Source organism: Adiantum capillus-veneris, chromosome 2 (assembly GCF_014529385.1).
Source record: "Adiantum capillus-veneris isolate H3 chromosome 2, ASM1452938v2, whole genome shotgun sequence".
In the NCBI taxonomy this organism is placed as follows: Eukaryota; Viridiplantae; Streptophyta; class Polypodiopsida; order Polypodiales; family Pteridaceae; genus Adiantum; species Adiantum capillus-veneris.
This window is the reverse complement of record NC_140932.1, coordinates 105946955-106235312: the sequence shown is the minus strand read 5'-3', so window position 1 is coordinate 106235312 and position 288358 is coordinate 105946955. Positions and strand designations below refer to the sequence as shown.

Genomic DNA, 288358 nt, shown 5'->3' with positions numbered 1-288358 from the left:
GCCATGTGGCACTCCGTGAGCATTCAGCTACTCCTGGCCAAAGAGGGGGTGCCTAAAATGAGAGAGGAGACTCATTTGCAGCTTTGTCACAGATTAAGAGCTATGGAGTGCTTCCTTTCCCTCTTATGTACAGTGCGGTGCCAAGAGTGATGCCCTGCACGCTACGCACTGCTCTCTCTCTCCCCTATGAGCAGTATGTTATGCCCCTATAGTGGGCTTTTCATTTGACCAATGTACAGTTATGTGGGTTCATGCGCGATTGCCGAGGCAAGAGCCTCTTGCACAGGTACTGGATTAGCTAGCGGCTAATCCCCCGCAGGTACAGGTGAATTCGGACACGTTTCACGTGCGAAATCCTGTCCGATTCAAAGGGCAAGTAGCCCTACAGGTGCGGGAGCTCGAGGACTTGCTACGGATGCAACCGGCACGCGAAACGAAGCCTGAAACAGTGAATTACAGCCTGCTGTGTATTTTTGCAGGTTTAGGGTTTTGGCCCTAAACGGACTCTAATACCCCCAAGAGGTTCGGGGACGCGAGGGGACCGTTGTGCAGGTGATCTGGCGCATTTACGGGGCAGAAAACAGAGAATTCAGCGTGCTGCAGATTCTTGCCAGGTTTTGCAAAGTGTCCGTATGCGTCGGGAAAGTCATCCAATGCGTGGGGATACTTACTGTGAAGGGTCCTAGTACAGTTATGCTGCCAAAATCGGGCCAGAACAGATGAAATTCAGCCCAGATTGTGCGGGGCAGCTTGTAGGGAACCACAGCTTTTATTCCCTCTTTTAAAGAATAAAGAAATACCGAAAGGGGCGCCTATTTAGGGGCCAATCTGGTGTCGGTCTTCTCATACAAGTGCAATCTAGCAACCTGTATCCCTTTCCCTTTTGTTGTGTCTTGAAAGTACAGGGAAAGTGGGCGACAAATTAAATGGGTGAAAGCAAATAAAGTTTAAGTCTAAGGTTTACCGCCCTTTTGGATTTAACAAGCCGGTTCCACCTTCACGCGACTGGAGGTCCTCATCGTAGTTCGTGCTTGCTCGGAGTCCTCAGTCCATACTCCCCATGTTCTTAACCTGTAGTGCGCTGTTTTCAGAGGATACGAGTAGTGGGCATCTATGGGAGGACCTGTGTCACAGATACTTACCCAACAAATCTTGAGATAGGCCACTGGAGGCTTTGGGCTTGGGAGAGCTTCCTTCTGGCACGAGTGCAGTGGGACCCTAGAGAGTGGTTTTGGAGAGAGCCCTTCTCTTTCGCCGGCCACCCCGGGATCCCTTTCTTTCAGTACACTGTTCGACTAGGGCGTCACATACTGGCAACACAGAGAGGCTCGTCCTACTGCAGCACTTCATTGGCACGAGGAGGGTCTCACAGCTGAGTTCTTGTAAGGCTTTTGGGAGCGGTTATGGCACTCTAGACAGCAGAGGCAAGTCACTTTGTTCTAGTGGCTAGTTGCACACAAAGCTACAGCAGTGGAGAGTTGGTTTGTACATAGTCGCCTTTTGGCAACTTGTGCAACTTTTGACCATCCTTTCGCAAGTCAGCGTCACTGTCTATGGGACTACCCTATGGCACAGCAAGTTTGGCTTCGGGTTCTTCGGCTGATGCCAGCTCTTTCCACATCGCGACAGTACGCTTGGGGTGTTGTTGCATGGTCCACCCTCACCGGCCATGCGCTCCAGTTTGAGCTATCTTCCACCAACAGGATGATAGTGATCCAGGGGGGTCGACCTAAACTTCAGTCTGCTACAGAGCTTACCCCCCAGGAGTGGTGTAGTGAGAGAGAGGTGTGTTGGGAGCTCATCTGTGGCCTCACACTCTGGTTCACTTGGCAGGCCCGTTGCTTCCACATCTTCGAGGCTCGCCTTGTCCCACCGGCAGAGACTATTCGTGACTTTTGGTTGGAGTTGATCCATACTCTCAGGGGTCAATTCCAAAGACTTCAAGGCAGCTCCGATCGCATGTTGTGCAAAGAGGCTCTCCTGCGACTTTGGTGCCCACGGCCCTTCTTCACCACGGTCAAGGGTGTGCCCAGATGACACTACCGGCCACCTGTGTGGCTCTTTCCTCCTCCCATTTTGTAATTTAGCCTCATTGTACATATTTTATTCACTCACTGGAAGAGTCTCCCCATGGTTTTGATGTAGCCCTTTGTAGTAGAGGTGGTTTATAGAACTATGGGCAGTTTTTTATTAACTAATGGAAGGATCTTCTTCTCGCGGGAAAAAAAAATTGACATTTTCTTGTCATCTATCTCATTTAAGAAGATCAAGTAAACAAACAAACTAGATTTCATTAATCTGAAAATGGCCGAAGCCGATACAAGTGGGACTATTTTACATCAAGTACTATCTCTCTACCCTTTTCATTCTTCAAAGTTGCTTTTCTCGCCCTATAGTCGACCACAACATTGTTCTTGTGGAACATCACACCCCTCCAAAGGCATGATATAGAAGTCCTCGTGCCCTAAACACGCCTGAAAATGCAACCAAAGTTTGCCACGACAGGTGTAATGGCAACATCCCGTCCAGGTGCCACTAGAACTGCCTTAGTCGATGGTCCCATTTCATCTAGCATAATTCCAAGTCGAGCAGCCAATTCAGTCAAAATGAAGTTGGCCTTGGCCTTGGCTCCTCCGTCAAAGAAGATGAGGGCTTCTTGATCTCGTACTTTGCCCCACGCTCAGCAGAGCTCCGTACTTTAATCCATTTGCTCAGGGTTGGTCCCCACGAAATCTACTACCAATCCAGTTTTTGTCTTTCCCTTCTTTGCTTGCTCCTCCGCTGCTCTAAAACTCTTTGGCTTGTCCTCTGGCTGTTCTTTTGGTGCCTTGTTAGGACACCTCACTAACACATTCCCGTGTTTCCCACAACCGTAACATTTACCCTCTTTGAAGTATCCAATTAGTTGCTCTACCGACAGTCGAGGGCCTGAACTGTTGCTTTCCCTTCCTTTTGTTACTCTTATTCGTATATTGCCCGGTCCAAATTGTGGCCAATGTATTGTAGGGTACGTAAGAGTGCCTCCATGCATTACAAATCCTTGCTTTGTGTGTACCATCAGCTATTGCATGGACTCGGTCTTCTCCAACAGACAATAATCTCGTATCTCTTTAGGTAGACCACAACAAAATCGCACAGTGTACATTACAAGCTTCAAGTGTAAAAGCATCTAGGTCCCAAAAGCTAGCGCTACTACTATCAGTGCAAATCGTGCAAATCCATACAAGTGCCACGCCAATAGTGGGCGCGAACTGTGGATTGTCGGTACAACACTACTTCATCAGCATCTCCACGCGATTTGGGGGTTCTTGCTTTATTTTAATCTTCTAGCGTCGCTTTAGGCCTTGTCAAACAAGAGCCCATAAGTTCGAACAACTTTAAAATCTTTGGTCTTTATTTTCAAGTCTCTTGGCTAGTTTGATAGCACTTCTTTGAATCTTTCCATAAGGCCCTGACTCCTTTTTCCAAAGTCTATCCTAAAGGTCATGCCACGTCATCACTTTTGTGACACCGTTGGTGGCTCCAATATCTACCGGGAGCAAATTATGGAGTGAGGGCTCGTTTGTGGCTGTGCCCAACGGTACTTGGGGTAGACATTCTTTCTTGACGGTGCATTTCACGGTGTTGGCCTAGCATTAGGCTGGACCTCCATTCCTAGGGTTTCCCATGGACAAAGTCCCCAGTTTCACTACAAAATGTGTGCAATAGGTCACTTTTAGTGAGTTTTACATTAATTAGCAGTAAAGGGCCATATTATCCAAGTCGTGCAGTTTTAGCAGTAGGTGGGAAAAATTTGATGTATGCAACCCCCCCCCACACACACACACACATATTTTGGGCATATCATCAATGAGCAAAGCACTCAGTATTTGTTCTTCTCCCTCATTGAGAGTTTATTAATATTCAGCTTGTTGATTATTTGTGTGCGCTACAGTGGTATTAGAGCTCAAATTTCTCTCTTTCTCTGCAAAGGAGGACGATTCCAGGAAGGAACGGGAAGAACCATGACGAGCCATGGAAGAACCGTTGAAGACGAACTTCAGCAAGTACGAGTTTAACTCTTATCTCGCTGCCAACTGTCCAGAAGGTTTTGGAAGGGATCAAGAAGCAGCAAGGAACAAATGTTGATGGGCGTCATGAAAATCCTGTCGGTGGTAGCAACCCGCAAGAGGAAGATGTGGAAAGAGGTGCCGAAGCGCACAAGGGATCTCCGAATCAGGACAAACACCCTTCCAAGAGAAGGGCTGAGAAAAAGAACTCTCTGTCGAACGAAAGCAAGGATGTCTCTATCTCTTCTCCATCATACTCTCCAAATTATACTACTACTTCTACTTCTCATACACTGTCCAAGTCTTCTCCAAAGGAAAAAACTCCTACTACTTCCCTACGTAATACTAAAGAGAAGCCCAAGTTCAAGAAGGATAACCGCAAGCATCACTGCAATAAGGTGTTTTCAAATCTTGTGACAAGGACGTCAAGTTTGACAATTACACAGGACAGAGAGACATCTCCAAGGCACTGTCTTTCATCAGGTACTTTGAAGTTGCTTGTGCCAATGGGAACTTCACCGAAAATCCATGTTGGAATGCATCTCAAAGAGGCGGCAAGCAACTGGTGGTTAGCCAAGATTCTGGAAGGTACACAAGCCAGAACGTGGGCCCAATTCAAAACTGAATTTTATGAAAAATTTCCTCTACCTAACTTCGAGAAGGACATTCGGAAGGAATGGGATTGGTGTCAAAGTCAACGATGGGGAAGCGTAGAGAACCCGGGGGGGGGGGGGGGGGGGGGGAGAGAGAGAGAGAGAGAGACTCTTGAACCAATCAACCTTGGCAATGAATAATTGAATGTGTATACAATGGAGGCAAGGGGTTGCTTATATAGCAATCCTAGTAAATTGCCCTACCTAAGACTTTGACAAATAAGTAAAATAAATACCTAATAGCCAAACTAGATAATGGGATCACATTGGGCACTTCACTTGAGATGCTTAAACTTTAACACCCTCTCTGCAGCTCATAGTGGACATCAATAGTGAGATCAAGTCGATGAAGAAGCTACCATGGACACCCCAGTAGTGGCCACCAACTGGATACACCTCGGTGTTGCTCTCCTCAACTTTGTACCTGAAAGTAATGCCATCTTGAGCATCGGTTGCCTTTGTAGAAACTTTGAACTGTAGACCACACTACGTCCAATAATCCCCATTCGTGAACTGTGAACACATCGCGTCCAAAATATAAAACTCCAAGACAATGAACTGTTGGAACACATCCTGTCCATAATCTGACCAACAACAATGAATTGGCTAGCCCATCCATAGTGTTTTAGTGATTGGTTCCCTGCCAAATGCATGTGCATTGACCTCCGACCTACGGGTCCAAACACAAATAACTTGAACTCCAACACAAGGGTCCAAATTAATTATAGGGAGCATTCATTGCTTACCCCTCTCTACCACTCACAAGCCTCTATCTCCCTGAAGCTTGTGGAGACACCTGTCATTTGACTAGAAATCTGACGTCAAGGCCATTGTGGCCGCCGCAACGTGTGCCATGTCGATCTTCTTTGCCAAATCTTTATTATTGTAATCTCTGTCCACCTTGCCTTTATCCTTGTCTTCATGTGAGTTCCTGCTTTTGCCTTTGGCTTCAAACTCTCAAGCCAAACAAAGCGTCGAGTCACATTCATGACAACTGTGATCGTACCTCGTGGTACAGAGGTAGCTAACAGAGTACCGGTATTGCCATCCTTGTCCAACTGACCTTTGTTGTTGTCCTCTAGCGAACTCCTCCATTTGCTTTTGACTTCACAAACTCGAGCCAAACAATTTGTCGGGTTCCTTGAGAATTGCGCCGGTGTAGAGGCCGCTAACAAGATGGTTGACGACCCGTTATCCATAGCTTTTGATTGGTCGATGTCGTCGCGGGTGCGGGAGCAAGGGGAGGCCATTTTGAAGGTGCAAGATCTGGTAATCGGATACCTTCTCGCACTCCAAAAAGTGGTCGTACAAACCAAGCCGTAAAAGATCCAAGCCGATTCAATTCCACCGCAAAGGGAACTCCACACGCAATGGGCTCCGCACAATCAGCTATCCCTCTCTGAAATCCGAAACTCTTGTCACCGATAGCCGCTTCGCACGTTTACCTTGTGGTAGGCCTTGAACAAATCCAAAGCTCCACAATAAACTGTGCATAACAAGGGCTAAGAGTTCCATCCAAGCCAATGTCAATCCGCTCCTCTGCACCGCGCCGCACACAAGTTCGCTAACCCTCTCTGAAAACTTCAAGGGGTTACTACTCCCAAGCTGCACAATCTTCATGTGGGACCCCTCGAACAAATCAAGGCTCCACACAATCCCGCTCCCAAAGCTGCTCCAAAACTGCCGTGAAACCTATGGCCCTCTTGCGAGCCGCCTGCCGAAAGTCGATATGTATCCTTTCGATGCCCTTCCTCGGACCTTGTACACACCTCCCATGCCGCTCGACAACATCCGTAAAATGGGCACAAAGCCACACCCTCCCAATCTACTTCCAAAAGGTGCCCACTCAGCCTTCAACGATTTAAAAGATTAGGCTTTCTACTTGTAAAGGGGGGCTACCGCTTCTACCAAGACAAGGGGGGAGGGAGTTGTTGGATGCATTTCAAAACGTTGCTGACTAGGGAGACTCTACCTGTTGCGCTGCATATCAAAACGCGAGAGAAGCGGCGTCGGATGTCGTTTCCAGAGGGGGCAATGACTAGCAGCATTTCAAAATGCAGGGGAGGAGGGTGTGGGTTATTGCCGTCAAGGGGAGAGTGGCAAACAGCGTTTTAAAACGCTCACAAGGGCAAGGCACCTTCTAGCGGCATTGTGAAACGCTCGCAGGAGCAGAGGGGGCAAAACTGAAAGAGGTCGCAGGGGGAGGCGTATTGAAACGCACGTTGTGGATCAAGGGGTGGGAGATTGCGTCGCAAGGCTGCGTTCTAAAACGCACAGGAGCAGAGAGGGGGTCCGGCGCCGCTGCATGAGCAAAACGGCCAGCGTTTTAAAATGTTGTGGGTTGGGATCACATTGGGCAGTTCACTTGAGATGCCTAAAATTTTAACAATTGGCTCCCCCAGAAGGAACATGAGAAAATCACGGCTTATGTTGACAAGCATTGGTCGGTTCTTCTGAAATTACGCCTTTCATGAAGATTTCCGAGGAGAAAAAAATGCGAAAATTCGAAGCAAGCCTTCAACCTCCGCTTCGGAAGAGCATGAAGGTGTACCCCAACGGCACCCTTCAGCGGATGATGGAGTCGGCAATTCTTGCTGAGGATCTACACTCCATTGGTACCCCAACTAAATCAAACATACCATGTACCGTGCAAGGCAACGTGCGGTTTATGATGACCATTGCAACCAAGGAAAAAAGCGTCCCTCTGAGGACCCGGATCAGCCTAAGAAGCCGGCAAACGGCTCAAGTATCTCACGCCAAATCAAGTACAACATAAACAAGCATCTTCAAAGAAGGAACAATCAAAGAAGGAACCCGCTCCACCAGGCTTGAATTCTATTCTTGATGTACACGGGAACACGAAAACAAAAAAGGAAAGCGTCATCTCCTCAAGGGTTGCGGATCCGTGAAAACCAACGGGTGTTGATCCTCTATGACCCTGGATCAACGGATAATTTTATCTCATTGGAAACTACAGAACACTTGGGCCTCACAACGACATAAACACGCATCTTCAAAGAAGGAACAATCAAAGAAGGAACCCACTCCACCGAGCTCGAATTCTATTCATGATGTACACGGGAATACGGAAATAGAAAAAGGGAAGCGTCCGCTCTTTAAAGGCTAGGGATCCGTGAATAACCAACAAGTGTTGATCCTATATAACCCTAGATCAACGGATTGCAAAACGCTTGGGCCTCACACCGGCTCAGCTTGGAACTCCAGTCACTTTTGGATCGGCATTCGAGGGGGTGACCACCAATGCAACTCTCGTGCAAGGACAGCTTGATTTTTGGATTAGCGAGTACAATGACCGCATATCATTTTTGATGGCACCCATCGAGGGATTTGATATCATCTTGGGTATGCCATGGGACTACCATATGCAACCAATCCTGGATTATGTAGTAAAGATCCTTGCCTTTGAGCATGAGGGCAAGAACATTAAAAATTTTGCTAATGCAGGGGATTGGCTATTCCCTATTTTAAGCTATATCTCCATTCAAAAGGAAATAAAGAAGTGCGTTTCTGCTTGCTTGATTTCGCACGAGAAAAAATTTTATATACCTTCATAAGTTCTGAAAAGTCTGAACTCACAAATTATAAGAGAGAATAAAGCACTCATAAAAGTGTAAAAGCAAGGGACACAAGAAAAGAAAAGGAGAAAAAAAAACTAAATCAAGTTGTTTGCTACGAAACAAAACTAGATAAAACAAAACATTATTAACTTAAAAATCTTTTAGAAAAGGCATGCACAAAATAAGTTGACACAGCTTACTTGGCTAAAACTTAAAACAAGTACTCAACTATAAACAAAAAAGGATAAGATATCTTAAAAACTTAACTTCACACAACAGCTTCAAAAGAAACAAATTCTTAATTCCTAACACAAGCTAAATACAAAATCGAAAAAATGAATACTACAAACCTAGGCTTCAAATATCCAAAGAAATACAAAGATCCAAACTTGACAATATGTGACCTCAACTTTGTTGCTTGTCCAAACAAGAAGAACAAGATTATCACCTTTATCATGCATAGCTTGGACAACAGCTATGACATCCTTACTTACGTCGTTAGTGCCCAAGAGTAGGTGCAGGTTTGTATAGAGGTCATTCATGCTTTGAACGTACTCTACAAAACCAACGAGCTGAGAATCTATCACCCTTCGAAGGTGATGGGCATACTCAGCCATAAAGGCTAGCATTTGTAAAGAGTAAAAATACTAGAAGCGCTAGAGATCAAAACAACAAAATAGTGTGTTACTAAGTCAAACAATAAGTGTGCTTTCAAGCTCCTTACTTTTATTGAATTTACTACTGATTATCTTGAACATTCCAAAGGAAGAAACATTAAAAATAAACTTACCACAATGCAAGAACGAACGTTTTTCATGATTCTTTTGAACGAGCATGCTTTCTCAACGAGTAAAGAAATAAGATGGCACGATTGAACAACAAAAGCAGATTTACTAGAACAAAGACAAGAAAATCTAAATAATTGAGAGCAAATGACACCGTACTTACAAATGTTCGAAGAAATGTGAGGCATAGGATGATGTTTATATTGGAATATTCTGGTTCAATGCGCTTATCATAGATATCTACTTCTAATCCCACGGAGGTCTTAAAAATCTTAAGGTCTAAAAAGGCACAACAATCACTATTTGTGGTACAGTTAAGTTCACAAAGCTCCTTAGGATAAATTTCTCCACCTAAAGAACTCGAATTCAAGTACATAAAATCTTGAAAAGTGGGAATGTCAGGAATAAAAAAATCATCTACAAAGCGTCTTACGTTGCATAACTTGTGCAAAAATACTAGGCAAGTGTTAGCAAGGACAAGACGCTCCATAAAATCAAACTCATAAGTAAAAAGATAGAAATTAGCAAGAAAAATAGCAATTGGTGCCCATAGGGATACCAATTGTTTGCTTGAAAAGAGAGTCATCAACGGTTATATATAAATTATCCAAAAGAAAATCTAACCAAGATATGATATCAATGTCATCCACAATCTTAGTCTACATCTACATCTACTTCTCTTTCTTCCTTTGTCTACATATACATTCTTACTTTTTAACCATAAGAAGTCAAAGTTCAAGGCTGACTTTTCTACTAGCAATGCCTTGTACCTATCCTTCTCAAGCTTGTACGCAAAAACTTTTGAAATAAGAGACTTGACTCTGAATTTAAGGTCCTCCAAATTTAGCTTCGTATATAGCATTGTAAAGTCAAAAGTTTGGAGACATAAAGGAGAAGATTTCTCCTTAAGGCTTCTTGAAGAGTTCAAAAACTTTATAACAGGAATCACACCTACTGAATTATTTAAAATCCAACTTGAATCGGTAGGTATGTCCATAGTTTTTTTCATACCCTGTGGTTGGCCCAACCGTACTTTCGTACTCGTCCGAGTATGGAAGCGTAGGAAAAGTGATTCTGTACCCGACGAAAACATTGGGGCAAAATTTATTCGCCTACAGTTTTTTGGCCGCCCGAGTTGGGTTGCTGACTCTGTTATGCATGCATTGCAAGGAGCGTGAGATTTAGGCACATCAGCAAGCTGCGAGCTGCGAATCAGTGGCCAACCCATCCTCTCGCCCTCTCTTGCTCATCTTTAGGCTTCTCTTGCACCCACAACCTAGTCTCTAAATTCTACTTTCTGAAGTTTCTGAGGTTTTGTGTTTGTGTATAAAGTTTTAAACACGGTGGTGTAGTACGTAGGCTTTTAAGCATTCTATGTAGTAGGCTATCTGACGTGTGGAATTTTCGGGTAGTCTGATCCGTACTTCCGTACCCGTGTGCGTCCGATGTGTGGTTGATATATGGAAAAAGTATAGGTACGTCTGCTTCCTTTAGCAGATTTTTCCACAATTCATTTACGCTAAGGTAAAATGGCTTTGAAACAATAACTAAGCCATTTGGAAACCTCGGTCAAAGAGGTGTTACAAGAAGCAACTATAAATCTAGGTTTTATAGGGTTCTTGTGGAACTTCCAAACGGTATATAAAAAAGATAATTTAGGCTGACACTTGAAACCAAAAGATTACAAAAGTCTTGATGTTTCAAGATAACCTCTTGCATTGAAAGATTACAACCATTGTAAGTCAGATAGTTACTGCACCAAACAAGCATTCTAAACAGAACTTTTTGCACGAGAAAAAGATAAAACTAATGAGAATTTGCTCTTTAGTTTGAAATTAAACGTTTTCAATTTCTTGAAAAGTATAAGGATTGTTTCGCGGACACTCTGCCTGATAAGTTACCTTCGGAACGTCCGGAAGATCACCGCATTGGTGTCGTGTATATTGGATACTGATTGCACAATTAAGTGGTGAGTATATTCCCTTTAGCACAAGTGGAAAGGATAGTTTTGTTGAAAATTTAAGGAAGCAAGTTACAACAGTGGGAGTATATGTGCTCTTCCCAATCTGTATGGAGTTTGATATATTGTATTCAATTGTACTTACAGGTTTGCTCTTAGCAAATGCAAAGGAGTGGCGGGTATTTGGTTTCATCTCACAAAGTTTGCTCGAGTAGATAAGTCCTTTTAGACCCCAACTGCTTCTTTGGCAAATATGATCCTCAATTGACAACCTTTTACGTCTTCCTATTCTTAGGAGTCCAAGTTTACTACTGGTGTCATTCTCTTTGAGTCTGGAGTTCTTTGAGATTTAGGTTTTGCTATTCAGTTACAGAGAAAGCAATGTTACTCCAGCAGGTGGTACTTAATCGCTTTTCCCATGTTTGAGCAGGAAGGAAAGCTCTTAAGCTTTCAGTAGTAAGTGTTTGCTCTGTTCCAACAAGGGGGTTAATCATTTTTTACCTCATACGATTCTTTTGAGGATACTTCTCTTTCAAAGAAAGCTTCCAAGTTATTATCTTCAAGTTAACTTCCGGTGCTCCATTCAACGGAATACCATATACCTAGATGAATCCACAATAAGCCTAGATTCACCCTTCAAGGAAAGTGCAAGGTATAGACCCATGACACAAGACGCCACCCATTAAATACAAACAAACTGGAAAGTGTTCGCAAGTGAAAGAAAGAAATGGCTCTTATTCCATTTAACACTTAAGCAAAAATAAGAAGTCAACCTCATGCCATGAAATAGCATTTACATCGAAACATTACAAAGTCCAGGCTTTCTTGCGTGCATGAATGTATGTGTACACATACACACATTACTCGTGGTTATCATAGCATTGACTGAATACTACAACATCTTTACTAACACCATCAGTGCCAACCAGCCAGAAAGTGTCCAACCATATGTTGAACATGTTTCCCTTCAAACAATCCGCCATATGGCCGTCTTCATTCTAAACAGATGCAGCCCACCAAAGTTCTAGAATAAGCATAAGTCTAATTTTCAGCCTGACATTGACAAAATACCATTTTAACCCAAACCTCCATCTAAACCTAAAAGTGGTCGCAAGGAGTATATCATATACTAAATGACAACAAAATGATTATTGCTCATCCTAACCTCAATTACAGGGATCTCCCCTCCTTCACAAGAGCATAAGCTCCCTGACAAGAAAGAAAAAAGCTCCAGCCTCACCAACAAGCCACATAGACAGAAAAAAACCATTAATGGCTTCCAGCTGGCCCAATAACCTGGCAGAAAGGGTGGCCAGATTAATCAGCCACACCAAAACAAAACCAAGAGCAAACAAAATTGTCCCATGAAACAGTTGCCATAAATGTGGAAAACTACATGTTGGATACACAAAGCTTCAAACCCCACATCTAATGAATACTTAAAAACAGTCTCTTCATTCATCTTAGGAAGCATAATTGTAGAACAAAAAAAGTAATGATTGTGTAACACAACAGCACTCAGAAGATCTGAGAAATCAGAAAATCAGGTAAAAGAAGGGGTGCTCACAATTAAACTATGGCAGATTTGTACATGCTGCAAAACTGCGCCAATCCCGCTTTATTAGCTGGCTCCACGGATTGCTGAATAAGAGCAGAAAACTTTCCAGGGAAACAGCTTGACAACTTTGACAAAGAGCTCACCAAAAATTCCTTGGGATCATGAATTTCTTTTACTGGATCGTCTTCCTTCTTCCCAGCATTATGTAGCTGAGCATAAACAGCAGTATAACCAACCATCTCATCAAGGTCTGGAGCATCCACTTCTTCCTCAACTCTCTCCTCCTCAGGCCGAACAAGTAAAGTTATCACACTGTTCAGCAGCTTTCCCCATACTGGAATAGTAGCATCTGACTGCAGAACTGGAGATTCGCAAAGGAGCTTGGTAGATGCAACAGCACAGAGTTTCATTTCAAGATCTCCAGTGATTGAAAGAAGGTGAGGAACCCAGAATGTCTGGATGATGGTTACAAACAAACCTTGCTGAACACTCTGAACCGATTCCACTAAAGCTTGGTGTCCATATTTGACACAGAAAAGAGACATGAAAACGATCAATGACTTGATGAATTTTCCTGTTCGGTGGGCCTGCAACCGTATGAACAAAAGGTTCCAGATGCGGGTAATATAGCCACTAATTGGTTGATAATCCAGATACTCGACCACTGTATTGAGAATAAAAAAACCATGGTGATCAGTGTTCTTAGAATTGATGAGTTTTTCGAAGACACCCAGCACTGGTTCCAGCTGTTTTGCTTGAATGATTTCATTTGAAGCCCTCTGCAAATATGACTGGAGGAGACGGACTAATGCAGGAACATTAGCAGACCTTTGCCAAAGTACAGGAGTAAGTAAGGGAGGGAAAAAATTGATGTAAGTTGCCGGAAGGGGCGGATTATGGGTGTCAATGAGCTGCGCCATAATCTGGAAGACATAAGGTGCAAACTCTATCACATCCAATGCTAGAATGTCTTGGAAAACTGGTAAAAGTTTTGCTTCAAAAACCCCAACCAGCTCAGGGTTTTTCTCACAGCTCCTCCTTACAAGCGCTGCGATTGCCTCAAACAAGTAATGACTGAAAGTAGGGTTGCTAGGATTTTTGTAAAGAAAAGAAAGTATCGCTACCAATTGATCGAGACAGTCAGCTGCATAAGTACGTACATCCGCAATAGACAAGACTCTCATTATGCATTTCATCACATAAACATTTTCTTGAGATTCCGGCAGCTTAAGCGCACTAAACAGATTATTCAGTACAACTGACACGAACAGGTTGAGATCTTGATCGCTGAATCTCAATTGTTTTCCATCCCTTATTATCAATAGCTTCTCAAAGCAAAGAGCAGAATATGAATGTACAACATTGGATTCAGAGAGTAAGAATCTGGCTAGATGAGGCATCAATGTCAGGGCCACCTGCTTTGGAAGCTGGGCACGAAATGTTGTTACAAATTTTATTGCATCAGCTTTCAGGACTGGTTGAGAATTCACATTCTCACATTGAAGTTCCGGAAGAATGGCAGTCGCAAAGAATTGTTCAATATCAACTAAACTAGAGCCTATTGCAGAACCAGGTGTTTGTTTTGGCGCCAACGCAGTCACTAAGAACAAAGCACAATCCTTCGCCTTCCAATTTTGCACAGGATTAGCTGCATACCTTTCCATCATCCCTCTAATGTATGTTGAAAACATTGTGTTTACCTCTTGACTGTAATAAGTTGATAGCCCTTTCACAAGCTCACAGGCCACCCGCCTTCTTGTATCAAAGTCACTCCCCTCCATGTCTCTTCTGATATACTCTAGCTGATTCATCTCAAAAAGCTCTTCATCATCATCTCGCAACTCCACATTTGGAATAACGATGCTCTCACAAATTTGTTTAAGTGCATCTGGCTGATTGAACAGACTGTGATGAACACTTTTGCTGACCGTAGTCAAAAATTTAATTGCTGTTGTTGCAAGTCTGTCATGGCTAGTAGAGAGAGACACCTTCATAAGCAGACCCCAAATATCTGCTGCAAATCCTGGTAAAAAATCCTTAAACTCCTCTTCGTTTTTTTCCATGTAAAGGTTTATATTCTCACAAACTGCAGCTTTCACTTGATCTAGTACACTCTCCTTATCGTCATTATTCTCTTTCAAGAGAGGGTTTTCATACACAAGATAGTCATGAAACAAACTCATCCACTGCTTCATGTTATCCTCAAAAAACTCTGGCAGCTCCTGGTAGTTGAGAGAGTAGAATATGCGACAGCACAACCTTTGGCACTCAAAAAGCGGCTTCAACACATTTGCAGACTGTGCATGAGAGCCTATTAACTGACTTGTCCTTACAAATATGTCCAACAAAGGAGAAGCAAACTCGTCAAGGCAATACTTGAGATCTTTATAAAGCTCAGCACTTTTGTACAAATATCTAAACTGTTTGAATATAGAGTTCACTGTCTGAAGAACCCCATTAATGATCGAATAGTCAGAGCCAGCATTCCTCAAACTGGTCACAAGCTCAGGTAGTAGGCTTCCCCATTTCTTTGGAAAATCATGCTTGCTTATCATAGCTAAAGCCTCACTAAGTTGGCTTTGGATCTTGGGTGGAGTACTGAGCATCATGGAGACAACAAGTGCCTTTATTTGCTCTTTCTCAGCATCATTGATTGATGAAAGACCAGAATCTGCCGGCGGCTCCCACCTATATTTAACATGATTTTTGAAGTTTACAGAAGCTGCTTGCCTGACCTGATCATCCACAGTTGGCTCTGATAAAAGCCTCAGGACAGCAAGCCCGTAACCATCCTGCTCTGCAGCCTGCTTTAAATAGCTTTCTGCTAACTTACGTGGCTCTGGGTTAGGAGCAAGTGTTTGTAAGAAGCAATTCGAGAGAGTGTGAAGCATCTCTGCTGATGGTTGCATGATGGAAAATACCTAAGAAATAAAGAACAACGAAGTTGGTTCGGAAATTCTTTTAGCAAACAATGAATACTACCGTAAGAAAGCCCCATACCAAGCGAGTCGATCAATCAAGAACAAAGGAGTGCCTCAAACTGACACCAAACGTCCAGAGCACTGCAACACAACAGCACAACCAAAAATCAAACATGATGGAACAGATATTTACAGGCAAAAGGCGCACACAACAATAGATTAACAGATGCGGCGATTTTGGAGGCTGAAAATCTTAAGGTTTCTTTCTGCCTGTGTGACATTTTATATGTCAACTACGCACACGGCTAAATGTAGGCAACGTTTCAAGCACAAATTACACAGACACGGAGATAAAAAGTGAAGATGAGAAGTCTGGTGTATGGATTTGTTTCTGCCTGGATGTTCTTTGACGTATGCATCCGCAGACACAGCTAAATGGGGCGAGGGGCGATCTTTCGAGCCAAAGACACGCTGCGGAAGCTTCGCAGGGAGACGAGAAGTTTTAGCTTAAACCCCAGCTCTTACAACCCAACAAAACATTCGATAATGATCGCAGAACTCTCTCTCTCTCTCTCTCTCTCTCTCTCAGAGCACAAGAATAGACGCCTACCTGTGCGGTGAGACCAGCTTGCTTGCTCAAACGCGATGCGCAATACTCGATGATCGTACTGAGTTGCGAGAGCGCGGGCTGGAGTGGATTTAGGTTTAATTTGTGTGTATTCGGAGTAAAATTGAAATTGCCACTTGGAAAAGACCCTTAACCCACCAACTTCCACCAGCATGAGCGGGTGGTCATGCTGGGTGGGAACCCTCAGCATGAGTGGTGGGTGGGAGCCCAAGCCATGGGATCGATGACGGGCTCAAAATTCAAAAACAGCGTGCATCGTCGGATGTTATCCGAGTTTTTTTCTTTTACGTCGAGTTTACTTTTTCAAGTTTGTATTTGCCACGTAAGGATATGTTTCACCTTGGATGCCATCAAAACCTACACGCTCGCATGGTTAGAGCATCTGCCTCTCAACGGGTTGGGCGTGGGTTTGATTCACTTGGTAGGCATTGATCGTGCCCTTTTTTTCGTCCATCCACCAACCTCGATATTCCCACGCTTGGCTCCCAACTATTGACACTGCATTTTTGTGATGTAGATATTGTTATGCTCATTTTGGATGTGTGAAACGTCGCAAGGTGAAAGTAATCTCAGGTTACTTTGGTGAGATTACTTTTACCAAAGTAATCTCGGCTTTCACCAACAAGATCTATGACGCTCAATTGTTGACGGTGCCCACTTTTAAAAGGGACACAACATCCCACCCCCTTATGCCCATTGTAATACCCATGCATGTTCAAACGTTGTTGAAATTAGCCATAGACATTCCACTGCAATTGTAAACGCTACGGTTTACTCGACTTCACGAATACATGGATAAGAAGCTAATAAATGTCGCTAGTGGATTTAGAATTAATATGTGTACGAGATAGTATTGAAGTTGACACGTGGAAAAGACCCCTTGAGAGAGAGAGAGGGGGGGAGGGAGGGAAAGCAATGGCCCTCGTTTACATGATCAATGCACTCTGACTGCATGAAATCAATCATAGACTCATCAAGCTCCAGTCATAGATCCATTGATTGGTGTCTAGGCCACACCACCTCCACTGCTATTATCAACACTATTGATGAGTGCTCATAACGTCACCACAGTCCCCACCATGGACGAGAGAGGAGAAGTAAGGAGCTCTCGTACACCACCCAACCATAGAGGGCTAGAGAGTGGACTATGCATAATATGATATGAGGATGGCACTTCAAGGCTTGGCTATATAGTGGTGGCCTACTTGTCCACACTAGCTTGATTGCCCACTGGCACTTCAACTCCGGGCGCCCTCACCTTTCAATCCCAAATACACTATGCATCCACTCTTTAGTGTTGCGTTTCAGGCCCATGGTCGGGCACCCACCCATTACCTATTATGTTCATAACAGCAAATAAGAGGAGAGAGTGATTACTCTCTCAAGCTCCACCAAAAGGTTTGCCTCCTGCATCCCCTTCCCCCTCCTCTCCATTCCTTCCCTTACACTCATCGCACACATCCATCAAGTGGTATTAGAGCTCAGGGCACCCAACCCCGAGCCCCAGCTAACCGCACACGTAGCGACCCCAATCGCGATGCATGAGAGCTTTTTGCAGGGTTTGCAGATTTGGGCATTATGTGTAGGATCGAGCAGAGGACAGTGAGTTGACCTTGGCATCGGAGTGTAAGCATGAGAAGGCAAGCCAGTCGGAATCGGGCTGCAACAGCCATAGCGTCAATTGGGGCAAATCCGAACTGGAACTGCTCGCGAGCACTCAAAGCTTGCAGGTCGAGCCTAAGCAGGGCATTTGGGGGCAGACCGTCTCAAATGCAAGAGTAAATAGAGAGCAAGAGTCGGCAACCGTGAGGAGCGTCATGAGCAGATAGCCCGTGAGCAGCAAGAGGCAGGAAAATTGACAGGGCATGAGCAGCTGAGATGAGAGAGAGAGAGAGAGAGAGAGAGAGAGTGCAGTGTTGGGAGAGTAAGGGCGCCGTGAGGAACAAGCAGTAGAGAAGGAAAGAGCTGGTGAGCATTAGCAAAGTTGAACACACCCACACATGGCTACACACACTCCTCTCTGGCTTGTTAGTTCTCCAACAGTTGTCAAACTCTACACGCTTTCGACAGAGAGCAAAATTTTAACAAAAGAAATATAAACCCACACACAAACTTAATGGTGTGTGTGCAAGGGCTCACTTCCACAGAGCCACCCCCCCCCACCCCCCCCCTCCTCAATTCTCGAATCCCATTTTCTTTTGGTGACTCTCCAACTCCTCGATCCTCGCAAACTTGAGGTGCTAGAGAGCGAGCAAGTGATTGAGAGAGAGAGAGAGAGAGAGCAAGGAGGTGTCTCATCACCTTGGCACTAGAGGCTTCCTTTCCACAGTAGAAGGCGACATCGACATTAACATCGTCACCACTCTCAGGCATAGGGCATTGAGAGAGAGAGAGAGAGAGAGAGAGCTCCGACTTCAACACCAGCACCACCTCCTCGACATCAGTGACTTACCGCTTCGCACCTGCACATCGATTTTTTACACTGATTCTCGCGATTCGGCATCAGCTCCAAAGGCTTTCGTCCGACAGTGGAAGGCGACATCGACATTGACATTGTCACCACTCCCAGAGAGAGAGAGAGAGAGAGAGCTCCAACTTCGACACCAAGGACTTACCTCTCCACTCATGCACGTCGGTTTTTGACACTGATTCTCGCGATTCGGCATTAGCTCAACATCACTTCTCATTGCAGCGGATTTTTGACATCCAACCTCGACACCGAGCTTTCCCACAAATGAGTGTTCCCCACGGACGGTCATGCTTGCCATACGCATGGGTGAGGTGCCTCTACCATAGAGGAGTGACACAAGGCATTGGCACCGAGCACACCAATCGCGTTCTATGGCACGGTTATTATTAACACCGACATGTAGGGACAGGTTACAAGGGACTTTTGAGCCCGTTTACACACAAATTCTCCATGTTACCAGACACTTACAAACAAAGCGATTTTCTAGGTGATTTTAGTAGTGATTTTGACAACAGTTTCTCTGCAAACAGATGTGTTGATAAATGCATTTTTGTGTGAGCACACCTAGTGCTACTGAGCGCTTTTGAGAGCACATATCCCCGCAAGGATCACTTTTATTGCATGTAGCAGTTCTTGGTGCCTGTTTGAGCGCGGTTCACTCATGTATGTTGAGTTGCGGACACTGCCCATTGTACTTCGTGTGGAGCCATTTTTTGGCTATTTTGACAGTTTTCCCAGCTATCGTGTTGAGTTGCAGACACTGACCCTTGTACTCGTGTTGAGCCATTTTCTGGCTATTTTGGCAGTTTTCCCAACCGTTTTTGAGACTCGGACTGGAAGAGCCCTTTCTGAGACTGTGGCTAGTCCTTTTGTGTTTGCATTAGCCTTTGGAGAGTCGATAGCGTGAGGTTTTCTTTGAGCTGGGGTATTCTCGAATGTTGAGATACCTTCCGTGATATAGGTAACTGGAGTTCCCTTTACGGTACCCTCGCCATAGGACATGTATCTCAACGGTTTTTTGTGCTTTCACGCCAAGTTGGCGGTAGCAGTGGTTTTGCGCAGTAAATGCCAGTGGTTCTTTTTTGAGCAGTTTATGCGTTTTTTGAGTTGAATTTTGACTCCTCATACAAAGGAGACTCTGCCAAATTTTCCCCGTGAGTCTGTTTTATGTGTTCTTGACACTTCTAGCCGTTCTTACACAGTGATTGTACTACATTTTGGTTTGAGTTTTTGCTCCTATTCTAGGTCAAACTCTGGTGAAATTGTCCCAAGTAATTCACAATAAAGTAGTGCTTCCGAAAGAGAAGAGTAGCACATCAAAAAGTTTGATGGCTCAAACTTTGTCATTTGGCGAGTACGCATGAAAGATGTTTTAATCAACAAAGGTTTGATCGCACCCTTGCGTAAAAGAAGAGAGAATGTCTACATTGATGATGAGTGGGATGACTTGAATGAGCGTGCTATGGCGACCATTCGCCTGCACCTTGGTGAAACCATTTACTTTACCATAATGGGTCAGACCAATGTCAAGGATTTTTTAGGATGCTCTATGTCAGGTTTGAGATGGCAACAACGCCTCGAACAAGGTTTTCTTGATGAAGAAATTGATGCGCATGAACATGAAAGAAGGCAATAATGTTAGTTCTCATTTGAACGAGTTCAACAACGTGTTTTCACAGCTTACTTCAAAAGGTCTCAAATTCGATGATGAAATGAAGGCCATTTTCTTGCTATATTTGCTATCATCTTCGTAGGATACCTTAACTTAGCCATAAGCAATTTGCACCCAATGGCAAGCTAGATTTTAGCAGTGTTGTTGGTGCGTTGCTCACTGAGAAGATTTCAATGTCAATCTCTTGATGCGAGTTGGTATGTGATGCATATGTGGCTAGTGGCAATCGTGACAAGAAAAGCCAACGTGGTTGTAGATGCGGTTGTTCACAAGATTGCAGGCAAGGTCGTAGCGAGAGTCGTGGCAAAGACATGCGAAATGTAGATTGTTACTATTGCCATAAAAAGGGACACTTGAAGAAAGATTTCCGCACAATGCAGCGCGATAAGGGAAAAGAGAAAGCGAAGTCTGACAAACCTAAAAGCATCGTCAAAATTGAAGAGCTTAATGTGGTTGAGTCTCCAACCATTTCTGAAGTGTTAAATGATATGATAATTTTTCACATCGGATTTGAGTCCTGATGCATTGTTAGATCACGATGTGTGTTATGCGCATAATTGGATTGTGGACTAGATCATGATGTGTGTTATGCGCATAATTGGATTGTGGACTCGAGTGTTAGCTTTCACGTGACTCCTCACAAGGAGTGGTTTTCTACATACACTGACACACATTGCACAATGAAGCTAGGCAATCCTTATGAGCTTGATACATGCGGTGTGGGCAGCGTCAAGTTTTCTATGCGTAATGGCATTGAGTTTATGCTACATAATGTTAGACATGTACCCAAATTGACAAAGAGTTTGATGTTAGTTGGACAGCTAGATGATTTGGGTTACACTACCATATTTGCTCATGGTTCTTGATCATCAAGAAGGGAAATCTGGTCATGTTTTAAGGCCAGAAGGCTGGCTCATTGTACTCACTTTGTGTCTCTTCTGTGAAAGAGAATTCTATTTGCTGTCATCTACACAGTTGTGGCATAGCCGTCTAGGACATATGAGTCAAAAGGGAATGAAAGTCTTGCAGCATTCTAGTTATATCCCTGTGTTAAACTACTCTAACTTCTCTTTATGTGAGCATTGTATCTATGGCAAACATACCATGTTGACATCAACGCCTTTGGACAAGGAGTTAGGGAGTCCTCTAGATCTTGTCCATAGCAACTTGTGCAACCTATGCCAGTCAAGTCTCTAAGGGGAGTGTTATACTTCCTAACAATCACAGATGACACTGCTAGAAAGGTGTGGGTTTTATCTCATGAAGCAAAAGAGCGACGTCTTTAGTGCCTTTCAGAAGTTCTTAGCATTGGTAGAGAACCAATCGGGTAGAAAGCTTAAAGCTTTGCGGAGTGACAATGGATGCGAGTACATTTCCTCTGAGTTCAAGGAATTTTGCAGTAAAAGAGGCATTAGAAGACAGTGTACCACGCCTTATACACCCGCCCAAAACAGTGTGGTTGAGAGGATGAATATAACTATTCAGGAACGGGTCACTTCCATGTTGTCTACAACCAACTTACCTCAAGAATTTTGGGGAGAAGCTGTTACGACAGCTGCTTACTTGATCAATCAAACACCTAGTACACCACTCAAGTACAAGGCTCCACAGGAGATGTGGACGGGCAAAGAGCCCAATCATGATAGATTACGTGTTTTTGGGTGTGAGGCATTCTCACACAAGGCAATCCCACAATCACATTGCTTAAATTGTATGCCCAAGTAATGATGCACCAACCCCAAAGCTTTCATCTTGAAAGTAGCATTTAAGTCAGCCTTAAATTCAATGATATGTGCCTCATTCGGACCAGCGATCAGCAAATCATCTACATAAAGAACAAGAATGAGAAGTACATCGCACTCACACTTTACATACAAGGTGCTTTTTGTTGAATTGTTACAAAAGCCTCATTTGACCAAATGAGTGTCAACTTTCTCATACCAAGCACGAGGAGATTGCTTCAACCCATACAAATATTTCTTACATTTTCACACTTTATCTTCTTGCCCTTTAATGACAAAACCGTGAGGCTGCGTTACATAAACTTCCTAAAATATGTCACCATTCAAGAAAGCACTAACAATATCCGATTGATTTACATCCCATTCAAATAAGCTGCCAATGCACATAGAAAATGCATAGTAGTCATGTGACAAGTGGAAGCAAAAGTCTCATCATAATCTATGCCTTTTTGTTGTGCATAACCCTTTGCAACAAGTCGAGCCTTATAGCGATCAATCTCACCATCCGGCTTGCATTTCAACTTGTAAACCCACTTTGTACCAATTGCCTTTTTGCCAGGCGGCAAATCACATAAAGTCCATGTGTTATTTTCTATAAGTTCATCATATTTTGATTGCATGGCGGCCATCCAATTTTCTAAACTATGTGCTTCATAAAAAACAGAGGCTCCTCAACATCACATAAGCTAGAAACAGCCAAAGCATAACAGTCTGACGCATAAGATGCATGATGAAAACTTGAATGAGTATGACTAGACAAAGGTGCTTCCAATTTACTGTCATGCAAAGTATGCAGTAGCCATTTTGGCATACCTCTAGCCTAATTATTCTCAGTCAAGTACATCATGTACATTTGCATCAGTAAAAGACCGATCTGTAACATTTTCAGAAAGCCCCATAGGTTGTACATTTGCCTCATTTGAATTTACATTCAAATTTCCACCATAAAAAGAGGCAACAAACTGTCATAAATGTCTTGTGAGCTTACATTACTATCTCTAGTACATGACAGCAAGTGCTGAACAAAATCTTCCACAAACACAATATCCCATGAAACCAAGATACGCTTTGTTTTGTGGATGAAACAATTTGTAACCTTTACTTTCAGTACTATAACCAACAAAGATGCATTTGTCAGCCTTAACATCCATTTTTCTATGCTACGTTTGTGGCACTGAAGCATAAGCCAAACAACCAAAAACGCGCATGTGATCAATAGATGGCTTTCTATCATGCCATGCTTCATAAGGAGTCATAAATTGCAAAGATTTTGTAGGACACCTATTAAGTACATAAGTGGCACACACGATAGCCTCGAACCAAAATGAAGGTGGCAAAGCTTGACTTTTGACCATACATTGTGTCATTTTTGTAAGCGACCTATTTTTCCTTTTAGCAACACCATTTTGTTGAGGTGTATATGATATTGTACAATGGCATTTTGTCCCACGACTAGCCAGGAATGCATTGAATTCATGAGACGTATAATTCCCCCCTCAATCAAAATAGAGGGTGTCCATAGTACATTTAGAGACATTTTCAGCCATAACCAAAATTTTCTTGAAGCACATAAACACTTTGGACTTAGCTTTAAGCCGATATACCCATGCATGCCCAAAGTAATCATCAATGAAAGTCACAAGGTAAAGGTAATTGTCCAAGGATAGAGTTAGCATGGCCCACAAATATCACTATGCACAAGCTACAACCTACATCTAGCCCTTACTGAACCATCCTTTGGAAACTTTGAACGCTGCATCTTATCCAAAATATAGCCTTCACAAACATGCTTCATAGGTGCTTCAAGAGGTGGCAAAGAAGTAACCATCTAAGATTTCAGCAAACAAATGTAGCAAACTGGCAAATCTCAGATGCCTAAAACGTGCATGCCAAAGTTTTGCATTTGAAGGAGCTTTTGAATCCACAACTACATTTGCAAAATTTTGCCCACACTTGCTATACAAAGTGAGCTTATATAGCCCACAACATAAAATGCCATATGCAACAATTTCATCACCAAAACTGAGATCATGAACTGTACATTTGTCATCCACAATACCAAGTCTATCAAGTGCAGATATAGACAAAAGGTTATTTTTGATCCCAGGTACATACAATGCATCAACAAGTGTGAAGGAACTGTCATTTGGAGTAGTTAGCACAATCTTTCTAACTCCCTTAATTGGATAAGAGGCATTGTCGGCACAAGTGATTGTATTCCCATGAGGGGCATCCTCGGGAGAGGTAAACAAGTCACGATCAGAGGTAATGTGCTTTGTAGTATCACTGTCAAAGTACTACTCATGAGCATTTATAGCAACTGACATACATGCATCATGGACAAAAGGATTATAAGTGCATTCTACATTAGAATCCCATTTTGCATCTACATTAGCATGATGCATCACAATCTCCTTTCACAAAAGACTCTACAATGTAGTGGAACCATCCTCTTTCTTCTTACCCTCTTTTGTCTTCAATTTTGGACAGTGCTTGATGAAGTGATCATTGGCTTTACAATAATGGCAACACATCTTCTTTTTGCCCTTTTCACTAGAATTCCCAGTTGAGGTATTGCCATTAGAATCATTGGAAACAATTGATTTGCCACTCACCAAAGAACCATGAGAAGTGGCCACATTGTTGTTACCACTTTTCCTTTAAGAAACAATGAAAGCCTGTTCAACTACAATTGTTTAGCCCTATTTTATATTGAAATTGACTTGCAACAGCAATGTGCATAATGCATCAAACTTGAAAGCTTCTGGATTTCCTTGGGTCGTAAGTCTCCAAGTACTAGCAAAAGTCTGGTAAAAATCTGACAAAGCATCAAGAACATTCTACACAAGGGAATTGTCAACAATGACTTTGCCTGCAAAAATAAGTTCCTCATTGATATCCTTGATACTAGCAAGGAAAGTGTCCATTTCATCTTCCTCATGCATAATCTTCGACTCCAGCTCTTTACACAACAATGCAGTTTTAGCCTTGTTGCGACTTGCATAAAGACCAACCAGAATATCCCAAGCCTGTTTTGCAAATTTAGCTGAATGAATGTGAGGAGTAATAGTGCGCTTCACAAATAATGCAAATCAAAGCATGAGCCTGCGCATCTCTAACATCCCAATGAGCTTGCTCAACCGTAGGCAAAACATTTGTGGCAGCAGCAACCTTGCCACCACAACCTGCAACATCCTCAACATTGCTTGCATCCTCAACATTGCTTGCATCCTCAGACCCAGGACGTACATCAATGCCTTGCACAACATTCCAAACACCCTTTGACACAAGAACATGTTGCATCATGTAAGCCCACAGTGGATAATTGTCCCCATCCAATTTATTCTCAAGAGCAAACATCTTGAACACATATGTGTTGTTGTCAGCCATGGCGAATGCCTGCACCATATGTGAAAACTACCCGAAAAGAGGAGAAACAAAGCAAGACCAACACGTGTTATATAGCATATGTCATAAAATCTAATATCTAACCAACCCAGATGATTTTCTCATATTAAATGTGGGAAAGTAAATGAGAACAAGGGCTAGAATATAGACATGTGCTTACCGATCTATCTCAGTAGCACGGGGTCAATAGTAAAGGGGTCCAAATGAGAGATCGTCTGTCAAAGAGCAAGGCTAGCTAATGGAGCTTAAATACCTTAAGGTTAGCCTCATTAAAGACCTCCAAAGGTTAGTGTTAAAAGTCCTTTGATGTCAGGCAAGCTAGGGTTGTGCTTGAGGTGGGAACTCGGCCCAAGCTTGAGGTGCTTGTCGTGCTTGCTGACTAAGGTGTTTGAGGTGCTTAATGACTAAGGTGATAAGATGCTCCATGCTAAGGTGCTTGAGGGTAAGGTGTTCCACAAAGTCAACATGATCCCTACTCATGAGGGGGCGAGCCCTCTTTTTAGGAGCTAGAGACAGAGCACACACACCCTATCACAAGGCAAGCTTGGTACAAAGAAATCAAATAGGACACTTGTCAAGCTCCTCTTCACGTTGCCCTCATAGTGTGCCTAAAGCCTATTGGTTGGCCTCCCAAGGGGTCCAACGATAATTTAGTTGATTTAATTAATTGTTTATGCATTTATCAAGTCCTCTCTCTCAAAGGGGAAAGGGAGACACTTGTCCCAAGGCTACCCTTGTTGCTTGATATGCATTAAGCATGTGATTGGCCAAGCTTGAGGAGGTCCAATCAAGTGCAAGAGAGTGCTAGAAGAGGGGTTTGACCAAGGCAAGGAGGGGGCTAGCTTGGGGGGTATACTCTTCCACACACATACACACACACATACTCTCATTGTGCGAAGTGCAAAGTGCAAGAGCTCCATCTCCTTCTCCAAGCTAGTAGAGAAGTTGAGAGCCTTCACCAACACTCTTGGCTATGGAATGCAAATCCTGACTGAATGATGGTGACGCTTGTGTTCTTGCCCTTCTCCCTAACCTTCTCGTGTAATGTTGCAAGTCAAAACAATAGCTAGGAAACTATACATAAGTGAGTATCATGTTGTTTGCATAAGAAGGAAACAACTTACCATTGTATGCTTTTGTTTTGTTTCGGGTAAACTTGCCATCGACATAGTCCAAGAAACATGGACAGTCTCTCCACGCATCCTTACCAATGGAGCTTGCATGTCCACTTATTGGGATGCTCAGGGTATGGACCGCAAACCTTTCTTGAGGGCACCCACCCACCATCTATAATTTACAATATTGACTCCATTGACAAATACATACAATTTGAATCATACACACCAATAAATTTAATAGTTAAATATGTGTGTAGTAGGCGTCACACTGTGCATGCAAATTGCATGTCATAAAATCTAATATCTAACCAACCCAAATGATTTTCTCGTATTAAACCGATCATTTAATGTGGGAGAATAAACGAGAACAAGGGTTAGAATATAGACACGTCCTTTCAGATCTATCTCAACACGGGCCCAATGGTAAATGAATCCAAATGAGAGATGGTATGTCAAAGAACAAGGCTAGCCAATGGATCTTAAAAGACCTTAGGGTTAGCTTCATTGAAGACCTCCAAAGGTTAGTGTTAAAAATTCCTTTGACCTTAGGTAAGCTAGGCATGAGCTTGAGGTGGGAACCCGGCCCAAGCTTAAGGTGCTTGTCGTGCTTGATGACTAAGGTGCTCGAGGTGCTTGTCGTGCTTGATGACTAAGATGCTTGAGGTGCTTGTCATGCTTGCTGACTAAGGTGCTCGAGGTGCTTGCCGACCAAGGAGCTTGAGAAGCTTGTGGGAATATTACCCAAGCTTGAGGTGTTTTGTCATGTTAGCTGACTAAGGTGCTTGAGAGTAAGGTGCTCCACAAATTCAACATCTATCCCTACAAGGAGGGAGTGAGCCCTACAAGAGGGGGGTAGAGAGAGAACACATACACCCTCACACAAGGTAAGCTTGAGACAAAGAAAGCATTTAGGACACTTGTCAAGTTCCTCCTCATGTTGCCCTCATGGTGTGCCTAAAGCCTATTGGTTAGCCTCCCAAGGGGTCCAATGATAAATTAGTAGATTTAATTAATTGTTTTTGCATTTATCAAGTCCTCTCTCTCAAAGGGGAAAGGTGGAAACTTGTCCTAAAACTACCCTTGTTGCTTGTAATGCATCCTGCATGTGATTGGCCAGTTTTGCAAGGGTCCAATGAGCTTCAAGCTTGAGCTACAAGGGGGGCTCGACCAAAGAAAAAAGGGGCCTAGCTTGGGGGGTATACTCTCCCACACACACTCACACACACTCTCATGGTGTGATGTGCAAAGTGCAAGAGCTCCATCTCCTTCTCCAAGCTAGTAGAGAAGTTGAGAGCCTACACGAGTACTCCTTGCTATGGAATGCAAATCCAACCAAGAGCCATGCTTCAATGCTTAAGCTTGCCATCTTCTCCATCTTCATTACTATCCTATTATGTATGCTAGCAAAAAGAGCGACGATAAGTGAGGAACTAATTTTTCTCCTATGAAATGTTCCTTCTTTCTCTTCCCTACCCTCATTCCCCACTAGCTCTCTCCACATTCGAAGGTGTTTGAGGCCATGGGACTGAGGCTTGGGATAGTTAAAGATTTTTGCAAAGTTTATGTTATGCTCGTGATGCATGAAGCTTTCCATCTTCATTGCATCACCTAGGTCACAAGGAACACAAATATTGTATTGTACCAAGTCTCCCTTGATGGGAGAAACTATAATACAAATGCCTATTGGAGGGGAGACCGGCTCCACATAAATCCGATCCTCAACTGTTGTCATGTTCTCTAAACTCTCTCTCTCTCTCTCTCTCTCTCTCTCTCTCTCTCTCTCTCTCTCTCTATTGGGGTCTTTTTAGACTTGCCTATGGATTTTCCATTATTGAGCCATAAGACGTCCGAAAGGAGCTAGCCCTAGGCAATTTTGCAATATTAGACCCACTTCACTACTCTCTCTAATTAACCACTTCGAGCTGTGGGTGTAGATACGTAAGTGCCGATTTCCAAAGGCTAAGAGGAGTGGCAACTAAGATTTTGAATTGCCAAAGCATACACTAAGTAAGTACACAAATTTTGTTAGCATAGGTGACAATAACCAAGAGAGTAGAATGAACATTGATAACTTTGATTTTTCACATGAAGATGCTAATAATGATGCCCCCATGTTTGTCAATTATCTTGTTACTAGGTTGCAGAGCAAGTCGTAGGCAACCCTGCTTTGCAAGCCGAAGTTACTCAAGAACTTCGTGCTTATGGGATTTCTCTTCCCCTCCAAGAGGAGAGAGAGCTTAGGAGGCCTCTTGAAGAGACCCCCAAAAGAAGACTGTACCCCTTACAAGAGGAGGAATCCAAAGAGTAAGAAAGTGATGAATCTTTAAGTTCCTCTAAGGATGTGGCTCCACGAAGATGGCGGTCTAGATGATCGTCAACTCCTCCCAAGAGGAAACGTTCAACCCACAGTCCTTCTCCTCGTCACTCCGAAAGCGAAGAGAGGAAACAAAGGAAGAAAAGGGCAAGAAAGAGGTCACCCACTTCTCCTTGTTCTTCACCTTCCTCCTCTTCCGACGAAAGCTATGGCTATTCTCCTAGAGAATACAAAAGAGGAGGACATTTCAAATCTTACCCTGCATGGCGAAGGTCACAAAAGCTCAAGAAGTTCAAGGAGGGAGGAAAAAGTATCTCTTTTCTCACCTATGATGTCACCTTTGGTGCTATCGATAAAGTATTGGCCTTCATTTAGCAATTTGATGCAACCTTTGTAGATGAGGGCTTCACGGAGTCCTCCAAGCTATGCCATGTAGCTATGCACTTCCAGAAACCGGCTCATCAATGGTGGGCTAGCCTTCATGGCAATGACAAAGCCCCAAAGACACGGAAAACTCTACGAGTTTTCATCATGAAGCAATTCCTTGCAAGCAATGCAAAGGACAAAGTGCTCACCGAATGGCACAGTTTGAGGCTTCTCTCTCATGAGTCTATCCACAAATATGTAGACAAGTTTTGGGATTTACATCTCAAGGCTATTGTCTTCCAAAAGATAGACTTCCCCGAGCAAAAGCAATAATTCAGTGCGGCATTACATGAAGAGATGGCCGAATATGTCAACTCTCGACGGCTTGGTTCTATCACTGACGTAATCCATCACACCATGGTTGCTTCGCGGATCAATTTCCAACAAGGGGCTAGTCGGAATGTCAAGACCATGGAAAACAAAGACAAAAATGATGCAAAGGGGAAAACCAATGCCCAAAATTCTTCCCAAGGCAATTCCAACAACAAAAATCGGTCCAAGGATAAGGGAGTTCACAAAGGTTAAAAAAAACTTTCTCGTGAAGAGCTTGAAGCTTTTCGCAAGGACCATAAATGTTTTAAGTGTGGAGAGCAAGGACATGGCTATCGTTCTTGCCCCAAGAAAAATGCTCGCAATTAGACTCCTAGAGCCTCCACCATCGAAGCTCTAAAAGAGGATGCTCATTGCAAAGGATCACCTCGCTCTTATGCTTGGCGAAAGGTAAGGGAGCATGATGCTTTCATCTTGTTTGACCCTGGCTCTACTCACAACTTCATACCAACGAAGTTGGCCACCAAGTTGGGCATTCAAGCTTTTGAGATGGGAGATAATGTAACTGTCGATGGAGCTTTCAAGTGATAGCAAGCCTCCGTTACTTCCTTGATTGGGAAGTAGAGGCTTCATGTCCAAAGCTACGTCGACAAAGAAGACTTTTTCATTTCTCCTCTCCAACATGAGGATGCTATCCTAGGGGCGCCATGGTTCGATCGCATGGCTGCCAACATGAAGTTCCCTAAAAGGAGAATCTACTTCATCTACCTGGAAAAGAACATGTATATAAATGCTAGTGAGTCTAGTCAAACTATACCACTTGTAAATCCTCTTGCTTTTGATAAATCAATGAAAAGCTCAGTTTTTGCGTACATGATTTGAGTCAAAGAGACCCTAAAAGATCCTAATGTTTCATCAAATGTAAATGGTAGGAATCAAGAAGAGTTAGACTTGTCTAATTTCCTGAAAGGATTCCAAGATGTGTTCATCGATTATATTCCTATAGACTTACCTCCAAAACGAGGAGATGATGACCATCAAATTGAGCTCCTACCAGGAAGCTCACCTAACAAGCCTTCTTAGTTTCCCAATCTCAGTAAGAGGAGATCATGAGGCAAAGTACAAGGATGGGTACACAAAGGGATGGTGAGGCCTAGCTCCACTCCCTTTAATTCTCCAGTCCTTTTAGTGCAAAAGAAAGATGGTACATATCCTATGTGTGTGGAATATCGAGCACTAAACCATACCCCTATCAAAAACAGATTTCCCGTGCCTCGGGTAGAAGATCTGTTTGAAAAGCTACAAGGATCTACCTACTCCAGTAGGATTGACCTTAAAAGTGGCTATCATCAAATAAGGATAGTGGATGAAGATATCCTAAAGACCACGTTTCACACAATATTCTATCTTTATGAATATCTAGTCATGCCTTTTGGCTTGAGTAATGCACCATATCGTAAATTCATTGGAGTGTTTTTTGATGATATATCATCATCTACTCCAAGTCCTTGGAGGAACAAAAGCAACATCTCCAAGTCGGATCTTTCAAGCATTGAGGGAGAACAAGCCAAAAGAAAAATGAATTTTTCCTTCAAGAGATTCAATACTTAGGTCATATTATCTCTCAAGATGGTATCCGGATGGATCCATCAAAGTTAGAGGTGATAAAAGCGTGGCCTAATCCAAGGAATCTACATGAGCTAAGAAGTTTTATTGGTACGTGTGCATACTATAGGCGCTTCATAGATAAAAAATTTCAAATAGCAGGACCATTACATGACTTAACAAAGAAGAACGTTAAGTATTCATGGACCGCTAAGGAGCAAATTTCTTATGACATGCTCAAAGAGAAGCTTACCTTACAACCAGTCCTCATGCTTCTGGACCTCTCAAAGCCATTTGAGGTCCATTGTGATGCTTGTGGTGATTGCCTTGGAGCAATCTTGCTTCAAGAAGGGCATGCCATAGCATATGAGAGCCGAAGGCTCAATAGAAACGAACGTGTCTTGGACATTTATGAGAAAGAGCTTTTAGATGTTCTACATGGCCTAGACACAAGCACTATTTATTGGGGATTCCATTTATTCTATGAACCGACCACCAAAATCTCAAGTACTTCATGATGCAAACAAAGCTTTTCGACAAACAAATGAGGTGGGAAAATTTTATTTCGCAATTTAATTTCCATATTTCTCACATTGCTGGTAAACATAAAATCAAGTGGCCGATGCACTTTTACGATGACCAAAAGTCAATGCGGTGTCTATAGCTACTCACAATGATCTATCTTCTATGATAAACGAGTATGCTATATTGACCCTAACTATAGAGACATAATGTCAGCCCTTGCTTTGGGGAAGAAAGAGGAACCATTCACCTTGCAGGATGGTTATCTTCTCCACGGAAATAGGCTATGTGTTACCCACTCCCTTTGTGAGAAAGTCATGTATGAATCCCATGCTTCTCCCTATGCGGGGCAAAGAGGAATTAAACCTACTCTCCCAGAGTAGAGATGTATTTCTATTGACCTGCCATGAAAGTGGACGTACAAGAGTATGTTTCAAAATGTGTGGTATACCGAAAGACCAAGTATGATAGAGGGAAGCAATTTGGATTACTCCAGCCATTGCCTATTCCAAATTCACCATGGGAGAGTATACCCATGGATTTTATCTTTGGATTACCCAAGTCTATCCATGGAAATATGAGAATATGAACAATAGTGGATAGGTTTAGCAAGCAAGGACACTTTGTTCCTGTCAAAAAGACTATTAAGGCACACCAAATGGCAACTCTCTTCATATCACAGATTTTCAAACACCATGGATTGCCAACATCCATCGTGTTAGATAGAGATCCTAGTATGACCATTAATTTTTGGAAAGGTCTCTTTGAAAATCTAGGAATAAGATTGAATTTCTCTTCGGCCTATCACCCACAAACGGATGGCCAAAGTGAGATAGCCAATCTTACGATACTCGATCTACTAAAGACTTATGTTACCGAAGTCGATCAACGCTCACAATGGGAAAAGTACTTACCTCTTGTAGAGTATGCCTACAATAATGTTGTACATACTTCTACGCGAAAAGCACCTTTTGAAATCTTTGAGGGAAGACCTAAAAGTCCCTTACTACTCAAAATATATGGGAAGATCTTCGCTACCGATGAGTATAGCCCTGACCTACAAGAATCTTTTCAAAAGATCAAGGAGGCTATATCCATCTCTCAAAAGCAGCTGCTGACAAGCACAGAAGGACCTTAACATTCAAAGAAAATGATTGGGCTTACTTAAGTTTCCTAAGGCTCAATTGAGGCAAACGACGAGCAAAAATTCTATGGGCCATCAAAAGTATTATGCTAAGCTAACAAAAAGATACTATGTTCCTTTCTAAATCTTGAAGCCCATCAATGAGATGGCTTATCAACTCAAGTTTCCCAACCATTGGCTCATACACAATGCTTTTCATGTGAGCCTACTTAAGCCCTACAAAGGAGAGCCACCAAGTGAACCGATTATTGAAGATGCTCCCAGAATCGAAGACCAAGAAGAGGTGCTACAACCCGAAGCTATCCTTCGGCATGAAGACAAGGTACTACGACATGGTAAGATTATCCGACGGTATCTTATTAGCTTCAAAAATTATCCTTTTGAATATGCTAGATGGATGCAAGGAATACAACTTAAGGATAGTATGAACCTTGTCAATGCTTACAATGCTACACTAGAGTAAGCAAATGTACAAATTTCTTTCAAATGATCAACATTTTTGTCTTATAAGACTACTTCTCTTTTTATTGTGCACAAATTTAAATAGTATGCATGAATCATGTTTGTGATGACGACATCTCTCAAACACCAAGTAGAATTTGCCACTCTACTTGGGAGAATGAAATGGACTAAAGAGCAGACAAGCTTGCGGCAACTATGTCTCCCAAGCACCAAATGGATTAGTCATCCATCTTGAAAAGATGTAGTAGGCTTTATCTTTTCTACCTCATAGTTGAGGACGACTATGATTTTAAGATAGAGGTACTGTCATAAATTCTAATATCTAACCAACCCAAATGATTTTCTCATATTAAACTGATCATTTAACGTGGGAGAATAAACAGGAACAAGGGTTAGAATATAGACATGTGCTTTCAGATTTATCTCAACACGGGGCCAACGGTAAAGGGGTCCAAGTGAGAGATGGTCTGTCAAAGAGCAAGGCTAACCAATGGATCTTAAAAGACCTTAGGGTTAGCTTCATTGAAGACCTCCAAAGTTTAGTGTTAAAAAGTCCTTTGACCTTAGGTAAGCTAGAGATGAGCTAGCTTGAGGTGGAAACCCAACCCATGCTTGAGGTGCTTGTCGTGCTTGACGACTAAGGTGCTTGAGGTGCTTGTCATGCTTGTTGACCAGGGAGCTTGAGAAGCTTGTGGGAGCATTACCCAAGCTTGAGGTTCTTTGTCATGCTTGCTAACTAAGGTGCTTGAGGGTAAGGTGTTCTACAAAGTCAACATCTATCCCTACAAGGAGGGGGCGAGCCCTATAAGAGAGAGAACACACACACCCTCACAAAAGGTAAGCTTGATACAATGAAAGCATATCGGACACTTGTCAAGCTCTTCCTCATGTTGCCCTCATGGTGTGCCTAAAGCCTATTGGTTAGCCTCCCAAGGGGTCCAATGATAAATTAGTAGATTTAATTAATTGTTTTTGCATTTCTCAAGTCCTCTCTCTCAAAGGGAAAAGGGGGACACTTGTCCCAAAACTACCTTGTTGCTTGTAATGCATCCTGCATGTGATTGGTCAGTCTTTTGCAAGGGTCCAATGGGGGGGGTCGACCAAAGCAAAAAGGGGGCTAGCTTGGGGGGATACTCTCCCACACACACTCATGGTGTGAAGTGCAAAGTGAAAGAGGTCCATCTCCTTCTCCAAGCTAGTAGAGAAGTTGAGAGCCTACACCAACACTCTTGGCTATGGAATGCAAATCCAACCAAGAGCCATGCTTCAATGCTTAAGCTTGCCATCTTCTCCATCTTCATTACTATGCTATTATGTATGCTAGCAAAAACAGTGATGATAAGTGAGGAACTAATTCTTTCTCCTATGAAATGTTTCTTCTTCCTCTTCCTTACCCTCATTCCCCGCTAGCTCTCTCCACCTTCGAAGGTGTTTGAGGCCTTGGGACTGAGGCTTGGGATAGTAAATGATTTTTGCAAAGTTTATGTTATGCTCATGATACATGAAGCTTTCCATATTCATTGCATCATGTTAACCCTCACGGCTCACGGACACCCTATCACCTATGACGGATGTTGTATTATTTACTTGGTAGAGTCAGGTACCGGGCTTGTCGGTCCAATAGGAAAAGGGTAAGAGTGATCGCCGATGAGAGGCGCACTCTAACTGGAACATTCAAGGGATTAGTTGGCTAAGCATGGGCGCCCAAGTGTGAATGGGGTGAGCTCATATAAAAGTCAGCTAAACCTAAAATTCACTCATTCTCTCATTTGTGCAATTGAAGAGTGCTCTTGCTCCATCTCCATCCTCTTCTTCTTCATCTCCTTGTGTGTGTGTGTGTGTGTATGCGTGAGAGAGAGAGAGAGTGTGTGTGTGCGATCGAGCATTGCGGCGGCACGACGGCAACGAGGCGGTTGAGCGCGGCATAGCGGCGTCTCCCTCTTCTTCGCGACGAGGAATCCTCCATGAAGCAAGCGTAGAGCGGTGAGTGACACACCATCGTCATCTTTGAGCTTACTAGTTTAGGCTTGTTGTGTGCTTGGAGCCATTTGTGGCTCGCACGCGGTGTATCGGCAAGTTCCTTGCATTGACACGTGCGACATACACACACATTTTTGGCGCCGTTGTCGGGGAATGCCATACACTAAGCTTGAATGGCACTCTGTGCTTCTTTTGTGGTGCAATTTCTATTGTAGGAAAGGTAAGGAAGGAGGGTGTGTGTGTTGAGAAGAAGGATTTTGTGTTATACTGTGTATTTCTTTGTTAATGGTGTTTTCAAAGGTACTGTGTTTATTGTCTGTGTATTAAGGTTGTTAGTTTTCTTTGTTAATGGAGTTTTCAAAGGTACTGTGTTTATTCTCTGTGTACTAAGGTTGTTAGTTTTCTGTGTATAGTAAGTAGGAAGTAGATCTGTGAGAGTTAATAGAGTGTGTTAGTGTGTAACAGTAGGTGTATTACTTAGAAGTAGGTAGATAGAGTGTGTGTGTGCTCTCGCGCAGGCCGCGACGACCTTATCCTTTAAATAATTTTAAAAAATAAAAAATAAAAATAAAAATAAAATTTTAAAGTTAGGACCGGGATTGGGAATATCTCCCAGACCCATGCCTAGACCCAAGCCCAAGCTCACGCTCAGGCCTAGGCCTCAGTCGCCTTTTAAAATTACTAATTTTAGATTCACCCATAGCTAAAATCGATTTTTTGAGGACCAACGGAATTTCAGATGCCCGAAAATTGTGCTGTAAAGTACACAACGACCCTTTAAGTGATACGCTCATTTCGAGCTATCGCAACACTTTAATCAAAAAAATCAAACATTAAAAACACGAGTGAAAACGGACGCTTAAAAAAGGGTGGATATTGAGAAAGCCAAGACACGAGTTAAACGGACGGTTAAAGTAGGTGGATATTGAGAACTCGCGTAAGTCGAAATTCTCTCTAGTTGCTCCATCTCTAGCACACAACCAGAGCGCAGATGCATGTGTCTTTGGCACCCTTCAAGCGTCGGCCAATAACCTCGAAGGTTAACCACTTACCTTTTTTAAGCGTCCGTTTTCACTCGTGTTTTTTATGTTTTTAATGTTTTTTTAATGTTTGATTTTTTTGATTAAACATTAGCGGAAAGCCCCTATGTCAATATCCTTGCTAAGAGAGCAATCAAGTGCTAAAGAGTCAATATCCTTGCTAAGAGAGCAATCAAGTGCTCCTGACTTAGCAACTGCTAAAGGGCAACCTCTAGAAAGCAACATTGCATCTAGCTCAAAGGACACCCCTAGCACCTCAATCCTAGATGGAGTGTTCCTAAATGAGAACTGAGAGTGCGAGCTACAAACAAACACTATGACCGACCTATACATAGGTCACACCTATCACGTGGGTTGGTTAGATGTCCTACAATCCACATTGGGTGCTACTAGTGTGGAGGATTAACAACAAAGAGTTTGTGAGGTCATCCATAGGGTTATCGAGTTAGAGAGACAGAACAAGGGGATCAACATGCCTTCAACGGGTCTCATGAGATTCTTGGATACAGGGAAGGCTAAACAACCGACTTTATCGCAAATGGAGACTCCCTCGGTAAGTCCGATGGATCCTCCATATGTTGTTTCTCTAGGGGTCTCAGTGCAATCTGAGCCCACAAGTGAGCTTCACCTTTCCAAGTCTAGCTCATCTTTCCCTTGATGACACCACGGCTACCATGCCTACCCCAATGATGAGCATGTCGAGAAACACGCCATGGACCTCATTTGTTAGTAAAGCACCGCTACATGGTAGCTCAATGCCTGCAACAGTACCTACAAGTGTGTATCAATCGTATACACCCATGGGTCCTCGTACTCATGTAGTCCCTACCCCTCACATTGTTTCAACAACCTATGCTCCACAACCACAACACCCAAGTTCTTATTTCCATGGGACTATACCAGCTAGCATTAGCATGTCACATCCGACATCTGCTATGCCTAGGGCCACTGTTAACCCTCACGGCTCACGGACACCCCATTACCTACGACGGACGTGTATTATGTATTTGGTAGAGTCAGGTACCGGGCTTGTCGGACCAATAGGAAAAGGGTAAGAGTGATCGCCGATGAGAGGCGCACTCTAACTGGGACATTCAAGGGATTAGTTGGCTAAGCATGGGCGCCCAAGTGTGAATGGGGTGAGCTCATATAAAAGCCAACTAAACCTAAAATTCACTCATTCTCTCATTTGTGCAATAGAAGAGTGCTCTTGCTCCATCTCCATCTCCATCTTCTTCTTCTTCACCTCCTTGTGTGTGTGTATGTGTGTGTGTGTGTGAGAGAGAGAGAGTGCGATCGAGCATTGCGGCGGCACGACGGCGGTGAAGCGGTTGAGCACGACGTAGCGGCGTCTCCTTCTTCTTCGCGGTGAGGAATCCTCCACGGCAGGAGCATAGAGCGGTGAGTGACACACCATTGCCCTCTTTTGAGCTTACTAGTTAAGCTAGTTGTGTGCTTGGAGCCGTCTATGGCTCGCACACGGTGTAACGGTAAGTCCCTTGCTTCGACAGTGCGGCAAGAAGCGCACATTTTTGGCACCGCTGCCGGGGAATCGCCCTGCACTAAGCCCAAGAGGCACTTTGTGCTTCTCCTATGAGTTGTTTGTAGTAGGAAAGAAGAGGAAGAGGAAGAGGAATGAGTTGTTTTTCTGTAAGTTGTTAATTTCTGTATTGTCTGCAAGTTCTGTGATTTCTGCATAATGTTGTGTTTTCTGTTTGCACACAGTCTTTGCACAATTAGTAGTCGTTAGCTTGTTTACAGTGAATGAATAAGTAGGAAGGCAGTTAGCAATTTCTGCTTGCACACAGTCTGTACACAGTTTTCTGTCAAGGTTTGCCTGCACATAGTCTTTGCACAGTAAGGTAGTGAGAGAGGAAGTAGGTGGACAGTTAGCTCACTGTCAGTAAGCAGTTAACAGATTAGTTAGTAGATTAGTTAGTGGTTAGCAGCACTGTTAGTAAGTAGATAAGGTAGTGAGCTGTCTGTGAGCTGTGAGCTGTTGACTGGGAGGTTAGGTAGGTGACAATGTGTGTGGCCAAGAAAGGGTCACCAAAACCGCGCGCGGTTGTCGCCCAAAAAAAATAAAAAAAAATGTTTTTTAAAAAAAACCGAAAATATTTAAGCGTGAGTGACTGGGGGGCTACACTAAAATTTTGATCGGGATCGGAACCAAGCCCGAGCCCGAGCCCGAGCCCCAGCCCAAGCCCAGGCCCAGGCCTCAGTCCTCAGTCTTATGATATATATTAGACTCACTCTTATATATATACCCTACCCCCTCAAGAGGGAATGAGAGCATGTGGGGCAAGTCCTCCACTCTCCTCCCTTCTCTTCCCACTTGCACCCTTAGACTTTCTAATTTGGGCCTAGTTCCCCACTAGAAATTGACGGTTTTCGGGATTCCGAGGGCATAAAGTGACCAAACGGAGGGCTGTAAAGCACGGCATGTCCCTCTGACCGAGACGCTTGTTTTGAGCTATCATATGTTCTATTCTATAGCTGGGTCATAAAAAAATGGACCAAAAAATCAAAAAATAAATAAATAAGAAAAGACTTGGGTTGCAAAACGTCCAAAATTACTAGGTGAGCATCCTTCATGGGCCCTCACTGACACTTCTAGGGGATCCAAGTCATATGAACCTACGCTCTGGACGAGTGTTAGAGCACAAACATATTGGTAGTGCCTCCATTTACGCGGGCACCCATTATTCCTCCACCCTAGGTTCTGGACCTTCGGCCGGGACTCAAGGTAGCGCGACCCAAGATCCTCATATCGCGTCTATTGATTCTTCCTCTGACTACGAAGTCATGGAGGGGTATCCTACACCAAACCCTGATAGTTCAAGTCAAGACATGCATGCCATGGACCCACGGCCCGGGTCTAGCGTGTTTAGCCGCTTAAAAGAGACCCTTAGTAGAGCTACTCGCTCCAAACATGCGGTTAATGAAATAAATGAAGGGAGTGGGGAAGTAAATTCGTCATTCCGGCCTAAAATGGACCCTATGCTTCTTGAGAGTGTGCATGTGAATGTTCCATCCACTGCACCTCCTGATCCTTTAGGACTATCTCCCTCTGAGGTTTTACTACCCGATGGTAGGAGTCTTGCCGAAGTGCAAGAGATCGAACGCTATATGCAAGCAACAAGGGAGAGGGAAATTGAGAACCTACGAGGGCTAGAACAAAGTCGATCCCTAAAAGCAAAGGCTCCTATGACAACAATCATGCCAGCCGAGCAACCGAGTGCTCCCAAGGTAGCAGTCACGGAGGGGCAAGCTATGGGGAGCAATAATGCTTCCACTTCAAGGGAAACCTCCAGCGCGCCAGGCCTAGATGGGATATTCCTAAACGAAAATTGGGAGTATGACCTACAAGCAGAAGCTTTAATTGATCGGTACACAGGACACACCTATCATGTGGGTTGGTTAGATGTTCTACAATCCACATCGGGTGCTACTAGCATAGATGAGCAACAACAGAAAGTCTGTGATGTCCTCCATAGGATTGTCGAGTTAGAAGGACAGAACACAGGGATCAACATGCCTTCAATAGGCCTAATGAGATTCTTGGATACGGGAAAGGCCAACCAACCAACCCTGTCACAAATGGAGACTCCCTCAGTGAGCCCCATTGATCCTCCATATGTTGTTTCGCCAGGAGCCTCAGTACAATCTGAGCCCACAAGTGGCAGCTTTACCTTCCCAGATCTAGCTCATCTTTCTCTTAATGACACTACGGCTACCATGCATATCCCAATGGTGAGCATGACAAGAAGTACACCATGGAGTTCATTTGTTAACACGGCGCCGATGCCTAGTAGCACAGTGCCCCCAACTATACCTACATGTATGTATCAATCATGTGCACCTGTCGTACCTCAGCCTCATGTAGCTCCTACACCTCCGATTATTCCAAGAGCTTACAATCCACAATGGAATTATCCAAGCTCTTATACAAGTGGAGCCATGCCATTTAATAATAACATGCCATATCAGGCACCCCCTATGCCTAGGGCCACGCCTGTAAACTTTGGACCACCGTCTGGTACACCACCATACGAAATTTGGGACCCAAGAGCCGCGCGTATGCCAAGGCCAAGGCCAACTCCCATCTCACATGTGGTTCCAGGAGCACATACATCCATTATACCTGCTCAAATAGGAGATTTGGCAGCATTTGCTCAAACTATCGGTCGCTCTATTGCGGAAAACATGCGTAGTGCACCTGATAGAGAGCCTAGGAGCAAGGCAGTTCAAGTAGCTAAGCTCATACAGAAATTCAGTGGAGACGGAGATGCTAGAAAGCATATGGAAGTCTTTGAACATGTGTGCGATTCCTTGGAAGAGCACAATGAGCTACATAAGTGTAAGGCTTTGAGTTTGACCCTAAGCGGAAAGGCTGGAGATTGGTATAGAACCTTAAGAGTAGAAGAAAAAACGATCTACTCTACTCTTAGGAGACTGTTCTTAAAAGAATACATACGAGAGGGAGTACTTTGGGGTGTAGCCTCTCAGCTCCAGAAAGCCCAACGAGAAGAATGTGAATCCGTGAGAGACTTCATTAGTCGCCTAAAGAATTTGAATTCTCGATGCAATCCAAACGAGCGATTCAACAACAACCAATTGCTCGATAGATTCATTAGGGGACTACGACATGAAAGTATCTATAATGGCCTAGTCATTAGAGGTATCACTACTTGGGAAGCAGTCACCATGAATGCAATCCAATTGGAGGATAATTTAATGATTGCAGGAGAAAGAGTGTCTGCCAAGCCGAAGACTATTAGCTCGCAAGCATCAGGGCATGAGCCAATGAAGATAAAGCCAATCGTGAAAGAGCAAACGATATCTGAGATGACTTTGGCAGATCTCACAAAGGCCATCGAAGAAAGCCTTAGGGGTAATCGTGCTCCACAAAACACTCATATGTATCCAAGAAGGGAGCAACAATGGTGCTCAATTTGCTTGGGCCCACATACTACGAGTGAATGCCCTACTTTCAGAGTAAAGTTTAACGGGACTTGTAACGCGTGTGGTAGTATGGCCATCAAGCAAAGGATTGCCTAATGCTTAAACGCATCATGGAAAATAGACCGCCTATAGCTTGGGCAGACTCACCTCGAGTTCCTGCATTGATGCCTACCCCACCCATGGAGCAACAATTGCCATTACAGCACATGGTCCCTAGAACCCAAAATGTGGTCCAAACCACACCGTTGCCACCTCCAGTGCTAGGACCACAACCCCCTCATCCAAGAGTTACACCTATGAACCAAATAGGTTGCGAGTCATCTAGTACTTATGTAGATTGCGAAGAGGACATAGACTCTAGTATCACCTATGGAGTCGACATGCTTGAGGAGTGTCCCATGTACTATATGGAAGACCATTGGGGACAAATCAAACCGGTATATCAAGCTACTGCGCTAGCAGCAAGAGGCCAAAACATTAATAGTTTTGCCAGGAGACCACCTCTTCAGTGCTATGAATGTGGTGGACCACATCGAGTAGCTGAGTGCCCCATTAGAATACAAAAGAATGCCGCACTAATGCAAACAAGTCAAGGGAGTGCATTGGCAATGCCAATACTCATTTGTAATCGTTGTGGCATAGATCATTTGATCGCACAGTGTCCTAACAATCCAAACGCACCGAAAATCACACCATTGAACATAATAGAGATCGTTGATGGGACACCACCAACTATAAACATAGCACCAGTGAATGCACTCACACGGTCGATGCTCCAAAAGCAAAATTACATCCTCGAAGAGAGAGATGCTGCATCCATTGGCCGAGCGAGAAAGAAGAAAACACGAAGAAAGAAATCCCTTAATGCTTCTAGCTCAAAACCTAGTTCAAAGACTAACATAGGGACATGAGAGGATCCCGTGTATATGAATGACCCTGAGGATGACTCAGATTCGATAGAGACCACGGAGACCAAAACTTTTACTACAAAGGAAAAAGCCAGTGAGGAGGATCACGAGAGGGAATCACGACGAACACCAAAAGAGTATTCAAAGTTAAACTACTGAGTTGCGAACCCCCAAGATAAGCCACGAGAGACAAAAAATGAGGATTGCAAGAGAAAGATTGGAACCTATCCAAACCCAACAGTGGAAATTGAACGAGTCCAACAACTGAGGGGTTTGGTGGAAGAAACTCAACGAACATTAGAACCTGAACCCAAACACATCCAGATGTCGGACACAGTGTTTCCCACACAAGTTCAACCTCACAAGAACTACAGGCCGTTAGCTATACCCAGTATCATTCGGGAAGAGAGTGAGGGTAGGACATCTGGAAGTGGACACACACCTTTCCTACTAGAGAGAATGTTTGGTGAGGGAATACACGACCCCCTAGAGGAAGTGGAGATTCCATCTTCACCATTCTCTTGTCAGGGTCCTACGTCCCACAAGATACCATTAAATGTTGCCAAATTGATGGATTTCATGTCTTCAGAAGTTAGAACCACCATCATGTCCAAACTATATAAAGACCCCGAGCTAGTCTCAGCTCTTCGAGCCTTCCTCAATGGAGAATTACAGGCCGGATTACCACAGTTTGCACATATGAACAAACCTGACTCGGTAATGAATGATGAGGAACATTTAGCACCACCATCTGACCTAGCGGGACATGAATCTGTAATTGAAGTACCCGTTAACAAGTTGGGGCAATACTTTGAAGGTGATGAATCTAATGCTACTCTACCAATCACTACTAAAGGATTAACTGTAAAGGGGGTCCTTGACGGTGGTGCGGGAGTCAGCATGGTGACAAAGAGTTGTTGGGAGTCTATGGGGCGACCTCACCTTGAAGCCACAAGCGTAGTGGTAAAAATGGCTAATGGATCTATTGTTACGCCTATTGGAATGCTAAAGGATCTCAGAATCAAGGTCTTGGGACACAAGGTAAGGCAAACTTTCATTGTTATGGATTTTTCCAAGCATCCTATGTCATTTGAGATGATCTTAGGGCGCCATTCATGAGGGAAGCAAAAATGGTGCATGACTGGTCCAAAAACCACGTCTACTTACAGTTCCAAGACTCTGTCATTCGAGTTGATCTTTTAAGTGGTCGAACGCATCCTCTAGGAAATAAATTCATCATTGATAATCGATTAGACACAACAATTCACTCAGCTCCATTACAGTATTGTTACACGTGTAACGAAGACACGGATATTGGGAAGAACTCTCCTTATATGGATATCCTACCCGGAATGGCTGAGTCAGACAATGTCGATTGGGTACACCTAGCGGCAACTATAGATACATGGGGAGCTAGAGGAACAACCTTGGTAACACCAGATGGGGAAGAGATACCACACATTGCACCAGTAAACATGTTAGGTATAACGCATGTAACATCCGATGATAAGAAAGAGGCACACCTACCTGAGAGTGAAACAGATGATTCCTCAAAGGCTTCAGGCCAATACACATCAGAAACGGAATCTCAGGGAGAAATGGATTCAGAACCTGAGGAAACATCGAGTGAGCCAAGTATAGAAACTGAACACTCAAGGTCTAGTACGACCATCTATGGTAATTTATATGAGAGTGAAGAAGATACAAGCGAAGACCTATCAAGCGAGTCGAGTTCAAACATTTACCAAAATCAAAACCTTAACAAGAAACAAAGGTCATATAAGAGACGACGATATCGAGCAAATGTGAGAGCTAGGATAAACAAGGAAAGATCTACTGCAGAATGGCTTAGCTATCTAGGGGCATGTGATGCTCATCGAAAGCTAGTAGACAATTGGGGTGAACATCTCCAGAGTGTCATGTGGTGCAGCCCGCGATCCATTGACCTCGCTCAATTGGAGGTTACAGAGCCGAAATTGAGTCGAACTATAAGAAGACGTCAAAACCGAGAGTTAGCACAACAACAAAAGGAGGCAGAACTAAAAGAAAGGTCTCCGTCAGGACAAGAGCCTGCTGACTTACATACGGCTCCTGAACATTTTAAATCTTATACCACGGGGGAGCGAAAGGTTGTGTATGCCAAAGCCCAACGAATACCTACCAATGGAAGCAGTGGAGTCTATGATGGTCCAGCGGTAGTTAAAGAGATAGAATTAGCAGAACCATGTGAGGAGTCTAAACCAGTCTTTATTGCTCAAGACCTTACCGAAACTGAAGAGGCTGTACTTAAGGAGCTCCTCAAGGAATACAAGGATATCTTTGCTTGGACATATCATGACATGAAGGGCGTTCCACCTTCTGTGGTGCAACATACAATTCCCATGATCAACACTACTAAACCCGTCTAGCAACGATCCTATCCAATGAATCCTAAGTACGCCAAAATTGTACAAGAGGAGATTGAAAAACTTATCCAATGTGGATTCATATACCCTATTGAGCACTCATAATGGGTTTCTCCAATAGTCATTGTGCCAAAAAAGAATGGGAAACTAAGAGTGTGCGTGGACCTCAAGAAAGTTAATGCAGCCACTAGGAGAGATCATTATCCCTTGCCATATTCAGAACATGTGCTTGAAAGAGTTGCGGGCAAGGAAGCTTATAGCTTTTTAGATGGGTACTCTGGTTACAATCAAATCACGATTGCATTAGAGGACCAAGCTAAAACTGCTTTTATCACAGATTTTGGAGTGTTTGCATTTCGTGTTATGGCTTTTGGCTTGACAAATGCCCTTGCTACATTCCAACGATTAATAAACACCGCGTTTAAAGAATTTCTAAGGGAGTTTTGTGAAGCTTTCCTAGACGACCTTTGTGTTTATTCTTCTTGGAGAAGCATTTGTTATATCTACGAAAAATATTTGAAAGGTGCAGATTTTATCGCATCTCATTGAACCCTTTCAAATGCCAATTTTGGGTTAAGCATGGAGTCATTCTAGGGCATATAGTGTCCAAGAACGGAATATCCACAGATGAGAGTAAAATTAAAGCCATTGCCGATTTGCCACCACCTACGAACTATAAAGGAGTTCAAAGATTTATGGGCCATGTTGGTTATTATCGAAGATTTATTTTAAACTTTGCCGAGATAGCGCGTCCATTGTACAAGCTTCTTATAGAGTTTCACTGGACGGAAGAATGTCATCAATCTTATGAGTTATTAAAGAAGGCCCTAACAAGTGCTCCAATCCTGCGAACACCTGATTGGAATGTACCTTTTCATGTGCATATTGATGCATCAAATTTTGCTATTGGGTGTGTTCTAACTCAACCAGGAGAACATAAATTGGACTACCCTATTAGCTTTGCAAGTCGCCAATTAAATGATGCCGAGATGAACTACACTACTACAGAGCGCGAAGGTCTAGCTATGATTTACGCAGTAAAGAAATTTCGCTATTACCTTCTTGCTACCATGTTTGTGTTTTATGTTGATCATCAAGCATTGCTATATTTGGTAAACAAGCCGTGTTCCACAGGTCGAATTACACGATGGTTGTTAATTCTTCTTGAGTTTGACTTCACCGTTGTTGTGAGGCCTGGGAGGAAACATGTCATGGCGGATCATTTATCTCGTATCCCTAATGGCGAAGCTCCTACGGGGGTTGATGATGAATTTCGTGATACTCCTTTGTTCATTGTTGAGACAATGCCTGAATGGAGTGAAAAGATTGTTAACTTCTTAGTTAATGGTTTTCCACCCAAAGAACTGCGAAAAGATATAGCTCGAAAATTAATCAAGGAATGCGAACGCTATTGCTTACTGGCTGGAACTCTCTATAAGAGAGGAAAAGATGATGTTCTTAGACGTTGTGCCCGTGAGGATGAGTATTTATATATTCTACAAGAGGCACACATGGGCGTAGCTGGTGGTCACTTTTCAGGAAAGTTGACTGCCCGAAAGATCTTACAGTCAGGCTATTGGTGGCCCACTCTGTTTAAGGATACATCACTTTTTGCAAAGGGATGTGATGAATGCCAACGCTTCAACAAGCCACAAAGAAAGGATAGGATGCCTCTACATCCCATCAAGGTAACCCAACCATTTGAAAAGTGGGGCTTAGACTTTGTAGGACCGATTAGTCCGACTGCACGTAACACGCAATCACGATATATCATTGTGGCTACCGACTATGTAACCAAATGGGCTGAAGCAAAAGCAACACGGAAGGCGGATGCAAAAACAACAGCTAAGTTCCTCTTTGAGAACATTATCACACGTTTTGGATGCCCCTTTGAACTTGTGAGTGACAATGGAACTCATTTTATAAATGAAGTAATAAAAGAACTCACATCAAACTTCATGATATCTCACCGCAAGTCTACACCCTATTATCCCCAAGCAAATGGCCAAGCTGAGAGTACCAACAAAACTCTCATCTCCATTTTGACAAAGACAGTCGAGGCTCATCGCACTGATTGGGACCTAAAGCTTACATCAGCTTTATGGGCTTATCGTACTGCGTATAAAGTTGCTATTAATTGCACACCGTTTAAGATGGTGTATGGCCAAGAAGCAGTTATGCCATGGGAGTTTGTCATTCCTAGTCCTCGAGTAGCTTCTCAAGAAGGTTGGGATGGTAACCCCTTAGTGGAGCGATTATATATCCTGGAAAGTCTAGATGAAGAAAGGCAATTAGCTATGCAAAATGCTCTAGTGGAGAAGGATAGGAGAAAGAAGTGGTTTGATAGCCATTTAAAGGATAAAGACATCAAGGTTGGTGATAAAGTTCTTATGTATGGGCTACGTAATGAAAAGAAGAAATTGAAATACGCTGGTAAGGGACCATATCGAGTGTGTGAAATTACTCCACAAGGTACCATTCGTGTGGAGACTCTAGATGGAGTTGAAACCATTGGATTCCTTAATGGGAGTAAATTCAAAAGATATTATGATCCTCTAAGCCAGGAAGAGTTGCAAGCCATCCATCAAAAGAAGGCTGCCAAGGAACAAGCAGAGCTTAAAAAAATCCAAGCAAGAGTTAAGGCTCGAGAACGACAACAACGTCTTAGACGCCAACAAGAGGCTAATCTGGGAATCACGCAAGCATTTTTCAAGGACACAGATGACGACTCATTAGAATCTGAGCCACCCCTACGATACCCAATTGAGCTAAATAGCCCCTATGGGAAAGTACTATACAATGCCTTATTAGATACGGGAGCTAAACACAATTTGTTATCCTATGGAGTTTGGTGTCAATTAGGGAAACCGACCCTATCCCCGAGTACGATGCAAGTCAAGGGCATTAATAAAAAGAAAACTGTTATTCTTGGAGTCCTTTAGACCCCTGTTGTCTATGACAATGGAAGCATAGTGCAGAGGTTTCTAATCATGCCCGCGGGAGCTATGGAAGGCAATGTAAACCTGGGACGCACGTGGATGTTGGCAACCAAATGCACTATTGATTGGGATACTGGTAGTGTCATGACGCGACCACCGACTCTTACCCCTATCATTCAAGCAAAGTCACCTACGTTGCAAACTCTAGCGAAGTTGAAGGATAGCCAACATTCACAAGCCAAGGTGGTTAACTCGTCTTTGCTAGCTACCCATGAACCTAGCACTTCAACACTTGTAGTTGCAGCAAGCAGTAATATTGCAAGTACTCAACCTGCACGACCTAAGAGTACATATCAATGGGTCCCCAAGGCCTTACTTCCAACTAACTCAACCCTCCCATCCATTCCAAGAAAAAATTTCCCGGGAAAACCAAGAGCGCGCCCTAGGAGAGTCAAGACCAAATCATGATGGATTCCGAAACAACTATTAGAAGCCCAAGGCTACTATGATGGAAATGAACAAATTTGGGTACCTAAACGTAAAATGTGTCCTTCCCTATCGACAACAAACCCATATGAGTCAAACAATGTAACGCTAAAGCCAATGGCAGACCGTGGGAAGGAAAAGATCACAGAATGCTACACACCTAGTCCAGAGCTAGTTTGGGCTCCAAAGAAAAACCAATTTATTCCACCTAGCTCAGGAAGGGGGGAGTTCCATGAAGCTTCTAGCTCCTCATGTAATACATCCATAGAGGTAAAAGCTTCTACACAGCCTCCATCTATAGTAGTGGACCTCCATGAAGCTACAAAAGAATCCACACCTCCCAGTGTTCAAGAATCACCTGATGAACCACTTCAAGTTCGATCCTGGGAGAGTACCTTACCACCCTTGCAACTTGACGAGGCACCTAGGGTAATAGAAAACTACTGGAAAAAATCCTCACCTATTACCAACTGGAACAATTGGTTTCAAGGGGTGACGACAAATCATAAAAACAAATTATGCACAAGAACACGACCCTTGTAATATTTGCACTCTAACCATCATCTATTTGCGTGTACAGATATGGCTAGTACGCTAGAGTCATCCACTCCTGCCTTGGGTGAGAGGTACCCTCGTTACTTTTCACAAATATTTCACATGGTCTTTCCAGTGCTTGCATGTGAATGGGATTTGATAGGTACGCTAGCATGTGAGAGGAATTTTGAGGAGTTAGAATGGCTGATACGTCTCTTGACCACGTCTGATCCATACTTAGTAGAGAGCGTTTCTCCCATTGCACAAACCTACCCTTTTGACCAAGATGACTATAGGCGTCTAGTGACCTTCTTAGTAAACATGGGCACCTAAGATGAAGAAGAAAATTTATACGACTACACGGATGGCACATATGGTCTCATGGATGATGACTTTGTTTATCTTGACGACGAGGATAGGGGTTTAGCCTTAGGGTTTCCCCCCAACCTCTACAATATCCTATTCCCTTGACTCTCTAGGGGGAGTGCAAATAATTAGGTTAGGGTTCCTTATGTTTTTTGTTGTGTTCAATAAGTGTTGGTACCTTTTTCCACTAATGTGCCTCCTGGAGATATTCCTTTTGTTTCCTAGTGTGTACAGGAGCGTGTTGCTATTGGTAGGATTTGGACCTTCATGGAATCTTTATCTCAACTCACTCTTCAAATCAAGCGCGACCATCGACACAAACAGGTGTTTCTTGTCCATTAGCATTGCCCCTTATCTTTTTTGCATCTATGATTGTCAGCTTTAATTGTGATTGGTAGCCTAATATTCACCGCATTTGCTTAGTATCAAACATTTAATTCAATGTAATTTTTTGTCATAATCACTTGTCTAGGTTTAAAAATCAAGCAGTCCGACAAACTAGTTTGACCAAGTTAAGTGTTAGAAATCTTCTCTTAATACCATGGGGAATGCCTTCCTAATAATTAATGGTTACTTAGGTTCTTAATCTGATTTAGGCAGCATTGTGTGAAATGTACTAGGGATTTCTAGTGGGCTTGACCCTATTGACATTTAGCTTAAGTATTATAAAGGGAGTTTACCAGTGTGATGAGCATGGGGAGGTGTAACAGTGTTATATGACCCCCCAAAGTTACAAAATTAAAATGCTGAAAATGAACAAACAAAAAATCAAAGTGCCACACTGTAAAATCTTAAGCTGGAAGAGAAATCTCAGCTTGATTTGGTACTTCACTCACATGTATTGCCTATGGTACTAGAGCCCTAGAGGTTCCCAGTATGAGCGCTTTTACTTGAAAAGCAAAAAACCCAAGACATACAAAATAAGCACACACATCAAAATTGAATCACTGTGAAAAGACTTTGGGGGGTCAAAGAAAAAGTAATCAGTCAGGCGATGATTTCATGAGAAATTCCTTTTATGGTAGCTTAACTACAAGGTCTTCTAGATATAGCCTCTAGTCAGCCCTCGAACATGAATACTTGGCTCTCGCGATTAAACAACTTAATTGACCACAGAAAATTAAGAAGCTTACCCATGGTATTAATATTCGATCTCTAGTGCCTTTCGACCGTCAAATTAGCGACCCCAGACTTGTTTAATTTTTTACCTTTACATCTGTTTATGCATTTGATTACATTGCAATTTAATGTTCATTGTTGACAAATTGTTTGAAATTCTTTTACCAATCAATTTGTCTACCTAAAACTGCATATGCTTTTTAATCACTTATGAGAATGCAATTACTGTGCCAATGTTGTTTGATTTTGCAGTGACTGAAGAAGGCTAAGGACATTCATCTCAAATGCTCTTCCACCTCGACGAACGCGCTTCAACTCAATAGCTTCCGAGGACGGAATCTACATCAGGAAGGGGGGCATGTTAACCCTCACGGCTCACGGACACCCCATCACCTACGACGGACGTGTATTATGTATTTGGTAGAGTCAGGTACCGGGCTTGTCGGACCAATAGGAAAAGGGTAAGAGTGATCGCCGATGAGAGGCGCACTCTAACTGGGACATTCAAGGGATTAGTTGGCTAAGCATGGGCGCCCAAGTGTGAATGGGGTGAGCTCATATAAAAGCCAACTAAAACTAAAATTCACTCATTCTCTCATTTGTGCAATAGAAGAGTGCTGTCAAGGGATTAGTTGGCTAAGCATGGGCGCCCAAGTGTGAATGGGGTGAGCTCATATAAAAGCCAACTAAACCTAAAATTCACTCATTCTCTCATTTGTGCAATAGAAGAGTGCTCTTGCTCCATCTCCATGTCCATCTTCTTCTTCTTCACCTCCTTGTGTGTGTGTATGTGTGTGTGTGTGTGTGTGTGTGTGTGTGAGAGAGAGAGAGAGAGAGAGAGATCGAGCATTGCGGCGGCACGACGGCGGTGAAGCGATTGAGCGTGACGTAGCGGCGTCTCCTTCTTCTTCGCGGCGAGGAATCCTCCACGGCATGAGCATAGAGCGGTGAGTGACATACCATTGCCCTCTTTTGAGCTTACTAGTTAAGCTAGTTGTGTGCTTGGAGCCGTCTATGGCTCGCACACCGTGTAACGGTAAGTCCCTTGCTTCGACAGTGCGGCAAGGAGCGCACAGCCACACATATGAACTTTGGGCCACCACATGACACAACATCGTACTCAACGTGGAACCCAAGGGCTTCCTATGCGCCAAGCCCAATGCCAATACCTACTCCACATGTAGTCTCTGGAGCGCCTTCATCCACGGTGCCTGCTCACTTATGTGACTTGGCAACATTTGCTCAAGCTATCGGTCGATCTATTGCTGAGAATATGCGTAACGCGCCTGATAGAGAGCCTAGAAGTAAGGCAGTACAAATAGCCAAGCTCACACAAAAATTTGGTGGAGATGGGGATGTGAGAAAGCATATTGAAGTGTTTGAACAAATATGCGATTCTCTAGGAGAACACAATGACCTACATAAGAGCAATGCTTTAAACCTAACCTTAAGTGGAAAGGCTAGGGATTGGTATAGAACCCTAAGGGTGGAAGAAAAAATGATTTACCCTACTATTAGGAGACTGTTCTTAAAAGAATACATATGAGAGGGAATACTTTGGGGTGTAGCCTCTCAGCTCCAGAAAGCCCAACGAGAGGAAGGAGAGTCGGTGAGAGACTTTATTAGTCGCTTGAAGCATTTTGATTCTCGATGTAATCCAAATGAGCACTTCAACAATAACCAATTGCTTGATAGATTCATTAGGGAATTACGACATGAGGATATCTACAATGGTCTAGTCATTAGAGGTATCACCACTTGGGAAGCAGTCACCACCAATGCGATCCAATTGGAGGATAATTTAATGATTCAAGGAGAAAGAGTGTCTGTCGAGTCTAAATCTATTAGCTCACAAGCATCGGGGAATCAACCAATGACCCTAAAGCCTATTGCTAAGGAGCCAAAGATATCTGAGATGACTTTAGCAGATCTCACAAAGGCTATTCAAGAGAGTCTTAGAGACAATCGTGCTCCGCAGAACAATCATATGTATCCAAGAAGGGAGCAACAATGGTGCTCAGTATGCTATGGACCGCATAGTACCACTGAATGCCCTACTTTTAGAGTAAAATTCAATGGGAACTGCAATGCCTGTGGGAGGTATGGTCATCAAGCTAAGGATTGCATAGTATTTAAGCGCGCGATGGCCAATAGACCACCTTAGCATGGACAGACACACCTCGAGTGCCTGCATTGATGTCGGCCCCACCTCTTGAACAAACATCACAACACATGGTCCCTAGGGCCCAAAATGTTGTTCAAACAACACCCTTACCACCTCCAGTACTAGGACCGCAACCACCACATCTGAGAATCACTTCTGTGAATCAAGTGGGTTGTGAGTCATCTATTGCTTGTTTGGAAGGCTGTGAGGAAGATATAGATCCTAATATTGCCTATGGGATGGATGTGCTTGAAGAAAGTCCACAATACTACATGGAGGACTATTGGGGACAAGTCAAACCTGTCTATCAAGTAGCTGCTCTTACGGCAAGAGGCCAAAATATCAATTACACTGCTAAGAGACCACCTCTTCAATGCTATGAGTGTGGAGGTCCACATCGTGTAGCCGAGTGTCCTATTAGGTTACAAAAGAATGCCACACTAATGCAAACCAATCAAGCGAGCACGTCTACAATGCCAATACTCATGTGTAATCGATGTGGCATAGATCATTTGATTGCCCAATGTCCAAATAATCCAAATGCACCGAAGATCACGCCATTAAACTTGATTGAAGTTACCGAGGAGCCATCACCAAGTACACCCGTGGTACCAGTAAACGTGCTCACACGATCGATGCTCCAAAAACAAAATTATATTCTTGAGGAAAGAGACACGGCATCAATTGCCCAATCTTAGAAAAAGAAGAAAATGCAAAGAAAGAGATCGCAAAAAGCAATGAAGTCAGACCCCAGTTCAAAGACCAACATAGGGACTGGTGATGACCCCGTATATATGAACGATGCTGAAGAAGATTCTGATTCAGGAGAAACCATGGAGACCAAAACGACCACTAAGATAGAAACTAACAACGAAGATCTTCATGAGCCACAATGGCCAGGATCCAAGAAGAAGATAGGAACTTATCCAAACCCTACAGAGGAGATTGAGCGAGTTAAGCAATTAAGGAGTTTGGTAGATGATACCCAAAGGGATCTAGAACTAGCACCTAGGAAGATACAGATTACAAACACCGTGTTCCCTACGCAACAACAACCTCACCAAGACCATAGACCCTTAGCCATACCTAGTGTCATCCAAGAAGAAAGTGACTTAAAGTCATGGGAAAGTGGGCGTACTCACTTCTTGATGAAAAGAATGTTTACAGAGGGACTACTTGATCCTATCAAAGAAATGGAGATCCCATCTTCCCCACATCAAGGGACTGAAGTCCAAAAGGTGCCGTTAAACATCGCCAAATTGATGGATTTCATGTCTTCAGAAGTTAGAACCACCATCATGTCCAAACTATATAAAGACCCTGAGCTAGTCTCAGCTCTTCGAGCCTTCCTCAATGGAGAACTAAAGTTTGGGCTACCACAATTTGCACAGATGGATGGAGCTGGGGAGATGCCAATAGAGGAGGAACACTTAGATCCACAACCCAACCTAGATGAGAACCTTGTTATAGAAATACATGTTAACAAGTTGGGACAATACTTTGAGGGTGATGAATACAATGCGACCATACCAATCACTACTAAGGGATTAACTGTGAAGGGAATCCTTGATGGTGGCGCTGGAGTTAGCATTGTGACTAAAAATTGCTGGGAAACTATGGGAAGACCTCACCTTGCGACCACAACCATAGTAGTGAAGATGGCCAATGGGTCTATTGTTAAACCTATTGGGATGCTAGAAGATCTCAAGATCAAGGTCTTTGGACATAAAATAAGGATTACCTTCATTGTTATGGATTTCTCCAAACACACTATGGCATCGGAGATGATCTTAGGACGTCCTTTCATGAGGGAAGCAAAAATGGTGCATTACTGGTCTAAAAACCATGTCTACTTGCAGTTCCAAGATTCTGTCATTCGAGTGGATCTTGTTACTAGTCGAGCACATCCCCTAGGAACAGGTTTATAATTGATCATAGATTTGACACCATAGCTCACTCGGCCCCATTGCAATATTGTTACACGTGTAAAGCGGACACTGATGTTGGGGAAGATTCTCCTTATATGGATGTACTACCTGGGATGACTGAGTCGGACAATGTGGATTGGGTCCACCTAGTGGCAACCATAGACACTTGGGGAAACAGGGGGACGACTTGGGTAACACCTAAGGGGAATGAAATGCCACCACTCGTACCCTTAAATATGCTACAAGCAATGCATATAGCTTATGACAAGACTCATCCTAATATAACGAAGAAAACAGACAAGTGGGTCCGTAAAGCTTCTTTAGCGACCATACCTAGTGCTAAAAAACATAAGCCTTGTAAGAAACGTCCCATTCGCCCCAAGAAATGTAAAGAAACGTTGCGTTGGATTCCTAAAAAACTATTGGAAGCCCAAGGCTACTATAAAGGAAATGATCAAATATGGGTGCCAAAACGTAGATTGTGTTTTTACTTGTCACTTGACCCATGTGAGCCCAATCCTGTAGCTCCGAAACGAATCAACGATTGTGGAAAGAAAAAAATTATAGAATGCTACACACTCGCTCCAGAGCTAGTTTGGGTACCAAAGAAAAGACGATTTGTTCCACCTAGCTCAGGAAGGGGGGAGTCCCATGAAGCTTCTAGCTCCTCATGTAATGCATCCATAGAGGTAAAAGCTTCTCCACAGCCTCCACCTACAATAGTGGACCTCCATGAAGCTACAAAGGAATCCACACCTCCCAGTGTTCAAGAATCACCTGATGAACCACTTCAAGTTCGATCCTGGGAGAGTACCTTACCACCCTTGCAACTCGATGAGGTACCTAAGGTAAGAGAAAACTACTGGAAAAAATCCCGACCTATTACCAACTAGAACAATTGGTTTCAAAGGGTGACGAGCACATTTCAAACGGTATGATCTACCCAAGGAAGGGGGGAGTGTTTGTTGACAGTCATCACTCACTCAATCCCCTCTCAGCCTTCCTCCCTGACCTCTCAATTTCCCAATCTTAGGGAATGTACATATAAAGCCTTATACTTACAAAAAACAAAAATAATAAAGAGCAAGAGCAATTAGCAAACGAGTATGCACAATAAAAGTCAAAACATTGACCATACCTACACATGTCACATCTCGTATAGTGAAACAGAAACCTACGTCATAAAACAGAAACTCGAGTGATGGAGGGTAGGTAGGATTATTACAATAGGAGTGTTTCTGTTTTAGAGTTGAGTGATTAGCAAAGTTCTTTCTTCCCACTGATGTGCCTCCTAGAGATATTCTTTGTGTTTCCTAGTGTGTACAGGAACATGTTACTGTTGTTAGGATTTGGACCTTCTTGTAATCTTTATCTCAACTCACTCTTCAAATCAAGCGCGACCATCAAGGTGTTTTTTGTCCATTAGCATTGCCCCTTATCTTTTTTTGCATCCATGTTTGTTTGCTTTAATTGTGATTGGTAGCATAATATTCAATGCATTTGCTTAGTATCAAACATTAAATTCAATGTGATTTTTTGTCATAATCACTTGTCTAGATTTAAAAATCAAGCAGTACGACTAAGCTAGTTTGACCAAGTTTGGTGTTAGAGATCTTCTCTTAATACCATAGGAAATGCCTTCCTAATAATTAATGGTTACTTAGGTTCTCAATCCGATTTAGGCAGCATTGTGTGAAATTTACTAGGGCTTTCTAGTGGGCTTGACCCTATTGACCTTTAGCTTAAGTATTATAAAGGGAGTTTACCAGTGTGATGAGCATGGGGAGGTGTAACAGTGTCATATGACCCCCCAAAGTTACAAAATTAAAATGCTGAAAATGAACAAACAAAAATTCAAAGTGCCACAATGTAAAATCTTAAGCTGGAAGAGAAATCTCATCTTGATTTGGTACTTCACTCACATGTATCGCCTATGGTACTAGAGCCCTAGAGGTTCCCAATGTGGACGCTTTTCCTTGAAAAGCAAAAAACCCAAGGCATACAAAATAAGCACACACATTAAAATTGAATCACTGTGAAAAGACTTGGGGGGTCAAAGAAAAGGTAATCAGTCAGGCGATGATTTCATGAGAAATTCCTTTTATTGTAGCTTAACTACAAGGTCTTCTAGGTATAGCCTCTAGTCAGCCCTCGAACATGAAATACTAGGCTCTCGCGATTAAACAACTTAATTGACCAGAGAAAATTGAGAAGCTTACCCATGGTATTAATAGTCGATCTCTAGTACCTTTCGACCGTTAAATTAGTGACCCTAGACTTGTTTAATTTTTACCTTTACATCTGTTTATGCATTTGATTATATTGTAATTTAATGTGTATTGCTGACAAATGGTTTAAAATTCTGTTACCAATCAACTTGTCTGCCTAAAACTGCATATGCTTTTTAATTGTATATGAGAATGCAATTACTGTGCCAATGTTGTTTGATTTTGCAGTGACTGAAGAAGGTTAAGGACATTCATCTCAAATGCTCTTCCACCTCGACGAACGAGCTTCAACTCAATAGCTTTCGAGGACGGAATCTACATCAGGAAGGGGGGCATGTTAACCCTCACGGCTCACGGATACCCTATCACCTACGACGGATGTTGTATTATTTACTTGGTAGAGTCAGGTACCGGGCTTGTCGGTCCAATAGGAAAAGGGTAAGAGTGATCGCCGATGGGAGGCGCACTCTAACTGGAACATTCAAGGGTTTAGTTCGCTAAGCATGGGCGCCAAAGTGTGAATGGGGTGAGCTCATATAAAAGTCAGCTAATCCTAAAATTCACTCATTCTCTCATTTGTGCAATTGAAGAGTGCTCTTGCTCCATGTCCATCTTCTTCTTCTTCATCTCCTTGTGTGTGTGTGTGTATGCGAGAGAGAGAGAGAGAGAGAGAGAGAGAGAGAGAGAGAGAGAGAGAGAGAGAGTGCGATCGAGCATTGCGGCGGCACGATGACGGCGAGGCGGTTGAGTGCGGCGTAGCGGCGTCTCCCTCTTCTTCGCGGCGAGGAATCCTCTACGAAGCAAGCGTAGAGCGGTGAGTGACACACCATCGTCATCTTTGAGCTTACTAGTTTAGGCTTGTTGTGTGCTTGGAGCCATTTGTGGCTCGCACGTGTTGTATCGGCAAGTTCCTTGCATTGACACGTGCGACATACGCGCACACATCACCTAGGTCACAAATGAACACAAAGATTGTAGTGTACCACATCTCTCTTGATGGGAGAAACTATAATACAAATGCCTATTGGAGGGGGGACCGGCTCCACATAAATCCGGTCCTCAACTATTGTCATGTTCTCTAAACTCTCTCTCTTGCAAAATTATTGTTCATGCCAATTTAACTAAATGCTATGTTTATGTTGCTACCACCAATTAAGTTCACCCTCTATGCTCACAAAGTAATTCCACAAAATTGCTATCTCTAATTTCCGCTAATCTCAAAGTTGATAGGCCATCTTCATTACAGTGCAGTTGTTCCTCTCCATTGTGTGTGGCTTGTATGGTTGTCTTCCACCGCACAAATACTTGCATTGCATCTCCAAGAGATATGCCATAATTGTGTGCATCACGTGAGTGGAGCTTCTTCCCCATTGAGTTATCGGCCTCCATTTTCTCCACCAAGGTCAATACACCCTTGCACTTCAAACATTAGCAACATTGCACTCATATATATAATCCCGTTCTCTAATGTTATTATACCCACCTTTCCAACTGCCACCGATAGATTCTCAACCACTACGAGAATAACTTCTCCTGTGTTTGAATAGATTCCTTAGTCATGGAAACCTTGCCCTTGGCCAATATGTTTGCCAAACAATATTTTCTACAATGTGTCATTGAATATACTGTTAGCTAATCATCCAAAAAACCAATACATTCAAAATCAAAGATTACTCACTCGTAGGGATGATGCATGCACATGCAACCTCCGACACTCTGAAGGGGATCATTTTGCATCCCTTCTCTTTCCATCCCACAAATGCAATACACTTTTGACAGAAGTTCGGGTCGTTCTCTGGATTGGCGATGAGAGTTATTTCCAACCCCTTTTGAACAAAGAAGTTCTCCATCTCCCTTAGATTTGCGCTTTTTGCCGATACTATCGAACTCCTTCTGTAGTACATAGCTTAAAGATGTGAGATCCCCAACCCGCCAATACCAAGATGGGGATGGGCTCCTTGATAGGTCTCTAGGCCTAATAAAAATGAGATTCTTTAAACAAGAAAAAATCTAGGGAATAGATCTTTACCATTGACAATGGCTTGGGTCTATAGCCCTAAACGAAGACCTAGTCCTGTCTCACAGCGAAAACAGGACAACATCTTAATAATCCAAAAGTCTTTCGGCCCTATAACTTCCACAAATTGGGCTAAGGTATCTTTAACCAAAGCTTTCCCCCCCCTAACATATGTGAGGGCACAGCCGCTCTGATGGACTCCTCTTCCAAGTGAAAAAGTTTTCTATACGTTTTTAGTGCGCGGGGATGGATAGTTACCTGAATAATCAGGTCCACTCGTCCATGATTGACAACCTTAGTCAATCCTCACTTACCACCCCACACTCACACATGATTCTTTTGTTTTCTAATTACTATCACATTGTTTTAACATTTAAAATAATGGTTTCTTTTAACTTTCTGTCACAATGATTCCTTCAATCAAGTATTAAAAACAACATTGGAAAGCATTCTTTTAGCAAACATACATCTTTAAACTTAAGACAGGGTATTGTCAATCGAAAACATAGACCATAACAACCATGACCAATACTCTTCTTGTCTCAAGACCACCTAAGGGTAAAAAACGACACCCATTCCTTGTTCACAATCCGGGGTGGATAAACCCCTACCTAAGGGTCGGGGTGCCCATACACCAAATCAGTTGCCCATACAATCGGGTCGCTCCCCTAGGATAAAAACGGTATCCTAACTTATGTAGAAACATCAAGACATGACAAGGAGTAGAAACTCATCGTTCATGGGGGTAACCAACTTATCCGTGGTTGGAAAGCCATCATTATTCATCAAAATATACCAAGGAGTCGGAGGTGTCTTGAGACAAGCTATTTTAAGGATGATCAATCATATCTTTTCTAATTCAAACAGTCTTAACCCAAACAATTCATTCTTAATTTACAAACAAATACACGTTCTTGGTTTCTTGGGAGATGTCTTCCCTTTTCAACTAGTTTTCTAATTCCTTACTCCCTGTTTTACGTATGTAATGTTAATATTTAAAGAAAAACTTGAATTATTTAAAACTTAAATTATAATGAAGACCCACCTCGGACTGGTTGGCCATTTGCTGCAGTGCTGGGGCCTGAATGCTTTCATCAGTAGGCCGCCTACTAGGCCCGGCCTCGTCGTCGTGCGACGCTCTAGCTCTTTTACGATACTACCCTTAAGGATTGGCACGGGTCCTTTTTGGTGCCATGATTTCTTTCTTTATAAAAAGGACGTCTATTTATTAGGTAAATCATTCAAAAACTTGACTTAACCGTCGTATTCAATCTAATTCCTCTTTTTAACCCAATTAAGGTTCAATTTGTATTCCCAGATGGTAATTTCTTGACCCAATAATTTTTTATTTGCTTATGTAACTTTACGATAGCTTTTTTAAGGGTTTTCTAAGCTCTCTTAATTTTCTTATATATTTCTACATCTTTTTCCTAATTTTCCCATCTTATTAAACTTGAAATCTACTTTTTTTTGCTTAATATTTATTATATTCATTATCTCTTAAAGATTGAATTTTTCAGCTTCATATCAATGATTTATACTATTAGTAATTTTCTTATAGACTTTTAACTATAATTTCTATTTATCCTAATTAAGTTTTAACTTAAAATAGGTTTTTTGATCAATTGCAATTACTTAAAATAAATAATTAATTATTTTATAATTATCATAGGTAGATAATGATATTTCCTAACTCTGGTAATTACCTTGTAGTTATCCAAGTTAGTTATCTAATTTTTTTCTTTCATTTTTAGCTAAAATCAATCTGTTTTGGCTTAATTAAATAGCTAATTTTTTTTTACCTTAAGCTAATTTTTACGGCTTATTATGATGTATAATAACTCTGATAAAGAGAAATAAATTATCTAAACTGAATAGCTAATTTTCTTTTTTTAGATTCAGCTAAAATCAATCTGTTTTGGCTTTATTAAATAGATAAATTAACATTTTGATCATAAACTAATTTTCACGACTTATTTATGATGTATAATAACTTTGATAAATAGCACATAATTTTTTAACTTGATTAGCTAATTTTCCTCTTTTATTTTTAGCTAAAATCAATCTGATTTGGCTTAATTAAATAGCTAGATTAAATTTCTGACCATAAGCTATTCATCACGGCTTACCTATGTTGTATACTAACTTTGAAAAATAGCACATAATTATCTAACTTGACTAAATAATTTTTATTTTTTATTTTTTGACCTTAAGCTAATTATCACCGCTTAATTAGTATGTATAATAACTATGATAAATAGCACATATTTATCTAACTTGATTAGCTAATTTCCTCCTTTTATTTTTAGCTAAAATTAATATGTTTTAACTTAATTAAATATCTAGATTATCTTTTTGACCTTAAGCTAATTATCATGGTTTTATTAGGATGTATATTAACTTTGATAAATAGCACATAATTATCTAAGTTGAATAGTTAACTTCTCTTTTTTATTTTTAGCTAAAATTAGATTGTTTTGGTTTAATTAAATATTTAAATTAATTTTTTGACCTTATCATGGCTTACTTAGGACGTATAATAACTTCGATAAATAGCACATAATTATTTAAGTTGATTAGCTAATTTTTCTTCTTTAATTTCAGCTAAAAATAGTCTATTTTGAAAGAGACAAATAGAGGAATTTTTTTTTGACATTAAGATAATTATCACACCTTACTTATGATATATAATTACTCTCATAAATAACACTTAATTATGTAAGTTGATTAGCCAATTTTTAGCTAAAATTAGTTCATTTTAGCTTAATTAAATACTTAGACTAATTTTCTATTATTGAGGTAACTACCCCATGTTTCCAATAGTATTTCCTAATTGTGATAATTAACTTAGGAATATTTGAGTTAATTAAGTAGGTTTCCATTAGTTTTTTGGTTAAAAACAACTAATTTTTGCCTACTTAATTATAAAAACTAATTAAAAATTTATGATATAATTTTTTAAGCTTCTTTATAATCTAACCAAGCTCTATTATTTATCTTGTACTAATATAAGCTTAATTAATATAATTATCGTTAATTTTAAAACTAAAAATTTAATTTCAGTCCCAATATGGTTTAATAAATAGTTATATTAATATCCCTAATCTAAATATAAGTTCTCAAAATAATATTAAGAGTTAAGAGAGTAATTTATAATGTAGAGAGGCTTAATCTTTTTAATTAATTAGATTAATTTAAAAAATAAAAATAATTTAGCATAATTTTATTAATTTAAAAGAGATTAGGCTAATTACTGTTGATAATCAGCTAGAGTTCTTGCTCTCTAGTGATTTTTAAGTAGAGTGTCTCTCTATGTGAGAGAGAAATGGCTAGGTCTCCTAGTGTAAGTGAAAATGAGAGGCGTAGGGTCCAATTTATAGTTTTTAAGGCACACACATGCTCTCTCTGGCTGCATTTGGCAGTTCCTTGCTACTCAAGCAGTCCCCATCCTCAAAAAGGCACTATCTGCTACTAAATCAGTGCCTGATAGCTCCTGCTATCTCCTCCCACAGCATGCCTTATAAAAAAAATCAACCCTGCTAATTTTCTAGGCTATTTTATTCTATTTTCATAAATATATGGGGAAAATATCTGGGAGGCCTTAGTAAAAGTCTATGCTTAAATGATTACTGCAACCATCCATTGTTCTTAGCAAATTAATTGACATTAAACCTTCCAGAGGGACTAGAGGGGTCAATTTTTATCCGAACTTAATTCTGAAAATTTCTAGCCCTGGGTTTGCTGTGATTAAGATTCCAAAAATACCATTTTTTAATGCTTTTGAGATATTGCTTTTACCTGTTTGTATGACCAATGCTTTCTCCTAAAGTTTTGAGTAATTTCTGACAGCTAGAAAGGTGGATACCTTACAAAAGACAAATCAATTTTTAAACAAAATATAGTCAAGTCATCCAATGCATGTGTATTATAAATTATGCTTGCCTTCCAGAATAGCTGTGGTAGCAAATACATCAATATTCTAAGCCATCTTGAATGGTTCATTGCCATGCCATAAAGCACCCTCTTAGCTTTTTCCTTGTTCTCACTAAACTCGTCCAATAAGGATTGTGGGTCCATAAGTGCCAACTTTTGCATCATGAAGATGTGGTGGGTAGTGGTGTGAGGTAATAAATTAGTGACCATTTGCAACTCGTGTTGCAAAGATAATGTAAAGAACCTTACTTGTTGACAATGTTGAGCACTAATGGAAACTCTACTATCACTTGAGGGTCAAATTTCACGAGTATACACTCAACCCTTGTGGTTGAGAATTTATATGGCCGCTCTCGCAATGCCCAATCTTTTGTGGATATTTTGAGATCCACATCAAAGAAATGTTAAAGTTTAGGCATCTCAAGTGAACTGCCCAATGTGATCCCATTATTTAGTTTGGATTTTAGGTATTTATTTTACTTATTTGTCAAAGTCTTGGGTAGGGCAATTTACTAGGCTTGCTATATAAGCAACCCCTTGCCTCCATTGTATACACATTCAGTTATTCATTGCCAAGGTTTATTGGTTTAGGAGACTCTCTCTCTCTCTCTCTCTCTCTCTCTCTCTCTCTCTCTCTCTCTCTCTCTCTCTCTCTCTCTCTCTCTCTCTCTCTCTCTCTCTCTCACTCCCCTTGGTCTCTACGCTTTCGCATTGTCGACTCTGACATGGTATCAGAGCTTACAGCTTGAAGCCCTTGGCATGGAGGAGCAGCCTAGAGTGGAGGAGCGATTCTGCGTAGAGAGGAGAACCTTGTCGTTGTTATCCTCTTTTATCGATGTCGCTGCCCTTGGTGCAGAGGAAACCACCCTTTTCCCTTACGTTTTGAGAGGGGCTGCCTACCGGTGCCTTGCTTGCCATGACCTGTTGCCCACCTCTCTCTCTCTCTCTCTCTCTCTCTCTCTCTCTCTCTCTCTCTCTCTCTCTCTCTCTCTCTCTCTCTCTCTCTCTCTCTCTCTCTCTCTCTCTCTCTCTCCCCCTCGTGACAGCATTTCAAAATGTTGTTCGGACAGTCTCCCGCCAGAGAGCCGCATCCCCTTTTCGGTAGTGCCTTTTTTGCTCCTGTGCAATTTGAAACGCCTGCCCCACCTCCTCCCCCCCCCGACAGGTGATCATCTCCCCTTTCCCAGCGTTTTGAAACGCTACCATTAGTAGCGCCTTGCTTCCCCTTCTGCGCGTTTTGAAACGCCACCTGTGGAAGTGCCCCACCCACTCCCCTCCCCTACGTTTTGAAACGCACTACGATCGTGGTCCCCTTCTTGCTTCAAGCCTAGCGTTTTGAAACGCTATGGCCTGTGGATTTGGAGAGCATCTTTGAAGGTGCATAGTTCAAGGGACTTGTAGCCTCGCAGAGAAGATTCTTGGAGGGTGGATTTCGGAGCTTTGTCGGACACGCGCGAAGCGGCTAGGGAGTTATTTTCGTCTTCGGAGGAGCGGAGGAACAAGGAGAGGAAGAAAGGGGGAAGTCATGTGGCTTGAACAAGAAGAATTCCGGCTTTGCGGTTCATAGAGGGCGAGGCAAAGTTTTGATCTGCAGAGCCTTGATTTGATCAAGAGCTCCCACACGGCAACGTCGAGGCGGATTGCAGTGAGTGCAGAGCGGCTTGGGGAATTTATATCGGCTTGGACGGAACTCTTAGCCCTTGCCTTGCACAGATGATGTGGAGTTTTGGATTTGTCCGAGAACTACCACAGGGAAAACGTGCGAAGTGGCTATCGGCGACAACGTTTTGGATTTCAGAGAGGGGTAGCAGATTGTGTGGAGCCCATTGCCTGTGAAGTTCCCTTTGCGGTGGAGTAGAAGCGGCTTGGATCTTTTTCGACTTGGTTTGTACGGTCATTTTTTGGAGTGTGAGAAGGTACCCGATTACCAGATCTTGCACCTTCAAAATGGCCTCCCCTTGCTCGAGCACGACGCCAGCGACCAAAGACAACCAAAAGTTATGGATAACAAATCGTCAACCATCCATTTAGTGGCTTGTACATCGGCTCAGTTCTCAAGGAACCCGGCAATTTGTTTGGCTCAAGTTTTTAAAGTCAAAAGCAAATGGAGGAGCTCGCTAGAGGACAATGACAAAGGTCAGTTGGACAAGGATGACAATACCAATACTTAGTTAGCTACCTCGATACCCGGGAGGTACGACCACCGTCATGATTGTGATTCGACACTTTGTTTGGCTCAAGAGTTTGAAACCAGAGGAAAAAGCAAGAACTCATAGATCGACAAGGACAAAGTCAAGCTGGGCAGAGATTATGGTAATAAAGATTTGACAGAGGAGATCGGCGTGGCACTCATGGCGGTGGCCACATTGGCCTTGACGTCAGATTTCTAGTCAAATGACAGGTGTTACCACTAGCTTCAGCCATAGAGAGGCTTGTGAGTGGCAAAGAGGGGCAAGCAATGCTCCCTAAAATTAATTTGGACCCGTGTGTTGGAGTTCAAGTTATTGGTGTTTGGACCCATAGGTCGAAGTTCAATGCACATGCATCTGGTAGCGAACGAATCAGACGTCTAAAACACTATCGTTGGGCTAGCCAATTCATTGTTGCTGGTCAGATTATGGACAGGATGTGTTCCAACATTTCATTATCTTGGAGTTTTATATTTTGGACGCGATGTGTTCATAGTTCACGAATGGGGATTATTGGACGTAGTGTTGTTTTCAGGGTTCAAAATTTATACAAAGGCAACCAATGCTAAAGATGTCGTTACTTTCATATACAAAGTTGAGGAGAGCAACACCAAGGTGTATCCAGTAGTCCAAGGCCTTCTATTGGGGTATCCATGGTAGCTTCTTCATCGACTTGGTCTCACTATTGATGTCCACTATGAGCTGCAAAGAGGGTGTTAAAGTTTAGGCATCTCAAGTGAAATGCCCAATGTGATCCCATTATTTAAATTTTGGCTTTCAGGTATTTATTTTACTTATTTGTCAAAGTCTTTGGTAGGGCAATTTACTAGGCTTGCTATATAAGCAACCCCTTGCCTCCATTGTATACACATTCAGTTATTCATGGCCAAGGTTGATTGGTTCAGGACTCTCTCTCTCTCTCTCTCTCTCTCTCTCTCTCTCTCTCTCTCTCTCTCTCTCTCTCTCTCTCTCTCTCTCTCTCTCTCTCTCATGCTCACTCCCCTTGGTCTCTACGCTTCCGCATCGTCGGCTTTGATAAGAAAAACACCTTAATGAAGGTTATATCCAAAATTGATCTGATTGTAAAGGTGGCATAGATTCCCAAGAGTTACAATGGCAACGTCATTTTTGAGTTCCCACCAACCGAGGAAAAAGTGCACGCAATGGACTGAATGGAATATTGATATGACCCTCATCTCTAGACAAAGCCACAAACCTCAAATATTGTATTGGAAATTGATAATTATCTATTTATTATAGCTGACAGGTGGCAAAAGCATAAGCGGTCAATGGTTTAGGCAAAAGGATAGCACATTTGTCAATAATTTATTATTAAAGTGCTCTTTTATGAGCTATGTTCGTTGTACGTTTGGATGAACAGTCTGTATTTATTTTGTGTATTCAAAAAATCTATAAATAAATACATGTAAGAGGAAAATGCTCACTCTTGCACGGGGGAGATTACACCCAGTGTCTGTGTCCTTATTGTCTCTTTCCATCTCTCCTCTCTTGGCATGCAAGTGTAACCCTCTTCTCTAGGAGGTGCACCTGCATGCGCTCCCATGGTGTCTCATCCTCTACCTCTCTCAGATCATGTACGATTCTTGAGTGTGTGTGCGCGACTTGCCAGGCATGCATATATGTTGATTTATTCATTTTAGTATGTAGTTTTGTGTATTTTGCAAGCCCTCCGTGCTCCCGGCTATTGCAATGGTATCAGAGTTGTGGCTATGCTCTTGGCTATGCAACAATTATGGACATGGTGAATTTTGTAAACGAGACGTCAAAGCTAAGTGTTATGCATTTATTTATTTTCTTGAAATTTTAAGGTTACGACCTTTCCCTTACATAGAATGTTTTTTCTTGACTCGACTATACTTGATCAATTTGAGAGCGATTCATAATTAGACATAGCCCTTTGAGCTGCTTTTAGTGGATGCATGCTAGAAATAATGCTCATAATGTAAACATAAGGATTAATAACATCGATTTTAGTTACAATTAGAGTAATATGCACATAAATAGTCATGCTAGAAAATCACCAAAAGGAGAGTTTATGACGAGTACAAAGATATGAGTGAGGAAGTTGTAGAAGAATTATTAGAAGAAGAAGCCAAAGAGTTTGATTATGCATAGGTTCACGAGCAAGAATAGTATCCTTACAAAGAAGAAGACGTCGACACACTTTTGCATCATAGGAAATATTCAAAGAGTCCCCAAAGGCCTCTTCAATGAGATTTGAACTCAAGGTTTGCTAATCAAGTAGGAAAGGGAATAACCATTTTTACATATGATTGCAAAACGATAGAGGGGGAGCTCTGATGTTCTGTTTTCCACATTGTTGTGGGAACAATCCCATGGAAACCTTTAAATAAATAAATAAATAACTAATATATATATATATATATATATATATATATGGTTTGAATCTTGACGGGCACACACTAGGAACACCCCACTACCACTACCAAGCTAGTGTTGCCACCCAGGATATCATCACACACCTGCTCTGCCTAGCTCAATATTCGGTGCATTATCTATCCATACCCACCATGCCACCCACCCTCAACCCTTGCTTTTGCATGCGACTCTTCCCACCGGACTATTCCTAGCCCAACGACGCTTGGCATGCACAACTACCACTATGTTCGACCCTCAACCACCCAAGTGAGCATGTGACGGCCCAAAAAAAAACTCCTCAGCAACGCACATGCACAGTTTCTATCTCCACCCTCTCTCTACAGCTATCATCCAAAGATCTCTCTCTCTCTCTCTCTCTCTCTCTCTCTCTCTCTCTCTCTCTCTCCCCCCCCCCCCCCCCCCCCCCCCCTCCCCTCCCCCTCTCCCCTTCCTCCATCCCTCCCTCATTTGCTTGTGGTGCCCACGCCCCACCCACCCACTCTCTGTCTATTTCTCAGCTCGTGGCCACACACTCATGGGTAACCACATCTCTCTCTCTCTCTCTCTCTCTCTCTCTCTCTCTCTCTCTCTCTCTCTCTCTCTGTGTGTGTGTGTGTGTGTGTCTCTCTCTAGTCCACTAGCGACCATCAAACTCCTTTACATTGCCTCTTTTGGGAATGCCTCAATGATACATTGGTCAAACATGGACTCACAGTGCCTCCTTTTGTGGGAATGCCTCAATGACACACATTGGTGAACCGAAAAATTTCTTTGGATTCATGGTAGATGAAGTGCAAGCAAATTGGAATCCAATGCGCCACGTGTTCAATGGCGATAAGGGAAATGTGATGGAGGGCTGAGAGCATTCTTGCGTATTTCATTGGAAGCAAAGCATGAATCAATAGACGTTGAAGTACATAGTAGCACCATCACATGCAACACACATACAAATGTGTTAAAAGTAGAGACAAGCATCATCCAAGGAGGCAACTGTTGCAAAAGCTTGATTGATACAATAATGGTGGCGACTAGGAAATTGCATGTATAAAAATCTTCCATACATGGATTCGTGACTAAGCTATTGCGAGGTGTGCATTGCCCATTGGGAGAACATCATGACTTCTGTTGAATATAGCACAGACAGTCCCAACACCCCACACACAAATCTTGCTGAAAGCAAACAGGAGAGCTGGCTGGTAGGAGCGGGATTCAAGAGGTGGATATCATTGTACGATGCATGTATCACCAAACTAGCTAATGCACTTCTGTAGAGTACGAAAGATATTTTATACTTGCAAGGAAAACATTTAGTAAAGGGTCCATCCTTACAAAGGCTTGCCGAGCAGCTAAGTAATCGACCATCTCATATCACATGCCTTGTGAATGAAGCTACCGAAGGAATGCCATGTTGTAGGGCGCCCTTGACTCTAACGGGCAACAAGGAAACTTCTCGAAAGAAGAGGTTGCCAATATAGGTGATTAATATTAAGGATGAGTCAATTCATTGACTTGAGTACAATTCAATCACAAAGGACCGATGGCCAGGGGGGAGGCCGAGAAAGATAAATTTCACAGGTAAAGGGGCGTCAAACATGCCTCTTAAGAGAAATGAAGGGGGAGGGTCCATGGTAAAGGAGAGGAAAATCAACAAATCAATGTGGGCTATTCGGCGCACCCATCAAAGTGACCTTTAGTGGAACACCTAATGGAAGAAAAAGATGTGGCAGGTCCATTGAAGGCTTGAGTGTGGGAGTTATGGCTCCCTCTTTCAAAGGATATCACAAAAATCCGAGGGGACTGGTCCATCAATGGTTTTGGTTTTGTTTCGAGCACTCTTTACATTTTCATATTTTGGATGGAATCATTGATGCACAACCTGGGGTAGTACCCATTATTTGGCCAGTGCAAATTGGCACAAATCTTTCTCTAGAGGAAGTGCAAAAAATTTATGAAGGTGGGTATCAAGTGGAACAAGCTGCAAGAGAGTGTGCTCCAAATATTTTGGGGACTCCGAGTGCCAATGAGAATGTGACGGGGTCATCACATAGTCCCATGTGGAGCGATCTTTCAAACACTCGAGATCGGGTGTGAACAAAGTACCGCACGACAATCTCATTGGAGGCAAGTCGTAAAATTGCTTTGGCTCTAGTTTTGAAGGCAAGGGTGGTAGAAGATTTTTTTGGGGTGGAAAGAGTGAATGAAGTTTTCAAGGTTGAATCACATGGAGAACATAATCATGTGAATATGTACGAGGTTCAATTTTGCAAAGAGCCAACTTGTACATGCCAAATTTTGAAGATCATCTAGCATGCAAGCAGTCATATCTTGCATGCCACTTGAACGTATGTACGCAGAGCTCTTCAAAATCCAAAAGATAAGGTTTTTGGCTTATTTACCTAGGGATTTTCAAATGGCCAACGATTGGTTCACATGGCTTCAGATAAGTGATCAAATAATACAGCTTAGAGTGTACAACCTTTGGATCAAAATTAAATAGACTCAATTACAAGGCTTCTTGAAAATTTTTAGGATAAATTACATTGAAATATGCCTTTGTCAAGGCGTGGTCGACTAGGAGGGTGCTCGTCAGTTGCATCGGCCAAACACTTCTCCCTTCCCAGCAGTTGTACATCCTCGTGCAAGTCGTGGAAGCACTTCAGTAGTCAAACTACCATTTTTTCTATGTCTTTGTGATTTTGTTAAACTTTCCTGCTCAAGCTATGATGTCGGCTTTAATTGACATATCGCTGAATAGGTTGTTGAGCAATGTGCCTTGCTGCTTATGAATCCTTTTATAAGCAGGCTGGAGTCCATGTCAAAGAATCCCATCACGAAGGATTCTTTGAATGTTTGCGTATAGTGGGATAGTAGAAACATCATCCTTGCATACATCCCCATAAATGATATCCCTTGAGGGAGCTTCACTCTCCATATTCCAGCTTATGACGTCTATTCCTTCGAGAAACACCTCCCACGGGCCTTGTTAATGTACTCAAATGCTTCAATGCACGTGAGGATCATCTTTGCAATTTTGCAGGTCATTTGGCAGACTAAATCAGGAATATCCCTCATGAGTGTGATGACAAATTTGAGTGTATGAACCATAAATGCTTTGCAATCACTAGATAGTTTAGCACTGATTGCCTCTTGCTCTTCCAAGTATAGTATGTCTCCCAAGATCGCCTTCTTGGTAATGGACAATATTTGGGATCGATCTGTAGATGCTGGGGAGCGTTCTTGTAGTTTGTCTCATCTTAGGGCCTCTTTTCAAACCATTTCTTTGTCCATAGTGGTTGTCTCTTCAAGATGAGCAACAACTGCTTGGATGTTACTGGTACATCTTCATAATCTTCTTTTACATTTGGTTCTACGGTTGGTAGTAGTTTTTTGTTTCAGAGGATGGCCTCTTGCTTCATTAATGGAAAAGCAGCCATTTCATACCCGAAGTTTTTTACATAATCGTTTGGTTTGAGCATTAGAAGAGTTGTTGATTGTAGGGCCTTGAGCTCGTACAACATGTATTCTTTTTGTGTACCCTATGGCATATCTTCTATCCACTTTTTGAGCTCATCTCTAGCATCCACATGCTCTTTCTCTTGTTCACTCCCATGGATGATGTACTTGATAAGTCCAATGGGGGCATGTCAGCACTTTCCAACTCGATATATTGGCTTTGGGTGATTGGTACAATTGCGTTTGTCTAGAGAGCACCCAATTCCATATCTTTGGCCCGCAACTCCTGGCATGTATCTCTGCTTGGGTGGTAAGGTCCGCCTTGACTTTTTTTAATTGCTCTTAGAGCTCTTTAATCTGTTGTTCTCTTTGTGAGTTTTTGGCGAGCATGCCATCCATTAGAAGTTGCCTCTGTAGACTTCTCTTGCTCAAGCTCTACCTTCAGTGCTTTGATTTCTTGAGCAATTTTTGTAGAAGGTTGTGATGTAGAGGTAGGTGCTGATATGTCGTGGTTTGCTAGGAGGGTGGAGAGGGTGTTCTTGACTACATCATAGGCGTGGCACAACTTGGAGTAGCATTTCTTTTTCTCTTCCAAAGACTCTTCTAGAGCTTACCGCTCCGCTTGGATCTCTATGTTGGCTTCAACCTATTTCTCCATATTTTGGTAAATACTTGCAACATCCTCTTTTTCTCTCTTTAGGGTTATCTGGAGCTGCTCTTTATCCTCTTGCAGGCTCTTGATTTACTGTTTTAGCCGTTCTATCTCCTTATTTTCTTTTTGAGTATCATCTTTTACATCTTCTATGAATTGGGTCCATAGCTGTGTTATCACTTTCTAACATCTAAATTAAAGCTCTATCATCTGTATATGCTCTTCAAGATCAAAGTCTTCAAGAATTCTTTGTGCCACCATTGCATTTTCTTGGGTTGGAGGTGGGAGGTCTATGCAATCTGATCAATCATTGGAGGAGTTTTTTCATGTTGCTCCTTGAGAGGTTTTTGCCCTTCTTAGTGCGATTTTGATCTTCCTTTTCGGTTTGAGACTCTCTTTTCTCTTGTTGATCCGCACGAGGTGGAAATGGTGGTTTTGGAGAGAATTGATGTTTGATCTGTATCTTGTGTTGCTCCCATATCTTTGGTAATCTCCTTGTGGTGAGATTGCTGGCTTCAACAAGGAGAGTTAAATCTCCTCCCCCTTCATCTTTCCTTTTCGAGATCTCATGGATCCTTTAGCGCGTGGAGCCTGCCAACTTGATCTTTGCTTGAGCTTTCTGTCGTCTTTCCTCTTTAAGTTTCTTAAGCTTTACATCAAGCTCAATATCATAAGCTTTGGGGGGAGGTGAGTCATGATGGGTTTCTTCCATTTTTCGGTTATCTTTGCTTGTCACTCCTATATGAGCCATTGAGATTCCTCCATTGATCTTTGACCTTGAAATTTGGGGATTTTCTCTATCTGTTGAGGTATTTTTTGGATCAAAGGGATCTCCACCTCTTCTTGTTTTGAGCATTGATAATCTGATGGAACACCTTCTTTCCCTTTGATTTCCACCTTGAAGCTCAAAATCAGACTCATTAGCCTCTCTATCAGTGATTGGTGCTTTAGAGCTCTTGTTGTGTGTTATTTTCTTTGTAGGTGTTGTAGACGAGCTTCTCACCACCTTAATTGCATGCTTTGCTATGTGTAGGAGGTTGAGTTCAGATTCAGGTTTCGGTAAGTCTTCTATCATTCCCAGGGCTTGGTAAGCAATCCTTGTAAGCATCAGCCCTACATTCAAGCATGCTTTGTTCTTGTCATTGCTCTTCAATTTAGATTCTACTAGATTGTCAAGTATGTATCCTCTAAGGTCGCACTTGATCACTCTTCTTTTCCGCTAGCCCAATAGCCATCACCATTGCTATGTGTAGTAGGGGCCGTGTGTAATAAGGTGGTTTTTGTACTTTCAAATGCTATGAGAGCAGTCTTAATGGCAATTCTTTCTCCAAATAGATCAAATCCTTGTATGTTAGCTTGTGCCCTTGATGCTTGATGAAAGATTTGTCAGTGTGAATGGATTTCATCTTCAGCAACAAGTTGTGACTGCCCATTGGTAGATGAAGTACTTGGCATATCAAATCACTTATAATTTTGACCCGAATTCTGGCTCCATCTTTGTTTGGTAATGTAGCTTCTCCATTATACTAGATGGTACTCATGAGCTCATGGGATCTCTGGAAGTTAGTTCCCCATGATGATAACCTGAAAAAAGATATATAATCGAAGACACCTAGCAGTGTCTAGCACTTTTGGTTTCTAATGCAATGTCCATAACTCCTTCGGGAAGATGGTGACTTTTATTTTTGTGCCATCCATTGCCTAGAATTTACCTATAAAGATGTTGGCAGGGATTTGCTCAAGCTCCTCATCTGTAATGTGTGCCTTTTTGTTTGATGAGATGTTGACAATGATCTCATAGGGGGCTGGTTTTCACTCCTTCTGAGCACATCTATGAAGCATATTTCTACCAAAACTTTAGCTATTTAGTGCTCGAAAGTTTATCAAAATGTTGTTAAAAAAGTCGATATAATGATAACTTAACCATAAAATGCAAAATGGGCAAAAAAGTTCCAAATTTGACAAAACTTCACCAGTGTGTCTAGGACAACTACATGTACTAGGGCAAATTGCAAAATATATGAGCGAGACTTCTTTTCAGGAAGTGCATGCGCAGTGGCAGAAAACCACAACTCCACCCCCAAAACCCGCTCTCAAGAAATATTCAGAGAAGGAATTAGAAGAGGTGGTTGATGCACGGATTGCTCAACTCTTTGATGCGCAAAGCAAAAAGCTAAAAAGCACGGCAAAAAGCAGAAGAAAGGCACTGACTTCCCTGCTTAAGAGAAGCTATGGGTGAAAAATTTTGTGATTTGGATCACTAGCTGGGATTCTAAGCCAAAAATTTTATTTCTTTAGCAGATTTAGAGAATTTTAGCATGCTCATAAGGGTTTTGATGTTCAAATGGCTTGAAACTCTAGGATTAAGATTTAATTAGCATGTGGGTCATGATCAGGCCTGGAAATTGAAGGGTGCCCTTGTCCTTCCTAGGGAATGGGAATTCCCTTAGTTGGCCTTCGGAGAGGAAGGGCCATCATACACTTTGCCCGTCATCATGCAAGGCAAAAATGCACCAACCCGTCACTCGATACCCCTTAATTTTCTTGCTCCTATGAAATATTCACTTGCTTTGGGTGTATCTTTTACTGTTCCATACTTAAGAGGATTTAGCATTAGGTATTTTTTAATTAAATTTGATGATTAGTAAATTTTTAGTATATTGGTATATTATACTTTAGCTTTGTTTGCTCCTCTTCCCCCCAAAAGCATCACCATTAGTTTTCACGTCTCTCTCTCTCTCTCTCTCTCTCACACACACACACACACACACACACACACACACACACACACATCTTGAGAGCATTCACTTTAGCCAACATGTGCCACAAGAAGAGTGTGCAAGTTTGAGGGACATTTGTGAGGTGAGGCCCTCTGAGAAAAGGAAGAGGAGGGAGGCAATTCAACGAGGTAAGGCCCTCTAAGAGGAAGAAAGAGGAAGGTGTCTTGGTCAATGCCTATTGCAACAAAGGCATGGATGACATGATCCAGGAGTTTGTGCAAGGGTAGAGGGGCTAAGATGTGGTTCGAGATTCTCTTGGCATATAGTGGCCCTTCAACGGGCATGCTCCTACTTGCATGCTATAACTGCAAGTAGGAGAGAGGGCAGTGCGTGGCGCAAACAGAGAAAGAAGTGTACATAGAAAGTGTTCATCTCTCATGTGAAGCCATGAAGAGGCCAGAAATGTGTAGAGAGAGAGAGAGGTCGTGACTTGTTTCCTTGAGCCTCAATGCTATCTCCTCATTTCCTTTAAAAGATTCATGCCCAAACTCAACCGTAGTCACACATGCATTAGAGGCTAGGACATTAGAGGAGGAGCTTAGAGGTCGCTAGCTTCTAGAATCATCATGCACATTGCACACATCACAAGTCTGGTTGCATCAGACTTTGCATAGCAAAGCATCTACATCCGTATAAAAAGCATAACTAGTGAGCTGCCACGCTCAAATCATAACTAGTGAGCTGCCACTCTCAAATCTTGTCACATTTTGATTTTTTGAAGGTCTTCATTAAAAATAACATATTAAAAGTGTTATCTCTTCTTTGATTTAGGTGGTGGGATTCAAATCTTAATAAATTTGAACTTATATTTTACCACCTTAGAGCTTAGGCTTTATTTTTTTTTCTAATATACAAGCAATACTCAATAGGAGCTATTTATATTAAAGAAAAAACACACACAAGTGTCTTGGCTTTTATATGGACCCGCAACCCACCATTACAGACCATGAAAACCCCATGTGCATCACATGCCACAAGGAGCATAAACACCATAAAGACTAGGATCTTACAAACAATATATTTGGAGAGAGATCTTGAGTAGTGGATGCCACCACATTGAGGTCCTTGCCATTCCACCCCAACATGTCCAATGGATAGGAAGAAAAAACAACACATGGCAGCAAATTATAATCTATCGGAGAAACTTCCTACCACCACAAAGCTCAAACTAAAACGAGTCAATCCTGAATGCAGCACATCCGAGTTACACCTTAGAACTTAGGCTCATGTTTTAACTAAGCAACCTTCTACTTTGAATTTTTTTGGGCTATTCTATAGAATTTATCTTTGAAGGGCATTTTCAAAACTTGCCCTTCCTAGTGAAGGCTTATTTTCAAAGGACCCGTGTATTGGGAGGGGGCCTCTAAACAGCATGCTCTTCACCGGGAAGGCCTATCACAAAAGTGCCATGCATGTGCAGGGCTAGACCCCTAAGGAAGGGTGGAAAGGGTTGCAATTTCCAGGACTGGTCATGATGGCTTGGTTCTGGTCCTAAATTTTAGAAAAGGTACATGGATCGTGATCCATGTTGGGTCACATTTTGGGGTAAAACTTGGTGGACATGTTCTTATAGCCTATCCTAGCACATTGGTGGAATCTTTTCAAATTTAGAGCTATATTCACTTAGCTAACCATATTTCCCAGTTTATGGCCCTATTTTCTCGACTCTGACCATATCTATTTTTTGGATCCCACTTTGATTGATTCTTATGGCTAGTGGGTATTGGTTTTTATGATTCTAATGCTTGGAAACTGATTATCACCTTCATTTCTACTCCTCTCTCAATTTTCTTTGCCTTTTGACATTGACTGACCCTTATGGCCTTGTTGTCAAGTTTTACACTTTTTGCATGCATTTAATGTTGGAATTAGGGTTGAAAAAAAACACACAGAACTTGGAGAAGATGAAGGAAGCTCAAGGCACATAGTAGAGAGTGTTTTATTTAGTGTGCAATGGAAAATAGATAGCCCTAGAATGATGGGCATATATACAATGCACGGGGAAAAAGCTTCCTAAAGAGGGAAAAAATAACCCTGCGGTCCTAAGTCTACTCACATACATCACTATCACATGTATATGGTAACAAATCCCCTTGGAGTGATGCGGTGAACGAGAGATGGCACATAGAGTAAAGGGAAGTGCCATGCCCTGAGGACATGGTCAGTCCACAAAGGGGAGTAAGCCCAAAGCTTTGCCGAAAGCTTCAAACTTCTCATGAGATAATGCCTTTGTGAAAAGATCTGCAAGGTTGTCATGTGTTGGCACATAAGTCAAGCTGATCTCTCTTGCTGAGAGCCTCTCCCTGACATAGTGGTAACACACCTCAATGTGCTTTGTGCGAGCATGAAAAATTGGGTTCCTCGCAACTGCCAATGCGCTTTGACTATCAATGTAGATAGTGTTGGTAGTGTCCAATCCAACACCCAAATCAGCCCCCATAAGGCGTCTGAGCCATACACACTCAACCGTAGTTGTGAAGACTGCCCTGTACTCAGCCTCACAACTGTAAGTGGCCACAATATGTTGCTTCTTACTCAACCATGATATGCATGAGCTGCCAAGCATGAAACAAAAACCACTTGTGGATACTCGTGTGTCAAAACAACCAGCCCAATGTGAGTCCAAAAACGCATGCAAATCTGGTGGCAATGACCCCCCCTTGGGATAAAACAAGCCAAGATGTAAAGTGCCACTCAAGTAGTGAAAAATCCTCTTGACAGCTTGCCAATGCTTAGACCTTGGGCTATGCATGAATCTGCTTACCTGTGAGACTGCAAAGTGAATATCCAGTTTTGTGTTGCATACATAAATGAGGCAGCCAATAGCAGCTTGGTAAAGAGTGACATCGGCAGGATCACCAACATCATGAAGACTAAATTTTGAACTTGTTTCCATGGGAGTGGCAATATGTTTGCAATCTTCAAGTCCAAACTTACATAGCAATGTCTCTATGTTACTTTTTTGACACAAGGCAATACAACCATCACATTGCTTAAACTGTATAGCCAAGTAACAATACAACAACCCCAAATCTTTCATCTTGAAAGTAGCATTCAAATCAGCCTTAAATTCAACAATATTTCTCTCATTTGGTCCAATGATTAGCAAATCATCTACATAGAGAACCACAATGAGAAGTATATCACCCTCACGCTTTACATACAATGTGCTATGTCTTGGACTGTTAATGAAAGCAATCTCCTCATGCTTGGCCTTATCGTACCAAGCATGAGGAGATTGCTTCAACCCATACAAAGCTTTCTTACATTTGCACACTTTATCCTCTTGTCCTTTCTTGACAAAACCACAATGTTGCATTACATAAACTTCCTCAATATGTCACCATTCAAGAAAGCAGAAACAATGTTTGACTGATGTACATCCCAACCAAAATGAGTTGCCAATGCACATAGAAAATGCATAGTGGTCATACGACAAGTGGGAGAAAAAGTCTCTTCATAATCTATGCCTTTTTGCTATGCATAACCTTTCACAACAGGTCGAGCCTTATAGCAATCAATCTCACCATCTCGCTTGCGTTTCAACTTGTAAACCCATTTCGTACCAATGGACTTTTTTCTAGGAGGCAAATCACATAAAGTCCATGTGTCATTTTCTATAAGTGCATCATATTTTGGTAGCCATCCAATGTTTTGAATTTTGTGCTTCATAAAAAAACAGAGGGTCCTCAACATCATGTAAGGTAGACACAACCAAAGCGTGACAATATGATGCATAGGATGCATGGCAAGAACCTGAACGAGTACCACTAGACAAAGGTGCATCCAATTTACTATCACAGAAAGTATGCACCGGCCATTTTGGCATACCTCCAGCCTGCTCATTCTCAACCCTTTCCTCATCAAGTACATCATGTACATCTGCAATAATAGGCTAATCTGTAACATTTTCAAAAACCCTAATAGATTGTACATTTGCCTCATTGGAATTTACATTCGAACTTCCACCACTAAAAAGAGGCAACAAAGTGTCATAAATGTCCAATGAGCTTACATTAATGTCTCTAGTACATGACATTAAGGGCTGAACAAAATCTTCCACAAACACAACATCCCATGAGACCAAGATACGCTTTGTTTGTGGATAATACAACATGTAACCTTTGCTTTCAGCACTATAACCAACAAAAATACATTTGACAGCCTTATCATCCATCCTATGTTGTTTTTGTAGCACCAAAGCATATGCCAAACATCCAAAAACATGCATGTGCTCAATAGAAGGCTTTCTATCATGCCATGCTTCATATGGAATAATAGACTAAAAAGCTTTCGTAGGACACCTGTTAAGTACATAAGTGGCACACATGATGACCACAAGCCAAAACGAATGCGGAAAAGCTTGACTTTTGACCATACATCGTGCCATTTCCGTAAGTGATATGTTTTTCATACTCAGCAACACCATTTTGCTAAGGTGTATATTTGGCACTGTACATTGGTGTTTTATCCCATGACTAGCCAGAAATGCATTAAATTCATGAGACATAAACTCCCCCCCTCGAATGGAATGGAGGGTGCCCATAGTACATTTCAAGACATTTTGAGCCATAGCTAGAAATTGTTTGAAGCACATAAAAACTTCGGACTTCGCGTTAAGCGGATACACCCATGCATGCCTGGAGTAATCATCAATGAAAGTCACAAAGTAAAGGTAATTGCCCAAGGACGAAGTTTGAATGGGCCCACAAACATCACTATGCACAAGCTACAACCTGCATGTGGCCCTAACTGAACCATCCTTTGGAAACTTCGAACGCTGCATCTTACCCAAAATATAGCCTTCACAAACATGTCTGACGACAAGTGTTGCAAGAGGCGGGAAAGAAGCAACCATATCAGATTTTTGCAAATGCCGCAAACTTGCAAAATTTAGATGACCAAAACATGCATGCCAAAGTTCTGCATCTAAAATAACCTTTGAATCCACAACTACATTTGCAAAATTCTGCCCACACTTGTCATACAAAGTGAGCTTATACAGCCCACAACATAAAATGCCAGATGCAACAATTTTATCACCAAAACTGAGATCATGTATAGTACATCTATCATCCAAAAAATTGACTACAAGACCAAGTCTAGCAAGTGCAGATACATTCAAAAGATACTTATCGCATTAACGAGTGTGAAAGAATTACCATTTTAGCACAATCTTTCCAACTCCCTGAACCGTCTCATACCAATTGTTGGAAGTAGGGTTGCAAGAAAACACACACAGATTGGAGAAGACAAAGAAGCTCAAGGCACACAATAGAGAGTGTTTTACTTAGTGTGCAATGGAAAGATAGATAGCCCTAGAATGACGGGAATATATATACTACACGGGAAAAACACCTCCTAAAGAGGGAAAAAATTCCTCGGCGGTCGTAAGTGTGTTCACACAGATCAGTACTACATGTATATGGTAACATTTATTGGCCTCTATTCAAAACTTTGTCCATGCAAACATTTATAACTTTATGACTTATGGTCTTCCCCCCCCCCCCCCCCCCCCCAAAAAAAAAAAAAAAAAACCCTAACTTTGGCACTCTAACTATCTAAAGTTGCTATTCTCTTGGAAATCAAGCAATTTTGCACCATTTCTTTCACCACTTGAAGATTTTCACACTTGCATACACTTTAGACCTAAAATTTCCCAACTTTGTACCTGGGGTACATGGATTGCAATCCATTTTCAGAGCCCAATTTTCACCAAACTTGTGGGGAAGCATCTAGATATGTTCCCTAAGCCCTTGGTCGATCCATGTGCCATCACCAAACTTGACTATGATTGTATGTCTGGGAAGCGCTTGGCTTGGGGAGTCTATTGGCGATAAAATTTTAAATTCGGAGTTGGATTGTCCCCTCTACCAACCTCTCCCATATTTGATTTGATTGATACAATTAATTTGGTATTTTTTGTGTGATGTCGCTCACATACATTTGTCGAGGGAGGTTAGATAAACATACCTATCGAATCTCATGCCCTATGGGACTAAAAATGCCCGTAGCAAGCAAAAATGCGGTCGTACTCTCGAGGTCACAAAAACATGAGCTCTCTCTCTCTCTCTCTCTCTCTCTCTCTCTCTCTAGCTCAACAACTGCAAATGAGGCCTAATTTGCTTTATTTTTCCTATAAGTACTCGACTTACCTGGAGTCCCAAGTGCATACTTACCTTCCTTGCTCAAAGTGTATCACCTACGGCTCAAACAATTTTTCATTTTGACATTCTATCGCGGATTGCACTCGATTTTGCAAATTTGATATGTCGTAAAGTTAGCCAAAAATTTGACTTGTCCCAAATCTTTCCAAATTTGACACGCTTGAAGCTCACCCTTTGTTGATTTGATGTTTGCTTTCAAAACTTGATTTGGGCTCTCGTGGTTGTTTTTAATTTATTTTTATCTTTATTAGCTAAAAATTAACAAAAATTAAAGAAAAACATTATTATCTGGCAAAAAATTAGCCAAACTTATTCCGCACACTCATATATATGTACCCTCACTCTAGGCATCATAAATGTCAAAAATTTGTCAATACGGCTTATTGTTACGACTGATAAGAGGTAAAATTGGATAATAAATAAATAAAAAACAAAAAATTGAGCAAAAAAACACACTTTATACACTAATCCCTTGTGGAATCGGTTGTTTCAAGATCCATTGCCAAGTTATCGTGGTGGGGTAGGGTTGGTTTGACTGTTTGCTCTTTGGATCCCATTTATACTTTGGTTGGATTTCTTGAGACTTTTGCAGTTGTTTGGGTCTCATTTCCAAGTATAGCCATGTCAAGGTTATTGAGGTTTTGCTAGTGGATACGATTACTCTGGTTTGGTAGCCACTTGTGGGGTTGTTGGATTTGGTATCCATATTTGCTTAGGCTTGCTGGCCTTGACATATTTTTTCACCCATACCTGTCTTGTGGTTTGCCCGTTTAATGGTGGTACAAGTGTAGGTGTCATCATTGGCTGCGGTTCTATAACAATGGGTTGTACTTTCTAGATGTGATCACTTTGTGTCAATGGAGTGACATAAGAGGTGTTGTGAAGATTCAACTTTAAAGTACAATACGGAAACCCCTTGCAAGTTTGTATCCATGGAACACCAAGGATGATTGCTTTGTTAAGATTTGTGTCCGTCATGACATGAAATTGATGTGGGCATTGATGGTCGTCGATGTTGATTTACAAAATTGCTTGACCTAAATTGACCATCTTGCCTCGATTGGAAGCTTTTACCTCTATCTAATTTGTCGTTAATGTGACGTCCGACATCTTAATGTATGTAGAAGTACTTGATAGCATTGGCTTGCGATTTCGTGTCAACAAGTGCTCGCTCTATCGATCCATCTAGAAGCTGAATTTGTATGCGTACATCCATGCCTCCAAGAAAATTTGGCTCTATTTGAATTCCTTCTATTGGAGGAGGTGCTATTGTAGGTTGTGGTAGAATTTGTATGTGTTTATGTTGTCCCTTGCACTTTAAAATCCGTAACTTAGCTTCTTCTTGAGCTGGTGCTTGATTAGATTTGGCTTGCTTCCTCCTTTTTGTTGTTCCGTGGATCTTCTTGAGCATTGTTGTGGTTAGTGGTAAATGATACTTCTTTAACCTACAACCACTAATCCAATTGGGCATCTCTTCTCCCTCTAATATTGCAAGTTTCATGGTTCCACTTGATGATAGAATGAGTCGTTCCCTTGCTTATTTAACTTTTTAGAGTATTGTTTTAAGGTATAGACTGATACATAGTCTCCATTTTTAAACTCCTTGTTGATGACATGTTGATCATGGAAATCGTTCATGCATTGTTTTTTTCCATAGATGCATGCGATAGCTTGTAAGTATATTTTGTCTATTTTTTCTTGATAAATTCTACCCTTTCTGACAGCTCGTGGCCTATCCACTCTAAGTTCTTGGATGCTCAAAATGTGGGAATCAAGAATTCTATGGTAAGTAAGGTATTAAGTCAAAACACCATTTGAAAAGCTATCATTCCACTCGATGTTTTGTAAGCTTCACAGTATACTCAAAGAGCTGAATGTAGCTTTTGGTCCCAGTCTGCCCTTGACTCACTCACTATTTTTCGGAGCACCATGCATAGGATTTTTTTGTGCTCTTTGCTTGTCCATTAGCTTGAGGGTGATAAGGTGCGGATTTGTGATGCATTACAATGAACTCATCCACCAAGTATTCTATCACTTTGTCTAGGAAGTGAGTCCCTCAGTCACTAACTATTCTGATCGATAGCCTATATCTTGTAAAATCATTCTCATACAAGAATTGCACTATCATTTTTGCATCCTTTTTCTTTGTAGTCTTTGCTTCAACCCATTTGGTAAGGTAATCTATGGCCACTATGATATATTGAGCATGTGTACAATAAGTGGGAGGTCCTATTGTTCATACAAAGTCTATGCCACAGTTGACAAACCTTGCCCCCATCATCGATCATAAAGGGATTTATCTCTCCACATAGGTACTTTTTCCCGTTGACATTTGTCACATCTATGCTTCTCCATCCATGAACAAGGTAGGCCATCAAATTTTTGCAACAAGAATTGCTTTTGTGGTTTTTCAGCAGAAAAATGTCTACCTGCTTATTCAGCATGAGCTTGCTCAAGAATCAAAATGTATTCACATTCAGTGGTGCACATCCACAATTGATTGTCCTTTCCTCTCTTGTAGAGGTGATCCTCAATCAACACGTAACTCTCTGCTTTGGTCTAAATGGATATTCTTGCTTTACTCAACCCCTTTGGTAAGGTTTTGTTCATCAAATAATCCACAATGTACTAGCTCCTTAGGTGCAACCGTTACTTTAAACAATATTGCATGCTCCGTGGGTGCCTGAGTTGCACAAATGTTGCATGAACTAATGTAGTCATGAACACTTCTTTGCATTAGTAGGCTAGTATACACCAGGTCTCATCAATCTCTAAAGTGTTTGCAGTTTCCCATAGTGAAGTCCGGTGTTTTGCACATGAGCTTGACTCTACATGTTTCTCTTGGTTGGCTCTATATATAGCCTCAATATTACATCAGTTCCTTGCTTGTATAGCCTTCTAGCTACTCTCCAGCTATCAACACTAGTGTTTGAGTTTCCTCAATGATTGATGGTTGCCTTTCAATCTACTCCCGTCACTCAATTCTCCATCAGTGCAAACTCATGATGACTTCAACACTCTCATACACAAATCTGCACACAAATTTTAAGAGAGGAAACCGTAATTCTCTCCTTCAGACACCCCAAAAATAGAAAGTAGGAGAGGTTAGACTGCACATGAACACCACCATATAAAGTATATCGTCTTCATCTTCATAAGCACTCAAAATTGTTGAGTTTGACTAAGCAATCATTCCCCAACTTGATTATCGAGGTAGTGTTACATCTATGGCATTTTTTATCACTTTTGATCCATTTTATCATTTTTAAGGCAATTTTACTGCGATTTTTGATTGTTTTTCACCCTAAGATGACGTTTTTGAACTAGAAAATCCATGATGATGATGAATCCCGGATCGCCTCTCAGCCAGTGTATTTGAAAGCCGAACAACCCTATGGTCGATCACATTCGTAATGTCTATGCAAGCACTAGGGCCGGTTCAAGATGAATTAGTGCAAAAGTTGCAAAGGTTGAGGGCATTGGGGATGGTCCACTCTATGATCAAGGCTTTTTTTGAAAGATAAGTCGACAATTCAATCAGACAATATCTAGAGGGTCGAGCAAGTGTGAAGAGCAGCCACTATTTAAGGTATGCGGCAAGCGGAAGGATAAACAACTACTCTTGCTTGGTGGGCCTTGCTATATAGCATCTATAGAATACAATAGGACATATGCAAATTGACAATTAGTATCTAGCACTAAAGGAAACAAGAGCATGACTAATATGGCAAGGGCGGGACTACGTGAAAGGGATATACATTTGAAATAATGTTTATGGGAGGAGACAAAGTTAAGTGCATCAATTAATTGCGATTATATGTATAATTATAGTTGAGATTATATCCAAGCGAGGTTGTCTACCGATGAATGTTTTTTCTGGTATACATGCTACATGTAAATTCTTGCAAACGAAAAGTATTTAAAAAGAAAAAATCATCGAATGGCTGGTAGCATAGAAGCTGGATGTTGACTATGTTTTGCCTTTCTTCTTTTGTAGTTATTTGTGTTTTCCCTTTCTTCTTTTGTAGTTATTATGAGTACAATGAATGAGGATAATGATACATCTAACCTCACCTTCTTTGTTTTGTGTTAAGGCATTGACAAATCATGTTGCATTGTTTGCCACACTGATTGTCAAGTTGATGTTTTCAGTGATCATGCAGCACACGCCAATTGCGATCAACTCTAGCTCGTTAGACTTAGGATCTAGGACCCACTACAAAAGGACACTTATGCTACCCCTGTTCATCCTTATTTCAACTTTTGTAATGTCAGTTTGATTGTACAACTTATTAAGGGCCACGTTGTTATAGTATTGGAAGTCTCATCTGTGAGTACAAATTATCGCAGTAGAGTTGTTGATGTAGTCATGCATATGTGCTTCATCTATAATACATGCACCCAATGTACAATTGTTCTCATCTATAGCTGGTTTTCTTTCACGAATAATGGTCAAGAACTGAAGCAATTCAAGGTCCGTTGCATGTCTTACAGAGCCTGACATCCTATAGAAAGTTGCATGTAGACAATGGACCGAGCTTGTGAGATGGCATGTGTTACAAAGCTCCCGTGCGTGACTACAAACTGGGGGGTAGTTGGACAAGATCATTGAGCAAGAGAACACATTTGTTGTTGAAGGGATCTGCCAATGTATTGCTTGTTACATTGACATTTTGTCTTACGATAAGGTAAAAAGTCGTTTGGATTAACATGGATAGCTCCTCTATAATTATAATATCTGCCTTTATAACATGGATAGCTCCTCTATAATTATAATATATGCCCTTTTTTTGTCCAAATATCACTCATCAGTGTCATGAATAGAGAGGGGTTACTATTGATTCGTTGTTGGTATCTTGAATTGCTAATGTATTTTAGATGCAATGCTTCTAATTCTTGTTGTTCCCGCTCCGATGAGTGTTAAAATACATATACATAAGGATCAAATTGATTGTGCAGGTGAGCTTGAGGTAGGAGCTCTATTGCATGATCATCATCCCCTCGTTTTGAAGGTAACAATAAGGTATTTTATCAATAAAAACATCTTGGAATTCATTTAGGAAATTAGACAATTCTAATTCCTCTTGATTCCCACCATTTTTATTTAGCAAAGCATTTGGATCATTTAAAGATTTTTTAACAAAAAATATACGCGGAAATGGAGCTTTTCATTGACTTATCAAAAGCAGACATATTTACAAGGGATATAGTGTTACCCGACTCATTAGCATCTATGTGGATATTCTTTTCCTTGTACTTGAAATATATTCTCCTTTCAAGGAACTTCATATTGGTAGCCACGCGATTGAACCACGATGACCCTAAAATAACATCCCCATGCTTGAGAGGGGAGTGAAGAAGTCCTCTTTATCGATATAGTTTTGGACATGAAGCTTCAATTCCCAATCAAGGGAGTAACGGTGGCTTCTTGCCCCTTGAAAGCTCCATCTGGCTTCATAGTATCTCCCATATCAAATGCTTGTATGCCTAATTTGGTGGCCAACTCCATTGATATGAAGTTGTGTGTTGAGCCAAGGTCAAAAAGGATAAAGGCATCATGCTCTCTCGCTTTTCCCCAAGCATAGGAAAGGGGAAATCCTTTGCAATGAGCATCCTTTTTTGGAGCTTCAACCATAGAAGCTCACTCTAGATCTTTGGGAGAGAGTTTATTCTTACCTTTGTAGACTCCTTTCTCCTTAGCTTTACTGTTGTTATTACTAGATTTGCCTGTTGAAGAATTTTGAGCATTTTTCTTTCCTTTAAGCTCATTTTGATCTTTAATTTCCATGGGATTTGAATTCTTCTTAGCCCCTTGTTGGAAATTAATTTGTGAAGAGACCATAGTATGATGTATGACCATAGAAATTGTCCTAGGCCTTTGAGAATTGAAATATTTGGACATGTCTTCAGTTAGCCCCACACAAAATTGTTGTTTTTGTTCTCCAAATACTATCTTTTTGTAGACAATGTATTTGAGATGCAAATCCCAAAACTTATCCATGTACTTCTGGATAGACTCGTAGGGAGACAACTTAAAACTTTGCCATTCGGTAAGAACTTTGTCTTCAGCAAGAAACTGCTTCATTATGGAAGCTCTTAGGGCTTTCCACATCCTTGGAGCTTCACCATTAGCTCATAGACTAGCCCATCACTGTCTTGCGGACTTTTGAATCATGGACTCTAGATGTAACTAGAGTGCATTGTTAGCTGCGTCTGTAGTGAATTGAGATCGAACATAAGAGAGAGAGAGAGAGAGAGAGAGAGAGAGAGAGAGAGAGAGAGAGAGAGAGAGAGAGAGAGAGAGAGAGAGAGAGAGAGAGAGAGAGAGAGAGAGAGAGAGAGAGATTTCATGAAAGCTTTGGGATACCGATCGTCGTGGTTCACAGGTGTACCTCCACATAAATTGGATATGGATCATAGTGCTTCTCAGGGGTACCTCACCAAAAACCACAAGGGGAGTTAGAGTTTTTTCAAGCTCAATGTTCATGATCATACAAGATGTCAATGTTATTAGATATTTGTTGTTCCATTTTTATGTTTCAAAAAGAAAGAAAACATGCAAGTCTCTTTGCATGGGGGAGTTTGCACAGTCCTCCCCAATTTTTATAATACGAGGGAACGTGCCATTCCCACGACAGTGTTCATTAATTGCGTTCTTAGTGTCAAAAATAAAAAAATGATAATGCTTACTCACCACATGATTGAATGTCAATCACCAATGCACTTCCTTGCATCAATGATGTTGGACATCTCCTGCACTTAAAACATTGCAAAAGACGACATCCCAGGGAGGATGCGCTTCAAGAAGGTTTTGTGCTATTGTGAGGACACCACATTTGGTATACAAATTGATCGAATACTACCAAGCATGACATTGTACCCCCAACAAGCCCTGACTAGAAATCTCATTGTAAATTTTGATACCTATGTGAAAGTCTTCAAGGTGCAAGCATAGGTGAAGACAGCCTACAACCTTTTGGCAATGCTCCTGTTGTGTGCATCCTGCAATCGGTACATTCCAATGCTTTGCATCCGCTGAAAAAAACCTAGAGCTTTTTGGCCCTGCTTTTGTTGCACACATCCTGCAATTAGTGCATTCAAAGAGGTGGCATTTCTGGCAAGAAGCTCCTCAAGCACTTTTTGTACTTTCTCAAGCACACCACATTTAGCATACATATCGACCAAGGCATTGCCAAGCACTACATCTTTTTTGATCAACAGCCCCTGACTAACAATGTGAGCCTGAATTTTTGTGCCCATATCAACATCTTGCGTAGAGCCACATGCCTTCAAAATGCACGCGTACGTGATTGCATCTGGTGGAAATAGACTAGAGTTTTCTCCTATGGCAAATCTTGCAATCAGTGGAATCCAAGAGTCCACTCTTTGCATAGGAACCGAAAAACATTCTCAACCTTTCTGGCCTTGCTCCTATTGTGCATATCCTGCAACCAATGCATTCCCATACTTTGCATCCCTTGAAAATAGCCTAGACATTTTTGGACCTCTTGCTCTTGCACACATCCTGCAATCAGTGCATTCCAAGAGACAACATTTTGGATAGAAAGCTCCGCAAACATTTTTTGTGCTTTCTCAAGTGCACCACATTTGGCATACATCTTGACCAACACAGTCCCAAGCATGACATCTTTTCTCTACAGCGTCTAGAGCTGCTCTTCTTGCGCACATCCCACAGTTAGTGTTTGCAGACAACAAGCTCATCAAACACTTTTTGTGCTTTCTCAAGCACACCACATTTGGCATATGTATTGACAAAGACAGTGCCAACCATGAAATCTTTTTTCAATAGCCTCTGACTAACAATATAATTGTGAATTTTGTGCCCGTATCATCATCTTGCGTAGAGCCACATGCCTTCAAGATGCCCATCATGAATTCTCTCACCATGTCAACATTTTAGGAAGGGAGGTCTTTGGGTTGAATCTAGTCCTTGCCACAGCCATGTTGGGCATATCCTGCAATCAACGTGCTTGAAGAGACATTGCAGAAAGGATGCCCATCAAGTGCGAAGGAAAGGCCTTTCATCACAGCATGCTTTTTTATTACTTCATTGCCTACGTTCCTGCCTTGGACGCCGTTGAAAAGGCCACGACACCTGGGTTAACGAGAGCGCAGCGTTGTGATTTTGGATTCTATGCTAACGTAGTAAAGATTGATGTAGATCTCTCAAAAATGGATATTCAATCCTTTTGTCCTTTTTGTCTAAAAATAGTAATTTTTGAGCAGCTTGCACTTGTCTACAAATGACCGTCTTGTTTTAATATATCCCACCCTAAATTTTCATAAAAATAGGTACATGCTCAAAAAATTGTTAAAATTAACAGGTGTGTGTATCTACCATGACAGTTGGTCATCGCAAGCTCGTCACTTAAAATGATTTCTCAGAATTGAATTATGTTATGCTAAGGTCACTCGATCTGATTAATTCCCTATCCCAAGACTAATCAAGTTTATATCAAAATTGAAGGGTATGTATGTGTATACATGGACATTGACATGTATGTGCATATGTATGTGTATGTGTATACATGGACATTGACATGTATGTGCATATGTATGCATGACAATGGATGCCCACGTGATGACCCGTAGCCATGGAACCATAGCTCTAAGCATGGGATCACATGAGGTGTGGCACCCAAGATGGCATGGAATGATTAGGAAATGGCCACTTGAGCCCTTTCTTGGAAAGCAAGGGAGTCCATGACACCTCTACAACTAGGTATAGTAGCAGGGGACACCCTAGGAAGGAAGGGGATAGCTTGGGAAGTAAGGGGGCATCTTAAGCAGGGGCCCAACTTGCTAGAAATAAATAAAAGGAAACTCCCTCAAGTTACTTTGTGATTAGGGCTTGTCAATTAGATCCAATTTTGTCTTGACTATGCTTGCTTCAAACATATATGGCCTAATGACCTGTCATGTGCCCTCCAAGTGGTTATGGTAACAAGGTGGGGAGCTCACACAAAAGCACTTGCAGAAACACTTTAAGACAATTAGAGGTACAATCATTTGGAGTTACTTGAAGCTTCTTAACAATTTTAAGAGGTTACTTAGCACTTGGAAGCACTTTCCAGTGAGTGCTTAGCATTTGCAAGTAATTGTTTAGTACTTATAATCTAATGCTACGAACTTGCTTAGCAATTTCCTAGCATTTTCTTTGCTCTTTTTCAGTGGTTTCAAGAACTTGCAAGCAATTGCTAACTATGCAAGCCATTGCTTACCACTTGCAAGCACTTACTCAGCTTTTGGAGCACCAAGAAGCACTTGAAATCTAGTAGGAACACTTGTTGAATGTCCTCCCAAGTACTACTATGCTCTCCAAGCACTTAGAGCAACCACTAAGAAGCACTTATTAGCACTATGAAACACTTGGTTGCACTACTAAGCACCATAAAGCACCCCACTCTTAAGCACTTTTGTAACGAAATTAAGCTAATAACTTTGAGTGTAGCGAAAATAGATTAGCCATAGTGAGCATTTCCTTAAATACTAATGAAGATAGAGAGAGTGCTAGGTTTGAGATAGAAACAATTTACACATTCCTAATTAACATGGCATAAGCGATAACTTGCAAAAGAGAGAGAGAAATAGAGAAATTGACAAATAATTGAGGACCGGATTTACTTGGAGCCAGTCCCCCTCTAATGGGCTTTTGTATTATAGGTTCTCCCATGAAGAGAGACTTGGTACAATACAATCTTTGTGTTCCTTAAGACCTCTTTGATTCCATGAAGATGAAAAGCTTCATGCACCAAACTTATGCTGAAAACAACAATTAATCTACTTGCAATAAACAAGAACTTGTCCCCGGCTTCAATCCCAAGACCTCAAACACATTCAAAGATGGAGAGAGCTAGCAAGGAGTGAGGAAGATGAAGAGAAGAAGATGTATCTCTACGAGAAATCAGTAGTCTCCTCACATGTAATCTCACTTAGAGCATTGCTACAAGCCTATTGGCTCAAGCCTTGGGCTAGCCAATGAATGACTCTAGTCAAAACAAGCAAAGGCTGTAGAATTTGGACAAGTGTCCTCCTTTCCCCCTTTGAGAGAAAGATCTTAATTTATTTAATTGTAGCATTTGGGCAAGTGTCCTCCTTTCCCCCTTTGAGAGAAAGATATTAATTATTTAATTGTAGCATTTGGATAAGTGTCCTCCTTTTCCCTTTGAGAGAAATATCTTAATTATTTTATTGTAGCATTTGGACAAGTGTCCTCCTTTCCCCCTTTGAGAGAAAGATCTTAATTTTTAAATTGAATCTAAATTCTTATCATTAGACCTCCCTATAGGATTCAGGCACATTATTGGTCATCCAATAGGATTCAGGCACATTATGAGGGCAATATTGCTAGGGGCGTAACATGTGGCCTTAATGCCTCTCGAGTCTTGGGCTTGCCTTGAGTGTGTGTGTGAGTGTTCTCTCTCATGCCCCTACCTTTAGGGCTCATCTTTGACTTGAACACCTCAAGCACCTTGGTCATCAAGCACGACAAGCACCTCAAGCACCTTAGTCATTAAGCCTTGAGTGTGTGTGTGTGTGTGTGTGTGAATGTTCTCTCTCATGCCCCTACCTTTAGGGCTCATCTTTGACTTGAAAGCCTCAAGCACCTTGGTCAACAAGCACGACAAGCACCTCAAGCACCCAGAGTCATCACGCACGACAAGCACCTTAGTCATTAAGCATGACAAGCACCTTGGTCATCAAGCACAACAAGCATCTTAGTCATTAAGCATGATAAGCACCTCAAACACCTTAGTCATCAAGCAGGACAAGCACCTCAAGCACATGCCTAGCTTGCCTATGGTCTAAAGTACCTAAAGGTCCTAGGTATAAGGACTTTTAACACTCACCTTTGAAGGCTTTAATGAAGATAACCCTAAGGTATTTCAAGCTCCATTAGATACATGTTGCTCTTTGATAGACTATCTCCTTTTGGACCTCTATTGAGATGTAACCATCTCTCCTTTTGGTCCCCTGCTGAGATAAGTATAGAAGCACTTATTGCATATTGCTCCTTGGTAGTCCCTCCTTTTGGACCCCTATTGAGATGCAACTATCTCTCCTTTTGGTCCCCTTTCGAGATAGGTCTAGAAGCACATATCTATATCCTAACTCTTGTTTCCCTTTTATCTTCCCATATTAAATGGTCGATTTAATATGAGAAAATCATTTGGTAAAGTTAGATTTTAGATTTTATGACATTACCTATCTCTTGAAATTAAGTCGTCCTCGACTATGGGGTAGAGAAGAGAAAGCCTAGTCATTAGTCCATGTTTCTAAGAGGGTAGAGGATCCCTTTTTACCCTACGACATCATTCCAAAATGGATGACTAATCCATTTGGTGCTCAAGAGACTTAGCTGCCACAAGCATGTCTGCTCTTTAGTCCATATCATACTTCCAATGTAGAATGACAAGTTCTACTTGGTGTTTGGGAGACGTTGTCGCCACATACATGATCCTAAGCATGCATACTTCTTAACTTTTGTGCACAATAAAAGAAAGAGAGAGTCTTATAAGACAAGAACATTGTTCATTTAAAATGCATGTTCATATGCTTAATCTAAGGCATCATTGTAATCATTGACAAGGTTCATTTTATCCTAAGCTAGGTTCCTTGCATCCATCTAGCATCTTTAAAATGATAATTCTTAAACTTAATAAGATATCATCGGGTAATCTTACTGTTTCTTAATAACTTGTCTTCATGTCATAGGATGGACTCAGATTGAAGTACCTCTTCTTGATCTTCGATTTTTGGAGGGTCTGCAACTATTGCTTCTTTTGGTGGCGCTCCTTTGTAAGGCTTAGGCTCCCATGGAAAACATTGTGCATGAGCCAATGGTTGGGCAACTTTAATTGATAAGCCATATCATTGATTGGATTAATAATTTAAATAGGACCATAATATCTTTTTTCTAGTCTAGCATAATACTCTTGGTGGCCCATAGGATTCTTGCCCGTAGTATGCCTTAGACGAGCCTTGAGAAACTTTAGCAAGGTCCAGTCATTTGCCTTAAAGGCTAAGGCTCGTTTGTGCTTATTACAGCAACCCTTTTTGCCTTTGCTGTGAGTTGAATATAACCTCTTTAATCTTTAGAAAAGATTCTTGTAATTTTGAGCTATATTCACAACAGTGAAGATCTTCCCATGTACTTTAAGTAGTAAGGGACTTTTGAATTTCCCTCTTCAACCTCAAAAGGTGATTTCCCCATAGAAGTGTGTAGAATGACATTGTACACATACTCTATAAGAGTTAGGTGAAGGGGATCGGGGAGCACCACATACGGAGAGTGAGAGAGAGAAGGAGACACACAACACAGATATGGGTGGGGAGACTCAAAAGAGTGAGCAGCCCCCTATACACTTATGCTATGTATAAGGTATACAAGTCAGTGGGCGCCCAGACTCTGGGCCGCCGGGCAAGGCACAGACGCCTATACCCCAACAACCTCCCACTTAAAGGCGACTGTGCCTTTAAGCAAGGGAACCTAGTCTAAAGACTACAAAAGGCGAGAGAAAACCGCTCTCAACCGATGCCCAATGGCTGGCTGTGATCGTGCGCATCCGGCTGTCCTGCTCCCGTGTAAGTCCATACACCACCAGACGTACCACACACGTACTGCAAGTATGTACGCAATACCTGCATATCTCCCTCGTGCACTATGCCATCATCAGTCAACAAACGACTGACAACCCCAACTGCAAATGCTCCCACTCCAGCTGTGATATCCGGTCTCAAGATCAGCATCTCATACATGAGACCACCGAATGCCGATGCAATGCTAACGGGCTCTGCTATCTCTACGGAGCATGCATCAACATATATATCCGTGGCAATAGGCATCTCTGACTGACAAGGCGTGTCAGCCACATGCATCTCCTGACTGTCCACAAAAGACGCATCAACCTGTCGTGCAACCTCAGAGCAAACCAGTTGCTCTAGGTGTCTGCTGGAAGACATATCCTGCACAACTATATCCCCATGCTCACTGTCGAGCATAGAAAGGAATGACTGCATAATCGCTGACATCTCAGTCTCAATCATCCACTGCAAACATGACCACTCAATCTGCTGTGACTCACTAGAGCTCTCATGCTCTAACTCCGTATGCATAGACTCTTGCACAACATCCTCCTGTCGTGACTCACTAGAGCAAGACCGCTCTACCTGTCTATCCTGCATAGAAGTATCTCGCACAACTGACTCTCTGCTTTGCTCAGTCACTAGCAAAGCATGCATGTCTGACTCTGTCACCTCTCTATGTGACTGCTCAAGTCGTGCCCTAACTGTGTGCACAATGAGCTCACTACTCTGCACTCCATGCAAAGCATCTTGCAACCCGTGAGCAAAAGAGACTGTCCGGGTCTCTCGCTCTCTGCATGGCTGTAACAAGATTGAGACTCGACCATCTCGCACCAGTACTACCTGCAATGGGTACCATGTGCCAACTCTAGCACCTCTCGCAATCACTAGCGAACCCAAATGCAACGCAAAAGATCGCTCAAGCAGCGATACCCGACATCCACTATCCCGTAACTGTCTGACTGAGATCAAATCCCGTCTCAGATCTGGCACATAACGCACATGATGCAGGGTAAATCTCATACCACTGGGCAAGGACAAACATACATCTCCTGCACCCTTAATGTCATACACAACACCATCAGCCATGTGCACACAACCAAGTCTCCCACTAGAAAACGTGCTAAACCACTCACGATGCGACGTGACATGGAAAGTAGCATCTAAATCTAGTAACCAATGTGAAGACAATGTGCAATCCGATATGCAATCCGTAGACATAAGATCGTCTGAAGACAAGCTAGATGTAAATGTGACATCGCCGTCACAAGCATACTCAATAACCACCGTACTGATCTCACTAGCATCTGTCATGCCCAAATCTGCATCACGCATTTGTCGCCTCCGTTGTCTCAAACGCCTGAAACGTCGACGCCTAATGTGCCCTCTATGTCCACAATGCCAACATGTCAAGTCTCTATGCCGTCGAGACTTGCGTGTGGGACCAATCTCTCCCATGGACATAGAAGTGGGACTAGACTCCCCTGTAGACATGGATGTCGCATACATAGCATGTAAACTCTGCCATAAAGCATGAGTTGTAGTCTCCCTCGAGACCTGCCAGTCAGCAGACTCAACCAGATGCAAACGAATCGTAGACATTGCTAACTCATCAAGATCCTGCCAATCATCATCACGCATAGACTTGGGCTTCGCCGATAAACCACACAAGGGTTTATCCTGCCCCAAATCCGCCAATGCAACAAGCATATGCTCCTTCCAAGCAACAAAATCTACACCATCAAACTGTGTCAGACCATAACGCTCGAAGTCAAATGAAAAATCAGCCATAATGCTCTCAAAAGAGCAACCAACAATGAGTAGAAAATGTCAACCAAATCAGCCCTAAACTGGCTCGAATCGCATCAAAAAAAGTCTGCAAATATGGCTGTAAAATTAGATGCAAAGTTGCACCAATAACCGTGCAAAGCCTTGCACAAAATCACAAGTCAATATGACTCAATCGCGCATAAATATCTGACAAAATTTTGGCAGAGTCTCCTTTGTAACTGGAGCAAAATCTCAACAGTAAACCTCAAAGAGACAATAATATATGCCACAATGGCCAATCCGGGAATAAACTCGACCGGAATCACCTCACAAAGTCATACATATGAGTATACCCGCTCTTGCCGGAGTACCACTCAACGGCACCTCAAATGACATACATGTGAGTGATGATTGCTGCCAAAATACCTTTCAATCGATGACCAAATGTCTGCCAGATAACTATAGCAACATTTCGCAAAACCTTGCAAGATCTGTCGCTATGCGCAATGCGAAATACGGCACACAAGGGCATACACAAGTGACTCCAAACTCCAACCAAATGATGACTGAAAATCACCTGTCAAAGTGGGAGTAAACTCAACCACTAAACTGTCAAAGAGCAACCTACGGATACGTAGAAGCTATGGCGAGAACCTGGATAAAATCCAACAGAGTTTCTTCTATAAATTGAGCCAAATCTCAAATAATCTCAGCCACAAACAAATACACAAATCCATATATGGCATACATAAACCGCCAAGACCATGGCAACATAGCTCACTCTCGCATGAGTGGATCTCTGGACAAATGCATATCCAAAAACCTGTGTACACCTATGAATTTGCTGGTTGCTGCACTAAATACTCCGTGTGTGTGAGATATACCAAAAACAATGTTTTTGGGACCCGAAAGTGCACAAATAAACCTGCTACTGTACCTGCTGTAATTCAAAGCAGAATTTCAGCAAATAGACATCACCATCGCGTCCGGAGCGTGCCAAAACCCTGACCTAAACTCCTGGATCATGTAGATCTGACTCTGTATGACAGAGCTACGCAAAAAACTGCGTTTTAGAGCCCGAAAATGGCAAAAACGAGTTGCACACAGTCTTGAACCTGCTCCTGCTCCACTCTGCGTGATGCAATGTCCTCTCAATGCAAGCTCCAACACAAGAGATCTGCCACAACAACATCCAAGCACTCGAATGTCAAGCTCTCCTCCGCGGAGCACTTCTCTAACGAGCTCCACTGAGCTCAAAAGCTCCTCTCACCAAGGAAGCCGCAACCGCCTCCTCGACCAAGCTTGACCACACCAAGCTCCTAAGCTCCAAATACAATGCTTCTCAAGCTAAAATCGCTCTCCATGAAACTCCGCGATCGAACTCCACCGTCGAGAGCGAGCGAGCTATCGCCTCGAAGCTCTCAAAGCCGTCGTGCTCTCCGCGGTCACCATAGCTCTGATACCAATTGAAGGGGATCGGGGAGCACCGCAGACGGAGAGTGAGAGAGAGAAGGAGACACACGACACAGATATGGGTGGGGAGACTCAAAAGAGTGAGCAACCCCCTATACACTTATGCTAGGTATAAGGTATACAAGTGAGTGGGCGCCCAGACTCTGGGCGGCCGAGCAAGGCACAGACGCCTATACCCCAACAGTAGGTACTTCTCTCATTGAGAACGTTGATCTACTTTTATGACATAGGCTTTTAGTAGATCAAGAATCATTAGATTAGCTATTTTACTTTGGTCATCCTTTTGTGGATGATAGGCCAAAAGAGAAATTTAATCTAATTCCTAGATTCTCAAAGAGACCCTTCCAAAAATTACGGGTCATTCTAGGATCTTTGTCCGACACTATGGATGTTGGCAAGCCATGATACTTGAAAATTTGAGATCTGAAGACGGTTGCCTCTTGATGTGCCTTAATAGTCTTTTTGGCAGGCATAGAGTGTGTTTTCTTACTAAGCCTGTTAACTGAAACAATCCAAGTTGCTTCCCTCGGTAAAATTTTGACTTTTGGCATACCACATATTTGAAACATACTCTTGTATGTTTACTTTTCATGGTAGGCCAATAGAAATATATTTCTACTCCTTGAAGAGTAGATTTTGGAATCCCTCTTTGCCCCACATAAGGAGAAGCATGGGATTCATACATGACTTTCTTATTGTATGGGTGAGTAACACATAGCCCATTTCCATTTAGAAGATAACCATCCTCTAAGGTGAATGGTTCTTCTTTTTTCCCTAATGCAAAGGCTGTAATTACATATTTAAAGTCTTGATCAATAGCATACTCATCTATCATAAAAGATAGATCATTGTGAGTTGCCCTTGGCCATCGTGAAAGTGCATTGGCCACTTGATTTTACTTGCCATCAATGTGAGCAATATGAAATTTAAATTGCAGAAGAAAATTTTCCCACCTCATTTGTTTTTCGGAGAGCTTGGTCTGCATCATGAAGTTCTTGAGACTTTGTGATATGTTCGTAGGAGAATGGAGTCCCCAAGAGATAGCGTTTCCACGTGTCTACGGCATATAGAACGGATAGTAGCTCTTTTTTGTATTTGCCCAATACTCGCTTATCGGAGTTGAGTCTTCGACTCTCATATGCTATGCCATGCCCTTCTTGAATCAAAACAGCTCCAAGGAAATCACCACAAGCATCACATTGGACCTCAAATGGCTTTGAGAGATCTAGTAGTGTGAGCACAAGTTGAGGGGTAAGCTTCTCCTTAAGCTTCTTGCTCTTTTGCAGTCCATGAATACTTAACATTCTTTTTCGTTAAGTCATGTAATGGGCCTACTATTAGCGAGAATTTTTCTATGAAGCATCTATAGTATGCCCACATACCCATAAAGCTTCGTAGCTCCTATAGATTCCTTGGATTAAGCCATCCTTTTATTACCTCTAACTTTGTTGGATCCATACGCGTGCCATCTTTAGGGACAATGTGATCTAAATATTGAATCTCTTGTAGGAAAAATTCACTTTAATGAAAATCTTATTCTCTCTCACAACTTGAAAGATTACATGGAGGTGTTGCTTGTACTCCTCAAGAGAATTTGAGTGGCCTGAAGATTCTTGTCCATCATGGGTTTGAATGAGGCTGGAGCATTTGTCAGGCCAAAACTTGTAAATTCATAAATATGTCTTCTATCCGCGGCACGAGAAATCGTTTTCTATGTATATAGTGATCCTATTTAGTGCTCTATAGTCAACACACATGTGATATGTGTCGTCTTTCTTTTGCACTAAAAGTACCGGTGAACAAAATGGAGAGGAGCTAGGCCTCACCATCCCTTTTTTCACTAATTCATGCACTTGCCTCATGATCTCGTCTTGTTCAGCTTGTGAATCTCAATAAGGAGGTTTATTAGGCGGTGAGCTTCCTGGTAGAAGCTCTATTGCATGGTCATCATCCCCTCATTTTGGAGGTAGCTCACTAGGGATGTCATCAATGAAAACATCTTGGAACCCATTTAGGAAATTAGACAACTATAATTCCTCTTGATTCCCTTTATTGCTACTTGTGAAAACATTAGAATCATTTATAGATTCTCTAACAAATATCATATACGCGGAAATAAAACTTTTCATGGATTTATCAAAAGCAAGTGTATTTATAAGTAATATGGTGTTCCCCGACTCATTAGCATCTATGCACATGGTTTTTTCCATGTAATTGAGATAAATTCTCCTTTTAGGGAACTTCATAGTGGCAACCATGGGAGAAGAACCATGGTGCACCAAGGATAACATCCTCATGTTTGAGGAAAAAGTCTTCTTTGTCAACATAGTCTTGGACATGAAGCCTCAATTTCCCAATCAATGGAGTAGTTGCGGATTCTTGTCCCTTGAAACCTCCATCGGCCTTAACGTTGTCTCCCATCTCATGAGCTTGTATGCCTAACTTGATGGCCAACTTTGTTGATATGAAGTTGTGAGTAGAGCCAGGTTCAAAAAGGATAAAGGCATCATGCTCCATCACCTTTCCCCAAGCATAGGAAAGGGATAAATATTTGCAATGAGTATCCTCTTTTGGAGCTTCAACATGGAAGCTCTAGGAGTCTCATTGCATAAATTTCTTTTGGGGCAAGAACGAAAGCTATGTCCTTGCTCCCCACACTTGAAACATGATCTTTGCGAAAAGCCTCTAACTCTTCAGGAGAAAGTCAATTTTTGCCTTTGTAGACTCCTTTCTCCTTAGCTTTATTGTTGTTGCTAGAGTTGCCTTTGGAAGAATTTTAAGCATGTTCTTCCCTCTAGGTTTATTTTGCTCTTTAGTTTCCTTGGGCTTTAAATTCCTCTTAGCCCCTTGATTCACGAGGCTACTTTACTATATTGAATCACTTCAGTGATAGTCCTAGGCTTTTGAGAGTTGACATACTCGGCCATATCTTTGTGTAGTCCCGCACAAAATTGTTTCTTTTGTTTGGTGAAGTCTATCTTTTGGTAGACTGTATCTTTGAGATGTAAATCCCAACACTTGTCCACATACTTGTGGATAGGCTCATTGGGAGATAGCTTCAAACTTCATCATTCGTTGGTAAGTACTTTGTCTTTGGCATTGCTTGTAAGAAGCTGCTTCATTATGGAAACTTGTAGAGTTTTCCATGTCTTTGGAGCTTCACCATTACCTTGTAGACTAGCCCACCATTGTTTGACAGACTTTTGGAAATGCATAGCTACATAATGTAGCTTTGAGGACTCCGTGAAGCCCTCATCTCCAAAGGCCGCATCAAATTGTTGGATAAAGGCCAAAACTTTGTCCGTTGCACCAAAGGTGCCATCATAGGTGAGAAAAGAGATGCTCTTTCCTCCCTCCTTGAATTGCTTAAAGTTGTAGGACCTTTCGCAAGCAGCATAGGATTTACTCTCAAGGAAAAAAACCACTGCTTTCATCAGAAGAGGAGGAAGATGACGAAGATGGAGAAGAGGGTTACCTCTTTATTTCCTTTTTCTTATTTTGATTCTTCTCTTCCTTTTCAAAATGACAAGGAGAAGGACTATATGGTGATCTTTTCTTCTTGAGAAGAGTTGGGAATCATCTTGACTGCCGTCTTCGAGGAGCCACATCTTCCAAAACACTTGGAGGTTTGCTTCTTTCTCTTTCATAAGATTCTTCCTCTTCTCTCACCAGAGAGAGTCTTCTTTTGGAAGTCTCTACAAGAGGCTTCCTAAGCTATCTCTCTTCTTGGGAGTTTGGAGATTCCCATAGGTGCAAAGTTGCTGGGAACCTTAGGCTTGTAAAGCGGGGTTGCCCATGGCTTGTTGCAACCTAGTAACAAGGGAACTCACAAGAATAGGGGCATCATTAGTAGCATCTTCATGTGAATAGGGGCATCATTAGTAGCACCCACCTTGGATGGCTTAGTAGACAAGTGGTACAGTCGGTTTGCAGAGAACCACTTTGCGACTTGGTCCACATTATGACAATAGTTCTATGAAGCTTTCAGACCAGGGGACTTCTAGGAGAAGGTCCTGGATGAGTTGGCCAACCTAATGCTCCAGCCAATTGAGACTTTTGCAAAGCTCATGACCAGAACAAAGTCTCTGGTGGCCAAGCTTCCTCAACAACCGATTGAATTTATGGTTAAGAAGTGGGTGGAGAAGGCTCTTCCCAAAACCTCCTAGCAAAAAATCTAAGATAGTCTCGTACCTAATGCCACTCTCGAGGAGTTTGTTGCGGCTGCTAGGATAGAAGGAGCTAGGAAGTTGTTCACTGACTCCCCTCAGGTAAAGACCCCATCAAATTTTTTTGAAAGTCTTTATGATCCTTTAACATCTCTACACATGGAACTCTAAGCCCTGAAGTTACAATGAGCTCTTCAAGAGGAGAGATCATTCTCTCTTCGACAGGAGAAGCCTCCTCATCAACCTGGACCAGATCAAGCGCGAGCTAGAAGAGCTCCGGACTCAGCAAGAGTCTAAGACTATGGTTTCATGTTGCTCATGCCACTCGCAAGGGCACCCTCCACATGAATGCCCCCTTTGGCTTATTGTCAGTTCTGTGAAAAGTCTAGACATGAGGACAAGGATTTCTACTACCTCAAGGGATTGCAACAAATACAACAAAGTCTTGGTCCTACTCTTCACTTGCGTCCAACATGGTTTTCTCCTATGGCCATCCAAACCACAAGCCACCTTTGCTGAGAGTCCCTTCTATGCAAGGTATACAAAGTACTTTTACTTCTTAGAGCTTTTATCATGCCCATGCTCCCTCATCCCCTCAAAGCTTCTATGCCTCCACCTCCAGCTCCATGCACAAGGAGCAAGGACCACCTCGCTCTTCGACTCGCCCATTGAATCAGCCCATTTTGTGCTTTAAATGTGGGGAATATGGACATTACCAAAGCAAATGCCCCTGCCAGAAGGGTCCCCTCCCTGCCATCATTGCCCTGAAGCGAAGGATCACTACAGTAAGGATTGTTCCAAACTTCGTGCATCCACGGCTTCGAGCCCAAATCAAAGCCAAAATGAGTTTACCTTTCCCAAGATCAATTTGATAGCAGTTAGCATCATCCCTCAACCATCACCATCTACTCATGTGGTGGGCCCTAGTGACAAGTTCAAGCAGGTATACGAGCCCACTGGTGTTCTCACTTGGGCCCAGAGGCCATCCTTGGGTCTAATCCCTCCAACCAATTCCCCTCTTCCGCCCACGATCCCACCTATGGATACCCCACTTCTAGCTGTCGACAAGCGATCCCCTCGTGCCAAGCAAGGATCCTCATCTCTGCTCTCAAAGGTTGAGAAGCTTTCTTAGAAGCAGTAGCCGGCCTATAGCAAATTAAGGTGCCTGAGAAACCGCTTGTAGATAAAGAAAATCTTACAATAGAGACAATCTTGAGGAACACCTTCCAACAAGTGTCGCTCTATGACATGTTGCAACTAGATGCAAGTTTTAGAAGTGACACCCTTGCAATTATTCAATCACTTTACCTCAGAGCAGGTCCTAGTGGGCAGGCACCTCCTAGTACACCATCAAAGTCCTATATGATATCCCATCCCACTACTCTCCTCACCTCTTATAGAAGCCCTCGTCTCACCGTGTCCGTCTTGGGGCGGCAATTCTCACGAGTGATAGTGGATGGTGGATCTGGCATCAACCTGGTACTTGAGTTCACTATGTTGGCTTTAGGTCTATAGCCTATCCACCCTGCTCCCTTCACAGTTACGTTGACCCTCCAGAGGACAGTCTACCTAGTGGGCATAGTGGACAAGGTGCCTCTTCATGTACAAAACTTCACCTTTAACTTGGATTTTCTTGTGGTTTCTTGTGGTTCGTCTTCCCCAGGTTGAGAGCATATTTCCTTTGCTCATCGGTAGACCATGGTTGTGCTACACTAAAGTGCTTCATGATTGGGGAAACGATGCCATGTGGATACATACTCCTAGCTCCCTAATGCAACCCATTTGCCTAGAAGGAGCCATGGATCCTGTAGTGCAGCAAAGTTCTTTGTCTATGGAAACCAACCCTGAACAAGAATAGTCTACTCCACCTGACAGGTCAGACAAAGATCTGCTGGAGTGGTTGGATGCTACTAAGTCTATGCCTTGTTATGGGTCTCTATTCAATCTCGACCTAAAGATACATTCTCCTTCAACATTTCTATTATCACTGAACCCAGTAAGCCCTTGAGCCAGCTCCAAGTGTGCCACCCAAGCTAGTAGCCAGTGTAGCGATCATAGAGGTAGTGCAAGCCTTCACCTCAACCTCCTCGGTGTTTGACTCTCCCACCAAACCAAAGCTCTCCTCTGTATATGATGAACTTCCCTTCGACAAGCTTCCAAAAGGACGGTTACAAGAAGAATATGTTTTCTTTATCTCTTTTGCCATTCTAGTCATCCTTTGCAGCGTTCAATGCTTTGGAACTAAGAAGGTGGTGGTTGTCTTTTCCACGCGTGTCCTTGTGTGGTTTTTCGTTATAGACAACATTGGCATCTTCAACATCTTATAGCTTAGTGTGGCACCTTTCGGAATTTCAATCCCTACCTTCACCCCCTCACCCCTACCCACCCTTCCTTCCCCTCTCGCCCCCCCCCCCCCCCCCCCCCCCCCCCCCCCCCAGACCATGCCCTCACCCGCTTGCCCCTCACCACCCTCCCTTACCCTCTCCCCCCTACCTACCCCTCTCTTGCCCCTACCCTCTTCTCACTCGCCCCTAACCTCTCCCCACCCTTCCCTACCCCCCCCCCCCCCCCCCCCCCCCCCCCCCCCCCCCCCCCCCCCCCCCCCCCCAAAATCGTCCCACCGCCTCTCTTTCCCTCGTCCCTACCTAATCTCCCCTCGCCCCTACTTATCCATCTCACCCCCTTACCCTCTTCTATCTAGCTTCTTTCCCCTCTTCTTGTCCAATCCTACTGTTCTTGCCCCTAACCTACTGGCTTAGCGTAACAAGATTACGTCTGGCTGAAGAATCTGGGTAGGCATTTATGAAGGATATCCCTTTCCTTTCAATCATCTTGCAATTTTTTGAAATTTTTGGTGTTTTCTTGGATATGCAGTCCCTTCAGAGCCTTGGTTCACATAGCCATATTCAATGTTTCCTCTCACTGAGACGGTGAGAGGTTTTGTGGCGGGCAAGCTGTAGCAAGGCTACAGTGTCACTTGCACATGACAAGCAGTTAGTTGCAGTTGTGGGCTGGAGTTCACAATGGACGGACTCTCACTGAACAATGACATGTGGCAAGTGGTACGGATGGTGGTCTAGTGGACACCGTGGCCAGGTCACCACCACCTAAGTTGGGAGATAGGCTTAGCTGGATTGGGATATCTAGTAGTTGTTGGTGGATATTTAGGGATACATATGTGTGGTTGGTTTCAGTTGTCAGATCTGAATAATCATCATCTACTTTTGTGTGGTCATTGGTTTAGAGTCTAGCATCTTGAGCTCATAGCCTTTGACACGAAAGGGTCGTTGAACATTAGTTTTAGACCTTCTTAAGAGAGTTAAGACTTTTCTTATGTCATGTGATACAAGTGGGGAACAAAAGGGAAGAGTTGTTCCATATAAAGTTGGGAAACATAGTGAAGTATGCAACTCATACTTTAGAAACATTGACTATTGTGCATCCATTAAAACATTGAATGCATTTATTGCATGGGGTAAACTTTGATTAAGAATTGACACAATTTTAGACAACAAAGATGGATTTAAATACGTGGCTAGGAAAGAAAATGAAGGTGTTGATGTGTTGAGTTGTAGGCCAACGTGTAACCCTTTCGACAGTTGTGTGATCTAGTTTGATTGATGATACTCATGCAAAAATACAATTCTTTATTCTCCAATTTTGGCATGAAAATCTTTGCATGATGTTTGAAAATTGGTTTCGTTTTTACAAGGGAAAGTTTTGTTGTTTGATCACTTGTGTACTCTCGTCAATTCATTTGAAGAGATAAATATTGTGGGATTTTAATAACTTTCCTCTTTTGGGGCATCCTCGATTCAACAAAACACATAAGAAGATTTAAAATTTATTTCTTCAAGCCAAGACTAAAAAAAGATGTAAAAGCTTGTATGCGTGAATGCTTAGCCTATCAACATGAGAAAATTGAACATACACAAATGTGTGGGGAATGGCAGCTCTTAAATATTCCTTTATAGGAGTGGGACTTGAATTCAATGGATTTTATCACCAAATTGCCTACCACAAGGGGAGAAATGATGCAATCTATGCGGTTGTAGACAAGCCAACAAAACTTGCTTAACTTTTTTCCAATGAAAAAGATTGATGCAATCTTGAATGCTGCATGCTTGTTTATGCAAGGAAATTTTTGGTTACATGGTTATACCCAAAAGTGTTGTGTGAAACAAAGACTAAACATTTACATCACAATTTTGCCAAGCCCAATCCAAAGTCACTAGCACACAATTGCACACGTCTACTACTTTCCATCCACAAATTGATGTATAAATTGAAAGAGTCAAATGATAACCAAAATAATTGGAATGAAATGAAATGTGAAAAAATTTAGTGTTTCTAATTGTGTTTTGGGTTGTCTAGAGTCCATATACCAATTTTGGTTTCAGTGAGAAAATATCCTAGATCTACAAATCTTAATGAGTACCTCTTTTGGATGTAGGCTTTGAGCACTTTTGAGTGAAAATTTGGAAAAGTTATCTATGACTGAAATATCTTGTTTACCTTGCATAGTGGTACTTTGAAGACCTTAGACCTAGGACCATTAGGTGGGAACCATGCCCAATTCTGAGGTGCTTTAGGTAGGGAACCATGCCCAACCTCGAGATAGCTTCCCAAAAGTTACCTTTTTCACAAGAGTCACCTATTTTCACTTAAAGCATTAAGAATACATGTTAGGCCTCACCTTTTTCACTCAAAGTATTGAGAACACATGCCAAGCCACATATCAGGCCTCACCTTTTTCACTCAAAGCATTAAGAAAGCATTTCAAGCGACATGTTAGGCCTCACCTTTTCCACTTGAAGCATTAAGGCCACATGTCAGGTCCCTAGCCAAGTTGCCCCAATTAAGCCTAAATCCTATTGGATGGCCTATAGGCTTGGCCAATGAGAATTAAGCTTATACATTTAAAAAAAATCCCATTAAAAGAATCAATAAGAATTAAGGCCCCTAAATTTCCATAATAACGTCATGAACTCGAGCTATAACACCTCTTCCATGGCCTCTTCTTGCATTCCTCCCTCCACGACAAACAGGGTGACCTCTACCATTCTATGCTATTGGAAGTGCCTTTGCATCTGTTGCTACATTTCTTCTGGGGCAATGATTTTTGTAGTGACCTACCTTGTTACACTCATAACAACATACATTTTGGATGCTGCGGTTGTGTTGCTATAGTTGCTGCTACTATAGGGTGAGGTTAATAAGTTTGATTAACAAGTATAGGGTTCCAATTATTGGGGTTACCTCTCTAATTCCTAAAATTTGATCTCTCTTGATTCCTCACCCCTTATTAGCTAGAGAGCATCCTCGAGTGATATGGATCTCATTCCTTCAAGGCGTGTATCCAAGGAATGATTTGGTCCTTGACAACGGTCCTTGAAAAAATCTTACTACTTGCATCAACAAACGAGGCAAAATAATACAAGCATAGTGTGATTTTCAGGTTGGGTTCTTGCAGCTTCAAATGTCTTCCATAAACTTGATCCAAACTTTGGATCACACTCAATTCGGGTTCCTTCCCTTTGAATTTGGGAGGTTGGGTTTTTCATAAAAATATTTTCTCGTGTATGACAGTGTACAAAGGTAGTGGATGATACATATGCAATGATACACTTATCGATGGCTTGATTTATGACTCAAGACAAATTTACTTTCAACAACTCAACCCAAAAGCTTAACACATGATTTAAAGAAAACATAAATCTTTTATTATTGTCGAAACTATTTACAAGGGTTGCTTGTGATAATAAGCTATAGGATTCTATGAGCAGACTATCCTCGTACATAATGGTATAGGTGATACTCATTCGTAAGCACCTCTCAACAATGTATTATCTCATTAGCATGGTAATCCTTATATGCATAATTCCTAAGTTCATAAATTAGAGGTCTACTTGTGATCATAGGAAAATTCTCTATGAGTTGAAAAATCTTCACTCGCTGCAGTGGAACAACTTTGATAACTCTATTGTAGATCCACCCGTTTTCAAGGAAGTTTGTATTTTCCAACCTTTCTCATGGTGGCCAAAAAATAATATAATTGGATCACTTGTAAGTCCTCCATCTAGTGTAGCTTCTTGAGATCCGTCTTGAGACATGCGATCTTTGAAACATATATGTATAGGATTCCGTCATCATTGCTCCAAGCCATCTTCTAGCCTTTGTTGATCCTTGAGGAAGGCGATGAAAAATCCTTCATTAATAATATGATTACGTCTCGTCAAAATGTATATTTAGGCAACTTACAAGCCACAACATACATCAATTGGAATATTATGAGGTATTCGACAATGGGATCCTCTTAAAACATTAATTTTTTATGTTATGCTATCCTATACTTATCTAAACAAAACACATTTCTTTAAGGAAACAAGAATCCTAGAACCATAACCTAGGCTTCGATACCACGTGAGAGGTCCCCACCCGTGTCACCATAACCACTGGGAAATTGGAGGGCACCTGACATGTTGCTAGACCGTATCTATTGGAAAGCATAGTCAAGACAAATCAAATCCAGTGGACAAGCTCTAGTCACAAAGTAACTCGTGTCTAAGCCATTAAAGAGGGGTTCTAGAGGAAAAGCGTGAAACTAATGCAAGAGTTAAGTGTTCCTTATTCTTGTCTTCCAAAACAAAGATCTTCAAATGCGTTTTTTTCCATAGCTTCCAGAGACATAAACATCTAAGAGTTTTTCGACTCTTGGCACAATGAAATTCTAATTTATTTTTTCCTAAACAAAGGGGAGTCGATATTTGCTCGACTAATTAGTCCTACCCATCCATAGACATGGAAACCCGAGCTAGTCCCCACTTTCCACCCCCACACCAACACTTTAAGCTTGTTTCTTAGTCACTCCTAATAGGTTGTTCACAACACAAAATTCCTTTTTTATGGTTACTGTCACATGTTCATTAAAATAACCCTTTCAAATAGTAAAAATCAGCACCAAACAAGCTTTCCTAGAAAAAAATCAACATCTGATACTACTTCATATTTATTCCAATACTCGAGAATTGTAGAAACTTCATCCGGTGGATGTTTACTCCACCCGTTGTCCTTGGCTGCCCATACAACCAATAAATGCTACACCTCTTAGAGGAAATGATTGGGTGAGTCATAATATATGCTCATAGAAATGAACTAAGCTATCTCATAAAACGGATGAACATTGTGTATAGAGATACATGGCTCCTGCGTAGAACGCGAGATACCTCCATGTGATCAAAAGGGAGTTCGGATTAAATCAATATTGGAACCTTTGAAGTAGGATCGAGAGAGTCCTTCCTAAGCAAACATTCCTTCTACTTTTAGAGTGTATATCATCATCCACTAGTACTTCAACTCTAAGAAAATAACAAGGTTCAAAGTGATGTAGTTTCCATTTGGGAGTAGCTCAGTGTTTTAAGAATGATTTTTTGTTCCTACTCTCGATGTAATGAATATAATGTAACTGAAAGAATTTTCTACCTCCTTGTGAGCAATGGCATCACTTTGTGACATGATTGGAACTTCTTTGTTTATAAGTGCCTTCTCTTTACCATTCCCACGTCTCATGATTATGAAAATCACCAAATTAAATTCTTTAGGGTGCTGTTTTTCACTACTAATACTTTATCAACTTGATAAATTGTGAAGTAATACATCAAGAAACCATTGAAAAATAAGGTAAATAATTACAACTACGTTAGAACATGTTTCACTTTAATGCCAACAACTTATGGTTACATCGTACTAACACTCATACGTTGCTTTTCAACACCATAGACTTATGGCAGATTAGGTACAAATACTCATACACTAATCACAATCGAGCGCATTTTCACACATTTATGGTTGACAATGACGTACCTTCACTATAGGCTTAATGCATACCAAGAACTTAAAATAGGAAGTACACGGATATCTTAATTAAAGGAGTTGATGATATGGTTTTTGACAATTTAATTTCCTTCTCTCAATTTTTAAGGGGGAATGAACAAGAAATGTGTAACCCAACATATAAGAGTGCACAAATAGAATGCAAAATGAGTAATAGCACCTTGATGCACAAGTAAAACATATGCTTTGATTCAAAAGCATCTTTCATGTGTGTACAAGTATCATAGGATAGGTTATAATAGGTAGAATTCATGCCGTTTCCAACTATTTTTAAATAGGTAAGAGTAAAAGATTGTAGCAGCATTTTGGAGATAGTACATAGAAGTAGATCAATGCAACAATTCTATTATCTCAATATGCTTTGGAGTTATTGGTCTCACAAAGCTTTGGGGATGCTTGACCAATGTAATTGCCACAACAACACAGTCTCCTTATCCAAATTTTGCGTCCAAAGGGTGAGAAGAAGGCTGCTTTTATAGTCATGCCTGAGCTATTCCCTTGCTTCCCAAGCTAGCCCCCTCCTTCTTAGGGGGGCAATGATAAATTTTGAGCGCTTCTGTCTATGTGGCAGTGCTTAAAAAGTTTGAAGATCAATAAAATCAACAACTTTTGCTTGTCCCACGTAGGCATTAGCGCTCGAAATTTAACCGCATCGTTCTTAGGGTGTCTCCTACTGCTATAACTAGCTGTAGAGGTGTCATGGGCTCCCTTGCTTGCTAAGAAAGAAAGTCTTCAAGGGTCCAATCCCTAGTCATAATGTGTGTTGCATGCCATCAACTAGGGTTTTGTAGGAGAATGTGCGCACGTGCTTCTTTTCGCTTAGTCTTTGGTCGTGGGTGAGCTCAACATGTGATGGTGGTGAGGCAAGGATATAGAGGAGGTGGTTGTGTTTGCTAGGATCGAAGCCCTTCAAATATGAGGTTTGGCGGCATCTTATAAAGCTATCTTCATAATCTAACCGGACATTTGTATTGACTCATGAGATGAAAAACTTTAGCTTTCTGTAGAAAGTATACATTGAACCATAATAAAAAGATAACCAGTCCTCATTGCAATTATAATCGAACCGCATTGATGGTCTAATGACATAGTGGAAAATTTGGCATCGTTAGATACAATGAGCTTAGAGCTAGGTTATCTTTGGGGGTGGGGGGGGGGGGGGGGGGGGGTGGGGAGTGATTCCTATCAAATGTCATAGCAAGTGCTTGTTTTTCCTATTTACTGTTTTGAAAAATTGTTTGATAACATTAGGTGGCGGGACTCGATGTTCAAACAGTTCATTCTTGTTCTTGCTATTAGGTCTCCGCAATCTCAGAAAAATAAAAATTCTTTCAAAACATAAGTGAAGTGTGAGTTGAAGAACTGAAAAGACAGATGAAGGTGAAAAGTCAAAAGACATATAAAGGTGGAAAGTCAAAATACCTTTTGTGTCCATATAGGGTAGAGGAGCTAGTTTAGAGACGCTGAAGTTGCGCCATCAATTGCGAGAGCTCTGTTGCTGCTGCAACATTTCGAGCATGGATGGGCGCAAATGAAAGTGGTGCGCAGCAAGAGTCTCCAACAAAAACTGCAACCCGAACAAAGCTCCACAGGCAAAGATCGGCACTGATCACAGATTCCTGTGTAAAAAATTCGGGTACCAAAGGAGCAAGCGCCACTGCCAACAAGACTCGAACACGCAATCGAACGACGAAGATCTTTCCTCAGCCAATTTAACCACGCCTGCAATTGATGTCTTACGCCTTAGAAATCGTGCATCATTGTCTTTATATTTGGGGGTCGATAGGTCCCTAAAAAGGGACACGTCTTTTTACTGGCTCCTCTACCCTAAAGAGGTGGTCAACTTCACATTGGTATATTTGTGTTTTTTTTCCCTTTTATGTTCCCTTTAGCGTTTTTTCTCTCTTTAAAGTGTTCTCTCTCTCTCTCTCTTTCTCTCAATGTTGTATGCGTCTTTCCCAACCAATACCGTGGCAAATCTATGTGCCTCATCATTGCCCATTTCTATTATTGTTGTTGAGGGAATCTTTGAATCAGGATTACCTTTTAATTTTTTTGGTGCGAATCAGCTCGTAGTTTATAACGTGCTCTTTTATACGTCGCCACCTTTCAAATGCTTTCAAAGGTACGCAAATAGTCGCGACCCTCCCAATCCTCTTGTCTTGCGCGGCAGCTTCCGTCCTCTGCATTTTCGACTACTCCAGCTGTCTTGCTGAACCAGGTATGGCGAGTGGATCACTCATGTGTGTGTTTGAGAGAGAGAGAGAGAGAGAGAGAGAGAGAGAGAGTTTTTTCACCCGTGTCGCCTGACCACACCTATTTTTCGACGCCCAAGTCGAGAAATAGAATGCCATTGTTCTGCTGATTTTGGAACGCTCAAAATCACTAGTAGACGCGGTATTGTTTATCTAAGCAGAAATCACAGATCTTCCACCGTCTACCACCCCCACGTTATACACATGAGAATGTAGCTACAATCTATCAAGATGATGAACGTGTGTTCAAGGGAGCGGATTACACATGCTTAAGCACTGGAAATTTATATCAACTTGCACATACAACGTGCTTTATCGTAGTTTCTAGCAGCATAAAAGCGTGATCCATACTTGCACTGTGCATAAAACTTTTGTTAGGGTGCTGGTGGATGGCATTCCCGACTCTTTGGGTGCGATCTTCCATCAAATCTGATTTTCCTGACCCGACATTGTTTTGTCACATCTTCTCCTAGCATTTCTTTATTGTTTCTGCATTCTCATAAGAGAAAAATAAAAAAGATCCTTGATTAGTGTCCCATAAGTAAGAGTGGGTACTTTTGTGGCCTCTTTATTCTAGTGTTAGCGGGATGATCAGTGTACATCTCTTCCATGGTGTCAATATGATTCTCTGTTTCTCTCTCTCTAACACATACACACTCCAATCCTGGAGTCCTACACCTCTTTAGCTTCTTAATCTCCCTGTCTGCACATATCCTGACGCCTTTACTAATCCAGTGGTTTTACCCTCAGCTTTGTGCTTCTTGGAGATCTTGTATTATGTCCTTAGACATCAGGATGGGGGCTTGAGCAATGTCTGACGAGTGTGAACCGGCGCAAAGTGTAACACACCCTTAGTGGAAGGGAGGACCCTGGGCTCATTTGTGAGCTATCTATGATGGACCATAGATCCTTGGCAGTGCTTGCCCGACACCGAAGCTAGGGTGTGGGCTGGTGGTATGGGGCACCAGTCCTTGAGGTAAGGCGCTAGACCAAAGTAGTTGCAGGCCCGTTGCAAGCTTCCAAGCTCGGGGGTGAGCTAGTTCTTCTCTATGGCTGAGAGGCGAGTCAGATGTCTATCCTTTATGTTGTTCTATGTGGTGTTTGGCTTGTGTCATGTCATGTGTGGGGGATGGATCCTTTGGGAGCAATAACATTGGTATCAGAGCAGCTTCCTGCTCGCTTACATGGACATGGCTACATGCACAAAACCTTGGGGGATTGTGATGGTCCAACCTGAATAGGGTGGTATAGGACGCTACTAGTGGGAGAAGTGGACAAGGGGGCACATGCCATCCAGTGGTGGGGAGTTTGGTATGTCTTTTCTACTTCCCATTTCCATGGAATCTTGCATGTGGTGTTTTGATGTTGGCGGGAGTCACATGATGATGGAAATCAGCTGTTTTCAGCCATGGGGAGCCCCTTGGGAATGCTAGCAGCCCTCTTGGCACAGCCAGGCTGGTAAGATCACTGAGAAAGAAGAGAAAGGAGAATGGGAACCATTGGACAGCAGCCTCCATTGTTTTTGGGTATTTTGTTGACCAAAGAAGCCATGGGTCGGAACTAGGGTCAGACCAGGGAGCTAGTGAATCCCCTGGGGCATTTCTTCGTTCACCGTGATGAGAGTGTCTTGCTACAAAAATCTGGCTGCTCCACAGAAGCTCTTTGCATGGTATTACTAGCTGATTGAGGGGTGTTCTGTCCGTTTCAGTATCGCAAGCTTGGGGCAGTCATTGCCTAATGGTTGAAAGCTTCATTCTGAGGCATCTAGCTGCTGCGTATCCGCTTCAGCTAGCAGCATGAGCAGCCAGTCTTCTGTCACTTTGGGACTGTGGAACCACAATCTGCTGGAAGTGTAGTATGCTTGAGTGTGTGCCAAAACCTGGCCACTATTGATGTTGGGTGGCTGCAGCTGCTGAGCCGGAACATTTGCATGCCTGTATACTAGCCTCGATTCCTCATTGCAAGCCAGCTTGGGGGACCAAACTGGCGCAGGCCAGCTAGACCCATTTGAGGCAGACATGTGGCTCTGTTTGGGCACCATAGGGTGCAACATTAGGCAACTATGTGGCTCAGTTTGGGCAGCACACAGGGTGCATCATTCAGAAGATATGTAGCTTAGTTTGGGCAGCCTATAGGGTGCAACATTAAGCAAATAAGGCTCGGTTTGAGAAGCACACTTGGTGCAGCATTGGAAGATATGTGCCTCTGACATGTGTATTTCTGCTAGTGCATGGTTTGCTTAGTCAAAAATGCATGTGTGCATAGAGTTGTTCATGGTCTGTTTTGCAGGCGTAATCGAAGGCGATCACTCTTTTTGTTTGGCACAAAAAGTGGCTATATACTGTCTACAAAGAGACCGTTTGGGATGTACAAAGGCCTATTACCCAGAGACTAAACAAGTACAATCACATTCATATCATTATCCTTGTTGAGTTCTCAAATATGAATCATGATATTTATGAATTATTTAGCAATCACATCCAAATCGCGCTGATCCCTCACGGATGTCTTGACTTACTAAATCTCTTCACTTTTAGATTCACATCACCTAGGTGCACAAAGACAATATTCTGCACACATTTTGGTTGACTGAAGGCCCTTTGCCGTCATGCCTTTCAGAGGGCACAACATCCTGCAACACCACACCCACCACCTCGACAACCTGTGTCTGCAACAATCTCACACGTTTTAGCTACTCCACCGGACCAGCCACTACCAGACATATCCTCTACTTCACGGCATCCGCCCAGGGCTACCTTACACTTTAGCTATGGAGACTGACGTCCCACCTCTGCCATCTTCACAAGTCCCTCCCCCCCTTCCGCCTCCACCCAGTGGCATTGCAGCACCCTCACCACCTGCCTCCCACCCTAGTCCACCCACCCTCACCCATGCCACTCCATCCTCTCCACCTCTATTGTGTGCGCTACCCCCCCCTTATGTTCCTCGATCCTTCATAGCTAATGCATTGGTAGCTTGGCAATTTTCTAGAGCTGAGTATAGTGGTGATAGCATTGGTCCTCGGTAGTACATTTTATGGCGTGCCCAGAAGGCACGCTCTATTCTAGGTAGTAGGCATAGTCCCATGCTCTCCTTCTCCCTACCTTTTGCTGGCACGGAGACATGGACAAAGGTTTCAGTCATGGATTTTGTTCTACGACATAATTTGCAGGCTATCCAAACTTGGGCAAGCTGCATTCATGCATTACTACTGACAGGCTTGCACAAAGTATAGGAGCTATACAGTGGCTCCACACAAAGGATTGTTACTGTTTACCAATGGTCCAGTATGTGGACTATACATCTGTGATCCCTCGCACCATGCTAGTACGGTTAGAGTTGGTAGGAGTTTCCACACTGGGATGCTCTTCATACTACTTTGGTTCTTGATTTACAGCTACTTGCTCCTTTGCTTGAGGATAGCGCCCACGATCACTATCATATGATGAGGATGTGCTTCCATTAGCTCAGTGTTGCCAAGAAACGCGTTTCTTCACTCATGAAACCTACGAAACGTTTTAGAAACGTTTCTGTATGAGTTTGGATGTTTCAAAGGTAAAGTCAAGGCTTGTAAGTTTTCGCACGTCAGGCTATAGTGTTGATTTTTTAATGTCATGAAATCCTCAATCTCATAAATGTAGCTTCTGTCTTGCTTCTAATGATGAAAGTTAGTCATATTTTCCCTCTTTTTCATGTCTAAGATCTCAGCTTATACCACTTAAACTTACGTACATTTCTTTAGTTTGCACGAAACTTCTGTTTTGGCGTTTCTTTCTCGGACAAAACCGCTTCGAAACTCGTTTCAAACGAAACGTTTCGAAACTCCGTGGCAACTATGCATTAGCTCTTGTTCCATGGCTTCGGCCAGGGATCAAGAGGGCTCGACATTGATCCTTAGTCTTTTTGTTGTTTGACACGGTTGATGTATGCCTTTGAGGATTCAGATTCATCATTGGATCTACATATTGTCACTTTGAATGTTAAACGCAGAGGGGTTGCTCATAGTTACAGGGGACGCCCATTTTTGGGCTTCCCGTCCCCACTTGTTGTCCCGCCCTCTTTTTTTTGATGAGGCTACTGGTAGAAAAGTATCCCAAAACCTCTAGCAATAAGTACCCAAGGCATCTTCTTTTGTCATCTGCAGATGATGTCAAGCCGTGATGACATCCTCCTCATACACTTCTATAAGCCATGCTGAAGTGAAGACGTGTCTGAATTTTGTAGGTGCTTCCGTGCGCAACAGTAGGGTAGACCACCTTGTTTAGGCGTTACTTTTCAGATAAGAAGCTGCCCTTCGTACTTTGGAATGTTCTGAGAAACGGCCTCCCGAAAAGACATGTCAAACTGCTGTATGAATGCAAGGGCTCGATAGCTGTCCTTGTAGCATGAAAACGTGTCAAACTTGAGTGCTTGCCCACCCTCCTTGAAATCCTTGGTCTTCTTGCATACTGATTTAGATAGTGGAACTGTCTTCTCTTCTTCCCGTACATTGGCTTGTCAGAGTCAGAACCGTTAGACGATGGCTTATCCTCGTCGGAATTGTCAGAATGCTTGCAGTGCCTTCTAGACTTTTTGTGGGATCTGATTTTCTTGGTTTTCTTGCTTCTCTTGTTCTTCTGAGTCTTTCTCCGCTTTCGGAGCTTCCTGTCCTCCTCGCTGGAGTCGAAGAAAGAGGAGAACTAGGATCATCCTCGAAGAAAGAGAACTGGGATCATCCTCAAAGTAGAATTTTGACCCAAATAGCTGGGGTAATCTACTGAATGGATCTTCTTCTGAGAACTCTTCATTGTCTTCATCAATTTGCCGACCCTGTGCTCAAGGGTGTCATCAAATTCTTTTTGCGAGTACAACTTTTGCTTTTTTGCACTCGGATATGCTTTCTTCTTCATAGTAGACTTGAGAGAGGAAGAGTGGCATCGCGCCATCGTGAACGAACCTCGTCAAGCGGGTGCTTACTTTGGGTCCTTGAGTACTTGATCATTCTTTTGGCACAAGTGTCAACTTGACGCTATCGAGATCTCCAGGTCGGGTATGGGCCATGCTCTTTCCCATATTCCTTGGAGGAAGGTCTGCCCCCGTTAGAAGTTCCGTTGGTATCTGCTAATCCCCCATTAGGGTTGGGGTTGACTTCATCCTCACGAAGTCGGAGAGTCGGTGGAACAGCTCTTTCTTCACCGGATTCACTGCGAGAATTCATGTATGTTGTGGGAAAAGGGATTGGATTCTCCATAGTAGAAGAATCACTTGAGCTTTGATACCACTTTAATAGACTTGGACACTTCAAGCTGAAGATCTACATCAACACATGTGAGAAAACTGCAAACAGCTAAACTGAGAGAGAGAGAGAGAGAGAGAGAGAGAGAGAGAGAGAGAGAGAGAGAGAGAGAGAAAATGAAATGAAATGAAATGTTATATTAACGTCTTCAAAAAGGTCAGAATGACCTATGAGACCAAACTGATACAAAAGTGGTGAATCTGTTACAAAGTCTGGGTACCTTAGTACTAAAGTACTAAGTGTGAAAAGTGTGAAAGTGTGAAAATAAATGTGAAAAACTAAATACAAAGTATTGAATAAACTTCTTAGGAGCATTCTGGCTGTCTGGCTAGAATGCTTCTAATCCTTTGTTGTAGTCTCCTCCGGTGAAGTGTGCTTCTGCATCTCGGTCGTGGTCGTCTCGATTTCCTAAGCTCAATCGCCCTGTCAATGAGGGTGCCTTTGGTATGGATGTGGGTACTCCTTTGTGCTGGTTGCTGGTCTCTTGCTTCTCCTTCCCCTCCTGCTTCTCTCGATCCGAAGAAATCTGTGATCTGCCTCTAAGGCTGTAGTGCTCTTTGTCTTCTCATTAGATTATCCCTGTGCCAATGTATTTCCAGTAGGTACAAGCCTAAGCATCTGTGATCTTGGTATTGCATGACTTTATCTAGAGGTCCAAAGCCTTCTTTAAATAGGCAATGGAAACGCCCACGTATCTCATAGTATACGGTGCAATGGCATATGTAGTGCTATTCTGTCTCCGGTTCCATTCCGCATAACTTGCAAATTCTGCTCTCAGGTGGGATTCCCCTAAATCTGCCAAATTCAATTTCCAGCTGGTGTGAGGATGTACGAATCTGACCAATAGCACATCTCAAACCATGAGACAGGTGGGTATCCATGTAGCTCGGGCGAATCACAAATCCATCTTCAGATAGCTGTAGGAAGTTTTCTTTGTAGTCGGCCATCTTCGTGCCCAATTCTTGTGTAGGGTCTACCCATGTCCTCTTAGTATCCAACTGTATAAGATCCTGACGGATGATTTTATTAATCTCCTTTCGTGTAATTGCCAGTGATGGAGCCGCAAGAGAGTATTGGAAGGGGGGTAATCTTTTCTTTCTGAACCCGTGTCTCTGAAACCACGAAGACAGTTGCGCATACCAGCATGATGTATCCCCTTTCATTGCTAACTGTCGAGAGGATTCGAGGGCCAATCTGGTATAGCGGCAATTATTTGTATCCACAACCATGTATAAAGGACACTGATCTGGTAAGAGCTTCAATTTCTATCGGAGGGGCAGCTAGTTCCGCTCGGATAATCGCGTGTGGTACGGAGGCCTTGGCTCTAATCATTCGGGAAATCATAGATACCAAAGGTCTCTCCATTGGCTTCCAATTATCCTGATCCACAGATGGTCCCCAAATCTGGACCCCATAGAGCATAGCCGAAGCCACCACAGTATCAAAGAGCCAAAGTTTTGTTCGTGGTTCCTGAAATTGCACTTGTGAACACATCCTCTCCAACCCTCCCAAGGACGCAGAGAATCTGGACAATCTAGCCTCTGCTGCTTTCTTAAGAGTAAACTTCGGTCCTGCAAATACCACACCAAGGTATGTGTATGCATCTGTGTACTCTACTTTATCCTGGCCATATGCAAATGTAGGTGCTGATCTCCTAACCCACTGCGGTGTGGTGTTAAACACCATAACTTTGGTTTTACCCAAATTCACCGACAGTCCGCTGTCCTCCGCGAATTTATGTAATGCATCTAACTGCCTCTGCATTCCATCTGGTGATTCTGCTATCAATACAATATCATCTGCATACAACAACAAAGGGATCCATGACCCTGCAAGTTGAGCACCTCTGTCACCCTCTCTATCAATGTAATCTGATACCTCATCTATATACATACCAAATAAAGTAGGGGACAATGGGCATCCCTGCTTTACTCCAACGGTGGAATGAACAATGTCGGAATCCCCTTCTGGAGTACGTACATAACCAGTTACTGACCCATATAAGGCCATGATCCCCCAGATAATCTCTTTGGGGACCCCTAACTCTTGCATCCTGCGCATCAATCTGGCCCTTGGTACTATATCAAAAGCTTTCCGAAAATCCACAAAGCAACAATACATCCTTCTCCCGCTTGGTCTTCCTTCCTCAATAATGGCTCTGAGCGTAAGAATATGATCTAGAGTGGAATAACCCCTCCTGAATCCAGCTTGTCCTGTTGCCCTTATGCCCTCATTCTCTGCCATCTACTCAGTTTTTGTTCCAGAATGGATGCGTACAGTCGGGTCAATGTGTGACCCACCATAATGGTACGGTAGTTCCCGGGTATCATAGAATCCCCTGACTTGAAAATAGGTACGATAGTAGATAATTTCCAAGATTCAGGTAATCCTTCACACATGACCCGATTAAACAGACGAGCAAGGACTTCTGAAAGTAGATCCCTTGCATGAATCAAATGTTCTGCTACTAGACCCTCATGATCATATGCTCTTCTTGTCTTCATCTTATCAATGGCTTTTTCCACCATTTCCGTAGTAAAGAAAGTACTAGTAGCAGGGCATGGCTCTAGCGGATCTGGTAGTGGAGGCTGTCCAGATACCATATATAATGATGTTACATATTGACCCCAAATTACAGGAGAAGTAATCGTCGGAGGCGGTGAGTGCTCGTGAAATAAGTGCCAGGCCTCATGTGAGTCCTGACTCAAGAAAAGCTGATATAAATCCTTCTCCAGTTTGGCTAAAAATGCCCTTTTCTTGCGAGGTACTATACGCCGAAGAGCAATCCGAGACTGCTTATATGTGATGATCCCAAGTGTAAGCTCTTTTTGTACCTGGGTTCTCGTCTCTCTGCATTCCTCGTCATACCAACTGTTCTGAGGCATGTTCCCAGATCCTCTCTTTGGATCAGGTTGAGTATGTGGGTATGCCTCTTGTGCTGCTCCATGTAGTATCTCTGTTAACTGAGAAGTAATCTCCTCTACAGTATATACTGGCTCGGCTGCCCACATCCTATTATAGATCTTTGCCACATAGACTGAATCAGTCTCTTGTGTGAAAGTATATCTTGTGTGTGTCTTCTTCCTTGGTACTTGAGAGGCATTGTATTGGAAGGAGATTGATAAGGTCAGAGAGCATGATCCACTGCAATTCCAACTGGTCTGGGTCCCACCTTAAAGTCCTCGATACTAGAAAGAAAGCTTGGTGAAGTCATGACATAATCCACTGTGCTGGCCCCATGCCTGTGCGGGAAGCATGTGAATCCCCCAGATAAAGGGAAATTAAGTATGGCTAAACCATGTGTAGTTGCCATCTCCATGAGATGTCTACCATATTCAGTGTGTTCTTTATCCTGTGAGTTTCTAGTAAGCCCCCTCTGTGATAAATCCACTTCTTTGAGCATTTCCTCAGAGGTATCATAGAATACTGCTTGAGAGTTGGCCGTTCTAGCATTAAAGTCTCCTAAGAGAATGATGTCTCCATCTCTAGAAAACTCCCATATGTCATTACTCAATATGGAGAAAGGGGACCGTCCTTTAGGTGAGGAGTAGACTGATGTACTTGGAGGGAAGTAGCATATAGCGATATATAGAAATCTACCTGTCTTGGCTCTCATTCTCACCCACATATACCTTGCTTGTTCATCTTTCCTGATGATCTGTAGTAGTGGTTTCAGCTCTTCTTTAAATAAGACTGCTACTCCTCCTGAACCCCGGCTACCCCGTAGAGATCTTTTGTCTGGTCGACCAACTGTTTCCCATAAATAACCCTTCACATGTGGCATACGCTGTCCCGGTATCTGGTGTGTCTCTGAGTAGAAAACTATGTCTCTGTCCCTAAAGCTGTCTTCAAAGGCACCTACATCTAGCCTATACGATCCATTACAATTCCACGCCGCTATCCGGAGCGTCGCCCCATAGGTCTTGCACCGTCATGCTGAGCGCTTTTCCAGAACCACTACTTTCCCTCCTCTATAAAAGGCGATTTTCCCCTTTTCTCTTGCTGCCCTGATCTCTGGCATCAACTCTTGCATGTGTGCCACTTGTGCCAATGTAAGGTCATCTCCCAAGAAAATACCGGTTTTCTTAAGAGTTGGCCTCTTCTTTAGAAATTCTTTCCTTATTTCTATATTCGGGAAGCGGAGAATAAGTGCCCTATCCTTTACGTTTCCCTCACATCGATTCCTTTCTTGCCCACTCTCCATGCACTTGTGTGAGTGGGCTCTGTGATGCCCATGCGTTGTAGCAGTTCCTTCACTTCTTCATCTACATTCTCTTTGTCTTTGACCCCTGTGACCCGCACATGTAGAGCCCGATTCTTCCTTTTCTGCTCTTCCTCAATGGTCATATTAATAATAGTGGAGGTAGGTGTGGTATCGGGCATCTGGGCCTTCTCTTTCTTCGCATCCTCAATCCATTTCTCTGCTTCATCAACCTTTTCTTGTGTCTTACAAAGACGTTCCGCCCATGAAGATGCCGTTTTCGATTTCTGTTCATCTCCTTCCCGTATAGCTTTCATCTGATCCTTCATGTCCTCGAGCTCCTTCAGCACCGAAGGTTGGTCGTCTCCCTTCTCCTTAGTTACAGATTTGCAAGCCGTAAGTTCTCCTTTTAGCTCCTCAATTATTGCATCTTTTTCCCCCATTTGCTTTTCCATATTTGTTCTCCATGCTTCAAAACTTGCTACTGCCTCATCGATTTTCTTTTGCATAACGCATTCTGTTACATTTACTTCGGCCTTGATTAGGTTTCGTAATTCCGTTTTCAAGCTCTGAATCTCCTCGTTCTGTATCCCCCGGATCTCTCTCCTTAGTTCTCTCATCATGTCTCCATACATGGAGTTCCTGTAGCTCTCAGCGTTCGCGTGCATTTCCTTCCTGATGTCATCCCTCATATAGTTTAGCTCTGATTTGAGCATTACCTGGAACTTCTCCATCATTAGCTCATCATGTATCCTGGAGGTTTTCCCCACTCGTAAGGATCCTGGTGATAGTACAATATCTCTGTTTCTCTGTTTAAATGTAGCTGTTGTTTTTTTGGGGGTGGTGTAGCTATCTACACCTGGCCCTTCCCCTTCGGTAGGCGGATCCATCGAACCCGAGCCACAAATGTGGGGTAGGGTATTACGGTGAGGAAGTCCTACATGTAGAAGAGCTTGCAGAGAGAGCGTGTGTGCGTACGGCCCTCGTGCGGCCGAGAGAGAGAGAGAGAGAGAGAGAGAGAGAGAGAGAGAGAGAGAGAGAGAGAGAGAGAGAGAGAGAGAGAGAGAGAGAGCACGATAGAGTTAAACCGGGGGGGGGGGGGGGGCGGGGTGGGACAGCGCGCGGGGTAGGGGGGAGAGAGAGAGAGAGAGAAAGAAAGAAGAAAGAAAGAAAGATTTTTAACGTCTATGTCAGGCCGAAATCGGCCTATGAGACAAATCAAATGTACATGGTGTGTATGTCATCCGTCTATCGGAAAGACAAATGAAACAAAAACTGATACAAAACTGAACTGAGTGTAGGTAGTGGGGTATCTGAGGAGAGAGAGAGAGAGAGAGAGAGAGAGAGAGAGAGAGAGAGAGAGAGAGAGGGGCAGCACGATAGAGTTAAAATTAAAAAAACGATAGAGTTAAAAAAGGGTTAAAAAGATAGTACGTTAAAAAATTAAAAGCCTAAAAAGTTAAAGGGTTAAAAAACAGAGAGCGATAGAGACAGAGAGAAACAGCGCGATAGAGAGAGAGAGAGAGAGATGGCTCGTGATCGTGCTCCCTGCTGCCCTGTACCCTTGCGCCATCACCATGTGGCCTGCCCCCCTATCGCGTTTCTCTTCCCTCAGCTTTCGCGCTCACCTGCCTTTCCTCCTCCCGTTCGCAAGGCTTTCCTGTGCAGGCCTGCACAGTCGACCGCTCCTCACGCTGGTCTTACTCTGCCTCACAGACCCGCAGAGAGAGAGAGAGAGAGAGAGAGAGAGAGAGAGAGAGAGAGCCGCAGGGTGTCGGCGCCTTCATCTTCTAGGCTGCTAGGACGACTCGTTGCCTCACAGACCCTCAGAGCGAGCTAGCTAGCTTGGCCATATCTACATCCATGCTCTTTCCCATATTCCTTGGAGGAAGGTCTGCCCCCGTTAGAAGTTCTGTTGGTATCTGCTAATCCCCCATTAGGGTTGGGGTTGACTTCATCCTCACGAAGTCGGAGAGTCGGTGGAACAGCTCTTTCTTCACCGGATTCACTGCGAGAATTCATGTATGTTGTGGGAAAAGGGATTGGATCCTCCATAGTAGAAGAATCACCTGAGCTTTGATACCACTTTAATAGACTTGGACACTTCAAGCTGAAGATCTACATCAACACATGTGAGAAAACTGCAAACAACTAAACTGAGAGAGAGAGAGAGAGAGAGAGAGAGAGAGAGAGAGAGAGAGAGAGAGAGAGAGAGAGAGAGAGAGAGACGAACAAAGCGGCGGAGTTCCGCTTCTAGACGCACTTACCCCAAAGACTTGGCGCCTCTTCTGATATTTCTTTATTATTGCTTCACAAAGGTACAATGTACGAGGGTCCTCTCGCCATGATTGCTCCCAAGCTAATCTGAGAGAGAGAGAGAGAGAGAGAGAGAGAGAGAGAGGCACTCACAACTCTTATAAAGAGTGCAAGAGGCCCAAAAGTTGGTGCCCCCAAAAGCTGGTGTTCTCAAAAGCTGCCACTTAAAAGCCCTGCGCCCAAAAGCTGCCAGCATAAAGAGCGTCGCGCAAAATCCGTGTCAGCCGTATGGAGGTGCCACATCAGCATACCTACGCAATTTGGGGTCCAAGCTTTGTTTTTAAAGGGTTTAGGTCCCTTGGCGCATATATGCAAGTTGATGGGGTTAGGTTTATAAACCCTAACCCCCCCCCCCCCCCCCCCCCCCCCCCTCTTCCACTTGGCCAATCTTTTAAGTTGAGAACTTGCCATGTCACAAAGTTGTGACAAGACTCAAGAGCAAGTCGAGAATATCTATCTCGGGGCAGCGTCCTTATATTGTGGAGAAACTGTAGCGGGAAGGCACCACGTGCCAACGTAAAAGAATAGACGAGACAACTTCAAACACTTCAAAACAACTGAACTGAGAGAGAGGGTGCATGACCCGTGACACGGGGAGTGGCAGAATTCCACCACAAGCGAGCACTGGCATCAAACCCTGGCACCCCTTTTGGTATTTCTTTATATTGCTTGATCTCAGCAACGCCGGAACCCCTCTGCCCTGCACTCCCACGTGGAAAAATTGCCAGAGAGTGGGCCCTAGGCACGTATTTAAAGGCCCTTGGCCTTGGAAAGCGGTACATAAAAAGCATCCAATCCTAGAAGCATCTGGCCTCCCAGAAGCAGCCAACACAATTTCAGGGAATTTTGTACAGCCTGCCACATCATTAGCCACCAGTGTGAAATAGGGAATTCTTTAAGCTGCCATGTGTCACTTTCAGTGCAAATTTTAATGTAAAATCTGGAAGCGCCGTCTTGCTCTGTCTGCTCTTAAGGACGAGTATGCTTTTAGAAAAGCACACGCCTGAAGCTCTGATACCACTGTAGCGGGAAGGCACCACGTGCCCAATGGAAAAGAATAGATGAGACAACTTCAAACACTTCAAAACAAGTGGGCTGAGAGAGAGAGTGCACGACACACGACACGGGGAGTGGCGGAATTCCACCCCAAGAGAGCATTGGCCCCAAACCGTGGAGCCCCTTTCGGTATTTCTTTATATTGCTTGATCTCAGTACAATGCCGGAACCCCTCTGCTCTGCACTCCCACGTGGGAAAATTACCAGAGGGTGGGCCCTAGGCACGCATTTAAAGGCCCTTGGCCTTGGAAAAGCTGTACATGAAAAGCATCCATTTTTGAAAGCATCTGGCCTCCCAAAAGCAGCCAGCGCAATTTCAAGGAATTCCGTACAGCTTGCCACATCTTCAGCCACCAGCGTGAAACGCAGAATTCCGTGCAAGCTGCCACGTGGCACTGCCAGCGCTAATCGAGGGCGTATGTATGGCTGCCACGCCAGCATTTTTTATGCAACAGATTGTGTGTGTGTGTGTGGGTCTTGCTCTATTATTTTAATGCCCTAAGGCCCTTAGGCCCCATCGGGGACGGGGTCCCATAAGTTGGTGGGAGCTTTCTAAAAAAATTTGGGCCACACGGCAAGACTTTGTAAGTTGGTAAAACTTCTTCTGCTACTGCTTCTCTTAGGGTTTAGGTCCCTCAGTTGGGATCTGCAAGTCGGCTCAGGTCTTTAGTGGCTTGACACATCAGCAATTTGTGACAGAAACGATACTGATCTAGATAAGGCCTCAACTACAATCAATGGTGCTGCCATCTCTGCTCAGATGATCTCATGCGGGACTGAGGCCTTAGCCCTAATCATCCTAGGGATCATGGATATCAACGGTCGCTCTATCGATCTCCATCTCTCATATGTGTGTCCTGATTTGCTGTGATGAATTAAGCTGGGCCTCCACATTATGTACACCATAGAGTATGGCTGATGTGACCAAAGTTCCAAAAAGCCACAACTTAGTCCGTGGCTCCTGGAATTGCACCTGTGCACACATCCTCTCTAGTCCGCTCAATGATGCATATCCTCTAGTCAGCCTTGCCTCTGTTGCCCCTCTCAAGGAGGAAATGGGCCCACTAACGACCACTCCAAGGTAGGTTTATAAATGCACATACTCCTGGAATTGCACCTGTGCAAACATCCTCTCTAGTCCGCTCAATGATGCATATCCTCTAGTCAACCTTGCCTCTGTTGCCTCTCTCAAGGAGAAAACGGGCCCACTAACGACCAGTCCACGGTAGGTTTATAAATGCACATACTCCATAGTCTCCTGTCCCTATAAGAATTTAGGTGCTGATCTCCTGACCCAATGTGCTGTGGTGTTTAACACCATGTCCTTGGTTTTACCTAGATTCATTGACAAACCACTGTCTTGCGCAAAAGGGTGCAAGGCCTCGAGGTGCTTCTGCATACCCTTTGGGGAGTCTCCTATAAGCACAATATCATCAGCATACAATAATAGTGATATCCAAGTGCCAGCAGTTGGCTCCTCTGTCTCTTGAGCTCCCAATGTAGTCGAGATCTCATCAATATATAATCCAGGGAGGGTGGGTCCCTGTTTCACTCCTATATTGGATTGAACTTGCTGTGATAAACCTTTGAGCTCTGTACTTGTCCCATCACAGTTTCAGAGTGCCATAATATCCCGTATTACCTCACGGGATACTCCCAAAGCCTGCAGCAGAGTTACCGGGGAACGCCCCCTAGCCCCCGTTCCGGCGTTCCGGGGGGCAGTTCCCTTCCCGAACGTTCCGAAACGTCCTGAAACGTTTGACGTTCCGGGTGGCCAGTGCAAACCGGAACGGCCGTTCCAGAACGTTCCGGAACGCCCCCGGAACGTTCCGGAATGCCCCTGGAACGACCAACGGCTACAAACAAATTTGGCAAAAATTGAAAAAATTGAAGTAAATGTTTGGGCTTCTTTTTGAAGTGTGCAAGGCCTCAAGGACTCATAAAATGCACCCCCCTCCCCCTTTCTCTCCACAAGCTAATCCTCAAGGCTCTAGCAATTTCCCTCTCACACTCTCAAGATCTCTCCCTCTCAAGACTCACTCTCTCAAGGCTCAAGGCTTCACGCCTTCAAGCTCTCTTCCTCTCCCTCCCACTCTCTCAAATCTCTCCCTCTCCCTCTCACTCTCTCGAGTCTCTCCCTCTCTCTCTCTCTCTCTCATCATCATCATCTAGTCATAGCAAGGTTGAATGGTCTTCAAAACGAGTTTTTTGTGAGTATTACAATCAAAGCACTCTAATACTCCTTGTATTTAAACACAAGGAGCTAAAAAATGCACTATTTGGGTGTTTTTTATACCTCCCGTTCTGCGCCGTTCCCGTTCCGGACCCCTAGCCGTTCCCCCGTTCCGCAGGGATCCCGTCACCGTTCCTGTTCCGCGTTTCGGGTAACTATGGCCTGCAGTCTATGCATCGGTTTGGTTCTCGGATAGAGTTTGGCCAGCGAGTGACCAACCATAATAGTGTGATAGTTATTGGGCAAATTGGGATCACCAGACTTGAATTTTGGCGTGATCGTGGACATACTCCGAGTGTCAGGAAATCCCTCACACATAGCTCTGTCAAACATGAGAGCTAGCTGTGACCGTGTACCTGGCATGTATGAAGTGCTCTTCTACTAATCCTTTACGTTCCAGTGATCTCATGCTCAGCTTGTCAATGGATTTCTTTACCATTTTTGTGGTAAAGAAGGGTACAAGTGGGTGGCATGGCTGTGGGGGATTTGGCAAAGGGCCTGATTTGGCATGGTGTATAATGAGGTGGTTGCATACTCCCCGCAAGTCTCAGGAGAGGTAATAGCGATAGGTGTGGAACACTCCTGAAGCATCCTCCATGCCCTCCCCCGAAGCCTTACTCAAGAACAGCTGGTACATGTCTCTCTCAAGCTGGGCCAAGGATGCTCGCTTCTTCCTTCGCACAAGGCCTTGGAAGAGGATACGTGACTATCTGTGAGTGGTCACCCCAGTAGCAACCTCTCTCTGTAACTGAGCTCTCATCTCTTTGCATCCCTCATCATTCCACCTGTTCTTGGGCATGCTCTCAGATTTTCATCACACTGCGGGCTGGCCATGGGGAAAAGATGTTGCAGTAGCTCCGTGTAGAGTCTCCATGAAGATCCGAGTGAGCTCTCCCAAAGACCCCCATGGATCCTCCATACTCAGAAGTCTATATATCTCTGATGTGTAGACTCCATTCGTTTGTAGCGGAACTCCATTGAAAAGGATATGATTGGATAATCTGCTACTACCCCAATAGGCCGAGGCCCCATTGTGAGATCCTAGATACGTGGGATGGAGTCTATTTGGGCTAGCACATAATCTACCTTGCTGGCTCCATTCTGTGAGAAGCCCGTAAAAAAATTGGATGTCTGATATTTCCCCAAGCCCTTCAGAATGGATAGTCCATGTGCTGTCTCCATCTCCAGTAGATAACTGCCATACTCTGTGTACTCCTCATCTTGTGAGCTGCGATTAAGTCCGAGCTCCGTAGTATCCATCTCTATCAACCCAGCGGCTCGGACAGTCAGTTTGCTGAAAACCACTCTACTACTTGGGACACATTAAGACAACAATTTTGTGAAGCTTTCAGACCAGGGGACTTCCAAGAAAAGGTTTTGGATGAGTTGGCCAACTTGATGCTTCAGCCCAAAGAGACTTCTGCAGAACTCATGGCCAGAACAAAGTCTCCGGTCGCCAAGCTTCCTCAGCAACCAGGTGAGTTTATGGTCAAGAAATGGGTAGAGAAGGCTCTTCCAAAGACTTCTCAATAAAAACTTAGAGAGAATCTCCGACCTGACGCCAACCTAGAGGATTTTGTTGCTGCTGCTACTAGGATAGAGGGGGCAAGGAAGCTGTTTACCGACTCTTCTCAGGTCGAGACTGCCTTTGTACTCTTGGAAAGTCCATTTGACCCCTTGACTTCTTTACGTAGGGAACTTAAAGCCCTAAAGTTACAGCGCGCTCTTCAGGAGGAGAAATCAATCTCTCTTAGACGGGAGAAGCCCCCATATCACGAGGCTTTGGACCAAATCAAGAGAGAGCTAGAAGAGCTTAGGTCTTAGCAGGAGACTAAGGTATGGTATGGTGTAGCTCATGCCGCTCTCCAGGACACCCTCCATAGGACTGCCCCCTTCGCGCTTTATGCCACTTATGCGAAAAGTCTGGACATGAAGACAAGGATTGCTACTACATCAAGGGATTGCAGCAAATACAACAAAGTCTTGGTCCTACTCTTCAACAAGGGTTAGCACTGACATCCAACATGGTTTCCCCCTATGGCCATCCAAATTACATGCCACCTTTGCTCAATACCCCTATTGTCCAAGGTATGTCAAGTACTTTTCCGTCTCAAAGTTTTTATCATACTCATGCTCCCTCGGCCCCTCAGAGCTTCTACACCTCAACCTTCAACTCCATGCAACAGGAGCAGAGACCACCTCGTCCCCCGTTTCGTCCATCAAATCGGGCCATCTTATGCTACAGATGCGGAGAATATGGGCATGACCAAAGTAAGTGTCCTTTACGTGAAGGGTCTCCTCCTTGCCGTCATTGCCCCGAGTCTAAGGATCATTGCAGTAAGGATTGTCCCAAGCAAAGGGAATCCTCGTCTTTAGGCTCAACTCAGAAACTAACAAGAATTCACATTCGTGAAGATCAATCTCATTGCAATGAACTCCATCCCTCAGCCATCACCCGCTACTCATGCGGTCAGGCCACAACAAGTGTTGTGGCGGAGCTTGCTGGTGTCCTCACTCGGCACGAGCAGCTCTTGGTCTCAGCTTGCCAACAAGTCCATCTCGTCCATCTCTACTTCCACAACCTTGCCTACCTAACCCAACTGACGAGCCCTTCATTGGTGCTAAGAGCAGGCCAACCTCCATGCTATCTGACATTGATGGAGCCTTCTTGGAAGCAATGGCTGACTTGCAACAGGTCAAAGTTCGCCCAGATCGAAGGAACCAAGCCCATAGTAGAAGCCATCTTGAAAAACACCTTTTAGCAAGTGTCACTTTACGATATGCTCCGGCTCGAAGTGACACCCTTTCAGTCATTCAATCTCTGTACCCGGGTGCAGGGCCTAGTGGCGGGCACCTCCCCGTACAGCCCTCAAAGACTTACATGATTTCTTATCCAGCCGCTCCTCTCACCGATTACAAAAGTCCTTGTCTCACTGTATCTATTCTTGGGCACCAATTCTCCGGCGTCATAGTCGATGGTGGATCTGGGATCAATCTGATGTGTGAGTTCACTATGTTCGCTTTAGGTCTGCAGCCTACCCGTCCTACTCCATTCACTATTACATTGGCCGACCAAAGGACAGTCTATCCAGTGGGCATAGTAGACAAGGTGCCTCTGAAGGTACAACCTACAGTTGCAGAATCCCCTCGTCACTCCCTACCCTCTCTCGCCCCTTCCTAATTCACTTGCCCCTCCCTACCATCTCTCTCCCCTACCCTCTCCTCTAGCCCCATCCAATCCCCCTTGCCTCTCCCTACCCTCTCGCCCCTATCTAATTCACTCGCCCCTCCCTACCATCTCTCGCCCCTACCGTCTCTACTAGCCCCATCCAATCCCCCTCGCCCCTCCCTACCCCCTCGCCCATACCCTACCCCTCTCGCCCCTACTGTCAACCTCTAGCCCCTATCCAATCCCCCTCACCCCTCCATACCCTCTCTCGCCCATAACTTACCCCTCTCGCCCCTACCCTCAACCCTCGCCCCTATCCTGTACTTCAACCTATCCTCGCCCTCGCCTCTACCCTCAACCCTCGCCCCTATCCTCCCTATCCTACTCCCTCTCGCCCCTATCTGAACTTCAACCTATCCTCGCCCCTATCTGTAATTCCCTCGCCCCTACCCCACTCTCCTCGCCACTTATCTCTAATTCTCGTATGTTTGTCCTCAACTTCCCTCTGTCTCAACCTATCGAGTGCAGTCATACGTTAGTCTGCGTTCTGCGATCTCCACACGACCTGACTACCTCCATCTGTCTCACCCCTTTCAAGAACTGCTCTTCAACATCGCGCTCTGTATTAAACAGCTCTCTGTGTGAATGTGTGCTTATGTGACTGCAGTCCTATATGTAAGTTTCTGAGGATACAGAGATACATAGAGTACTTGGCGTTCACAACATGGCTGGTACAACTAAGCAATCTCGTAAAAAGACCTTGTTGCGGCAGAGGCCCTCGTCTGATAAATCTAGAAGTTCTGCTGAGGAAGAGGCAGAAATTTCTAGCCATGGCGTCACAGATCTGTCCTCCAGCGATCAGAGTGATGAGAGCTACAAAGCTTCTCTGGAGTCCTTGTTGGCATCAGACTCTGGCTCTGGCTCTGACTCAGAGTCTTCTAGCCAACATGAATGATATGTGAAAGACAAAAAGAAGGCCAAGACTCAGGTGCTCAACCATAAAATCACTAGGCCTCCTTCATCGAAAAGTCAAACCAGATTCACTTTGAATTTTCATCTGCAACCGCCTCATCCTTCCCTTCGAGAAGTTTTATCAAGAGATTAGCTACAAACGCTAGGTCTGTCAGCATTGGTAGAGGTAGATCTGCCTACTAATGTTCCCGTGGATATGGTCCATGAGATTCTCAAGCTTTTCCCAAAAGTACGAAGTCACAAACTGATGGCTACACGCATTGGTCATGCTTTGGGGATGACAAACTTTCCTTCATTAAAACCGGCTACGAGAACCTACTCACAACTTTCGAAAGATGCGACCATTCAGGCATGCCAGGAGCTACTTAGTGCTGACCACGCTGACTATGCAAAGAATAAAAAGCTCTGGGCCATTTTCAAGTATTACTTCCTAGTCACAGCTGCTAAAGTAGGTAAGGCAGATGTGATGTGCCTACTATGTTCTCACACTGCGATGGCCTATACTGCCTCATCAACACCATACCATGTGGCTTTCATCAGATTCTCTTTACCTCCTTACAGTCCCGGGCAAAAGATTCAGAGCTCAGGTGCAATCTGTGCAGTCTAGCTTTCAGTGCTTTGCAGCTCCTATGTTGGCTTGGGTTATTAACATACATGTTAGCCCCATGGATGTGGATACGGATATGCGGCGTAGAAACTCAAAGGCAAAAGGGAAATCTATTGAACAGGCGACGTATCTACCTAAGAAGAAGAAGAAGAGGGCTAGAGTGGCGAAGGACACAATAGAATCTCTAATATGGCTGCCAGTATGTGAAAGCCAGCAGCTTCGGGTGAAGCACCCTATATGGCGCTCCTCGTATACTCCTGCTATTTGTTCAGTGGTATGCTTGTGTGTTTCGGATCACACTGTGCATGTTTCAGTGGTGGCTTCTACAGTGTGTGTCCCTCTCTCTACTTCTGCCATTTTCACTCCTACCATAGTGACTAGCTCTCGCGTCCCGCTTGCAGTTGCCTCTTCTCCTATACCTATCCCTGTTCCTGTCACGATTATGACTATAATGCAGTATTACATATACTCCTAGTTGAAGATACGCAAAGTGCCATGCCAAGGAGAACCCCTACGCTTGGATGGTCACGACACTTCGCTCAAGAGACGTGCCTCTTCGCCAAAAGCCATACTCCTTCGATGATTGGTCACACCCCTTCGCTCTACGGTTGCGACTCTTCGTCCAATGGTTGCAGCTCTTCGCCAAACGGATGTGTCTTTACGTCTAAAGTCGCGTCTCTTCACCATGAGACGTGTCTTTTCATTTGTGTCTCTTCATCTCCTATATAAGGAGCCTATTGTACTCAGTTGTCAAGCATTCATTAAATCAATCAAACACACATTCAGTCTCTTGTGTCTCAGTTTGATCTTAAGTATGAAGTTTAAGTCTTAATTATAGGATTAGCACCACTAATTCTCACAGTTCCAGCCACTCCACCCGTCTCTACTCCACCAAGGAGGCATACTCCCAGTCCACCACTAGCACTGCCACTTGCCAGCCCTCTTCCACCTAACACTTTTCCACTTGACACTGCTACGGGATCTTCCACATTTCGGACTCTACATCACTTTTTCGGCTATCCGAGGACATGTTGCAGGAGTCCAGGCAGGCCATTTCTACCATTGAGCTTGGGGCAGAGTGGTTGGTGGCTACTCACCAGCGCCACTCCGCTACATATGCAGCTATGGAGGGATCTTTGCGTGTCGTAGAGAGCGCGATTGCGGATAGAGACGCTACTATTTTTGCTTTGCGACACGCATTGCAAGAAAAGTCTAAAATCATTGAGGACCTCTGAGCTTAGATGCAGTGACTTCGTGAAGTGCTACTCCACAGTGATATAGGATTTCACGCTCCAGTGAGTAGGGGATATGGCTGGAAAGGGCAGGGGATACAGGTACATACTCCTGTTGGGTATGTACAACCAGGTAGCTCTTCCCATTTCATGGGACCCTCTACACACACTTCTGTTGGATACAGCCAGCCTCAACACTTTACCTACTATCCTCAAGGGCTTCAGCCATTTACTTCTTTACCAAATATGCAGTCGACACAGAACATTCCTTGTGACGGCCTTGTTGGTGCACACCGACATGGCTGTGTTAGTCGACGCCTTGAGTACACTTCAGGCCAGGTGCTTCCATCAGCTGCACAGCAGGTGGCAGCTCTCGTCACCGGGAGCCAGTTTGTCCAGAGCAGTAGAGCTCATCAATAGCAACTTCCCACTATCGATTTGATGGCTCCTCCCCCAGAGGCGGATACTTCAGGTGCAACAGTGGCGACGATTCTTTCTCTTGGTCGACTAGACCGCACTACTCTGCTCAGTTTTCTTTTGTACATATAGTGACTTCTCGTTCTCTTTGCACCATAGTGTTACTCTCACAGAGACGGTGAGTGGTTTTGTGGCGGGCAACCTGTAGCAGGGCTACAATGTCATAGGCACTGGACAGACAGTTAGTTGCAGTTGGGCTGAGTCCACACCGGACGGACTTTTACTTGGGCAGTGACACGTGGTAGGCATACGGGTGGTGGTTTAGCGGACGCGGGGCAAGACGACCACGACCATAGTTTTGAGATAGTCTTAGCTAGATTAGATTGTGAGCCGTTGGTGGCTCTTTATGGTTGTATATATCCGTAGCTATTTGGGGGACAGGTAGTTAGTTGTAGTTTGGCTGAGTCCACACTGGACGAACTTCTACCTGGGCAATGACACGTGGCAGGCATACGAGTGGTGGTTTAGTGGACGTGGGGCCAGACCACCACGACCACAGTTTTGAGATAGTCTTAGCTGGATTAGATATTTGTGAGCCGTTGGTGGCTCTTTATGGTTGTATACATCCGTAGCTGTTTGGGAGTTATTGGTATCATCTACTTTGTGTGGTCAGTCTAGAGTCTATTATCTTGAGTTATACACAACACGTCTGCACCATCCCTGCACAGTTGAGCCTTGACACCCCATTGTACCTATGAGTTCTTAGCTGGAGCTGAGTGTGCTGCCATTGCCAAAGTCTGTACTGGTTACTTTGAGTTAGTCGAGTCCCATATATTTAGGTTCTATTGTTGATGTCTCTGTGTTGTTTTCTACTTCTTGTGTTTTCATTCTGTTGGAGTGAGATGTCACGCATATTGCACTGAGGAGCACCCACTGTAGAGAGCACGACACATTATCTCCGCTACACCTTTCCTCCTGTCGTGGTCCACGGAAGGCCCCCATATCTGAACTCCGTATAGCAATGTAGAAGCCACTAGAGTGTCAAAAAGCCAGAGCTTCGTCCGAGGCTCCTGAAACTGGATCTGTGAACACATCGTCTCCAATCCACCCAATGCTGCATAGGCTCTGGTCAATCTAGTCTCTGCTGCTCTCCTCAATGAAAATATAGGGCCAGTAAAGATCAACCCCAAATAAGTGTAAGCATTTGTATACTCCACAGTCTCATGATCGTATGTGAACGCGGTGCTGATCTCCTAATCCACTGTGGGGTGGTGTTAAACACCATAACCGTTGTTTTGCCAAGGTTGACAGACAAACCACTATCATGAGCAAACTTGTGCAATGCATCCAAATGATGTTGCATCCCATCTAGAGAGTCAGAAATCAACACAATATCATTAGCATATAACAAAAGTGGAATCTAGGTCCCTGCCAACTGGGCACCTCTATCACCATCTCTCTCAATGTAGTCTGAAACCTCATCCACATACTCACCAAATAGTGTAGGAGATAGTGGGCATCTGTGTTTCACCCCGATAGTGGAGTGAACTAAAGTAGATAGCCCCTTTGACGTGCGTACATGTCCCACTGCTTACCTGTATAGTGCCATGATCCCCCAAATTAGCTCTGTGGGCACTCCCATCTCTTGCAGTCTGCACATCAATCTAGCTCTGGGCACTGTGTCAAATGCTTTGCGGAAGTCCACAAAGCTGCAATAAATCCATCTCCCATGTGCCATGCCCTCCTCAATAATGGCTTTGAGTGATAGAATGTGATCAAGAGTAGGAAAACCTCTCCTGAACCCTGCCTGCCCTGTGGCTCGTACACCCTCTCGCTCTGCCCATCTACTCAGCTGCTGCTCAAGAATAGATGCGTACAACCGTGCCAGTGTGTGTCCAATCATGATAGTGTGGTAGTTCCCTTGCTCCAGAGGGTCTCTTGACTTGAAGATAGGCACAATAGTGGATAAGCTCCAAGTATCAGGCAGGCCCTCACACATGGCACGGTTAAACATCATCGCTATAAGCTTTGCAAGCAAATCCCTCGCATGTATAAAATGCTGTGCTCCCAAACCATCATGATCATATCCTCTCCAGGTCCTCATCCTATCAATGGCCTTCTTCAACATCTCAACGGTGAAAAAAGCACATGTGTGTGGGCATGACTTAGGGGGGTTGGGAAGAGGTGGCTGTCCAGGCATTGTGTACAAGGATGATGCATACTGGCCCTAGTCCTCTGTAGAAGTGATGGCAAGAGGAGTGGAGTGCTCATGGAAGTGTCTCCATGTCTCACTTGAGTCCTGACTCAAGAATAGCTAATATAGGTCCTGCTCTAATCGTGCCAAAAATGCCCTCGTCTTCTGCCGTACTAGGCGTCGGAAGGCAACCTGTGACTGTCTGTGAGTGATTTCTCGCAAAAGTACCTCTCTCTGGAGTCTGGTTCTCGTCTCACGGCAATCCTCATCATACTAGTTGTTCTGGGCATGCTCTCAAAATGTCGTCTCTGCTCATGCTGTGTGTGTGGGTATGCCTTTGCTGTTGCATCATGCAATGTCCGTGTCAGCATAGAAGTGACCTCCCCCAAAGGTCGCCCTGGCTTCTCAGTGAACAAGCGTCTGTATATCCCATCAATATAGATAGAGTCCGGTGGCTTATGTGCTACATTGAATTGGAAAGAGATGGTTATCGACAGAAGGGCGTGATTCACTGCTATGCCAACAGGTCTGGGTCCAATTGTGAGGTCCTAGATACTAGAGATAAAGCTAGGCGGTGCCATGACATAATCCATTGTACTGGCTCCATGTCTGTGTGGGAAGCACGTGAAACCGCCTGCAGCTGGAAACCTCTGTAGGCCATTCAAAATGGCCAATCCATGTGCAGAGTCCAGACCCCATGTCTATCAAGTGTCGTCTATACTTAGTGTGCTCCACATCATGTGACAGTCTAGATAGGCCCATCTCTGCAATATTGAGCTCCCTCAACATCTCCTCTGAAGTATGATAAAATATTGTCTGCTGCTGAGCAGTCCTAGCATTGAAGTCACCAAGGATGATAATGTCACCATCTCTAGAAAACTCCCATATGTCATCATCCAAAATAGCAAAGGGGGACTGCCGTCCTCTATGTGGTGCATAGAAAGATGTACTAGGGGGAAAGTAGCATATAGCAATGTACAGGTATCTGCCTGTCTAGGCTCCCAATCTCACCCACATGTACCTTGCCTCCTCATCTCTGCAGGCATCTCTACGGGCAATATGTATCAATGGTTGCAACTCCTCCTTGAGCCCCGTCCTCTGTGCTTTGATTGAGTCTCCTTTCTGCAAGCCGTCTCCCATTTGTATCCGCTAACCCGTGGCATAGACTGTCCAGGGGCCTGGTGCGTCTCTGAGTAGAAGATGATGTCCCTCCCGGTGAAACTGTCCTCAAAAGCACCCACATCAAGACGTAGAGACCCATTAAAGTTCTAGGTAGCAACTTTGAGTGTGGTCCCATAGGTCTCATGCCGTCATGCAGAACGCTTCTCCATAATGACCACTCTCCCATCTCTAAAAAATGCCACCTTTCCTCTCTCTCTGGTGGTCCTTATCTCTGGCATGACTTCTTTCATATGAGCAATCTGTGAGAGTGTGAGGTCATCCCCAAGGAATACCCCCAAGATGCCTCTTCAAGAAGTCTTTCTTCGCTTCCATGGAGGGGAAACGAAGGATCAATGCTCTTTCCTTTGAAGTCTCCCCATTCCCTTCTTCCCCTTCTCTTTTCTTCCCCACTCTCCATGCCTTAGTGTGAGTGGCCTCACCACCCATCCTATGTAGGAGATCTTCGACCTCGCCTTCCACATTATCACGGTCTTTTAGGCCGGTCACACGTACATGCAAAGCTCTAGTCTTCCTTCTTTGCTCTTCCTCTAGGGTCTTGTTAATGATTGTGGGAGTGGGAATGGCTGTTGGTTCTTTCCCCTTTGCTTTCTTGGCGACTTCTATCCACTTTTTGGCTTCATCCCTTCTTTTGTGTTTTCGTGATTACATCCACCCATGATGACGGCGTTGCTTCTCTTCCTCCTTGATTTTTCGCACTTGTTCTTTGATGTCATTGAGTTCATTTATCACTGAGGGTTGGCTTTCTCCCTCCTCTAGTTCCCTCTCCACTCTAGCTTCCGCAAGCTCTCCTTGGAGGGTTGAGACCTCTTCCTAGAGCGCTTGGACTACAGCCCATAGGTCTTCCTTTTCTTTCTTCCATTGCGAGCCTTCATTGAAGACCATTTGGATGAGGTTGGCCTTCTCTTTCCACCACTCTTCCATTTCAGTCTTCCGTTCTTTCATCTCTTTCTCCACCTGTGTTATCCTTTTTTTGGTGACCATGAATGTTGCCTTTGTCACAGCCGGTGGGGATTTGCACACAGGTGAGCTGACCTTGTTCTCCATTTTTGAATTCGCTGAACAATAGATTCAACAGCTCATTCGTTCTTCCTCTCCTCGTAATGTGCACTTCCCCTTGCCATCGTCGCGTTCCAGAACTGCTGTTAGCGCTCGCGAGGTTGTTGCTGCAACCCAACCTCACAGATGTTTGCTGCTTGCTGCTTTTCCACCCTGTCGCGACCTGCTGCTTAACTTCTGTTGTGCTGCACAAACTATCCCAAGTCTGTTGCAAACAAACCCTCCTGCCACGTAGGCCACTTGCACTGTCCAACGTGTGCTACCTTAATCCTTGTCACCAAATGTTCATTGAGCACGTACTAGCATTGCAAAGCTGGTAGAAGTATAGCTTGAGAGAGAGAGAGAGAGAGAGAGAGAGAGAGAGAGAGAGAGAGATGAAATGAAATAAAATGTTATATTAAACGTTTTCAAAAGGCCAAAATGACCTATGAGACCAAACTAATACAATCCTTGTGGATCTAATCCAATGTCTGGGTACAAAAATAAAATGAAGTAAAGTGAAAGACTAAATTCGTTAGACTGAAATCATCATCATCATCATCATCATCCATGCCCAAGGATGCATGGCATCAAGCGTTGTCCGAGAAAGTATTGCATTGGTAGTTGAAGAGCTTCGTCAATGTCCACCTCTGTAAATAGTTGTATTGGGCGTCTCTCATGTCGTGCTAGAATAGTCTTGAAATGAAATGGTATATTGAAAAGAGAGAGAGAGAGAGAGAGAGAGAGAGAGAGAGAGAGAGAGAGAGAGAGAGAGATGAAATGATATATTAACGTCTTCAAAAGGCCAAAATGACCTATGAGACCAAGCCATTACAACATAGTGAATCTGATACCATGTCCGGAATAAAAAAGAACTGAAAAAATACAATGTGTAGTACAATGAAAGAAGGGGGGAAGATATGGTGGAGATCCATCCTCATCTGCACTCTGGACGTCGAGAGAGTATGGCTCGAATCCTCTGCTGTAGTCTTTGTCGATGTTGTGTAGCTCCTCTCCTCAATCGCAGGCGCCTAGATCTCCCTAGCTCCAATGCTCGGTCTTTGAGAATGCCAGTAGCGGTAGTATGAGTGCGGGTAGAGCTCTGCAATGGTGTCTGCTCCTTTGGCTGCTCCTCTGGGGGTCCAATATCTAGTGTAAAGAAATCTGTAATCTGTCTCTGGGACCCTCTCTCTCTAGCTCTCCTCAGTAAAGTGTCTCTGTGCCTATGTAACTCAAGTAGATACAATCCAAGCCATCTTTGATCCTCATAGCTCATGACCCTAGATAGAGGCCCAAAACCCTCTCTGAATAGACAATGAAAACGGCCTCGTATCTCATAGTACACTGTGCAATGACATATGTGATGTAACTCTGTCTCTTGCTCTAGATGACATAAGCGGCATATCCTGCTATCTGCTGGTATCCCTCTGAATCTACCAGTCTCAATCTCGAGCTGATGTGGGGATGTGCGTATCTGGCCAATGGCACAATGCAAGCCATGAGAAAGATGTGTGTCCATATAGCTAGGTTGAATCACAAACCCTTCCCTTGAGAGGTGGAGAAGATGCTCTCTATAGAAAGCCATCTTCGTGCCCATCTCCTGTACCGGCTCTATCCATGTCCTCCTCGTGTCCAACTGGATTAGATCCTGACGAATGACTCTAGTAATCTCCACCCGTGTCAGAGACATCAAGGGTGCCTGTAGAGAGTACTGAAAAGGAGGCAGCATGTCCATGGTGAAGCCATGTGTCTGAAACCATGATGTCATCTGTGCATACCAGCATGATGTATCCCCCTGTAGAGCTAGCTGTCTGGAGGACTCTAGGGCCAGCCTGGCATATTTGTCTCTGGTAGTATCCCATAGGCTGTATACAAAGGAGACTGATCTCGTAAGCGCCTCAATCTCCATAGGGGGGGCAGCTAACTCCGCTCGAATGATATCATGTGGTACGGACGCCTTGGCTCTAATCAGCCGAGAGATCATAGATACCAAGGGCCTCTCCATACGTCTCCAACCATCCTGGCCTACAGAAGGTCCCAAAACCTGCATCCCATATAACATAGTAGATGCAACCAAAGTATCAAAGAGCCATAGCTTTGTCCTAGGTTCCTGAAACTGAACCTGCGAACACATCCTCTCTAGTCCCCTCCCAAAGCCGCATAAGCTCTAGTCAGTCTAGTCTCTGCTGCTCTTCTCAAAGAAAATCTCGGCCCAATGAAGACTGCCCCCAGATAAGTGTACGCACCTGTATACTCCATAATCTCCTGACCATATGTGAGTAGGTGCTGATTTCTTGATCCATTGTGGTGTGGTGTTAAACACCATAACCTTGGTAAAACACACAATCAACTATCCTCTGAAAAACTGTGTAGTGCTTCCAAATGTCGTTGCATACCCTTTGATGAGTCAGATATCAACACAATATCATCAGCATCATATAACAACAATGGGATCCGTCCCTGCCAGCTGGGCACCTCTGTCACCCTCTCTGTCAATGTAATCAAACACCTCATCAACATACATACCAAATAGAGTAGGAGACAATGGGCAGCCCTGTTTCACCCCAATAATAGAGTGAACTGGAGTGCGTACATGTCCCATCACTGATCTGTACAAAGCCATAATCCCCCAGATCAACTCTATGGGCACCCCCATATCCTGTAGTCTACGCATCAATCGAGCTCTTGGTACCATGTCAAATGCTTTGTGGAAATCCACAAAGCTACAATAAATCCGTCTCCCATGTGACGTGCCCTCCTCAATGATGGCTCTGAGTGTCAAAATATGATTAAGAGTGGTGGAAACCCCTCCTGAAACCGGCCTGACCCTTTGCCCGTACCCCCTCATCCTCTGCCCAAATACTCAAGCGCTGCTCAAGAATGGATGCATACAACCGTGCCAATGTGTGTCCAACCATAATAGTGCGGTAGTTCCCCGGCTCTGTAGGATCCCTTGCCTTGAAGATAGGCACAATAGTAGACAACCTCCAAGTCTCAGGTAACCCTCACACATGGCACGATTGAACAACACTGCAAGAACCTCCATCAGCATATCCCTAGCATGTATAAAGTGCTCCGCTACTAGACCATCATGATCATATGCCCTCCCGGTCCTCATCCTGTCAATGGCCCTCTGTACCATCCCTGTGGTAAAGAAGGTGCTCGTAGCTGGGCATGGCTTTGTAGGGTCTGGAAGGGGTTCCTGTCCAGGAACTGTATATAACGATGTCGCATATTGGCCCCACACATCAGGTGAAGTAATCATTGGGGGAGGGGAGTGCTCATGAAAGAGTCGCCATGCCTCTCCTGAATCCCTACTCAAGAACATCTGATATAATTCTCGTTCCATCTGAGCCAGGTAAGCTCGCTTCTTCCGTCGCACATGGCGCCGGTAAGCAATCCGAGACTGTCTGTAAGTGATGACTCCTAAAAGAAGATCCCTCTGAAGCTAGGCTCTCATCTCTTTGCACTCCTCATCATACCAACTAACCTGGGGCATGCTCCTAGAATGTGGTCTCTTGCCCGGCTGGGTGTGTGGGTATGCCACTGATGCAGCACCATGCAGTGTCTCAGTCAGTAAAGTGGTGCACTCCTCCACTGAGAGGCCTGTACAATTGTGCCAGGTGTGCCTTTCTATAGACGGTCCTAGATCTCCTCTGTATAAACAGAATCAGTCTCTGGTGTAAATGTATAACGAGTGTCTGACTTGCCTCTTGATGTCTGGGCTGTACTATACTGGAATGAAACAGATAGTGTCAAGAGAGCATGATCTACTGCTACGCCCACTGGCCTTGCTCCCACTGTGAAATCCTGAATGCAAGGGATAAAGCTCAGGTGTGTCATAACATAGTCCATTGTACTAGCCCCATGTCTATGTGAAAACATGTGAAGCCGACTGCTCCAGGAAATCGCTGTAAGCCGTTAAGTATGGCTAACCCATGCATGGTCGTCATCTCTGTGAGGTATCTCCCATATTTCGTCTGCTCTCTGTCATGTGAGCGTCTGTCAAGCCCCAACTCCCCCACATCCAGCTCTCTAAGCATCTCATCTGAAGTGTCGTAGAAGACTGTCTGAGAGTTGCCGTTCGGGCATTGAAGTCCCCTAGGAGGATGATGTCACCATCCCTAGAAAACTCCCATATATCCTCGTCCAGTATAGAGAAAGGCGACCGCCCTTTGGATACGACATATACTGAAATTGGGAGGGAGGTAACATATGGCAATGTATAGAAATCGACCTGTGTCAGCTCTCAACCTCACCCACATGTATCTAGCATGCTCTCTCTCCGTACAATATGTAGTAGTGGCTGTAGCTCCTCTCTAAATAGCACTGCTACTCCTCCTGAACCTCTACTCCCATGCTCAGATCTCGTGACTGTCCTGTGTGCTGTCTCCCATCTATATCCCCCCACATGTGGCATCACCTGTCCAGGCGCCTGGTGAGTCTCCGAGAAGAATACAATGCCCCTGTCTCTGAAACTGTCCTCAAAGGCCCCAACATCCAACCTCATAGACCCATTACAATTCCAAGTAGCCTTCTTCAGTGTGGTCCCATAGGTCTCGCACCGTCATATAGGGCGTCTCTCCATACTGACCACTCTTCCTTCTCTATAAAAAGCTGTCTTCCCTTTTTCTCTTGCGGCCCTAATCTCTGGCATGACTTCCTGCATGTGGTCAAGCTGTGAGAGGGTGAGATCGTCACCAAGGAAGATACCAGTCTCTTTGAGAGTGGGCCTCCTTCTCAAAAAGTCCTTCTTCTCCTCAATAGAGGGGAAGCGCAATATGAGAGCTCTTCCTCTCAATGTTTCCCCCGTGCCTCCACTTTTCTTACCAACTCTCCATGCTCTTGTGTATGTCGCTTTTTGCATCCCCATTAGTACCATGAGCTCCTGTACTTCCTCATCAATTTTGTCCCGATCGTTGAGGCCGGTAACCCTCACATGCAAAGCCCTCATACGTCTTCGTTGTTCCTCCTCAAGTGTCATGTTGATGATGGTGGGAGTGGGGATTGATACCTCCTTGCCTTTGCCCTTCTTTGCAACCGAAATCCACTTCTCCGCCACCTCCACTTTCTTATGGGTTTTGGTTATCATATCTGTCCATGAAGACGTTTTTGCTTCTTGTTGTTTCTCCTCTTCCTTAATGGCTTGCATTTGCTCTTTGATTACCTTAAGTTCTTCTATCACTGAGGGTTGGATTTATCCCTCTTCTAGTCCACCATTGGATCTTGCCTTGCATAGGTCTATCTTGAGGGCTGAAATCTGATTCTTGAGGTCTTCAATTTCGGCCCGATGCTCCATTTTCTCCACAATTCGAAGCTCGGCCTCATTGATTTTCCACTGAAGAAAGACCACCTTCTCCATCTTCCACTCTTCCATCTCTGTCTTGTACGCCTTCATCTTCTTTTCCATGTTTGCTAGCCTCTTGTTGGTAGCCATAAAAATTGATTTCTTCATTGCTGGTGATGCCATTGCATGCAAACCACTCAAGGGGGAGGGGCTAGAGCTCTCGGGAAGTGCTAGGTTTGCGCTCATGATCTCCATCACAAGACGGCCACACTAAACACACACCTGTTTCCACAACTTTCCACACTAATGCATACATTTTCTCTCGCATCAAGCATATTTCGCATACAAATTCCCCCCCCTTCAGTTTCTGCGAATTTCTGAATTTTCTGCTCTGAATTTTAAATTTCTTAATTTTTTTGATGTCCTCACTGCTGAAACTCAGGAACAACGAGGAGAAACTGCCATGTCGAGTAGCTGACGATGCCCTTCTTGCACCTGCAGCGCAGCCTTGGCCTTGCTCCCACCCGCTGCTGCCCTGCCTTCGCCTCTTGCGTGAGCTTGCAGCTTCAGTTTACTGTCGCGCCCCTGCTGCTGCCTCCCAAGCCCTCTCGCACGCACCTGCACTTGCTGCCTTGCTGCCGTGTGCACCTGCCTCCCCAAAATGAAATGAGAGAGAGAGTTTCCCTCGCGCTGCCCTCAGAGAGAGAGAGAGAGAGACCTGCACGTGGAGAAACCTCCTGCACTACCCCTGCCAGCTTGTTCGCGAGCCTCTTGCCCTGTGCAGTCACATCAGCGTGCTCGCGCTGCTGTTGATCTTCAGTCCCGCCATCCACAGAGAGAGAGAGAGAGAGAGAGAGAGAGAGAGAGAGAGAGAGAGAGAGAGAGAAATGAAATGAAATGAAATGATATATTAACGTCTACAAGAGGCCAAAATGACCTATGAGACCAACTGATTACAATGATGAGTCTAGTACCAAGTCTGGGTACAAACAAGAAAACTACAAACAAAGAAATGATAGGAGTGCTACCGACTCCTATGGGTGGCTGGTAGGCTGAGCAATGGTATCATGCCATAAAGGTACAAAGTGGGGATAAGTGTCACCATGATACAATATAGCAGTAGCATGAAGCCTATCCCGATCGACATTCTGGGTGTCGTGCTAGAATCCTGTGGATCCTCTGCCGCAATCTCCGCTGGTGCTGCGTGGCCCCCCTCCTCAGTCGCGGTCGTCTCGATCTCCCTAACTCAATAGCTCGATCAATGAGAGTACCGCTGATGTGTGTATGGGTGGGAACCGAGCTCTCTGGTGGTGGTGTCCTCTCTGACTCTGTGGTACTCAGACTGAAGAAATCTGAGATGCGTCTCTGGGACTGTCTCTGTCTTTGCCCATTCAATAGAGCGTCTCTATGTCTCTGAATCTCAAGTAGGAATAATCCGAGACATCTTTGATCCTGATATCTCATGACTCTGTCTAACGAGTCAAAACCATCTCTGAATAGACAATGAAAGCGTCCCCGTATCTCATAGTAGACTGTGCAGCGACATATGTAGTGAAACTCTGTCTCTGGCTCTGCATGGCATAACTGACATATCCTCCTTGGCAATGAATAACTGAGAAGTCACATCAGCGTGCTCGCGCTGCTGCTGGTCTTCAGTCCCGCCATCCACAGAGAGAGAGAGAGAGAGAGAGAGAGAGAGAGAGAGAGAGAGAGTCCTCCTTGGCAATGAATAACTGAGAAGTCACATCAGCGTGCTCGCGCTGCTGCTGGTCTTCAGTCCAGCCATCCACAGAGAGAGAGAGAGAGAGAGAGAGAGAGAGAGAGAGAGAGAGAGAGAGAGTGAAATGAAATGAAATGGTATATTGAAGCTGTTTCCTTTTCTGCTATGAGGGAGTTTACTGCATTATGGAAGGTTTTATGAAGATCTCTCGCTAAGATGTATGTCATTTGTTAGGTTTCACAACAATCTACAACTGACAGGCTGCATGGAGGGCTGTTCTAGTGCGATGTAATGGCCTCATGGAAAACCCTCAGAAAAATAAACATCCAGGGCAATGTTTTGGCCCATGATAGTCTTGTGGGTAGACTATTATGGGTGAGGCAAATGAGGAGACCAGCGAATGGTACGTGAAAGGTGGTCAATCCAGGCCTCAGACAAGTCTAGGTCTCCCTAAGGCTTCTCAAAGTAGGAGTAGCTCGACTTCTCAGCCTGGAAGCCCTGAGTATTTGGTACGTAAAATGTATGGATTTACTTATGATCTGGAAAGGCATGGTAAAGCTTGGGTGCTTTGTTTTACTCTTTCCTGATGTTTTCGTTCTGCTTAGTGCACTCTTTTGAACTTTCAATTGTGACTGGGGAATACTTGTTTTTCTTTCTTAACTGCATTATTTGCTGATACTGCTTCACTCGTGTTCCTCCCAATAGCAGTTACTTTGTGTGGTTTTTCCCCTCTCCTTATGCCACTTTTGCTTGCATTGAGGAGATTCTACGGTCAAGGCTCTAATTGGCATTTGATATCTTTTTGTCTACTTTTCTGTTGGCAGTGGAAGTCTTCAAGCAGATACATTGATCCAGGGTATGGATATTATAGGGATTGGCGATCATCGAGAACAAGAGTTGAAGGAGGGGGTGATTCACATTTTGGAAGTGCTGTAGCACCTGTTGCATCAGAAGATGTATGTCTTACAGCCTTTTGCTGTTTACCATGTGTGCCAAAATTGCAGTCGACTACTCCACGCCCATCCAATGCATGCAATGCCTTGAGCAGCTCAAAAAGTGTCATGTGCATTTCACATCTTTCTTCAGTTGCCATGTATTTGGGCAGAAATTGCTTGTTCAGAGGCACCGAATTTTATTTTTAAACGCCCTTTGAAAACAGCAAAACCAGTGGAGATCATCAATTCGCTACATCAATCCTGGGAGTGGGTCATGCAGTGCTGCAGAGTGGAGATCCTCTGTAAAGGCAGTTCAGACCAAAAAAGATGAAGTCTTTCCTCAATGGAAGCCAGCAGTCCGTGTTTTTAAACTTTCGGAATGCTGCACAGAATGGCATATGAAAGGTGGTCGGCGGCATGTGCCAGCTGTAGTACATCATGAACCTGGATGGAGATCCTGTCGTGGACCAGGAAACCCACCCCCTCTGATGTGGGCTCCTCCTTTCAGGACTTTGAAACCATCTCCTCCCAAGGTATTTTTATATTTTTTAACAGGTGGCACATGATTTGGAACCTTTTCTAGCTCTGAGTCATGTTCTAAACTTGACTTGTAAAATCAGAGCAAAGGTGTAAGGCGGAAGGTTCCTAATTATGGGAAGAAACACCCGCAGTTGCGATTGTTTCAGCCAACCTTGGATATGGCTCAAAGATTGGAGCCTGGATTGGATCCTGGACACATGTTGATGCCAAACGTAAAGATTTGCGTTTAATTATTTGTAGGGACCTTACTATTTTCATCCATTGTGCCATTTTATTCTAGACTCATTATATTATTATCTAAAACAGGCTAAGGAGATAAGAGCAAAAGTTGCGGCTTACTTTAAAACGCATCCTCCTCTTCATCTCTTTTCTCCCTCGCTTTCAAGGACCGCAACTGGTATGAAACCCTCCTTACTGCAAAGTTTTTGTAAATTAGTTTTTACATGAATCAGTAACTTGAGAAACCACTGTCATGTGGCTCTTTCAAAATTTTTGTAAAATAGAATTAAGAGAAAGAAGTAGCATGCAATCACAATAAAATATCATGCCTGGCCTTTCAAACATATGCAAAGATGGGAAGAAAGGTATATCAACATCTAAGAGGACATACAACATGCCATTTCACATGCATGGATACACATTTCTTGTATAGATAACCATATACGGGCACATACCTAGATATGTTGTATATGTATACACATACGGATATATATGGATATTTGATTTAGTTGTACTTTATTTATCATCATCTACAGAGTGAAATAGTAGTAGTTTATGTTTGTTTCTAGATGCACAATATGGAAGCATCTACAACAAGAGAGAAAGAACAAAGTAAAGAAAGAAGATTCTATTTACGTCTTTTGGAGGCTGAGATCGACCTATAGGACAAATCATATACATCGATTCATTTGTTCCACTCTGGGAGTGCCAAAGTTGGCACCAAAAGAGAAACAAACTAAAATAGCTGAAGAATTTAGCATTATATTGAGCTATAATTTTACAGAAGGGTGTCACAATTTCCATACAAAGGAGTCATTTGATGCATGATTTCACACATGGATCAAAGTAGACTATTTCAGTTATGGCTTGATGATACCCTCCTCCATAAACTGCCCACTTCCAATTTTTTCTGTCTTCTCTTACTTTGTTCCTTTGCTTTTTCACTCAAATGGGTGCAATCATTGAGATCCACAGTGAGGCGTGTTACCATATACATGTGGTAGTGATGTGTGTGAACACACTAGGACCGCCGTGGCCTCTTTAGGAGGTTTTTTCCCCCATGCATTGTATATACGCCCATCACTCTAGGGCTATCAATCTTTCCATTGCACACTACGTAATACACTCTCTATTTTGTGCCTTGAGCTTCTTTTGTCTTCTCCAAGCTGTGTGTGATTTCCTGCAACCCTTCCAACATTTGGTATCAGAGCAGGTTGCGTCCTCTTGGGCTTAGTTGCCAGCAGCTCCAGCACACGCTTGCTCAGTTTCTCCGATTTCAGTGAGTTTTGGCGAGCATTCGCAGGTGGACAAAACATTTGGGTAAGCTCGTAGAGCTTAGTCTGCTCAGATTTCTGATTCGGACTCATTTCGGCCACCGTTTCCACTACAGGCAGTGCTGCACAGGCTATTTCGTCGTTTTGTGCAGAAATTTTGTCAGTGCCGTTTTCTGGATAACCGGTCCCTTACAGTCTTCTACGGTTTGTGCTATATAGCACGTGTTGTTCCTTCCCGCTTCGTTTATCCTCTTTTCGGGAAGTTTTCACATCAGGTGCAACATTTACAATGCTGATAACAACACAGATGTGTTCAAGATGTTTGTTGTTGAGAACAGATTGGATGGGGACAATTACCCTATGTGGGCTTACATGATGCAACATGTTCTTGTGTCAAAGGGCGTTTGGAATATTGTGCAAGGCATTGATGTACGTCCTGGTTCTGAGGATGTAGGCAATGTTGAGGATGTTGCAGGTCTTGTTGCAAGGGAGCAACCTTGAAATTTTGGACCAATGAAGATAAAAGAAAAGAAGACAACGATATGACAAATGAAGATGATGATGTGGGGAATGTTTCATCATCAAAGAAAATATTTGTGAAGAGTGACTTCATTTTTAAAGGTGAAGAGGTGCTTCGCAAATTAAGTGGCAAAGAAGGTCAAATAGCAAAGGACTGTTTATCATCGAAACCTTGCAACAAATGTGGTAGGAAGGGACACCCTCCTTCTCGGTGCTACTCAAATGGAGGCAGTAGCAGTGGAGAAAGCAGCAGAGCAGTAGAAGCAACAGCAGAAGCAACGAGATTGCTGCTATAAGAGTTGTTTTTCCTACGACAGAACAAGCTCGTTGGGATGTAAAGGATGCACAGGCTCATGCATTGATTGCGTTGTCTGTGAAGCGCACCATTACTCCTCACATTCGTTCAGCGAAATCTGCAAAACAGGCTTGGGATATTATGGATGGTCTTTATGCAAGCTGCAACGAGCCAAAAATTGCACTGCTGCATAAAGAGCTGGAGTCGAAGATTATGCATGAGGAAGATGATATGGACATTTTCCTTGGTGGTGTCAAGGATATCAATGAGCAACTTATTTCTGCAGGTGAAGTCATTTCAGACAGTTTTCTTGTGCAGACTGTTCTTGATGCCTTACCAGATTCTTACCAGACTTTTGCTAGTACTTGGAGACTTATGACCTAAGGAAATCCTGAAGTTGTCAAGTTTGATGCATTGTGCACAAGATGAAAGATTTGGGGCTGTTGCATCATTACTTGGACATACAGTTTAAGCAGTGTGATGGCGGTATTGCCTTGTGTCATAAAAGTTACGTAGAGACATTGCTATGTAAGTTTTGGACTTGAGGATTGCAAACCTATTGCCACTCCCATGGAAACAGGTTTGAAGTTAAGTCTACATGATGCTGGTGATCCTGCTGATGTCACTCTTTACCAAACTGCTGTTGGTTGTCTCATTTATGTATGCAACACGAGGCCAGATATTCAGTTTGCAGTCTCAGAGGTGCAGATTTATGCATAGCCCAGGGTCTAAGCATTGGCAGGCTGCCAAGAGGATTTTCGGCTACTTGAGTGGCACTTTACATCTTGGCTTGTTTTATCCCAAGGGGGGATCATTGCCGCCAGACTTTACATGCTTTTTCGGACTCAGATTGGGCTGGTTGTTTTGACACGCAAGTGTCCACAAGTGTTTTTTGTTTCATGCTTGGCAGTTCATGTATATCATGGTTGAGCAAGAAGCAACCTACTGTGACCACTTCTAGTTGTGAGGCTGAGTACAGGGTAGTCTTCACAGCTACGGTTGAGTGTGTATGGCTCAGACGTCTTATGATTGATTTGGGTGTTGGACAGGACACTGCCAACACTATCTACACTGACAGTCAGAGCGCATTGGCAGTTGCGAGGAACCCAGTTTTTCATGCTCGCACAAAGCACATTGAGGTGCATTACCACTATGTTAGGGAGAGGCTCTCAGCAGGAGAGATCAGCTTGGCTTATGTGCCAACACAGGACAACCTTGCAGATCTTTTCACAAAGGCATTGTCTCGTGAGAAACTCGAAGCTTTCCGCAAAGCTTTGGGCTTACTCCCCTTTGTGGACTGATCATGTCCTCAGGGCATGGCACTTCCCTTTACTCATGTGCCATTTCTTGTTCACCGCATCACTCCAGGGAGGATTTGTTACCATATACATGATGTGGTAGTGATGTGTGTGAACACACTATGACCGCCGGGGCATTTTTTCCCTCTTTAGGAGGTTTTTTCCCCCGTGCATTGTATGTACGCTCATCACTCTAGGGCTATCGATCTTTCCATTGCACACTAAGTAATACACTCTCTATTGTGTGCCTTGAGCTTCCTTTGTCTTCTCCAAGATGTCCGTGTTTTCTTGCAACCCTAATTCCAACAAGGTGCCCTCAAGTAACCATCTTCTTCATGACCGCAATGTTCTCTGTCATATTGAAATGCGCCACCTTTGCCTATTTGCCTTTGACCTCAATGCACATAGGCTCTCCCAGGTCAACAAAAGGGCCAACTTTGGTTAATCTTTCCTTGAGTACATCTGCCTCTATGATATGAAATAGGACTCCCTCTTCTGGCTCTCCCTTTTCTCAGCCAGGTGGAAGACCCCCACTCTAATTAACACCTGCACAAGTCCAACCATTTCTTTCTTTTTGAGTGCTGAAAGACCTTCAATAACATTGTCTGACTTTACCCATTGTACGGCTCTCCCTTTTCTTAGCCAAGTGAAGACCCCGCATTTTCATTAACCTATGCATATTTTCAACCCCTTGTGTTGCAATCTGCTCACGCTCCAAGATTACTCACAAGCCACACACATAGAGGACCATATGGGGGACCGGTCTGCTGATGCAGAAGCCATATGGCGTACAATATACGAAACCTGTGAATTACAACACGATTTGCTCGAGAAAATCCGGGCAATTGTACGGACGCTAGGATTGCAGTGAGTCTACTGCCTAGCACATGATGTAGGCCGGTTACAGCTGTACGAGATCTCAGTAGACTACCTTTCCAACAAGCAAACTGCAGAACTGCAACAATTCTCGAATCATGTCCATCCTCTAGTTATTCAAAACAGTTCCCCCATGAATGCTCTCAGCAGTTCCAGAGCTTCCACTCAGAACTCAGGGGATTCTTCCTCTATTCCACTTGAGGGAGTTTCTAACGTCTGGTAACATGGACCACACGTGCACCACCTTTACCTTTGGACCCGCTGCCACCAGCCAAGAACCATTATTTATTATCCACCTTGGCAGGGATACTATGGACAAATCCCATAATATCCCTATCCCCCTTCATCTCTCAACCAAAGAACTTGAAGGATGGAGGGTCCAAGGTTAAGTTCTTTATCTTTTATGGCGTCAAGGATCAGAAGCAACCTCTACATTCCTCAACCATCTTGTCAATGTTTTTTCTCTAGGGAATTATACTGAAGAGTCCAAGAGAACCAAGCAACAATATTTTTGAAAGATAATGCTATGCAATGGTGGAGTGCCTTATCAACAATACCCTATGCTTTGAAGACTTGGCAAGGGTTTAAAATGGTATTTTTTCATAACTACCTTACCTGACCTCTGAAGTGCAACTGATATCAAATTGAGAAAATTTGAAGATGGTTTCTACTAATACCATGGAAGATTACAAATCACAATTTTTGGGACACCTACCTACCTTTGTCTTTTCTCAAGAATTTGTCTTTGGAGAATTAGTTTGAGAGATACACCATTGGGCTGCCTTCACCTCTTCAAGAGTTTTGCTTTTTCAAGTAAGTTTTACTATTCATGAGCTTATGGATCATATAGCAGTTGATTATTTGATGATGAAAGGGAAGCTTACATTTGAGGCAGAAAAGGAAAAAGCCTCCATAGTGGCATACAAGCATTAAGGCAGGCAGGGTTTACGAGCTGTTTCTCCACTCTTGACCATATTTTGACACTCGGAGCTATTATTGAGGAGGGTAGATCGCATGGCAGGAGGATTTGTTGTAGCTTTGTGGATTTCCGCAAAGCTTTTGACACAGTGCGGAGAGCCAAACTCATATGCAGACTACAGGACATGGGTGTGCCCACATAGCTGATTTGGGGGATGTCACCAGACAGGCACCACGTGCCAATAGAAAAGAACAGAGTGAACAAACTTTTAGCACTTCAATAACAACTGAACTGAAAGAGAGAGACGACACGCGACACGGAGTGGCGGAATTCCACCCCAGAGAGTATTGGCCCCAAACCTTGGTGCCCCTTTCGGTATTTCTTTATATTGCATCAACATAGTACAAGCCGGTACTCCAGACACCGCACCTTCTCTAGGAAGCATGCCAGAGAATGAGCCCTAACCTCATATTTAAAGGCCCTTGGCCTGAAAAGCAGTTACAGTGAAAAGCCTTCAAAACTCAAAAGCTTTTGGTCCAAAAAGCAATGCCAAAAGCTACTAGCGTAAATCACGGAAATCCGTACAGCCTGCCACGTCATCAACCATCGTGATTTTCGAAAATTTGCCACGTCATCAATTTTTGTGTGTGCGGGTTCTGCTTTATTTTAATCCTTTATGTCACTTGGGGCCCCATCGAACGAGGTCCCCATAAGTTGGTAGGACTTCTTCTTCTGTTACTTGTTCTTCTTAGGGTTTAGGCCCCTCGGCTGACATCTGCAAGTTGGCTCCATTCTTTAGGCTTTGACATGTCAGTAGTTTATGACAGGGGATCTTTGCTTTATTCAAGACAGTTGTGGGGCAGGTACGTCTGACATGGTTCACTCCACTATTGGTGTGAAGCAGGGATGTCTCCTATCTCCGACTCTTTTTTTCCATTCCCGGAAAAAGATCCTTCTATTAGTTAATGAAACTGCCCATAGGGCTACAACCACCTCTACAAGAGAGGGCTACAACGATCCTGAGGAGGAGACTCTCCCAATGAAAAAACAGCATATGTACAATCAGGCTAAATCAAGAGATGGAAGGAGGAAAAAGCCACACAGGTGGATGGTAGTGCCATCTGAGCACACCGTGGACCATGGTGAAGAAAGGCCTAGGGCGTCAGAGTTGAAGGAAAGCCTCTCTACGCTCCCGCATGCGGTCGGAGCTGCCCTGGAGTCTCTCGAACTGTCATCTGAGAGTATGGATCAGCTCTAGCCAAAGATCCCGAATTGTCTTTGCTGGTGGTACGGGGCGAGCCTCAAAGATGCGGAAGCAGCGGGCCTGCCAGATGAACTAGAGTGTCAGGCCTCAGATAAGCTCCCATCACTCCTCTCTCTCACTGTACCACTCCTGTGGAGTAAGCTTTTGTAGCAGGCTGGAGTGTAGGTCGACCCCCTGCATCACTATCATCTTGCTGATGGAGGATAGCTCAAACTGAAGTGCCGGGCCCGTGAGAGTGGACCAAGCAGCTGCCCCCCCAAGTGTACTGCCATGCTGTGGAAAGAGCTGGAATCAGCCGAAGAACACGAAGCCAAACCTGCTGTGCCAAAGGACAGTCCCAAAGACAGTGGCGCTGACTCTCCACAAGATGGTCAGAAGCTGCGCATGCTGCTGAGAGACCACTATGTACTAGCCAACTCCCAACTGTTGTAGGTCGATGTGCAACCAGCCACTGGAACAAAGTGACTGGCCTCGGCTGTCTAGAGTCCCATAACCTCTCCCAAAATGCTGTCAAGAACTCAGATGTGAGACCCTCCTCCTGCCAATGAAGTGCTGCAGCAGGACGAGCCTCTCTCCGTGCTACGAGTATGTGATGTCCCAGTCGAATAGTGTACTGAAAGAAAGGGACACCTGGATGGTCTAATGAGGAGAAAGGGTCCTTCCAAAACCACTCTCAAGGATCCCACAGCACTCGTGCCAGTGCATAGCTCTCCCAAGCCCACAGCCTCCAGTGGCCAGACTCAAGAGCTGCTGGCCACCTGTGGGGCCTCTATTGAAACTCGGTGTAAGCGTCCCTCACCGTGTAGCTCAAAAAACAGGGAGGGTATAGTCTCTGAGCAAGCCCGAACTGCGATGAGAACCTCTAGTCGAGTGAAGGCCCCCATCCATCTGAGTGCTACTGACTCGAGAGATGTGAGCCACTCAGCTGGTACTGCCTCTGTGAAGTCCTGACACATGCTCTGCACCTGCACCCCTCTCATGCCCTATAGCTTGATGCCTTGAAGCTCCTCTGACAAGCCTGAGAACTGTAGCTAGTCACCTAAAGTGCGTGCTGGACCCTCTGCCATGGGACCCCAGGAAACATGAGACCTACTACCAACTAAGTGGCCTTTCTGAGTGCTAACCATGGGGTTCCAAACAAGGGGCTGCCTTAGGCGCTCCTCCGTGCAAGTAGGCTGACGCTGCTCTAGGTCTCTCCGCAGCTGCTCCTAGGAGCGGAGCAGACTCACAGTGAAGCGGTCCTCCAGTCTCCTGCTGAAGAAGTCCTCTGACGACAAACTTCCCTAGAAGGGCTCTGCGCTGCTGTGCTGGGTCTATGATCCCCAACCCTCCCTGAGAACAAGGAAGAATGATGACTTGCCATGCCACTTTGGCCCTGGCTATCCGAGTATCACGCCCTGACCAAAGGAAGTTCCTGATCAGCCTCTCTACCTGGTTGATGCAGGAACTCAAAAAGATCCAACAAGAAGTGATGTACCACATAGTAGCCAACAACACCTAGTTGGCCACTACAACTCTGCCCTCTGGAGAAAGTCGCGCGGAGCTCCAATGTAACAACTTCCTCCTGATGGACAGGAGGAGAGGAGCAATCTGCTGCTCAGGAGACAAGTCCAAGCCAACCTAACAACGCAAGTATCGAACTGCAGTCCTTGGGGGAATCCATCTGAAACCCTCACCAGGCAGCCAATCGGGCGTACGAGCACTACCAAGCCACTGTCTTTCTTCAGTTGATTAGTGCGCCTGATACACAACAAAAGGTCTCAAGAGCCTGCTCACATCTGTGAAGGTTGGCCTCTTGGCCATCCAAGTACAAGGCTGAGTCATTTGCAAACTCAACATCCAATAACTCATCTCCCCGAATAGGGAGTGCTAAGCCGTGTAGACCAACTTGCTGTGAAACCAAAAACCTGCTCATCGCCTCAGCATAGAATAGAAAGAGGAAGGGGGCAGCCCTGTCTGACCGAACGTGTGAGCATGAAACGATCACCTCTACCTCTTGACAAAAGTATGTGATTGTGTGCCCGTCTGGAAAGAGCTGACACACCTCTGATCCAAGCATCTGAGAAGCCCATCCTGCGAAGAGTGCCCTCCAAAAAGTCCTAGTCAACTCTATCGTAGGCCTTCTCAAAATCGAGAAGGAGTATCACCAGATCCTCACCACGGAGAGGCGCGAGGGCAGAAATCTTTCAAAAAGTAAAGATGTTGTCAAGGATACTACGCTCCTTGACAAAACCTGTCTGTGTCCGATGTATAACGCTCTCCAGAAGTGGCTATATCCTCAAAGTGAGAGCCTTGTCAAGAATTTTGTAGGACTAGTTGAGGATGGTGATGGGCCGCCATTGTCGAAACTCATCCAAGGAGCCACCCTACTTGGGAATGAGGTAAATCAGGCCCTCACTCATGCTGTCAGGCATCTCTCCTGTATGCAGGATGTACTGAAAAGCATTGCAGAGATCTGAGCGAAGCAAGTCCCGGTACTAAAAAAAAAAGCTGGGAGTCAAACCATCCTCACCTGGACAGCTACCACGGGGAAGTGCTCTAAGGGCTGCATGTAGCTCCTCTAGCTGAAGAGGCAGCTCAAGCCTCTGGCGCATCTCCTCAGTCACAAGACAAGGCATCTGTGCCCACACCTGCTCTCTGCATGCATCTTGACGCTCTGCCTGAGGCTCTGCAGACAGTAGGTCACGGTAAAAGTCAGTAGCAATTGCACGCATGTCCTCCGGCTTTGAAGCAACTGACCCGTCAGGCCTCCTCAACTGGCTGACCCTGGCATGCGGATGTCGGGGCCCCACTGTCTCAAAGAAAGCCCCCGTCACTCTGTCACCCACCTGGGTCCACTGTGATGCCTGATGATGAAAAGAAAACTCATGGCACCTCTCCTCTGTGCTGGCAAGCTCTTGGCGAGCCTGCTGCAACTGCTCCTCCAACCAGGGACTGTCTCGATGCTCCTCCTGCATCCTCTGCAAGGAAGCAACGCCTCGTTCGAGACGCCGCTCCTCCTCTCTCGCTGCAGCGAGGTGGGCCGTAGCCTCTTGGAGAAACAACCGGCTAAGCTGAGCTAGTCCAGAGGCCACTCTATCAGCAGGAAATCCTGCATGTCTAAGCCCTTTGTCCAGAGAGCCACCACTTGCTCTCTAAGCGTAGAGTCCAGCAAGACCCTCTCTGGGATGCATAGCATCGTGCTCCCCCTTCTCTGTCTATCTGTCACTGTGAGAATCACTAGTGCATGGTCCGAAAAAGAAGTTCCGGCCAGAATGCAAACTGCCCCACGCAAATCACAAAAATGGTCACTAGTGTAGAAGCGATCTATCCGAGACAGATTCACTCCTCCCACTTTGCGGTCTGAGCGAGAGAAGGCCAGGTTGTCTGGGGGCCTCACAAAGCTAGAATGTTGCCACACATCTGAAACCCGCAGAGTCATACGTAACCTCTCCCAAGTCAAATTGCCAACTCAACTCCATGCACTGTAGTGTGGCTACCTCCAATCATGTCAGATGGGTCCTCCAACATGTTCAAGTCACCCCCAATGCACCATTGCTCTGCCTACTGCAGAGACTCTACAATGTGACACCAAAATTATGCACGTGCACTTGTCACATTGGGTGCATAGATGTTCAAGAAACCCAAGAGGCACCCCTGAACGTGCATAGTAATCCACTGAGCCATGCCAGGCACAATAATACCTCTGTCCACAATGACCTGCTGCCAAGAGTCCGCAATAGTCATACATACCCCTCCGTGGATGCCACCAGGTCCAAATGCAGCTGACCAAAAAGTCTCATATCGTCCACGCAAAAGCTGACCACAACGTCTAATGCGGCTCTTACATAGATGATGCTCTTGTAGCATAAGAAGGTCAATCTCTCCTCCCACAAGGCATCGCTGAAGCTCCTGACGTAGTCGGTCTCTCTGATGCTAAAACTAGGGCCCACCTAATCATTGCACGTTCCATGAGACGATCCTCATGCGAGAGAGAACTGATGTTGCAGTAGCAGCTAACCGTGCTAGCTTCGAGGCAGGCTTGGATGGGGAGTAATCCGCATCCGAGCATACCCGATATAGGCGTGATTGCAAAGAATGTCTAGCCCAAGCCCAAGTAGAACGAGCCCTGCGCAAAGCAACCTCCTTTGTCCAGGAGTCCTCATGTATGTGTACACAACATGGCGGGCTCTGCATGTCAGCAAAGAAGTGAACCACAATGTGTCTACATCCTGCTGAGTCTGGAGGTGTCACAAAAAACTTGGCCAATGGCCACAGAGTCTAAACCAAGTCTGTAACCCCTGGTTCTCCCATGTGATGAGAGAACTCTAGGGCCTGTACCTGCAGCCACTCTAGCATTGAGTCTAGAGTCCACTCAAGCTGGTCCCTGCCGCATAGGGGAAAAGAGAAGCCAACCGCTGAGTCCAAGACCTCTATCCCCCTAGCTGCAAGAATAGTGCATGAACTCTGAAGCAAGCTGCCTCAAGGTTTGGTGAGGGGTCGCTGAGAAACCGTGTAAAGTAAAGGCAAATGACGTCGAATGTCGAAACTCGTCAGACCACAAGGAACTGCTGCTAAGGGGGACGTCTGCACCAGAAGAGGGGGTCGCAAGAAAGGCTGTTCCTCTCTCGTTAAGCGACTCGTGGCAAAAGCACTACCTAGAGATTGCCTAGCAGTGAGGGAGGTCCCGCCCCCCGGGACGGCTGCAGGGATGGAGCGAGAGGAGATGTGGCAGTAGGGGGGCTCGAGGGAGAGGGGGGGGGGGGGGGGGGGGGGGCGTGGGGGAGCAGCAAAGGAAGGAGGGCGAGATGGAGGAGGTAGAGGGGGAGGGGCAGAAGAGGGGAACTCGCGGAGAGGAGGGGCTATCGAAGGTGAGGCTGGAGCAGGGACCTCGTTCTGTTGAAGAGGGTCGAATCGGTTCCCTGTGGGAACCCACTGCTGCTAGGCAGGAGCCTGGGGACCACTTTGAGTGCCGGGCTGGCGCGGTGGCCTCTGTCGATGTCGACTACGAACCTGCTGCCAACCCTCCTCCGTTGGAGCCGTAGGCTTGGAGGGTGGCTCTGCCTCCGTACTCTGTGACTCTGTCCGCTATTGCTGGCCAGCCCTTGAAGACTAAGGCTGGGCCTGTGTTGGCCCATCTGTCGACAAATGGAACACTGGTTCGGGAGGCCTGAATACTCCACGCTCTGTCGTCGGAACCAACCACCGCTCACCCGAGGTAGTAGGATGACCTTCGGAAGAGTGTGGGTGTCCCGAACCAGAACACATACTGTGGGGATGCCGATTGCCTTGGCAGCTACGGAGGCTGCCATGCGAGGTGTCTCTAGGATAGTCCCAATCGCTGAGCCTATCCTGGAAAGGAGAGGAAGGTACTCCCTCCTCAGGTCGAGGAAGTAGACTGAGACGGGCAGGTCTGCCTTCTCGACAAGAACGTCGGTAGCTGGGTTGAAACCGTGGCACCACTATCGAAAATGTGCTCGAACTGCACGGATGGCCAGGGGGCTCATCGCAATGACCTTGGACGCCATCTCGGGAGTCTCAAACTCTATCTGGTAGTAGCCACGTCCGAGAAGCTGAACATCAAGAATCTTGCCCACCTTTGTGAGAAGGCGGGCCTAAAGGAGATCGCGCACTTCCCCTCTGCTGGGTCTGGTGCCGAGAATCTTGCAAATAATAGAGGTGGCCTGGAGGTGCGCCACCTCTGCCTCTAAACTCGCTTGCTCTGTCGGCGAAAGAGCAAGTCGGATGGTGGGTTCTGCGGGGTCGAGCGAGGGGGTTTCAGTGGAGTCCCTCTGTGGCGGAGCAGAATCCTCCATCAGTGTCTGCTGCTGTGAAGACAGACGAGGGCGAAGGCAAACAAGAGCGTCGAAGAAGAGGCTGAATTGGCTGAGCCGCTGCCATTGGGAAACAACACCAAAGCCAGGCTCAGGTGAGCAAACCAGCGAGCAACAGAAGAAAAAGGGGGGAGGGGGGAAATGGGAGGAATGCAGGGTGGCCGGGGACAGCGCGAGTGCAGGTGGGCACGGGTAGCGCGAGCGCAGGCGGGCAAGCTGTGTGGGAGCGGGCCGGGCTGGCTGGGACAGAAGGCGAGAGCGTGAGGGTAGGGGACAGCGAAGGCGAAGGGAAGGAGGCAGCGCGAGCTGCTGGGCGGGGGGGTTTAGCGATGGCGAGGGAGGAGCATGAGCGTGAGCAGCAGCATCTCCGACTCTTTTGGGATTTATGTGGATGAGTTTTCAGACTATGTAGAGCGAGAGGGGGACAGAGGTGCTCAGCTAGCACGGACATGGATTCCACTCTTGTTATATGTTGATGATATTGTGCTGATTTCAGATTCTCCAGAGGGGATGCAACGTCATTTGGATGCATTGCATGTGTTTGCACAGGATATTGGATTGTCTGTGAACCTTGGTAACCAAGGTAATGGTGTTTAACACCGCAACACAATGGGTCAGGAGGTCATCTCCCACCTTTGCATATGGTTGAGAGGCTGAGGAGTATACAAATGCATATGCCTATCTCGGGGTGGTCTTTAGTGGCCCAGTATTCTCCTGGAGGAGAGTAGCAAAGACGATTGACCAGAGCTTATGCAACATTAGGGAGACATCAGCGGATGTGTTTGCAGGTTTAGTTCCAAGAACCTCGAACAAAAATTTGGCTCGTTGACACTTTGGTCACTTTTGCCATGCTATACAGAGTGGAGATATGGGGACCATCAATGGATCATCATAGCAGAGTTGGCAGTACTGATGGATAGAAATGTATGGAGAGGCCCTTGGTTTCTGTGATATCTCGGATGATTATGGCCAAGGCCTCAGTACCACATGAGATTATCATGGGGGAGCTCACTGCCCCTCCGTTGGGCTCTCCCTAGAGACAGATATGCTCGCTTAGCTCTGGAGTCCTCACCACAACTTTCATCACAGGGAGATAGATCATGCTGGGATGCGCAGACGACATCTTGGTTTTGACTGCATGGTTTTAGTATGGACAGACTACCAAGCTGGATGCATGGATACTCATCTATCTCACGGGATACGATGTGCTATTGGTCAGATACACACATCCTCACACAACTAAAGATCAAGACAGGTAGATTTAGAGGAGTACCAGCCGAGACCAGGACCAGTTAGTTGTGCCGCCAGACGGAGCCTGATACAAAGTTATTATATTATTGCCCAGTATATTATGAGATACGAGGCCGCTTCCACTATCTATTCAGAGGGGGTTTTGGACCGCTTTCTAGGGTCATGAGATACGAGGATCAGAGATGCCTCCGAATATACTTATTGGAGCTACGTAGACATAGAGAGGATCTCTTCAGGAGGGGCTCAGAGAGGGAGACACAACTACAGTGGCAGATTAGAGATTTCTCTCGACCACAGATTGAGGAGTCAGACCAACATGCCCCACAGTATAGCAGCACCAGAAGTACATTGCTTGATTGGGTGATAGAGTTGGGACAGTCCCGCTGCCCCTGGATGAGGGGACCCTCTCAACATCGACAAAGACTACGACAAAGGATCAACACCATACTAGCACGACAAGGGAGCCGTCTCGCCGGAGTGCTCACTATGGAGGAGACTGATGTTATCTGCCATTGTCCGATGAGAGATATCTATGGATACTGATGTATATGATGCCTACCTCTACTGCCAGAGAGGCCCTTATGTATCCCTCTCTTTCATGCCATAGGCTACTCTCTCCCCTCACCCCCCTATTGTGTCACAAGACGGGCACCAGGTGCCAATAGAAAAGAATAGACTGAACAGACTTTTAGCACTTCAATAACAACTGAAACTGAAAGAGAGAGAGCACACGCAACACGGAGTGGCGGAATTCCACCCGAGAGAGTATTGGCCCCAAACCTTGGTGCCCCTTTCGGTATTTCTTTATATTACTTGAACTCAGTACAATGCCTGTACTCGCGCTCTGCTTCTTCTCACTGAAGCGTGCCAGAGACTGAGCCCTCTGCACTTATCTAAAGGCCCTTGGCCTTGAAACGCAGTTTACATGAAAAGCTTGAAACTCAAAAGCAACTGGCTCAAAAGCTGGCGCTGAAAATCAGCCAGCGTAAATCACGAAAATTCGTACAAGTTGCCACGTCAGTAGCCAATACGTTTTGCGGGTTGTTCGTACAGTTGCCACGTCATCAACTTCTGCACAAGTTAGCATGTGTGTGTGTGTGTGTGTGTGTGCTGGTCTTGCTTTATTTTTATTGCCTTTATGTCCTTTGGGTGGGCCCCATCGAACGGGGTCCCAAAAGTTGGTGGAACTTTTTAATTCTTCTGTTGCTTCTTTTTAGGGTTTAGGCCCCTCGGCCGAGATTTGCAAGCTGGCTCCATTCTTCAGTGGCTTGACACGTCAGCAGTTTGTGACATCCCCCGTTCTTGAAAGAAAGTAATCGTTCACGATTACAACATATCTGCAAAACAACTCAAGTTAGCTCAAAAAATTTCGAGGGTCATTCCGAGGGACAATCAGTTTGCTTTTTTTTTTTTTGTTGTTGTTAAGGAGTTGGCTTACTCTTTCGTCCATATCAGAACTCTTGATATTCCGGCGTAGTAAAATTAGCCATCACACCCAAACCGCACTGATCTTCCATGGGTGTCTTGATGCACTAAAATTACATACCCAGGTAATCTCATCGAATTTAGTAGTTGGCACATCACAATGCAACACAAATGCTCACATATGCATGTCACAAGACATAGAAACATTAAGTCACCGATGAACACTCCCCCTGCAAATAACCATCTAGGTTCGGGCCATGAGCTGTTCAACGACTCTCTCATGACTCCTCTCGCAAATAACCTAAAAAGGTTTGGGCCATGAGATATAGAGGCCTTTTACAACCAAACGCCCCCCCAGTGCGTTGCTTGGAGGTGCTGAGAGTAACGATTGCTCAGACTTTTTAATATTCCCCCCGTAAATAACCATCCAGGTCCGGGCCATGAGTAACAACAACAATATTCCCTCCGTAAATAACCATAAGGGTCCGGGCCATGAGTAAAAACAACACTTTTCAAACATTCAATAGTCTGCACACAAATAACCACAAGGGTCCGGGCCATGAGTATGAATGAGCAAGCATTCTCAAACATCATTTGTCACTACTCCACCCGGAAGTAAAATTACCAATCATTGAAACCAGTATTAAAACCAGAGTTAAACAGTATTAAAACCAGAGTCAAACAGCTCAAAACAGCACCAAGACAGGCTCAAAACAGATACCATCCATTTCAAACAAATTCCAAATAGGATCACCAAACAAGTTCTCAAACATAACTAAAACTTAAAAAAGTAATCTCGACATCAGCCAAGCTCGAAAATTCGACTAACTTTCTATCCTGAAACTTGCACCAAAAAGATTCCTTCCATAAGGTCGTAGCTGACCACAACATGGTCCATCAACTCTTGGACAGACGATGTTCCTCTAGTGGCTATGGTAGTCCTAAGACATAGCAATCACATTGGACCTCCAAGGTTATAAGCTCGAGAAGAGACACCTACTGAGAGATGTCGAGAAATTTCAAGTTATAATATGCTAGGGTCTCCATGGCAAGCATTTTAGGATACTTCACTCTGCTAGAAGCTGCACTATGAAGGAAGATGTCAGAAACCATATAACTTCGGGCAAGAATTTTCTTGAAAGCTTGCCAAGTCCTTGGAGTGTGCAACTCAGTAGCTATAGACTTTCACCACTGCATGGAATTGCATCTAAGAAAAACAGCGGCTCGAAACAAATCTTGGATCCTTCTCTTGTAAGCGATCTTTATGGCTTATGCCCTGTAAGACATGAGCGATGAAGACGGGAGCGCACTCGATGCGCGATGAAGTAAGGGTGGGAGAGGCTGATACGTCCAGGGTCGGGACCCGAAGATACTTCAAATAAGATTCCAATAGACTTTGGAAGCGTCGGTTTGCTCTAACTGCTCTTTTGTAGGACCGGTATGCTTTCAGAAAAGCACACGCCTGATGCTCTAATACCACTGTCAAAGACGGGCACCATGTGCCAATAGAAAAGAACAGACTAAACAGACTTTTAGCACTTCAATAACAACTGAAATTGAAAGAGAGAGAGTAGACGCGACACGGAGTGGCGGAATCCCACCCCAAAGAGTATTGGCCCCAAAACCTGGCGTCCCTTTCGGTATTTCTTTATATTACTTGAACTCGGTACAATGCCGGTACTCGCGTTGTGCACCTCTCACTGAAGCGTGCTAGAGGCTGAGCCCTCTGCACTTATTTAAAGGCCCTTGGCCTTGAAAAGCAGTTTACATGAAAAGCTTGAAACTCAAAAGCAACTGGCTCAAAAGCTCGCGTTGAAAATCAGCCAACGTAAATCACGAAAATCCGTACAAGTTGCCATGTCAGCAGCCAACACGTTTTGCGGGGTGTCCGTACAGCTGCCATGTTATCAGCTTCTGCGCAAGTTAGCATGTGTGTGGGTGCTGGTCCTGCTTTAATTTTAATGCCTTTGGGTCCTTTGGGCCCCATCGAACGGGGTCCCAAAAGTTGGTGGAACTTTTTAATTCTTTTGTTGCTCCTTTTTAGGGTTTAGGCCCCTTGGCCGGGATTTGCAAGCTGGGTCCGTTCTTCAGTGGCTTGACACGTCAATAGTTTGTGTCATATTGCCCCCCCCCCCACACACACACACACACACACCCCACCCCCATTTTAGTTAGATGTTTAGGTGTTTTTCAGCTTTCACAAACATTGTAGCACATTCACCAAACATTGTAAACTTTTGGTCTTATAGGTCATTTTGGCCTTTAGAAGACGTTAATATATCATTTCATTTCTCTCTCTTTATTTTGCAATAAAAGTGGGGCTTTGATCCTTTGCATTACATAAAAATCGACCATCGGTCCATATACAAGAAATATTGAAAAAATCCTGAGAGATGTACAATGAGATCATGGGGAAAAATCCAAGAACAAACCGATTATAAAGATACTCTAATCAGGTGGTGAAATGTAGCTATCTGGATAGTGATCAAGTCTACACAAATCTACCAAAGCTCTATCCACCTTGGGCGATGTAGCAAAAACCACAAAGTTCAGTGTTGTGTATCTGATTGATAAAAAGCATCCGCTATAAAAACCTCTTGTAGGAGCTCACAAAAGCCAAGGGACCATGAAATCCCTAGTCCGTGCCTCCAAAATCATCCGCATCGACTCTAACATTTCGTAGTGATGTACCCCAAGAAAGGATGTGGATCTATGGCACAACCAAAGTGTAAGAGAGGCAGGAGGAACCCACTCTCTGTCCACCTCAAAAGCCAAGGGAAGGTACCAAGGTACACATCTCTCTGACCAAACCAACTTCCCTAAGGCCTCTCTCAAACAAATCTGCAAGTTGTTTGACATCCATCAAATAATTAGCCTCAACCATTGCCTGCCCCTGTATGATATCACAGACAGCCTCCCTCGTCCAAAAGGAGTCGTCATGTAAAACCTGCATTCTAAATCTAATCATGGGAGCTCTCTCTCGACCAAGGAAAACGTGACGTGCTCCTGACAGCTGCAAGAAAAACATGTCTATACGTATGGGCCCACTCCTCAAAAAAACATCTAGAGATGTCCATGGGCCAACCGCAAAGAACTGAGAACGCAAGATCTCAGAAACCGGGACATTTGCTAGAGATGCGAAGCCTACTGAATACTCAAAATCCTCTCTCTCTCTCTCTCTCTCTCTCTCTCTCTCTCTCCCCCCCCCCCCCCCCCCCCCCCCCCCCCCCCCCGCCTCGCGTGAGACCTCCCCGGCTTTTCATCATGGAGGAGATTGAAGCTAAGTTGTAGCGGTTTTATGCTTTGGCTATGTCAAGTATGTGTGACGGGGAGTGGTACCCTTCATTTTACCTTCGAAAAAAGGCCTGAGGGCAATATACAAGGAATGTTTGCAAAAGGAAATCCCTGAAGATATGACACAAAGCACACCCCTCTTCTTTCGTTGCACTAGCGACAAAAGATACTCTGTGATTGTCTATGTGTGGTAATACCCATGAGCACCTCTCTCCGTAATTTGATCCTCGTTTCTCTACACTCATTATACCGTCTGTTCTGGGGTATGCTCCCAGATCATCTCCGTGTAGGTTTGACTGTGGGGATATGCCTCTGATGCTGCATCATGGAGCGTCTCTGTTAGTATATGAGTGAGCTCATCTAATGGCTATCTTGGCTCCTGAGTGCATAGCTGTCTGTCTGTCTCATCTGTGTACACAGAGACAGTCTCCCTCGTGAAGATATACTAAGTGTGTGTGTAGACCTCTCGTAATGGGACGGGCACCACGTGCCAACTGAAAAGAACATAGTGAGATAGACTTTTAGGTAGCTCAAAGAAACTGAACTAAAAAAGAGACTTCACATAAGACACGCAGTGGCGTAGTTCCTCTCCCAGACTGCACTGGCCCTCAAACTATGGCGCCCCTTTCGGTATTTCTGTATATTCCTTCAATGAGGTACAACATGTGCGGCTCTGCTTTGCGTCTCCCACGGGTAGCATGCCAGAGAGTGAGCCCTTGTACATATTTAAAGGCCCTTGGCCATCCAAAAGCAGTTTACATGAAAAGCTTCAAGTCTAAAAGCCATGTTTGGGCCACGAGAGATAGAGGCCTTTTCAGTTTACATGAAAAGCTTCAAGTCTAAAAGCCAGGTTTGGGCCACGAGAGATAGAGGCCTTTTACAACCAAACGCTCCGTAGAGTGCAACCTACATTGCTTGGAGGTTCCAAGAGTAGATACTTCTTAGGCTGTAGCCAATTTTCTTTTCAATACTCCTCCTGCAAATAACCAACAAGGTCTAGACCATGAGTATAAACACCACTTTTTCAATCATTGATTACTCCCTCCACAAATAACCATAAAGGTCCGGACCATGAGTAAAGCACTACTTTTCCACGTTTGAATACTCCTCTCGAGAAAGCCCGAGCCATGAGATATCCAGACATTATCAAGCATCAAATTTTCTCTTCAGTACTCCTCCCGAAAAAGCCCGAGCCATGAGTAACACCCAACTTTGCAATCACAATTTCCACTTTGAATACTCCTCCCCAGGAAAGCCCGAGCCATGAGTAGCCAAAAGTGTTCCCAAAAACATTGAAGCAAGTATCAAAATTAGAATCAAGCAATCTCAAATCGGCACCAAAACAAATAAAATCCATTTCAAACAAATTCTCAAGCAAATGGTTCTCCTCGTTGCAAAAGAGTGGATCTTCAACTTCATGCTCCCAATTGCTTCCAATATTACCCGTTCTTTGCCAAAAAGATCCAAAATATAATTTTGACCCATGCTGCAGAAACCCTAATTTGTTGCTGAAAACCCTAATTTTTCAAAATTGTAGGAATCAAAATCCGCTCGCATCAATGTGTAGGGATCGTCGAGGGGATCAACTTTGTCTTCTGTTGCATATCCAAATTCTCAAACATGGAAGAAATTTTTAGAGACCTCTGCAACACAGAAAAACGTCAAAAAATATATTTTTCGAGCTTTTTAGGGCAAAAACGAACTCCTTCTCCTTCATCATCTCCTTCTCTTGTCATTTGTTCTTCATCTAGCTCCATAGCTTCCATATGTAGGTTCATGTAGGTCCGGTTTTCTCTCGAGAAAAGGGAAAAAAATTTCTGGAAGCGCCATCTTGCTCTGTTTTCTCTTGAAGGACCGGTATGCTTTCAAAAAAGCACACGCCTGAAGCTTTGATACCGCTGTAATGGGACAGGCATCACGTGCCAACTGAAAAGAACACACTCAAACAGACTTTCAGGCACTTCAAAACAACTGAATTGAAAAAGAGACTTCACACGAGACACAAAGTGGCGTAGTTTCACTCTCAAAGTGCAGTGGCCCCAAACTGTGGCACCCCTTTCGGTATTTCTTTACATTCCTTCAACGAGGTACAACACCTGTGGCTTTGCTCTGCGTCTCCTGAGGTAGCATGCAAGAGAGCGAGCCCTTGTACATTTTTAATGGCCCTCGGCCATCCAAAAGCAGTTTTCCTAAAAATCTTCAAGTCTAAAAGCATCTAGTCTCAAAAGCTAGCACCCAAGGCTGCAAGCAAAAATTGCGGATATCTGTACATCTGCCACGTCAGCATGTCAGCGCAAACGCGGGTGTCCGTACAGTAGCCTGCCACATCATCAATTTGTATGCAATGTCTTTAGTGGGTGTGTGTTTAGGCCCCATAGGATAGGGTCCCATAAGTTGTTGGGGGTTAGGATTTTACTCCTAACCCATTTTAATAATTGGGCCACTCGACGAGGATCTCTAAGTTGGTGAGGACTTCTTCTTCTTCTGCGTCTGCTAGGGTTTAGGCCTCTTGGCCAAGATCTACAAGCTGTCTAGGGTTAGGGCTAGGGAGTCCTAACCCTCTGAATCTTGAATGGCTTCTTGACATGTCAGCAGTTTGTGACACCTTTCCCAATGGAGCTGTGCTGAACTCAATCGTGGCCGTCTGGATCTCCGTAGCTCCAATGCTCGGTCGATGAGAGTGCCGGTAGTGGTCGAATGTGTGTGGGCCGAGCTGTGCGGTGATGGCTGCTCCTCTGGCTGTCCCATATCTAGTGAAAAGAAATATGTAATCCGTCTCTGGGAGTGTCTCTCTCTAGATCTCCCTAGTAAAGTGTCTCTATATCTGTGTAACTCAAGTAGATATAGCCCAAGACATCTCTGATCCTCATAACTCATGACCCTAGAGAAAGGACCGAAACCCTCTCTGAATAAGCAGTGGAAACGGCCCCGAATCTCATAGTACATTGTGCAATGACATATGTAATCTAGCTCTGTCTTTGGCTCTAGCTGGCATAAGCGGCATATCCTGTTGTCTGCTGGTATCCCTCTGAATGTACCAGTCTCAATCTCCAGCTGATGTGAGGATGTGCATATCTAACCAATGGCACACCGTGAAACCGGCCTGTTCAATCCAAAAAGGGCGGTAGACTTTACTTCAAACCTTGATTTAGATTTCACCCATTATTAGTCGTCTATTATACCTGCGCTATAGTGACACAAAAGAGGGGAATGGGATACAGATGCTAGAATGCACCTGTATGAGAAGACCGACACCAGATTGGCCCCTAACTTAGGCGTCCCTTTCGGTATTTCTTTATTGTTTAAAAGAGGGAAATAAATGCTGTGGTTCTTTCCCAGCTGCACCGCACAACCTTGGCTGAATTTTGACTGTTCTGGCCTGATTTCGGCAGCATAACTGTACTAGAACCCTTCACAGTCAGTATTCCCACGCATTAAAAGACTTTCCCGACGCATACGGGCACTTTGCAAAACCTGGCGAGAATCTACAGCACGCTGAATTCTCTGTTTTCAGCCCTGAAAATGCGCCAGATCGCCTGTACTGCGGTCCCCTTGCGTCCCAGAACCTCCTGGGGGTATTAGGGTCCGTTTAGGGCCAAAACCCTAAACCTGCAAAAATACACAGCAGGCCGTAATTCACTGTTTTGGGCTCCGTTTCGCGTGCCGGTCGCATCCGTAGCAAGTCCTCGAGCTCCCGCACCTGTAGGGCTACTTGCCCTTTGAATCGGACGAGATTTCTGGCGTGAAACCTCTCCGAATTCACCTGTACCTGCGGGGGGATTAGCCGCTAGCTAATCCAGTACCTGTACAAGAGGCTCTTGCCTCGGCAATCCCGCATGAACCCACACAACTGTACATTGGTCAAATGAAGAGCCCAATAGTGGGGCATAACATACTGCCAAAGGGGAGAGAGAGGGCAGTGCGTAGCGTGCAGGGCATCACTCCTGGCACCGCACTGTACATAGGAGGGAAAGCAAGCACTCCATAGCTCTTAACCTGTGACAATTTCTGCAAAACAGCCCCTCCTCTCTTCAAATTCAGCGCCAACTCTCTCTTGCATTAGAAACTGCACCAGAATGTGCCACTTGACACATTTACAAGCATTTTCCCGTTTCGGGGTTGCCGCCTAAAAATCTCCCAACAGGTTGCCCAGTTGACTTCACGGCAGACTAAGAAAATGTTCCCCTTGTCATTCCGGAGGTAATGACGCCAACACATTTTCAGGTCCCAAAATAGCAGTTCCCTAAATTTTAGGAGATGCTGCCATTGTATCTGTCTAGGTCATCCGACCCTCTTTGTACACTGCGGCCACATCCAGAACTGAAATGTAGCCTCTGTAGCAAAGGATTCCACTTTGGCTAGTCAATGACCCCACTTGGCTAACCATAGTCCTTGTCCAACCTTAGTGCTCTTTTGCCCTCAGGCCTGGACTCCCTCTGGACAGCTCCACACTAGCTATGCAATGCAGGGCAGTTAGATTTCCCGAGGGGTGTTTCCAAAAAGTGAAAGTAAATAGATAATAAGAAAGAAATCAACAAAAAGGATAGATAGTAGTCACACGCTGGTGACACACCGCAAACCATGAGACATGTGTATCCATGTAGCTGGGAGAGAGAGAGAGAGAGAGAGAGAGAGAGAGAGAGAGAGAGAGAGAGAGAGAGAGAGAGAGAGATGAAATGTTATTAATGTCTTCAAAAGGCCAAAATGACCTATGAGACCAATCCGTTACACACTGGTGAATCCGATACCATGTCTGGTACAAAACAAAACAAATACGAAAATGAATCTAGAAGTGCTACTAGCTGGAATTGTGTGGGGTATGTGTGACCACTGATGCAATGGGTGCTCGCGATATAATGGGTGATGAATAGATTCTCACCTGTACTCTGGATGTCGAGATAGTATGGCTCGAATACTAATAGATCCTCACATGTACTCTGGATGTCGAGATAGTATGGCTCGAATACTTTGTTGTGAAGCTCCTCTCCTTTGTTATGTCTCTGGCTCTGTATGGCATAGGTGGGATATCCTGCTAGTTGCTGGTATCCCTTTGAGTCTACTAGTCCAAATATCAAGCTGGTGTGAAGATGTCTGTATCTGACCAATGGCACACCATAATCCATGAGATAGATGTGTATCCATGTAGTTGGGTCGAATCACAAACCCATCCCGTGTGAGTTGGAGAAGTTGCTCTCTATAGAAAGCCATCTTTGTGCCTAACTCCACAGAGAGAGAGAGAAATGAAATGCTATATTAAATGCCTTCAAAAGGCCAAAATGACCTATGAGACCAAACTAATACAATCCTTGTGGATCTAATCCAATGTTTGGGTACAAAAATAAAATGAACTAAAGTGAAAGACTAAAACTAAAAGCCTCAAATCATCAGTGTGAAAATCATCATCATCATCATCATCCATGCCCGAGGATGCCCGGCATCAGGCGTTGTCCGAGAAAGTATTGCATCGATCGCTGAAGAGCTTCGTCAATGTCCTCCTCTATAAGTAATCGTACTGGGCATCTCCCATGTCGTGCTAGAATAGTCTTGATTCTCTGGTGGAGCCTCTGTCAATGTCGTGGTCGCCCCCATAGACGTGGGCGTCTAGCTCTCCCGAGCTCAATGGCTCTGTCCACTAATATACCTCTGGTAGAAGTGGGCTTTGAAGTCTGCTGCGAAGCATGCTCATCCAGCTGCTGAGTCCTTGCTCTAAAGAAGTCAGTGATCTCGCTCTGTGAATGTCTCCCACTACCTAGTCTCCTCAAGAGACTTTCCCTGTGTCTACGCAGCTCTAGCAAAAACAACCCGAGGCATCTCTGATCCTGATATCTCATGACTCTAGCCAACGGTCCAAAGCCCTCTTTGAATAGACAGTGGAAGCGGTCTTGTATCTTGTAGTTTACCGGACAATGACAAATGTGATGTAACTCTGTCTCTGGCTCTATATGACATAACTGGCATATCCTGGCTTCTGCTGGTACTCTTCTAAATCTGCTAGTCTCAATCTCTAGCTGATGCGATGATGTTCGCATCTGACCAATAGCACATCGTATCCCATAGGATAAATGAGTGTCCATATAGGCCGGTCTGATCACATATCCATCCTCTGTTACTTGGAGGAAATGCTCTCTATAGAAAGCCATCTTCGTGCCCAACTCTTGTTCCGATTGTATCCATGTGCTTCTGGTATCTAGTTGAATCAAATCCTGACGTATTAGTCTAGTGGTCGTCAGTCTATCCATGCTGAAGGCGTGTGACTGAAACCATAATGTCATCTGCCCATAGCAACATGTTGCGTCCCCTTGTAGCGCTAGCTGTCGGAATGACTCAAGTGCTAGATGAGAATATCCGTCTCTGGGAAGGTCCCATAATGAAGGAGACTGATTTAGTAAGGGCATCAACTACGAGAGGAGGGGCAGCTAGCTCACCAGATCATAGAGACTAGGGCCTTAGCTCGAATCATCCGAGAGATCATAGAGACTAGAGGCTTCTCCATACATCTCCATCCATTAGTGCTACCAGATCTGCCTTGGTGGTCCACTGAAGTCCCTCAAATTTGAACCCCATAGAGCATAGCTGAAGCCACTAGAGTGTCAAAAAGCCACAGATTTGTTCGAGGTTCCTGAAACTGAGCCTACGAACACATCTTCTCCAAACCTCCCAAGGCTGCATAAGCTCTCGTCAACCTAGTCTCTATTGCTCTCAATGAAAATGCCGGTCCACTGAAGACTACCTCAAGATAGGTGTATGCATCTGTATACTCCACCATCGCCTGGCCATATGTAAAAGTAGGTGCAGACCTCTTGACCCACTGTGGTGTGGTGTTAAACATCATAACCTTGGTTTTCCCCAGGTTAACAGATAATCCATTATCGTGGGCAAATGTGTACAAAGCATCTAAATGATGCTGCACCCCTCTAGGGAGAGGAAATCAACACAATATCATCAACATATAACAGTAGTGGGATCCATGTAGTAAGAAACCTCATCCACATACATGCCAAATAGTGTAGGAGATAGCGGGCAGCCCTGTTTCACCCCAATAGTGGAGTGAACCAAATCAGAAATCCCCTCTGGAGTGCGTACATGCTCCACTACTGACTCCCCCAAATCAACTCTCTTGGAACCCCCATTTCTTGCAGTATGCGCATCAATCTAGCTTTGGGCAGTGTATCGAAGGCTTTGCGGAAGTCCACAAAGCAACAATAGATCCGTCTCCCACATGATCTCCCCTCCTCAATAATGGCTCTGAGTGTCAGGATATGATCAAGAGTAGAGAAACCTCTCTTGAAAGTTTGAAACCCGCCCGTCCTGCTGCCCTTACACCCTCTCTCTTTGCCCATCTACTCAACTGCTGTGCTCAAGGATGGATGCGTACGACCGTGCCAATGTGTGTCCAATCATGATGGTGCGGTAGTTCCTAGGATCCATAGGGTCCCCTGACTTGAAGATAGGTACAATCGTGGACAAACTCCAAGTATCAGGTAGGCCCTCGCACATGGCACGATTGAACATCACTGCTCAAAGCACCTGCAAGCAAATCTTTGGCATGTATAAAATGCTATGCTCTTAGGCCATCGTGATCATATGCTCTCCTAGTCTTCATCCTATCAATGGCTTTCTTTACCATCTCAGCGGTAAAGAAAGCACATGTGTGTGGGCATGGATCTGGAAAAGGTGCCTGCCCCGAGACGGTGTAGAGAGATGATGCATACTGACCCCATACCTCCGTAGAAGTGATGATCGGTTGGGGAGGAGTGCTGATGGAAGAGTTGCCATGTCTCCCCTAAATCCCGACTCAAAAACAACTGATATAAATCCTGCTCTAGCTGAGCTAGAGCAGCCCTCTTCTTTCGTCGTACCAAACGTCGAGAAGCAATCTGTGACTGCCTATGAGTAATGACACCTAGAAGTACCTCCATTTGAAGTCGGGCTCTCGTCTCTTTGCACTCCTCATCATACCAGCTATTTTGGGGTGTGCTCCCAGAATGTCGGCGCTGCCAAGGCTCAATATGGGGGTATACCTTTGCTGTTCTATCCTGTAGTGTCTCTGTCAATATATAAGTGAGCTCCCCTAAAGGTCTCCCCGGATCCTCTGTGCATAAGCATCTGTAGATACCATCTATGTAGACAAAATCAGTCTTTGAAGTAAAAGTGTATCTTGTGTGCATAGGTGTCTGTGCCAGTTGAGCTGTGCGGAACTTGAATGAGACGATAAACGTGAGGAGAGCATGATCTACTGCTACCCCAATAGGCGTGGGCCCGACTGTAAAGTCGTGAATAGAGGGTATGAAACCGGGCTAAGCCAAAACATAATCCACTATGTTGGTCCCATGTCTGTGAGGAAAGCAAGTGAACCCACTCGACGCTGGAAATCTGTGGAGGCCATTCAAGATGGCCAATCCATGTGCAGTCCCCAAATCTATCAGATATCCCCCATATCCAATGTGCTCTTCATCCTGCGAAGACCTGGCCAGTCCCATATCACTGACATCCAATTCTTTCAACATTTCCTCTGAGGTATCGTAGAAAGTTGTCTGAGACTGGTCCGTCATGGCATTGAAGTCTCCCAAAAGAATGACATCTCCATCCCTAGAGAACTCCCATATGTCCTCATCCAATATCATGTAGGGTGACTCCCCCTTGGGCGATGCATAATGAGATGTGCTAGGGGCAAAATAGCATATTGCAATGTAGAATGGCCTCCGTGTCTTTGCTCTCACTTTGACCCACATATATCTGGCTTGCTCATCCCTCCGAACAATACAAATGAGGGTTGCAGCTCCTCCCTGAATAGGACTGCCACACCTCCTGACCCCGGTCCTCTATGCGTTGATCTCACTTCTTGCCTACAAGTAGTCTCCCAATGGTATCCCGTCACTCTAGGTAATGTGCTGCTAGGAGTCTGATGCGTTTCTGAGTAAAAAATAATGTCTCTTCTCTTAAAGCTATCCTCAAATGCGCCTACATCTAGCTTCACTGATTCGTTACAATTCCATGCTGCCATTTTAAGGTTGGTTTCATAGGTCTCGCACTGTCATGCAGTGCGTTTTTCCAACACCACTACACTCCCTCCCTTGTAGAAAGCTATTTTCCCTTTCTCCCTTGCCGCCTTGATCTCTGGCATTAGTTCTTGCATGTGTGCTACCTGTATTAGAGCGAGGTCATCACCAAAAATATCCCAGTTTGCTTGAATGTTGGTCTCTTCTTCAGGAATTCCTTCCTAGCTTCCAGTGTAGGGAAACGTATAATGAGTGATCTTTCCTTGGGCATTCCTTTCTCATCACTTCCCTTCTTGCTAACTCTCCAAGCACACGTTGTGAGCGGGATGAAAACACACACAGCGCCTCTATAACGACCCGACACACACTCTTGGGAAGATACACACACACACTATGGGGCACCACTCGGCTTAGACAACACACCTGGCCGAGACAGGGAACACACCTCTGGAGTGAGAGGAGAGAGACTATCCACTTGCCCACTCCACACAGACACACAGACACACACACACACACACACACCCAAAAACCTCAGCTCAAAAGAGGAGAATTTCTGATGTTTAGATACAATTGAGCTTGGGCCAACACCAATGGGGCAAATAGCTCACACAATATGGGTAAAATAAGCCAGATACAATCACAAACTAGAGCAGAAACTTCGCTCATAGGAGAAACTTACACAGAAAAACAGCAGGAAAAGAGTGAGGAATTTGGCAAAATGGACAGCGCCATCGCGTCCGGAACGGCCCAAAACCCCAGTCTACAATGTCAAAGTGCTCAAATCCGACCTCGGATGAGCAGTTTACGGCCAAAACAGGCTCCAAAAACCCAAAAAACACACCTGCGGCTGTTCCTCCTCTCTTCTCCACGTTTTTTCTGGTCTTCTCTCAGTTTTTTCAGTTCCCACACTTAGCTTTATTACTTGGGCACCCTTGGCCTCTTAGATGACCTCAAACGGACCCCGAACAGGCCAAAAACTGACCTCGCAGTGCATAGTTGTCACCTTTTTGCATCATCCGCACACCTGGCACTCATTTCTTTTCAATAATTCATCCCGCAACCACGTGAAGTGGCCCCAAAAGTTGGTCCTCATGATGACCTTTCTGCATAATTATCACAAGAAAACATCCACGTGGTGTCTGTACTTATCCACGTGCAAGTCTTGACCCCGTTCGGCCTCCTGACGCTACTAGATGCCATCTGACGCACCTGCTTACCTCATGTCGTCGGCCTGCGGATAGCTTCCTCGAGAACTTTTACGCGCTATAAACTCCTCATTATTGTAGCAAAAACATACTGGTACTGGTGATAGTGAAAATCGATGCACTATGTACATGCTGTCCTACCTGTACACATGTGGGCCCCACGTAACCACCTGGCTCTGAAAAATGGGCAATTCTTTATTTGATGCACCATGCATGTATATGTACATATGCGCAATCCCTTGCTCCAAAAAACTCCTGACATAATTTGCCCACCCCCTAGCCTGCTAGAGCATTCATGCTCAGCAGCAGCACTAGTAGATGCTCATTCCACCTGGATCAAAAGGCCAAAGGCATATCGCCTGATTCACAAGAAGCATCATAACACCACACCTACATTTGTCAACAATCAACCAAAATGCACCATAGACATATCCAACTAACACATTCGCCCTGTCTGGAGTTCCAAAAGCATAAATATTGCATGCCACATTCAACCCAACCGATAGAGACAACTCAAGTGACTCATCACCTGGCATCTTGGCTTTACCAGCCATAGCAACAACCTGCAAATCATGCACCCAAGTAGCTAAAAGCATTGTGTGAAGGTAAAGTTGTTGATATCCAAAGCACAAAAGTATCCCCGCAACACACATATCTCTAGCATAGACATCCACATAGCTGAGATTGGACTCATATATGCCAAACCCCTTCTCATCATCATAAGCATACTCATCATCACCCATCACTTCATCCACATCATAATCATGGCTAGCACCACTATCCATAGCTTCTAGCATGGGTTCATCAGTCTCCAAGAATACAAATCCCTGCTTTAAACCACAATCATGCTCACAAATCGGTTCAATTACTGCACATACATCAAAATATGGCTTCAAAACAGGCTCCACATCCAACAAATCCACAAAATGGCTCTCAACCTTGCCCTCTTCCCTAATTTCCAAGGAACTAGTATCCAAAGATACGTGCTCATCATCAATAACCTCAACCTCACACTCACACCCAGAATCACAAGGTACACAAGTAGCCAATGCATCCTCTTGAAGACTTTTCAATCCTGTATCCAAAGAATTACTCACCTCTTTAGGCTCTTCCAGAAGCCTGTCAACCTGCAAGACCTCTTTACGCTTCACAATAGACCTTGGGAAGAAACGAGAAACATCATAGGATAGGCTACTTTTCACCTGCTTAGGCTTAACTTCATCTTCCATGTCAAATCCATCTTGCACATGCATACCTGTACTAATACCATGTTCCTCAAGACGCTTAAACTTCCATTCCTTGTGCTTTGCAATGCATACCGCATCTTCAAAAGACTCGGGCCTCTTCAACTCAACCTCGAACCGCAACCAAGGTGACAAACCATCAACAAAAAAACTTTTCTTCAATGAACAAGGGGGGGTCTCATCCTTAAGAGCAACACACCAACGAGTCCATAAATCTGTAAAAACTTGTACATAGGCATCAACACCTTGACAAGAACCTTGCTTAAGAGCATTGAGCTCATTCCATACTGCATTTGCATCTTCAACAACCTGGAAACGCTCTAAAAAAGCTTCTATAAACTTGTCAAGACTCAAACCATAAGAAGAAGCCACTGCTTCTTTAGCTTCCAAATCCATGAACCAAACACGGGCCTCATCTTTCAAAAGCAATCCAAATAGCCTCAAAATCTTGTCCTCATCACACATATTGTTGCTTATGCATGCCACCTCGACTTGCTCCAGAAAGTCTTCCGCATCTTCACCACTTCTTCCATGAAATTCCGGATAAGAGAAAGCCATGGCTACCCAAATTATGATGCTTTGAGAACCCTTTCGAACACACGTGCAAGAACCCAAAACTTTTCACTACCCAATCCCTAGAAACTTCAATGGAGCTCAGCTTTAGATAAGGACAAACACATGCACATCAAATGAGTTTTCGTAGTTGATCATTGGAATTACAACAGGCAAAGGACATTCCAGGATCTCTCTCAATCTTCTTGGCCCAAACATAAAGACTATGCGCTGCTGGAAAAAGATCTTCCTGGACACATGAACATTAATCTGAATTCTTTGAGTTAAATGAAAAGGAGTGAACTGAGGGCCATTTTGATCATCCATTAAAGCCAACCATGAAGCTCCCAAGAAGGCACACCTGACTCAACCTCTGATTTTGCCAAAATTTCAGCAGCATAACAGCATAAATGGCTCAAAATACCAAAAAACCAGCCATCATAACTTGGGAAAATTTCGACAGAGTTTCCCCAGAAGTAGAGCAGTAGGAACCCAAAATATAGACTGTATCAGTATGCATAAACTGTCAACAATAGAACCCGAGCATCAATTAGGAATCAGTAGTACATAGCCTATGGCGAGGTCACGAAAAGGGTGCTCCAGCTACCTGTATCACTGAAAGGATCTCCACATTTGAGAATCCCCCAGCTCAATAAAAACCTCACGCTATCGACCCTCACACGAAAGCTAATGCAAATCGCGTATAGTCAAGTCTCAGAAATGACTATCTTCCAGACCAAGTCTCAGAAATGGCTGGGACTGCCAAATAAAACCATATATGGCTCCACAAAGGCGTACAATGGCAGTTTCCACAAGTAACGTACAATCCAACAAACAATGCGCTCAAATAGGCGCCAAGTGATGCATTCCCACAACAACTGCAAGTGACATCACTACTAGTCCAGCTACCTGTACCTGTGTGAATCACCTGTACCTGTCCCTGTCCCTGTTCCTGTAACCTGTAACCTGTAACCTGTAATCTGCAACCTGCAACCTGTAATCCCGAAGCTCGAAGCTTGAAGCTCGAAGCAGAAGGTACTCGAAGAAGATCCTCAGTGGGGGCGCCAAAAGAATGTGAGCGGGATGAAAACACACACAGCGCCTCTATAACGACCCGACACACACTCTTGGGAAGATACACACACACACTATGGGGCACCACTCGGCTTAGACAACACACCTGGCCGAGACAGGGAACTCTCCTCTGGAGTGAGAGGAGAGAGACTATCCACTTGCCCACTCCACACAGACACACACACACACACACACACACACACACACACACACCCAAAAACCTCAGCTCAAAAGAGGAGAATTTCTGATGTTTAGATACAATTGAGCTTGGGCCAACACCAATGGGGCAAATAGCTCACACAATATGGGTAAAATAAGCCAGATACAATCACAAACTAGAGCAGAAACTTCGCTCATAGGAGAAACTTACACAGAAAAACAGCAGGAAAAGAGTGAGGAATTTGGCAAAATGGACAGCGCCATCGCGTCCGGAACGGCCCAAAACCCCAGTCTACAATGTCAAAGTGCTCAAATCCGACCTCGGATGAGCAGTTTACGGCCAAAACAGGCTCCAAAAACCCAAAAAACACACCTGCGGCTGTTCCTCCTCTCTTCTCCACGTTTTTTCTGGTCTTCTCTCAGTTTTTTCAGTTCCCACACTTAGCTTTATTACTTGGGCACCCTTGGCCTCTTAGATGACCTCAAACGGACCCCGAACAGGCCAAAAACTGACCTCGCAGTGCATAGTTGTCACCTTTTTGCATCATCCGCACACCTGGCACTCATTTCTTTTCAATAATTCATCCCGCAACCACGTGAAGTGGCCCCAAAAGTTGGTCCTCATGATGACCTTTCTGCATAATTATCACAAGAAAACATCCACGTGGTGTCCGTACTTATCCACGTGCAAGTCTTGACCCCGTTCGGCCTCCTGACGCTACTAGATGCCATCTGACGCACCTGCTTACCTCATGTCGTCGGCCTGCGGATAGCTTCCTCGAGAACTTTTACGCGCTATAAACTCCTCATTATTGTAGCAAAAACATACTGGTACTGGTGATAGTGAAAATCGATGCACTATGTACATGCTGTCCTACCTGTACACATGTGGGCCCCACGTAACCACCTGGCTCTGAAAAATGGGCAATTCTTTATTTGATGCACCATGCATGTATATGTACATATGCGCAATCCCTTGCTCCAAAAAACTCCTGACAACGTGTGTGTGGGTTCAGAAATACCCATGCGCTTCAAGAGCTCTTGCACTTTTTCTTCTACTTTTCTGATGTCTTTGAGACCTGTAACATGCACATGAAGGGCTCTAGTCTTTCTCTTTTGCTCCTCTTCACTTGTCATATTGATGATTGTCAATGTCGGTGTGGCTTCAGGCATCTTATCTTTTCATTTCTTTGCGTCCTCGATCCACTTTTCATCTTTATCAACCTTCTCTTGTGTTTTGAATAGGTGCTCCGCCCACAAAGAGGAGGTTTGTGCCTTTTGCTCTTCCTCTTCTCGTAGAATTTTCACCTGCTCCTTAATGCTTTCGAGCTCCTTGATGATTGAGGGTTAATTTTCTGCCTCCTTTGCGGGGGTATTTTTGCAAGCTGCAAGGTCTCCCTTAAGTGCTTCGATCAATGCATCCTTTTCATTCATGCGTTCTTCCATTTTTGATTTCCAGGATTCAAACATAGTGAGTGCATCCTCTAATCTTTTCTGCATCATACATTCCATTACATTCACTTCTACCCTCACAATCGTCTGCAATCTCGTCACGCTTTTCAAAAATCTCTTTGTCCAATTCTTTCCTCATATCTGCATACATAGCTTTTTTGTAAGTTTTCGCATTTGCACACATCTCTTTTTCAATGTCACTCCTCAAGAGGCTCAGCTCCGCCTTAATTATCACTTGTACCTTCTCATACATTAAGTCATCTTTGACTCTAGAAAGTTTCTCTACTCTCATAGAACCTGGTGATAAAGTGCTCTCAAAACCTCCGCCTAAATGTTGCTTTCGATTAAGGCGGGGTTTCATAAATGCAGTCATCCCCGACATCGACTGGTTGGTCCATCCCCATGCACCCGAACAATTTCTTGCGATGGGATCGCTTGGGCCTGTGAAGAGAGGAGAGTGGCGACCTATTGGTGTGTGCTGCCTGAGAGAGAGAGAGAGAGAGAGAGAGAGAGAGAGAGAGAGAGAGAGAGAGAGAGAGAGAGAGGAAATGAAATGAATGTTATATTAACGTCTTCAAAAGGCCAAAATGACCTATGAGACCAATCTATTACAAAATGGTGAATCTAATACCATGTCTGGGTACAAAAGAACTAGAACAAAGATACTACTACTAGAATCCATCCTCATCTGCACTCTGGATGTCGAGAGTATAGCTCGAATCCTCTGCTGTAGTCTCCGTCGATGTTGTGTAGCCCCTCTCCTCAATCGTGGCCGTCTGGATCTCCGTAGCTCTAGTGCTCGGTCAATGAGAGTGCCGGTAGTGTTCAAATGAGTGTGGGCTGAGCTCTGCAATGATGACTGCTCCTCTGGCTGTCCCATATCTAGTGAAAAGAAATCTGTAATCTGTCTCTCGGACGGTCTCTCTCTATCTCTCCCCAGTAGAGAGAGAGAGAGAGAGAGAGAGAGAGAGAGAGAGAGAGAGAGAGAGAGAGAGAGAGAGAGAGAGAGAGATGAAATGTTATATTAAACATCTTCAAAAGGCCAAAATGACCTATGAGACCAAACTGATTAATCCAATGTCTGGGTACAAAACTAAAAATGAAGTGAAGTAAATTGAAAGACTAAAATCATCATCATCATTATTAACATCATCATCAGTGCCCGAGGATACATGGCATCGGGCGTTGTCCGAGAAAGTACTGCATCGGTCGTTGAAGAGCTTCGTCAATGTCCGCCTCTGTAAATAGTCGTATTGGGCGTCTCCCATGTCGTGTTAGAATAGTCCTCATCCTCTGATGGAGCCTCCGTCGATGTCGTGGTCGCGCTCGTAGACGTGGGTGCCTTGCTTTCCCGAGCTCAGTGGCTCTGTCAACTAATATACCTTTGGTATAAGCGCTCTGAAGTCTGTTGTGAAGCATGCTCATCTGATTGTTAAGTCCTTGCTCTAAAGAAGTCAGTAATCTCCCTCTGTGAATGCCTGATCTCCTCAAGAGACTCTCCCTGTGTCTGCGTAGCTCTGGCAAAACAACCCGAGGCATCTTTGATCCTGATATCTCATGACCCTAGCCAATGGGGGTCCAAAGCCCTCTCGGAATGTGAAAGCGGCCTCGTATCTCATAGTATACCGGACAATGACAAATGTGATGTAACTTTATCTCTGGCTCTATATGACATAACTGGCATATCCTGGCCTTCTGCTGGTACTCTTCTAAATCTGCCAGTCTCAATCTCTAGCTGATGTGATAATGTGCACATCTGACCAATAGCGCATCGTATCCCATAGGATAATGTAGCAGGGCTACAGGGTCACTTCACAGGACAGGCAGTTGGACAGTTAGCTACAGTTGGTCTGGTTCACATTGGACAGACCCTTTGGGCTGGGAGTGACACGTGGTAGGGTACCTACGGTGGTCTAGTGGACATCGTGGCCGTTGTACATATGAGTAGTCGTGTTTGGGGCAGTGCTATCTTATCTTGCACGTAGTCGTCTAGAGGAAGTCTTTCACAGAGCACTGCTTCACCATCCCTGCACATCTGAGCCTCGACACCCCATTTGTACCTGTGAGTCCTGGGCTGGAGCGGAGTGTGCTGCCACGCCAGAGTCTGTACATGGTTCTTTGAGCTAGTCGAGTCCACATGTTCTGGTCCACTGTTGTGTCTCTGTTGTTATCCATTGTTTCTGTGTTGTTATCCGTTGTTTCTGTGTTTCATTCTGGTTGAGAGAGTTTTCATTTGTTTGAGTGAGATTGTCACGCACATTGCACTGAGGGGCACCCACACTGTAGAGAGCACGACACATTATCCGCGCTACAGATAAATGAGTGTCCGTATAGTCCGGTCTGATCATATATCCATCCTCTGTTAGTTGGAGAAGATGCTCTCTATAGAAAGCCATCTTCGTGTCCAACTCTTGTACCGGCTATATCCATGTGCTTCTGGTACCTAGTTGAATCAAATCCTGACGTATAAGTCTAGTGATCTCTGTCCGGGTGAGAGATAGGGAGGGTGCATCCAAGGAGTACTGGAACGGAGGAAGTCTATCCATGCTGAAGTCATACGACTGAAACCATGATGTCATCTGCCCATACCAGCATGCTGTGTCCCCCTGTAGCACTAGCTGTCGAGATGACTCAAGGGCTAGCCGAGCATATCTGTCTCTGGGGAGGTCCATAAGTTATGCATGAAGGATACTGATCTAGTAAGGGCCTCGATCACGAGAGGAGGGGCAGCTAGCTCAGTTTGAATGATCTCATGTGGCACTGAGGCCTTAGCCCGCAACATCCGAGAGAAATAGAGGCCTCTCCATGCATCTCCATCCATCAGTGCTACCAGATCTGCCATAGTGGTCCACCGAGGGTCCCCAAATCTGAGAGAGAGAAATGAAATGAAATAATATATTAACATCTTCAAAAGGCCAAAATGACCTATGAGACCAAGCCGTTACAACATAGTGAATCTGATACCATGTTCGGAATCAAAAGGAACTGAAATAAAATACAATGTGTAGTACAATGAAAGAAGGCGGGGGGGGGGGAGGGGGGGAGATATGGTCAAGATCCATCCTCATCTGCACTCTGGACGTCGAGAGAGTATGGCTCGAATCCTCTGCTGTGGTCTCCGTCGATGTTGTGTAGCTCCTCTCCTAGAGAGAGAGAGAGAGAGAGAGAGAGAGAGAGAGAGAGAGAGAGAGAGAGAGAGAGAGAGAAAATGAAATGAAATGTTATATTAATGTCTTCAAAAGGCCAGAATGACCTATGAGACCAAACTGATACAAAAGTGGTGAATCTGTTACAATGTCTGGGTACCTTAGTACTAAAGTACTAAGTGTGAAAGTGTGAAAAAAAAACTAAATACAAAGTATTAAATAAACTTCTTAGGAGCATTCTGGGTGTCTGGCTAGAATGCTTCTAATCCTTTGTTGTAGTCTCCTCCGTTGAAGTGTGCTTCTGCATCTCGGTCGTGGTCGTCTCGATTTCCTAAGCTCAATCGCCCTGTCTCAATGAGGGTGCCTTTGGTATGAATGTGGGTACTCCTTTGTGCTGGCTGCTGGCCTCCTGCTTCTCCTTCCACTCCTGCTTCTCTCGATCCGAAGAAATTCGTGATCTGCCTCTGAGGCTGTAGTGCTCTTTGTCTTCTCATTAGATTATCCCTGTGCCGATGTAGTTCCAGTAGGTACAAGCCTAAGCATCTTTGATCTTGGTATTGCATGACTCTATGAGAGAGAGAGAGAGAGAGAGAGAGAGAGAGAGAGAGAGAGAGAGAGAGAGAGAGAGAAATGAAATGAAATGTTATATTAACGTCTTCAAAAGGCCAAAGTGACCTATGAGACCTAAAAGTTACAATGTGGTGGATCTGATACAAAGTCCGAGTAATAAAAGTAACAAAATGAAATGAGAATGACAATATGACAAAATGACTAAATGACTACTATCGAATCCTAAACTTCAAGGTGTGAACTCATCAGCTAGCTGGGATAGCTAAAATCACAAGAGATCCAGCATCGGTCGCTGGCGGATCTCATCAATCTCCTCCATGGTCAGTAGTCTGACTGGGCGTCGTGCATGTCGGGCCAAAGTGATCCGAATCCTCTGATGCAGCCTCCGTCGGTGCTGTGTAGTCCTCCGTAGTCACGGGCGTCTGGATCTCCCCAGCTCGGTCGCCCGGTCGATCGTGTGCCTCTGGCGTGAGGCGGCGAGCTCTGCTGTGGTAGTAAGTCCTCCGGGTGTCCAATGTCTGCTCTAAAGAAGTCTCTGAGACTGGCTAGCCTCTCCTCTCATCAAGCTCTCTCTGTGTCTGCATAGCTCGAGCAAAAACAAGCCCAAGCATCTCTGATCCTCGTACCGCATGACTCTGGAGAGTGGTCCAAAGCCCTTTCTGAACAAGCAATGGAAGCGGCCTCGTATCTTGTAGTAGGCGGGGCAGTGGCATGTGTAGTGCAACTTTGTCTCAGGCTCTCTGTCTCAAGCTCTATGTCACATAGGGGGCATTCTCTGGCCTCTGCTATATCTCCCAGTCTTGATCCGCAGCTGGTGTGAAGATGTGCGTATCTGGCCAATAGCACATCGTACCCCATGAGACAAGTGGGTGTCCATGTACCTGGGCCTCGTCACGAAACTGTCCTCCGTAAGCTGGAGAAGATGCTCTCTGTAGAAAGCCATCTTCGTGCCCAGCTCCTGTGCTGGCTGTATCCATGTCCTCCTGGTGTCTAGCTGAGTCAGGTCCTGGCGGATGAGCCTGGTGATCTCGGACTGTGTCACCAGCGTGTGACTACTATCTATCCTTTTTGTTGATTTCTTTCTTATTATTTATTTACTTTCACTTTTTGGAAACACCCCTCGGAAAATCTAACTGCCCTGCATTGCATAGCTAGTGTGGAACTGTCCAGAGGGAGTCCAGGCCTGAGGGCAAGAGAGCACTAAGATTGGACAAGGACTATGGTTAGCCAAAGTGGGGTCATTGACTAGCCAAAGTGGAATCCTTTGCTACATAGGCTACATTTCAGTTTTTGATGTGGCTACAGTGTACAAAGAGGGTCGGATGACCTAGAAAGATACAATGGCAGCATCTCCTAAAATTTAGGGAACTGCTATTTTGGGACCTGAAAATGTGTCCGCGTCATTACCTCCGGAATGACAAGGGGAACATTTTATTACTCTGCCGCAAAGTCAACTGGGCAACCAGTCAGGATATTTTTAGGTGGCAACCCCGAAACGGGAAAATGCTTGTAAATGCGCCAAGTGGCACATTCTGGTGCACTTTCCTCATGCAAGAGAAGGTGGCGCTGAATTTTAAGTTGGGAGAGGCTCATTTGCAGATTTTGTCACAGGTTAAGAGCTATGGAGTGCTTCCTTTCCCTCCTATGTACAGTGCGGTGCCAGGAGTGATGCCCTGCACGCTACGCACTACCCTCTCTCTCCCCTATGGCAGTATGTTATGCCCCTCTAGTGGGCTTTTCAATTGAACAATATACAGTTGTGTGGGTTCATGCGCGATTGCCGAGGCAAGAGCCTCTTGCACAGGTACTGGATTAGCTAGCGGCTAATCCCCCGCAGGTACAGGTGAATTCGGAGAGGTTTCATGCCAGAAATCTCGTCCGATTCAAAGGGCAAGTAGCCCTATAGGTGCGGGAGCTCGAGGACTTGCTACGGATGCGACTGGCACGTGAAATGGAGCCCGAAACAGTAAATTACAGCCTGCTGTGTATTTTTGCAGGTTTAGGGTTTTGGCCCTAAATGGTCCCTAATACCCCCAGGAGGTTCGGGGACGCGAGGGGACCGCTGTACAGGTGATCTGGCGCATTTTCGGGGCTAAAAACAGAGAATTCAGCATGCTGCAGATTCTCGCTAGGTTTTGCAAAGTGCCCGTATGCGTAGGGAAAGTCATTCAATGCGTGGGAATACTGACTGTGAAGGGTCCTAGTACAGTTATGCTGCCGAAATTGGGCCGGAACAATTGAAATTCAGCCAAGCTTGTGCGGGGCAGCTTGTAGGGAACCACAACGTTTATTCCCTCTTTTAAACAATAAAGAAATACCGAAAGGGGCGCCTAAGTTAGGGGCCAATCTGGTGTCGGTCTTCTCATACAGGTGCATTCTAGCAGCCTGTATCCCTTTCCCCCGTATTGTGTCTTGAAAGTACAGGTAGAATAGACGACTAATAATGGGTGAAAGCTAAATCAAGGTTTGAAGTAAAGTCTACCGTCCTTTTTGAAAGTACAGGCCGGTTTCATGGTTCCATCGACGGGATTAAATCACTTTTTCCCATAGAAGTGAGCCTTGGTCAGGTTGGGCTTGAAGACACAGGGGATCATAGACCAGACAAAGGCAATTGCAATTATGGCTGTCAGACCAGATGATGTGACTGAAGAGGTTTCCTCTTCACAGGGTCAACAGACACTTGAAGTGGGTGAGTCTTTAAGACCACCACAGACGGATGATGATATATTCAGGACCCAGTTGGCTATTGTTGTGGCTATGTTCACTCAAGTAATGCAGAATCCGAGGTTTTTAGCCTTTCTGCAACCTCCTGTTCCATCTCAGCAAGTTGGGTCACTGGATCATATTCAAAATCCTGTTAAGGCTCGAGCACAGGTGATTCATACTGCACAGTCAATGGAAACACCTGTACACTTGACGGAGAACATGCAGTCTCCACAACCTGTGCCTAAGGTGCAAGAAGAGGTGGCTGAGATGCCAGTCTTTCAAGCTGTACCAGTTCAGCCAGCCACTTTTCAGCAGCCTATAGTTGGTTCTAATGGGCAGGGAAGCAACCTACAGGCTATGCAACAAGTCTTTCCACCACCTTCAGTACACCCTGGCTATTTTGGAGGTGGATCGGTATTCCAGAGCATGGCTGGTCATGCACCTGGAAATCAGTTTTACATGCCAGGAACAGTGTTCGGGGGTGCTCAAACGATGATGCCTAACCCCATGTATGGTGTCACGGGCATGCTACTAGGGTTTCAAAGCACTCAAGGCCAATTTGGGATGCCACAGGAAAATTTTGGTATGGCTAGAATTACAAATCAGCAGCCAAATATGGCATTTCCAGGTCAACTTAATTGCGGTCAGGGAACACAAATGAACCCTAACAGTGTTCCCATGTTTTAGTCACTTCCATATGACAATTTAACACCGCTGGAGAGGCCAACTCCGTACAAAGCAGGTGGCAAAGGTGTGACATTCATGACCTTTACAGGGTTTGATGACAGGAAGAAGGCTCTCTCATTTCTCGAGCAGTTTGACAAGGCCTATGCAGGGGGAAACTTTACAGAGGCTTCAAAGGTCCGCAAGGCAGCCACTTTCTTGACAGGGAATGCGGGACAATGGTGGACAACTTTATTGCTTCAAGGGCAAGCTCCGTCCACCTGGATTTACTTCAAGCAGATTTTTGCAGCAGCATGGTTATGTGATGACTTTGAAGCAGATGTCATGACAGAATGGCACCAGCTTAATGCTGCTACTTGCAAGAATCTGGATGACTACAATCGGAAGTTCTGGAAAGCTCTACTTCCCGTAACTTCCTATAGGTTTGTGCCATTGACAGAACAGATTGAAAAATACTGTTGTGGCCTACCCAAAGGATTCAGAAAGTACTGCACGAAGACCAAAGTCACTACTTTGACGCAGCTCATTGAGGTAGCAAACACTGGCAATGGTTTGCTTAAGGGAGAAGATTGTGAATTCAATACTGGCGTCAAGGAAGGATCAGCCAAGAAAAAATTCAGCGAAGAAGTATGTTCCCAAGGAGGTTCCTAAAGTGACTCAGGAGCCGGCCAACGCAGGGAAAGACAAAGCTACGGCTTAATCAGAAAAGGGAACAGCGAAGAAATGGAAAAGATGTTTTCCTCGCAAGTCGGAAGAGCAAAAGAAGGTCCTAAGGTTAGAGAACAAATGCTTCATCTATGAGCAGCCTCGCCACATCTTACAATTGTCCTGCAAAGAAAAGGCCAGCTGATTCTGAAGACAAGGAAGACAAGAAAGGAAAGAAGCCCATGGTTGGTTTAGTGCCAGATATGGTGGGCGACAAGTCAAATTCAGATGCAAGTGAGCTTTGCAGAGCATGGGGAAAGGTCAGGGATCAAACAGTGCATATCTTCTTTGATCCAGGTGCCAAAGCCAATTTCATTTCCCCAGAATTGGCTTCAAAGTTTCGAATCAGACCTGAAGAGATGGGGTATACAGCAGAGGCAGGTTTGGCATGTCCTGGCCATACAGAGGCTGTGACACCCATCATCGGAAAGTTGCGCCTGCATATCCAGTCCTATGTAGATGCTGAAGAATTTTACATCATGCCACTGGACGGATGTGATGTGTTGTTAGGTATTCCTTGGTTATTTCGTGTACAGGGAATCATGGATGCCTACAACAAAAAGATCACTGTACAGAGCAGGGGAAAGACTCACATTCTGGATGTAAAGCTTAAAGGGGAGTCTATTCCCACTGTATCAGCTTCTGCTATTACTTCTGTAATGAAAAAGCATCTTTCTGCGTACTTGGTTTTTGCACGTGAAGTGTCAGATTGTGATGAATCAAATTTATCTGTGCTAGATAAAGAAAGGTCAATGTTTTTACAACAGTATAGTGACTGTTTTTCCGATTCATTACCGTCTCAATTACCGCCAGAGAGACGCAAGGACCATGCGATAGATTTGGTGCCAGGCAGTAGCCCACCAAATAAGCCTCCGTACAGGGTTAGTGCGGCTTAGCAGAAAGAGATAATGGGCCAAGTATAGGAGCTGTTAGAAAAGGGGCTGATTCAGCCCAGTTCATCTCCATTCTGTTCTCCAGTGTTGTTGGTGCAGAAAAAGGATGGCTCATGGCGTATGTGCATTGACTACCGTGCACTGAACAAGAATACCATCAAGAATAGGTTCCCTATACCTAGAATTGATGATATTCTAGACAAATTAGAAGGAGCAGCTATGTTTAGCAGGATAGATCTAAAGAGTGGGTACCATCAGATCCGCATTAGATCAGAGGATGTGCACAAGACTGCTTTTAGAACGACGTTTGGCCTTTACGAATTTTTAGTGATGCCCTTTGGTCTCACAAATGCTCCTGCTACGTTCAATAGGATGATGAACATAATTTTCCGTCCACACCAGCAGTTTGTTGGTACATTCTTTGATGACATGATAGTCTACTCAAAGAATGAAGAGGAGCATAGGCATCACTTGGCCATTGTGTTCAAAGAGCTACGCAGTCATAGGTTGCTCATCAATGCAAAGAAAAGTGAGTTTTTTCTGGAAGAGATTCACTTTCTGGGACACATTGTCTCAAAGGATGGTGTCAGAATGGATCCTGCAAAAGTTGAAGCGATCAAGTCATGGCCAGATTTGAAGACGGTGCACGATGTCCGAAGTTTCTTGGGACTATGCTCCTATTACAGAAGGTTTATCCGAAATTTCGCTGAGATTGCTTCACCTTTACATGCTCTTCAAAAGAAGGCAGTCACCTTTAGATGGACACAGAAAGAGATTTCAGCTTTTAATCTCTTAAAGGAAAAGATGACTTCAGATCCAGTCATTGTGTTGCCAGATCTTAGGAAGTCATTTGTGGTCCAATGTGACGCCTGTGGTAGTAGCATTGGTGCAGTGCTAATGCAAGATGGCAGGGTAGTAGCCTATGAGAGCAGATTTTTCAAAGGGCCAGAGATGACCATGCAAGTCTATGAGAAAGAGTTACTGGCTGTGATTCATGCGCTCTTAAGTTGGAAACACTACCTGCTAGGTGCAGATTTCGTTGTCCAAACGGACCATCAGACCTTGCGGTACTTCTTGACACAGACAAAGTTATCTGAGAAACATATGCGATGGGCAAATATCTTGTCCATGTTCCATTTTCAGATTGTGCATATGGAAGGCAAGAAGAATGTTGTGGCTGATGCCTTGTCAAGGAAGCCACAAATTTCAGCTGTGTCAATTCCTTATCATCATGAACTTGATGATATGAGGGAACAGTATGCAAATGATGAAGATTTTGCAAGGGTCTTTGAGCAGCTAATGGATGGACAACGTCATGAACACTATCTTCTCAAAGATGGGTTCATGATGATGCATGGAAGATTGTGTGTCACAAAGCCATTGCGACACAAAGTTGTAGCAGGCTACAGTGTCACTTTCACAGGACACAGTTACAGTTAGTACAGTTGGTCTGGTCTGTTCACACTGGACGGACACTCTGGGCGGTGACACTGACAGTGATATGGGTGGTGGCCTAGTGGACATGTGGCCAGGTCACACTTAGCTAGCTGACATTTATGGGCCGTTGGTGGCTCTTTACGATGTTATCTATGAGTAGTAGCCGTTGGGTCATTATTATTATCTTTTATGGTTGGTCTAGTAGTTGTCGTCTTGGTAGCGAGTCTTACACAGAGTCCTAGACAGAGCACATTAGCACCATCCCTGCACGTCTGAGCCTCGACAACCCCATTGTACCTGTGAGTCCTGGGCTGGAGCTGAGAGTGCTGCCACGCCAGAGTCTGTACACAATTCTTTGAGCTAGTCGAGTCCACATGTTCTGGTCCACTGTTGTGTCTCTGATGTTATCCATTGTTTCTGTGTTTCATTCTGTTTGAGAGAGTTTCCATTTGTTTGAGTGAGATTGTCTCGCACATTGCACTGAGGGGCACCCACACTGTAGAGAGCACGACATATTATCCGCGCTACAGGTGCTCTCATTTTGGCGATCACGGTGGGACCTCAACTGAAATCTCACTCTGTGAGGTGCAAATCTTGAAGCTGGTTAGGTTGATCTAGCTTCGCCTGCCTTCTTCGCCGACCTTGCCTTGCAATGTTCCCCTCTCACCTGGTCCATTAGTCCTTGGTCTAGTCCTTTCTTGCCCTGGTCCAACTTATCCTCGTCCCTGGTCTAGACCTCCTCGACCCTGGTCTAGCCTTCCTCGTCCCTGGTCTCGTCCTTGGTCCAGCCGAGTCTAGTCATTTACCTGGTTGGTTTGGTGGAGTCTAGACCTGTCACAAGTTTCTTGCCCAAACTTGGTTGGACTGGTGGTCACTGCATGACACATACAAAGAGGTCAGTTGAGCGTCAAAGCCCACTACTGAGCCCTCTGAAGTACTATCACAGAAGACGACCTTTGACACCTCGTAGAAATCCTTCAACCTCATCACCTATACCTCCACATATCACATCACCCATTCCTTCATCAGGTTCCCCATCTTCCCGATCACCTTCTTCAGAAAAGCTCTCACCCATTCCTTCGTCATCAGGTTCCCCATCTTCGCGATCACCTTCTCCAGAAAAGCTCTCTCCTATTCTGCTACAACAAGCTATTGTGCAACAGACTCAGCAAGGAATCATGGAGCCACTAGCTAGTGTTTTGGCCAAGGTGAACATCAAGTTCCCTACCTTCAAAGGGCTTTCTTCAGAAGATGCTGACGACCATGCAAGAAGATTTGTATCTCTCTATAGGGGACGTGGGCTGAACAGAGAAGATGCTTACTTGGTACTATTTCCATCCACCCTGGATGGCCTAGCAGATAAATGGTACAACCAATTTGCAGAGAACCATTTTGCAACTTGGGCAGCCTTAAGACAGCAGTTCTGTGCAGCTTTCAGGCTGGGTGACTACCAGGAGAAGGTGTTGGATGAGTTGGCCAACATGGTGCTCAAGCCTGAGGAGACTTTTGCGGAGCTTATGACTAAAACTAAGTCACTGGTGGCCAAGCTTCCCCAACAACCCGGTGAATTCATGGTTAAAAAGTGGGTGGAGAAGGCTCTTCCCAAAACTTCTCAGCAAAAACTCTGAGAGAGTCTCCGATTCGACGCCACTCTCGACGAGTTCATCGCAGCTGCTACTAGAATAGAGGGGGCTAGGAAGCTCTTCAACAACTCTCCTCAAATAGATACTCCCTCTGTGTTCTCGGAAGGTAGTCCTACTGATCCTTTAACTTCTTTACGCAGGGAACTGGAAGCCCTAAAGCTACAACGAGCTTTTCAAGAGGAGAGGTCCTTCTCTCTTAGACAAGAGAAGCCTACACATAATGAGGCATTGGAACAGATTAAGCGCGAGTTAGAAGAGCTCAAGTGTCAGCAAGAGACTAAGGCTATGGTTTGGTGTAGCTCATGCCGCTCTCCAGGGCACCCCCCACAGGAATGCACCCTTCGGGTTTACTGCCACTTCTGTGAAAAATCTGGACATGAGGATAAGAATTGTTACTACCTCAAGGGATTGCGACAAATACAGCAAAATCTTGGTCCTTCTCTCCAACAAGGGCTAGCACCTGCATCCAACATGGTCTCACCCTACGACCATCAAAACCAGTTGCCTCCTCTGCTGACAACACCCCCTATGCAGCAAGGTATGCACAACAACTTTGCACCCCACAGCTTTTATCATGCCAGTACTCCCTCAGTTCCCCAAAGTTTCTACACCTCAGTCTCCAACTCCATGCAGCAACCACCTCGTCCCCCGTTTCGTCCTTCCAATCGGCCCATACTCTGCTACAGATGCGGAGAATATGCGCATTATTAGAGCAAGTGTCCTTTACCCGAGGGGTCCCCTCCTTGTCGTCATTGCCCTGATTCGAAGGATCACTACAGTAAGGATTGTCCCAAGCAAAGGGCATCCACGTCTTCAGGCTCGACTCAGAACCAGCCCGAATTCACCTTTCCGAAGATAAATTTGATTACTGTAAACACCGTGCCTCAACCTTCACCTGCTACTCATGTGGTTAAGCATCTGCAAGTGGAGGAGCCTGCTGGTGTCCTTACTCGGGCACAAAGAGCAGCTCTTGGTCTCAATCTACCCACAGGTCCACCTCGCCAGTCTCCACTTCCTCAATCTGGTCTACCTGACCCAAAGGACAAGTCCTTCCCAATTGCTCAGAGCAAACCAACTTCCTTGTTATCTGACATTGATGGAGTCTTCTTAGAAGCAGTGGATGACTTGGAACAGATTAAGGTCCCAAAAGGAGCCCAGTTCGAAGGCGCCAAGCCCACAGCAGAAGCCATCTTGAAAAATACTTTTTAGCAGGTGACATGCTAAAGCTTGACGCAACACTTAGAAGTGACACCCTGTCAGTCATTCAGTCTCTGTACCCGGGGGCTGGGCCTAGTGGCGGGCACCTCCCTGTACAGCCCTCAGAGTCTTACTTGATTTCCTATCCAATTGCTCCTCTCACCGATTATAAAAGTCCTCGTCTCACTGTATCTATTCTTGGACAGCAACTATCCGGCGTCATCGTTGATGGTATCGTTGATGGTGGATCTGGAATCAATTTGATGTCCGAATTCACTATGAGGGCCTTAGGTCTACAGCCTACCCGACCTGCTCCTTTCACTGTTACATTGGCTGATCAAAGAACAGTCTACCCAGTGGGCATAGTCGACAAGGTGCCTCTGAAGGTACAAGATTTCACTTTTGACTTGGATTTTGTGGTAGTTCATCTTCCCCAAGTAGAGGGAGGTTATCCCTTGCTGATTGGTAGGCCATGGTTGCGACATACGAAAGCACTTCATGACTGGGGAAACGACGCCATGTGGATACATACCCCTAGCTCTCCAATGCAACAAATTCGTCTCGAAGGTGGCATGGATCCAGTCGCTCAGCATAGCTCTTTGTCAGTAGAGTCCAACCCTGACTTGGAGCAGCCGGTCCCTCTTGATGGGTCCGATGAAGACTTACTGCAGTGGTTAGAAGCTACATCTTCGATGCCATGCTATGTAGTCTCTCTTCAACCCTTGACAACAGATTCACCCTCTTCCCCTGATCCTACACTTGAAGCCAGTAATCCCAGTCAGCCAAGTGCGCCAGAACCATGTGGGCCAGTCTCTGATGACCATCCTTCAGAGGGTCCATTGATTGAAACCATCGGCCTGGGTGAGCCTATAACCCACCATAGAAGGGGGAAAAAGTCTCCCTTGCAAGAGTTGGCCAACATCCCACTTCCCTCCTTAACCTCCATTCCATTTGAATCTCCACCCATGCCGGAGCACTTTGAGGTATCTGAGGATTTACCATTTGCAGAGCTTCCATTAGGATGGTTGCAGGAAGAGTATGCTGATTTCAACATTGATCAAACGCCAGCTCAGAATGTCTAGAAGCTCACAGAGGCGGCACGGTCTTCTATCCCTGACGCAGCCTCACCCACTGCACTGCCTGACCCAGTCAGAGAGGTCAACCTAGGCGGCCCTGACAACCATCAGCCCATCTTGTTAGCCGCTTGGTTATGGGATCATCCCGCTATACTCGACCAGGTAATCTCTTTCATGCACTCTTTCAAGGATGTGTTTGCCTGGTCTTACCACGATTTGGAGGGAATTCCAGCAGAGCTAGGAGTCCACACAAGTCCTCTGGTTGAGGGGGCTAAGCCAGTCAGAGGAAGGGCTTACAAACTGAATCCCAAATATGCAGAAGCAGTCAAAATCGAGTTGGAGAAAATGCAAGAAGCAAGTATTATTGTACCAGTAGAGCACTCAGAATGGTTGTCCCCTATGGTTATTGCCCCAAAGAAGCAGTCCAACAAAATTCGAGTTTGCGTCGACTACTGGGCTCTGAATAAGGTCACAATACCGGATGGATTTCCAACCCCTTTCACTGAGAGAGTCCTTGAAGATGTCGCTGGCCATGTACTGTATAGTTTTATGGATGGGTTCAGTGGCTACAATCAGTTAGGAATACATCCTGACGACCAAGTCAAAACAGCTTTTGTAACTCCTTGGGGTATTTTCATCTATACTAGAATGTCTTTTGGGCTTAAAAATGCACCGCCTTCTTTCAATCGCATAGTATATCTCATCTTTTGTCCTCTGCTTACTGATCACCTTCGCATATTCATGGACGACTTTTCCACCTTCTCGGGTGCTCAATGTTCAACCCCAGTAGAAAATCTAAAGGAGCATCTTGCTCAGCTCTCTGCAGTCTTCCTCAGGTGCAGAGAGGCACGTTTGAAGCTCAATCCGAACAAGTGTCATTTTTTGGTCACCGAGGGCACACTGTTGGGCCATGTGGTGTCTGCTCAAGGTTTAGCACCTGACCCAGAGAAGATAGTGGCCATCTTGAAGTTACCTCCTCCCATAAATCCCAAAGGTGTTCAGAGCTTTGTGGGTCACACCGGCTATCATCGCAGGTTTATACGTATGTATGCACAGGTGGCTCAACCATTGACCTGGCTCACCAGTGTTGCTGTTCCCTTCCAGTGGTCTACACCAGAGGATGAAGCATTTGCATACCTCAAAAAACGCCTCACTGAAGCGCCCATTCTAGTTGCCCCGGATTGGGCCCTACCTTTTCATGTGCAAACTGATGCGAGTCTGCTGGCTGTGGGTGCTGTGCTGACTCAGCCTAGCAAAGAGTTCAACTTGGATCGCCGTGTACATTATGCAAGTCGCCTACTCACCAAAGCAGAGCGCAACTATAGCACCACAAAGAGGGAAGGTTTGGCTATAGTATATGCTCTACACAAATTTCGGCACTATTTGCTAGGGGTCCACTTCACAATTATTACTGATCACCATGCCTTGCGCTATCTGCTTAATAATCCACAGGTCGCAGGTCGAGTATGGCGATGGCTCCTCCTATTCCAAGAGTTTGATTTTGAAGTGGTACTTCGTCCTGGTAAGCAACATGTAATGGCTGACCACCTCTCTCGCATTCACACAAGTGAAGAAGCTACCGGAATTGCGGACCACTTTCCCGATAGCAGTCTTTTTAAGATAGATACAACACCGGAATGGTACGGCGAGGTCTTACATTTTCTATCTACTGGGCTATACCCAGAGAATGCATCTCCACTGCAGAAGAGGAGATTGCTGTTGAAGTCCAGGCCTTTCACTTTGATTGGGGGCAGCTCTATAAATCGGGACCAGATGGTGTGCTGAAGCGTTGTGTCTCGCCTCATGAGGTGGAGCATATTTTGGAGGATGCCCACACTGGTCCCACCGGTGGCCATTACCCTGGTCACATCACTGCCCAGAAGATTCTACAGAGTGGTCTGTGCTGGCCCTACATTTTAAAGGATGCAATAGCATATTCTAAGGTTTGTGATGTGTGCCAGCGATGTGGGCCGAAGCTGAGTAAGCAATCCAACTGTCCTTTGCAGGTCTCGATGGCGTGGCTACCTTTTGAGAGATGGGGTTTGGACTTTGTGGGACCAATATATCCCCCGGCTCAACCAGGTAATCGCAAATATCTGCTAGTGGCTACAGACTATGCAACAAAGTGGGCCGAGGTACTAGCGACAGTAGATTGCACTGGCAATACAGTGGCCAAATTTTTATATGAAAATATTTTATGTAGATTTGGCTATCCTTTGGAGATCACCAGTGATAGAGGCAGTCATTTTGTCAATGTCATGATCTCAACTTTGCTGGAAAATTACAAGATTTTTCACCGCAAGTCGTGCTCTTATTACCCTAGAGCCAATGGGCAGGCCGAGAGCACCAACAAGGTTCTGATCGCCCTACTACGGAAAGCATGTCATCTCCATCCAGCATCTTGGGCTCAGGCTGTGCACGGTACCCTTTGGGCATACCGCACATCTTTCAAAGCAACAACGAATCACACGCCTTTTCAACTGGCTTACGGTTTGGAAGCCATAGCTCCTTTTGAGTTCAACTCCGGATCCCCTAGAGTGGGCAGTCTGCGTGCAAGTTCGGGTATGGAATGTGCTTCCATATCCCGTCTCACCTTATTGGAGGAAAGCCACCGCTTAGCTTCACATGCTCTGCAAGCGGAGCAACTTCGTCGCAAAGCGTGGCATGATCGCCACCTCAGAAAGCCGAAATTAACGCAGGGTTCTCTGGTGCTACTCTATCAGGCAAAATATTTGAAAAAAGCAAAGAAGCTGGTTCCAGCTTGGCAAGGGCCCTTCGTGGTGGAAGAGATTTTACCACAGGGAGCACTCCAATTAGTCACTCTAGAGGGTGTTCCTTTGCCACTGGTAAATGGATCAAGGATCAAGTGCTATAATTCGCCCTAATTATCTCCACATCTACTGATGATAGGATTCTCAACACCATATGATTATTCCCTCCTCAGTTCGGTATTTCTACCTAGCTTACCATTTTCCCTCTTCTCAAATCTTCCTCAGCTCTTATCTTTCAAAACTCCCTTTGTTTCAAGGCATGCACCAGTTACTGTTGTTTTGTCTCTGTCTCTGATCCCCTCTGTAATTTCCGAGGTTCAAGTCTCATTGACTAGATCTTTTGATCATTGGATATTGTTCGCAATTAAACCAGCTCCAACTGCATCTCTCTATTCCGTCTCTAATTTTTAAATGCACTCTCACATTCGCATCCCTATCCTGCTTCACTCATGCAAGCTCAGTTTCTACCGGGTGGGTGGGAATTTCAACTGGTAGCTATTTCTGGTTAATGAGACTCTAACTCTATTTTTCCCGAGCTGTTCTCTTACCTAATGAACCCCTATTCGCCCTTGTTCCCTAGGGCCCTACTCTTGCTGGTGTTCTTTGCTTAAATTATCCCCAAAGTCTTCCATGCTGAAGTCGCCCCTAATTCCTAATTTCCTCACGTCTTCCCCACTATCAACCTTTCCCCTCGTTCCCCTGTAGGCTGTCGAGCCCTTGCCCTCTCCAGCCTCGCCCTGTCGACCCAGCTCTCGCCCCTCGTCCCCTGCATAGTGAGCCCCGCCTACCCCTCGCCCCTACCTAAACTCAACCCCCTCGCCCTACCCACTATCTCCCCCCTCGCCCCTACCTAAACTCTCTCCCCTCGCCCCTATCCACTGTAACCCCCTCGCCCCTACCCACTATCTTCCCCTGGGCCCTCGCCCCTACCCACTATCTCTCCCCTCGCCCCTATCCACTGTAACCCCCTCGCCCCTACCCACTATCTTACCCCCTCGCCCCTACCCACTATCTTCCCCCTCGCCCCTAACCACCCTCCACCCCCCTCGCCCCTATCCACTGTCACCCCCCTCGCCCCTAACCACTCTCTCCCCTCGCCCCTATCCACTATCACCCCCTCGCCCCTAACCCCACCGGCCCACCCTCAACCCCTCTCGCCCAACCTATCTACTCTCTCCGCTCGCCCTATCCTCTACCCATACCCTCGACCTTTACTTACCCAAACCCTCGCCAATTCCTGCTTTTTTCGCATCCACCAACTCATCTGCTTTTTTACGCATCCATCATCCATCAACTCCTCCTGTTTTTTTCGCATCCGTCGCGCATGGCGTGAGCTACTGTGTGGGCTACTCGCTTTTGGCGTAGTCAGGCTCTTCCAGAGTTCGCCGGTTCGCCATCGTGCATGCTTAATCAACCTTTTTTGTGACACAATCAACTAGAACATTTCTTTAAGATGGCTGGTACAAGCAAACAAGTAAGGAAGAAAAGAGCTCTCTCCAGAGAGGCCAACTGAATCCCAAAGTTCTGCAGAGGAAGAGGATGAGGATACCTCCAGCCATGGCCTCACCGATGTGTCCACCACTGATCACAGTGATGAAAATTACAAGGCGTCCGACTCAAGCTCTGCTTCCGACTCAGAGTCTTCGAGCAACAACGAGGAAGAGGAAGAGGAAGAGGATGAAGAAGAAGAAGCAGTAAAGAATCAAAAGAAGAAGAAAGCCATAATGCAGGTATTGAGTCATCAAGTTCCTCGGCCTCCTTCTTCCAAGACCCAAGCCAAATTCACACTGAACTTCCATCTGCAGCAGCCTCATCCATCTCTTAGAGAAGTCTTATCAAAAGACCAGCTTCGCAAGCTAGGTCTCTCAGCATTAGCAGACACGGATCTGCCTTCTGATATCCCCATGGACATGGTGTATGCACTCCTCAAGTTTTTTCCCAAAGTCAGGGGACACTCACTGACTGCTACACGAATTGGTAACGCTTTGGGGATGACAACCTTTCCTGCAGTAAAACCGGCTACGCGAACCTATTCACAAATTTCAAAAGACGCGACAATCGAGGCATGCAAAGAGCTACTTAGTACGAGTCATCCTGACTATGCAAGGAACAAAAATCTATGGGCTATTTTCAAGTATTACTTTTTGGTCAGAGATCCTAAAGTCAGCTAGAACAAGGGCAAGGGCAAGGGCAAGGCCAGATGTGATGTGCCTACGATATTCGCGCACTGCGAAGGCCTATACTGCCTCATCCACACCATCCCATGTGGCTTTCATCAAATTTTATTTACCTCTTTACAGTCGCGGGCAAAAAGATTCAGAGCTCAGGTACAATCTGTGCAATCTAGCTTTCAATGCTTCGCAGCTCCGATGTTGGCCTGGGTCATTAATATACCTGTTAGTCCTATGGATGTGGATGTGGATGCGGCGGTGCGGTGTAAAAGCTCCAAGGGAAAAGGGAAAGATATTGAACAAACAATGGATCTATCTGAGAAGCCAAAGAAAAAGCGAGCAAAGGTAGTGAAGGACACACTAGAATCTTTAGTATCCCTACCAGTTTCGGAAAGCCAACAGCTTCGCGTGAAGCAACCAGTTCGACGTTCCTTCACACGGTCGCTACTGATTCGATGATAAGTACAGGTGGTGCAGATCACACTATGCATGTCACAGCTGTGGCTTCCATAGTGTGTGTTCCTCTCTCTACTACTGCTATTTTTACCCCTACCACAGTGACTAGCTCCCACGTCCCAGTGGCAGTTGCTTCTCCTATACCTAGTCCTGCGCCTATACCGAGTCCTGCGGCAACCACTCCCACCATCTCTACTTCGACAGAGAGGCAGGCGCCTAGTCCACCGCAAGCAGTGCCACTTGTCACACCAGTCCCACCAGCTGTACCACTTGTCAGCTCTCTTCCACCTAACACTGTTACAGGACCTTTCACAGGGTCGGACTCTACATCATTTTTTCGGCTATCGGAGGATATATTGCAGGAGACTAGGCAAGCCATTGCCACCATTGAGCTGGGAGCAGAGCGTTTAGCAGCAACACACCAGCGTCACGCAGCTACTTACGTAGCTATGGAGGGAGCTCTGAAGGTTGCTGAGAGCGCCATCGCTGATAGGGATGCCACTATTTTCGCACTCCAACAGGCCTTGAAGTTAAAGTCTCAAGTGATTAGTGACCTTCAGAATCAACTACAAGGATTTAGAGAATCGCTGTTACATGAAAATAGGGCAACGCCGCCTAAGATGATGGGTATGGGATATGGGTGGACTGGAGCAGGTACTCCAGTGCAACATGTAGCCACGGGTCCCTCTCAGCAGTTTATGGGACTTTACTCACAGACTCCAGTTCCCGTTCAGTACTACAATCATCAACAACAACAATATCCTCCTCCTCAAGGGTTTCAGTTTTCACAATTGCCTCATATGCAACATATGACTTGTTGTGATGGAGTTGCTGGAGCACATCGCCATGGCTGTGTTACTTGCCGTCCTCAGTACACTACAGGACAAGTGCTACCATCGACCCAGTAGCAGGTGGCTGGTCAATTCTCAGGAAACACATTTACTGCCAGGAGAGCTCCCATACAGCAAAACCCCACAATTGATTTGATGGCTCCACCTCCAGAGGCTGATGCTTCGGATGCAGCAGTGGCCACCACTCTATCTCTTGGATGACAGATTCAGGAGCGCACCATTGTACATACTAGTATTTTTCTTTCACAGTTTCAGTCTTCTTCTCACTAAGACGGTGAGCGGTCTTGTGGCGGGCAACCTATAGCAGGCTACAGTGTCACTTTCACAGGACACAGTTACAGTTAGTACAGTTGGTCTGGTCTGTTCACACTGGACGGACACTCTGGGCGGTGACACTGGCAGTGATACAGGTGGTGGCCTAGTGGACATGTGGCCAGGTCACACTTAGCTGGCTGACATTTATGGGCCGTTGGTGGCTCTTTACGATGTTATCTATGAGTAGTAGCCGTTGGGTCATTATTATTATCTTTTATGGTTGGTCTAGTAGTCGTCGTCTTGGTAGCGAGTCTTACACAGAGTCCTAGACAGAGCACATTAACACCATCCCTGCACATCTGAGCCTCAACAACCCCATTGTACGTGTGAGTCCTGGGCTAGAGCTGAGAGTGCTGCCACGCCAGAGTCTGTACACGGTTCTTTGAGCTAGTCGAGTCCACATGTTCTGGTCCACTGTTGTGTCTCTGATGTTATCCATTGTTTCTGTGTTTCATTCTGTTTGAGAGAGTTTCCATTTGTTTGAGTGAGATTGTCTCGCACATTGCACTGAGGGGCACCCACACTGTAGAGAGCACGACATATTATCCGCGCTACAAAAGTTATGGAAGAGAGTCATGTCCCACCGTATGCAGGGCATCGTGGTATCGATGCTACTGTTAAAGCGGTTGAGACGTTCTTCTATTGGCCTACATTGAGAAGAGATGTGGATGCCTTTGTGCGAGAATGCCTAATTTGCCAGAAGGTCAAATTTGACAGGCAAAAGGCACCAGGTTTATTGCAACCACTACCTATTCCAGCTAAACCATGGGAAAGTATTGCTATGGATTTTATCTTTGATCTTCCGAGAACGCAGACAGGAAATGATGGTATTTGGACCATCATTTGCAGATTCAGCAAGCAGGCTCATTTTATTCCTGTCAGGAAGAAGATAAAGCTAGATCAGATGGCACGCTTGTTTATGAGCAATATTTTCAAGTATCATGGCATGCCACGGTCGATTGTTAGCGACCGTGATCCACGCATGACAAGTTTGTTCTTGACAGGCTTGTTTGAGAATTTGGACACCACGCTCAAATTCTCTTCGTCATTTCATCCTCAGACAGATGGGCAGTCAGAAGAGGCAAATTCTACTGTCCTAGATCTGCTGAAGTGCTACGTGTCAGAGCATAAAGGAAAGTGGGAGCAATATTTGCCATTGGTGGAGTATGCATACAATAATACAGTGCATTCATCAACTGGCAAGGCACCTTTTGAGATAGTTGAAGGTCGCAAGAAAGTTCCTCCCATACTGCATACAAACGACAAGATATTTGAAGCAGTTAAGTATGTTGAGGACATGGATGAAATGTATAAGAAGGTCAAAGTGGCTCAAAGCAATGGCAGAGTGCGAAGCTACCACTATGTCATTGGGACAGGGTTCACACGCAGGCAATACATGTGTCGACAACTGTTGAATACACGAGGGTTGACAATGAGCATGTATGTGTCGTACATGTGTCGACAGGTGTTGAATACATCAGTGTTGACTGTGAGCATGTACGACATAGATGCAAACGAGGACGTTTGAGATTTCAAGAGGGGGGTATGTCACCAGCGTGTGACTACTATCTATCCTTTATGTTGATTTCTTTCTTATTATTTATTTACTTTCACTTTTTGGAAACACCCCTCGGAAAATCTAACTGCCCTGCATTGCATAGCTAGTGTGGAACTATCCAGAGGGACTCCAGGCCTGAGGGCAAGAGAGCACTAAGATTGGACAAGGACTATGGTTAGCCAAATTGGGGTCATTGACTACCCAAAGTGGAATCCTTTGCTACATAGGCTACATTTTAGTTTTTGATGTGGCTGCAGTGTATAAAGAGGGTCGGATGACCTAAAATTTAGGGAACTGCTATTTTGGGACTGAAAATGTGTCCGCGTCATTACCTCCGGAATGACAAGGGGAACATTTTATTACTCTGCCGCGAAGTCAACTGTAGGCGGCAACCCCGAAACGGAAAAATGCTTGTAAATGCGCCAAGTGGCACATTCTGGTGCACTTTCCTCATGCAAGAGAAGGTGGTGCTGAATTTTAAGCTGGGAGAGGCTCATTTGTAGATTTTGTCATAGGTTAAGAGCTATGGAGTGCTTCCTTTCCCTCCTATGTACAGTGCGGTGCCAGGAGTGATGCCCTGCACGCTACGCACTGCCCTCTCTCTCCCCTATGGCAGTATGTTATGCCCCTCTAGTGGGCTTTTCAATTGACCAATGTACAGTTGTGTGGGTTCATGCGCGATTGCCGAGGCAAGAGCCTCTTGCACAGGTACTGGATTAGCTAGCGGCTAATCCTCCGCAGGTACAGGTGAATTCGGAGAGGTTTCACGCTAGAATTCTCGTCCGATTCAAAGGGCAAGTAGCCCTACAGGTGCGGGAGCTCGAGGACTTGCTACGGATGCAACCGGCACGCGAAACGGAGCCTGAAACAGTAAATTACAGCCTGCTGTGTATTTTTGCAGGTTTAGGGTTTTGGCCCTAAACGGTCCCTAATACCCCCAGGAGGTTCGGGGGCGCGAGGGGACCGCTGTACAGGTAATCTGGCGCATTTTCGGGGCTAAAAACAGAGAATTCAGCGTGCTGCAGATTCTCGCTAGGTTTTGCAAAGTGCCCGTATGCGTAGGAAAAGTCATTCAATGCGTGGGAATACTGATTGTGAAGGGTCCTAGTACAGTTATTTTGCCGAAATCGGGCCGGAACAATTGAAATTCAGCCAAGCTTGTGCGGGGCAGCTTGTAGGGAACCACAATGTTTATTTCCTCTTTTAAACAATAAAGAAATACCGAAAGGGGCGCCTAAGTTAGGGGCCAATCTGGTGTCGGTCTTCTCATACAGGTGCATTCTAGAAGCCTGTATCCCTTTCCCCCGTGTTGTGTCTTGAAAGTGTAGGTAGAATAGACAACTAATAATGGGTGAAAGCTAAATCAAGGTTTGAAGTAAAGTCTACTGCCCTTTTTGAAAGTACAGGCCGGTTTCAGAGTGTGTAAGAGTCAGAGAGGGTGCATCCAACGAGTACTGGAAAGGAGGCAATCTGTCTATACTGAACCCATGTGCCTGAAACCATGATGTCATCTCCCCATACCAACATGCTGTATCTCCCTGCATGGCTAACTGTCGAGAGGACTCAAGTGCAAGGCGGGCATATCTGTCTATGGGAAGTTCCCATATGCGGTGTATGAAGGAGACAGATCTGGTGAGGGCCTCAACCACTAGTGGGGGCGCAGCTAGCTCTGCTCGGACAATGGCACGTGGTACTGAAGCCTTGGCTCTAATGAGCCGCGAGATCATAGAGACCAAAGGCTTCTCCATGTCCCCCCATCCATCAGTGCGGCCTGTCCTCCCGTGATGATCCAATGAAGGTCCCCAAATCTCAGCTCCATAAAGCAATGCAGAAGCCACTAAAGTGTCAAAGAGCCAGAGCTTCGTCCAAGGCTCCTGAAACTGAACCTGTCAACACATCCTTTCCAATCTACCCAGTGCTGCCTGGGCTCTAGTCAACCTAGTCTCTGCTGCCCTCCTCAGTGAAATTGCTGGCCCACTAAAAACCACTCCAAGGTAAGTATAAGCATCTGTATACTCCACTGTCTGCTGGCCGTATGTGAATGCGGGCGCTGATCTCCTGATCCACTGTGGGGTGGTATCAAATACCATGACCTTGGTTTTACCAAGGTTGACGGACAAACCACTTTCTTGAGCAAACCTATGCAAAGCATCCAAGTGACGTTGCATCCCCTCCGGAGAGTCGGAGATCAACACAATATCATCAGCATATAACAATAGTGGAATCCATGTCCCTGCCAGTTGTGCACCTCTATCACCATCTCTCTCAATGTAGTTAGAAACCTCATCCACATACATACCAAATAGAGTAGGAGAGAGCGGGCAACCCTGCTTCACCCCAATAGTGGAGTGAACCGGTGTGGATAGACCCTCTGAGGTGCGTACATGCCCCACTACTGACCTGTATAATGCCATGACCCCCCAAATGAGCTCTGTGGGTACTCCCATCTGCTGTAATCTGCGCATCAATCTAGCTCTGGGTACTGTGTCAAATGCTTTGCGGAAATCCACAAAGCTACAATAGATCCGTCTCCCATGTGATTTGCCCTCCTCAATGATGGCTCTGAGTGTCAAGATATGGTCAAGAGTAGAAAAACCCCTCCTGAACCCTGCCTGCCCGGCTGCGTATATCCCCTCTCTCTCTGCCCATCTACTCAACTGCCGCTCAAGAATAGATGCGTACAACCGTGCCAATGTGTGTCCAATCATAATAGTGCGATAATTCCCAGGCTCCATAGGGTCTCCCGACTTGAAGATAGGTACAATAGTAGATAGGCTCCAAGTAGACAGGAGACACGATCAGAGCATAGCTCGCAGGGATGAGCAAGCTAGGTACATGTGGGTGAGATTGAGAGCAGAGACAGGCAGATATCTTTACATTTCTATTTGCTACTTTCTCCCGAACACGTCAGTTTATGCACCACCCAGAGGACAGTCCCCCTTCTCTATTTTGGATGATGACATTTGGGAGTTCTCTAGAGATGGTGACATCATCATTCTAGGGGATTTCAATGCTAGGACTGCCGATCATCAGACAGTATTTTATGATACTTCAGAGGAGATGCTGAGAGAGCTGGATGTTGCAGAGACGGGCCTATCCAGACTATCACAGGATGGGGAACACACTGAGTATGGACGACACTTGATAGACATGGGGACTGCACACGGATTGGCCATCTTGAATGGCCTACAGAGATTTCCCGCTGCCGGGGGTTTTACATGCTTTCCACACAGACATGGAGCCAGAACAGTGGATTATATCATGGCACAGCCGAGCCTCATCTCTCATATCCAGGATCTCACGGTTGGACCCAGACCTGTGGGTGTGGAAGTAGATCATGCTCTTGTGTCGTTTACCATCTCTTTTCGGTTTAGTGTAGCACATAGGCCCCTACTCGCTACACCTTCACGCGGGAGACGGACTCTGTATACATAGATGGGATCTACAGACGCGTGCGCACAGAGGAGCCAGGGCGACCTCTGGAGGAGCTTACTACTATACTGACACAGACACTACATGGTGCAGCAGCAGAGGCATACCCACATACCCACCCTGAGCAGAGACGCCGTTCGGGGAGCATGCCCCAGAACAGCTGGTATGATGAGGAATGCCGGGACACTAGAGCCAGACTTCAGAGGGAGGTACTTTTGGGGGACATCACTCACAGACAGTCACAGATTGACTTCCGACGCCTAGTGCGGCGAAAGAAGAGGGCATTTTTGGCTCGCCTAGAGCAGGATCTATACCAGCTATTCTTGAATCAGGACTCGCGTGAGGCATGGCGGCTCTTTCATGAGCACTCCCCCCCCCCCCCTGCCATTACTTCCATAGAGGCCTGGGGCCAATACGCATCATCTCTATACACAGTTCTTGAGCAGCCCTCCCTTCCCGACCCCCCGATCCATGCCCACACACATGTGCTTTTTTCACCGCTGAGATGGTGAGGAAGGCCATTGACAGGATGAGGACTGGGAGAGCTTATGATCATGATGGCTTAGTGGCTGAGCATTTCACGCATGCCAGAGATCTACTAGCACAGCTTCTAGCAGTTATGTTTAACCGTGCCATGGAGAGAGAGAGAGAGAGAGAGAGAGAGAGAGAGAGAGAGAGAGAGAGTTTACCAAATGCACAATGATAAAAGAGAGTTATTCGTTGCTTCTTGTGATGTCATGCAGATTCAAGTAAAGATGAGCCTTATCACAGCTTAAGGCGATATATTTCAGAAGGACATGAGGATCATCTTGAAACAGGGGTCTGACAACTGCTCTTTCCTTTTTGTGTGTGTTTGTACCTCCCATCAGTGCGTTTCCCCAAGTAATGGAAATGTGAACATGACATAAAGCCAAATGCATCAGAGTAATCTCTAGTTCATTTAAAGCTCCTTGATAGTTGGCCAATTAAGTATACTGTGGTTTAATGTTTCAGTGTACACCCAGGCCAAGCATAAAGCCTCCTCTGGATTCAATCAGAATGTGGTGTGCTAAAGGTCCACAACATGATCCTGGTAAGCAACTTCTAGCTGTTTCAAGTTATGTCACGCAGCAACTCATGTTCTCATGTTGCAGACAAGCACTTGAAGCATTAACCTTGTTATAAGCATATTTTTGTGGGTTGCAGCTAATCACAGAAATGTGATTCTTGGAAAAATTGGGCCATCAGATCATTGGAAGCCTCCTCCATCATTGTCGGCACCAGCAGGCAATTATCATAAAGATATTGTAGATGGTTGCTTTGCTGGAGCAGAGGTACTAGGGTCTGTTGTGAATGCTCAGATGAACTACCTTTTGGCTTCCTAAAGTTTTAATATATTGCAAATAAACAGGAAAATGTTGATCCGGAGATTCCTAGTTACACCAGCACACTTTTCAGGAGGGCCGTTTGAGTATTTGGTGAGGTATGCTTTGTGTACTTCCTCTTTGCTTGATCCAAGTTAACTTTAGTATAGCCATGATGGACTGCATGGGTGATGTGCATACGTGCATGTGCATGTGCATGTGCGTGTGTGTGCATGTGTGTGCGAGAGAGGTTTTCTTTCTCGGGGATTGTCAAAGAGGCATCTCTGGTGTGTGGTTGCTATGCAAATGTGGGCACCTCCTCTTCTTTTGTTTTGTGTGTGTGTGTGTGTGTGTGTGTGTGACAGAGAGAGAGTGTGTATGTGTGTAGTTAAAGCTGCACGAACTCTCTGTCTACGCGCTCTATGTGAATTGACCTGCACGAGCCTGTGCGACCTGACCTGCATGCGCGCTCTATGAGACCTGACCTGCACGAGCTCTGCGCAAACTCCTTGCAGCAGTAAGCCCTTGGCGTGGCGTTTTGCCCCTGCGCAGTCAGCCTCGATTCAAAGTACAGCCAAAGTACAGCTCGTGTGTTGCTGTTGGTGTGTCAGTGTTTGTGAGGGTAAAAGTTTCTGTACAGCCAGCCTTCTTGTGTGTGTGTGTCTATGTCGTGTGTGTGCGCGTTGGGAAGGGGGAAATGGGAACAACACCTGGCACACTCTACACTGCCTCTCTATAGCTCAGGGATTAACCCGCACCCCTAACCACACAGAAACTCACACTCACGCACACTTTCTGCCAATCTCCAATGCACCGACTCGCTTATGAGCGCCACCAGCTATACACAATCACTTATAAACTCCAAGCATAACTGGCTCGACAACATACAACCATAACTGCTAATCCATAGCACATTCATCAAATTTGCAAGCACAGTAAGCTCACCCAACCTCTCTCTCCCTCTCTCTCTACACACACACACAAAAGACCCGGAGCCACTGTTGGGGTATAAAGCCCAATGTGGTCGCCCAGGTAAGTGGGCGGGCCGCCAGGTATATATACATATTCTTTTGTTAAAACCTAATAAGAACTCACTATGCTCTACACATTACAGTAGAGCGAGTTCACCATATCGTCGTGCTCTTCTTCTCGCACTCTCTCTCGCGTCGCACTTCCGCTCGTACTCCTTCAACTGGTATCAGGGCTCAGATCAAGGCTCGGGACAGCACTGCAGGAGGTAGAGTCACCAACTCAGATTGGAGTGAAATTCGACAGGCGAAGACACGGCCCTAAATCCTGTGGGACAGCCCGTAGGGCTTGGTGTTCTCAGAATTTCATTCTGAGGTATCTCGGCCACCGTTCGGCTTCGACAAAGTTCTGCGCAGGCCATTTTCGACTACGTGGTCTCGGCGGGTGCAGATCCGACTCTGCAAATTTGGGGTTTCGGCTTACGACTGCAGGTGTTGAGGATATCGGCACTCCCAGAGTGCTGATTTGTGGCTGTCTACACATCGAAGGACGGCTCACAGTTCTTGGAGGCGTGTCACATACGACACGGGCGCATCTACACACAGACTGTAGGCGACATCCACTAGTTCATCAGGTAGCTTGTGTTTGCTGCTTGATATTCCAGATTTCATCCTGACATTGCAGGTACTTCCACATGGGATGTATTGTCAAAGATGATGTATGTTTGTTGAGGGTTTGCTGACTGTGAGTCACGCAGCAAACAACCGCCGCAGCGGTTACAGCATATAGTGGGAAATTTGTGGATGTATGACTTTGTGGGAAGTCTATGTACTGTTAGATTTACTGCAGCCTTTGTTGAGGGTCGAGTGAGGTTTTATTGAGCTGTGGGATTCTCGAATGTTGAGATCCTTTCGGTGATACAGGTCTTGGAGCGATCCCTCGAGCACCCTTAGATAGGCAGCTAGGATGTATTGACTGTGAGTTAGACACTTGGGATTGCATCTTTGCTTTACTGCCGTTGAGGCATTGTCGCAGTCTATGCTTACAGGACAGTGACAGGATAGTGAGAGACAGTACAGGTGCAGGACAGGTTTACCCGCAGCTTACAGTGTCAGAGAGACAATGTTTTTTGAGCTGTTTTTTGGTCTGTTTTTTAGTACACCAGAGTCATTTTACAAAGGAGACTCTACCGAAATTTATGCAGAATCTGAAGCTTTCTTGGTTCATTTGACAGGTTGATATTGGTTCAGAGGTCAGTTTACAGGGGAAACTCTGCCGAATTTTTCCCAGGAAAGTAAACCACTGTGAAGCGTAGCTATGGCTGAATCACAGGACATTGCTCTTTACAATATCAAGAAGCTGGATGGAACCAATTTCCCATTGTGGAAGAAGCAGATTTGGCACGTGTTGGTACAAAAGAAGCAGATAAAACCTATAAAGCTCAAGGGATAAAACCAGAAGATATGGACGAAGATGAATGGAACGAAATGGATGAATTGGCACTTTCTACCATTATGCTGACTTTGGCAGAAAGCGTTTACTTCAATGTAGCAGACGAGATGTCGGCTTATCAAGCATGGTTAAAGCTGAGTGATCTTTATGAGAAGCAGAGTGCAGCTTCACAGGTATACTGGCTTAAGAAGCTTGTTGACTTAAAGATGAAAGAAGGGACACCTATGTCCAATCATCTGAATGAATTCAACACAATCTATAGTCAGTTGTCAGCTCAAGGTGTCAAGTTTGATGAACCTGTTAGAGATATGTTCCTGTTGATCACATTGCCGGAAAGTTGGGACACTTTTCGCACAGCTTTGAGTAATTCTGCACCTCCAGATGGCTTGAACATAGCAGGTGTAGAAGGAAGTCTGCTTATTGAAGAAACCAATAGAAAGACAATGGACAAAGGCAAAGGAACAGCCTTAGTTGTCAGTGGAAGGACCAAAGAAAAGTACAAAGGTGGAAAGAGGAATCAGTCTCGTAGCAAGTCTCGCAGTGCTAAAGGCAAGAGTGACATAGAATGCTACCATTGTGGCAAGAAGGGTCACATGAAAAGAGACTGCAGAGAATGGAAAGCAGAAAAAGGAAAAGAGAAAGCTGAAGACCATGGTGAGAAGAACAAGTCCTCAGTGAAGATTCAAGAAATAAATGTGACAAACACTGTTGCAGAGGATGACAGTCTAGTGTCAGGAAACATCTACTTCTTGAAGAATACAATGGACTCAGCTCTTCTTACAGCATCTGATGGAAATGCACTGAGTGACTGGATTATAGACTCAGGGGCATCACTTCATATGTCTCCAAACAAGGAGTGGTTTACCTCTTATGTGACCACTAAAGATCATGTTCGGCTAGGCAATGGGCAGACATGTGAGATCTTAGGTGTTGGAGATGTTCAATTGAAGTTTCAGAATGGCTCTTCTTTCACGCTGAAGAATGTGAGACATGTTCCCGCAATTACAAAGAGCTTGATCAGCACAGGTTTACTTGATGATGCTGGCTACGTCACCACTTTTGGACAGAACATGTGGAAGATATCCAAGGGTTCTATGACAGTAGCACATGGAGTGAAGTCTGGAGGACTTTACATGATTTATGTATCAAATGTCTCTAAAAATGTAATCAATGTAACCGAGCAGCCGAACGTTTCTTTATGGCATAGCCGGTTAGGACATATGTCCAAGAAGGGAATGAAAATCTTGTCTCGTTCTGGTTATTTGCCTGGCTTTTCATTTAATGATTTTGAATTCTGTGAACATTGTTTGTATGGTAAGCAAACACAGCAACCACATAAGCATAGAAGCAGTAGAAGAGATACACAGTTGGCACTTGTTCATAGTGATTTGTGTGGACCTATGCCTAACCTATCTCTAGGGGGAGCTTCTTACTTTATGACATTTATAGATGATTACTCGAGGAAAGTATGGGTTTACTTTCTCAAGCACAAGGATGAAGCGTTTAGTGTTTTCAAAACGTTTGTGACACTTGTGGAGAATCAGAGTGGCAAGAAGCTTAAATGCTTACGCACTGACAATGGTGGAGAGTATGTTTTAAAGGCCTTTCAAGACTTTTGTGAGTCAAAAGGTATAAAACGTGAACTTACTGCTCCTTACAATCCTCCTCAAAATGGTGTTGCTGAGAGGATGAATAGGACCATACAAGAGAAGGTCAGAAGTACGTTGTCTAATGCACAGCTGCCAAATGGGTTTTGGGTTGAAGCTGTATCAACAGCTGTTCATCTTGTAAATAGATCTCCTAGCAAGGTTTTGCAGAAGGATTCAGTGCCAGAGATGGTATGGTCAGGCAAAATGCCCTCATACAAGCATCTGAGAGTCTTTGGCTGTGAGGCATATACTCACGTTCCAAAGGAATTTAGGAACAAACTTGAGCCAAAGAGTAGAAAGTGCATCTTTCTAGGCTATGGTAATTCTGGTGAGATGGGGTACAGACTTTGGGATCCCGAATCCAGAAAGGTTATCCGCAGCAATGATGTTCACTTTAATGAAGCCAAATATCATTCTAAACCAGAGAAAGTTGAGGAGATTAGAAGAGTTGTCTTCCAAGAAGATGGACCTGCACGTGCAAGACAAAATGTCAGGGCTCAAGAGGAGCAAGGACAGGATAGATTGGAACCACAGGTTGTGGCTGAGCCTGAGCCACCTATTGTGCGTAGATCTGGACGTGTCATGCGACCTCCTGATAGGTTTGTTCCATCTATGAACTATGTCATGTTGACTGATTGCAATGAGCCTTCATGTTACAAGGAAGCAGTGCAAATGAAGGACTCCGGGAATTGGCAATTGACCATGCACTCAGAGATGACAGCTCTGCATAAAAACCAGACATGGAAGCTAGTTAAATTACCACAGGGCAAAAAGGCTCTACCTTGTAAATGGGTTTACAGGTATAAGATCACCGCTCATGATAGTCAGCCAAAGTACAAAGCAAGGCTTGTTGCCAAGGGCTTTAAGCAAGAACAAGGCATTGACTTTGATGAAGTCTTCTCTCCGGTGGTCAAGATGACTACATTGAGATGCTTTCTTGCATTGGTTTTCATATTAGATTTGGTGTTGCACCAAATGGATGTCAAGACAGCGTTCTTGCATGGTGATTTAGATGTGGAAACTTACATGCAGCAGCCAGAAGGGTTTGTTGAGAAAGGCAAGGAAGATTGGGTATGCCAGTTGTTAAAGAGTCTTTATGGCTTAAAACAATCACCGGGGTCATGGTACCATAAATTCCACAATTTTATGCTTTCTCAAGGCTACAAACGTAGTGAGTTCGATCACTGTCTATATACAAAGAAGGCTACGGATGGTAGTTGGCTGATCCTTATTTTGTATGTGGATGACATGTTGATTGCTAGCAAGCACTTGGAAGAAATTTCAGCTTTGAAGTCAAAGATGGCAAAATCGTTTGACATGAAAGACATGGGTGAGGCAAGTCATATACTTGGTATGCGCATTGAGAGAGACAGATCAAAGAAGTTGATTTGGTTATCTCAAACAGAGTATATTGACAAGGTTTTGCAACGTTTCAATATGGAGAAGGGAAAGGCACCGAGTATTCCATTGCCACCATATGTGAAACTTAGCAAACAAGATTGTGTTACTCAGTCTACTACAGAGGCTGAATATGTTGCAGCATCAGAGGCATGCAAAGAATCAATTTGGCTTAATCGACTAGTAACAGATTTGGGAATCAAAGAAGAGATGCCTGTGTTATATTGTGATAGTCAAAGTGCTATACAATTAGCTCGCAATCCAGTTTATCACTCAAAGACAAAGCATGTGGATGTGAAGTATCATTTCATCAGGAAAATGCTCGAGGATAAGCAACTTCAGCTTGTCAAAGTTCACACCACAGAAAATCGTGCTGATCTACTTACAAAAGGACTTCCCTCAGAGAGCTTTGCGCATTTTCGCAAGCAGTTAGGTGTAGGGTAGTACATCACTTCTCTACATCTCTTGTATATTAGCTTGTATAGTAGCTTCTCTCACACTTAAAGTACCACATTGGACTTTAAGTGGGAGGTTGTTGGGGTATAAAGCCCAATGTGGTCGCCCAGGTAAGTGGGCGGGCCGCCAGGTATGTACACATATTCTTTTGTTAAAACCTAATAAGAACTCACTATGCTCTACACATTACAGTAGAGCGAGTTCACCATATCGTCGTGCTCTTCTTCTCGCACTCTCTCTCGCGTCGCACTTCCGCTCGTACTCCTTCAGCCACCGCTACCACGGGCGCTATGCACGAGACGACGAGTAGACGAGAAGATGGCAGCCAAATACCAAATAACTCAACCAAACCGTAAACTCAGTTATGCATAGTAAACAAAGAAAACTCTGATACAATCTTGATCACTGTCAATTGCGTGCATTAGTGCAATTGGATACCCTTCCTCGGCTATTGGTAGCCCGTATGCCCTTGATGACCTTCTACACTTGCTCCAAGGCAAGCCCTCGGCTTCAACAATCCTGGCGGCTCCCCATTGTCATATACAAGCTCTCGCTGGCCTGGTTCTTTGAGATGCAGTCACGCCACAACAGATGGTAGCCCCTGGTGGCCCAATTCATGCTTTCATACCTGCCCCCAGTTTGTTGCACCTCATGGCGGTTCTGACTCCCATGCACGACCACCACATGTTTACCTCTTTACTGCAACTCATGGCATCTTTCACCACAGGCTCTGTTTGACCCTCTGTAGCATGCCTCCAAGTTGCTCCTCAGCGTGCCCAACCTCTCCTGGCCACACCCGCCTGCAGGTTCAAGCCACTGGCTGCCACTCCTATCCTCCTGCAGCACTCGCTCTTGGTACGTAGCCTTGCAGCTCTGCAAGGGTCACCCTTTGCCCTTGTTGTTCCTCGTGTTGTTCTTTGCAGCTCGTCACCCACCGGTTACTCACCCTGACCATCCCTATCTGATGCCCCTTGGTGACCCTCCATTGCCTCCCAATCAGACCTTGGCAGCCTCCAACTCCCATCAGCTCTCGGCCTCCGCCATGTTACGCCCTTCAAGCCCCTTGCAACCCCCTATGGCTACCCAGTGTAGCAGGCGAACTCCTTAGGTGGCCCTCAACTGCAGTCTCTCTGCTCTCCTTGTAAGCTGCGCCACCCTCTTGTTTTTTTCAACCCCGCCTTGGCATGCAACGCTCTCCTCCCCTCAGCCGGTCCGAGCTGCCTCCTTCCTTGTAGCTCTACTCACAGCAGCCCTCTTGGCCCTATTCTCTTCCTCATCCCCTGTCGACTCCTCACAACCCCTGAAGCTGGCTTCTCCGTGACCTTTCTCCGTGGTACCGGCCACCCACCCACTATTGGTCAACTGCGCCCCCTCTATGGCATCTCCTTTTTCCTCCCTTGCAGGCCCCCCAAGTTGCATTGCTCATGCCGCCTTGCCACCTCACAGATGGCGCCCCTCCCCTCGCATGCCGGGCAAATGGCCTCCCTTCCTTTCCTGACACGTTCAATCTTCCACATGGCTGCAGCGCCACCTTCTGAACTGCAGCCCGGTTTTCCCTGTGGCTACCTTTAAAATTCTTTTTTTGTCTTTTTAATTCCCTACTTGGGCAATTTTCCCACGAGCAACCAAATCCATTTGATCATGATGACGCTGAGCGTCTCCTAACGGTGCAGAGATCCAAGCTTTTGTATGGCGAGCATCCAAGACCCTGCGCATCTTCATGAAAGTAGAATGTGGAATGGTGGCATTCTCGAGAGGAGACCTCGCCAAAAACAATTGCCATCATCACGACCGCCTACTTGGCATATACGCTCTGGCAGCGGAGTGTTGTGCAAACACCCCGCCCAAGATCCCATATCACAAACTTCATAGCACCTCTATCAAGCATCCCTTGCCTCATCCCCAAGCTTGTGATATCAACACTTGCCCCTGCCACCTGTGATAGGACAAAACACTGACACCTTCCACTAGCAAGTGCTCCACCTCGGTATACCTCTCCCAGCTGTATCAAATACCTGCTCAAGGCCCTTGCCATTTGCCTGCAAATTGCCATGCCCGAGCTTCTTGCACTTCCATAGGTCGACCATTTTCAGCTGTACCAGCGTGTATGCTCGTGGGGATTTGGGTGTGTGGTGAATCCTTCTGCCACTCGTCTGTCGCGCGACTCTGTTCTGCACAACATCTACCCTATGCAGGCCCTTCACAACGCGCTGGTGGTTGAAGTTTGATTTCGCCTACACGTGGTCCTTCCGTCGTCTTGTGTGAAAGAGAGAGGTGTGAGTGTTTCTGTACAACTAGCCTGTGTGTGTGTGTCTGTGTCTATAGAAGTCAAATATCAAAAACCTCCCAAAAAAAAGAGTGTGTGTGTGTGAGCTTCACATGGATTCGACTGATCATTGTATATATAAGCGCCGGAAAGCCATTGAATCTTCGGATATGGATGCTTTAAGCCTTATCAAGAATGTTTGCATGAGGATTTCGAGGATGCACGTCAAGCCTGGGAAGGATCCGCTCCCGTCATGGAAGTGCGCATCCCTATACAGGAGCTTATGGATCCTGTTGCTCAATATGCACTTAACGCGGTGATTCTTTTTTTCCCAGGTAGAATGCCTACGGCTCAGGATGTAGGCCAATGGGTTGATTTCGTACTCCAACGGCAAGCAGTCCGAGGGGTTTACTTTGGCGCATGAGGGTTCTGTGAAGTCTTGCTGGCTGACATGGATGCTCGGGATGCTCTGCTTGAAATGTCTCCTCTTTTTTTCAATACGCAGATGACTCATGTACTGCTCTGGGCTCTTACCAAGGACTATCAGAGTCTCATTCGTCACAAGTGTCCCGTCTGGGTTGAGGTGGTCGACTTTCCTCGCACTTGGCGTCACTTTCTTCCTTTGTTGGCTGCTCAGTTGGGCAAAGTCATTTGCCCTCCTAAGCTGGACGCAAACACAAACCGTTTTTGTATTCTGTGGGACACGGATATCCCCACACCGGTATGTATTTCGATCGATTCTGGGGATGTTGTGGTTGGAAAGCATCCATTTAAGCTTAAATGGGGCAAGTTTGCAAATTCTTGCTTCCGCTATGGCAAATTTGGTCATATGCAGTCTGAATGTCCGGAACCAAATCTGCAACCACCTCCTAAGCCGTCCCTGCTCCTTAACCTCACTCGTCTCCAAAATCTTACTGAGGTTCAAACCAAAGGAGTTTCAACCTCCTCCTTGAAAGCTGGGGCGATTAAAGGCAAAGGGAAACAATTACAATTGTCTGCACTTTGTGCTTCTCCAAATATTAAAGACAAAGCAAAAGAACAGGTTTCGACCTCTCAAACTTGGATAGTGTCCAAGAAACCCGCCAAAGCTGCTACAGCTCGTGTTCCGGCATCTTCTCTTAATTATGTGCCTCCTTTGAAGAATGTTGCTCAGAAAAAACTCCCTTGTAATGACAACACTTCTTTGGTTGAAGCTTGGGACAAGGTGGTTCGCTCTTACAAGGAAGTTGTTACAGGAGAAGCCTCTTCATCGCAAGGTGCCTTTATTTTCAATCATCCAGGTCCAGGTTTTGACCCACCTCCTCAGGCACCTATAGTTGGGGAGGATGTGTTTTTCCTGTTTCCTCGCCCACTGTATATACCATATAGAATGCATAGTTCTTTGAATTGGAAAAGGAATCTGTCAGGTGCATCAGGTGGTTGATGACTCGGGTTATGTTCTTTCTTTTGCTAATGCCATCTCCCTCTTTCGGTTGGGCCTTCACTATTCTCCTCTCTGGTGGGAGATTCAAAGGATGCTTGCTGCTCACTCACCCATTCCTCCTTTGGATGTGGACTCTCGCTTCTTTGATTGGAATCTGGCTACAACTAGATTTTGCCAGTGTCTATGCCATCCTTCAGTCTGATGTATGGATTGTGCATCAGGGTAATCACCTGTGGTCGCTTTTCGAGTCATCCTTGTGGTGGCAACACACATTATCTCGCAAGGTGTACAAATTTTGCCTCTGTTTAGTTTGTAAATGGGTCCTCCATTTAAGGGCCTCATGACTTCTTTCAACTTTTTATTTTAAAATGCCAACTGAGAGTTCACTCTCTCTCTCTCTCTCTCTCTCTCTCTCTCTCTCTCTCTCTCTCTCTCTCTCTCTCTCTCTATCTATCTATCTATCTGAGAGACTCTCTCTGATAGAATGCCAACTGAGAGTTCACTCTCTCTCTCTCTCTCTCTCTCTCTCTCTCTCTCTCTCTCTCTCTCTCTCTCTATCTATCTATCTATCTGAGAGACTCTCTCTGATAGAATGCCAACTGAGAGTTCACTCTCTCTCTCTCTCTCTCTCTCTGTCTCTCTATCTATCTATCTATCTGAGAGACTCTCTCTCTCTCTCTCTCTCTCTCTCTCTCTCTCTCTCTCTCTCTCTCTATCTATCTATCTGAGAGAGAGAGAGAGTTTCTGCAGATATCGGGAAAGAAAGACGCTATGTTCTTGAAGAATGCCGTCTCGAATTTGTCTTATGAAGGCTGCAGTATCTACGCCATATCAAGGATTCAATAGATTTTGGATGGATTGAAGGTTTATGGCATTGGTCCTGCTGGCCTTTGCAGAAGCTTGTAAAGTATGAATTCATTTGTTTGTGGGAACACACTCCCTTCGACAACTGGAGGCGCTTTGCACTTCTTGTACTTCGGGTCCCATCTCTGGTTCCTTGTAGGTAATATAGCTGCATTGTACAGTGTTCCCATCCAGGGTTCAGCCTCTATGGCAAAATTTTGAGATGTATTCTTTCATTTTATGTTGCAATTCGAATCATAAATCTTGTTGTATATGTAACAAATTGTCTTCCTGCATATGTATGTATTGGTTCATTTCTCGTATGTATCGGTTCATTTCTCGGGGTGTAATATAGAGGGTTTACATATAGGGAAGCTCCATTCAACACCTATTTTGAAAATCTCTTATCCCTAAAATTTTCATGAATAAAACACACCATTTTCCTATTCAATCTCTTAATCCCTATAAATGGGGCCCTTCCATATGTAAAAATGGTGGAAAATAGGGATTCAGAAAAACGCCTTATGTTGAACTCTTGATACTCCATTGGTGAAAGCTGTATAATATTTGGTGATTTGTATTGAAGTATATCTTCTCTAAAATTTATTTATAAGAGCAAGAAATTTGGATTTGTTTTTTGAGCTTATGACTATTAAGTTGAGTCTATTGCAAAAGAAAAATTAAGTTTGCACATTGTACATTTTTTATCTACATTTTTCCACACAAAGTCCTTGTGTAGAAATTATTTCACATTGTCATCCAACATATGCTGATTTGGATTTTGTGTTCCTGCCCCAAATCTTTTCCTCTCAAGAACTTTGTCTATAATCATGGCTATCACGTAGTCAACCATTGAAGAGCTCACCAAAAACAAACCAAAGAGAAACAAAGACACGCTTTTGGTTTCAAACAAGTATGTAAAATTTTGCCGGTTTTCTTCTAGGCAAGCTTGGAATCTAGTACGAGTTTTGCAATTTTAGCTCGTGAAAAAAAAAACACCAAAGACTTGCTTTTCTTGAGCACTAGCCCTTTGTGGCCTGTAAGAAGTACCCTTCATAAACAAAAATCGGGATGAACAACAATTTAAGAAGAGAGAGCCCAAAAGGTGACTAGGTCAAATAGCAAAAAACACTAGAGTACTTGCAGGCTTTGCGAGAGAGAAGGTTGGTGGACATACAATTTTGGTCATCAAAAGTGCAAGAGAGTCTGCAACCAAAGGGTCACTTGGGAGAATGTAGGGCACAATAAAGAAGTACTAAACGGCACACATGAAAAAACAATGTTCCACATTATGACCTCTCATCTCTCTTAGAAAACCATCAATATATACGCAAATTTAAAAGCCATGATTAGTTATTGATATAAGCTACAAGTTTAGCATGCTTAGCCTATTAAAATAGGAATGATGATGTGACTATATATGTGCAATCAAAATGAGTCTTATTTTGGTTGGACCAAAAAGCCCAGCCATCTTTGTATTGTTAGCTATATGGGGTATTAGGTGTCCCAAAGATCAAGGAAGAATAGTCATATGCTATGGAATCCAATCAAAATTTCTTAAAAATATATATTGGCAAATTTTTAAAAATAGGCCCATAGGGGAGGGTGCTTATCCCTTCCAAATATTAGCCATGTTACGTGGTCAGGCAAGGGCCGCGTACCATCAGGCAAGAGCCACGCATAGGCATCACCATGATCACCTAATTGATGCACCGTGTGCAGAGAACGACGGAGAGAACTCGTAGCAACCAGCTAGGCCATAACTTTCAAGATGAACATTCGTCTTTAGTCATAAAAAGATGTTCCAAGGCTAATCATATATCAATTTAGACCTAAATAAGATGACTTTTAGGTATACTTGCAAAACTTTGAAAAATGGCAAAAACAATAGCACATGCATTTTGGCATAGTTTAGGTTGAAAATAATCTGTAAGCATAACAATGAAGGTGCAATCAATAGCCCACAAAAATCCTAGGAGGGCATGAAAGTGCCTGGGGACATATAAGTGTCCCATTACCAACCTAATGTTAAACTTGCTACTTACACTAAAATTAAGGGGGCTCAACTCTTATCTATTACTACAAAATAGAATTCAAAACATGCCAAAAAATGGTGACAGTAGCATAGGAAATAAGAACTCAACAATGCTTATATGGGCACACTATTCAATAAAATGGGTAGAAAATGAAACACCTTTATGCACGCAACAAATTTTTTTCTTTTACTTATTTAGGTTTGTCAAATAGGTTCATTGAAGGAGACTATAGGACAATGGATGAGGATGACCTCATAGACTTGGTCATGGGATGTATAGGCACCCAATTCATTGCTTAGGACATGGTTCTGGATTTACTTATGCTTCAAGGCATGGAGAAGGGAAAATCAAAGGAAAAGGCCAATAAGAAAAACCCTATGACCTGTGGAGGAGTCAAATGAGTTTTCAAAGAGGTTGATGAGTAGATTAAAGCATCTATGGCACTCATTCTCTTGTTGCAAGCGCCCATCTCCACTAAGGAGGAAGATCGGATGATAGAGGGAGATGAGGTGTTGGTGGGGGAAGTCCCTGACCTCCAAATACTCACTTTGCATGAAGTGATGGTGGAGGGTCATCAATTTTTTTTCCTCGATGACATTGCTAAAACACTTGGACTCAGAGAAGATGAGTCGTTCTTAGTGCTCACTATCTATGTGGGCATGAAAAATCCAAGTGGAAAGGCAGACTAAAAAAAAAATGAAATTGACTTTGAAGACCAAAGTCTCCCTGCAAGACTTTCCAACTTTTGCCAATGAAAATAAACAAAATTTGGTGCAAATGGTAATCGGTACCCTAGTGGAGATTAAGTCATGTGCCTCCTTTTATGAAAGTGTACCCGAAAACGCTTTTTATTCACACAAACCACTGATTCCTATGGGTGAAGACGATCGCTCAAGCATTGATCTTACAAGGAAGTTTCTTGAAGAAATGGATGAGGAAACTGAGGTAAAGATTTTAAAACCTAAACGATTGTCTATTTTTTTCTAACAACAATTGGTAATGTCCTTCAAACTACTCTGCAAGTTGTATACCATGTTGATAAGTTGACAATGAAAACTTGAGGTCCTTGCAATGTCTCCATGAATAGGGAGAGCTCCTTGTGGCGCTTCTTGAGCCACCTGGGATCATCGATTCTTTGAGTTCCTTACACAGAGTTCACGAAGCATGGTACTCCCTCAAGTGCAAAGTATTGAGTACCAAACTCATCAAAGATTCTCTCATCCTTAATGATCATAAATATATATTAGTGGATCGCAAGGCATCCTTGTATGCCTTTACAGGAAAGCATCCTATATCAGTCCTCTCCCATTGTGCCTTAAGCCTAAGTCAAGGGGTGAAACCCAAAGGAAATTGTAAAAATCCTTGGCATTATGCCATCCATTCGTCACATATCCACAAATGTAATTGTAGCGCGGATAGTGTGTCGTGCTCTCTACAATGGGTGCTCCTTAGTGCTATGTGCGTGACAATCTAACTCAAACAACTGAAAAGAAAGGAACAAAAGATAACAACAGATCACACAGAGACACAACAGCAAACCAGAACATAAGACTTGACTATCTCAAAGAACCAATACAAACTCTGGTGTGGCAACACACTCAGCTCCAACCCAGACTCACAGGTACAATGGGGGTGTCGAGGCTCAGATGTGCAGGGATGGTGAAGACGTGCTGTGTGTAAAGACTTGCTCCCTAAACGACGACGATGGACGATATATGAAGAAGATCCACCAACGACTCATAAATGTCGGCCACCTAAGTCTATCTCCAAACTTGAGTGGCGCTGGTGACCTAGCCACGATGTCCACTAGACCACCGTCCGTATCCCTGCCATGTGTCACTGCCAGCCCAGAGAGTCCCCGTCCAGTGTGAACCAGACCAGACCTACTGCACTAAATGTGTGTCCTGTGAAAGTGACATTGTAGCCTGCCTCTACAGGTTGCCCGCCACAATTGCCCGCCACAAGACCCCCGCTCACTGTCTCGATGAGACGAAATACAGAAAAACTGTGAAAGAAAACCACCAGGTACCGCATCTGTACGTCTTTCTTGAAGCCGGTGCTAGGCCCACCAACCATGACCTTACATCCTCAAAAGTGGAGTTAAAAACATTGCACTGCTTGCAAACGCCATAAGCCTTTGAATAGGCAGGAACCCAGTATGATTGCATAGTCCAAGAATCCCAATTGGCAACACAGAATGAGGCTACACATCAAAGAGATATGCTCGGTTTGGATCCAGCACATAGTGAGAGGAAAATGACTTGGTCCATGCTTGCAGATGAACCTTGCAACACCTTCTGCAACATCACTCTTCTCGAAAAGAGGGATGACTAGAAGTTCGAGTAACACCGCAAATAAGGTTAAGCGCCATCGTGATGGCAGAACGAAAAGCATTTACAGCAATGGAATGGCAACCAGGTGAATGCTTGAAAGCCACAAGGAAACAGCTAAAAGGCTCTTCATCTTGCTCATCTGCTGTGAAACACCAAAAGACCTGCTTCAAAAACTCCAAAGCTAGCAACCCTGGCAAAGCAGAGTGGAAAGGGTGGGTAGGGGGGTTGAGGGCTAGATAGGGGGTGGGTAGGGGGGACGAGGGGTGGGTAGGGGGCGAGGGGTAGATAGGGGGTCTAGGGGTGGTTAGGGGCGAGGGGTAGATAGGGGGTGTAGCCCTAGGTAGGGGGTGGGTAGGGGGCCAGGAGTAGATAGGGGGTCTAGGGGTGGGTAGGGGGTGAGGGGTCGATAGGGGGTCTAGGGGTGAATAGGGGGACAAGGGGGTAGATAGGGGGTCTAGGGGTGGGTAGGGGCGAGGGGTGGGTAGGGGAGTGAGGGATGGGTAGGGGGCGACGAGGGGTAGATAGGGGATCTAGGGGTGGGTAGGGTAGGGCGAGAGGGGGTGTGAGCAAGGGCGAGGAGGCAGAGAGGGGGTAGTGAGGGGAGATGGCCATACTGCAGATAGATATCATGATCAGGTATTCATCAAGCTTGAAATCAACATTGTTTTTGTTGTGTCCCGTGTTGAGGAAGCTTTGTGAAGGGAGTTCGCTAGACACAAAGGAGAGCTTTGTTCTGGTCGGAGAGGCACACATCAATGGGGGTGATGTTGAGGGGGGGCAAACTCCTATAGGAGAGATTTCTTCCCGCTTCTATGATTCTTCATAGGCGCACCAAATTCAAAGGCTTCCACCAAGGGAAAATCAGGAGTAGCTTCTATGACCTTCAACCTTTGAGCTGGCTCAGGTGGCTCACTAGGTATAGTTATTGTGGAAACATTGGAAGAGGGTGTACCTTCAGGCAAAGAGTGAATAGAGACTCCATAACAAGGCATAGATTTGATAGCCTCCAACCACTCCAATAGATCCTCGTCTGACCCGTCAGGTGGAGTAGGATGTTCCAATTCAAGGTTGGTTGTTAGAGACAAAGAACTATGTTGCACGACGGGATCCATGCCTCCATGGGTTGCATCGGGGAGACAGGAGTATGTATCCACATGGCATTGTTTTCCCAATCATGAAGTGCTTTAGCGTGTCGCAGCCATGGTCTGCTAAAGAGTAAGGGAAATACGCCCTCCACCTATGGAAGACGAACCACAACAAAATCCAAACTAAAAGTGAAATCTTGTATCGGCAGAGGTATCTTTTCCACTATGCCCACAGGGTATATTGTCCTCTGGTCAACCAATGTTACTGTGAAAGGGGCAGGTTGAGTAGGCTGCAGGCCTAAATCCATCATAGTGAACTCAGGTGGGGAGGGAGCATGGGTGTGATAAAAGCTCTGAGAGGGAAAAGTGCTCTGCATACCTTGCATAGGAGGGACTGACAATAAAGGTGGCATGTGGTGTGGATGGCCACAAGGAAAAACCATATTGGATGCAGGTGATGGCCCTTGTTGAAGAGTCGGACCAAGACTTTGTTGTATTTGTCACAATCCCTTGAGGTAGTAGTTGTCCTTGTCCTCATGCCCAAACTTTTCGTAGAAGTGGCAATAAGCCCGAAGGGGACAGTCCTGTGGAGGGGGTCTTGGAGAGCGACATGAGCTGCACCATACCATAGATTTAGTCTCCTGCTGAGACCAAAGCTCTTCTAGCTCCCTCTTGATTTGATCTAAAGCCTTGTGATGTGGGGGCTTCTCCTGTTTAAGAGAGATTGATTTCTCCTCTTGAAGAGCGCGTTGTAGTTTTAGGGCTTCAAGTTCCCTACGTAAAGAAGTTAAAGGGTCAGTTGGACTCTCCAAGAGTACAGAGGTAGTCTCTACCTGAGAAGAGTTTGTAAACAGCTTCCTTGCCCCTCTATCCTAGTAGTAGCCGCAACAAACTCCTCCAAGGTGGAATCAAGTCGGAGATTCTCTCTCAGTTTTTGCTGAGTAGTCTTTGGAAGAGCCTTCTCTACCCATTTGTTGACCATGAACTCACATGGTGGCTGAGGAAGCTTGGCAACTAGAGAATTGGTTTTAGTCATGAGTTCTGCAAAAGTCTCCTCTGCTTGGAGGATCATGTTGGCCAACTCATCCAAAACCTTTTCCTGGTAGTCACCTGGCCTGAATGCCGCACAGAACTATTGTCTTGAAGCTGCCCAAGTTGCAAAATGGTTCTCTGCAAACTGATTGTACCACTTGTCTGCTAATCCATCCAATGTTGATGGAAACAACACCAAATAAGCATCTTCTCTGTTAAGACCACGACCTCTACAGAGAGATACAAACCTTCTTGCATGGTCGTCTACATCTTCTGAGGAGAGTCCCTTGAAAGTAGGAAACTTGATGTTTACCTTGGCCAAAACACTGGTCAACGCCTCCATGGCCTCTTGCTCAGGAGCCCGTTGCTCAATAGCCTGTTGTAACGAAATAGGAGAAAGCTTTACTGGGGAAGGTGACCTGGAAGATGTTGAGCTGGATGGAGGAATGGGTGTTGCCGTATGTGGAGGTATGGGTCATGAGGTTGGTGGACTTCTACTAGGTACCAAGGGTCGTCTTCTGTTATAGTACTTCTGAGGACTCATTAGTGCGCTTGGACGCTCTAATGATCACCTTGTATGTGTCATGCAACAACCACAAACCAACCAAGCTTTGGGCAAGAAGACCTTTAACTGGCTGAACACAGGTCTAGACTCTACTAGACCAGGGCAAGTGACTAGACCACCAGGCTCAGGGACAAGGAGGGACTAGACCAGGACAAGGAAGGACTAGACCAGTGACGAGGACCAGGACAAGGAAGAACTAGACCAGGGACGAGGAAGGCCTAGACCAGGACGAGAGGAGACCAGACCAGCAGGCTGCACAGTGTAAGGCAAAGTAGGCGAAGCTAGGTCAAAACCATCTAGCTACTCAATTTGTACCTCAACAGAGAGTGAGACTTCAGTTGAGATCCCACCGCAATCGCCAAAAATGAGAGCACCTGTAGCGCGGATAGTGTGTCGTGCTCTCTACAGTGGGCGCTCCTCGGTGCTATGTGCGTGACAATCTCACTCAAACAACTGAAAACAAAAGAACAAAAGATAACAACTTATCACACAGAGACACAACAGCAGACCAGAACATAGGACTCGATTATCTCAAAGAACCGATACAAACTTTGGCACGGCAGCACACTCGAGACTCACAGGTACAATGGGGGTGTCGAGGCTCAGATGTGCAGGGATGGTGAAGACGTGCTGTGTATAAAGACTCGCTCCCTAAACGACGACGCTGGACCATATATGAAGAAGATCCACCAATGGCTCATAAATGTCAGCCACCTAAGTCTATCTCCAAACTTGAGTGGTGCTGGTGACCTGGCCACAATGTCTACTTAGACCACCGTCCGTATCCCTACCACGTGTCACTGCCAGCCCAGAGTATCCCCATTGAGTGTGAACCAGACCAGACCAATTGTACTAACTGTGTGTCCTGTGAAAGTGACATTGTAGCCTGCTACAGTAATTCGCAGACTGACAAACCATCCATGATGTAATTCCAAAATCAATAGAGAATAATTTGGTCTTTTGTGTTGTCTTTTGACTGATATCATTTTGTCCTTTACATTTTTTCTTTGTTCATATTGTCAAAACAAGTTTGATTAATGCAACGCATACGTGGAACGGCTTCCACAAGAACTCCATACCATGATCATGCAGACCGAGGGAACACCATCGGTCAATTTTTGTTTGAGCTGGGCAATGGAGGGACAGTATGGCTGTGGCAAAATACCCACAGTGCACAATGGGGGCAAAAAAATCCTTATGCGCCATGGCACACAGAGGGATAGTTTGACTAGGCCGACAGGGAGCAAACAAAAGCTGTCTATGCCACGGCACGTAGGTAGAAAATTCTACCAAGCCGTTTTTTTTTTCCCCTTCCAGGCGTCTTTGTGTGTTGTGGGTATCCTGCCACACCCATACAGTCCCCTTGTTGCCCGATGTTGACAAAAGTTGACCAACGGTATCCTCCGACCACCCGATTTGCGTGATCATGTTTGAGAGTTAAATTAAACAACTCGAGAAGTACAAATACTAAAATGCTTACCCTTTTGAGATGTTGACCTTTGATAACCTGGCACTCATATAGCTTCATAATAAAGATAACCTTACCATCACACTCTTCCTGTGTCACCCCATAGAAATTGATCATTGACTCCTTGAGCTTCAACAAGTCAATATACACATTGTTGAACTTGTTGTAGCGGAAGGATTTGTTGTCTTCCAAGGGCATGACATCTTCCACATATTGAAATCCACCTAACAAGATTGCAACATCATTATTGGTGCATTTCTTTCCAATGCTCACATTGTAAGATATTGGCAGCAACTTAAATAGTCCCTTTTCCTTGTGTCCTAGTGTAAGAGTCTTGTACAAGGCTTTGTAAGCCTTGAAACTTATTATTTCACTGTCAGATACCTCCATCATCTCTTGAGGCAACACAATGTTCTTCAATTCACTCTTATACGTGTGGCGCAAAACTTTGGTGATGCTAACATTAGATGGATCATCCAATAACTCCATCAACTCCTTTGGCTTGATGATATGCTACAATAGAGTACATTCACATCATCATTTGAGCCAAATTCTTGCAGGTTGAATTAAAGTTATAGTAGCCTGTAGAAAATGTAGCAAATTGAAAGCGTACATTCTTGTCCTTATCTAGTTTGACAGATACGTTTCTTTTAAACTTTGCCACTTGAAGATAGCATGGACATCGCTTGTCTCTTGCATTTTCAAATATGGAAGCCAAGGGGAATGTGTGTGAGATGATCGATTCGACAGTGCATATTACATGCAGTGTGATGTAGTTGAATGTAATTGTCCAACCGACACTCTTGCTACCTTTTTTTCTGCTCTAATTTTTGTTTGAGCTTCACCAGTTGAGCTACTTAGTCTTCTCATTAGCCTCTTCTTTGACTTGTTGAATGTCCTTCACATACTTCTCTTGCAGTGAAGAATATGCAACAAAGAGTTGCTTTCTTGATTCCATTTCATTGAAGAAAGCTGAATACAATCTCCTACAATAGCCAAATAGACCGGTCTTCCATCACCTACAAAATGCAATAGCTCAATGACATTCCAAAATTGTGGTGATACATTGGTTAGAGGATTACTCAAGTAAATATAAATTGATTTCTTTGTACCCAATGATCTGTAGCATTGGGATTGGATGTGCAAGTCGCGCAGTAGCATACACCTACTCCAAATCAACATTTAGATGATATGGTTTTGGCATGTTATTAATGTGTTAAACAAAAGGGGATTGAATGACATTTGAAGCTAGCTTGATCAAGCAAATTAGAGAGAGAATGTTTAATGGTGATATGTACAAGCAGAGGATGTTGGCTATGGAGGGAAGAAACAGAGAGGACTAAGAGATATGCGATTTGGATGATGTTGTGGAGGGGATTGAATGACATTTGAAGCTAACTTGATCAAGAAAATTAGAGAGAGGATGTGTAATGGTGACATGTACATGCAGAGGATGTTGGCTCTATGGAGGGAAGAAACAGAGAGTACTCTGAGATATGAAATTTGGATGATGTTGTGGAGGGAAGAAAGGGAGGGAATTCTGGTTAGTCTCCCTTGAATTCAAATGGTTGCTCATGGATGTGTTAGAGAGAGAAATGCTAATGCACACAGAGAGAATGGAGGTTCCCAGTGCTCCACGCTAGAGTTAAAGATGGAGAAGCGTGAGGGGGGGGGGGGGGGGGAGAGAGAGAGAGAGAGAGAGAGAGAGAGAGAGAGAGAGAGAGAGAGAGGGGGGGGGGGGGGGGATCCCAAGGGAGCACAAAAACTGGTGTCCGAGGGAGAGAAGGGGTACACACACACACACACACACAAAGAGAGAGAGAGAGAGAAAGAAAGAAAGATTTTTTAACGTCTATAAAGAGGCCGAAATCGGCCTATGAGAAAAATCAAAGTACATGAGGTGGGTGTCCTCTGTGTATCCATAAAGGATAAAAGGGTACAAAAGTAAAAGTAAACTATCCTGTGTAATGTCTGGGGGGAGGTGATACAAAGAGGGTGGGGGTGGAGCTCCAAAAATTGGGGGAGAGATGCAATCCTATATGATGGGGTAAATACAATCATGAGATGCTATCCTATCTCTAACTCCATCCAATCCCATAATCAGGGTGTAATACATGATGCATGGATGGGTAGGGTGTGCACAATCCGCGTAAGATGGTGGCTGGATCTGCAAAAGCCCGAGTACGTCGCTCCTCCAAGGATCTGTAGTAGTGCTCCTGGATCTCCTAGATCTGGTGTAGGCGGGGTGCCCTACGTCCATGTGTGCATGGGCGTCTACGAGCTCGGACCTCCTCAGCCTGCTGTAGAGTCACTCCTCTCTGGGTGGTCGAAAGTGATGGTGCTGCTATGGTCCTCTGGAAAAATTCCGTGAGTTGTGTCTGGCGCTCGTCTCTCATCCCTAGTGCTGCCTGGAGGAGGGAGTCTCGATGCTGCTGTGCCTCTATGAGGAAGCGGCTGCTGGTCTCTGGACTCAAAGATCTGATGTAGAGTGGGCTGATCTGCAAACAAGGTCAAATATCTGCCTCTAATCTCCTCATATGCTCTACATTTGCATACGTAATGCTCCTCGCTCTCAACCTCTGTTGTGCAAAGTCTGCATATCCTCTCTGCTCTGGGGACATGTGCCGCTCTCCCTGCCTCAATCTCTAGCTGGTGTGATGATACTCTGAGCTGTCCGATGGCGACCCGTGCTCTATGTGGAATATAGACATCCATGTATCTCGGTCTCTGGATGAAACCATCTGCTACAATAGTGAGGAAGTGGTCTCTGTAGTACTGCCTCTTCGTGGGAAGAGGCTCTCTGGGTGTGATCCATGTCTCCCTGATGTATAGCTGCCAGAGATCCTGTCTCAGAACTCGCTTACTCTCGGTGTGTGAGAGGCGTATGTGAGGGGAGTCGGGATCATACTGAAAAGGGGGCAGATCCGTGATGTCCAAGCCATGGGATGTAAACCACTCTATGACCTGTGAGTACCATGCCCTCGTCTCCCCCTCCTAATGCAGCTGTATCGATGCCTCAAAAGCTCTGCGGGTGAGTCTGTCTGGTGGGAGCTCTCGCATGCGCTGGATGAAACAAACTGTCTGAAAGAGAGCCTCTACTAGCATCGGTGGGGTAGCTAGCTCTGCTCTGATGGTGAGTCTGTCTGGTGGGAGCTCTCGCATGCGCTGAATGAAAAAAACTGTCTGAAAGAGAGCCTCTACTAGCATTGGTGGGGTAGCTAGCTCTGCTCTGATGATATCATGTGGTACTGAGGATTTGCTATGGAGCAAACGGGAGATCATGATGATCTGTGGGCGCTCTATCTGTGTCCATAAGGATGCGGATAGCCCTGGAGCCCATACAGCGGCTGCATACATCATGGCAGGTGTGACTAGAGTGTCAAAAAGCCACCCCTTGGTGCGGGGCTCCTGGAAGTGGGCCTGATGGCATCTGCGCTCCAAGGTGGCCAGCGATGCATATCGTCGTGTAAGCCGGTCTCGGGCTGCCTGTGCCATGGAAAATCTACCAGTGGTGCCAGTGAAAGTCACCCCCAGGTATACATATGAATCAACCACATCGACCTGCCCGCCTGATGCTGTGAGTACTGCTCTGCTCCGCACTGTCCTTGAGGTGTGAAAGATCATGACCTTGGTCTTGCCAAGGTTCACTGTGATCCCTCGATGTGTGCAGAAATCATCCAAGGCTCGTAGGTGGCTCTGTAGTCCCTCCTGTGTCTCAGAAACTAGAATGATATCATCAGCATAAAGCATAATATGTATTGGTATACCTGCCAAGTCTGATCCCGCCCCTCCTGCGCGTAGAATGTAATCTGATATCTCGTCGATGTAGAGACCAAATAGAGTCGGGGAGAGGGGACATCCTTGCTTCACACCAATAGTGCTAGCAATGGAATCCGATAGTCCACCTGGGCAGCGCACTCTACCAGAGACCTGTGCGTATAAAGAATGAATGGCCCATATCATCTCAGATGGTATCTATAGCTCCTGAAGGCGCTGGAAGAGTCTCTCTCTAGGGATATTGTCAAAGGCCTTGCGGAAATCCACAAAGCAGCAGTAGAGTCTCCTCTTCCGTGCTTTCGCTCCATCGATCAGGCAGCGAAGCACGAAAATGTGGTCGATAGTTGAGAAAGTGCGTCGAAAGCCTGCCTATCCTGACGCTCTTATCCCTGATGCCTCTGCATGCGTGCTAAGCTCTGCCTCAAGAACAGCCCCATATAGTTTGGCCAGTGTGTGGCCAATCATGATAGTCCTGTAGTTCCCTTGATCCAGGGTGTCGCCAGACTTGTCGATAGGCACGATGGTGTGCACAGTCCACTCCTCTGGTAGTCCCTCAACCAAGTCACGGTTGAAGAGACTTGCTATCAAGGGGGAAAGAGTGTCTGTTGCATATATCAAGTGCTCACTCTGTAGTCCAGTGTGATCTGCTGATTAGCCATGCTGAACGCGTCGGATGGCCCTCTCCACCATGCTAGATGTGAAGAAAGTCGAGGTGGTAGGTCGAGGATCAGATGGCTCTGGGATCAGTGGCTGCCTAGGTATCTGGTACAAGCGCTTGGCATAATCATGCCAAATATGGGGGTCCTCCAGGGGGGTGGTGGGGGGTGGCTCTCTCAGAATCCTCCATGCTGTGGCGCAGTCTGTACTCATAAGAAGGTGGTATAGCTCAAGCTCCTGTGCCTCCTCGAAGGCCCGCCGTTTACGGCGTGTGATGGCCTTCATCTGTCGTCTGACCTCGCTCTCAGTAATCTCCTCTAAGGCTCGTCGAGCCCGTAGCTGTCTGTATAGATCTCTGCACTCCTTGTCATACCAGCAATTCTGGGGCATCGTCCCAGAGGGGGGGGGTCGGCCACTGTGGGTAGTGTGTGGAAAGCAGCTGAGGGCTGAGGTGTGTAGAACTGCTGAGAGTTGGCTAGTGAGTGTAGAGAGTGGTGTGTCTGGGTCGAGAGTGTAGTTACCCTCATATACATGTGATGAGTAAACGTGGGCTAGCTCATGTGTGAAGTGTATAGTGGTGTATGGTGTGGATGCAGGTGGTGTATGTGAGATGGGTGAGCCAGTGAGAGAGAGGGCGAGATATGCGTGGTCAGCCCCAATAGGCAATGGTGGGATGGTGAAGGATGTGAGTAGGTGGGTTGTCTCTCTGAAGCCAATGATGTAGTCCACTGTACTACCTCCGCTGGCTACTAATGGCGGTATACAAGTCAGGCCGCCGGATGATGGCCATTGCGCCATCCCGTTATAGATAACGAGACGGTGTTGTGATCCCAAGCAAAGTAGGTGCCTCCCATATGGTGTGGGTGTGGTAGTATCACTAGAGATCCTCTCTTCCCCTATGTCCTCCATAGTGGAGAGTAGCTCTGGGTCATCGAAGTCGTAAATATCACACTGTCTACTCTGTGTCTAGGCATTGAAATCCCCCATGAGGAAGACTTCACCCAGTCTAGAGTACTCCATGATCTCGTCCCTAAGACATGCATATGGTGAGTGTGTATCATCCTCCTCCTCTCCTCCGTGAGTGTGTACCTCCTCTGTCTCCCCTCCACCTGTCTGTGCAAACCTGGAGCTGCTGGGTGCAAAGTAGCATACGGCGATGTAGAGGATGTGCTCCTTAGATAGCTCAATCGGTATCCACATGTAGCGTGCCTCTGGATCGCGTGCTACTATCTGTTGCTGCTATGAAGTGAGCGGCGGTAGAGAACTGCTACTCCGCCAGATCCTCTAGAAGTGTTGTGTCGTGTACACTTCCTGTGTGTAGACTCCCATTGGTAATCCTATACTCGGGGTAGGCCTCTCTCTGAACTCTCGTGTGTCTCTGTGAGGAGAATGATGTCTCTACCATGCATCACCTCTTCCAGTCTCCCTAGATGTGTCCACAAAGAGCCATTGCAGTTCCAAACTGCCATGTGTATCTCCTCGTATAGTGTCTCATAGGCCGCGAGTCCCTATGCTACGGCTTTGCCATCAATGATGACGCGACCATCGCGATAGGAGGCCCGTTTTCCTTCTTTGTGTGCTTGTTGTATCCGAGGCATGCATGCTCTTCTATGCTCTACTTGCATCCTTATGCGGTCATCATCTAGGTAGATGGGGGGGGGCCGTGAGACCTCGTAAAATTACCCTCTTTCGAATGAAAAGGGTCCGTGCTTCCTCCGATGAAAATTGGAGGATAAGAGGCCTCTTCTTGATGGGGTCTTTGCCGGCTCGCCAAGCTTTGGTGAAGGGGGTTGATTCCTCTATTTTGAGAGAGAGCGAGCAAATCTGCAACCTTAAAGGATCTCCACTTTTTGTCAGAAGTAGGCAGTAAAGAATGTCCCTTCAATGATTGGAAGAGGGAAATGACGAGAGAGAGAGAGAGAGAGAGAGAGAGAGAGAGAGAGAGAGAGAGAGAGCTCACGTTTAAGAGAGAGAATGTGAAAAATATGCTTTTTTGATAGGGGAGGGCTAAAAAGTGCTTCTTTTAATGACCTCAAAGTGAAAGAAAATGGTTTCAATGTATGAGAGAGAGGACAAGGGTGAAAAAAGACACTTTAAAATTCGAAAATTTACATTGTAAATTCTGATCCACCTCTCTTTTTTGTAAAAATTATCTATTTTCAAAAACAAAATATAAAAATAGCATTTTAAAAAAACACAGCATAGGTCTTTTTGCCCACTCTTTTTTACTTGGTCAAATTTGGCTTAAGCCTTAAGCATTTCCTTAAATTGCCAAATAAATGGGCCCTCCTATACCCCATTCACTTCCTAATGATTGGTATTGCCAAGAGCATGTCCAAACTTAATCAATGACTATGGTGGTTAGGGCAAGTGAAAATGGGATCTTGATGGTGATTAGCAGATGCTAATCACTTAGAAGGTTGTGATACCTCTTGTGAGGGTTAGTAGTGGAAGTGTCTTCCCTAATCACCAATGGTGTAGCATCAAGATATGGTGGATGTAGCCTTAGCTTAACCATGGTCTTAGAGATAGGGTTGAAATGATAGGGTTAGGCTATGCCAAGGTCAAGAGCATTAGGATAGAGTGTAGACACAATGATAGACTCAAAGTGTAGTTGCTTCATTAGAGGGAAGTCTCTTAAATAGGCTTAATGCTTGACATCCATTGTCAATTGTCGATTGTCCTTTAACTTAGAGTTCTCTTGTAGAACATACTCAATGTTAGGTACAAACTTTTCAACAAACTAACATGGAAAACAATATATACTTTTACATGCAAAAGCAACTCAAGTTGATATGCAAGTGTTGTACTTCTTGTCAAAATTTAAATGGCCTAACAAAGGGTAGAAAAAGTATCCTATCTTTGCTCAAAATTCGATTTGAATGTTTTGGAATGACCTTGAGAAAGACCCTCTCTCCCTAAGTTTGTGGATGGAAAGCAATAGAGATGCTTGATCCCAATTAAAACTAAAAGAAACTTAGTTTGACTCTCTAAGTTTCTCCCTCAAACTGTTGATGGAAAGCAGTAGAGATCCCAATTAAAACAAAAATAGCAATTTTTTTGGTGTTATGTCAAAGCAGTCATTGTCCAAACTTATTTGCTTACTCATATAAAAGTGAGACTATGTAAAGCAAAGTTGAATGCAAAAATATGGTGAGACTTTAAAAAGTTACGTTTCCTCGAGAGGTTTTAAGACTTTGGTAAAACAGAAGATACAATCGTGTGTGTACCATAAGACATAGCTTGTATGCATGCAACAAACAATATATAGAGCCCACATAAAGAGTATGAGGAGCCAACAATCTAATTACAATCCAAAAACTTAGAAATTGACTAAAGCTATAAGAGAGACATAATCTTTGCTTGATAAACATTTGCTTCTGAAAACTACTAACCACAATTTATTGAACATGTATATTGCTGCCATCTATATGGTAGTGATGTATATGAACACAGTTAGGACCGTTGGGTACTTTTTACTCTCATTTTCTCCCTTTGTATATAGGCCCATCACTCTAGGGATATTTTATTTTTTATTGGCAATATACTCTCTACTGTGTGTTCCTTGAGCTTCTTCTCCATTTCCAAGTTGTACATGCATTCATGTAACCCTTACTCCAACAATTGGTATTAAAGCAGATTGCATCCCCACGGACGTAGTTGCAAGTACCTCCTACTCACTTTCTACAATTTGCGTGAACTTTGGTGAGTGTCAACACATCAATAAATACTTTGGGATGTCTTGTAGAGCATGGCACACTCAAAATTTTGATTTAGTCGGCCTTTGTTTTCATTGCTACAAGTACTATGCAAGCAATTTTGTCTTTTTGTGCAAAAAAATTTCCACGATTATTTTTTTCATAACAGGTTTTTGATAATCTATAGTGGTTTGTGCTATACAACACAAACAATTTTCCTTCAATTTCTACTCATCTTGGGCATTTTCAACACCAAGTTCAGTTTTTCACTATAGCTGAGAGCCCTGATCTTTTCAAGATGCTGTTTGTTTTCTGATGACAAATTGGATGGAGACAACTATCCATTTTGGGCTTACATGATGCAACATGTACTTGTTTCCAAAGATGTATGGAACATGATTAAAGGTTTTGATGTACACTTAAATTTACTGATTTGAGTTCTGTGAAGGATGTTGCAGGTTCTAATAGTTCTTCTCTTACTACTCGTATTATTTTACCTATAAGTAAACTGGCTTGTTGAGATAGTAGATCATCTATGCATTGATTGCATTGTTTGTTAAGCGCATCATTAATCCTCACATTTCTTTAGCAAGAATAGCAATATAGATCTAACTAGATTGTATATAGGTTGTAATGAGTTAAAAATAGCGTGGAATGAGCTCGTCACTTTGACATCTATTCTAGGTTGGAGATTCCGATTCAGATGTCAAATTAGAATAGGACAACAAATTCAAACTTCATGTAATGAACTAAATTGAAAGTACACAGTCAGATTTTGGATGCAAGACACTAGAACTCATGTATTCATATAATGGATCAAAAGTACAAAACAAAAGTACAATTGTCACAGAATGGTGGATTACAATAGATCTTAGTTACAATAAGAGCAACAACTTAATGACTACAAAAGACTAAAAATAGCCCAGTGGAGAGATGACGTTCCAAAATGAAAGTAGCAGGTCTTATTTATAGGTTCATGTACACCGCGGTATCTGATGGATTGTGCACTATTGCAATTGTTGACCATAATAATACAAGTAACTACTAATCTGACTATGTACAAGTGCCTGTATAGAGACATTTTTCACTATTTATATCCTCCTCCCATTTATTTAAATTTTGGCATATTCCTAAGTTCTAGATACAGTGTCAATGTCACCGTTTGTGCTTGCGTTTATCTGGAGCCTTGTTTAGAGTGGCCCTATGGACCATCTGTGGTTGGATCTAAAATGCTCTGGGTTGGCCACTTATTTGAGAACGAGAGCCAGTGTTCTCATTTTGGATGATACAATAGACCGCTTCTTACTCCACATGCTCCCCACGTTCAGTAATATCTACAGCTCGTAGAGTGTCAATGTATTCCATGTCTTGGTGTTAGGGTCATGCAAGGTTTTCTAGGCCTTGCCATGGCGAGTTTGTGTCAGATCCAAGGCAATGTGAATCTAACCATCTAGATTTGGTTGTTTGGCCTTGATTCGAGCTTCAAAAAGAAATTCTGCCATCTCTCAGAACCACTGTACCTCAGAGCTAGCTTTGCTGGCCAAGTCCTTCTCAAGGATTTTGGAAGCCTCTACCAAGAGTTTTAATAACTCATTTGTATATTTCATTCAACACGAAAATTTGTCTTCTTCGCCGAGTCATCATCCCTCTGAAATTTATCAAATCATCTTTTAACTATGAGACAGTGTTTTTCTGTTGTGTCTCTTTTAGAACATTCTTCTAGGTGACCACCCACATTGCCTTGCTCTGGTCATACCACTCTCTGATACGATCCACAATTTTGATGTATTTGTTTTCATCCACTGGCTCATTGTACTTAGGATACAAAGCTGGGTAGAAGAATAGAAGTTCATCATCTTTCATTGATAAAGTATACGTGCCGATTAATAAATCTGGGACTGGTTCATATAGTTAAGCACGAATCAATTTTCTTGTTGCATCATCTTTCACAAGATTCTAACCAGATGAAATAAACTTTTGAGTGCAATTTTGTTCTCTCTTAGACTGATCCTGGTTCAGGGCCTCTGTTGATAGACACACTATTTTCCAAAAGAATTATAACTTTCTAGTCTAGAAATTCCTTAGTAATCTGCATCTGATAATAAAGCATGCATCTTTGTTCTGATGACTTTCATGAATTTGTATGCTAGGGGATTCCCTAATAGCATTTTCACCTAAATACCCAAACTGTGAACATTCATTGTGGTCAGCTGTTGTGCTTGGGGGTTCACCAATAGATCATCTTTTGTGAGAATAAACTCTATCTAGTACTTGAATGGTATTCAAGTGAGATGGTAAATTGTAAGATTCTTGTTCATGATAAGTTATGGTTTTACATTGTTCAATCATTTGCTTGGCACCCATGTAAAGTACCTGAAACCTCTTCAACTTTGATTAAGAGTCATCATCGTGTAGAAAATTTTGGAGGGCTTTTTCTTGATGTTAGATTTTTTTGAGACTTAAACATTGGTTGGTGTAGCTTGTGATGGGCTCTCAATCCAACTCTACTAGCACGGCCTTCCCCTTGTCCTGTCTGGTGAGCATCCTCCTCTACTACTAGTGGCTGATTTGGTGGTGCATCAACTTGTCCTTCCTTAGTTTGGTTGCTCCTGATTTTGAGTTTCTAAAATGAACCCTAATACCCTCGTGTAGAGCTGTGTTGATTGCCCCCCGAAGCAGACCTTGAAGTTGGAGGAGGTGGAGGGGGTTCATCACCATCATCATCTTTCTTATATGACAACCCCCCCTCGGACTACTGGTCGTTATCTTGTTCCTCTTTCTCATCTTGATCATCATCAAAATGTGGGTAAAATGCTCGCTAAGAGCTTGGTTGGCCATCGTGTTGGTGTAGATCAAACCCTTGTCTTCCACATTCAACTTTAATGTGCTAACCAAGTTTTGCAGATCCACAAGATTCAATGTTAAATTTCCTTCAGGATCAGAGATATTGACTAGAGAGTTGATGAAAGTATTTGTGTAGAATAGACTGTTTCAAGACACTGTGCACTTCCTTCAAGCTGCTAAGGGCATCAATCTTCTAGTCCAACTGTGCACTTCCTTCAGACTACTTTGGGTAGTAATTTTTTGGTCCAACTACACCCAATGTGCAGCCATATCCTTGATTAATTTCCACTCATCATCAACGCTAGAGTGGAATTCTATATTCTCAACTACTCCATCTATTATTGGAGCTCCTTGATGGTCTTCAGATTTTTCTCACTTCTACATTCCTCTTCAATTAGATATCCATTGATTAAAAGGATTTCCGTTCTTTGTGCCTCTGACTATTTCTTGCTCAAGCTCTTCCTCCAAATGGGTGATATCAGACTGTTTACGTGAACTTTGTGCTTTCATCATTTGTCTGACAACATATATAAATGTGTTCCACCCTATCTGGATGGTCGCTACACACCCATCTCTAATGGTTTTGGGATCTGTCTTATCAAATCTCTAAGTGAGCACAAGAACTTTGTATGGAAGTGGTAATTTTTATGATGAGTCCATCACTAGAATAACCACCAATTGATTCTTTTGAAGTGCTTGCAATCGGTTGACTCATGTTTCGATGATGGTGGATGTAACGATTGGTGGGTTGCTTAGATGTGGTTTCCTATTTTGGACTCTTTTACAATTTTTATTGTGAGCACTAAGATGATCCCAAAATTCTTTAGTCAATTTTTTTTTCTTACTGGCCGGCTCAGATGTTCTAGCTTCTGCTTCATCAAATCCCTTTTTTCCCTTATGATAATCAGGTGCATACCCCATGTCTATAACAACTCCTTTTTTTATTCCTAAGTACGTATTTGCTAATGTTCTGGTGAGGCATAGTGGACTGTGACTCGGCATGTACCAGCCCTTGTTGGAGTTAAACTACGGCTTGATTCTACTGACCCAACACAGCTTGCATGGCTTGAGCAGCAATTGCACCTTGCTTCACCATCTCTCAACCCTGCATCAAACTGTCTAGAGAAAGAGAACTCATTAGAAGATGATGGTGATACAAACCACAAAGGTGTGTCGATGTGTGTAGAAATTGGAGATGAAGGAGATACATGAGGAAGCTCTATCCACGCAGGGGATGAATGAATGCTTGCAGGGTCAGCACCCTCCTCGTAATTATTCAATTCGAGCCATGAATGCTCCACTCTTTGCACACCTTGGGAGTATAGTAGCCATTATTGACATGGTGTTCATGCATTGATCTACCCTTATAATGATTATTGGCGGGATTATTAATGCATTGCCAATGATCGTTATGAGCTTTAGATGCTTTTTTATGATTTCCTCTCTAAGTCTGGAGTCTGATAACACTCATTTCATCTTTTGCATTCCTTTCTTCACCTATCCTTACCTCTTCTGGTATGACCAAGAACAAATCCAATGGGGGAGCTTTGGAATCAGATGCTTGCTTATCTTGCCCATCTAGTGCTTGTGCTTCTGCTAATCTGGAATAGTACAACTTAATTTTGCCCCATTATAGACCCCTAGTAGTATTAGTCAAGATAAATCCTTCAATTCTATTGTGCCATTCGAGAAGACCTAGTCCACCTCATGTGTTCCTGACAATGCTATCTTCAAAGTGGATTTCTTTGCGCCTAATTTTGACTAGTACAGTAAGACCAAGTCACATTTCCTCACCTTGACCTTCAACTTACTATCATGCTAGTATTTCCTTCGTTGTTGTACCACTTCCTATTCCATCATTTCTCTCTATCTATTCTTCGGTGTTGATTTGTAGTCAATATATTTTTGAGACTAGGAACAACATCCGTAGGTACTGCCACTACAGTGCCATACACCATTCTCAATGGTTTCATACTAGTTGTAATCGTATAAGCTATTCTCTAAGCCTAGAGTGTTGTGTGAAGCTTGTCATGTCAAGTGTGAGGCTCCTTCTAAACTATCCTAGTCAAAATGGTTTTGAAGGCCTTGATACTACTCTCATCCTTTAAGTTGCACCTTGAATGATACGATGTTGATTTTTTATGCTTGATTGAAAAAAATTTAGTCAGAATCTAAATGGTATCATTGATGAAATGGGTTCCCTGATCTGAAACTATATGAATTAGACAGCTATATTTGCATACAATATGCTCATTTAAGAACCATGCCTTCAAAATTTTTTTGTTATTGGGTAAGTCCTTTGCTTGCACCCATTTTCTCACATAACATGTAGCCATAAAAATGTAATTATTCTTCTTGGGAGTAACCTTTTTTATGGACCCACGAAGTTTAGGCCCCACTACAAAAAAATTGATAATGGTTGTATTGTGGTGAGAGGTATCATGTCTCCTACAATTGGTCAACCCATTCTCTAGCAAATATCACATGTTTTGCAAAAATCCTTGACATTTAACATCTGACATCATACTCTACCACCATAGCCCTTCCAATAAAATTTTCTTGTAAGTTATATCAGTGGAAGAATGTCCTCCTGAGCTCCCACTATGAGCTTCGATTTTATGACTTGCATTCTGCCTTGCATTGATACACACCTTCTCAAATTTCGTCAATTCCTAGCATGTATAGTCATCTAGGTATGATAGTGAATTTTAAAGTTTTGATAATCAGACCCTTTTTGTTGGGTTGGGACCAATTCTCTGGAAAGCCTCCAAACTAGAGAAAAGCATACACCTCTTGCCACTCTGGATCGGGCCTATCCGTTGCCATGTTCTAGAAAAGTTTAGCATCGAATGGTTCATCTCTTAATGATGTAGCTGAAATTTCCTCGGTACTTTTGGATAGCAAATCAGCACCGCAGTTAGCTTTTCCCCACTTATGAAAGATACTGATTTCAAATTATAGCATAAAAATCATCTATCTAATCAATCATCCTTAAATCACCACCTTGTTAGTCAGAAAGATAAGTGCATGATGGTGTACATAGAAGTGAAACAACTTTCCCAACAAATAATGTCTAATTTTTGTTGCACTAAACGCCATTCCCAATGCCTCTCTCTCAGTTGTAGAATACCCTTGCTCAATCGTACTGAATTTGTGACTAGCAAAGTATATTGGGTAGTCTATCTTCCCATTAGACTATGCCAAAATAGCACCCATCGCCATACCAGATTCATCCACATGAACATGGAATATTGGTTCCCAATATCTGGCTGAAAAATAATTGGCTTCAGTCCAATGGCCTCTTTTGGACACAAACTTGCTTCTCACTCTAGGATCCATAAAAACTTTACTCCCTTCTGGGTTAATTCACATAACAAAATAGCCTTTGTTGCAAACATATGATTGAACCGTCTGTAAAACTTAATGTACCCCAAGAATGAACTCAAATCATACATATTGGTTGGTGATTTGGCTTGCTAGACACATCGTACTTTGTCTTCAACCATTTTGATTCCATTTAGGACACGATATGTCCTAGAAGTTTTCCCTTCTAGACCATAAATATTGATTTGCAAAAATTTGGATAAATCTTTTTCTCTCTACATCTCTTAAATACCATTTCCAAGAATAAGAGATGCATATCTTTAGTTGAGAACCTAGTGAAGTTGTCCACAAATATCGCCAGAAACTTATGTAGAAACTCACTAAAAATTTCCATCATACACCATTGAAAGGTTGTTGGAGCATGACATAATTCAAATGGCATTACCAAGAATACAAAGGTTCCCTATTTAATGATGAATGTCATTTTTGTCCTATCCTCTGGTGCTTTCATCACTTGATTGTAGCCACTATATCCCATCTATGAAATTGTACATTTTGTGACCTTAAATCTCATCCAATTCGTATCAAAAAATGGAAGAGGGCTATCAATAATCAAAGACCCACAACTTCCAATTCTTCTTTGGAACCACCACCATCGAAACAACCAATCATTGCTCGCTACTTCAATGATGAATTTTTCCTTCAACAAGTTTTCAATTTCTTTCTTAACCTTTTTGGCATAATTTGGATTCATTCTATATCTATGTAGTCGTATTGATCGTGCATCTAGTTTTAGTGGTATCCAATTTTGGTATACCTCTAGATCTACTCCTTTCAAATCCGTATGCTCCCAAGAAAATACATCATTATAATTCTAGAACAGCTTCCTGGCTTTCTTTTTTACCTTCGGTTTTAGATGTTTGTTGATTTTGACCATCTTCAAATTTTCTTCTAAATCGAGATTTCATTCTTTGATTTCTTGATCATCTAGCAACAACGTCCAACACCTTTTCTTTTTGCCAAATATTCAACTTCATTATCAGTTCTACCTGTTGCATATTCATTGAAGGGACTCTCCATACCTACTAGATCTACTTCTTTGTACTATTTTGACCAGGTGTGTCTACACTTTGTTGCCTATTTTTCTCATTTGATCTTCCATCCTTTGTAGTCTAACATGGTTCTTCTGGTGGCCTACCATCCAAATTCATTGGTCTTTCTCGTGGGTTTGATCAATGAAGTTCTCTGGATATTTTACTACCTCTGATGCTTTGCTCTCTCGCATTCTAGAAGTACCTCCTTCAAGTCTATCTGTACTATAGGAAATATGCTCTATGGATACTAACATTCTATCTTCTTTGTGCCATATTTCCTACACAAATTCTTTTGGCCTCATTGATCTCTTCTAGTATTATTTGTGTTTACCTATATTTTCCTATTGGTTCATTAAATTGCCAATGTTTGGCATGCATAATCATAAATGGCTCTTGTACTTTTAAGCCAATGCCTTCCCAAAAGCATATTGTAGGCTCCTTGCACATCTGGTACCTGAAAGCTAATTTTGAATTTATCATATCCTACCCTGATTTGCAAGTTTTTAACTAATCCATTGTCGTAGACCATCCTCTGATCCACCATTCCAATTTTGAAGGGCATTGGTTTCGTATCTTGGATTCCCAACCTTGGTATGACATGCTCTCTGAGGATGGTAACACTAGCACTACCATTTAGTATCTTGGTTTCATATCTTGGATTCCCAACCTTGGTCTGAGATGCTCTCTAAGGATGGTAACACTAGCACTGCCATTTAGTATTACTCTCGACATGTAATTAATCTAGATGATTTACACTTCATCATCTTTAATCTCAAACAGATCCACAATTAATGCATTTGATTCCTTCTTTCTTTGCTTTCTGAAACTGAGCAGCCTCTAGTAAGGTCCTTCTAATATTGTTTAATACAAGAGTAAGCTTCTGGATTCTTCTAAGACCTTTTACTAGATTTGATCTTGTTAATTTCTAGAGCTCTTGTCTAAACTTGAGGATCTCCCCTCCAAATAGTTGTCCTCACAATGCCATGCCTCTGCTGGCCTCCTGCGTCTCCTGGTGACTGATGGAACCTTTTGTGAGGAATTGGGTTGTTGTATCTGAACATTTTAGTCCCTGGATTGGATTCATCTGCCTTAGCCAAGTCTACCCTAACTTGCTGAACTTGTTCTCACAGACACTCCTTTGAGACCTTTAATGGTTCTTCACATTCCTCCCCAGCATCCACCTTACTAGATTCACTCTCTAGGAGTCCCCTCTTCAGAACCTCTAGAGCTTTTGGCAAAATCCAGGCTTCTCTGGCATCTTCTTTGCCAGATCCTTCCTGATCTTTGATGCCAAAGTCCTCTGCTCCTGCCACTCATCTATCTCCTTGGCCTTCTAGATAGCTCTTTACTTCTCCCACCTCTAGCCTCTTCAGTCTACTTCGTTTAGTCAACTGGCTCCTTGACCTTCTAGATGGCTCTTTACTTCCCCCACCTCTAAGCCTGTGCAGTCTACTGCATTTAGTCAACTGGCTCATTTGGTAAATCTTCAATGGCAACCCCAACACTCTTGGTGATTACGTGCACTGAAACTGGGTCTACCATTTTCCCTTGGAGCACTTCACCTTTAACATTCTCTGGACATTGAGCTACAAAGTGTCCATACTTGCCACATATATAGTAGCTGAAATTACACCTTGTAAAGTCATCTCTTCCTCAACCCTTACCACCAAAATTCTAATATCTACCTCTTCCTGGCATATTGTTGGTACTACCCCATTCTCCATACCCTCTTACTTTGCTAGTTTTGGGTTTGTTAGTGCTATCATAGATGCATATATGCCCTCTTTAAAATTGTGCATTCCAATCTTACAATTATTCCATGAATGTTCAAATGCTTCACAATAAGTACACCAGTAACATTCATCTGAATTGTGTTCTTTTGACTTACACTTTATACACAAGGTCTCTACCTTTCCCACTGCTGGTCTGGTTTTTTATATCTCTGATATCTGCTTTGACATTGCTTGTTTCTTAGTCCATGATCCCTTCCTCTTGCTCTTTGACGAGTGGTCCTCCGGTTCCCTTTTAGATGAACTTGAGCTGGAAATGGAACAAGAGTCCTGAGTTGATGATTCACTATCACTCAAATTCCTTCTGTCCTCATTGCCATTTTCCTCGTTAGCCTGTTGTTCCATTTTTTAGAGATCTATGTACCAAATGATTAAACTTCTAGTCAAAATTGGTACCTCTTGCTCTCTAAGTTTCTTGGTTTTGAATCCAATTGAAAATTGGGCATGCATACTTTTTTCTTAAGGAGGTTCATTCAGTTGTTTGGTGAGCTCCTTGATCTTTTCCACATAGCTTCTCACTGCCAACATACCTTGCTTGATCTTGTCAAGTCACAAAGAATATCTTCATCCCCAAGGTTCTCAATGTACTCTAGAAGGAGTGCCTTCTTCAACTTGCTAAAGGTGCAAAGTTTGCATGTTAGATAATGGAAATACCACTTGCTCTCCGCATTCTTGTGGAAAGTACTCAACCCATTCATCTTCATAGGTATTCTTCACATCTGCATATTGTTCAAAAGCTTGTATATGCACATCTGAATCATACCCTTGAACGTTCTGATCAAACTTTCTAACCCTATGCATGTTCTGCTACAACGATCAATGTCAACATCCCATCTGTCATCATAGTGCTCATTCATTTCATTCACCATGTCAATTTCATTTCTTTGATCTAGTTTTCCATGCGACGTTTTTTGCTACGCCTCCTACCATCATTGGCATCAGTCTAAACCTTTGATTTGCCCTTCAGGTCCAACTTTCGAGACCCATGCAAATGAGAGCATCTTTTAGCCCTCTCTAAATGCCTTCCCTTGGATTGAGACGAATGTTGAGAGTCCCCAAGCCCCTTTGTGCCTCTCCTTCCAAGGTTGACATCCGTTTTCTCACTCTAGGATTGAGATCCATCATTAGAGCTTTACTTTGATTCTTCAGCCAATGTGATGGTATGGTCTTGATCCTCCGCAAAGATTGTGGTAGGTCTCCTCCCTCTTGCAGAATGTCTTGGCGGCATTGCAAATGTTTAGTTGACTGCAAATTCCAATTGGAAGATAGGTTCGTGTCAAGAGCTTAAGCTCACCATCGTCATTGCCAAAATGGGATGAACTGGACACTCTAACAACTATTCTTGGTTGGAGATTCAGAGTCAGATGTCAGATCAAATTGAATAGGGCAACAGATTCAGAATTTAGATGAACATAAGGTAATCAAATAATGAACCAAAGTGAAAATACATAGTTAGATCTTGGATACAAGATGTTAGAACTGATGTATTTAGATAATGAATCGATAGTACAACTGACGTTGATTGATGGATTACAACAGAGCTTAGTTACAATTAGAGCAGCAGCTTGACAACTACAAAGGACTAGAGACAACCCAACAAGGTGACAACATCCCAAATTGAAAGTAGAGGGTCCTATAAATAAGAATCCATATTGGGTTTTTACCAACTATGCATTGTTATAGTTACTAGCCGTAATTACTACTGGTAACTGCAAATCCAACTATCAAATGCTTGTATCGAGACAATTTTCACTATCTACATAGCGTATGTGCGCAAACAACTAGAATCAAATATCATGCATAAGGAAGATGAAATGACCATTTTTCTTGCTGAAATAAGATATCGATGAGCAACTTATTATTGCAAGTGAAGTCATTCTCGACCATTCACTTGTGCAAACCGTTCTAGATGCATTACAAGATTTATATCAGACTTCTTTTTCAACACTAAGGCTTGTTGCACATGACAATGATAATGCTATAAGTTTGATAAGTTGGTCAATTTGTTGTGACAAGAGGCTATGTCAACAAATGGGGCTAGGCAACGTGCTATAGATCAGGCTTTTATTGTCGCACAAAGAAGAAGCAATAACAATAGTGTTATTTTCAATGTTCCTCCTTGTAGCAAACCATTCGCAACAAATGCCTCCCCATAACAACAATGCATCTGCTAAATTTGTTGAGAAAGGAAAGAAAAATATGTGTTGCAGCATTGCAAATCTACTGATCATTTTGATCAAAGCAATTCCCTAAACTAAAGTCTAAAGAGATACATAAAAAAGAAAGTGGAACTCTCTTAATCAACCATTCTAGAGTTTGCAAATTTTGTTGATGTAGAATGGGTTTTTTAGTGCGTAGTGTCAATATGGCCCTTCTGTTCATGATGAATACATGATTAAGGTTGTGGATTCACATGTGTGGTATTTTGACAGCGGTTCTACAAAGCACATTATATCTTATCAAGACTTGTTCACTTCTCTTGATGTTTTCTCCGATGGGGATACTATCGCTTGCACCAACAATGCCTCTTGCCCAGTTCAAAGAGTCAAAAAGATTGTACTCACTGTAGTTAATGGCAGTTCCTTCACATATTTGATGTACTTTTTGTGTGTGGTGTCAAGAAAAATCTATTGTTTGTTTTTGTATTAGCGACAATACCAATGTACAGTTCTTTATACATCTCAAAAAATGGTACTTCTGAAAGAGAAAACGGATCACATATGGGGATGGAAGGATATATGGTCAAAATCCAAGCTGTCACGCACTTTTTGGCTATATATTTTTATGTGTTTTGTCTACATACTTAATAGGTGTCTCACTGAAGCATTGCTCCAAATTTGAGGTAATGGCTTACATACCTATTTCAGGAGCCCGAGGGACCATCTCCCAAGTGCAGTCTATCAATCCATATGAGGCATGGCATAATAAGAAGCCACCTATTACTCACTTGCGTGTCTTTGGTTGCTTGGCTTATGGTCTGCCGCAAAAATAACACAAGAAATTGGATGATAAGACTTTAAAATGTGTTTTTGTTGGTTATAATGATGACAGCAAATCACCCATAATTGAAAATTATCTTTAACTTTTGAGATATTGTTTTTGTAGAAGGTGCAGTTCAACCCTTGTTTTCATGCACGAAAGAGACGGTATAAGCCCACATGATATTTTTGGTACCTTGTTGTCTCTTTTCAATGGTGGGAATACAAATGTAAGTCCAAATGTAGCAAATATTCATTCTACGTAGGTTTCAAGTGATATCACGGATCAACCTATTTTTGATACATATATGCATGATGCACTTGATGAGGATAGGGCTGAAAATGAGGAAGTTAGAGGTATGCCAAAATGGCTGATGCACACTTGTGTGATAGTAAATTGAATGCACCTTTGTCTAGTCGTACTCATTCAGGATCTCATCTTGCTTCTTGTGCATCAGATTCTTATGCTTTGGCCATGTCAAGTATATGTGAAGAGGTTGAACCTCCTACTTTTGATGAAGCACAAAATTGAAAGAATTGGATGACTGTTATACAAGATGAATATGATGCACTTGTGAATAACAATACTTTGTCTTTACATGATGCCTTCTAGCAAGAAGGCCATTGGTACAAAGTGGGTTTATAAGCTAAGACGTAAGTTGGATGGTAGCACAAAGCAAGGCTTGTTGCAAACGGTTATGCTCAAGGCATTGATTATGAAGACTTTTGTCCACTTGTTGTATGACTACTGTTCATTTCACTTGTGTATTGACAGCTTATTTTAAATGGGATATTCATCAGTCGGACATTGGAACTGCTTTCTTAAATGGTGACTTGTATGAGGAAGCGTGTGTAATGCAACCTCGCAGTTTTGTCACGGAAGGGCATAAAAGTGTGCAGATGTAATAAAGCATTGTATTGTTTAAAGAAATTTTTTGGTGCTTGGTATGAGAAAAGCACATGGCTTTCAAAATAGTACCTTGTATGTAAAATGTACAAATAATGTATATCTTATCATTTGATTGCACGTGGCTTTCGAAATAGTTTAATTAAAAGTACTTTGTATGTAAAAATATGAGTAGGGGGTACCCAATTGTAGAAATTCGGAAAAGCAAGGGAATTTTTGTTGATGCGATTAGCCGTCGTGCGAGGTGGCCAGATGATGCAAAGGGTGTCACGTAGGTGATGCACATTGCATGGCCGATGAGACGACGAGCATGGAACGATGCGCAGGAGCCAATAGGCCAAGACGGAGCATGAAGCCTCGTGTGAAGGTGGGGAGAATATATCTTTTTTCAAATTAAAAGTACATCGACCGAGCACAAGTCGCTCGCGTGCATGATGGTTAGGGTGTGAGGCTTAACGCTTACAAGCTGACTGAGAGAGATCGAAACCTGCGAAAACTCGAATTTTGCGCCTCCGATCCTGCGAAGCAGCAAGGCAAAGAAATCGCGATAGATTCAGAGCAATAAAAACCGAATCCTACCAGTAGGAGCCTATCATGTATGAATAGTATGTATATTATTGTTGTTGTTTATGTGAATGATTTACTATTGATTGGTCCAAATGTGACACATAATGCTAAATTTAAAGCTGATTTGAATACCACATTTGAGACATCAGGTTTGGGGTTTTTGCATCCTTATTTCAACATTCAATTAAAGCATTGTAATGAGGATATTACATTATGTCATGCAAAGTATGTGCAAACTTTGCTAAGCAGATTTGGACTTGAAGATTGCAAGCCAATTTCCACTCCTATGGAGGCGGGTTTGAAGTTAAATCTACATGACGCTAGAGATCTTGTAGATTTTACCCTCTACAAGGTAGTTGTTCGTTGCCTCATTTAAATATGCATTTCAAGGCTACATATCCAGCTTCTAGTCTTGCAAGTAAGGAAATTTATGCAAAGCTCAAGATTTAACGATTGACATCGATTAAGAGAATCTTTCGCAACTTGAGTGACACTATACCTCTTGGGTTGTTTTATCCCAAGAAGGGATCATTGCCGCCAAATTTACAAGCTTTTTCTAACTCAGATTGGGATGGTTGGTATAACACACGAGTGTCCATGAGTGGTTTTTGTTTCATGCTCAATAATTCATGTATATCTCGCAAGCTCTAGCTGTGAGGCTGAGTACAAGGCAGTTTTCATCGCTACAGTTGAGTGTGTGGCTGAGACGCCTTAGGGCTAGCTGATTTGGAAGTTGAGATGGCACTCATCTACACTACCAGTGAGAGCGTATTGATAGTGGCGAGGAACCCAATCTTTCACGCTTGCACAAAGCACATTGAGGTGCATTATCACTATGTCAGTAGAGGCTCATGTGCCGACACAAAACAACTTAGCGAATATATTCACAAAGGCGAGAAGTTTGAAGCTTTTCGCAAAGCTTTCAGCTTGCTTGTCTTTGTGGACTAGTCATATCCATAGGGCATGGCAAATCTATGTGTCAACTCTCGTTGACCTTATTACTTTCTAATGGGGATTTGTATCCATGTATATATAGTGATGTGTGCACACATAGGACTGTCGAGGAACTTTTTTCACTCAGTAAGAGGTTTCTCTCTCTCACGCTTTGCATATACACCCATAAATCAAAGACTATTTTATCTTGTATTGTCTATTGTGTACCTTGAGCTTCATCTGCATCTCCGAACTGTGTGCACGTTCCCGCAACCCTAATTCCAACATTTCATAATTCCCTATTGTGTTCACGAGATATGGCGTAAGAAGATAGTTAATTAATCTTCTTCTTTCTCAACCTATGCGCATTGCAACACTTTACTTCCATTTTACAATAATACATACAAATTGGCTTGTTTGTGTAGACTACATTCCTCCAAGTGTGCAGCTATACATATATAGTTCATATTTCTTCAAAATAGATTACTAGATATGGACTTCCCTTGACCTAGTTGATATGGGATTGCACTAAAGTGAGGGAAATAGCAGAAATCAAAAAAATTATTAATAAACTTAATATAAAGTATCTACCATGAAGATTCTTGCAAGAAAGCAAACAAACAATAAGTGATATAGCAAGAAGAAGATGAGATAGCGGTAAAAATCCATATCCTACACATCATGAAATCCGGTGAAGATTCTTTCAAATATTTGCCAAGGGTAACACGACCCACTAAAAGAATTCCTAGATAGTGAACGGAGGAGCTTCCATGGAAAGTCCAAAAAAGTGCAATCTTTTACTTTTAGAAGAGGAACTAGTGATTAAAGATTAGGCACGGAAAAAAAAATCATAAATGATACAATAGCATGTAATTTAGAATTGTGGGGTAAAGAAAGCATAGCAAGCTCTCAGCTCTCAAAGAACATCCACCACGACTTTTAACATATTGATGCAAGCAATCAAACTCGTTTCAGAGAAAGAAAGAGAAAAACCACATCAAGGTACTGTATCAAAAACATGATCCATCCACAAAATCGGAGCTTTAAAAAAGAAAAATAATATCCACAAACCTTTATAATGGGAATTAGGAGCTTTATAAAAAGATAAAAATTTACATGCTTTGACACATAGCACTCACTCTCCAAGAAAAACAAATTAAGAGGTCGACATCAAAAATATTGGTAAAGAGAGAAGTGTGCTTGACTAGTTTTTTGACATTGCAAGAAACCATGATCGACAATAGATTTCTTAAAAAAAGGCAAGCAAATACTAGCTTTGGAGATTATGAAGGAATCAACAAGTTATCCTTACTCCATTTTTGAAACTCAAGTATCTAAAGGACAAGGTAAGATCATTGGAAGGTCAAAATACGTTCTGTCAAGAAGGATATATAATCCTTTCAATATCATGGTGTTTGTCAACAATTAGAACCAAGTTTCGACCATAAGAGCTAAAACAAAAAAATAAAGCGACGGCACTCGATTAATCAAAGAACTAGGGTATATAATGAACTGATTCCTTTCTTGCACACACATAACAAGTACCACTGAATATGGGCAGTGACTAATTAGCTCCACCCCACAAACACAGCAATTATGCTTCAAAGAAAATATATATGGTCAAAAAATGAATGTCAGAACAAGACATTAAAATCTAACATTTCAGTCGTTTACAAAAATACCCTTCATTCTGTTCTCAGCTTACAATCAAGTCTACCAAGACTTATTCAAAGAGGCCTGCCAAAAGTGCAACATTTACCATAGACTAGACTGCAGTAAACAACATCAAGCAGTCCTGCTACCAGTTCAAATGTTCTGCCACTTAAGGTCTAACTTTAATCAATTATGTTCTTGTTCTATTCTTAAACTTTAGGTATGTAAGAACATACACCTTTTAAACAGAAATCAATGGAAAAAAGACCCGGCCAGTATCGGTTCTTCCTGTATCGTTTGCATTTTTTGCACACTATCTCAAACTTTGCCAATCTCAATTCTGGTCACTACAAAGGATCAATCATTGGTAATGTCCAATCAACACTTCGAAATCAAACCACTCGATACCATTAGGAGGAAGACAATCTTGATTGGCGTGCTTTCTCGACTTGTTTGGCCTTCTCTGCCTTATCCATATAATCCTCATGCGATTGGTGCTTCACATCTGCCAGAAGCCGGGAAAAAACCAAAGCTACGTTTAGGAAAAAGTAATGACAACTGCTACCTTCGCAATTTGAGACCACATCCTCATCAATGTGCTAAGCTTTACAATAAAAGCACTAGTCTACAATAAGCAGGGACATCAATCAGAAAACAGCAAGACAAGAATGTAACTTCCATCTCTTTTGTTTACATGGGCAATCCATTGACCTCGTGCAAAACTCCATCTGGATATATATACAGCTCCGTTGAGTTGAGAAACTCACACCAGACATCACAAAATGGACATTTTAAACGGTGGAAATCCCCAAGAAGCACACAAGGACGCACACCCAAAGAACATTCATAATTCCTGCAATGAAAATTTTTCACAATTCCCAAATTGCACGACAAGGGCAACAGGCACCTCTTCACCTTGTTAAAGGTGAAGCATCCAGTGATGCTAGCAAAATCAGATAGCCACCCTGATCCAAAATGAGAATTGAATAGCAGCTCGCAAGTTACATTTTTGAAGATGGAAAGGATGGAGTTTCGCAATGAGATGAGAAGTGTCTAGACACCTCCAATAGCCTAATTAAGAGCAATGTCTAGATTTAAGTCATGCTACAAGTGATACACTCAATGCCCATCTCTCAGCTTGGCTATTGTTGATATGTGTTGCCCAATTTGTGAGGCCTCCATTTGAGAAGGCATCCATAAGAGAAGGCATTTCTGCACATAGCTTTGGTGGAAACCCCTAGTTAAAAGATGGCTTAGGTAGACTTGGCACATTGACAAATAGGATTGGATGACTTGGAAAAAACTTACCTTGCCAATTCTTGGGTGGTTACTGTCCTCTATTGATGTAGCACCAGTTTGTCAATAGCAGACTGCAGCACAATTCTTAATGGTGTTGAGAATGTTCCAGCAGTAAACCACTCGCAAGTAGTACCTGTGTCTGTTAGCCAATCCAGTAAGCCAAATTCAAGGAGATTTGATTGTTCCAATCTCTTACCCTACACTTCTAGCCTGGTTATGCACTCAGAAACTCACGCCGTTTTATCTGGATTGCAGGTACAAGGGAGTCAACCTCTCATTTGGATTCTTTGGGAGGACGAAAGAAGAAGACGATAAGTGAGTCTAAACCGAAGTGGAACTATCTCACATTGTTTGAGCGTAGAAGACCATCAAAAACAAGACGAAGTACAGTTGACGAAGGGCAATAGAAACTTGACTCATGGTCCGAGATGAATGGTGAACCACTGCTAATAGTAGGAGACAGCTCAGCCTGGCCTCACCTTTAGCAGGAGGGGATGTCACATGCTAATAGGCTCAAGGTGCCATGACATGTCCGGACGATTCAATTAGATCGGTTAGAACCCATACATAACCCTCTTTGCATGAATGATTGTACAAGGCAAATCAGGCAACAAGTAACGTAGGTTGTCTAGACAAGTAGACGCATATTTTACAGTCTAGTACCAGTCAAAATCGTATAGCATAATGTGTGCGAGTATGTGCATGTCTTACCCGATGTGTCTTTGCACGTACCATTGGTGCATGTTCAACCGAGATACTTGGAAGTTGGCACTCGAATGTTTGAAGTCATTATACTACATTTTAATGAACATTCAGCGAGTTGTTAAATCCCAAAAACTGGTATCCAAGAGCCTTTTGGGCTCAATCCTCTTGGAAACATGTCATCATCAGATGGTGATATCCTGGGTTGCATCTCATGATTGTATGGCCACAATAGCCGCATATGCACTTATATTCCATTTTGCCCATTTGTTAGCTGTTGTGCTGATGGGGCATATTTTTTGCCGATGTGGACATTTTTATCAATTATGCCATGTGTCAATATACTGATGAGGACGCATATTTATAAAATGTGTCAGCCCTAAATTGGGGCGCCTCCACTTTACAACACTCTTGTTCACTATTTTCAAAATATAAGTTTCCCTATGATCATTCTCATCGTTCAGTTGTATGAGCACCCTCTTGAATTAATGAATTACTGTCCCTGGATCATTCTCCCTCTCACATTGTACTTGTCTCCTTTCTCGTGTGCTCTCTTCATTCCTTCCACATTTCACAGCAAGAAGGCTGAGGACCGCTTGGACCCTAGAACATGCTTATAGGAGGCTAGAGATTTCATAGTGGCTTGTTTGAATTTGCTGTGATTTAACATCAGTCCTCACTTTTGAGAGATTCGGGTATTCATATACACACATACACTTACACATGCAGACAAGTGCGCACATACGCATAGATATGTGTGTATGTGCATACTACGTGTACACACACACACACACACACACATGTACTAAGCATATAATGTATGTGTGTGCGTGCGTGCGCCTAGATTGATGGATGGATAGATAGAATTATCTGCAAAACCTATCGCTTTTTCCATGCCCCAAAAATATACGTTTCAAAACCTCAGAACCTCGAAACGGTTAAAACCATGAAATGTTCCATATCACCTTGATTGGTAGGCTCTTCTTTGAGCGTCAAATCTTCATTTTTCTTTACAACAGTGCTGATGCTGTGCTGTCAGCCAATCGGAGGCTCAGCGGTAGAACATCGATCCCCTTCCATTGCTGAATTTTGCCGACATCCTAAGACGATTCAACATTTATGCAATAGTTGCATCATGTGCTTTTCGATCCTTCTTCAGGTATAGTTAATCCTGCTTCATCACTTTTGCTCCTATGTCAACTTCGTATAATCCTTTCTTTCAATCTCTTAAACTTCCAACTCTCTTTGACGCTCAAAAATAACCCCTCATAACTATCAGAATTGCTCTATTTATATGAGGGTTCTCTTGGGAAAGCAAGAGTGCGGCCCATCATTCAGAACTCATAATCTTTCTCCCTGCACTTTAGAGATTCCGTGAGTCTCGAGCCGTTACTCTTATAGTTCATGGTATGTCTCCATTTGTTAGTTTTCAATTACCCTCTATTACAACTTTGGGATAAACATTATGCTTTCTAAGGATCTATCTCCAGGGTAGTTCTCGTACGTCGATCAGAACGTCTCGTTCCATTCAGTCCGTCCCGAACAGTCCCGTATGACTAGTACGTTCCATTAGGCAGTTTTTTGGGCAATTGTGTCTAGCCGTTGGCCCTTTTCACTGTTGAACCCACCTTTTTAGGCAGTTTTGAGGCCCGAATTAAGGAAGTTTTGCCCTCATTGAATTCCATTGTTGGGGCTCCCTGAGCTTTGGATGCTCCCCCTTCCACATGAAGCTCATGTGACATTGGATGCCACATCTCTCACGCTCTCCCTCTCTCTCATGCTCTCCCTCTCATCCATGCTCTATGTTGTTGGATGGTGGCTATGGTCGGGTGGTTCGTCCGATGCGTGTCTATAGGCGGTCCGTGTAGCCAGAAGATCCTTCACGATGTCAAACTGTCGTATGAATTCAAGGGCTCGATGGGTGTCCTGATAGCTTGAAAACATGTGAAACTTGACTGTTTGACCCCCACCCTTGAATTCCTTTGTCTTCTTGTTCTTTTTCTCATTGTCTGAACTATCAAAAAGGGATGAGGTCTCCTCCTCTAAACTGCTAGATGGCTCCTTGTGCCTTCAAGAATCTGCTTTTCTGGCTTTTCTTGCTTTTTCTCCGCTTCTTCAACTTTTTCTCATCCTCTCTGGCACTAGAACTAGAGAAACTCTCTGAAGACGAAGAAAAATCTTGTCATCCTCGAAACGCACACGCTTCTTGGATCTGCTTCCCACCTTGAAGGTCAATTTCCGACCCAAATAACCAAGGAAATTGATTTCCTCTGCTTCCAAGAGTGCTTTAAGCTTTTCATCGACCGGTTTGTCTTCTCTTCAAGAGCTTTGTCAAACTCTTTCTGCGAGTACAATTTCTTCTTTTCTGCACTCGGCCTTGCTTTCTGTTTCATTACCAACTTGACAGGAAGATGGACAGCCTCTCATCATATAGAGTGAACCTCGTCAAGCATGTAATTCTTGAAGTGATTCACATATTTCGGATCTTTGGAGTACTTGATCAATCTTCTCATGCACGTGTCAATGTCACAAACCGATGACGTAGTCTGGCCTAGCGGGCAAGCGAGGGGCCTAAACCCTAAAGGAAGAAGCAGAAGAAGTTTTTACCAACTTGTAGGTTCTCGTTAAGTGGCCCAAAACCTAACCCACCAACTTACCAAAACTTGGCCAACCGCCCTAAACCCTCTAGAAATAAAGCAAGACATTATTTTTGCGTAAAAAGTGTTGACGTTGCAGCCTGTGCGGATTTTTGTAAATCGTGCTGATGATGTGGCAGGCTGTACGAATTTTTGCAAGTAGCACTGGGCTTTTTCGGGCACCAATTTTTGGTCCTGGTGCTTTTAGAAGCATGGCTTTTCATGTAACTGCTTCTACGATAGGACAGGGCCTTTATAAGTGTCACGAGGTTGTGACAACCTTAGTTGCTGGTTTCTTTCCCTTAATTTTTATTTGATTTCTGGGACTCTCTTTTTGAAGTCAAAAATGGCCGGACATTGTATGGCCAGTGCAAAACAGCCGACGAACGAGAGTTTTACCCACAACAATAAAGGCCAGATCCCCACGAGTTGGTTGGGCCAATCGGCATTGAAATCCGAGCAGTAAAAGGGTGGCTAGGCTCAATTCAAAGTCATTCAGGCCCCACACAACACTTAATAAGTTGGTGCATACTAGTAAATTAAACCAGGAGTAAAGTGGACACATGGCAGTAGGAGAGTAACCTACAGGCCATACACACTCCAGAAGCCTCATCCAAGAGAGGGCGCCCAAATTGGGAGTGGAGGCTGAATTTTTATTCATTGTGAACTACAATGTATGTGTGAGTAGTGGGTGCAAGTGATCACAGCTTTAATGGAAACCTTGCCTTCTCCCTTGTCTCATGTAGCACGACGATTTGCTCTCACGCATCTCTCTCTCCCCTTTGCACATATGGTAATGCCCCACTAGTTGGTCTTCTCAGATGACCATGTACAGCTCTGGGGGTTTTATGCACGTCTGCCAAGGCAAGAGCCTTCTGAACAGGTACCAAAGTAGCTAATTGCTAATCCCCCACAAGTACGCACAGTTCCATCGCGAAGGATTGCGAAAACGGAGAGTTTTCTCGCATGAAAACTCGTCCGATTCAAAGGGGAACTATCCCATTGCATGCGGGAGCACCTGAGACACGCGTAGACGTGTTCGCTCTGCTCAAAACTATCCAAAACAGTAAATTACAGCCTGCTGTGTTTTTCTGCAGGTTTAGGGTTTCACATCTAAGCTGCAAGAGATCACCAGGGTAGCCTTGAGAAGGCCTTGGGATGCTTAGATAGGGCTTTGGGCACCTAACAATGACAAAACAGGGAATTACAGCATGCTGAAATTGGCCTGCAGCTCACCAAAAAGCCTTCACAATGCAAGGGAAAGTGTCCTTGACGTGTATTTTTTACCTGCAGGGGTTTTGCGCCGTTATGCTGGCGAAATTGGGTCAAAAACCTGCAATTACAGCCATGGACAGGTTTGCACAGCTTGGTGAGAGTTCGGTGAAAGTGTTCGGATCGTCTATTTGCAATAAGAATAAGAAATACCAAAAGGGGGACCAGTCTTTGGGGCCTACAGGGTTTGCTTGGAAGCACTCTAGCTTCCAAGTAGTGTTTTTGCTTGAAGTGTTAGATTCCAAACATAGGTTTATTTGTGAAGTTGCTTTGTGTCATAAAGTTAAAGTGAGAATTGGAGTGAAAGCTAAAGTCTACCACCCTCTAGCGAGTCTACGGGCCGGTTTCATGGTTCCGTTGCCGAGATAGAATCACTTTTTCCTTAAAGAGTGAGCCTTAGTTGGTTTTCAGTGAGGACACAGAGCACAAAAACTTGGAATTACACTATGGTTGACAAAGTGAATGACACTAGGAAAGAGGGTTTCTCTTCACAGGACAGACAGGTTGTTCCTCCTCCAGTGTTCGAGGTTGACGAGAGTTCACGGCCACCCTTGTTTGTACCTTTTGTTGATCTGAATGCTCCACAAGGTCAAGGGTTTATGACTGGGCAACTAGACAAGGATGCGTTTAGGACACAGTTGGTTGCTGCTATGAATGTGTGTACTCCTAGGTTTATGGAATTTCTGCATGCGCCACCAGTGTCGCAGCAGGCAAGGCAACTCACTGAACAAGTAGAGCCCGTTGAGTCTCAAGCCCAGGTACCTTATGCGTCCCAGCAGGGCTGGGAGCGTTCGCATGTTGCGGAGTCCGTTGGGGCTCCAAGACAAATTCCTTCTGTCCACGAACAGGTGGTTAGGACATCAATTCCACACGCTTTGCCAGTTCAGCAAGTCACCTTTCAAAGTCCAAATGTTGCATTAAATGGACAGGGACTAGTTTCCAGGCTATGCAACAAGTTCTTCCACCACCCACAGTACATCCTGGGTATTTCGGGGGAGGATCTATGTTTTAGAGCAAGGCAAGTTATGCGAAGCAGCAATATATGCCAGGAGCAGTCTTTTGGGGTATGCAAGCCATGATGCCAAACCTCATTGGTGGATCTAATCCAATGTTTGGTACAAAAATAAATAAAATGAAGTGAATTAAAGTGAAAGACTAAAATCATCATCATCATCAATGCCCGAGGATGCCAAGCATCAGGTGTTGTCCAAGAAAGTTTGAAAGGAGGCAAAGCCCAAAGAGGGAAGATGTCTAACCAGGAAGAGGCTTTGTTGGCCCTCCTATGTCAGCAAGGCGAGCCTCCTTTGGAAGATGTGACCAAGACCTAGAAGGGGAGGATGTCGAAGATGAGATCCCAGAGTTGCTCTTGCACACCCTGCATCCAGTTGTAATGGACGGTCAAGAATTTCTCTTCCTTGATGACATTACCCACTCCCTTGAACGCATAGGATGAATCCCTCTCTATTCTTGCAATATATGATGGGGTTCTTGATACAAAGAATCCTAGTCAAAAGAGCGAGTTCCAAGTGGACTACTCCTCTTCTCCCCTCATCAACACGTTTTCCTTGCCAGAGGAATATAATTCCATGAATTCCCTCATGGTGGCAACTCTACAAACCATTGATGTTGAGGAGAAAGATTAACTTGTATATAAGTGACTTTTCGACACAACCAAGTAAGGGTGTAGCTTATTATCACAAATGTGTAATTTTTTGCGAGTTTGGGCCTTTGGGTCTCTCCACTCCTCCTTTTGTTATGTTTGTGCGTCCACCTTTCCCCCTATACAATGCAGCAAGGGTCCCAATGTAATCAAGGCCAGTTTGGGTGCCACAGGGCAATTTTGGCATGGCTGGTTTCTCCGACCAGCAGGCAAAAATGGCACCATTGACTCAAAATGTCAATGGCCAAGGGGCACCAATGATCCATTTTACAGTGCTCATGACACTTCCCTATGATAATTTGGGAGCACTAGAAAAGCCAAAACCATAAAAAGAAGGTGGTGCAACTGTGAAGTTTGATACTTTCAGCCGATTTGAGGATAAGACGAAGGCTCTTCCTTTCTTCCACAGCAGTTTGATGGTGCCTACGTAGGGGGCAATTTTACAAAAGCCTAGCTGAGAGGAGAGGGGGAAGTACGACCAAGGCAGCGAGGAGATAGGGCGAGGAGTTCAGTTGGTATATAGGGTCACGGACAGAGAAGAGGATGGGGTGCTCAAGGCGAGACAGGCAAGTATGGCAATGTAGGGTAGAGAGGACGAGAGGCACTGGGTAGGGGCGAGTGAAGATGGAGAGTGGCGAGGGTTAGTAGAGATGGACGAGGTTTAGTGTGTAGGGCGAGGGCCAGTAGGTTGGGGTGAACGCAACAGGGTAGGGGCAAGTCTTGCTGGGTAGAAGCGAGGGCTAGTAGGTAGGGAGGAATGCAGGAGGTAGGGGCGAGGGGTAAGTGGCTCCTGGGTAGGGGCGAGGGCAGTAGGTAGGGGCGAGGGATAGTGGATAGGGGCAAGGGGTGGGAGAGAGGGGCGAGTGGCTCCTGGGTAGGGACGAGGGCAGTAGGTAGGGGCGAGGGGCTATTGGGTAGGGATTCAAGTTAGTGGGTAGGGGCGAGATGGTGGAGAGAGGGGCGCGACTAGTGGTTAGGGCCTCTGGAGGTAGGAAGGGCGAGGGTTATTGGTCAGTTCAAGGTGTAGAATGCACCTATAGAGCAAGGAGTGATTGTTGAGAGAGGGAAAACTTGGTTGGCAAGCTGAAGTGCGACACAGATAGAGCAGAGAGAGTGGGTATAAATTTTACGGAAAGAGCAATAGTGATAGAGTGACCCAAAAGCCGCACTTAGAAAACAATTGGAAGAAGAAGAAGAAGGAACTCAGTGCTACTGGAAAGAGAATTATTGCGTAGAAATGTCTCCTAATGACCCAAAGTGTGTTACATTAGAGAGACCCCATTTTGAGCATCAAAAGTGTGAAGATGGACGATACAAAGCAATACCACAAGATAGTCCAATCTATGGAAATAATTAGCTGATTACAAGAAGTTTAGGACAAAACAAGCACCCCAGTTACACAGTGGTAGAGAAAGTAAACCGAAGGAGGAAATGTGGGAACACCCACAGGAATAGCATATACTGAGAGTGTGCAAGGACATTATCAAAACACAGGCTCTGGTGGGAGAGCAAGTGAAAGAAGAGAGAAACAAGATTCAGGAACCTATACTATAGGCTGAAACAGCTACAGATGGCTTACTCAGAGGGATGATAGCATTTGATTCGGGAGCCATTTACCAACAGCAAGGGAACACCTTCCAAAGTTACTAATTGGATTGCTTCCTTTGGCAAAATTTCTTGTACCATGAATGGACCTTGCCAAGCTCGGACCAACTTCTTTTCTTTCTTTTGATATCTAGCTTGATACAGTAGCACCAGTGAGCCTTGCATAATTTTTGGCTTTCGGAGATGGCGATCATGCCACGCCTTGCAACGAAGCTGCTCTACTTCAAGAGCCTGAGAAGCCAAATGGCGCCTTTCTTCCAATAGGGCGAGACGAGAGACAAAGGCACACCCCAAACCCCCATTGGCACGCACACTGCCTACTCGCGGAGATCCTGAGTTGAATTCGAAGGGTGCTATTGCTTCCAAACCGAATGCTAGCTGAAATGGAGTGTGATTGGTTGTGGCTTTGAAGGAAGTTCGGTATGCCCAAAGGGTGCTGTGGATAGCTTGAGCCCAAGACGCCGGATGGAGATGACATACTTTCCACAGAAGGGCTATCAGAACCTTGTTGGTGCTCTCGGCCTGCTCATTTGCTCTAGGGTAAAAGGCAAGACTTACGATGAAAAATCTTGTAGTTGGAGAGCAAGGTTGAAATCATTTCATTAACAAAGTGACTGCCCCTATCACTCGTGATCTCCAATGAACATCCAAACCTGCACAAAATATTTTCATACAGGAACTTGGCTACAGTATTGCCAATGCAATTGGTCGTCGCCAGTACCTCTGCCCACTTGGTTACATAATCTGTAGCCACCAACAGATACTTCCGGTTACCTGGTTGGACCGGAGGAGCAATTGGACCCACCAAATCCATGCCCCATCTCTCAAACGACAGCCATGACATAGAGACCTGCAGAGGACGGTTGGACTGCTTGCTTGGTTTAGGTCTACAGCGCTAACACACATCACATACTTTCACATAGGCAATTGCATCCCGAAAAACATAGGGCCACCATAGACCACTCTATAGAATCTTCTGGGCGGTGATGTGACCAGGGTAATGGCCATCAGTGAGACCATTGTGGGCATCTTCCAAAATATTCTCAACTTCATAAGGGGAGACACACCGTCTCAGAACACCATCTAGTCGTGACTTGTAGAGCTGGCCTCCAATCAAAGTGAATGGCCTAGATTTTAAAAGCAATCTTTTCTTCTGCAGTGGAGATGCATTCTTAGGGTCCAGGCCAGTAGATAGCAAATGCAAGACATCACCGTACCATTCCGGAGTCGTATCCACCTTAAAGAGACTGCTATCTGGAAAGTCATCTACAACCCCTGTTGCTTCTTCACCTAATGTGAATGCGAGAGAGGTGGTCAACAAGGACATGATGTTTACCGGGTCTGAGACCACTTCGAAATGAAACTCTTGAAATAAGAGTAGCCACCGCCATACTTGACCTGCAACTTGCGGCTTATTAAGCACATCGTGCAGGGCATGGTTATCAATAATAATTGTGAAGTGGACCCCTAATAAATAGTGGACTTCCCATCTTGAAACCTGCACCAAAAAAAATTAGGGTTAGGTTCATTCCATAGGGTCATAGTCGAGTACAACATGGTCCATCAGCTCTTGGACAAACAATGTTTCTTTGGCGGCGATGGTAGTCCCAAGATAGCAATTGCACTGGACCTCCAAGGTCATCTAAGCGTCAAGAGACATCTACTGAGAGATGTTGAGAAATTTCAAGTTATAATTTGCTAGGGTTCCATGGCAAGCATTTCAAGATTCCCCACTCTGCCAGAAGTTGCACTTCGAAGGAAGATGTCAGAAACCATATAACTTCGGGCAAAAATTTTCTTGAAAGCTTGCCAAGTCCTTGGAGTGTACTGCTTGGTAGCTGTAGACATCAACATTTGCATGGTACTGTCTCTAAGAAAAACAGTAGCTCGAAACAAATCTTGGATCCTTCTTTTGCAATTGATCTTAATGGCTTATGCCCTGTAAGACATGAGCGATGAAGACGAGAGCGCGCCCGATACGCGATGAAGTAAGGGTGGGAGTGGCTAATAAGTCCGGGTTGGAGGGCGAAGATTCCTCGAATAAAGTCTCTAGTTTGCTCTATCTGCTCTTTTGTGGGACCGGTATGCTTTCAGAAAAGCACACGCCTGATGCTCTGATACCACTGTCACAAGACGGGCAAAACGTGCCGATGGAAAAGAACAGACTGAACAAACTTTTAACACTTCAATAACAACTGAACTGAGAGAGAGAGAGAGAGAGAGAGAGAGAGAGAGAGAGAGAGAGAGACAACATGCGACACGTATTGACGGAAGTCCACCCCAGAGAGTATTGGCCCCAAACCTTGACGTCCCTTACGGCTACGGCATTTCTTTATATTGCATCAACTCAATACAAGCCGGTACTCCAAACTCTGCACCTTCTCGAGGAAGCATGCCAGAGAATGAGCCCTAACCTCATATTTGTAGGCCCTTGGCCTGAAAAGCATTTTACATGAAAAGCCTTCAAACTCAAAAGCTTCTGGTCCAAAAAGCAATGCCAAAAGCTGTCAGCGTAATTTACGGAAATCCATACAGCTGCCACGTCATCATGTCAACGCAATTTTCGAAAACTGCCACGTCATCAGTTGCGGGTCCTGCTTTATTTTAATCTTTATGTCACTTGGGGCCCCATCGAACAGGGTCCCCATAAGTTGGTAGGACTTCTTCTTCTGTTACTTGTTCTTCATAGGGTTTAGGCCCCTCGGCCGACATCTGTAAGTTGGCTCCATTCTTTACGCTTTGACACGTCAGCAGTTTGTTACAATGGTTCTCCTTCGGTGGAGGCGGTCCCACCTCGCAAGGAGAAGTTAGTTCTTGGTTGGCTCTACTCTACGGTTTCTTTCTCTGGAGTCACGAAGTTACCAGACTCGCCAGACCTTGGACAGCCTCGACGTTCTGCATGCCTCAAGGACAGGAAAGTTTATGATGGCGCAGAGTTCGTGAACTTTGCCCTCATGTCTCAGATTCAAGCTTCACCAGTTGAGCCTTCCTCGGTGGAGGAAGCGGAATAAAACCTGGACCTTGGTTCCCAAGCCCAACAAGCGGAAGGTGGTTTCACGAAATGGATTCTCAAGACAAAGTACAAGGCCAACGGTTCCCTCAACAAACATAAGGCGAGACTTGTTGCTCGGGTTACACACAGCGACCAAGCGTGGACTTTAACAAGACCTTTGCTCCTACCACTCGCATGACTACCATACGCACAGTGTTTGCTCTTGCAGCCAACTTTGGTTGGCCTATCTTCCAGATGGATGTCAAAAGTGCGTTTCGACTCTCCAACAGTACCCCCAATTGTCACCACACTCCTACAAGATCTATATAACGTTGAAACACCACAAATCCATCGTGCAAGAAAGCCCATCCTATGTAAAGTGCCCTCCAAAATATCCTAGTCTACTCTATCATAAGACTTCTCAAGGTCAAGGAGGAGGATCGCCAAGGATTATCCCAATTGTCTGGCATGTTGCACTGCCTCATAAAATGTAAAGATGTTCTCCAAATGCATCCATCCTGCACAAACCTGTTTGAAAATTGAGACACGTATCACATCTGGTAAGAAAGGCCGGAGTCTAGCATTGATCATACAAGTGAGTATCTTATACATAGAAAAGAGGAGAGCAAAGGCACGCCACTGATGAAGCAGTGTGTGATCTCTCCCCTTCGGCATAATCATAATGAGGCCTGAGGTAAGCAATAAAGGCATTGGCCAGTGTCAAAATATTGGAAACCCCGAAGAAGAGGCAAGTACAAGTCATCCCAATAGTCAAGAAAAAACTACCTAATGAGACCATCATTCCCTGGACAGAGAGCGCCATCAATATCGATTGTAAAGGGGCCAACAACGAACTGCTCATCAACAAAGTGATTCTCGGCACAATGAATGACCAAATCTCAATGAAGGAACGAATCTCCTCTCTCGCACAAAGCATGTCCGCTGTGGCCAGCAGCTCTGTGAACAACTTTGAATTAAACTCAACAGCAATCTCCAAGACTCTATCCACATCCATACAAACTTCTCCGCCTCTGCCCCACAGAGCATGAAGAGTGCTGTAAGGAGCTTCGTCCCTTCATCCCATCTGCCTTAGCAAGCCATGTGGAGAATGAGGCATGACAGACAAGCTAAGATCTCAATTGTTGTAAGTGCCTTTGGAAGAGGAGATGTGGTGCAAGGCTTAAGGCTATTTCTCTTGCATCTGAGGGAATAATCCCTCTGACAACTGCAACCTTATCTACAAGGTAGAGGCCCAAGAAGACATTGATGGCTGAGATTTCTCCAGCAAAACAAAATACTAAAAGAACTCAACGTAAAGCAAAAATGCAATACACTTCCATGGAGCTCTTGCGTAAATATTGCTCATCATGTCCTATTTTTACAAATTTATTTTGTAAATACAATAATTCAAATGGGTGTGGCCAGAATTGACACAAAGGGACAAGTTAAGAGTTGCATTAACCCATGACAAAAACAAGCACAATATTTTCGTCACAGCAATGGCACGTATGAATACAATTATCACACCCAACTAGCTTCTTGTCATCACCCAAAGACTTGACATAAAAGATCCTGTTCCAAAACATTGTGAAACATGCATTGACCACAACATTACAGGGGTAACAAAGCAAGACAGTCATTTCTGTCCATTGGCACGAAGATTAAATATGAAAGGTACTTGAAACTTTTGCAAGAATGCACACGATGCCCATACACATCTTTAAATCCTTACCAGCTTTCAACGTCACCGTTGAGCAAAGACAATTTTGAAACTTTATCATTTGCAATTCTAGCTTTCTATTTGTTTGCTTACAGCCATGACAAGTGGTTTCTTATAAAGAGACAATGGGACTGATCTCTCTCTCTCTCTCTCTCTCTCTCTCTCTCTCTCTCTCTCACCTCGAGCGAGGAGGAGCCAGGGGATAGCACCGATGGCCGCGACAATGAGGATGCCTGCAAGCACGTGTTTCTTGTCACCACTGTAGAGGTACTGATTCAAGCGCGAAAGGGGTTTGCCACCACCATTACCACTATTGTTGCCACTGCTCATAATGGCAATCGAGCTTAGACTAGAAATATTGTAGGCCTATTGTGTTGGACATGAGCGCGCGTGTGTGCGTCCTCTCCAAACTAGCATGAAGAAAGTTTCACATCGTATGCAAAATTATCTTCCAAGTATTCAAGCTGTGACGATATGGAATACTTGCCGCAATTCCTCTCCCAAGTACCAAGTAGGGGATACCAGCTGGGAAAAAATAAAAAAATCTCCCATTAGTGAAAAGGGGAAAAGGGAAGGGTTAGAGGTTTGAGGGTTAATAGAAGCAAATTCTCTCTCACACACGTGGCTTGCCAGTCCGGAGTCTATTAGGGAAAGTTTCTCTCTCTCTCTCTCTCTCTCTCTCTCTCTCTCTCTCTCTCTCTCTCAGAGATGTCTCTTTCTCTTTCTTTGTGCCTATCAAGCCGAGAACGTGGTGCGTGAAGGTGACGTTGGGGTGTGGAGTGGAGGCAACGCCGAAGACCTTTCTCTCTTTCTCTATCTGTCCGCGACCAAAGATTGTCTCTCTCTTGGTCTATGTGTCAACGTTGCATGACTTAGAGATTGCAGGAGAGGGGGCAGAGGCAGCTCTTTCTCCCCCACGAGCATGAAGTCAGCGAGCGCATCTACAGGGCTATATAACCAGGCTTGACACATTGTGTTCGTAGGCTTATTTGGTGGTGGAGAGTAGAGGAATAGCTCTTTGGAGGGGCAACCAGGGGGAGGCATAGGAGCAGGGCGAGCGAGGGCCACAGAGGCGTAGGGGCATGGAAGTGGGGGCAAAGCCTGTGAGAGTTGGGCTTGGAGGCAGTGTGCAGAGGACATAGCTGGAGAAGTGGGGAAGACGACGGGTTGAAGCATAAGATTCCGACGAATCTGTTATAAAAAAGAATTTTTTATAGAGTCTCCCAGTAGTAAATATAGTAGATTGTTAATCTGTACTGGAATGATGTCTAGTGTTGAAAGTGAATACTACGCTACCTTTTCTTTTAGGGAAAATTACCAAAATACCCCTCTAATTTGAGGAAATTCCCAAAATACCCCTCAAATTTCAAAAATTCCCAAAATACCCTTGTATCTATTTTGGTTGGATTGTTCAAGATTTTCTAATCTTCATTCGTTTTTGACAATTGAGATCCGTTTTTGAGTGCTCAGCATTGTAATTTGTCACCAATTACCATTGCAAAAAAGGCAATTATGTCTAAAAATAATGAAACAATCCATCTCCAAAGCCTACGTAACCAACTCAAATTGTAGTTTTAGCATCTTGTACGATAGATAATCATTCTTCTTGTGAAGACCCACAAAAAATTTTATTTTTCGAGAAATTTACTCTCACAACCAGAGGTATTTTGGGAATTTTGGAAAATTTGAAGGGCACTTTGGGAATTTATGACAAAATATCAGGGGTATTTTGGGAATTTCCTCAAATTAGAGGGGTATTTTGGTAATTTTCCCTTTCTTTTATATACAACATTGTCAAAGACGACTATGATTTTAAGGGCAAGGTCATGTCACCAATTTGAATTTTTGGTGTCATTACACCGAATTTCGATAACTCGAACTGCCCATTCTAGAGAAAGAAAGTAAAACAAGTGAATGGGAAAGCAATTTAAAATGATGGCAGAAAGGTCCCAATCAAACATTACTAATGCCAGAAGGATGATGCTACCATCGCAAGTGCCAAGGATGATGCTACCATCACAAGTGCCAAGGCATTTCATTTTGGAATCCGAAGTGTTTTGGAGAAGTGGTTGCATTGTACGTTTGCACTCCACAACTTTTGTATTTTCAAAACCCTTTGCCGAGCATGCCTTCATGACGGACATGGTAAAGATTCTACATGTTTGTCGCAAGCAATTTACTTTTGGTATGCATACACTTCAAGATGAAAACATAAATGAAGAGCTTTGCAATGGTAGAGGTAAGAAAGAGAAATCTTTTGTGTATTTCTCATTAGAACATGTAAGGATTTCCATTAATGCAGTTGATACAAATATTGTGAACATTTACAAGAGACATAGTATAGATATAGCATTAGCATGCGGTCTTTGTGAAAGTGCATCGGCTACTTCATTGTGGTTACTCGGTATATAAACTATATGAAAGCAAAATCAAGTAACAAAAGTTTCCACCTCATTTATTTGACATTGGGCTTGGTTTATGTCATGATCTACTAGAGACTTTGATGGTCCACAATTTGTATGATGAAGGCTCTCCCAAGAAGATAGTGCTTTTATGTATCAAAGGCATGTCAAAGTGCAAAAAATGACTCATATGCAATGGCATGACCTTCTTGAATCAAAATTGATCCAAGGCATCATCACAATTAACCTCAAAGGCCTTTTTTAGCATAGACAAAATTGTTTCTCCTTAGTAGTCCATTGATACTTAACAATCCTCATTGGTTAAGTCATGGAGTGGATTGGCTATGGAAGAGAACTCATCAACGCATCTCTATAATAGGAGCACTAACCTATAAAGCTTCTTACTTCATGTAAATTCTTTGGTTCATGCCACGTGTTTATTACTGCGTAAGCTTTTGAGGACCATACAAATGCCATCCTGTGAGATGATATGACCTAACCTCTGAATCTCTTTTAAGAAGAATTTACTCTTTCTACAATTAATGTACAGCTTGGAAGACTCCATTGAGATACTTTTTTTGCTCTTCTAAAAACTTTTAGTGGACTATGATATTCTCAAAGAATACTTTTGTGTAAGCCATATGTTGCTCAAAAAATTATTTTCATCATTTGGTTTACTGTGGTTGGAGCATCGGTTAGTCCAAAAGGCATAATCAAATGTTCATACAAATCAAACATGTACATAATGTTGTCTTCTGGATATGTTTAATACAATATGTACTTGATGATAACAGCTAAATGCTTATAGCTTATCATATAGCTCCTCTATCCTTGGTATCAAAAAATGGTTCTTCGATGTTATCTTGTTTAGTGCATTATAATCCACACACATACAACATGAACCATAGAAGAAAAGGTGAACAAAAAGGTGAAGAGCTATGTCTTTCCATACTATTTCCACATGCTCATTAGCTTGTCTCTCCATATCCTCTTGTTGGGCTGATGAGACTTAACAAAGAGGTTTATTTTAGGGAGAGTTTCTAGGCAAGATCTTTATCCTACAATCTTCATCCCCTCCTTTTAGGAGATAATTCCTGATGATTTGGTGGAGGAGTGATCTCAATCCAAAAAGTTACCTCAATGAATGTAAGTGAACTCAAGCTCATGCCCCTTCTTGCACCAAAAAAAATAAAAACTCAAAATGAGAGTTCCATCATGGGATTCCTATTGATTTCATTGTAGGTAGGTCAGATGCATTGTACATATATGTGATTAATGAGCCATGAGTTGAGGTTGAGAACATGTTCTTAGAAAAGGATAGTCCATTCTTGCTAGAATAGATATACTTTCCATGGTCATGTTGAGACATATAGTAGATAAGTTGATTCATCTTTGTGCCAAGCCCAAGTATTCAATGGTGATGCCATTTGAGTATAAGGTGATCATCACCAAAGGTAGATTAATAACATTTGTTGATGCCATTAGAGTATAAAGTGGTCATCTCCAAAGGTAGATTAATAACAATGTCATACTATCAAATCCACCATCCTTTTATAATGGGGGTCTAGGTTTTAATCATACATGATAAAAGAAGGGAAATATGCAAGAAACATATGAAAGTATCGTAGGTAATCTATATGCATGTGCTTCAATTGTGTGCCTTAGATATGTCCATCAAACTACACAGAGGTAAGCCAATTTGAAAACCATATGAACTAATGGTTTTGTCCAATACATTGAGAGAATCCTGAGGGCAATGGGGCGAATGGAGAAAATAAGTCTTAGTAAGCCTCTAACTTACCTCTTCTACCATAAAGGCTTTACACATATAATTTATTTATTTATTTAGGGTTTTATTTATGCAAGTGATATAGACCTATTGTTTATAGTACTCGCCATTATCTCACGGAGTTGTTGTATAGGGTTTTTTAGATAAGTGAATCTAATGATTCAAAAATATTATGGAATCAAATCAACCAAGTCAATGAAAGAAGGCACTTGCAAGAAACAAATTTGGAAAGAGGGGGGGGGGGGGGGGGGGGGGGTCATTCTCTTTTCTCACACACTCCCATTGTCAACATAGGGAGATGAAGTTAAAATTAACATATTCTACATCCAATGCAAAATCCCATGGACATGCGTAGGAGGTAGGTGGACTTCAAACAAACCACACAAACTCCAACTGTGTGTTCTGAGCATGGCAACCTTCACATCAGTCTCAAGAAGGAGATTAATTTACTACTCATGCTTAAAAGGGGTCAACTAATCATAGATTGAACCCACTTTTCTATATGGCTACTAGAATAGTATCATAGTCTTACTCACTTTCTTGATTCCATTGTAAACAACTTTGTGTTATGAGGATCATGCCATGTGTGGCTCCTAACTATTCTAACCTTTACATGCATTGTAAATAGAAAGTGGAAAGATGTTGGGAGGTGACCTACTATAGGGTAATTCCATAAACATGGGCTCTCTATAAGTGTATAAAGAAGTCCATTATTACTAAATGTAGGGACACACATATAAGGTGATGTTTCTTTGTTGTCTGGTTTGTGTAAGATAATTTTCACAATGATTGCGAAGGAGCCTGTGTTAAGTAAAGGCTTGAAATGAGGGTGTAGGGGAAATGTTGATTATGATGTTGGTTTTGCAATGTCATTCTTGTATGCCAATTAAAGGGTAAACTAATCCCACCTCCATAGTCAAGTGCATTTTTCATGTACATTGAACAAAGAAGAGAGATTGTATTGTGGCATCCTCTACTATCAACTCTCAATTAGTACCTCCATTTTTGTAATTTTTCTTATTATAAGGGTGTGCTCTAGTAGAAGTAAGTGAGGTAGTGGTCTTTCCTATTTGTGCTTATTGGTTATCGTGATGATTCTCCCATCCAGAGGTTGCTATAACCAAAATTGGTACACATTTAATTGGTTCCATTGGTTCTTGACTAGCTATTTTTTAAACGGCAAGGAGATGAAGAGGGTTTCCTCATGCCCCAAGAGCAAGTTTTTGTTTTTTGTGAGGTGTTGAGGCAGTGCAATAGTCATTGGTGTGAAATGGTGGCATGAGAAGTGTGTCAAAGCCATGTTGATTGAGAATGTATAGTACAAACATGTTCTTGTTTATGAACCTTGTTGAATGGTGCCCCATTTTTTTGTTTGGAAAATGCACTTCAATGGCAAGGGAGTGCATGTGACACAAAAGCTATCCTTCATGTCACAAGGCCCAAAGTGCCTTATCATGAATGTTCAAGAAGTGCTTTTGAATTATCATGCTCACCATCCATGTATGCGAATCTCCCATGTATGCGAATCTCGTGTTCCACATTAAGGATCAAGTGGAGGCTACATGTATACGTTTATGAAGCCATCAAAGGGTATGTGCAATAGAGGCCCTCTTTGAGGAAACTTTACTCATTTTAACATCCTAAACCAAGACATCTAATGTTTACAACAGCAGAGGGAAACAACAAATCATATCAAAACATCACGGAAACAAGCAAGTGAATGAAGAAGCAAGAAAATAGAGTAGAGTAGCTTTATTACTTAATCGCTTGTTTCTTGATAGTTTGAAATATTTACCTTGAACCACCCAATGTTCCACACTATCCTCTCGCTTTGGCAAACATCAAGCATGTCCCTGTGATTCTTGGCATATGTCTTGCTTCTTTTGTTTTTCACTTGTCTCCTAGTTTGTCTTGAGCTTATAAGAGCACATCTCCATACTGTATTGCAAGTGCTAATTTTGGTTGCCTTTCGAAAACTCTCTTAGGTTCAAGATGGCATATCGAGCCTACAAATGTTTGATATAGCCATATAATCCATTGGATCCATCACCTACAAAGTTTACCACTAAGTTAAAATCTTGACACGAAGGGGGCATGGAGTTTGTGTAAGAGTTCTCATAATACATGCTTCCTTTTTCCAAAGATATAGGTTTTTCTATGATGCAATTAAGCAGTTTCCTTGTTGTTTTAGATAGAGTCCCTTAGTTTTTTCTTTTTTGTTGGGTAAAGAGACTCGTACTCTCCTGCAAGTGCTAATTTTGGTTGGCTTTGGCAAACTCTCTTAGGTTCAAAATGTCATATGGAGCCTACAATTGTTTGATGTAGCCATATCATCCATTGGATCCATCACCTCCAAATTTTACTAGAGTGAGTTAATATCTCCACAGGAAGGGGGCATAGAGTTTGCATTACATGCTTTCTTCATCCAAAGATGTAGCATTTTCCTTGGTATATAGTTCCTTGCTTTTTTCTTTTTTGTTGGGTAAAGAGACTCATACTCTCTTGGAAGCTCCATGTGGAGATTATGAAACTCCACTTGTTTCTCCTTCCTCCAAAAGCGGCCCACAGGAACTAGAGCTTTGTCAAAACCAAGCCAAAATGCCACTCAAATACAACACAAGTTGGGTAGTCTGGATATGGCTTGGTTGGAGATATGAAGGGCAAAGAGTTGTGAAGACACGAGGAAATGGTGAACATTGTTCTGTTGTGGGCAAAAAAAATGCCGAGATTTCACCACGGACATTTTTAGGAATCTGGCAAGCAAATTCTAGACTCCCTAAAAGATTTTCATCCTCTCTCTCTCATTCATTGCTCTCTTGATAGGCATCTATCTCTCTATCCCCCCACTTTCTCCCTCTACAATCACCATCTCTCTCCCACTACTCTCTCTCTCTCTCTCTCTCTCTCTCTCTCTCTCTCTCTCTCTCTCTCTCTCTCTCTCTCTCTCTCTCTCTCTCTCTCTCTCTCTCTCTCTCTCTCTCTCTCTCTCTCTCTCTCTCGCGCTCTCGCGTGATAGGTTCCAGTGCGTCAGCGCTCCACTCACTTGATTATAAAGCTTTAGGTTGCCCGTCCCCAATCTTTTTGGTGAAGGGCAACTTGCCTAAGGTTGGGTGCCCACTTCACCAAGAATCGAATCCAGAGAATCCATTGCAGAGGCTTTTTGGTTCACTCAGAAATGCCAACCAATACTCCTCCAAAGACTCCTGCTAGAACACGACCAAGCTTTGTTGTTGTGCTCTTCGCTCCCAGCAACTCGATCATATTGCCCAACTCCAAGCGGCCCTCGATCGCGTCATGGAAGAAACCCGTGACCTCAAAACTCGCCTCAGCGAGTTAGAGGCACGATTTGACCCTGCAATCGACCTCGCCACCAACAAGGTACAAGAAGTCAAAGCCAAAGTCACTCAGGCTCACTCGGCAGCTATTGCCAAAGTGCACACTTGTGTGACAAATCAGCTTCGCGAACAAAGACTGCAGGAAGAGAATGCTCTTAAGGTCCACATCGGTGGGCTTCTCTCACCATGGTGCACTATAGAAGACACTCTCGAGGAAGCAATTATCAAACTCAACGAAATTCTTCAACCAATCATTATCAGGCCAAAAACCATCTCTTGAATCAACGACACACATCGACATGTGCCATCCCAACACTGTCTTCTCACTTTCAAGGATAAGGAGGAGCGGATGAAGCTATTGCGACAGTCCACCTCCTCAAGGGAACAAATGTTTGGATCACCAAGGAGCTAACCACAAATCAACTCAAGCTAAAAAAACGAGCTCAAGAAAATGTACGACGCCGGTAAGCAAGGTAAATGGGCAATCTATCGAGGCGGTAAATCCATCATTCAGGAGTTTTGCACTCCTAAAGAGGCCCTCCCCTCACGTGACCACCCTTAGGTTTTGTTTTACTTTCTTTTTCCATCTTGATTGATAGTCTCTCTCTGATTTTCCTAGCAACCATCCTTGATCCTTTCCCGTTTTAAATCTAATAATATTTGCATACAATATAATACATTTAGAGCTACCCTCTTCTTCCCGGAGTGGTTGTGCATGATGCTATAGAAAATTATGAATCCAAGACCACAATACTCTTTGTTATTAGATTTTTGTACTAGCATTCAATCCACATGTAGCCACTGACACATGTTCCTACATCACACTTTACTACTGAATTGGCCTCCTAGATTCCATCCCCCTCCTCATGTAGATAGTCAAAACCAACAACAAAAGCAATTTGATACTAGGGCATTACAAGCGTCAGTGTTCATAGGACAGAAATGCATGGTGATTTATGTTACCATATACATGTGGTAGTGATGTGTGTGAACACACTAGGACCACCGGGGAATTTTTTCCCTCTTTAGGAGGTTTTTTCCCCCGTGCATTGTATATATGCCCATCACTCTAGGGCTATCTTTCCTTCTATTGCACACTAAGTAACACACTCTCTATTGTGTGCCTTGAGCTTCCTTCGTCTTCTCCAAGTTGTGTGTGTTTCTCTGCAACCCTAATTCCAACAATTTGTATCAGAGCAGGTCACGTCCTCCTGGGCTTAGTCGCCAGCTGCTCCAGCACACGCCTGCTCACTTTCTCTGATTTCAGTGAGCTTTAGCGAGCGTTCGCAGGTCGACAAATATTTTGGGAGAACTCAAAGAGCTTGGTCTGCTCAGAATTTTGATTTGGGCTCATTTCGGCCTCCTTTTCCACTACAGGCAGTAATGCACAGGCTATTTCGTCATTTTGTGCAAAATTTTTGTCAGTGCCGTTTTCTGCATAACAGGTGCCTTATAGTCTTCTACGGTTTGCGCTATATAGCACATGTTGTTCCCGCTCCATTTCTCCTATTTTCGGGCAGTTTTCACATCAGGTGCAGCATTTACCATGGCTGACAACAACAACACAGATGTGTTCAAGATGTTTGCTGCTGAGGACAGGTTGGATGGGGACAACTACCCTATGTGGGCTTATATGATGCAACATGTTCTTGTGTCAAAAGGTGTCTAGAACATTGTGCAGGGCATTGATGTACGTCCTGGTTCTGAGGATGTAGGTGATGTTGAGGATGTTGCAGGTCTTGCTGCAAGGATTGCAGCTGTTAGAGTTGTTTTGCCTACAGCAGAACAAGCTCGTTGGGATGTTAAGGATGCACAGGCTCATGCATTGATTGCGTTTTCTGTGAAGCGCACCATTGTTCCTCACATCCGTTCAGCAAAATCTGCAAAACAGGCTTGGGATATTTTAGCAGGTCTTTATGCAAGCCACAATGAGGCTAAAATTGCTTTGCTGCGTAAAGAGCTGGAGTTGAAGATTATGCATGAGGAAGATGATATGGACACTTTCCTTGCTAGTGTCAAGGATATCAATGAGCAGCTTATTTCTGCAGGTGAAGTCATTTCAGACAGTTCCCATGTGCAGACTGTTCTTGATGCCTTACCAGATTCCTACCAGACTTTTGCTAGTACTTGGAGACTGATGACCCAAGGAAATCCTGAAGTTGTCAAGTTTGATGCATTATGCACATTGTTGTTGCAAGAGTCACTTTCCAGAAAAAACAGGACTAGGCAGCGTGCAGTTGAACAGGCTTTTATTGCTTCTCAAAGAAAGGGTGGTAACAGCAATGCAGCCACTTCTTATGGTTCTGCTGCGAGTGGCAAAAATTATGTTCCTAATGCTTCTGCTGGCAGTACTTTGTCTGGCAATTCTGGTGATAAGGGCAAAAAGAAGATGCGTTGCCATTATTGTAAAGCCAATGATCACTTGATCAAGTCGTGTCCTAAGTTGAAGGCCAAAGAGGCTAAGAAGAAAGAGGGTGGTTCCACTGCAAATGCTGGTTCCACTACAAATGCAGCCATTGTTTAGTCTTCTGTGAAAGGAGACTGTGTTGCTGATGTTGATGCAGAATGGGCTTTTAGCGCAGAGTGCACTTACAATCCTGCTGTCCATGATGCATGCTTGTCAGTTGCTGCAGATTCACATGTGTGGTATTTCGACAGTGGTGCTACAAAGCACATTACCTCACATCGTGAATTGTTTACCTCTCTCGAGTCTGTCCCTCATGGGAATTCAGTCACTTGTGCCAACAAAGCCTCTTATCTAGTTCAGGGAGTTGGAAAGATTGTGCTCACTGCTACTAATGGCAGTTCCTTCACACTTGTTGATGCACTTTATGTACCTGGGATCAAGAAGAATCTCTTGTCTGTATCCGCACTTGCTAGACTTGGACTTGTAGTCAAATTTGTGGATGACAGATGTACAGTTCATGATCTCAGTTTTGGTGATGAAATTGTTGCATCTGGGCTTCTGTGCCGTGGGCAAGCTCACTTTGTATGACAAGTGTGGACAAAATTTTGCAAATGCTGTTGCAGATTCAAGGGCTATTTCAGATGCAAAACTTTGGCATGCACGTTTTGGTCATCTGAATTTTGCCAGTATGCTGCGTTTGCAGAAATCTGATATGGTTGCTTCTTTGCCACCTCTTGAAGCACTTGTCAAACATGTCTGTGAAGGCTGTATTTTGGGTAAGATGCAGCGTTCTAAATTTCCAAACGATGGTTCAGTTCGGGCCACATGCAGGTTGCAGCTTGTGCATAGTGATGTTTGTGGGTCCATGCAAACTCCGTCCTTGGGCAATTACCTGTACTTCGTGACTTTCATTAATGATTACTCCAGGCATGCATGGGTATTTTCGCTTAAAGCGAAGTCCGAAGTTTTTATGTGCTTCAAACAATTTCTGGCTATGGTTGAAAATGTCTCAAAATGTACTATGGGCACCCTCCATTCCGATCGAGGGGGGGAGTATATGTCTCACGAATTTAATGCATTTCTGGCTAGTCGTGGGATAAAACACCAATGTACAGCGCCTTATACACCTCAGCAAAATGGTGTTGCTGAGAGGAAAAACAGGTCACTGACGAAAATGGCACGATGTATGGTCAAAAGTCAAGCTTTACCGCATTCTTTTTGGCTTGAGGCCATCATGTGTGTCACTTATGTACTTAACAGGTGTCCTACGAAAGCTTTGTAGTCTATTGCTCCATATGAAGCATGGCATGATAGAAAGCCTTCTATTGAGCACATGCGTGTTTTTGGCTGTTTGGCATATGTTTTGGTGCCACAAGTGCAGCGCAGAAAATTGGATGATAAGGCTGTCAAATGTATTTTTGTTGGTTATAGTGCTGAAAGCAAAGGTTACATGTTGTATCATCCGCAAACAAAACGTATTCTGGTTTCATGGGATGTAGTGTTTGTGGAAGATTCTGTTCAGCCCTTGCTGTCATGTACTAGAGACAGTAATGTAAGCTCACAGGACATTTATGACACTTTGTTGCCTCTTTTCAGTGGTGGAAATACGAATGTAAGTTCCAATGAGGCAAATGTACAGCCTATGGGGGTTTCTGAAAATGTTTTAGATCAGCCTATTACTGAACCAGATGTACATGATGTACTTGATGAGTAAAGGGCTGAAAATGAGCAGGCTAGAGGTATGCCAAAATGGCTGGTGCACACTTTGCGTGACAGTAAATTGGATGCACCTTTGTCTAGTCCTACTCGTTCAGGCTCTCGCCATGCATCTTATAAATCAGATTGTTATGCTTTGGCTGTGTCTGGTTTACATGATGTTGAGGAGCCTCTGTCTTTTGATGAAGCACAGAATTCAGAAAATTGGATGGCTGCCATGCAATCAAAATATGATGCACTTATAGAAAATGACACATGGACTTTATGTGATTTGCCTCCTGGAAAAAAGGCCATTGGTACGAAGTGGGTTTACAAGTTGAAACGCAAGCCGGATGGTGAGATCGATGCCATAAGGCTCGACTTGTTGCAAAGGGTTATGCACAGCAAAAAGGCATAGATTATGAAGAGACTTTTGCTCCCACTTGTCGTATGACTACTGTGCGTTTTCTATGTGCATTGGCAGCTCATTTTGGTTGGGATGTTCATCAATCAGACATTGTTACTGCTTTCTTGAATGGTGACATATTTGAGGAAGTTTATGTAACGCAGCCTCGCGGTTTTGTCATAAAAGGACAAGAGGACAAAGTGTGCAAATGTAACAAGGCTTTGTATGGGTTGAAGCAATCTCCTCGTGCTTGGTATGAGAAAGCTGACACTCATTTGGTCAAACAAGGCTTTCGTAACAGTCCAACAGAAAGCACATTGTATGTAAAGCGTGAGGGTGATGTATTTCTCATCGTGGTTCTTTATGTTGATGATTTGCTGATCACTGGACCAAATGAGAGACATATTGCTGAATTTAAGGCTGATTTGAATGCTACTTTCAAGATGAAAGATTTGGGGCTGTTGCATCATTATTTGGGCATACAGTTTAAGCAGTGTGATGGTGGTATTGCCTTGTGTCAGAAAAGTTACATAGAGACATTGCTATGTAAGTTTGGACTTGAGGATTGCAAACCTATTGCCACTCCCATGGAAACAGGTTTGAAGTTGAGTCTACATGATGCTGGCGATCCTGCTGATGTCACTCTTTACCAAACTGCTGTTGGCTGCCTCATTTATGTATGCAACACGAGGCCGGATATTCAGTTTGCAGTCTCACAGGTCAACAGATTTATGCATAGCCCAGGGTCTAAGCATTGGCAGGCTGTCAAGAGAATTTTCCGCGACCTTAGTGGCACTTTACATCTTGGCTTGTTTTATCCCAAGGGGGGATCATTGCCGCCAGACTTACATGCTTTTTCGGACTCAGATTGGGCTGGTTGTTTTGACACGCGAGTGTCCACAAGTGGTTTTTGTTTCATGCTTGGCAGTTCATGTATATCATGGTTGAGCAAGAAGCAACCTACTGTGGCCACTTCGAGTTGTGAGGCTGAGTACAGGGCAATCTTCACAGCTACGGTTGAGTGTGTATGGCTCAGACGCCTTATGGCTGATTTGGGTGTTGGACAGGACACTGCCAACACTATCTACACTGACAGTCAAAGCGCATTGGCAGTTGCGAGGAACCCAGTTTTTCATGCTCGCACAAAGCACATTGAGGTGCATTACCACTATGTTAGGGAGAGGCTCTCAGCAGGAGAGATCAACTTGGCTTATGTGCCAACACAGGACAACCTTGCAGATCTTTTCACAAAGGCATTGTCTCGTGAGAAGCTTGAAGCTTTCCGCAAAGCTTTGGGCTTACTCCCCTTTGTGGACTGATCCTGTCCTCAGGGCATGGCACTTCCCTTTACTCATGTGCCAGCTCTCGTTCACCGCATCACTCCAGGGGGGATTTGTTACCATATACATGTGGTAGTGATGTGTGTGAACACACTAGGACCGCCGGGGCATTTTTTCCCTCTTTAGGAGGTTTTTTCCCCCGTGCATTGTATATACGCCCATCACTCTAGGGCTATCTTTCCTTCTATTGCACACTAAGTAACACACTCTCTATTGTGTGCCTTGAGCTTCCTTCGTCTTCTCCAAGTTGTGTGTGTTTCTCTGCAACCCTAATTCCAACAAGTTACATTACAGAGATCATTAAAAGACCAAGAGTGTGTGCATAATCAAGTAGTAAATCCATCGTTAAAGGTATAAGCAATATCAACGACGATAATTGCTTGTTTTTACACAGTTGTCAGGCCCTCTTGAATTCCCCGAGAATTTCATGTAGCATAGCAACACCTTGCCCCATGACTGCTCAAAAATAGAGCAAGGTCATTTTAGCATCACCAAGGTTAAACTTATGAGCAACAAATTCTAGGCACCCAAACAACTAAGAGAAGGACAAGGACTTCATAAGAGTAGTGGCATCAAAATTTTGAATGAGTCACTGGCCTCTTGGACCTTTCAAAGAAGATTATTCCCCTTCAAAAGAAGCTAAAAAAAAATTGAATGCTTCACTACCCTCTTTTACCCTTCCTAAGAAGAGTAAAAGGTTTTACAACTCTAAATAGCAATTCTGATTATACCCTTGAGAACTAGATTCATTAGATTAGGTTCATACATCTACATGTTCAACCAAGCTAGAGGTAATTTAACAAATTCGAAACAAAATAGAACCCTACACATTGAAAAATTTGTTATTCACAAGAATGTCATTATCCACTAGGCAGACATACTTTAACTTGTGTGGAATTCAGTAAGATATACATGCAAAGAAGAAATCACTCTCGATCACAAGATCTCATATTCTAGAGAGAAAAGATTATCCTCGTCCCATGACAATGTCAAAAGGTAACTGATGGCACTTGCATGGTTGGTAGGAGGCGATTGAGAAGTTGCACCACTGTCAAGCCAAAAGAGATGTTGTATTATTATCAGTGGGAGTACATTCAAGAGAGCAACATGTCTTTGAAATGTGTGCATGTGTGTGCATGCGTGCATTGTATAAACATAGGCACCATATGTTTCTCATAAAGCCTCCAATTTGACTTTACAATTGTGGTTAAAAAAGGAACAACTCATCAACGACTGATCACCTGTCGAGATAATTAAACACAGAGAACCTAAACAAAGTTAAGGATGATTTGCGAGATGCATAACTCTTTAACTTAGAAATGATACCAAGATGGAGTGAGAACATAATTCCACTTTTGTCAATTGAACAATTGTTGATAGACCAAAAGAAAATAGTTGACCGACATTTAATTGAGCAAAGCAACCCTTCCCAATTGCTTAACAATCAATTATATCATAGGGTTTTGGATAGTGTGTTGCGGTTGTGCATTGAAGCCTCTGACATTCCCTTGTATCTAAAAGAAGCACATGTCACCATGGACTTCATCCATCATGGTAAAATCAAAACATATCAAAATTTGTTGAGAATCGCAAATTTCTGGCCTAATATGAAATTTGATGCACACGTGTGTTAAGAATTGCATCTCATGCACAAACAACAAACCAGAGGAAACCTCTACTACATACTCCCGCATGCTCTCTTTACCTTAGCACCATGGCGTCACACGACGCTTCTCAGCACAAGAATGGTGCCGCTAGCACACATAAACCCATGGAGGAGACGTCTCTTTCTCCTCTTGATTCCACACACCCGACATGGGCTTCGCCCGAGGGTTCTTCTCCCTCGTCTTCCGCCTCCAACGCATCTCTTGTCACTATAGCAACAACAATTAGCAGAGATGCAGAGGCAACTTGGGGAGTTGCGTGCCACGCAACTCCCTATTTCGCTCGCAGCCATAAGCACTTTGCCTCTTCAATTCCATCTCGGCCCTTTCAAAGGGAAAAGAAGGAATGTGAGAAGATCGCCGTTGACTAATGGTTGGCGAAATGGATAGCCTACTCTGATTTGTATCATTTCACTAACGCCCAATGCGTTAGTCAACTAAGCTCTACGAGGTTTGTCCAGGTATTTTTCGACATGCTAACGCTCACCAAGCTCACTGAAATCTAAGAACATGAGCAGACGTGTGATGGCGATGCTAGCGACTAAGCGTGGGAGGATGCATGATGCCAATTGTTGGAAGTAGAGTTGCAAGGAAACATACACATCTTGGAGAAGACTAAGGAGGCTCTAGGCACACAACAAAGAGAATGTATTGCTTAGTGCACAATAAAAGACAACTTAGCTTGAAAAGAGAGAAATGAAATGAAATGAAATGTTATATTAACGTCTTCAAAAGGCCATAGTGACCTATGAGACCAAAAAGTTACAAGGTGGTGGATCTGATACAAAGTCAGAGTAACAAAATAACCTAACAACAGTACAAAACAAAGATATATACGATGGGATCCTAGATTGGTCGATGTGAGCTAAGCAAAAAACTAAGCAAAAATGGGCGGCTTGTTGGGGTAGTTGAATCACAAAAGATCTAGCATCGGTCGTTGGTGAATCTCATCAATTTCCTCCATGGTTAGTAGTATGACCGAGCGTTGTGCATGCCTGGCCAGTGTGCTCCGAATCTTTTGACGTAGCCTCCGTCGATGCTGTGTAGTCCTTCGCAGTCGTGGACGCCTAGATTTCCCTAGTTCAATCACTCGGTCGATCAGTGTGCCTCTGGTGTGAGACAAGGGGGAGCTCTGCTGTGGGAGTGGCTCTTGCGGCTGTCCAGTGTCTGCTCTGAAGAAGTCTGTGATCCATCTTTGAGACTGGCTAGCCTCGCCATTCATCAGGCTCTCTCTGTGTCTGCGCAGCTCGAGCAAGAACAAACCCAGGCATCTTTGATCTTCATATCCCATTACTCTTGAGAGTGGTCCAAAACCCTCTCTGAACAAGCAATGGAAGCGGCCTCGTATCTCGTAGTAGACGGGGCAGCGGCATGTATGATGCAACTCTGTCTCAGATTCCATGTCACACAAGGGGCATGTCCTGGCCTCTGCTGGTACTCCGTTGTATCTCCCAGTTTCAATCCGCAGCTGGTGAGACGATGTGCGTAACTGTCCAATAGCACATCGTATCCCATGAGACAAATGGGTATCCATGTATCTGGGTCTCGTCACCAAACCATCTTCCATAAGCTCGAGAAGGTGGTCTTTGTAGAAAGCCATCTTCGTTCCCAATTCTTGTGTTGGTTGTATCCATGTCCTCCTAGTATCTAGCTGGGTCAGGTGTTGGCGGATGAGCTTGGTGATCTCTGACTGTGTAAGAATGAGAGATGGTGCATCCAATGAGTACTGGAATGGTGGCAACCTGTCTATGCTGAACCCATGCGCTTGAAACCATGATGTCATCTCCCCATACCAGCATGTTGTATCTCCTTGTATGGCTAACTGTCGAGAGGACTCAAGTGCCATGCGAGCATATGTCTCTGGGGAGTTCCCATGTGCAGTTTATGAAGGAGACTAGTCTGGTGAGCTCCTCCACCACTAGTGGGGGGGCCGCTAGCTCTGCTCGGATAATGGCTCGTGGTACTGATGCCTTGGCTCTAATGAGCCGCGAGATCATAGAGACGAGAGGTTTCTCCATGTTCCCCCATCCGTCTGTGCAACCCGGCCTCTCGTGGTGATCCAATGAAGGTCTCCATATCTCAGCCCCATAGAGCAATGTTGAAGCCACCAAGGTGTCAAAGAGCCAGAGCTTCGTCCGGGGCTCCTGAAACTGAACCTGCGAACACATCCTCTCCAGTCTACCCAATGCTGTGTGGGCTCTAGTTAGTCTAGTCTCTGTTGCTCTTCTGAGTGAGAATGTAGGTCCGCTAAAAACCACTCCAAGTGTAAGCGTCTGTGTACTCCACAGTCTCCTGGCCGTATGTGAATGTAGGTGCTGACCTCTTGATCCACTGTGGGGTGGTATTAAACACCATAACCTTGGTTTTACCAAGGTTGACAGACAGACCACTTTCGTGGGCAAACGTATGCAGAGCATCCAATTGATGTTGCATTCCCTCTGGGGATTCGGAGATCAGCAGAATCTCATCAGCATATAACAAAAGTGGAATCCATGTCCCTGCCAGCTGTGCACCTTTATCCCCATCGCTGTCAATGTAGTCAGAAACCTCATCCACATACATACCGAAAAGAGTAGGAGAGAGCGAGCAGCCATGCTTCACCCCAATAGTGGAGTGAACCGGTGTAGAGAGTCCCTCCGGGGTGCGTACATGCCCTACTACTGATCTGTACAATGCCATGATCCCCCAAATGAGCTCTGTGGGTACCCCTATTTCCTGTAATCTGCGCATCAATCTAGCTCTGGGTACTGTGTCAAAAGCTTTGCGGAAATCCACAAAGCTACAATAGATCCGTCTCCCATGAGATCTACCTTCCTCCATGATGGCCCTGAGTGTCAAGATATGGTCAAGAGTAGAGAAGCCTCTCCTGAACCCTGCCTGCCCAGTTGCACGCATTCCTTCCCTCTCTGCCCATCTACTCAACTGTTGCTCAAGAATGGATGCATACAATTGTGCCAGTGTGTGCCCAATCATAATAGTGCGATAATTCCCAGGCTCCATGGGGTCTCCTGACTTGAAGATAGGTACGATCGTAGATAGGCTCCAAGTGTCCGGTAGGCCCTCACACATGGCACGATTAAACATAACTGCTAGAAGCTCCGCTAGTAGATCTTTGGCATGCATGAAATGCTCAGCGACTAAGCCATCATGATCATATGCTCTCCCAGTCCTCATCCTATCAATAGCTTTCTTCACCATCTCAACGGTGAAAAAGGCACATGTGTGTGGGCATGGGTCAGGGGGGTTGGGGAGGGGCGGTTGTCCAGTTACTGTGTACAAAGATGATGCGTACTGACCCTAGGTCTCTGTGGAGGAAATAGCGGGGGGGGGGGGGGCTGCTCATGAAAGAGCCGCCACGGCTCACGTGAGTCCTGACTCAAGAATAGCTGATATAGATCTTGTTCGAGTCGAGCCAAAAAAGCCCTCTTCTTCCATCGTACCAGGCGTCGGAAGTCAATCTGTGACTGTCTGTGAGTGACGTTCCCCAAAAGCACCTCCCTCTAAAGTCTGGCTCTAGTCTAGCGGCACTCTTCATCGTACCAGCTGTTCTGAGGCATGCTCCCTGATCGGCGGCTCTGCTCAGGCTGGGTGTGTGGCTATGCTTCTGCCTCATGTAATGTCTGTGTCCGTATAGTAGTTAGCTCCTCCAAAGGTCGCCCCGGGTCCTCGGTGCATAGGCGTCTGTAAATCCCGTCCATGTATACAGAGTCCGTCTCCCGTGTGAATGTATAGCGAGTAGGGGCTGCTACCCGTGGCCTGTGTGCTACACTGAATTGGAAAAAGATGGTCGACACCAGAGCATGATCTACTGCTACCCCGATCGGTCTGAGCCCAACTGTGAGATCCTGGATACTAGAGATGAGATTCGACTGTGCCATGACATAGTCCACTGTGCTGGCTCCATGCCTGTGTGGGAAGCATGTAAAACCTCCCGCGGGCAGGAAATCTCTGTAGGCCGTTCAAGATGGCCAATCCATGTGCAGTGCCCATGTCTATCAGGTGTCGCCCATACTCAGTATATTCCACATCGTGTGATAGTCTCGACGGGCCCGTCTCCACAACATCTAGCTCTCTTAGCATCTCCTCTGAAGTATCATAAAACATTGTCTGGTGATGGGCAGTCCTAGCATTGAAGTCCCCTAGGATGATAATGTCACCATCCCTAGAGAACTCCCATATGTCATCATCCAAAATAGAGAAAGGGGATTGTCCTCTGTGTGATGCATAAACTGATGTACTTGGGGGAAAGTAGCAAATGGCTAGGTAGAGATATTTGCCCGTCTCTGCTTTCAATCTCACCCACATGTACCTAGCCTGCTCATCCCTGCGGGCTATATGTATCAGTGGTTGCAGATCCTCTCTATATAACACTGCCACTCCCCCCGAGCCCCGCCCTCTGTGTTCTGAGCGTGTCTCCTGTCTATAAGTTGTCTCCCACCTGTATCCACTGATGTGAGGCATGGATTGCCCAAGGGCATGGTGTGTCTCAGAGTAAAAGATGATGTCTCTTCGAGTAAAGCTATCCTCAAAAGCACCTACATCAAGACGCATAGATCCATTACAGTTCCAGGCAACCACTTTGAGTGTGGTCCCATCAGTCTCACATCGTCATGTGGAGCGTCGCTCTAGTATTACCACTTTTCCATCTCGGTAAAAAGCAATCTTGCCTTTTTCCCTTGCCACTCTAATCTCCAGCATTACTTCTTGCAGGAGCATATGAGCGATCTACGAGAGGGTGAGATCATCCCCGAGAAAGATGCCGATCTCTTTAAGAGTTGGTCTTTTCTTCAAGGACTTCCTCGCTTCCATGGAGGAAAAACGGAGGATGAGTGCTCCTTTTGAGGTTTCTCCATTGCTGCTTCCGTTTTTCTTTATGTTGCCCACTCTCCATGCCCTTGTGTGCGTCAGCTCATGAACCACCTTCAAAGCTGTGAGTTCTTTTACTTCTTCGTCCACATTGCCTTTGTCTTTAAGACCGCAAATTCTCACATGTAAAGCGCGCACCCATCTCCTTTGCTCCTCCTCTAGTGTCTGATTAATGATAGTTGGTGTGGACGTGGGCGTTCTCCTTGCCTTTTCCTTTCTTGGCCACCTTGATCCATTTCTCGGCTTCATCCGCCTTCTGTTGAGTTTTGGTAAGAACGTCTACCCAAGAAGTCGTCATTTCTTTGTGTTGCTCTTCTCCCTCTTTGATGGCCCGTACTTGCTTCTTGATTGTGTTGATTTCTTTGATTACTGAGGGTTGCAGTTCGCCCTCTTCCAGTGTGTTTCTTGATCGTGCTTCAGCGAGATCTTTTTTGAGCAACGCAATCTCTTCCTCTTGAGTCGTCACTCGGTCTTCCACCGTATAGATCTTGCTCTCTTGGATTAGCACGCATCCATCGAGCATGTTTATTGTACCCAAGAGATTACGGTTCATCTTGGTAATGATCTCCGTAATTTCCTCTTTGCACTTTTGAATGACTTCCTCTAAGGGGTCGGCTTTATCATTCAACTTCCTCATGCTTGATCATCGTACGCCGAGGAGTCGCTAAACGAGCGTGTGCACCCCCATTAGTAACGGGCGCGATAGCTGGGTGAGTTGGAGAGCGTGGGGCGGTATGGCAAGGGAGGGGGAGCGATAGAGTACAGACGAGAGAGAGAGAGAGAGAGAGAGAGAGAGAGAGAGAGAGGGAGGGAGTATCAAAAGGAAAAAGAAATAAAATGATATATTAACGTTTTCAAAAGGCAAATTGACCTATGGGACCAAGCCGATACAACATAGCGAGAAAAAAAAAATTGACTTCCTACACGTAGAAGGGGGGGGGGGGGACATCCTACGCGTAGAAGAAGGGGGGGGAGGGAGGGGGGGGGGGGGGGGGGGGGGGGGGGGGACACCTGGCGAGGCTGCAGACGAAGCGAGGGGAGGCGGCAACGTAGGGGTAGCGCAAGTGGGAGCGGGTGGGCAACGAGCAAGGGCAAGCAAGCACGACACCGCACAGGGTTGCAGGCAGGCACAACAACGCGCGGGAGCTTTAGAGCAAAACAACACGCAAGAGCTTCAAAGCAAAGCAGGCACGAGGGCGAGGGGTGCAGAGCGCACGAGGGGGGAGTCTTTGCCACACACACACACACACACACACACACACACACAGAGAGAGAGAGAGAGAGAGAGAGAGAGAGAGAGAGAGAGAGAGAGAGAGAGAGAGAGAGAGATGTGAATAATCTAGGGGAAGAGAACCATAGTTTTTTTTCTTTTTTCTTGGGGGGGGGGGGGGGGGGGGGGGGGGGGGGGGGGAGTAGAGAGACCCAATCAAGGAGGAATTGTGCGAGAGAGAGAGAGTCCATTCACATTTTGGGACAGACATGACTCAAGCCTACAATGTGCCAAGCTACACATCTCTAACTGTCTAGGTCTCCTCAAATTTCATGTGGACTCCACCCTCGGCCGAGCTCAACATACACATTGTACCCTATGCACCTATCTATGCATGCAATACAAGCTACTTGGTCCCGATACTGTAGATACATTGTACCCTATGCACCTATCTATGCATGCCATACAAGCTACTTGTCCTGATACTGTAGATAACATGATGGCAAGCTTGCCTATTGGCACTTGGAATTGTTGGTCATGATTTCCACTTGCCAAAGATGAACTTTGCAGCTTGGGTCCTTGAGGCACTATTCCTAGGTTTGTACATATGCTCAGCCAATGTGCAGGGCAAAGTGTTGTTTGCTGATGAGTGAGCATTCATGATGGGTTTGTGACATGGGGGACGACTGCATGGCTTTCACGAATTTCGGGGTCTCACACTTTTGAGGCTCTCCAACAGTGCGTGTGTGTGTGTGTGTGTGTGTGTGTGTGAGAGAGAGAGAGAGACCCACCGGGGTGGGTATTCATATAACGCAGCGTAGTCTGGAGTTGGCAACATCCTTGTAGGGGGGCAGTTCTTGGTGATTGCTCAGCGGGCCACTCATGCCCCCACATTGGCACCAAAACACACATCAACCAAAGTAACTCGTGTATTTGCATGTCTGTATTACATGTGTGGAATAGCATCCATGTTAAACCAAAATGCCCGTCAGCCGAAGCAACACAGAAATTGAACTTCAGTTTTAATATGCACATGTGGGCCAGCTAAGGGCGATAGTACACAGTACACTATCTATACTCAAAAAAAGGATAGCACAAATAGGCAAGGCCAGGCAGTAGACCACCACTATATCAGTACTGCCTGGATCCTCAAAACCTCCCTAAACATCCTCAAAGCTGCACTACTAGATAGAGTTGTTGAGAACCAAGAGTCACTTGCAACAGACACAAGGCTGACTACCACTTGCTACCATGAAGGCCTTGCACAACATAATACTTTTCCTTGTCAAGAGCACTGTTCACAACCGGCATTCCATTCCATGGGCTTCAGAACAAGTTTGGAGTAGTTTCTAAAAAAAGCAATGAGGAGATGTTGGGACCTGCAACACTAGAGCTGAACACACACTCAAAAACCTTTGAAGTCGCCCATGAGGTAGCCACTACACATCAGACAACATAAGACTCATAAACAAAAGCAATTTTCTTAATTGGCCTGGCCTTCGCAAGCAGAGTATGCCAAGGCAGAAAAGGCCAGGTAGTGTTACAACAGCATAATCAAAAGGCCTCAACATCAGACTCAAAACTCTTTGTATCTCTAGTGGCATAGCCTTCCACTGAAAAACTTGGTATCTTACTTGTGGCTTAAGATCTAGTGTGGCTAGACATTGACTAGCAGATAATATATGTTAACTCACCACTGCATTCACCCTTAAGCACCGACACTTGATGCGACCTTACTTGGTAGAACCCTTTCTTTAGCCTTCCTTAACTGTACAAGACCTCATAACTTTTTTGAAAAGGGAAGTGACGAAGTAATATGTTCGACTAATTATGCTGACATACACTGAGAAAAGATGCAGCACACTTTAAAACACAAGTTTCCAGTTATCCATCTCCCAAGGCTTCCGAAACAACCAGCACACCATGCACAAACGAATAAACCTAGTCACCAGGCATTCCTGTTGTCAGGCTCTTCTGGGACAACCAGTACATCACCTGCAATAATGAGAACCAAAAAGAGCACATCAATCGAAATATATTCCCAGATTGAAATCATGATTGTGGCTGTGCAATTAATGTGTATGTATGTGACTAAACAACAATCAATGCAAACAAATTTGTACATTCCAGCAAAAGTTTTTTTTTTAAATGAAATCCTTTACAAACGAATGTGGGTGTGAGAGATCATTCGCTAAAAATCCACCAATGCAAACAAATTCACTGAGATTTAGTGTTTGAAAAACAATCCTGCACCAAGAAAATCAGTGAGATATAAAAAGTCCTACTAAATTGTATTCACAACATGCAAAAAGATTTAGCAATATCACGGGGTTAACCTCCTTGAAAGTAGTAAAGCTACTAATATCAACATTGCTCCTTGTATTTAGGAACTATCAAGGAAGGTGACAAATGAGAATTCACTCCTTACTACGTGAGCCAATGTTCGATTTTGCTTTATATTTAGATTAAACTTTTCATTCTCTTTTCCAACAAGGTGCTTTTACAACTTTACCGCTGAATACCACTAATGTCCTTAAGTCATAAATGGACCCAGCTCTTAGTAATTGCATTCTGCTACCATCACAACAAAGTGACCAAAATACCTGAGTGAATATACCCAGAATTGTAAAGGTAGATGCACATTACCGGCATATATCAGATCAGGGTCTACAATGCCATTAGCCTTCTGGATTGTGCCGATAGGAACGTTGTATTTCAGAGACAAAGACCATAAAGTATTCCCCTGAAATAAAAAAGAAGAGGAAAAGGATAAAATTCGCGCATTACTTCGCAGCGAACATCTGGTGGGCCAAAATGAAACTGCTACCTTCTCCAAACCACATGCATCACCCACACTTAGGCTGGAGTCGAAGGACTTTTCAACACATGCCCATTCAAACACATCATAGCCATCTGCTCAACGAGTAATAAGATTGCAACAGGACATACCCACTCAATCGGATGTGTCCGAGGCACCCACAGAACTTGTCCTGTGGCAATGTTCACTGGGTTGAGGACATGATTTGCCTGGATCAATTAACACAAAAAAGGTAGCTTCTACTTTAAAATTACATACCGCAAAGTGGTTTTACACATTGACAATCATAACAACGATAACTGCGAGCGAAACAACAAAATATACCTCCATCAGGACCTCTGGATAGGTTTCAAACTTTTCAGCCACCTCAATCAAGTCTTCATCTGGGAGTACTCTGTGGTAAAAGTTTCCCCTTTTGCTCTCTATTTCATGTAGGGCGTAGAAATTATTGTAAGCAAGAATGAATTTGATTAGTGGGCACAAGAGGTTTCCAGGACACACAAAATATGAATTCTAAACATGCCTTGGTGTTCTTTGCGCATTTGAGGAAGCCTGTTATGCGCTTTCCGCCAGCGGACATATCGCCAGGGCCGAGGCCTGAAGACAAATATTGCCACAAATTGTCAATGCGAAAATGCAGCCCTCTGGATTGGCGACAGTATTCAAAGCATGTAAAGTACCCCATGTCTTGCTTGGAGTCGAGCATCTCTGGGGTCGGTCTTGCAACTTTGGATGATTCAGCAACAAAAGTTTCTTTCTGTGGAAAGACGAGAGGCTTGTCAAACCACAAATCTAGTGAAACAACTGTATCCCCTTGCTCGTACTTGTGAGCAACCATCATCAAGACTCAACAGATAGCCACCACCTTTTCTCTCTCTCTCTCTCTCTCTCTCTCTCTCTCTCTCTCTCTCTCTCTCTCTCTCTCTCTCTCTCTCTCTCTCCACATACAATTCTTTTGCATGAGAGAGCCTTACTTACAGAGGAAGGTAGCTGAGGAGGTGACGGTTTGGCCTCTCCACGCCAGAATTGAAGAGACTGCTGCAGAGCCGCTCGATTGAAGTCATTCTCGCTCGTTTTCATCATCTTGCAGTGGCGCACCCACTCTCTCTCTCTCTCTCTCTCTCTCTCTCTCTCTGTGTGTGTGTGTGTGTGTGTGTGTGTGTGTGTGTGAGTGTGAGAGAGAGATCGCCCAACAATCCTAACGACGTAAGGCTTTAGGAAGCAGGCAAACAGAAATGAAGCAGGAGTCGTCAAATGGGCGGGTGGGTGTATGTGTGTGTGTGTGTGTGCGCGCGCGCGAGAGAGGGAGAGAGAGAGAGAGAGAGAGAGAGAACACACGTGTGGGGAGAGAGTAAACCCCTGGGTCTGGTGGGGACTTGACCTCCTACTGCCACTACCTTAATTTTTGGTCCTCGTCTTCAATCCTCATCATGGCCTTCCAAACATCAAAGGTCCCTCTTTTCCCACACAAAAACTCAATTCTTCTTTTCTAGAGGGAACTTTTGCCACCATAATAAAGCTCGAGTCTCAAGAAGAAGAGAAATTAGGGCTAGTGCTCACATGTCGGGGTTTGTAGTGTACTCGGGGCTCTATTTTGATTGGACCTTATCTCCCGAGGTTAGAAGTTGGGCATTTTAGTTATGAAGTGATGCCCACCCTCAGCGAGCCTCAGCACTAAAGGGCACGGGAGAAAAGAGATGGGATCTGCGGTGGGGGTCCAAAGGGGGAATCTCGAGGCGGATGGATGGAGGAAAAAAATGGGCGCGATCGCAAGCTTAGAGACTCGAACCCGTGCCACCACCATGAGAGGTCAATGCTCTAATCGCTACACTCGCGACGAGGAAGTTGACATATGGGCAAACCAAATAATGATAAATAAACTCGGACAGCCCCTCTGCTTGTCCAAGTTTACCTTTTCGTGTTCTAGTTTACCCCGGCATCCTACGGTTGCGCACGTCTCGATCGCCGTGTCTTGACTTCGCTGCCGTGGATCCCACCGCTTGAGCTTCAAAAATTTCACGTGCCCTTCAGTGCTGAGGCTCAACGAGGGGGGTAATCGTTATGGATTATCCCTCCCTCCCGCCACTAATTGCACCTCAAAAGGGTGCACTTAGAAATGGGAATGTTATCCCCGTGTGAGTCTACCTTGTCGCATCTTGTCTTGTCAATCAAATCTTACAAATTACCCACTCCCGTGTAGAACCCCCTCAAAACTGCAATACCTTAGATTTTGGCATAAATCTGAGTCGTCTCATTAGTTGACCTTCAAAATTAAAGGCAAAGAAACGTTACAAAAGGTATTGATGCTAATTGGACGACGCAAACCGGTGTTGATATATGCTTCGTCTTTTGCATTTGTATAGACCCATAGTATTACCAACTTTAATAGCCACGCATATAGTGACGTTGATATAGATGTCTTTATAGTGGGAGCCCTAAACTTAAACACACCCCCCCCCCCCCCCCCCCCCCCCCCCCAAAAAAAAAAAAAAAAAAAAACAGACAAACAAACAAACCCTTCTTCTCCCCATGCTTTGTTTGTTTCCCTTCTTCCCCCAAACACACATAGGCACACACACACACACACCACGCACAAAGATACATGCTCGCGCGCACGCACACACACACACACACACACACACACACTTATATGCACATACATTCACACACACACATACACACACTGACACAAAAATGCATACATATGTATACAACACAATGTTCGAGCGAAACCTGCCAAAATTGTCTCAATTCCGTTAGTGTGAGTTTAGAATATAAAACATAG

At 44.1% G+C, this 288358-nt stretch overlaps 5 protein-coding genes across 17 annotated transcripts in view; 1 reads left to right on the top strand and 4 right to left on the bottom strand.

Moving 5' to 3' along the window:
* Nucleotides 1-18022, bottom strand: part of LOC147463338 (cellular apoptosis susceptibility protein, putative / importin-alpha re-exporter) — a 59759-nt gene extending 41737 nt beyond the window's left edge. The window contains exons 1-4 of one of the 4 annotated variants that reach the window (XR_015185066.1): nt 16115-16186; nt 15584-15645; nt 12593-15504; nt 12191-12321 (exon numbers count right to left, since the gene is read on the bottom strand). Coding sequence is in view for 3 of the 4 variants with exons in the window: in XM_086488208.1 (XP_086344334.1) it covers nt 12595-15492 (2898 nt within the window). In the remaining variant the exon portion in view is untranslated. Of the gene's footprint in view, nt 1-12190; nt 12322-12592; nt 15505-15583; nt 15646-15899; nt 16051-16114; nt 16187-17744 lie in introns of those variants that run through there. The other 3 variants (XM_086488208.1, XM_086488192.1, XM_086488201.1) reach the window with 3 other exon arrangements.
* Nucleotides 18023-109954: 91932 nt separating this feature from the next.
* On the top strand, nt 109955-244599 carry LOC147463336 (uncharacterized). Of its 7 annotated transcripts, none has more exons than XR_015185060.1 (12): nt 109955-110067; nt 143232-143506; nt 143822-143953; nt 144157-144465; nt 144553-144684; nt 144779-144869; nt 203959-204035; nt 204209-204287; nt 204401-204528; nt 204606-204677; nt 243823-243925; nt 244154-244599. XR_015185060.1 is itself a non-coding variant. In XM_086488174.1 (11 exons), exons 2-10 carry the CDS (start codon nt 143369-143371, stop codon nt 204663-204665), a joined length of 1146 nt encoding a protein of 381 aa, XP_086344300.1. In that variant the 5' UTR covers nt 109955-110067; nt 143232-143368; the 3' UTR covers nt 204666-204677; nt 244154-244598. The 7 variants fall into 7 exon arrangements, 5 of the variants coding, with proteins under 5 accessions (XP_086344300.1, XP_086344305.1, XP_086344311.1 ...); XR_015185059.1 differs by lacking the exons at nt 243823-243925; nt 244154-244599 and adding exons at nt 231607-231672; nt 231835-232105; XM_086488174.1 differs by lacking the exon at nt 243823-243925 and having other exon boundaries at nt 244154-244598.
* Nucleotides 165473-168127, bottom strand: LOC147463337 (uncharacterized). The gene is made up of 2 exons (XM_086483052.1): nt 168009-168127; nt 165473-165986 (listed from the first exon to the last, which is right to left on the bottom strand). The coding sequence occupies exons 1-2, from the start codon at nt 168125-168127 to the stop codon at nt 165473-165475; spliced, it is 633 nt and encodes a 210-aa protein (XP_086339178.1).
* Nucleotides 244600-247734: 3135 nt separating the features above from the next.
* Nucleotides 247735-262143, bottom strand: LOC147463335 (uncharacterized). 4 transcript variants are annotated; one of them, XM_086488137.1, is made up of 3 exons: nt 261821-262142; nt 249064-249193; nt 247735-248260 (listed from the first exon to the last, which is right to left on the bottom strand). In XM_086488137.1, exons 1-2 carry the CDS (start codon nt 261969-261971, stop codon nt 249093-249095), a joined length of 252 nt encoding a protein of 83 aa, XP_086344263.1. In that variant the 5' UTR covers nt 261972-262142; the 3' UTR covers nt 247735-248260; nt 249064-249092. The 4 variants fall into 4 exon arrangements, with proteins under 4 accessions (XP_086344263.1, XP_086344281.1, XP_086344274.1 ...); XM_086488148.1 differs by lacking the exon at nt 247735-248260 and adding an exon at nt 248403-248977 and having other exon boundaries at nt 261821-262143; XM_086488143.1 differs by lacking the exon at nt 247735-248260 and adding an exon at nt 248411-248967.
* A 22349-nt stretch (nt 262144-284492) lies between these two features.
* Nucleotides 284493-286804, bottom strand: LOC147463334 (uncharacterized). Its single transcript, XM_086488129.1, has 7 exons — nt 286552-286804; nt 286254-286330; nt 286097-286170; nt 285898-285995; nt 285705-285782; nt 285402-285498; nt 284493-284750 (listed from the first exon to the last, which is right to left on the bottom strand). The coding sequence occupies exons 1-7, from the start codon at nt 286654-286656 to the stop codon at nt 284701-284703; spliced, it is 579 nt and encodes a 192-aa protein (XP_086344255.1). The 5' UTR covers nt 286657-286804; the 3' UTR covers nt 284493-284700.
* Nucleotides 286805-288358: the final 1554 nt, after the last annotated feature.

Excerpts from the sequence above, each read along its gene's own strand:
- LOC147463337 (XM_086483052.1), bottom strand. The coding sequence starts at position 168,127 with ATGGCTTTCTATAGAGAGCAACTTCTCCAACTCACACGGGATGGGTTT. Across the intron at positions 165,987-168,008 it reads GCCATTGGTCAGATACAGAC|ATCCTCACATCAGCTGGAGA; the intron begins ATCTTCACACCA and ends TTAGATATGCAC.
- LOC147463335 (XM_086488148.1), bottom strand. The coding sequence starts at position 261,971 with ATGAGCAGTGGCAACAATAGTGGTAATGGTGGTGGCAAACCCCTTTCG. Across the intron at positions 249,194-261,820 it reads CTGGCTCCTCCTCGCTCGAG|ACACAGGTACTACTTGCGAG; the intron begins GTGAGAGAGAGA and ends ATTGGCTAACAG.
- LOC147463336 (XM_086488174.1), top strand. The coding sequence starts at position 143,369 with ATGGGTGAGGCAAATGAGGAGACCAGCGAATGGTACGTGAAAGGTGGT. Across the intron at positions 143,507-143,821 it reads CTGGAAGCCCTGAGTATTTG|TGGAAGTCTTCAAGCAGATA; the intron begins GTACGTAAAATG and ends TTCTGTTGGCAG. Across the intron at positions 143,954-144,156 it reads CACCTGTTGCATCAGAAGAT|CAAAACCAGTGGAGATCATC; the intron begins GTATGTCTTACA and ends CTTTGAAAACAG.
- LOC147463334 (XM_086488129.1), bottom strand. The coding sequence starts at position 286,656 with ATGATGAAAACGAGCGAGAATGACTTCAATCGAGCGGCTCTGCAGCAG. Across the intron at positions 285,996-286,096 it reads AATGCGCAAAGAACACCAAG|AGAGCAAAAGGGGAAACTTT; the intron begins GCATGTTTAGAA and ends TACATGAAATAG. Across the intron at positions 285,783-285,897 it reads ATCCAGAGGTCCTGATGGAG|GCAAATCATGTCCTCAACCC; the intron begins GTATATTTTGTT and ends TAATTGATCCAG.